The sequence below is a fragment of the Paramormyrops kingsleyae genome, chromosome 1 (assembly GCF_048594095.1).
Source record: "Paramormyrops kingsleyae isolate MSU_618 chromosome 1, PKINGS_0.4, whole genome shotgun sequence".
NCBI classification, from domain to species: domain Eukaryota; kingdom Metazoa; phylum Chordata; class Actinopteri; order Osteoglossiformes; family Mormyridae; genus Paramormyrops; species Paramormyrops kingsleyae.
The window spans coordinates 70,549,290-70,837,647 of record NC_132797.1 but is presented as its reverse complement, the minus strand read 5'-3'; the positions used below and the strand labels follow the sequence as shown (position 1 = coordinate 70,837,647).

Below are 288,358 nucleotides of genomic sequence, written 5' to 3'. Positions count from 1 at the left end.
TAATTAATAAAACATGTTCTGGCGACTTAAAAAAATGTATGTTATATAAATGATTTACTTTATTGCCTGTTGGACAGTATGTTGTGTTTTCATGCCATGTACAGTACGTGTACAGTATAGTAGGCCTGCAACTTGTTTTGCTTATTTGCAAAAGCCTTGCATGAGTATTTTATTCTGTTGCCATGGCAATTTGTCAGTTTAAATGTGTTTCTCAGGATATTTACTTCAGGAATTGGACGTTCTCCAGGCTAAGTATTGAAGTGATCCAACCTAAATGTTGTGGGCCTGATCTTCAAAGTGAGCCCTGAAAGGCTGGGTCCTGATGTGGTTTTGGGAGCACTGAGACTTGTTATTCTTTTAAGAAAGGCACTGCAAAGGCCATTAATCCACCCCCTTGTCCTCTGTGTGAAAGCACCATTGTGTGGGCTTTCCAGAGTGCTGGTGCAAGGCGTCCCACCTAGCCCCCCCTCGCCCAAACGGTACTCTCACTGTGCTTCAGCCCCTGTCCCCTAAATCAGCTATTTCCTGTACTGAGCGCATTCCTCTCGCCCACCAATTGTATTTGACGAGACACACATTCTGTGTATCGTGCAACATTGGGAGCATCTCCTTGGCTGATGAGATAACCTCCATCTGTAACACCCTTACGGTGTGTTGATTAACCACAGCAACCGGTGAATGATTGCCACTACTCCCATTCCAGCGGCTCACCTGACATCCAAGGAAGGAAGAATGTGCTGCGTGCAGGAAAATAAAGGCAAATGACATGATGTTGTACTTCACCTTACCTAACCTTGTCAGAATTCCAAATCCAAAGTCATATAGAAGGTATAGATATAGAATATTAGATCAATGATGGTTTGCACCAGTCAGATTCGTTTTTTCTTTCAGAAAGAAAGTCAGAAAATGGGTTGTAATGTATAACTATCTACTTTGCAGTTCTTGATATTAACCAGTACGATTGGCTTCCACATCATACAATGCAGTGGACTTACATTCTGGTTTCCTTTGTTTGGTTATATTGCACAGCTCTTTCAGATTCAGCTTAATGGAAAACGTGTGTCAAAGCACTATTTCAAATCTGGACATATTCCACATATTCCCATATCCCAGGGCCAGGCTCTGCTGTAGGTCATGGCAGGTGAGAGGGTAGATTCCTTATGAACTGCCTCCGTTTCTCTGATACTGTAATTGCATTTGTTTTGTCGAACTCTCCCCATTCAGATGCCTATAACTGTTATTTTAGCATAGCTTTCTTGGTGGGGCTAGCCTTCCGTTGATCTGTTTGGCAAATGAAACTTTTCTTTGGCTCTGCTGAAGCAGTATGTCAGGTAAGCAGGTGACAGATTCACGTAACATGAAGAATCCAGAAGAAACTCCAGTATTGCAACATCTCAAAACACAACAATGGTTTAAATGGTAAACTACAGGTGCATGAGAAAGACCAAATGACCAAAATAGGGCATTTTTTAAACTTCCCGAGGCAAAAAGTAGATAACATGGTGCATAACTGTTCACCTTGCATCCCTATGTCCCCTGTGACGTGCAAAACACAATAAATACAGACGACTGGTCCAAAATCAACTGGTGTCGAAATCAACCTGGGGAAGCGGGGAGTGTTGGCTGTCTCCCGGGCTTGCGGTTGACTAGCCCCTCTGATGCGAGGCCCCAAACGTCTCTCAAAACAGTCTCAGCGACAGCTGCTCAGACAAGAGTAACTTGGATGGCTGCCCAAAAGTATCTGTGAGACCCGAATCTCGTTGCCAACGGGGTTAGCAGTTGTAGCTTCTCTAGTTCCTGTGTTGTCAATTTCAAGTTCTCGAAGCTGAAAGCACGTCTCCTTTCCCAGGCTCAGAAAACCAGTGTATATGTCTGATATCTTGCATCGGTTGGGTTTTGAGTCCTGTAGAAACATGCTTGGCTCATTTCCAATGTATAGCGGTCACATTTCCTGGTGCTTTGCATCTAAATGCTGTTCGCCTTGCAATCACAGACAAAAATCTCCTTATCTGATTATGCTGGAAAAAAAAACTTTTTACTTATTTTGGGCATAAAATGAGACGCCAGATTCTCACCTTTGTATTGCGTCTCCATGTTCTTTGTTAAGCAACACCTCTTTAGGAACATTGGAACACGGTGTTAAATGGCAGCCACCAAGCAGTTATGACTGAATGAAAACGTGTTTTTTTTTTCCAAAGACAAAAGTACAAAAAACAATAAACATTATGTAAGGAAAATAGAGGTAGAGTTTGTGTCTATTCATATCTAAGGTCTGTCAGTTCTGAGTAACCTAATCATTTGCAAGATTCCTTGATTTAACAATATGAAGAGTCGGTTCTCAAAACATAGGGAAGCATTTCTAAAATGGTATATCTGTTCACGAATACTGTAGGCACCATACAGAGCAACTAGCCCTGCTTTTTTTCTGTGCAAGTATGCATAATTAGCAGATATAAATATGTATGGTTGCCTCTTACCTCTTTGTGATACATCTATTGTTTGTGTTTACTTCTGTTCAAAATATCCTTTATCTCTCCTTTGATTTCTATTTATTTTCTCCTGAGCAATTGCATCTTGTGGTTCCTTCAGACATTTTATCTCTTCTTTAAGAAGGCCTCAAATATATTTATATAATAGGGTTGAGTTTCAAGGAAGCAATTGAATTCTTGTGAAGGGAATGTCCCGTTCGTAGATTATTTACAGGAACAAAGGAACATAGATCAACTCTCAGAAGCTAATTAAACATAATACTGCAAATGGCTCCACTTCTTCAGTGAAAGTTTGCCAGCTGGACTCTCTGGCCTATGTGTTAATCATAAACAAACCATTGAAATATAATAGCGTCACATTACTGTATTGGTTGGGTTACCTGTAAATTGGCAAGTGCGTTCGGCCACCTCTGAGCAGACTATCTCCTCATGTGGCAAATTATGCTAATACAAATAAAACCAAGTGGCAGTTGGCCGACTGCTCTTCCTTTGAATGACATCAGTGTTTAAAGCACTCAGCTCCAGTCAGATAAGGCACTTTTCGCAAGGATATCTAACCTGACTTTGCAAGGGTGACCAAAGGTGCCCCATCAGTGAAAAGCGATCAAATACGTACAGCCGGTTGGTCCCACGTCGAGCGTAGTTCTATTTCTGATTTCTTTTGTGTAAACTGAGGCACACATCACAGAGTTGTTGTAGATACCACAGTAGGCCACATGAAATGCGTGTCTAAATTAGAGGCCGCAGAACCTTATCAAATAGTTCAGGAATGCAACTTTATGGGAAGTGCACTGCATGGCAGAACTGAATCAAAACCACACAGTGTGGCAGTAATTCCAGACCTCCTTACCCCTAATCACACACCTGCCTGGGAAGGTCCGGGAAAAACTTCTGTATCACACTCCCCATGGTTGGCATCCAGAAGGCAGAAGCCCTCCCCGTCAGTGTGACTCACGACTGCACTATGCAAAGCCGTGTCATTGGACGGGAGGGTAGGGCGACTCCTCAGAATCGCAGCATTGTTTCCCGTCCCTGAGATAAAAGCACCACTAGGTTTCTGCACGATGAGGTTAGCTTCCGCAACAGAGGAAACCCTGTGGGCAGGGCCTGACTGCTTTGTCGTGGGAGTGCTTCCGCTCACTCTGGGAACAATGGAAAAAAATAATCAGATCTGAGCGCAGTTTTCTCCTTGTGTGTATATATATATATATGTGTGTGTGTGTGTGTGTGTGTTTTTAACGCTGAAATTGATTTAAACAGCTTGAATGGCAACCTTTGTTTCAGTGCACATTATGCTAAATTTGAGGGCCATATGATGCAGAGATAGATAGAGAGAGAAAGAGAGAGAGAGAGCGGGGGGTCCAGCGGCTCTTTGGGTGGCCCTGCTGCCTCATGCCCTTAGGCTTCCGAGATTGAATCCCACCCCTGTTCTGTGTGTGGAGGTTCCCCTCCACTTTGAGTGGGTTGTCCTTCTACAAGGATCTGCAGTTCAGCTGTTTGGCATGTAAATTGCTTGTGATTAAGTTTGTGTGTGTGCGTGCCCTGCGCTGGACCGGCATCCCAGCTAGGGTGTAGCCCTATTCTGTCCAGGATAAGGCTTCAGGCCCTTCTGTAAACCTGAGCAGGATAAGAGGTTGGAAGAGAACATGGATGGAGAAAATGTGACTTGGAGGAATTTACACTATATTCAGATTGATATCCATAGTTCGTACTAGAGCTTATCTGTCTTTCGTTATTTAGCTGCCTATTTTAGTTATTTACCTTAACCCAAAGCATCTTTGAATTTAACGAGTTGGATATTTTCCTGGAGCAATACATGGCATTAGATCCTTGCTCAGATACACTATATCAAAACCCCTCCTGGCACTTAAACCAGGAAACTTCAAATAAGTTCTTGACTTATTTGAGTTTCTGGCCCATTATTATGTAGCATGAGATTATTAACTGCATTCCTGTTTCTAAAATGTAATGTTAGGTAACATTTTAATATATTATGCGGAGGCTCAGTGTGTAACATTACCTGGGCTGTGGTTTTTATTCCTGTTCTAGATCTCTCTGTTTATGGAGTTATCGCTGTGTTTGAGTGGGTTTTTGCTCTGTGTTCTCGTCTTCCGACACATTCCAAAACCAAGTAGATCAGTGTCTCTAAATTATCTGTAACAGTGTGTTCTAAAATGTGTCCTTTGTATGCTTAGATAGGCTCACTGCTTGTCCTCCTTGAAGAACATGGATAGAGTACTGACAGAGTAAAGAATTTCTTTGCATATAGTTTTGTGTTTATAGAGGATTAATTACACCTACATTAAGAGCCATATAACAGATGTTGCATGATTTTGCTAACCATTCAGAGTTGCGGAATGGCAAATGAATATATCAGTGAATGGCAGTGTAAATGGTGAGGAATCACGCACATTTTCACATGAACAAAAATAACATTTCTAGGAACTAGGCTAAGAATGAGAACGCTCTGAATTTCCAGTTGGAGTGACTCTCAGAGTCTGGCTGTGCAGCCGCCGCTTTGCTAACAGGCCACGTTTCCCTGAATTAATCATGGTATGGAGGCGGCCATGTCTGCAGCGTGTTTATAGAGCTCGTCTTTGGCGGCCCCTTTGAGGAATCCCCAATCTCGCCTCAGGACAATAACCACCTGGGGAGGGGAGACATAGGGCTTCTTTGCTCCTGACACGACCTGGGATGGGTTCGTGATTAATGGCTTGTGGTGGGTATTATTGTGTGTGATGAGCACACAGCAGCCAGATCAGAGTGATCCCGCGACCTAGCACACACGTCGCCTGGCTCAAAATAAGTAGCTAATTACATGTCTGGGTAGCTCCTCTATCATTTAGAGATCATTCTGGACCACGGGAAAGCTACCCACTAGAGAGGTGTCTCAGTCAGGGACAATAAACTCATCAAATTCCCCTTTTCTTACTCTTAACAAAACTCTCCTTGTTCCGCCCCCAGGGGCGCCGAAAAAAGGATGGAAAGTTAGAACCCAGTTCGAGGTCCCATGAGTGACCTTGCTGGAGCATTACTGGATTGACCTGAGTTGGGGGTCCAATAAAATGGGGCCCAAAATGACTAGCTGTGGCGCCTGTCGGCTTCCGTACAAGAATCTCCAATAAAGTTTTTGAATTGGATTGAGACAGCAATGGCAATGGTGTACGATTTACATGTTTTTAGCACCAGCCAGAATTTGTGCCCTCTGCTGACTAACCCGTCAGGGTAATAAGGAAAGTAATTAATGAAAACTATTTTTTAGTTGTTGGAATGTAACTTTTGGCTCCTGAGGGGCAGAGTGAACCTGAACCATGCTACAAAAATCTACCTCACATCACAATGGAGCCAGCAGAAGCGCATTATGAGAAAAAGCAGTTGACACATTAAGCTTCATTAGACATGGAATCTTGAAAACAGGTCGATGAACTTTTAAACTCATCAGTAGACCGCTGCTTGCACATCCAAGCACTTTAACTGCAAATATTAATTTTCAAGCTCAAAAGGCATTTATGCATCGCAAACCAGCAATAGCATCCTTTTCTGTAATGCTCTCCGTGGAAGATATGACATGGAATTGCCTGATTGCCTTACATTTACATTTTTAAGCAATCAATTCAAAAGTCATTTCCTTTTTTGCATTACAATTAAGGAGGATGTATTTTCATCCACAGTTGTCCATAGTTGTCTTTCTCACAGAGCCAAAATCATTTTATCTATTTTTCCGTGAGAAACATCAGCGAACTGCGCAGCCAACGCAGCTGAAGAATCAACTTATACTAAATATTACTCTGATTTCATCTCTCAACTCCAGCTAACCCAAAGTCATTATCGCAGAACAGTTTCAATAAGACATCGATGAAAAGGACAAAAGGTGACGTGGGGAAAGGAGCAGGTGCTTGACCTAAGGAGTAAAAAAGCCACAGACCACAAAATTCGAATGGATCCAATCATTACATCCTGAGAAATCAAAGTTTCCCAGAGCTTCAAAGTTAATAAAACTGATGTGCAAGGGGATTCTGATGTGTGTGACTGCACAAACCGCACGGTGAACAAAGCGTAAGTGTGATTTCCATCCTGTTAGATCACTTAATAACATTATGTGCTCTCGGTGTTTACATTGACCCATAATTAATAAAGATAGAGTGTGCAGCAATGGCTAAACACTTTGCCATTTCGCTGATTTTTTATGTCTGTTACCGTATAGATGAATGTAGGGATCTTCATTTATTAATGTAAAACAATGGACTAAATAAACATCGGAGAGCATACATGTATGTAGTTTTATACTGTAATGTACCCCTTCTGACACTGACATCAGTAAGCAAATACACACCCTTAACATCAACAATGATCTCTGTTTCTTTTTCAGAAGATGTGGTTATACATAATCTATTCAGCAGACCACCTCTGACCTTCGCAGCTCAGACTTCGATCTTCAGGTGGAATTCATATTCTCCTAAAACTTAGTCTGAGGAAATGACTTCACACAATGGAGTTACTGTTCAGGAGATGTCCCTGTTCGTAAATACAACAGCGCTGCATTACTCAGAACAGATCAGCACTATCAAAAGTTCAAAGCTCTGTTGGATATAATATTGACTCTGCTGTTCCAGGGACAGAACCCAGAATTACCTCATTCTCTGTAAGGGGGGTTTCCTCTGGGTGTTTCCCCAAGAATTAGGTCATCACATTACTCGTATCACTGAAACATCCTACGGAAAAATTGCAAAACACAGACGCAGCAAGGAACCACTAAGAAACACCCAGCATGTCTGGATACTGTTAGCATTTTGTCAACAGGAATTATTTCTAATCCGGCATCAACTGATTGATACTTTACAAATGTTTTCAGCACGTAAATACCCTAGACGCATCATACAAAGAAAACAGTTCTTTTAATCTTTTAATAACCCAAAAAGGTTATATATGGGAGTTCTCATTCTACTTTTATATAACAAATGTAACCAAAATGACTTGATTCACTAGACTCGAAACATATACTTACCAAAAAAACACTATAAACCTACAAAACTAGTAAATTCTGGCCCTGTATCAGGAAAACATAAAACCCCCCCACTCTCCCAATCACCTTCAGTTCCTGTTACTGATGACCAGTCTAGGGGTATCAAGGCTGCACATGATCATTACACAGCCAATGAGATGATTTATATAGCAATAATCTCGTAAGCCATTCCTAGCCTAGGACCCTAGTCATTAGTTAGCATTGCCAGTAAAAATACAAGCTATGTATTGTTATTATTATTGGTTAAAATCTTATTTCAAAACTTATTTTCCTGTCTGGTGGTTTGAGGAACTCCAGGCTTAAGAGGCAGCAACAGCCATGATTCCGTCTCACAACCACAGTGGGATTATCACGCTTCCTGAGGAAGGGCCGGCTCTCTCGCTCCAGCTGCAAATCGGGCAGCTTCTGGCGCTGGCAGGCTAACGCTACGGTGCTCGTACGCAGCTTGCAGGCAAACACTGGCATCATGAAACACTCGCATTAAGGAGAGAAGGCTTCTGTTAGCTACTGGGGTTCTGTAATATCGCTCAGCATTTGCGCAGATTAATATTTAAAACTGATGTACCATAAAAGACGTAAATTAAATGTTCAAAGTATGTAGCAGGTTGATCGGTTCGTGATCATAAAGCACGTGTCCTTCCTGAGTATAATTTTTTATCAGTCTCCCAACCGATATTAATTGTAGTTTGTTACGTTGCACCATGCATTTCCATGATACTTATTTAATATAAAGGCAATCATACTGAAGCAACAATTTGTATTCACATAGATCACACCAAGGGCATTCTACTGGCTGAAAGTTTGAAATAATGCTGTTCCACCCATTTGTCACTATTACCAAGTGAGAGATGAAAACAACACTGGTGTGCCAATGGCTGCCAGAATGAGCCACTGGGAGATTTGACTCTGTCTTACAAGATTTTGTTGACAGCAGTGGCTTGTAAGATACCTCCATGTCCTTTTTTTTGCACCGCCTGTGCATTAGCGAGAGGAGATGTGGGATCCAGACACCACACACAATCTGCTTAATTTAGTGCTCTAATTGTGGCAGTTCCCGTTTCCCCCGCTGTTGTTTGTTTCTGCCTGTTCATCTTGACCGTTTTTCCCACCGAGCGGTTGTCCAACGACCGGGCTGAAGTCAGTCAGCATCGATTTTGCATGACGACAAGACAGACAAGCATAATGTTTGCTTTCTCTGGTCTGGCCCGAGTGCAAACCCAAGGCTGTAGCCAAAGAAATATTAAGCATGCCATTCAGGGATTTGTTGCTAACCCCAACAGTCTGGCAATCCTGCAGTGCTGCTTGCCAAAACAACCCTTTGGCCTCTGGCCTCCTACGGATAACGCTAATGCAGCTAGCCTTGTGCACTGACGACAATGCCATTGATGCAGAAGCTAATATGAAGATAGTTAGTATTGTGTGTTGGTAAGTATTGGGCAAAGTACAAACGCTCCCTGGGTTACGATGGTCTGTGTTACGATATTTCGACTTTTACGGTGGGTAAATGTTTTTTACTTTCAGTACATTATTCAATAAATTGCACGAGATATTGAACATTTTATTATAAAATAAACTTTGTGTTAATGATTTTACTGTAAGCTAATGTTCTAAGCATGTGTAAGGTGGGCTAGGCTATGCTATGATATTTGTTACTGTAGATTAGGGGTACTGTATTAAAATGAATTTTCGGCTTACGATATTTTCACCTTATGATAGGTTTTTTCGGAACGTAACCCCTTTGTAACCCAGGGAGAGGCTGCATTGTGTGTTACTATGATTCTACATCTCACCTTTGCAACCTTAATGAAAAGCATCATACATCATGCAAGGGCAAGGCAATCCAGGCTGAAGCTCTCCTCTCCATTAAAATCCTCCAACAGTCCTGACAGACATGAACCTCAGAATGTACCTCTGCACTCTTAGAAATTAAACATAATTCTTATCAATCTACTGAGAGCAGACAGCCACACCATAATTTATAAGAACACAAAAGTCATAATAAGGCTGTTTTCGGTGTTTTTTAAGGTATTTTTTTAATATGTTATTTTATTTTCTTCCGACAATGTGAACCGAAAAACAGCACTACAATTTTAACAGTTTAACATCACCACATTATACACTATCTGCTGCATTTAATACCGAATACAGGTCTTCATCATTAGCAGAGAAGCCTGAAGTGTATGCTGGTGTTTTGGGGTTGCTGTGTTCGAAATCAGAAAACAAGGCAAAAATGGCATTTCACAAACTGTCCCCATTTCACTGAAAACAAAAAAGCAAATGTGGATCAGTGCTTGAATAGGACAAGAATAATAAGCACAACTACGATGAACTCAAAATAGAGGTCAGGGTGGTTTTTCCAACAGCATACCATAAAATAAACTCACGGACTTAATTTAGCAGCGGCACTGGACAATGCTGCGACCATGCTGTGGTCTCCTGTCTCAGTAATATCCTCAGCCATTGGTTTGCATTCTCCAGCAACTCGAACACGCTATACAGACTAAGATCTTCCATGGAGCCCTAAGAAAGGACGCAGTTGGAGTACTTGCACAACACATAGCAAAAAAAAGAAAAACTATTTTGAAGCAATTGTGGTCTTTGCCAAAATGGGTTGCTGAGCACTGAAATTATCACGAGAGGAAATGGTATTTGTAGGATATACAGCTCTCCGATCAAGTCAGAATCTCATGGTAGCATATAGCGTCAAATCTCTATTTATCAATATAGCAGGGTTGCCAACTTCATTCAGTTGGTTGGAATCAGATTTTCAATTTGAGACAAGTCTGCACACACATGCATACGCTTTTATGTAACAGTTTTATTACCTTGTAAATAGTCTGTAGGGTTTGCAAACTACCCCAGCGCTTTTGATGTAGCTAATTGTAGGTTTTTAATGTAATAATATAGATTTGCCATAAGATTTCTTGCGTGAGCGTGAGAGTCTGAAAGCATGAGTGTCAGGCCAGATGCAACCCGGATATAGGGAGGTGCGAAACATATTAATTACACATTCTAAATGTGATTTCCATTTCAGATGTGTTACTAGAGAAAGTTGAAAGGCACCACTGATCATTAAAGAGAGAAATAACCAGTTTTATGTGAAGCAGATAACCAGTGTTATGTCATGCAGACCAGGTAACTTGCCTAGACAGACATTTTGAAATTGCTCATTAACTTTTCCAATGCCTTCACGCTGAAGTCATTTTGGTTTATGCCGTTGTCGTCTGCATAAACAGAGCTCTAAAACAGACAAAGCTAACACAGATTGGGCGGAGACCACAGGTTGAGTAAATATGATCCTGTCTCCAAGCCATGGCAGGAGAAGGGTAAATCTAGGCAAACAGGCTAGGGCTATTTTTTGATAAGGTCTGGTTTATATTGACAGAAACAAAAACAGTAGATTATGCAAATTAGTTGTTTACGTTTTCAGTTTTTTTGGAACAAAGTTGAATTAGAAAAATCTGTAGACGAAGGGGAATTATTACTAATGTCTACTAATATCCCCATTCATGACTCAAATGGTGTCTAGTATTTGAAATAAATCTAATTTTGAGATGGAAACTTTGCCTTTTCCTCCCAAAGGCGAGACATCTGGATTGCAAAAGCAAGACCCCACCTTAAAAAAAATACTACTCTGTCTGAAAAATATGTTGTTTCTGTGTAATCTGTATGCAGCATGGTAATAATGTTTACTTATCTTTTGTGTAGTGTAGATGCCCTAATCCCTATAAAACTATTATCGGCCCACATTTATCTATTGAATGAAAGTCATTTATCAACATATGTTGACACATTTTTGAATATTATTGCGAGGCTTTCTCCATCACCAGCTAGTCGTCTGCAGGGATCGTTTATGCCAGAATACCAAAAGAAATCAGTAGAGTCTTATGTTCGACCAACAGGAAGAACTCATCGGACAAATTCATGTGTATTTCCATTACAAATGCACTCTTCTAGTTAATTTTCAATAAACACAGTGTAAAATGTTCATTCTCCAAAGGCTTTCCCAGCATCTCAGTGTAGCTTCTCTGTGGTGTTGGTCATTTCAGTTACAGTGCGTGTCCTACAGCATAACTCAGTGGTGAAACAGGCACCAAATTTTGACCAGTGTTTACCCTTGCTTTCTACACTGACTAGTTTGTTTGGCCACAAGACCACCAACATGTTTCATCCAACCCCCAGTTCTGATTGCAGCTCAGCTTCCTCTACCTCTTATTATGATCTCCTTTGCAACATGTTCCACATTTTCCGTAAACTTAATGTTAATTTTAAAGATAGCTGGATGCCAGATTTGTGAAATGTCCTTGGTAGTTTTCACCTATAGCTTACTTTTGAAGTACCTTGTAATAAGATCACAATGAAGGGAAAAGCCTGACCTTTGAAGCTGTGAATGACTGCTGTGACTTTAAGTTTTTATGTTTAACCTCAGCATGTTTTTGGACTGTGTGGGGAAGCCAGAGTACCTGGAGAAAACCCCACAATGACATGGGAGAACATGCAAACTCCACACACATGGAGCCATGACAGAGACTCGAACCCTGGTCCTAGACATATGAGGCAACAGGGCTAACCACTGCCCTGCCATGTCTCCCTACAATATTATACAAAAGGATCAATGTTCTTAAACTAATCCTGCCCTATCCTGGGAAATTAACAAAAGATCTGTTTATTTACATCAGCATTTATTTATTTGGCAGAGACGTTTGTCCAAAGGTGAGCTTGATAACACCTAAGAACCATACAACTGTCAAGGAGTCAACTTAAGTACTAAGAACTGCTAGGCCAAGTTTCCAGTGATTGACTAGGGTAATTGTGGCAAAAAGAGGTATATGATGCTACTTAACCCTCCTTGAAATATGTGAATAGCGATGCTGTAAGTTGACAGAATCAATACACTACACTTATTTATACTACAGTCTTTTACAAGTACTTTCAAATCAGTGTGTACTACAGTATGTACTTTACTATTATACTATCATATTTTACTATTTACTACTGTACTGTTTTGCTTCTTTATTTTATTCTACTCTTTAGTCTTTGTCTTTGTTTAATCTAGTCTTTGTTTGTTTTGCTTGTTTTACTGCTAAGTGTTATTTTAGTGTGCAAACTTTCTTTACAGGTAATGATGCTACAATGTTATCTGTATATGACAATAAACTTGAAACGTACTGTAAATATCCCCAAGAATCAAGAAAGTGCAAAGCAGAAGGGCATCTCATGATCATATGTAAACATACAAACCGATGTTCCTTTTTAATGGGAAAGGTAGAAATAAGACCGTAAATCATGAGCAAGGTTTTGGTTTTGCAGACTAACCAGTTTTTACGCCATTTTGGTCCTCCATCTGTTCGAGGTAACGTGCATAAACAATGATTTTTCCCATATAATCTTTCAGTTTTTTTTCAAACTAACCACTGCTGTCTTAGTGACGTCACCGAATGACAAAGGACATGCCCAGAGTGGCTGGGGTTATTAGCTGAATCACTCTGCAGTTTCTTAGGCCAAGTCTAATGTGATGTTAAGGCAACACTGCCTATAGGTTACATGTTCAGGGCTTGGTGCCCTCGGCATAATGGGATTTGACACACTTCTTGCACCCTGTGTTGCTGTTTTCTGCTCTCTCATAAGCTTACCTACTTGATAGATATTTACCCATGTGTCATTTGCTGTAATTCAACAACTGTAGTGGCTAATTACAGACATGTAACAACCACTTATTAAACCAGAAAAAGTGCATACACTTCAGCGTCTTATCTAAGTGGGAAAAAAAAACATATGCTGAGGACAACAAGAAAAAAACTGCCCATATCAGTCCACATACAAAATCGCACACAATTCAGAGACCACATTTCATCTATCCACATTTTGGCTTAACCTGTGTGAAGGTACAAACTGTAGATCCTAGACATATGAGGCTACAGTCCATAAGAAGAACATAGGATACCTGTCGATTTAATAGCTACGTATATAAACTAATGTCCACAGAATTCTTCAGATTCTTATCTTTATTTGCATGTACCTGTATAAGAGTGTGTATTGGTATTGTGTCAATGTTTATCTTATCTATGAATGGAGGATCATCATTTAAAATACATACAGCTAAAATAGTTATAATCCCTTTAAGTAATAAAAACAAACAAAGTATTAACAATATGCTAACTGCCACTTTAATAGAAAACAATTAAATATTAGAGCAAGCCATTTTAGCATGGAAGTTTGCTGTGAGTGTGTGCTGTTGGCATCCATCTGCATGTTAAACAGACTGCATGTGAGAGCAGCCGAAGAATATTACAGATTTAGATTTATGTGTGAAGGAGCAAGAAAATCAACAAAATTTTCCACATTATGTTGACTCACTTGGACCTATTTGGTTCCAGAAATGAACTTTGAGAACTGCTGCAGCAATAATGTAGTGAAAACAGTTTACGTCATTCTGTGCAATGCGAAAACAGCCGACGTATGTGATGAAGTGTTGAAGCTTCTTGAACACATATGGTATTGTGGGCTGTGGCAACTCACAGATCGCCTTAAAGGAGCCTTCTCTAAATCAGCATTAGATCCAGGTGTTTGTAGAGTCAGAGAATTCTAAGGCTGTGTTGTGGTTTTCCACATGTGTGGCACCACAGTTTTTAATCTTGTGCTGACTGTTGATGTCATTTATGTCTTTCTTGCATGCCACCCGAAAAGCCTGTTAATCGCCACTTGACTGTATGTCCAGGTGCCAAGTGCTGAGCACCCTTTCATCCTGCGGTAGGATCTTCTCACTCACCTGATGCAATTATTCCTTTCACATTATATTTGCTGCTCAGTAAAAACCCATACAAAGACGGCACTTGAAGAAATGAGTCTGCACCATAAGAGATTCTAAAACATAGATCTTCCGCCATACCAATTTTTGGAATTCTGAACTCTTGCTGGATTTCACATTTGCATTTATTGAAATTGGTTGATTATTTCCCCAAAATCAAAAAAAAATGTGTAATGCAGCAAATTAATTGAATGTTAAAATGCAAGTCAGCACACACTTTTAATTAGTAACTGCAATAAGTCTGCTTAATACATGCAGTGGTTAGGAAGAGCGATTGTTCCCCATAGTCTTTGGGGGAGATTGTTATTTCATGCCACTGTATACCTGTATATAGATGGTATGACACTAAAGCCCACTTGACTTGACTTGATGTGATAAAGATTGATAAATTACTGCTTTTAAAGTATAATGAAAGATACTGTGTGCGGCGAGCGAAGGCTATTCCCTCCTAGGTCTATGAGGCATCTAGCCCATTTGATCCGATTCCACAGGAAAGCTGCTGTACGGCTAATTGCTGAAAAAGTTCATGCTGGTTATGATAGAAAGGGGCCAGAACACAAAGTGCATCGCAGCTTGTTGACCCCTGTCCACCACCGAAAGCATCTACAATGATCATGCGAGCATCAGATCTGGACCATGGAGCAATGGAAGAAGGTAGGTTGGTCTGATGAGTCACGTTTTCCATTGTGTCATGTGGATGGCCTGGTATGTGGGCGTTGTTTGAAACCTCGGGTCCTGGATTTCATGCGGATGTTACTGTACCACCTACCTTAACATCGTTGCAGACCAAGTGCACCCCTCTATGGCGACAGTGTTCACCAATGGCGATGGCCTCTTTAAGCAGAATAGTGCGTCCTGCCACACTGCAAAAAAATGTTCAAGAATGGATTGAACTGGAGGAACATGACCGGGTTCAAGAGAGAACTACACAATATTACAGAGGGGTGTTTTAATGATTGGTGCAGAGTACAGTACCAGTCAAAAGTCTAAATGCACGTGTCTCCATTTTAGCTGTGTTATTCACCTTATAGTTAAAGGCTTCAAGGAAATTAAGTGTCCAATATTGTAATGACCAAGAGAAGTGATCAACATCTCAATATTTTCTCAAATTTTGGACTCTTCCAAATACCCCCTTTTGATCTGAAGATGTGGCAAACATTGTACTGCAGGCTCTATTTAATTGGCATTCATCCTACCAGCTTCCAGATGTAGCCACAACTTCTGGGCAGAAGTTGGCTACCTTGTTACTCTTTGATCCAGCTCATCCCAAACCAACTGTATATAGTTTCGGTTGGGGGTCGGGGCACTCCATCTCTTTCCTTGTTTATATACTTACTAAATATTCTTGAGGTTTTTATACACACAGACACACACACACACACACACACACATAGATAGATAGATAGATAGATAGATAGATGAGACAAATATCTCTGAACACAATCAAAAATCTAAAAATGCCAAAAGTCTCATATTTTGTTCAGTTGCTTATGGTTATTGTTAGGACTGGGTAGGGGTTACGGCCGTTTCCACTTAGAAATGAATGGAGAGTCCCCACAAAGATATAATTACAAACCTGTGTGTGTGTGTGTGTGTGTGTGTGTGTGTGTGCACAGTTTACAAGTTCCCCCAAGTTGCATGACATTTCTCTGTGTACTCCTTCGAGTTCCTTCTGAGGTTCAATAATGTGCAATTAAGTATACTGGCATTTCTACATTGCACATTGCATGCATATGCCTTGCAAGGATCTGGTTCCCTGTCCAGGGTGAAACCCAGTTTATGGCTCAAGGCTCCATGCAAACCTGTACTATAATTAATGCATATTACTGTAAGCAGTACTTTGAATGTTAAATATAGCATGCATGACTCATTTCATTGGAAGTCGGATTACTTTTGATGCACTGTAATTAAAAGTATTGAGCAATAAATATTTGATTCCTAAAACATTTAGGGAAGTGAATAAATTTAAGGAACTAAAAAAATATTGCATGCAGTCTGCAGTAACATAGATGTAGCATTTGTCAATAAATAAAAAGAAACTAGTCCCACCCTCTCACAGTTATCCATTTCATTCAAAGCTCATTATTTGCATGTGGGGATGGATGTTTGACAGTCCAGATCTGTACCCAGTGGAGGTTACACTGTGTCCTGTGGCTCTCTGCTGTAACAGCCAACATACATCTCAGGCCTTTTGTTGTGAGCACAATAGTGATGGCAAACTGTGAAATGACTTGGAAACCACAACTGCAAACACTGATTCAGAAATTATTTTATGTGGATTACATTTTATTAAGCCATTCAAAGACTCGTCAATTCAAGTGCAATGACCCATCATCATATTGTAAATCATTGCTGTGTGTAGCGTGACGTATGTGTTCTTTATTGCATATGCATACATTTAAAAATATATTTGCTAGTTTATCGTTTTGATTGCACCTACAAGGCAGCTAAACCTGCAGAATGATTTTTATCTTAAACACTAAGCCAAGGGCTTGGTCATTTAGCGCATCACTGGATCCCAGACTCAGATTACTGGTAACACAAGTTTGTTTCTCAGCTAATATGTAAGACTGCACCCGAGGCAATAATCAAGTCTAAACCAGTCATCTAAAACCAGACACCTGCTCCAACTACCAGAGAAAAAATGATCTACAAATGTCATAAAAAAATTGTACATTGATCATAAAACCATAAAATTGTGTTGCATTCTAGACATAATGCTTTTAGGGTAAACTGTCTCCAGAATGTCTTTCCAAAAACTGTGTTACTGGGATATTATTATTTACGAAGTCATTGGCAGTTTATTACTTGTTTTCCTTTAATGAGCTACGCCTTAAGCTTGGCTTTGCTCAGTAGAGTTTAAACCTAAGAATTTTGTTAGTACTGGAGTTCTGGCTGCCTTTCTGAAGCTGCCTTATTTAGTTAATCTACCAAAGCAAGTTTAGAGGCGTAGATAACGATCACACATGATGCGTTGCAAGAAAACCTGCAACAAATCGTGCTCTAGTTAGAAATGCCAGAGAAGGTCACAGCTATAGATATAAATATAGATATGTGACCGGCAATGCTTCTTTTCAGCCACTTTATATAGAATTTCTATGATATTCAAAAGTAGCACACATGTAATTACAATCAAGGAAGGACCATGTGTGTGTCGATGGGATGAGTCTTTTATGCATCACAATAGTGTATTGTAAAATAACAAAGTTCAATATCAGGTCATGCAAATTATTCTCCACCAGTGGAAGTGTTCTATTACAATGACTGTGTGTAAAAGCCAGATTACAGACAAAGGTCAGATTATATGTACTGAAAACATGTGGTTGTCTCCAGATTCCAATATGTTTGGCCATTGTTTCTACAACAGAGATTTGAGGACAGTGGGCACAAACAGAACTTCAAAAAAGATTCAACAAACACCATATTCCTGAATCAAAATCCCTCCTACCCACACACTCCAGGGAGCAGAAGAAAATGGAGACCATATGATTCTCACACTGCCTATGCGTGTGTGCCTGTGTTTGTGAATGTAGATGCGTGTGTGAGTGTGTGCTTGTGTGAGTGTGTGTGAGTGTGAATGTGGATGCGTGTGTGAGTGTGTGTGTGTGTGTGTGTGTGAATGTGGAGGCGTGTGTGAGTGTGAATGTGGATGCGTGTGTGAGTGTGTGTGTGTTTGTGAATGTGGATGCGTGTGTGAGTGTGTGCTTGTGTGAGTGTGTGTGAGTGTGAATGTGGATGCGTGTGTGAGTGTGTGTGTGTGTGTGAATGTGGAGGCGTGTGTGAGTGTGTGCTTGTGTGAGTGTGTGTGAGTGTGAATGTGGATGCGTGTGTGAGTGTGTGTGTGTGTGTGAATGTGGAGGCGTGTGTGAGTGTGTGCCTGTGTTTGTGAATGTGGATGCATGTGTGAATGTGGAGCCGTGTGTGAGTGTGAATGCAGATGCGTGTGTGAGTGTGTGTATGTGTGTGAATGTGGAGGCGTGTGTGTGTGAGTGTGTGTGTGTGTGAATGTGGAGGCGTGTGTGAATGTATGCCTGTGTGAATGTGGATGCGTGTGTGAGTGTGTGCGTGTGAGTGTGGCTCGTATTTTTGCCAGTTTCGGAGGTCTGAGACTCTGGGACTTTTGTTCTGTGTTGCAAACAATCTCTTTAAGCCTTCAGCTGGCACAAACTCAGAATGGTCTGTCAAGGGTGACACATGAAGAACTTCTGTATGAGACATTAAGGATATACCTTATAATACACTCACCTAAAGGATTATTAGGAACACCTGTTCAATTTCTCATTAATGCAATTATCTAATCAACCAATCACATGGCAGTTGCTTCAATGCATTTAGGGGCGTGGTCCTGGTCAAGACAATCTCCTGAACTCCAAACTGAATGTCAGAATGGGAAAGAAAGGTGATTTAAGCAATTTTGAGCGTGGCATGGTTGTTGGTGCCAGACGGGCCGGTCTGAGTATTTCACAATCTGCTCAGTTACTGGGATTTTCACGCACAACCATTTTTAGGGTTTACAAAGAATGGTGTGCAAAGGGAAAAACATCCAGTATGCGGCAGTCCTGTGGGCGAAAATGCCTTGTTGATGCTAGAGGTCAGAGGAGAATGGGCCGACTGATTCAAGCTGATAGAAGAGCAACTTTGACTGAAATAACCACTCATTACAACCAAGGTATGCAGAAAAGCATTTGTGAAGCCACAACACGCACAACCTTGAGGCGGATGGGCTACAACAGCAGAAGACCCCACCGGGTACCACTTATCTCCACTACAAATAGGAAAAAGAGGCTACAATTTGCACGAGCTCACCAAAATTGGACAGTTGAAGACTGGAAAAATGTTGCCTGGTCTGATGAGTCTCGATTTCTGTTGAGACATTCAAATGGTAGAGTCAGAATTTGGCATAAACAGAATGAGAACATGGATCCATCATGCCTTGTTACCACTGTGCAGGCTGGTGGTGGTGGTGTAATGGTGTGGGGGATGTTTTCTTGGCACACTTTAGGCCCCTTAGTGCCAATTGGGCATCGTTTAAATGCCACGGCCTACCTGAGCATTGTTTCTGACCATGTCCATCCCTTTATGACCACCATGTACCCATCCTCTGATGGCTACTTCTAGCAGGATAATGCACCATGTCACAAAGCTCGAATCATTTCAAATTGGTTTCTTGAACATGACAATGAGTTCACTGTACTAAAATGGCCCCCACAGTCACCAGATCTCAACCCAATAGAGCATCTTTGGGATGTGGTGGAACGGGAGCTTCGTGCCCTGGATGTGCATCCCACAAATCTCCATCAACTGCAAGATGCTATCCTATCAATATGGGCCAACATTACTAAAGAATGCTTTCAGCACCTTGTTGAATCAATGCAACGTAGAATTAAGGCAGTTCTGAAGGCGAAAGGGGGTCAAACCCCGTATTAGTATGGTGTTCCTAATAATCCTTTAGGTGAGTGTATATGTACTGTATCACACAGGATATGTTCATCAAAATTTTGGCTAAATTTAAATAGCAAAACCATTCCTTATTCTTTGCTATTGTCAGAGATACTTACAATTATTTATTAAGTTATATATATAAATACAACGTTGTATGTCAGGTGTTTCACGTGAAGACACCCATGCTTTTACGAATGATTTATTCTTGAATGTTCACAAGAAAGTCGTTTTAATCCAAAGTGTAGGTTCTATTTACCAGGAATGGAGCCAAACAGGAACCCTATATATCCTCTTTGTCTTTGCCAAGGTAACAATGTCTCTAATATGACATGTTTGTCTCGTTCGTTTTGCTGTCCCACCAAGGCAAGATTATGCTACATTGCCAGCCTCTCCCTTCCCGGTTTCAGGATAACGTAGTATAGACACTGACGGATTCTTGCGTAACACATGCTAAGTGTTTCCTGAATGTTTTCATTCCTTGGAACTGATCTCCACCCTCATCAAAAGTACTGAGTATGGACCAGTCAGTTACCCCTGCTGTACATCATACGAATTTAAGAGCGCAAAAACACTATACCACAATCACGTAATCCTTAAATCGCTAGCAATTTTGAGCTATAAAACTGCATTAATCCTTGTCATGCATCATAATTATGGAAGTTTGTGGATAAACACTGTCAATCATTCGCACTGTTGTCAGTTTTGTTTGCACCGTTGTAGGTGCACCGTTAACTAATAGGTATTTTTCTGCAATATTCCTTTTGAAATGCAGAAATATAGCCCAAAGGTAACTTTGTTTTCAGGAATCAGTTCAGCATCTTTGGTAGAAACACTTAAATGGCTAATGTGGAGTTTGAGATTTGTTAATGCTGTCTGCTTCTCCGCCATCATCATTAGCTCCTGCATGACAGGCCCCGTAAAGGTTATCAGGTGAATCTGAATGTTGTTTAGTCTATCTGTATATGACCTGTCAATCTGTTTAAACTGCAGTGGCTGAAGTACGTTTGTAGAATCACTAAACAAAACTTAATATTGAGTTTAATGCGTTGATCCTGTCTTTCCTAAAGTTGTTCAACGTCTTCATCCCACCACAAGAACAGCAATACTATGCTTGTAGCAAAGAAACATGAAGCGTTTTCTAGGGAACTATTTTGTTACAGTATTTGCATTTTTTAATGCAAATGAGAAGAAACCCAATCCAGAAGGAAATAAGTAGTATGCTGGTAGCAAGTATCCCTCACAACAGGCATGTGTGTCAAAAGGTTTTTAAAGGTGAAACTTAATATGTAAATGAACGACAGACGGGCCTACCTCTCTTCTGATGTCAGTAATGTGCCATGATCAGAGGACAATCAGTTCAAATACCGTCGATGGCAGAGTGATGTCAACATTGACCCATTGCTCCAGGAAACATCTTATCCCCACTCTTTGAAGTCTCTGTGGGCAAAAGCACATGTAAAAATTGTAAATATATTTCATATATTTAAGCAGAAAAAACAATGAGATAGATAGACAGACAGACAGACAGACAGACAGATAGATAGATAGATAGATAGATAGATAGATAGATAGATAATTAAGATATTTCAGTGTGACGATGGTGTGGTTGCAAAGCACACAGAATAGTCACCAGACTTCGAATTTTGACCTATTCCTGGACAAGTGAGAAAACTGCTGCTAGAGATTTCTGGCCCCATGAAAGCATACTGTACACTGGAGCCCCAATCTAAACCAATCCAGTTATGTTTCAAACTTTTTTTAGGGCCCTTGTCACTCATAGGGCCTTGGAATCATCCTAATTCAAACTTTTTTTAGGGCCCTTGTCACTCATAGGGCCTTGGAATCATCCTAACTTTCCTCCCCTTTTACGGTGCCCCCAGCTAGCGTGATGTCGTATACGATGCTTTTCACTGATTGTGGGGGATGGCAGGATCCACATGCTTCCAGCCTCTACAGTGATTGTGAGCGTAAACATCTCATGCAGTGCTTAACACAGTATTGTTTGGCATTTCTTTCCGTTTAACCAAATTTTCCCAAGGTCTTTATGTGTCCTAAACATCAAAGTGTGCCATATCATATCATAGTCATATTTGGTGATATTTTCAACTTACGATTGGTTCATCGGAACGTAACCTGATGAGGAGCACACAGACACACCAGACACGCCAAGCTGCCTACATAGGAGAGAGATACTGTAGAGTGTCACATCACATGTCCTGGCCACCAGACCTAAACACAGTATAAATGATTTTAGGGGAGTTTGAGAGAGAGAATGAAGGAAAAGTGGCCAATGAGTTCTCAGCATATATGTGGGAGCTCCTTCAGGACAGCTGGAAAAGCATCCCAGGAGGTCACCTCATGAAACTCGTGAGGAGAAAATAGAGTCAGCCAGTCGCTGGAGCAATTGGGGTTATGGGCCTTGCTCAAGGGCCCAGTGGTGGGATATATATATATATATATGTATATATATATATATATATATATATATATATATATATATATATATAAATATAATGCTTTTTTGGTCAGTGCATAATTCCATATATGTTATTTAATAGTTTTGATGTCTTTGTAATTATTCTAAAATGTAGAGGATAGTACAAATAAACCTTTCTATGGGTACAGTAGGTGTCTCCAAACTTTTACACACACACACACACACACACAGTGTCGTGTAATCATATCTTTTTGGGGACCGCTCATTCATTTCTATGGGAAAAATGCTAATGCTAACTATGACAACCTTAGAAAAATAAGTTTTTTGTATTTTTAGTTTTTTCATTGCAGTCACAGATTTTTATAAGATAGAGTTTTCCCATATGGTCCCCATACCTGGACGACACACACACACACACAGATCACACATACAATTTGCATGACTGAAACATTCATATTTCCAGCTTTTCTTATTTCAATGCTCTTCCAGCTCTTCACCTCAGGCTTTTACAGGTACATACCCAGTATATAACATCATTCACAAAGGCCTATTTTTCATTTACAGTAAAGGAACAACTGAACATACTAGGCGTGCAGTTATCAGATAACTTTTGTTCAAATGAGACAGTGTATAACGATATTCATCCGTCCACACATTTTCCTGCCATTTGGTAGCGTATCACAGCGAGGGAGCTGCCTACAGCCAATCAGGTTCTTGGGGACCCACAGACAGTCTGTGTTCTGGCTCGCCTACTGGCAGCTGGGATGGAGCAAAAACACAGACCGACTGCGGGTCCCCGAGGACCCGACTGGGAAACGCTGCAGTAGAGCACAAGGCAGCAGTAAGCCCTGGTGGGGATGCCAGTTCATTGAAGGGCACATACAGACACATTCTGACTATAGGCAATTTACAGATCATATTTCATCTAACTGCATGTATTTGGACTGCATGAAGAAACCAGAGCACCCAGAGGAAACGGCACAACACAAAGAACACATCCAGAGCATACCTTTTCATCCAGATTTCTATTTTACTCAAGGAAAGGAAATTGCATTTTGTGGAATATTACAGCACGAATATGAGCCGTGGTGACACAGCAGTTCGGCATGCTTTCACGCTACTAAAGCTCACTGAGACTTTTTAATGAGGTGGTGAATCCTTATTATTATTACTACCGTGTGGCTTAGCAGACGTTTTCTCTACAGCGTGTTACTCAGCTTAAAGTTTAATCCATTTAAAATTGCGGATATTTCACTGAGGCATGTGCCTTCTGTGATGAGTAAGCACCTTCCTTAGGAGGCAACAGTTGGATCACTACTGAGTTCAACATCTACAGAACTGTATTCTGTATGTAGCTCTTTGGTTATCCCACCCACTTCCCTGGATCTGAAAAATCTAGTCAGGGTTTGTTTATGAGCACAGCATCCTGACAAGGACCTGGTTTACCAGAAACCGAAAATTGAGTAACAATTAAGACAGCAACAAAGAGATCAGGGGATGCGTCATCCGTTTATTGTCCAGTCATCACCCATGATGGGTTCCCACAATCTGTGTAACGCTGTCCGTGGTGCTGAAGTTCCAGGAAACTATGGCTTAATATGAGGTCAGACAGAGAGGACAGGATGCTATGGAATGGTCATTCACATTGACGTCAAGCGTACGCCTTAATACCTGGTTTATCCTCTGATAAACTTCACTAAGGATGCAATAGCAAGTCGTGAAGTCATAGTTGAAGATGGCAACGTGCTGATCAGACATATAGCGATACACCAAGTACAATACAGCTTTTTGGTCACAAAGTATTTTTATGACAAAACTATATAAGAGTTATACAAGTCAGTTCTGATCTAAGAGGTCAAATTACAGTTCTGCCTATCTGTGTTTCTGCAGCTTTAGTTGGTATTAATATTAGGCCCCATTTTTTCTCTTGGCAAGAATTTCCAGTTGCCTATAGTTTCTCCTTACCTGACCCTTATGTGCACTGACATTACCGGCTGTTTCCTGATCTAAACCCATATTCTCAGATTATACGCTGTCAAAAGCTATTATCATAAAAATAAATTGCAGAAATTCTATATTTGATTAGTGGCATACTTAGTTGCAAAATATCCACACCCAATGCAAGTCATTCAATTCCAGAGCAGCACGGTTCTATGAATTGTTCAAGTGAGGTGTATGGAACACATGTGTTTGTGGTGATGCACAGCCTGCATGGACTGAGTAACACTCTGGTATATTGTTCTGGTATGCTGGTATGGGATTTTCTCTAAACAGGAATTTTCTCTAAGCTTTCCTATTCATGCTTGCCAAATAAATGACCGCACCTTTCATCTTCTGGATGGTGAGCCTGAGACATAGCTCTGTATATCCATTTTGGGTTGAGCCCTTCCGGATTACGTGGGTAACCCGGTTATTATGCATAGGTGTGCTGCTAGAGATTTTGGGTCCCATGAAAACATATCATACTGGCCCCCCAACCCAGAGCAGTCCACTTATGTTCCAATCCTTTAAGGAGCCCATGGAATCTTTCTAACTCTCCCCCCCCCTCTCCGCTGGCCCATTAAGGTGCCCATGATGATACACCCACCAGTGAACACCATACCCAAGTCTGACTCCATGGGTGGGTTGCGGTGACCCTATTCCATGATTTATGATAGACACACATTTCATGGACAGGATATTAAGGTCCAACCCTAACTTGATGACCACCTGCATAGACAACAAGAAGCAACATCGTGCTATTTGCGAAACATGCTGTGGTTTTGGACTCAATTGACTGGGAGCTCCAGGAAGAACCAGAATGGTTCAGTGTTAGGGGTGAAGGGGTAGAGATGAGAACCATCACCTCTAAATCGGAGAAAGGCGTAGATTGCCCGGGTGATGGAGGTGGCTCTGCCCTTTAGTGAGCAAGTTCAAGTACCTTGAGATCTTGTTTTTGAGGACGGGTATGTAGAATGAGGAGTTGACGGGTGGGGTTTGGTAGCGATAGTTTGTCAGGCAATGGCAGGTCTGTGGTGGTTAATTGGGAGTTTAAAGGCTTGCAGGTTTTTAGTCAGTCTAACTCCCTATCTTTGCCTATGGTTATGAAGACCAAAGGGACAAGGTCATGAGTATAAGTGGTCAAAATTGAGTTTCTCTGCAAGGTTTCTGGGGTCACTATTCATGACTGGGCAAAGGATCCAGAGAGACAGAACCACTGCTCCTTGGGATGGAGAATCAGCCGTGGTGTTCTGGCCGGAATATAAGGGTTCCACGTAGCAGGCTTCCGAAAGAGCGATTCCAGATGTGGAGGCCCCAGCACAGACCCAGGAACTTCTGGCGGGGTCGTATCTCCCGAATGGCTTTTGAACATCTTGGAATCCCCCAGCATGAGCTGGACTCCGTGGCCTTGGAAGGAAAGGAACCACAGCAGCCCTTACCAGGAGGACCTGTGCGAACACAAGCTGACAGGGGCCATTTGCATTATGCAGCGATTGTTCTAGCCTGACAAGAGGGTCTTGTCTCTTGAATGCTTTTTTAAAAACACTGCTCCACTTCAAGGGAGACATGAGGTCATTGACTGTTTTAGGAGCATAAGATCCCATATTCCATTTTCTCCCCTTATATAATACTACAGCCCTATACCAGTTTACTGAGGCTGACTACAGCTATGTGGTACAAAAGGAGCTTCTACCACAACCAACTCAACTTCAACAATAAAACTGTATGATTTCCTAACAAATACTTGTTACTGACATTTATTTTCAACGTTGGCAATCTTGTCGACATGACTGAACTGTGAGCAATTACAGTTAAATTTGCCACCTTGTAAAAATAGTCAGCAAATGTCGGTCAGTATAAGAATGGGTGAGCGTGAAAATAGCTAAGCCATATAATGTGGAAAACAACGCTCCTGGACACTTTCCCTGCAAACCACATGATATCACAAAATAAGGCGAACAGAGTTTACCCATGTGTTGGATCTCAGCTAAGTTAAATGCCCTCAGTTGAGAAATAATAGGCCATTCATTCTTTTAAATAATTTCTTCATTTAAAAACTGCAATTTAATATGTTAGAATACTATTACATATACTTCTTAGAAGCCAATGTCTGAGTTACTGGTAGCTTGCTGCACAATAAATATAAAAATATGTGATTGTCAATTTTTGTGTAATGACAGGTCCACAGCATCGACTGCGCATCCACAGAATATATATTTTAAGTCTTTATTTAAAACATTATATTGAGAGTTACAATAGTTCTGGCTTGAAACATTAATCTTCCAGCAAAGTTCTTTCTTTGTGTTCCAACCAATCATTTTATAAATATGCAGTAGGCCGTGTTCTGACAACGGATTGTACTCATGTGACTGAAATGTGCTGCCAACTGCTTATCGAGTTCAGGGTCACTGGGGGGGCCTGCAGCCTGTCCCAGACAGCATAGGGGACAAGGTGGGGGGTGCCCGTCCATCACAGGACACACGCTAGCCCGCACGCCCGCATTCTCGTATTAGACTCATTTTATTCTAACTGCATTTCTTTGGACAGCAGAAGGAAACTATAATACCCAAAGGATTCCTGGACGACATTTGCGCAAACCCACACACATACAGCGGGGGTGGAATTCAAACACAAGACTTCGGAGGGTGCGGTAGTGCGACGCACTAAACCGCAATGCCATGCCCTAATAAAAGGCAGCTTATGTTAATTATAAAAATACTTGGTGGACTAGGCTGAAGAAACAACTCTTCATTGTGGATTTAAATACTGAGGATAATGTGCCTGGGATTGGCGTCAGGCTCCCAAAACAACTGCAGCCTGGAAAAATTACCGGGAGACTGATAGGTGAATCTGCACTCAAAGAGGGCCTCGAAAACTCACAATAATGACAAGGGGTTGATTGCGACCACTTAAGCAGAAAATACTTTAAGTTTACATAAGCAGGCCGTTCAAATGTGGAGCCACCTTCAGATCTAGGGTTTGTGACGTATTGCCAAGATGAACAGTAACAGCTTGGAAGACCCAAAGCAGAATCCTTCACCTTGAGAAATAGAGAAGCATAAAGCAACCTTATGTCCTGATGTTATCCTTAAATGATCCATGTGGATGTAGCAAAATGTGCTGGGTAAAGCCTCATTGCTTCCTACAATGCGTGTAATGTAAATGTTTACTTTATTATTTGATTTTTATATTATGTGATTTTTGTATTACAGTATTTCCTGCACACACAATTCATATTGTTGTTACTAAACCATGAATTTCCCGACCATCAGAAATGAATCGTATCTTAAAGAGCTTTCTATACTTGCTTAGTTGCATTTTTTTTTTCTGCCTCAAAATTATTGCGCTTTGAAAGGTCGTTTATTGCTACATAATCAGTTACTAAGTGAAAAATGGATGGGTGATTACTGATGGATTATTTAAATGGTACAAGAAAGATGAAAAATATCCATTATAAAAAGCTACACAAAGTTGAACGTTCACACTAAAGTTTAACAGCTTTGCCAATGATAACAACAGCATTTGTTCTAGACTGTTCACCATTGTAAAACTTCCTTTCAGGTAATAGCATCTCATTGTTGGAGCACGTGTTATTTTCACATTTGTGAGCAATAAAATGTTTCAACAAGCTCTACAACCTAAGCCAAAAACTCTCTTCATATATCCACTCACCATACCTTACAGGGGATGCACAGACAATATGACACTGACACGGCCTCTCACGGTTTCAGATTTTGAAAAATCTTGCCTTTCTAACAAAGTAAATTGTGCAATAAATTCTTTTGCCAAAAAATACATAATACTAAAAGTAAACAAAATAGATTTTACTTTGCAACTTTGTAAAGTTCCCATACAATTGCTACAGCATTTAAGGTTTTATGTTTATGTATGTTTATATCTGTCAAATGAACTTAAAAGTGTAGATACTGTGTTTTAAACCTATGTCCTGTTGCATATTTTTGGCCACACATTTGAAAATTCTTTCCTCTGGAAAATTGTTTCTGGATTTTATCACTTTGTCTGAAACAATTTTGATATTAAACAAGAAATTAACTCCATGTGGATCCATCTCTTTCCCCGCCACAAACCAGAGCACTCTACTTGAAGAAAATGCTACACACAAGAGGGAAAATACATTAGAGGTTAGTGTCACTCTAGTAATTGGTTCTCATAAAAATTCACTTTCATGTAGCTGCCATTGAATCATTGTCTGCTAAAGGGCATCGTCTACACCTTGAAAGTCTTTAATAAATTATCTCATGGTTCAGTCTGCTTCCATGCAGTTTCCAAGAGACTCAGAAGTCTACTGTATGTATCTGGACTGAGTTAGAAGTAATCATCACAGCCATTTGTGGGTGGCTGCGTTATGTGACTGTGGCTGTCTGGTCAAGTCCAGCTCAAGTCAGTCAAAATTGAATAGCAAAACATATTTACGCCTCTATTATGAAGCAGAAAAAATCAATTATGTTTAATTCACAATCTTAGTCTTACTGTGAGAAGACGTCCGTATCTAATCTGATCATGTTTGGGTTTCCGTACATTTTTGTTATATTAGTCTGCTAAACAGAACAGGATTTGTAAGGTACAATTCAGAGTTTGCAGGAGTATGGGAATATGAATTCACTAGCAGCTGTGTGTTTATTGATTTATGTTTTCTTTTATTATCTTTATATTACAGAAATGTTTTCTTTATCCAATTGGAATGAAGTTTATAATAAACGTATGCCGATTTAAGAAATGTAATAAAACTGCAATTATTTTGTCACATCCAGTCCAAATCCCGCTTCACTGCTTACCACTTGCCAACTTCAGATGGTTTACCTCAGCAATCACTCACAGCTAGTTAATCTGGCAATTTATTAATCTATTTTAGATCATTTGTGGTCAGTGCTTCCTTACTCAGTCTTGGGTTTGATCATTTTCACCTATTGGGTCTTGTTATGGTGGTCTCTTGGTCTGGCTTTTGATTTGTTTGTGGTCTCAGTTTCCTGGATCTATTTGGAATGGACTGTCTAGCTTAGCATCCTGGATTCTGTTTGTTGCTTGTCTGACCCTTCTTCGAACTATGATGCTGTCTATGGTGATTCCCTTTAAATTTGGCACAAGTACAGCCCAGATACGTCATCTGCACAACTTGTAGTCAGAGGCCCCAATCCCATGATCACAGTGTACTTGGACGCCAAGTTGTTGAAGAGGACAAGGCCAGTGGGCAGAAGACTTAGCTTTGGGTGTGTCCTTTTGTTGGTGATTCATTCTGAACTTTATAAATAAAGTTCAATTTCTTAAAATTCTGGCTAAGAGACCTCTCTATATTTTTTTTAAATCTGCATTTTAAATCCTGGTTTAATCCAACACTGCTATATATATATATATAGCTGCCATGTCCAACTGACCCTTCTGTTTCCTCCCTAGCATGGCCCTAAAAACCACGCGCATCACTCATTTATCTTGCCTCTCATTCCTGCCCTCATGTTAATCACTCCAGCTGCCTCTCGTTAGCTCCCTCATCACTCATGTGTAAAAGTACTTCCCAGTCCTGTCATTGGCATCATTCCTCCTGTTGCCTGTGCCTTACCTTTTGCTAGCCTTCCTGTTTTGACCCCTTGTGGTCTTGCTTTGTTTCACAGTTCCTGTTGTATAACCCCAATAAAGTCCCATTTTGTATTTTGTTTGCCTCACACCTGTTCCCAAGTTGCTCCTTTCCAAAGCATGACACAGACACACACACACGTGTCATATGTAAACCATATATGCTTAAAAAAGGTAGAAAAAAACAACAGCCACAAATATTTAGAAAAGTATTTATTTTGTTACTTTAAGAGATATAAATAACAAATATTATAAAACACATTTTATTGAGCTATTTTACATAACAACTATTTTATGCTTTGGCGTCTCAGGCATTTGCACACAGAATTGTCTATTTGGAAAAAAAAACCAAAAGAATTCAGGAGTTAGTTTTCAGAGAAACCATCCTGTTTCATGTAAGAGAAAAGCACCTTTGATTAAAAGCTAACTACAACAAAGCTACTCTTAAGTGCTGTCAATATTCCTAAAGCTACAAAACAAATGAATGCAAACACAGGTACATTCATTTTTCAATAGACAGAACATTCTAGAGTGAACTGTCAGTGAATTATTACTGTTGTCCATAACCAAATAAATAAATACAATTAAGTGCATTTCCTCTACGCCCTCCTTTGAGGGGAACACAAAAAAGATTGTTGTTTTTAATTTATAAATGATGTACCAAAGTCAATTTGGTCTCACCACAATCTTGCTTAAGATTTTCAGTTCTCAAAATGACAGGCAGACAGTCCAGCTATCTTTAGTTCATGTTTTTTTTTTTTTTTTTAATTGTCTGTGTATTTTGCTTTTCGTCCAAAACCTATTTATTTCCACAACCCATTTAGAGCCATGCACATAACGCTGGGGACTGCAGACCACGGCTCACTGAAGCCGCAGCGTATGAAGTGACCAAAGGTGCGGAGCCCAGGCCTCAGTGAGGAAGGCAGCCCTACACTGCACCTCACAGATGTCAAAATCGCTTCCTGGAGGCCACAGCGTATGTAAGTCTTTGTTTCAGACTCACCACTTTTGTGGCCAAACTGGTCTAAACATCAGCTGTGGTATTTTTAGCTATCGACAGCTGTAGCATTGTTCTTATACATATTTTTTTTTTATTTACTGGAAATCATAGATTAATGTTTATGCATGCCATCTAATCTTAGGCACCAAATGCATCACACCACACTGACTGTTAAGTCACTTGTGACAAAAGCATTTGTATTCACACAAACCTTAATGAATGACCTACAAACGATATACGCATACCTTGCTTTGTAATTTATTAAGCATGGGAGTACCGTTTAAGATTTAACAAACAGAAATTTAAAAACACACAGATACGTGAGCCTTGGACCTCCACAACCTGAGTATGACTTTAGCCATTCTCATCCTTAGGAGCCACAATACTGCATTTTCTTAACATCTCAATCTACATAATACATGCTTTATTACAAAATAATTATAGAAAATATATGTGCCCCTTATCCCCTCAGTTACTCTCAACCACATTACCCCGTAGGACCAGCAATAGCCTTATAAACTTAGCAGAATCCTCCCTTATTGCATCCATGGGACACGACACAGAAAAGTCACATGCCTGTATCTTTAGCGACTTTAACGCCACAAACTGGCGAATGTCGCCACTACTTTCAAAACATACGCTGCCAGAGTAGAGGGATTTCAGGCTTGTGTGCTTTTCTGAATCTGTAACAGATTACTCACAGTTATAGTTTTGGTGTTACACAGCCTTTTCAATCTGTATCAAAAATCATAGAGAAAATACTTGATATTTTACATATAATACATTAATTCAGCAAATTAAACTGACCACTGTGGCATTATTATTGACACACCAAAGGTCAGACAGTGAATGTTTACATTCAGATGCAGTGCCCAGTATTCAGTACCAATAAAGGCATTTTAAATTATGCATGACTGTTTAAGTTGTAAAAAAAAATCAGCAACAACAACTGTAAAAATTTTGTACAAAAGCTAAATAAAATATATAAAATTAAGGATAGAAAACACATTAGGAGTTTCAAAAGAGCTCACACATACATTGCAAAGCAATATTTTAGAAAATGAAGAGACATGTAACTGTCAGGCTACATTACGATAACAATCACAATAAGTATCAATTTTGAAAATTTTGAAAAAGGCTATTCTCTAGTCGCTAATTTCAAATTTAGTATGTTTTTTTTTTAGTTTTACTCTGAATAGACAATGATGAATAGGAAGCGTTGCACTGAATTCTACTATAAGAATGTTGTTGAATTTTGAAATTCTGCACATTCTTAGAATCGTTCTTGACACATACAAAAGCTCAAAACTTGCAAATATGTTTTCAGTGGTTCTTGATCAAAATGTTCATAGGTTGGACCGCATGCACAACCATTTTCAGTAGCAAGGTGCATGCGTTCAGTTACTTATCTTAAAAGCACCAAAGTAACTCCCCTCTGGATCTGGGTCCAACAGCCATGAGTTGGACACATTGACAAACAGGCCATCCCCCTCCTTCAATGTAAAGATCCCGCTCTGTTGCTCACAGTACATGTTGTAGACCCCGTTCTTCCAGCGCTTGGTGCTGCCACTCTTCATAATGACCATGGGTTTGATTGTGCTTTGTGTGTGCTTCTCGTGGTACACGTACTGGATGAGCTGCGTGTTGCCATCTTGCAGAAATTCTGGCTTAGTAAGCTCCTCATAGTACCGGAAGCAGGTTTTAACGTATACGACGTAAAGTCCCACCTCTTGGATCAAAATGCGTCCGTCATGGTATCTGATTTTATGTAGATGTCCCTGGGCTTCCTTCCAGAGTATCATCGTTGCTTGAATTTCTCCCTCTGCAAACATGACAGAATAGACTTCACCAAACCTAAATTTATCAAATCCAATTGAAATCCTCATAGTATTATAATGTTTTTTGAGACACGTGGAGTTAAAGGTCTGCAAATTAAATTTCCGTCCAAATTCAGGAGTAGCCTTCTTTAAATCATGGGTTAAAACCTTAAAGCAAAGACAGCAGGACTGGGCACAAAGCATCAGCTGTCTCTAGGCCATTCCAAGGAAATCCTATTACCGCGCCTGAATGGACAATGCACCAGACAACAGGCATCAGACGCAGCTGACTCACTCTTGACGTAGTTGATGGGGACCAAGATGGGTAGATGGGCCGCGGGTACAGCCTCCCTTTGGTGCTTTGAGCATCTCTGCCGCTCTTTTTTCCTCGGATCCTTCAGTGCATCAGCACGGATTGGTCCAACCTGTACTCCCTTTAGACAGAGAAAGAGCAGATATTTTTTTGGTCTTGGGCACCCTGCACATCTCTCCCCAACCTCAGCCCTTAAAATGGATTTTGCTCTTAGTATATTAATACTAAACATGGCGTTTAACGGTCCATTACCACTTCTCAGGATTGGAAGAAAAATTAATGTGAACAAAAAATTCAACAGGAATCACTAGAGAATCTTGTACTACAATAACTCTGCATACCAGACCGGCAAATCGCAAATAATTAATACGCTGATTTTGAATCCCAGTCAATTATTGGTGGAAAGCAAACACAAAGGGCTCCTGTGCATTCCAACAATACCTGTGGCAGTAATTTTGTTTTTTCATCGTTTGCCTTTCTCCTCAAGATACGGCACCATTGATAACACCATAGGACTTAAGTGCTCAGAGTATGTTGTGAATACAAATCACTGACATGCTTTAGTGTTCTCTTTGTATAACACTGCAGCAAAACATAATATTTAAAAACACATTGTTATGATTAAGTCTATTGATATTGTAATCTGGAGCGGAGCAGTATTCATCCGACTACCCTAAGCTGTACTGTTAATGCAGGAAGATCTGAGAACCTTTTCTCTAACCTTTGATAGCTGGGTTATGCCACAGTTAAAAAGAAGTAGCACAGGGTGGGACAAACAGCGCAGAGATGGAGCAGGTCGGCTTGGCAGGATCCTGGTAAAAAGTCTGGGAAAAGCTGCCATGTTGCATCTCGAAAGCAACGATTATGTGGCTTCTATATTTATTCATAATACAGGTGTTTTAAGTGAGTAGGGCATAGTTGGTAGTCCGGAATTAGAGTCGTTTGCCTTCCAAAAACAATTTGCCACACAAACACGTTTAATGCAAGAAGGGCTGAAATTAGCACAGATCAACAAGGCTGGTCAAGGTTACAGAGAGATCCTGACGCAAACCCACAACCTAGTGGGGTCTGTGGGTGATACACGGCCAGGAGTGTATCCACCTCACGCTACTTACTGGAAGAGACCTACAAAAGCTGAGTAACCGTATCCATTTAAAGATAATAACATAAAAGCTTAGCCTTTTAGCCTGTCAGTCTTTCTAATTTACAGTTTAAGGTTATAAGTTTCATAAGGTATCATTATAATAGACAGCCATCTGATACATGTGAACGGTGCTGTTGGTATATATGAAAACAACCTGCAAAGGGCAGAGAACCTATGAAAATGAAGTACATTAAAAGTAAGTGCATCAGAAATAATGCTATTTTAAAGATAGGTGGGATGCTTTATAGACTTGTTCATTTTTAGATGGTAGACGATTAAATGAACATTTTTGCTTTTTCTCAGCACATTAATTGCTCCCACTGGAGTTACACAACTGAGCTTTAAAGCACCGACATGTTCAGAAGAGCTAGACATTGCCAATGATCTAATGAATTCATAATTGTGTGTCTATTACAGAATCGGCAAACCGCAAACACAGTGCTTTGGGCACTTTCTGCAAATCCAGAAGGTCCAACCCCAAAGTCTAAAATAATTCAGAAATCTGATAGCACGGAATTATTGGCTCTGGTATCTTACTCAGGCTCAGGGACACAAACAGGATAATCCTGGGTTCTGATAAACCAACTGGCATTAATTTTCTACGAGTCACAGAGGACTCATTAAACAAATTGTACCTCTAGTCAGTCTCACCACGTGGTTGCGGAGTAAACTTTGAATACTGCACTGGCTACATTGATAATGGCTATAACTCCTTCTTGGGCAGAGACGTGTAATTGCCATGTTACCACAGTGGTTTAAAAAAATACTCTGGAACATCTGTGGCAGAGAATGATACGCGTAGTAGAAGAATTTGCTTTTTCTTTTCCTATTGTTACACATTACTGTGTTAATCTAATCTAATCTAATCACTGCCCTTAACAACCAAACTTCATGGCTAATATAATACCAGTTTTTATAGTTCCATATTTCCATACATTATTCTTCAGTGTAATGGAATCCACTATAAACAGTTCCATTATTAAGACTATTTTTTTATGACCCACGAAATATGGGGCGTAGGGTTGTGAAAAAACGATCCAAAAAAATATTGATTTGCATATTGATTGTTTTCTTGACTATAAAACAATGCATTTAGAAACTTGTTTGCAATTGTTTGCTTTTATTTATTTTTGTTTATTGGGTGTCAAAACTAATTTACAACTACAACATGTATAAAAACATTATATAGGAAGAACAATTAATAATTCATTATTCATATCAAGTGTGAGACAAATCACTCACCTCATCTGGCATCTCCGTGACAGAATAATCTGAAGAGAAATCCACCTAGAAAGACACCATGAACACCGCAAGCTTAATAATGCACCACCCCTAATAACATATGTGTAACCAGTGGCCTGTACTACGAAGCGGGGTTACTGGCTTATCGGGGTAACTTGTCGGATTTAAGGTACCACAGTTTAAATGGACTTCATATTCGCTCACTTACATTTTGCCCAGACTACCTTAAATCCAACAAGTTACCCCGATAAGACAGTAACCCCGCTTCGTAGTACAGGCCACAGGACTCGAAACTTTAAACAAGGCTCCATGACTTTGTTGCTGAATTTCAACCAAAATGGTTCAAGGTGCCAAATGTTGCTTGTGGGATAATTTGGACACAGATTTTAGCGGAGATTACTAATGAGAAAGTTCATTTTGGCTGGTTCAATTCGGCAACAACAATCGGCATCGCACTCTTCAATTAGTGGTTGAGAATCAGCGGCCACATGACGTGCTGAGCAGCAAAGCGCTGGTGGTCTCATACCAGGGAGAACTGCACTGATAAACAAAAGGTTGCAAGTTTAAATGCTTGTGTTATGGACTAGGGTACTTGACCAGATTTGCTAAACATCCGTGTTAAACTTTGGACAAAGCTGTCTGTTATGTAAACCAGCAACAAAATGCTCTTTTTAGTGCATTTATTATTAACTTTTTAATAATTAATAAATCACTAATTACAAAAGTTCTGTCATAATGGCTTTAATAAAAGGTGTAGCTTCCGTCGGGTATTCATCTTATTTTTCCTTGGGTTTTCTCCGAAGACAATCCCAGCTGAGAATGATCCCTTTTCCCGCGTCCGCGTTTCTTGGCCGCCAGCCCACATTTTAATCACACGGCACAACGTTAAGTCTTCCCCCGTACCGGTGTTTAGAAGCGCACACTTTTGGTTAAAGTAACTGCACGAAGCAGACAGGGGGAAATTGTTTAAAAGAAGGTGAGATTGTTATATGTGATCCTCGCTCAAGCTGTTACTTAGTTGCGAGGGGAAAGGGGGGGCAGTTCCGCTTAATGTTACCGACAGCAAATAAAAGGCGCTCGAAAGCGAGGCCGCTCAGAGCTGTAAACACATTCCACTGAACCTGAACACTGTAAATATCACCATGTAAATATTACTATGCTCTAAGACAGTGAACAGCTGTGCAGGACACCGGACCAAATCAGCCTTTAATCTCGAGGTCAATAAACTTCACGTACCAAGTCCGAAAATGTTTGCATTTCAGTTTACTTCATTTTGAAGGTAAAGTAAACTGAAACCACTGCAAGTTAATAACAGACTGCACCATACAGCAGTGATTGTTTTTAACACATTAATAGCAACCGCACATTAAGCACATGGTGCAACTGCAATGCACGAAATGACATCGGCTATTAATAAATCATTATTACAATAGTTTAGCAGTCACGCCTGTTAATATGTTACAGCTTTGTTCTGCAGCGACCGTTTGACGAAGAAAAGGATAATGAAATTGTTAGTAATCGCGGATGTTGCCATCATAAATGCGTTCATTCAAACCATAATTTACATCACCGGAGAATTTCTGAATGAAAATACAAAATCCATTTTTCGTTAAATTCTTAGGAAACACGGACTGACACGGATTTATTACACGTCTTTCTTAAATTTCAAACTGAACATAACCTTACTAAAATTACAGCTCGATATAACGATCGATTCCAAGTATATGCAATGCCCTCGGATTTTAATAAAAAAAAAAATCTCGAATTCACGATTCAAACCTAGACCCGGACACAAACCGGAAAGAAGTCGAAAAAAGAAGATTTCTCACCTCATGTAGGTAACCTGTTAGGTGTAACAAAATCGCGACACTCGATGCAACCTGAAGCACTCCCATAACAACCAGCGTTCCCAGAACGAGCGGTCTGCAGGTCGCTCTCGCGCTCTGAATGGGATGTAAACGAGCCTGACCGTGTTCCATTTCGGAAGGATCCTGAGCGTAACCGCGGTAATCATTAGAAGCCATGAGCCCGCGATTCTATTTTCTTCTCAATGGAAGGAAGAGACGGCAGGGCATTCATATAAACAGAGGGTGGGCAGTGTAGTTAGCTTACTTCGGAGAGAGAGCCAATCAGATTATAACAATCGCGACTGTTTTCTTTTACAGCATGACATACAACAATACAGGTTCAGCTGCCTGATAAAAATGTGTCATACACTGTCCGACCAAGATAAACAAATATCACTGTATTCAATATTGTCCATACCTTTAATTCTTCAGGTAACGATGAAAGCCAAGGTTATGACCGACTAATCATCGCGACAGTTACATAGTCTAAACTTGATTCTTAAAATTGAGAAGTGCGCGTATTACAAACTGGCTCACACGTGAAGCGCACTATAAAAATGAACGGAACTGAACGGAACGATTTATTCATTCTCAATGAACTCGAAAACGCAGTAGCAGTATGTTTACTGAAACACGCGTTCTGATACTTGGGCTAATACTGTCTGACATTTTGCCAACAAGTTGTCATAAAATAATGATACGATGCAGTTCTTAATTTGAGAAATGGCACTGCCAAGAATTACATGGAAAGACCGGAGAGACTGGAAAGCCATTTTTTGTCATGGAATAAAAGTTTATGCATGTTCAATTGAGTTGAGCAGGACTGCCAACCAAGCATTCAAAAAAGTGAACATTAATGGTGATGTGCTTTTAATCCGACTGTCCCTTACATCTGACAGTTGGCCTGCGCACGCGCGCCCGCGCACGCGCGCCCGCCCGCGCGCGCGCACACACACACACACACACACAGACATAATGTTAACTTTGTGTCTCCTGTTATGGGAGAACACATGGGTTCACAGAAAAACCAACACCCAGTCAACAAACAAACAAATCAGTAAAGGTAAATAAACATTTATCTATTTATGTATAGATGTGCAGTAGATATTAGTTTTGCCCCAAATGTCAAAGAAGAAGAAAGTGTGGAAAACTGTGTATTTGGCAGGTAAGTTACTTGTATGGGTTTTTGCTGAATAAAGAGAAAAGATCAAAAATAATGTCAGGAAATCTGGATAGCCACGACCAAAACAAGGTTTGCAAGCAAGTGTAATTTAAAACTTTAGACTCAGGAAGCTGACACTTTGAAGTCCTTTATGATGATGTTGTAGTTTAAGGGCATAGCCAGCGTGAACTGGCTATTCGGATATCATGTCAGTGCGATACGCTTCCGCAATCTCTCAGTCCATGAGTCATTACCACCCAGCCATTGTCAGCGTGCAGCCTCTCCCTGTTTTGTTTTGGAAAGGACAAAAATTACATAACAAAGCAGGTAAAAGCCTATTTCATACAACAATTTAGATATTGGCAAGTGCAGCAACAATGTTGTGGGGGTGGGGGGGGCTTTCCATGGACATTCCTCAGAAGAACTTGGCTTTGGCTGTAATTTATCCAAACCTCCAAAGTATCACTGATTTAAGTGAGTTACTGTAACATGATTTAAGGCACAATCTGAATGGACTCATTAAAAAGCCACATTTGTTATTTTGCTTATGTACGGTTCCATGCAGTTTCTCTAACCACTTTCACTTTCGATAAATCAACAGGCTTGACTGTTATTCATGACACTCGGTTTGCCTGTTTTCCCTGACAGAGCCCTGAGCGGGATGAGATAGATGGGAGAACCGTCAAATGAAGGCCCATCAAAGCCTTCGTGGATTTGGATGGCCTAACAGGAAGTGTCACCTGGTAACGTTACGCCTTTTGATTCTGCGTCACATGTATACCGTGAGAACCCAGGATTTTGCTGTTGGCCTCAGCTGGGCGGTAGTCATACTCTTTGTTTTGCCCTGCGAGCTGTTCCCACCCAAGCAGGGAGTTAGATGTGCAGGCTATAACCCCTGCGTTCCTCGGAGAGCGATGACCAGACAAAACCATAAAGCTGCCAAAAAACCGCCAGTAGACACATTTCCAACACAGTGCAGGCGGCTGGAGATTATTGTTAGCATGGCCATGAAACACATGGAGCAGAAGTTCAGACTGTGTCAGTGTCTTTTGCACACTAACCAGACTGTGGAGTCACCATGAGGACGTTGTTGTGTGCTATTCTCATTGTTTTATTTTTAAATAAGCTTTTTTTATGATGGCTTTATTATTTTAAGAACAAAATCCATATTAAACTCATTGCAAATGTATTTCTTGCTGTGTTCTTCACTTAAGTCATATAAACAAGTATGAAATTGATTCCTAGATACTCTTGTAATGAGCAACACCTGTTTTTAAATGAGCATCCTGGGGAAAATAGCTTCCTGACAGCAAAAATATTGTAACAGGTACAGCACATTCAAAGCCACATTGTTTCAAAGTATAAAGCACATAACTTGATCTAAAGAAGAAAATATTAATGAAGCACAAATGGCAATATGACCTTCCAAAAACACAGCAGAAAGACAAAGAGGACATTGCATCGTCTCATCCTTAAATCCCACATCCTGTGTGGTTTTCACTAACAATCCCTGCTTACACATAAGGCAGCTTTTGGAGAAAGCTCATTTGAGTTGTTTGTCACTGTCAGTACTTGGCTTTGCCTGAGAACTTCATTTCTCCTGGCCTCAGCCCCAACACAGGTTCTCCCGTTAGATTTGACCTGACTTGACCTGACCCCAGAATTCTTCGTGATTTTCAAATAAGAGCAAAATACATGAATAATTAACAAGCAAATTAATGTTCCGGACGAATAACGAAGTCCAAAATCACAGTTTCCGAAATAAGAAATATTCGGAGACATTTTAATAAAATATCTCGATTTCAGGTTTCATACCGAGAAAATGATAAAGTGCGGAAATGCTTTTTTAAAAAGAAAAAAAAAGTCTCGACATATCTCTTTCTGTAATAAAAAAGAACATCTCACCTCATGTAGGTAACCTGTTAGGTGTAACAAAATCGCGACACTCGATGCAACCTGAAGCACTCCCATAACAACCAGCGTTCCCAGAACAAGCGGTCTGCAGGTCGCTCTCGCGCTCTGAATGGGATGTAAACGAGCCTGACCGTGTTCCATTTCGGAAGGATCCTGAGCGTAACCGCGGTAATCATTAGAAGCCATGAGCCCGCGATTCTATTTTCTTCTCAATGGAAGGAAGAGACGGCAGGGCATTCATATGAACAGAGGGTGGGCAGTGTAGTTAGCTTACTTCGGAGAGAGAGCCAATCAGATTATAACAATCGCGACTGTTTTCCTTTACAGCATGACATACAACAATACAGGTTCAGCTGCCTGATAAAAATGTGTCATACACTGTCCGACCAGGAGAAACACATATCACTGTATTAAAATATAATTCATACTTGTTATTCTTCAGGTGACGATGCAAGCCGAGTTGATGATGGGCTAATTATTGCATCATTTTTATATTGTATTGTTTTAAAAATATAGAGTCAAAGGACAAGTGAAATTTCTAGCCATTTTACACAACACTGCTGCAGTATATGATTCTTATGGTTTAGAACCACGCGTTTTCCAAACTGGCGTAATTAGTGTGCAAAGCATTTTAGTGATGCGGACCAATGTACATATGAAGCGCACTATGAAAATGAATGGAATTGAACTGGACGATTTATTCATGTCTATGAACTCAAGATCTGTGCCCAAATATGAATTCTAACACGTGTGAGATAACACTGATGGACTTTTCCCTCTCAATCTGTCATAAAATAATACAATGCAATAGTACAACACAACATAATACAATGAAGTTCTTAATTTGAGACGTTATATTGCCAAGAATGATTGCATGGATGGTCGTGAATGCGAGTTATTAACCTGTAATAAAAGTAAATGCACATCCTATCATTTTGCAGATGCCTTTGTGTAAAGCAACGTGCAAATAGGGAAAGTTTGGTTTTAGAGATAACAGGGTCAGATAGGGTCCCAGAAGGGGTTGATGTTAAGGACATTGCTCAAAGGCCCAAGGGTAATAAAATTACTCTGTTGCTCACAGGAGTTGAATCCACAACCATCTGGAAAAAGGTACAGATGCCTTGCAGCCTGATTCAATGTCACAAAGTTCAGTTCACTTATACTGCACATTCACTGTGGTATTGAAATCAATGTGTATGTTTGCATCGATGCTATTTTAATCCTTCAGTCCATTTTATTTCTGACAGCTGTGCATGCAATTTCAACAAGCATCCTAATGCTCATCTTAACTTTGTGTTTTTTCTATTATGGGAGGAAGCAGGAGTACCCAGAGAAAACTGGACACACAAAAAAACCTGCAGACAAACGTAAAGGTACGTAAGTCGTGCACCCCTATGTGTTTATTTATAGGTGCGTAATAAATGTAAGCGCTTGCTAGATGTACTATACTGCCAAAGAATGACGAAGTGTGATAATCTGTGTATTTGGCAGGTGAATGACTTGTTGTGGGTTTTTGCTGAATAAAGAGGGAAGATCAAAAATAATGTCAGGAAACCTGGATAGCCACGACCAAAACAAGGTTTGCAAGCAAGTGTAATTTAAAACTTTAGACTCAGGAAGCTGACACTTTGAAGTCCTTTATGATGATGTTGTAGTTTAAGGGCATAGCCAGCGTGAACTGGCTATTCGGATATCATGTCAGTGCGATACGCTTCCGCAATCTCTCAGTCCATGAGTCATTACCACCCAGCCATTGTCAGCGTGCAGCCTCTCCCTGTTTTGTTTTGGAAAGGACAAAAATTACATAACAAAGCAGGTAAAAAACGTATTTTATATAAAAACACATTATTGCCAGACAAAGCAACAATCTTGAGGGAAGGGAACTTGTGCAAAATCTGAATAATAAATGAGATTGTGTCCAAGAAGAAGATCATCAGAAGATCGTGGCTAAGTATTGCTGTCCTCACATAATTTGAATCTGAATGGACTCATTAAAAAGCCACATTTGTTATTTTGCTTATGTACGGTTCCATGCAGTTTCTCTAACCACTTTCACTTTCGATAAATCAACAGGCCTGACTGTTATTCATGACACTCGGTTTGCCTGTTTTCCCTGACAGAGCCCTGAGCGGGATGAGATAGATGGGAGAACCGTCAAATGAAGGCCCATCAAAGCCTTCGTGGATTTGGATGGCCTAACAGGAAGTGTCACCTGGTAACGTTACGCCTTTTGATTCTGCGTCACATGTATACCGTGAGAACCCAGGATTTTGCTGTTGGCCTCAGCTGGGCGGTAGTCATACTCTTTGTTTTGCCCTGCGAGCTGTTCCCACCCAAGCAGGGAGTTAGATGTGCAGGCTATAACCCCTGAGTTCCTCGGAGAGCGATGACCAGACAAAACCATAAAGCTGCCAAAAAAACCGCCAGTAGACACATTTCCAACACAGTGCAGGCGGCTGGAGATTATTGTTAGCATGGCCATGAAACACATGGAGCAGAAGTTCAGACTGTGTCAGTGTCTTTTGCACACTAACCAGACTGTGGAGTCACCATGAGGACGTTGTTGTGTGCTATTCTCATTGTTTTATTTTTAAATAAGCTTTTTTATGATGGCTTTATTATTTTAAGAACAAAATCCATATTAAACTCATTGCAAATGTATTTCGTGCTGTGTTCTTCACTTATGTCATATAAACAAGTATGAAATTGATTCCTAGATACTCTTGTAATGAGCAACACCTGTTTTTAAATGAGCATCCTGGGGAAAATATCTTCCTGACAGCAAAAATATTGTAACAGGTACAGCACATTCAAAGCCACATTGTTGCAAAATATAAAGCATGTACACTTGATCGAAGAAAGAAATATTAATGAAGCAGAAATCTATAACGTCACCTTTGAAAAACACAGCAGAAAGACAAAGAGGACACTGCATCATCTTATCCTGAAATCCCACATCCCATATGGTTTTCACTAACAATCCCTGCTTACACGTAAGGCAGCTTTTGGAGAAAGCTCATTTGAGCTGTTTGTCAGTACAGTACCTGGCCTTGCCTGAGAACTTCATTTGCTTGTGACCACGGTCTCCACACCGGGTGACAGGGCCCACATTATTAAAGAGGACATTATGAGCTTTTATTGTAAAGAAGAAAGGAAAAATGGATAAATATGTGATATAGCTGTATAGTTGAATATCTGTTTTGTTACTCATCCTGCCAGAAATTCCAGAAGTAGAAATGCCCATGAAAGTACCAAAAAACGAAACATAACCAATAGCATATTTATGCAAACTCCGGTTACTTATCTCGACAGTCACAGAAGTAGAATGTGCTGCCCTTTAAATAACCCCATATATTAAATCTGTATATATATCCTCAAGGTTTATGATCACATAGAATCAAAGTGAAAAGTGACTAATTAGGAATAAGGGATCGGAAGTATATCTTAGCACAAAACCAAGTATAGGAAATATGACTAATTTATTGAAGCCTTTGGTTTATCCACCTTGCCTAAGGGTATAGCTGTACTTCTTAGGATTAAATTAAAGTTCCAGATGCATTTAACTACTGCATAGGTGTTGCATATTATTATTATCCACAGCAATGTACATTTAGCGAGGGCAACTGCATCGAAGGAGCTTTTCTACCATTGCATGGTTCAGTTTTCTTTAATAAAGCCTGTTTACTGTATCATAATAGCTAACTCTTTGACTTCAGGATGGCCGGACGCCAAGGATAATGCATTGTTTGTCGAGGTAGACCATTTCAGCTGAAACATCAGTCAGAGGCTTCCCGGTCTTTAATTATGCTTACTGAAGTTGCCCACTTGGCGTGTGTAAAGTCACTTCCACTGCTCTCAGTGTGTATTTATCTCAATGGACTGTGGCCCTGTCCACAACTTCTAAACATGTAGGGCTGCACCACTATACAAGGATTGCTCCGGTTCACCCCTTGAACGCTAGTTTCTATCTTACCCCATTTAATGTCACTTAAAAAAGTGCTCCTCTTTCTAGTATTCTAGAAGCCCGGCTAAGGGTTGATCTGAAATAAAGCCCAGTTTTAACACGTTCTTGTATTGTTTTGTAAGATAATCTTATTTGTGAAAAAGCAGTAAAATGACAATTACCAAATGTGGAAAATAAAACTTCAGAAGAAAGCAGACACTTTCATTCACAGTTTTACATGTTGATGCAATGTATATAATTTTTTTTTTTTAAAAAAAAGATCCTTGTATTACAACACAGCCTCTCCCAGACGATAAACGAGGAACCTTCATAATTTAAAAATAACAAAATATACCTTTCCCATCTTGCAACATTATGTTGCTCAATTTATATGCAAAATACTGATGCAACCATCTTAAATAATCAAGGCTTTAGGTTTTGGGCACACTAAGGCAGGAAGAAGTCAGTTTCTCCCCAGGTTGTTTTCCTTTTAAAAACAGGAATAACTTTTTTTTTTTATCATGATTGAAGAGTGAGTTCACTATTAAGCAGAAAGTCACTGGTGGAATCTAAGCACACCGCCCAGCCTGATATGACTCAAAATGGCAGTTTTAGTCAAAACAAACTAGATGAGAGTCTGAAGTAAAATTTTCTTATGAAGTGCCACTGCTGGGAAACTGAATACAATGAAAAGAGAAAAGCCAAACTTCCTGTCCTGAAGCACTAATGAGAGCCTGAAATACACAATTCTTCTTTAGATCAGTAAGTGCGTTATAAATAAAGCTTTCCAACTCCATAATAAACGATTTGACTGCTGTAAAGCTGTTTGAAAAATCCACAGGATGGGTTTGCTTATTGTTAGACATGATAGATGATACCCAAAGGTTTTTGTGTTACATTTCAACACATCTCCCAGATTTAAAAAAGCATTTCCCGGGCTAGAAAAGTCAAAGGCTAAAGTTTCAGATTTATGGTCTTCTGCGGTATTAATATGATCATGCTAGTTTCCTTCCTTGAAAGTGCTTAGGGAGTGACTTTTAGCTACGAGTCCTAATGGAAAGGTTTTCAGTTATTCCTAAATAGGGTTATAATTTTTGATTTATTTTTTTTGCAATATAATCAGTATGACAAGTCATAAAATATGCTTGTGTAAATCTTATTCAATTTCCCATTCACATCAAATTATTTGTTTTTTTATTTTTAATTTCCTCAAATGATTATACTTTTAAATGAAATCAAGTCTGATTGTTTAAATTAACTGGTTAATATGTATAGATTTACAAATGTCTTTTAATTTGGTGTCACTCCGTTCATTTCAAGAGGGAAAAAGTCATTGCATTTCCTGTGAGTCGCTTTTCACTGGAGACTTACCTTGGTGCCTTTTCCCCTACTTTCTGTAGAAGGTATATTATGCACTGAAGTGACTCACATTTGAAGAATGATGTATTGGCTGATTGTAAACCTCCAGGTTGGACACTTCCAACACAAACAAGGTCATCCTGGTCCATCAGCAAGCTGTGGGAGAACCCCGGAGGAGCAACCCACCAAGTCTAGCAGATTTCCACAACGTTCACAGGCCTGGAACACGGACCTGCCCAACCCAGGAGCACAACACAGACCACTGCCAGAGCGTTGTCATGTTGTGTGTTACCAGAGACATCCTGGATACTGCCACTGGATACTCCAGACCCTGAGGTATGCATTGTGGTTGTAGTTGGAAACAAACAGCTAATATGCTTAGGAGAGATGAGCAGCTTTCCTGTCTGTTGTGGTTAACAACCTAGACTGGTGACCTAAAGGTTTCAGGTTCAAGAACTGTACTGCTGTAATTTGGCTAACTAGGTAAGGACACCCGGGAATATGGGTAGAGATAAGTAATCCATATGCAGCTCTGCTGTTATGAAGCAGCACAAAGTTAATGATGCTGAAAATTTACAAGAACACTAAGAAGAAATGATACCCAGTCCTGTAACAAAACATAAATGGAGCCATTGTTTAAAAGAACATATTTTGTGTCACTGTATATACAACACAATTAGTTTCACGAAATATACAACTTTCAAACAAGAAAATGAGAAGCAATTTAGCTGATTTTCTTTTCCATAGACAAGTCTGAGCAAAGCTTACTCATAGCAACTTGGCATACCTTTGTTTCAGTTTAATGTAAATTTCTGGTTTTGTCCAGTCAGCCCAAATACCAGTTTCTGAAGGCAACTGGTTTTGTCACAGTACTGTACTAACTGGGCAACATGGTAAATGGTTACTATTATAACGAACATGTCATTATCTGTAAAGTCTTTTTTTTTTTTTTTTTTTTTTTTTTTTATATTCCCTCCTCCACCCCCCCTCTGCAGGGGACTGTATCTATTTTTTTTTTTTTTTTTTTTTTTTTTAAATTATTATTTATTTATTTATTTTTTATTTTATTTTATATTTTTATTTACTTCCTCAAAAGAAGGAGAGGGAGGGGGGGGGGACAAAGGAGAAGGAGGGAAGAGAGAGAGAGGGAGAGAGAGGAATGGAAAGAAAACAGAAAAAAAAAAAAAAAACAAAAGAAAAACAAAAAAAAAACAAAAAAACCAAGAAAAAAACAAAACAGATAATCTGCTTCCATGTCTGTTGAAAAGAGAAAGACAACATACAACATCTGTACTAATCACAACGACCATCAAACGTTAAATGTTGTTGAACAGCACACACAACCAGCCTTACAACCCATGCCCAGAAACAACAGCCGATCAAGACAGTGTGTGTCCGTGAGCACGTGTCCGTGAGCACCTGTGTGCACACCTGTGTGTCAGCGCGCTGGTGTTCCTAAGGTTTCTCCAAGTAATTGTCTAGTAGTGTGTGTGGGGAGCCACAGCCCCGCCCACCCAGGACATGAAGTCGACACGGGGGAGACCCGGGCCCCAGATATCCAGAGGCCCCCCAGGGCACGGGAACCCCAGGAGGACCAACGCAGGGACAATTGCAGCCCCCACCGAGAAAAGGGCAGAGGAGCGCTCCGGAGGGGGGCCATCCGGCAGCCACATCACAGGAGCCCCAGGGGGCCGTGGCGACGAGCACGCAGGCCCCGCCGGCGGCCGGCCACACCAGGGCAGACCGGACCCCGGGCCCAGAGATCCAAGGGACCCCCCACCCCCCAGCCAGGGCCCCGACAGAGCCGGAAGGGCCAGGCCCCGGCAGGCAACCGCCGAGAGTGAGCCAGCACACACCAGAGCATCCAGCCCCAGACATCGAGAGCCACCAACGCATCGGCGGCCGGGGGCCTCATCCACCAGCAGGGAGTGTGGCGGGGGGTAATAGAGCCTGAGATGTTATTTCAGGTGGAGTCTAAGACCCAACCTGACACATACGTATAGACAGACAGGCACACACATACACAAGCATACGTTCCCACCCTCATGCACACATAAACAAATATTCACCCATTCGCCCAACATGAAGACACAGAAATGAACGCCGTACACACACTCACACTCCCCATATATACTCTATACTCCGAGATCTAGGCACCACCGCCCCCAGAGGGGCAATCCGCCACCAGACCTCGGAGATGGATCCCTTTTTTCCTCTGGCATGGGGACAAGAAGACCACCCCGGACCCCACAGCAGCCGAGAAGCCCACCAGCCCAGACCCCGACCGGACGGCCAGCTCCTCCCAGCCCCCGGCCCCAGATGGTGAACAGAGAACGGGGGTGTGAAAAGACCCCATGCTTCCCTCCGCCCGCTCATATGTGGTGTTGGTGCGTGTTGTTCTAAAGTGCTTTAAAACAGGGGAAGGGCATGGTGCTAACCACCCTCTGCCAATCAGCAGCTGGTGTCAGCTCGGCCCCTCCCCAGAACCCTCAATGTCTATATGCAACTTAAAATTGAGAAGTGGGCACTGGCACCAGAGGTAAGGCTGAATGAACAGACCGACCTCTGGACGCCATTCCTTGTGCCCACCCCCAAGGCCCTAAATGTATGTGTCATGAGAGAGTAAGTAATGAGAGTGTCTAAGTTGTGATGTGTGATTGAGACACAGGTGGCCACGGGGGGACAGAGGAGGAATCCCCTGCATCCCAGCGACGCACCTGCACCTCAAAGCCCTATATGTGTGTTGGGGTGACGGAGCGGGAGGAGGGAAGCATTTAGGGATGGGGAGGAAAGGATCGGGGGGGGCAAAGTACCCCCCCTCTGGAGCCAGCCCCCCCGCTGACCCCCATAAGCACCCCCGTTCCCCGAAATCCACCCAGGGCGGGAGAGCCGAGGCCCATCCAGTCCGGGGGCCCAGAGCAGCGGCACCACCGGGCACCACAGAGCCCGGGGCAGCCAACCAGACCCCACCACAGAGGGAAAAACTACACCCACCCCACCATTCAGTCAACTCCCAGACTACATAAGACAACAGACACCCAGGTTTGGTCCATTCTCCTACTCTATTGGATTCCCCCCCACCCCCGCAGAGTGGATACCCCTAAGGCAGGGACCACCTGCGGGCAGATGGTAACAACCTCCCCACCAGCTAAAGAGGCCCCCAGCCCCTCCAATGCGCCGAAGGTCCCCGCGCCGGGGCCGGGCCCCAGTGCACGCGCCAGCCCACACCCCGGCGACCCACCCACCAGGACCCAAGCCCCCCCAGCCCAGCCGGAACCCCAGCCCGAAGGCAGAGCGCCCCCAGAACCCCAAGCCCGCCCCGGACCCACCCAGGAGCAGCACGGCCGCCAGGCTGGTACCCTACGTCCGCCGGCACAGGCTACCCCAGCAGCGCTGCATGCAGCCACCAGAAAGACGCCACCCAAGAGCCACCAAAGCCCCATCCAGGCCAGGACCGCAGTCCCAGCGCCGAACCCCCCCAGAAACCCCCCCCCCCCCCCCCCCCCCCCCCAGGGAACCCCCAGACACCCCAAGCCCATAGGCCCCCCCCCACACCAACAACAAAGACCGAAGCGGGACAAACCTGCGACCCCCCACCGCCACTAGGTGATGGAGCTGATCAAAGGAGCCCAGAGAGATTGGTCTAATGTGGCGGCAGAAGCTGTATCAAGACTAATATGGTCCAGCAAACTCTCTCTATATTGGTTGATATTAAGGTTATTTTTATTTTTCCAGTTCATGAGGACAGTCTTCTTAGCAATGCATAAAGCAGTGAAAGCCATGTGGGTTGTGTTAATCTCGGTAGTGACACCATCTAAGTCACCCAACAAGCAGACTGAAGGAGAGGCTGGAATGATACATTTCAGACACTTTGATAAGTCCTCACAAATCCTGCGCCAAAACATCTGAACAGGTGGACAGAACCAAAGAGCATGGATGTAATTGTCAGGTGTATCCCCTTGACAGTGTGAGCAGTTGTTAGAAGATGTAAAACCCATCCTGAACATCCGATGCCCTGTATAGTGCACTCTATGCAGGATTTTGTATTGTATTAATTGTAAATTGGGACTTCTAATCAGTTCAAAGGTTTTTAAGCATGTCTTAGACCAGAAATTGTGGTTCCAGCTGATTGATAAATCTGCCTCCCATTTTGCAATAGGAAGGGATATTGAATCATCCATTTTAGAAAGTGTCCTGTATATTTTAGACAGTAATTTGGGGGTTTTGAGATTAAGGAATTCTGCCACCCTTGGTGGTATTTGTAATTTGATTTGAGTAGACTTGAATTTCCTTTTTACTATAGATTTAACTTGTTGATATTCTAAAAATCTATTCTTGTTAATCCCATGTCTTTTAACTAATAAGTCAAAGGGGATAAAGTCTATTTCTTCAAATATATGTTCCAAGTATTTAATACCTTTACAACTCCAATCCGGGAAATTTATGATATTATTGTTTAGTAGTATGTCAGGGTTGTTCCAGATGGGAGTACGTTTGCATGGGATTAATGAAGACTCAGTCATTTTAAGAAACTCCCACCATGCTGTCAGAGAAGAGCTGATACTGATGCTTTTGAAGCATTCATGTCGTTTAATGTTTGAGCTAATGAATGGTAGATCCGAACATTATCTGTAAAGTCAATAGAGCTGAATCTCTGCTAACTCAAGAGATCATTGTCTACAACCAAGCCTGTCTAATAGTAAACAAATGTGTAGCAAATATGCAAAGTCAACTTAGGTGTGGTCTAGTCTATATTCCTTCACTACAGGTCACCAGATGTTTTCTGGACTTAACTGTCTACTCTACGTAGAAAAAAAATATTATAATAATTATAAAGTATTAATGTGTGTAGTATTTTCCTGTACTCACAAATAAACTTTCTGCTTTACTCATATCGGGTTTTTTTTTGTTCTTTTCTTTTATTTCTTTTTCTTTCCCCTCCTAATCTGTCCATCCTCTTCGGCCAACTCAGCCACTGCGATATTTTACATGTGCTAAAAATGAAATAAATAATAATAATAAAAAAATGATCAACGAGGGGCCCATACAGGGTTTATAGAGCCCCTCATGGTAAAGCAAACATGTTTGGCACAGCAGTGCATTCAGACCATGATTCTGCTAAAGCTGCCGGACGAAGGTTTAAAAAAAAAACAAAAAAAAAAAAAAAACACTTGCTTTGTTCCATCTGTAAGGAATCTCTCTCCTCGACAGATGTGCCTTCCATTCAAATCCCTTTATTTCCGTCATAAAATATTTCCGATATGTTACACACAGAAGACTGTCAGTAACGAAATCAAGTATAACATAACATCTAATTAAATATCAACTGATTCTTCTGTCAGCTCATCTATAGGAATGGCCGGATCTCCTAAAACTGATCAAATTTAACCCCAACTGTAGGTCCCTTACATTTGAATGTAAGCCTATCCCATGGGGATTTTATGGCTGATTGGAGGGATTGTATTATGAGTTAACGAACGTGAAAGAAACGCTGGCTAACTGTTTGGGATCTTTTTCATGTCAAGAGGGAAAAAAAGTAGTCATTTGATCTTCAATTCAAAGAAAATATAATTCATGAGCTTGCATGTGTTAATAATGTGACTGCTATAACAGCATGAATATCCTCTCAGACATATTTACACATGAAAACGCTTTATTTTAAGCCACATCTTAAACAATGACAAATATAGTGCTTTGACATTAAGCTTATAATCCATAAACTATTTAGCAATATCAATAAGTGACAAGAAGTGTGTTCACTATTATAACTTACATAAATAAATATCTTATTTGGCAAGATTATACAAATACGCAAGAAAAATATATGTCAGTAAGCATATTGTTAACTTGCTACAATGTCTGATAAGATGAGAATCGCACTACACATTACAAAATGCTAACCTTCAAATTTCTATGAACACATTCAGCATGAACACAAAATGGCATTGGGTTATTTTAGAGATATACATGTATGCAAATGATACATCAAATAAAGTGACAAAGTACAAGAGGCTAAACACACAGGCCTCAATATTACAATTACAGCAAAAGAAAATGACATTATTCCTTCCTGCTGGCTCGAAAAACCCAAATATAATAAGTATCTTCTGTATTTACAAGTATCTACCTGTTGCCCAAAATATGCACTATATGCAAAATACGCAAGATTATCTGTAAAAGGACCAACCTCTTTTATTCCTAATTTTTGAGACACTTGCTCAGACCTTTGGCTGAATTTGTCATAAAGTTGAATACGATTCAGGAATTACAACCAGGCCGGTATTAAACTAAATATCACACATACAAATGTGTGAAGACATTGTAATGCCAGGATTTGTCCACGGTGTATTTTCGGGTAACTGAATAGATAAAGTACTACATTACCATTAGTGTTGGTTCACTGATGGGCTGCTTGGCACTTACTGTAATACATTATGCTGCATTGTATTGCACTGATAAGGCTTCCTACCCAACCACATCACCGAGGTTCACAGAGAAGGGCGGAATCTTGCAGCTGGCCTAAGTCAGTGAGTTGTGCAGGTGTATGTCATATGGGCTATACATGAGAGGAGATCATACATCATATGGGCTATACATGAGAGGCAGTCATACGTCATATGGGCTATACATGAGAGGAGATCATACGTCATATGGGCTATACATGAGAGGCGGTCATACGTCATATGGGCTATACATGAGAGGCGGTCATACGTCATATGGGCTATACATGAGAGGAGATCATACGTCATATGGGCTATACATGAGAGGCAGTCATACGTCATATGGGCTATACATGAGAGGCAGTCATACGTCATATGGGCTATACATGAGAAGCGGTCATACCAATATAAGGTAAGTATAATGCACCATCCACAATGAGAAACTGGGACTGCAGCACTTAAAATACATCAACAAACAGCCCAGAATGGTTTTGCTAAATCCACGCTGTCGGAAATGTTCCCAAAAATATCTGTTAACTATTGTTTCATTCTCCATGGGGGGAGGGCTTACAAATACTCAAATGTTCACAAAGTGCATTTTTTGGATATTTCGTCGCATATGAAAATTTTCAACAAGTTTTAACAAGTCTAGCAAATTGTCCTTGATACTCAGGATAAATCATTTGAATACTAGGTCCATCACGTACCACAATCTTCTAAAACCCCTTGAAAGGATGTCAGACAGTGAGCACTGATTGACAGAGAGATCTGGAGCAAGTAAAATTCCCCATTATCTGCCATCTACCATCAAAATACATATCTAGTGTGTGATGAATATGGGAGCCGTCTGCATTCTGTGTTGTGCTTTCATGCACAATAGAAATACTTCAGCGATCATTGTGTTACTGTAAGGACCAAAACAAGGACTAGTCATCTAAAATGCAGATTTAGCTCCATTACAAAGGCAGTTAAGCCAAATGTGGTCAGTCCTCAAATCAGCAAAATTGTCCAGTATTTCACAAAACTGTGTCAACTTTCACTAAGCCTTCCTAAAGATGATATCTCCTTATATCATGTTCAACTTGCCCATTTCCCTTTTAAATAAAGACCTTAAGGGAAGCATTTTATATATATACTGTGTGTGTGTGTGTGCGCGTGTGCATACACTATACATACATACATATATATCTATAAAATACACACACACACACACACACACATATAAAATGTAATTATTTTTACTTTCAGTTAAGGTAAATTAACAATTAGGGATAAGGAATTTACATCCATTGTCCATAATTACATCTATACTTTATATGCATACTGTGTGAATATAATACGTTACACTTTTTGCACATAGCAAGTGTAAAAAACACTACTTTTATAAGAATCAAAATAAACAGTTCTGAAAAATCTCTTATGATAGGGGTTGCTCTTCTAAAAAATATTCTGAGAGGACACAACATGGCACAGACTGAGGAGTCTGCATCCGTGCATATTCGTGTTCAGATTTTACAAGGAAAAAAAACATCTGGCATTTAGTTACAAGAATAATATTATGTGGGTCACTTTCTTCATAATATTAAATTACTGCAGCTAATCTATTAATACAAGCGATAGCTGTTTCTTGGGCTGTCAAGTAGAAATGACCTCAGAAATTATAAGAGAAATTACACTGGCACGGTCCTCCCTGAAGCTCTGGGATTCCTTGATGAATACAAAACACATTTTTCTTTATTACTGGGCAGACTATTTCTAATCTTCATAACACGAGGAATGGGTGCGACCACATCACGTAACGCAGAGACGGCCGCGAACGGCCGCATATCTATGGACATGTGCACGGGAACATCAAAAAACACACGCGGCGAACGATCGTGAGGCGAGAAACTACGAGAAGCGCTTCCAGCCATGGCATACGAGATGCACTCGTGCGTGCACACTCACATGCCGCCCCCCCCCCCCCCCCACCCTCAACGTTGATAGATACATCTAGGGCAAAAGCAGCACACGAGACAACAGACACATTCCACTGACTAGGCATCTACTTTTGGCAAGGACACTGCACTTCACTGCGTGTGGCGGGTAGCTTTCATGATCCAGGGGACTCCAGCAGCGATGGCTGTCTGGGGGAGGGGTGGGTGCAGACCTAGGCATTCTCCATCAGCCACTGGAAGAACGGCTTGCTCTGACAGCTCTCCCCGCTGGCCTCTGTGTCCGCCTCGGACACCAGCTCGTCACAGTACCTGATGAGCAGCTGCAGGAGCTCCCCGACCTTCCACTCCCTCTCCAGGACCCTCTGCAGCACGGCAGGAAACTAAACGGGGGAGAGGCAGACAGACGGCTCTCATAAGGTACGCCATGGTCCAGCTCCATAGACATGACATCTACCTTTTTCAATAGCATGGGCTCCTTAACAAGGGCGTCAATGGGAAATCTATCACAAGTATACAAGTGTATACTACTCCGATGTACAGCCAGTCCTGCTATAATGTGTGATATCACACCACAAATCTGTCGTAATGCAATTATTATTTCTTATTTAAAATGCATATAAATTACATTGTTGATCACTGGTATCACTGTTTTTATTTAATTCTTTTTTTTTGGCGGTATTCCCCTAATCCTATTTTTCCCATTTGATGTGTCTATTTTAGCAGACGATTTTAGTGAACGTGAGGTTTCTCAGGAATACGAGTCACGCTGTAGCGGGATTGACTGTGTCGGTATTTATGCAAAACCCAGCACTGTGGAAAGGTTTGTATGACCTTATTTATGGATACTTGCCTACTTATTAGCCTTGTGGGTCACTAACCTGCTGTAACTCCAGTCGCACAGCTGGCAGGCCTGACTGGGAGGCGGCGATCCACTGTAGCATAGCCCTGAGTTGCGAGTCCAGGGCTGGCTCACCTACATCCACGTTGACCAATAGCAGGCCCCTCTCAGCATGCGGTCCCCCTGCCAGACCCAATGCTCACGTGATCATGTGATTACCGCCAACACTGGCCTAACGACAGCCATACCCATTCCAGAATCAACAAACCAAACCAGCCACGCCTCCCACGTCCCCTGTGCCATGGAAAGTGGAATCAGCTGGGACTCACTGAAAGGTAATCTTACAGCCCCTGGGAGAGGGACAACGGTGGAGGTAGAGAAACCCCCATCATCTGCACTCACTGAAAGGATACGACGGCAGGCATTTACAAGTGGCTGCAAGTTCCAAATCAAACCATCGCTGAGGTTCGGATGGCCTAAACACTGTCAAGTCCCCTCCCATAACGCATGTCAGAAGGGGGTCAGTGGTTTCTGAGCAAATCATTACCATCCAATTCCGCCCTCGCTTCAGTTTCCTTATCCTCTGTGCTGTCACTGCAGGAGAAGGGAAGACGTATAATTAGAGTAAGCTGGGGGGGGGGGGGGCATTCATGAAGAAACTGTAAACTAAACATGTCAAAGGTGATCAGGTGAAGGCAGACACACGCCACATCTCCCGGGTACGTTGGTGCTGCACTCTGAGCTGCTTGAGATGGCTTGTCCTTCATGTAATTTGTTTTTAAACTTTTTTGAAGTATGTAAAGGGCAATTATCTGCTTAAGTCTGATGTAATGCATGGTGTAACACTGTTTCTGGGGCCAAACAAACCATAATGGTGGAACCGGTAACATCATTCACCAAAACTTCATTCTGTCGTAATAGGGTGAAATTGAGGCTAAATTCCTTTAATTGAAAAGTGTAGCTGTTCTGCCAGGAGGAAATATCACTACATAGGGACTCCCTAGGTAGGTTTTTGGTTCGGTACTCACAGTGAACACATTGCTTGACATAGAACCTATATTCACAAGTAGATGTTAACTATTGAAAACATTGTTAATTTTGGCTGTGAGTTCATTACAGCTGTTCTTGGTTTCATCCGGTCATAATCGGAAGTTTGGGAACATTTTGGTTTCCCAATAGGTTACACCAACGCTGGAGAGAGACTGGCTGATAAACCGAGAACCGTCCGTCAGCGCTGTTATATCGAACTTGAGAAAGTTGCTGGACACACATCCAACGTGCTAAACATCACGCGAGTCTGATTGACCAGAGCAAAGCAGAAACGTGGCATTTAAACTAATTCAGCTGCAGACAGGTGATCCAAAACTGAGGTTTGTACTGAACCATGAATTGAGTTTTCTGTTGCACCCCTTCAAAAAAATTTGAAAAATGGCTGTTTAGTTTACAACCAATTCTTTAGTTTTTTTGTTGTTCTAGATTTTAATTAATAACTGAGGCACACAACACTGCAGCATATTGGCTTGTACCTGGGTTGCCCCAGAAACAGCCTTGTCACGTAACTCGAACATCGTGACTTAACAAGCAAAAAATGACATCCCATATCACAGATATTCTCTAAAGTCTCTCTAAAGACGTGTTTCTGAACTGAAGGGTAGGGAAGTGTGTGAATAAAAATATATGGTCCAAAATTTAAAAAAAAATTAGGTCCTGACTTAATGACCAAGGAAAATGTAGGTCCTGAGGCTAAATCAGTCTAGAGTCACTGATCTAAAGCAACCCCTTGAAGTTAACTGCCAGTAAAAGCAAGAATGTAATTCCTGGTGACACAGCTCAAGGCAAACAACTGTCCCTTACGGAATTAACCAAACAAATACTGTGTCACCTTTGAATTTACTTTCCTGGTCAAGTGACCAGATTTATGATGTAAAGAATGAACTATAATAATGATTAAGTCATTTTAATAATCATGTCTGGAAGTTGTTTGAGAGGCAGGGTAAGAGGTATCCCCTCATTGCTCACTCGCAGCACAGACAAGAAGTTTCCAGAACCAGTGCTTCACAACACGCTAGTGGAATGAATGAACAACTACCCCACCCCCCCACCCCTCCCCTCCCTAGCATTTCCTATGCCCACACAGAGAAATTCCATTAACCAATTCCTTTTGTATGACCGCACAGTCAGTGCTAACAAAGAAGTGCTGTGTTCCCCGGCTGTTTTTGACAGATAGAAGCTACCAAAGTCAAAGGACATCATCTCAGTTCTTGGTGTTCAAAGCTCTGAGATTATGCAGTGTTATTACTAATATCATTATCATTATTACTCAATCTACAAAATATGTTTCGGAAGACTCCTGGGTTGCCCAACCTGTATGAGGGGGAGAAGGACAAATGTTCCTCATAAATCTCTCCTTCCAACCCGAGACTGCTCCAGCTACTGCTGTTCCCATTACTGCCAGAGAAGAAAAGATGGCATAAGGGCTTCATGTTCACAGCCTGGACCAATCTGGTCCAGTCCTACAGGGCAAATTCTAGCTAAAGTTCTATGAATTTATAATACCTAGTCACTTCAACTTCATAGAATTTTGACCTACAGAGGTGTAACCATACTTTCATAGACCATCATGTGTCTCTCACTGTCCTTCACCTGTCACTCAGGTGCAGGAAGCTGCTGCTCTCGTCCGGATGCTCCTCCTCGAAGCTGAGGTTCGACCAGCTGCCAATACTGTCATCACCCACGCTTAGACAAAGCTGTTGGCTAGCAGTAGACTCCGAAGTGTGCATCCCCTCCTTCCCTGGGCTGCTAGAACACAGGGCGCAGCACAATGCAAGAAGAAACTAGCGTTGGTACTAGCTTGTGTCTATGCTGTAGCCTTGCCTATGTTTGGCTGTAATCAAACATAGGAAATGTATAGAGGCATACAATTATTCATGAGCCCAAGAAAGTTTTACACATAATATGTTTGTGATGCAATATCTCATTTTAAGTTTCATCACCTAAGACAATCACCATCATTGTGTAACTTTACATGACTTGACATAGTGAATTTGTCACTAACAAGTGGTACGTTACCTAAGGTTTATGGTCTGGCAGACGTTGGATATCGCTGAGGTCATGATCTCTGTGGTGAGGCTCTCGGCAAAGCTTGCGCCATCGTGCCCGATCCCGCTGTCTGCATTCAGACTGGCGCTGCTCAGTTCCCTCTTGGCTTTCTCAATAGCTGATGACACCATCTCCTCGGCATACGCGGCCCTCTTCTCCAAGTCAATGTGAATTTTTGGAATTTCAAGGCCACACACCCGAGGCCCTTTGCAGCCGGTGCCTGCCTCAAAATCCTGCCTCTGTTTGCTGAGGCTGTCCTGGAAATGTTGCCTGCTAGCATTTCTACACAACGAACGCTCCCTGACAGTGCAGTACCGACATGCTTTGTCAGCCAGTGCAGAGCTCATTGCTGTTTTTGTCAGCTTCTCTGCATATGAATTTTGGTCCAGTGGTCCTCTGTCTTCAGAAGCCTGTGGCATAGCTGATGCCAGTGTAATCTCCAAGGTATCATCAACTATTTTCCTAGCATAGTGCTCTATTACTTGCATGACACTGTCACTGTAGTTCTGGTCATTTAAGCTGCCAGTGCTGTGATATTGTTTGGTCTTCTCTTTAAAAGGCAGCAAGGAACATGAAAAGTGAGTTTTTATCGGGCTGCCTGTCACACCATCTAGTTTGGACTTTTTGTATAGACAGGAATCGGTCAGAGATTTCGGTAGTCGAACCGATGACAGTCGGAGCTTTCTTGTGACATCACATGTGATGTTATATGCTAAAGACTCCGCAAAGTCTACAAGTTCCAGGTACTCTTTCCTGTTCAAGTCTTCTGGGTTCTGACAAGTACATCGGACAGCCTCATCAGAGGACAACGCTTTCCTGTTATCATCCACAGAAGACGCCTCTGGCATTAAACCCCTCCAGACGTCATGGGTTCCATCACAATGTGGCCTCCTGCTAGGGTGAAGCTTCAGGTTCGACCTTTGCTTGATCTTCTTGGCTGCATGTGCTAGACCTGACTTAATGGAGCGGTAAGCAAGGCGGCTGGCATACTGATCCAAAATAAGCTCCCTGCTGCCGCCTTCCTTTTTTAAAACTTTGATGATGTACCCAGTATATTCATCAGTTACACTCTCACAGCTAGGATATTTGGAGGATAGCCCACCTGACCCACTCATTTGAAAGTTAGGACCTTGGACCATGAAATCACTTTGAGAATGGTTGGCTAGACTCCCAAATCTGTTACTTTTGCAACTAACGGGTTGATTCTGCTGACTGTCAGCAACCACATCCTTGTTACTCATGACAGCTTTACGTCTATACTGACTAGAACTAATCATCTTCTTGACGTCATTGATGACCTCTCCTGCAATTTCCCCAGCATAGGTCCATAAAGAATTCAGAGTCTGCTCTGAGAACTTGGCACTATGTACGGTATGGTTCTCTGTGCATGGCTTATCTTCAGACTTCCAGCCATGTGGCAGTGCCAGTGTGTCCATCTCAGTAGCCATGGAAACAATGTGGCATGCTAAACGCTCTGCATAATGAAAAGCTCCCTTTTCTACCACCTTATTGTCAGTTTCTACTGGTACATTTTGATCTGCCTGAGCACCAGCCAGTGCTCCTATACGGGAATTATCATATTGCCGATCCTCTCTATCTTCATTATTCTCAGCCTCTTCAGAAAGAGACCTCATGAGCTTCAACAAGAAGTCGGCATTCTCAGAATCAGTGTTAGCTTCAACGAGACCTAGGGCAGGCTGATAATGTGGGGTGGATGGAGGTGTGGCTGGAGAAAATTCCTTGGCAAGCTTGCCTTTTAACTTTTTGGAAAACTGTTTGAAATGTTTCTCCTGTGAGACTGGAAGGGGCAGCTGTGGAGTTGACGGTGGAGTCCCTGGCACTCCATGCGTTTTCCTCCCAGATGTACATGGAATCTCTTCAGCCGGCATCTTCTTGACACTTCGGTTAGGTGCCTCAAAACTTGGCACCTCTAAAGTATCCTTCATCAATGAGGATCGCATTTCAGAAGCTGTCTCGGTAACCTGACCTATGTTCCTGAGGTCTGATCCATAAGTGTCTCTACACATTCCTCTGGACCCAGAATTAGGTATCAGGGTTGATGGGACTGGGTGATCAGAACCATCTCCCCTCTTTTGAGAACCTGTGCTTTTAGGCTTGTTATATTTATCATAAAATCCTGAACAATGGCTCATGGAATCCTGAAGTCTTAAGTGCATTCCATGCTGATGTGTCCTGTCTTTTTTGTTCATCGGAAAAAAATCAGCCTCGGTAGGTATGGAAAAATGCGAAGTTCCTTTGATGGCTGGAAGCATTGAAGTGGAATTGGTAACATTTTCACTGACCAGATTTTGAGGCATCAACTTATCTGAAGAAGGTATCTGGCTTCCAATAGTTCTGTTCAGGCTGTCAGCACCGTTCTCTGATTTCTTTACTTTGGAAGCAGTCATGAGCTCATAAGCTTCACTCACAATCATATCAGCCATGTTTCCAGAATAGTTGTGCAAATCAGACTTATTAGAAATCTGGTTTCCAGCGACAGTTTCATGGGAATCTATACTCACCACTGGTTCAGTGGTGCATGTCTCATTGAAAACACTTTGAGAGGCAAAGGGAACTAAGTCAGTTTGTGTTGCTGTGGATATCTCAGAGACAGATGTTGTCACCAGTCTTCCTTCCAAACTGCTGCTTTTTTTAGGACTAGTTTGTGATGTTTGGCAAATACTGGACTTGTACTGACAAGTATCTACTGGGCCCTGAAATTGAGAGATTGCTTTCCCAGCCACAGGCACTGGAACACAACTGGCAATCCCAGACATGCAGAATAAAGCTTTTCTCACAGTGCAGTCATTTTCTGTTGATTCTAGTACCTCAGTTGTACACGTCGATCCTACATAATGAGAGGTAGCATTACAGGTCTTTGTGGTTTCTGCAGCATCCTCTGAGCTGACATAACGGATATTGTCAAGCGAGACACTGATGGCAGCCTGGGTAGTGAAGGTCACATCAGCCTGAGATAACTCTATGAATGCTTCCTGGAGCACAGACTCGGAGAGGTCTGAGGCATAAGAAGAAACCACTTCCTCCTCCTGTTCGAAGGACCAATCACTTGGTGTCAAAGGTGTAGAAGGATGTGAAAACTGACAGACTTCCATTATACCTTCAAACACCAATTCCTCTGCCAGTTCTGCAGCAAACCTGGCAACTGTGTTGTTGAAAATCTGCTTTTTTACAAAGTGAAACTCCTTGAGAGCACCTGATACTGCTTCCTTAACTAGGAAGCTTGCTAAGCCATTAATAGCACGTTCTTTTAAAACATATGCATGCCTCATACCTATCTCATGAAAAGCCATTTGAAACACTGAAGAAGTCAATCTTGCAGCTAAATGACAAAGTGTAGTGGTACAAGAAGATACCCCTTTCTGTAGGTCTCTGAAGGCACTCCCAAGGCTCATTTCTACAAGATCGGTAGCAAATTTCTGTATGCCTTCCTTCAGTGTTTGTGATTTCTGAGATTTTGATATGGTGACTGTCTCCTGAATATCAGACAATTTCATGAGGTGTCCGCTGCTATTTTTGAATTCTTTATGGCAAACACAGCTCAAGTTCTTGTTGACGTTCATATTAACAGGAGTCGAATATCCACAAACTGATCTGAGAATTTCCGTCGACATATTATTGGCAAAATCTGAGTATGTTTTATAGAGAGTGCAGAGATCCTGAGGTTTGCGCAATTCTCCATCTCCATCTGGCTTCCAAAAATACTCTAAGGTGCTGCCTTCTCCCAAAGGACTAAATGCTGAAGATCGAACTGGACTGAAGAGCACCCCAGTTTCATCAGTTATAGTCCTCACTGGTCGTGGAGAATCAGGAATATCTGAGTGGGAACCACAAAGTGATCCTGGCTTGAGTGGAGTAGGTTTCTTTATGTTGGCAGGAAGAGTTGGGTGGTCAAATCGATGGGGGTTCATTGCTTTTGAAGAGAAGCCTCGAGACGTACATTTGGAGTCCTCTGCATATACGGCAGCTGCTGGCTCCTTGAGGAACTTGGAGCTGCTCTCAAGAGCTTGGTCCAGATCGTCAAACTGGTCAAAACTATCAAAAAACTCGCTCACTTCTGAATCAGAGTCTTCAACCCCATCTTTGAAAACAGGGATTTTAGGAATGTCAAGCTTTGCTTTCAAACTTTTCTGGTAGCTAACTTCATCCAAGAAGATTATCGGACTTGGGCTTGAGCAGTCAGACTCGTCTGACTCTGTGGCAGATGCAGCAGCAACAGGTCCTTTTGTCAGACAGCTGGGTGTGTAGAAATCCCATTGGCTCTCTTCCCCTGGGTTCCATGCCGGTCCAGAACTTGACAGAGTTTTAGAGAAAGAGGATTTCTTTGCCGAAGGCTTCTTGGAAAACGAGCTGATAATCAAGCGGGAGCCTGAGAAGTCCTTAGAGTGGGACGGGCCCGTCTGAGATGCCACATCACGCTGGTTCCGTTGGTTATGAAAAGCTATAAAATGAAATAAAACTCTATTAATGGTCTTCAAACAACAATAACTTGTTCAGTGATTATCCATCTCAATGTATAAATCTCAGTAATTAAAATGGACATTTTGACCAGAGCTGTCTAACAGTGTTAGGAAACATGACGTGCAGCTAAATGAATGAAAATAAATCTTCCACTGCCATCTAGCAGTGATATCAGGCAATTTCAACTTCGGATAGGCAGTTCCAAGGCAAAGAAAACTCAAATTCAATAAATAAAAAAGAATATAACAAACTTTTAAAACTACCACATAATGCAAGTACTCCTTCATTTCTTCCAAACGTTGTGCCGAAAGCGTACACTGTACTGAGCTGAACGGTGCTGACAGCCTGATCTGAAATCAGCTGAACAGATTTATTTCCCATCAACTGACACAACACCCCATAAAGACCGAAATGAAAACAAATTTTTGTAATTATTTCAATTTTATTAAAAACTAAAATCTCACATTTATATAAGTATTCAGACCCAATGATTCAGTACTTTGTTCAACCATTTTAAGCAGTGTAATCGGATATTCGGATCGGTATCGTTACCGATCCAGACCTATTCGATGGATCGGGTTTTGGCCATGTATCCATGTCCGATACTTACTTACTTAGCTTTTGGCAGGTCTGTAAGAAGATAACTCCTATTTCTTCTAAATTAATTTATACAATCAATTGCACAACATCTCTTCCCTAATTTGGATATTTTTGTGACATTCAAGCTCAACGCTGCCACTCAGTGGGTGTGACCGCAGTGACTTCCGCCTGCTCTGACGTCATGCGCAAACCCTTCGCAGTAGGGGGAGGGCAGGAACATCAGATAAGAGGGTGTAGATCTGGGAGTATGTTATGCTTTTAACAGCAACTGGTAGCACAGCGATTTGCAATCTTTCTAAAAATTGTTTTGAGAGTTGGAAATAGCATTTAATGGAAAATCCCACAAAAAAAATAGCGCACAACTGTACGAGAACACGAGTAATATGAAAAAAGCAACGGATGATTTGGGAGTTGTGAGCTTGGGCTGCTTTGTGCAATCGCTACAGCTTGTGATACACGGGGGCCAGCTGTCTCTAGGACGCTGTTGGGGGATTTCTGATGGAACCGTATCGTCAGAACAATCATACAGGCCAAAAACTTATGAAAAACTTAAGCATTTGCCACTTGCATATCCTCGATTGGATGACATTCAAATTGTCTGAAAATGCCTCAAAAACGCTTAAAACAAGATGTACAAACAAGGTAGAAAAGTACTTTCTGCATGTTACCAGTAGCCTAATTAAAGAATTTTTGTCATACATTTTTTACATGATCAAAATAAACAGATTGCATCCAAGTTCAATTTTGAGTAGAGATGCACCTATTGTATGGGCTAACTATCAGTTTCGGCCGATACAGTAACATATTAATAAATGCATTTTCTATCTTTCAGTATCAGCCAGAAACTTCCTCATTGAGTGTCATATTGAAGGGTCTAAATATACATTTCAGGTTTTAATAAATATTAAAGCATGGAAAAAATCATTATAGGCCAACAGTGTCAACTGATGATCATTTTGAATGATATCTACAGGACAACAAAGTTTGGAAAATTTACTGGTTAGCTAGATAACTTATCTGATTTAGGGTGGACTTTTTCATTCAGTTACATTCCGCCCAAACTTATCTTGCTAACACAAAAATCCACCTTTGTGATACTGGCCCCTGTGGGGGATTTCTGATGGAACCGTATCGTCAGAACAATCATACAGGCCAAAAACTTATGATAAAATGTAAACTTATCGTCTTATTACTGCAAAATTCTCTGTCAAAATACCATACATTACTAGAACATAAATAACGAATATATTTTTAAAAAATGATTACTGGGGCCTTTTTCGTATGATTAATTTGCTCAAAAATTCCAGAAAGGCTTCTAATTAATTTAATCTTTTAGGTTACCATTCAGATTAAAGGAAAACATGAACATCTGCAATGTAATATTTCCAGTGCAATAAACAGTGAAGGGTTGGTAGTGACTGTTATGTTTCAGGTACTCCTGCCACTACTTACACAAGTTGTCAGCCACCTCTTCTTCCTCTAGGTGCTCGAACGCGGTAACAAAGTCATCTTCGATGGACGAGACGGACTGGTTAGTGTCATCGTCCTCGAGCGGGCAGGCGTCCGACACGCCCTTCTGCAGACACTGCAGTTCCAGTGCATACTTCATCCCCGCCACGTACCGCGTAAGCAAGGCTGACATGGTTCCCACGATGCCCTGTGGACTCCGGCAGTGCCGAAACACGCAGATGGCCTTTGAACACGTAGCCTGGGACCACAGAACAGGCAAAAGAAAAGCAACTCCGTAAACAAGCAGCACAGGAAGATAAACAAAGGGGAAATGCGCAAAGGATGAAAACTCTGAAGCACTGCTTCTGAACTACTCGTGATTCAATACAACCACTCCTCGTTTAGTGACCTAATTCTTTTCCAATGACTAGGTCCTTCAGAAAAATGGCTACCCAGTGGAACTCATGGTTGCCTAGGCGTGATTGTGACTGTGCTTAGATCTTTACATAATTACAGCCTTCCATACTCTTTCCTTTATTCTTCATGAGTGAACATTTTTAACATTCCAATTTAAAGGTCACTCTCACTGCTCATCATCAGGCATACAAAATGTGGTCATAATAGCAAACACTGGTCGAAAATTTTTTTTTATTACTGTCTTGCTTGTGAATGGTTGCTGAATAACGAGTAGTTGTACTATTCAGGTACATTGGATTTAACAGCTTTTGGGGTGACACTGCCAAGGGTTCAGATCTCAGATGACATTTCATTAGCAAGGTGACGTTAAGTATCTCTGTTCTTGCAAGAACGATAAATCATTTTGAAATGAAAAGCTCAGTCGTAACTAATAATCCTGAAGCGGAAACAATAGGAAGTATAGCATATGCAAATACTACCTCTTAAGTCCTGGAATTTCAGGACTTTTATTTAGGATTATGTGTTAAGAAGGTATTACGTCGGTAATCTGTGTGATTCATTAGGTTGTAGATCAAGAATGCAGCATGACTTACTGCCAAAGTCATACCACAGCCAATCACAGCCATACCACATGCTGCTACAGAACCAGACAAAGTATGCAAGACACAAAAAAAAAAAAGAAAACAAAACACAAAGGAGGGAGCTGACTGGAGTTTGCTGAGTCTCCTTCTGTGGCCCCCACCTGGGAAACACTGTCTTTATTTTCCAGAAGTTTCCTAGTATCTTTGAGGAGCAACACCTCTTCATCCTTCAGACTCTGGGCATGTAGTGATCTAAGCAACTCCAAAACGTCAACAGGGACAGCCGGCAAAGCCTGGTAACAACATATACAACAAGTTCGCATGAAATCGATTATTTCGAAATAATTTAAATTACTGACATAAAAATGATTGAAAGTTTTCAAAAATATCCCTGCAGTTTTGACAAGATGTAATTCTAGTGCCTTTTAAGTAGAACGCATGTTTCTCAGGATAAAAGGTATCACATTACAATACAGAGCAGGGACCCTCTTACCTGTGACAGTAAGTCCTCTACTTCAGAATGACTAGGTAAACCTACAAAATGGATCTGAAGGTCGAAGAAGAAAAGATTCATTGAAAACAATCATTCAGACATCAGCTACTGAACAAACTGTGAATCCTAAAGGATACAGAAGAACCATTCAGTGTTTCGCACAACAGTCATGGCTAACAAAACATACATTATATGTATGAATACACACATATTCAACTTCCGCTCATGCACATACCAGTTTATTACGGTCAGGGCTGCACTATTTCACCTTATATGGAATAACTTGAGTTGAACTTAAGTTGAAGGAGCCTTTGACCTACACCTGCACTGCAGTTACCACAAGGAATAAACATTAACTGTATACAGTGCGATGGCCTTCAAGACTAAGACTCAAGAGTTCTTTATTGTCAACACATCCATGTGCAAGTACACAGTGTGTTGAAATATGGTTTCCCTTGGCCCCCATGATGCTACACATTAACACAAATACAATAAATGTATAAAATCAACAACACAATATAATACAGCAAACACAATATAAATAAAAAAGTATTCAAAACTGTGCTCGATTCTGTGCGTTTGCAGTGTAGTGCAAATAGGCGTAGTAGTGCAATTAAAGAATGTGCAAATGTAATAAAAGAAAAGGCAGTCCAATAAGTAGCAGCATCACTGAAGCATCACTGAAGGGTAGTGGGGGGGGGGGGGGGGGGGGGTAAGGGAAGGTAGGTTGCGGGGGTTGTTGAAGTATTGTGGTTCGTGAATGCAGTCTCAGTTACCACTTTCGCTTAGAAAACAGGTCAAAGCAAGACTTTCGGTATGAGTGGTATTGTAACGAAAAGGTCAGAACCCGTATACCAGCATGGGGAAGCATATGCATCTATCAAGCTGTGGTAAAAACCAGAAACAGATTTCCATTCCGACAGCCGATGCCACGGGCTTGTGGTCTGTCACCTTGTGAATTAGACCAAGCAGGCGGCCCAGGGCATTTTCGGTTATGTAAGTGTTGACAAGACCCAGCAATGAGACTGTTAACAAGAACCAAGCTAAGTGGTATAACAGCCTTTTCCATCAATTAGAGCACTATTAAAGAAGATTACCTTTCTGGAAAATTTTAGGGAAAGATTTAGCTGGACTAAGCACTGCATTTGCTCTGGACTAAGCACTGCATTTGCTCTGGACTAAGCACTGCATTTGCTCTGGACTAAGCACTGCATTTGCTCTGGACTAAGCACTACATTTGCTCTGGACTAAGCACTGCATTTGCTCTGAACTAAGCACTGCATGTGCTCTGTTCTAATTAAGTTCCAATCAGCTGATGAACTCAGTTTATTGTGTCCATTACTTGTTCCTTCAAAAAAAAATTGAATGGGTTTAACTGCAAGGTAACACTTTACTTGAGGGGCCATAATTAATGATCAGATCCCACATTCGTTCATCATTAATGAATCGTGACATGTTTTATCTCAAGCAGTTACTAAATTTGTTACTATATCGGTTATAACATAAACCTTTGTGAACTATTGAAGGAACTACTGAAGGAACAAGTAACGATTAACACGTTAAATACTGATCTTGTGTTTATTCATCATTAATTAATGGTGACATGTTTTATCCTAAGCAGTTATTATACTGGTTAATTCTGTATAATAACTGAAGGAACAGAACTGAAGTACTGAAGAAACTACAGAAGGAACTACTAAAGGAACAAGGGTGCCACTTTACAACAAGGCTACCCATATAAAGCATTTATGAATGGTTTATAATCTGGTTATTAATTAGGTTGTAACACTTTGTACATTATTAATAGACAATTTTAAACAAGTTACAACACAGTTTTCTTTTTATTACTGTTACTACCATTTACTATTGGCCTTATTGTACAGTGGTACCAAAACAAGTAATGAACACAATAAACTGAATTACTACAAAGTATTTGTGCCCCCTCAATTAAAATGTACCAACGGCAAATATCATTTCCAATAGAATATAGAATGTGAAACTCCAGGGAAACTGCTGTGTCCAGAAGATGCTCGACTTTGACACACACCTCAGTCAAGCACGGCAGATCTCCAGAGTGCAGGCCCACACTGACAGCACTAAGCTCCTTCCGGCTTTTCAGCAGGCTCTTCAGGAGAGGGACGGAGCCGTCACGGATGGCCTGGACAGAGGAGCCAAGGAGAGATTCTACCCTTTCACACATTCTTCATTATATCAGAGTAAAAGACCTGAGGCCTGTTTCCTTTTTCTACCTTTTTCTTTCTTGCTTAGCAGGAAAACTTGTCAGATTTAAGATTGTAGTCTGAGCTAAATGGACTTTAGCTTTGTTCACTTAAATTTATCCCAGACCAAATCCAACAAGTTATCCGGCTAAGCAAGAGATCCTGCTTTGTGAGACATGGACCTGCACTGAATGGCTTAAAATGCTCCCATCCTGTGATATAATTCAGATGTGTGAAAAATATACCACATACATGATTAGAAAATATCTTTAAAGGGACATAAATACAAAACTCAATGTACTCAACACTGATGAAACTTGTTAATAAGCTCATCAACAACATTAGGGGTGTAACAATTGAATTTTAATCGATGTATCAATTGTTAAAGCCAGGGTACGATTTAATCGATGCATTTAAGAAATATCGATTCATATCATTAAACTATGACAATATGCTGAAACTCAACCAAAAAAAAAAACCCATGGAAAAAATCTCACATAAAGTAATCCAGTGACTCACCTTAGTAGAGAGTATAGACCAATGAACTACACCATATTTTATGTAATTTAGTACACTTGTGTCCCTATGTTTAACCAATACATATCCAGAAATTGTGTTTTTCTTGTTAAAGTATAAATCGAAGACAGCATTTTTCTTGTGCAGAAATTGTATTTTTTAAACTTGTATTGTTTGATACATTGTTAAACCACTTAGTATAGTTTTCCCACCATATTCTGTTGTTAAAATGATAAATGTAACATTTTAAATAAAGCTAGATATTGAAATGCTGCCTTTCAAAATCGAAATCGATTTGTATCATGCCAAAGCTTACGTTTTACACCCCTAAAGCAACAGATTGTTATGAAATGTAAACACCACGGAAATTTGATCATTTCAACTATACCGTTTCATTTATATTAAACAGCCAATAGTGCCTAGTTTTTTTTTGATGGGGTTTCCTAAGCAACAGTACTTGTTTTACGTGCTGTTGGACAGAAAACCTTCAACAATACATGTTAAAGATATAAATATTAATCAGAAGTACACTGGGAATTTACAGTTTTCTTTCTTGTTGAGGTACCTGATTGTAAGATAAGATAATGCTTTATATGTTATAACATGGTACACATATCACAAGGAAATACAATAATTTTTGAGTGAACTGTTTTTAGTAAGATCTATATTAATTGTGTATTATTAAAGAATTATCCTTTTATTTAAATATCCAAGAAGGGTTGATCCAGGAGTTACGGCAGTACATACATTCTGAATGCTTCTAAATTTCAGGTCATCAGGTAGATGGAACCTACAGTACCAGTCAAAAGTCTCACACAACTGATTTTTATGCATTTGTCTCTATTTTGCTTATGCGATTAACCTCATAGGACATGGATTCGAGGCAGTGAAGAAATATATATCAAATACTGCAATGACCCAGGAAGTGCTAAACATCTCAAAAGCTTCTGTAACTTTAGACTCTTCAATGCCACATATCCTCGAGGCGTGCTTAGTGTCACGATCTTGTTGAAAAGCAAATGGTTTTCAGTAGGTGTGTCCAGACGTTTGGCTGGTACTGTACATTTTAACTGTCCATAATACAATTAAAAGTTATGAGTAATTATAGACAGATATGAAGCGTATAGAAGGGCTGACCTCCTTCCTAATGGCCGCACGGGTCTTTAATGGGACTCCTCTAATGCGTGCACAGGTGTCCATGGCTGAGCAGGACTGCACCACACACCTGCAGCAGAAAGAACAGTGAAACTCACAGATGGTGACAAACGGGTTCAGTGACAAATGCATGGGAAGAAACACAAGTGGACTGTCCACAGGAAAGCAAGGTTTAACTATAACGTTTTAAAAAAGAAATAATTGACACATTAGGTTAGGAGACTGAACTCGTAACCAAAAGTTTAGTTGAGGTAGACTGAAATGGCCTAGGTAAGTGTTCGAGTTTAATGTATCCTGTCCAGAGTATCAACACAAAATATATCATAGCAATCATAAATGTACATGCATACTATATAATACTAAAACAGAACAAATACAGAGCACCAATAAGTCATCTTATTTGGGAGTTAATAAATTAAGACTGACAATGCAGAAATGTATAGAACACAGATGGGAGACGGGGGGGTGGGGGCGACTGCCGGTAAATCGTAAAAAAAAAAAAAAAGAACAACAGAGAAAAAATACTGCTGTGCAAACAACCAATAAAACCACATGCACAAGGCTCCACCAATGAGAGTGCAGCTAGCGGAAAGCTTTCGGCAATTATCATTTATCAAATAAGCGGACAGCAAGCCTGTTGAACCAAGTGTTAGTATCACATTAAAGAAACACCTTGACACAGCACACTTACAAGAATGCCTTCACCGAATACCTGCTTTGTGTGGTGGGCTTTACCAGAAGCATTAAAAATGTGAGAAACTGAGGAAACAGATCCAGTAAGCCCTCCTCTCTGGTCATTAACACAACAACAACAACAACAACAACAACAATCACATTTTACAACTACGTGCACTTCGGGTAACACATAGTGCTTGTTTTTTCATCTCATTACCCTCAAGTGATTTGGTGAAGTCACAAGAAACAAAACCTTAAAGAGAAATCATTTGAACCTAGAATTAATTCTAGGTTCAAAAGTATTTAAAAATATGTTATTTAACCCATTAAGACAGCTGTGGTTTGGCAGATCATTTAGCCACAGACATAAAACACTTATAACATAAAGACACAGTCCCAAACTCACTGTTTTCTGTGTTCAAGAGAACATCAAACAATAATCTGTAGGCTAGAGAGACCTTCACTTGATTAGTGCATTACATGTTTATTCTTGATCTTCTGATGTGTTACTCCAATACAGGACCTTCAACTAATGTGCTGACACTGGCAACTAAGAAGTAGAGCCATCCATGTATCCTGAGACAGCTTATACAGTACAGGGTCTCGGGGGGGAGGGGGGCCCTAAGCCAATGTGAGGAGGCACAAGGCAGGGGTATTGGCTGGGCAGAAGGCCAGTCCATATATTCACACACTATAAACAGTTTAGATGCCAAATGCTGTATCTGCATGCCTTTGGACAGTAAAAGGAAACCAGTGTACCCAGAGAACACAGAGACAACATCGGAGGACCACACAAGCCCCCCTGAGTAGGGTTGGGATTCACACCCCCCCACCCACACTGGTGTCCTTTCTCCTCTACATGGCTTTTCAGGATGCAATGTAAAATTTTTCAACTGAGATTGATGAACAATGAAAATGGCGCTGAATGTTGAGGTGTCCATGCCATTTCACCCACTCTAAAGGTATATTCAACTCGTGACAACTTTAAAAATGTCTCTATGCGCATGACGGAGTCTAGTCTACATACAGAAAGTCTCTATAAATATGACAGTTTGAGTCTAGCAGCTTATATTATAAAGAAAATACATCTTGCAATTATTAAGGTTAAGCAGCATAAGAGCCAGTCAAACATAACAAAACAAACATCACTTGTGAATGCTTGGGGGAATTCCAGCACTATGAATGTGACATTAAGACTCATACTGACAAATAAAATGCCTCAGAGCAGAGACAAGCATAGTATTAATGAGTCAACTTCCATATATTTTCATGTAACCGCCTGGGTTGAGATCTTCAAACTTAATATATTTATTTACAGGATAGAAAAAGATGGCATTTTATGAACGATATGGATGTGACAAACAATCTGTTTGAATATGTGTGAATGTGTGTGTAGATTTACATTCTATTAATAAAAAAAATACCATAAATGGCTTTTTATGTTACCATGACATTCAGCTTATATTGATGTCAGTGACATGCTGAAGTATAAGAGTGAGACATGCTAGGCCAAAGATTATGACCTAACAATGTGTGGCTTAGCAGTTTAGGATCATGTGACTGATCAGAAGGTCACTGTTGCAAATCCCAGTTGGGCCCTTTTAACCCCCCAACCCTTTCTAAAAAAAAAAAAAAGTATGTTGCTTTGAACAAAAGTATCTGCTACATAAACCAAATGTAAATAAAACAAACCAACATCACCTTGAATATGATCATACCAACACTGAAGCATGAAATAATCCTATCCGTTAAAATACGGTTTCAAAAGATAACTGTGAATCACGGATAGGAAAATAATGCTAAATGTTCATCTTCTCAGATGTTATAAGCAGTTTAAGAGAGGTGGGAATAGTATCTGACAGGGGTAGAAGCTTTTCAGTGTTAACAACAGGTCATGCTTTAAATCATCCTTATACAGTACGTAGGTATAGTTAAAGATAAGCAGAAGGAAAGATTTCCTTTCTTCTCCTGCAAAGACTGCGTAACACTGTTGCATCTTCAACAACAACAGATATTAACAACAAAACTAAACAGCTAAGCCTACTGACACAGCATTGAAACATTTCTCCCCTTTTTCAAAAACCTACATAAAATTATTGAAACAACAAACGGGACTTGTGGGAAATTCTGCTCACATGTACCCAAATACACAAATTGCATTTTTTACGCAAAACAATTTCCATACAGATACATTGGCCGAAAACGCAATTGATAAATTAGTGAGCTGTAAACGAAATAAACATTAGCTTAAACTAAAACAACAGCATTATATATTGTAACATGAAGATAGCCGGTTTGACGTGATTCGCATCCCCGATTGCGATCATGCAAGCTGTTTAAATTAATTTTGGGTAACAATCTCTACTAAAGCACAAGAGACCGAATATTAAAGGGTTATACGAACTGCAACAGCTAACTAGCTAACAGCCATAATAACCAATTCAAAGTCCCTGTGTGAATCAGTGTCGCATTTTCTTGATTCGAGTAAGTACCTAGTTATCGTTCGAACAACATTCAAACAAATTGACACACGTAGGCCAAACGACTTAAAAACGTTTATGAAAAGAGCCGTGTATAATATTATTACTACGTTATGCGTAACGCTCGCTGTCAACATTAACAAGCCTCCTAATATTTTTCCAATTAGCTGGGCCGCGGCCTGATAACGCCGAACACATCACTGAATATCTTCCTGTGCGTTTCCATTGATAACAGCTACAGCGTGTTATTTCAAGATCGATGTCGAGCACAGGACATGATATAGCTGTGAAAACATGAGAGCTTCCTTCAGGTGATTTATGATTATCCTCACCGTTTGCCGTCAGACCCGCGGATGCTCCCTGTCAAATCATTTCACAAAACAAGGTAAATCCAGGCAAGACTAATCATCTCCGAACACGATTCCCGTTGGATACAGGCTTTCATCAGAGCTCAGAAACAACGATTGAGCGCTGATTACATGCGCGAATGGGTAGAGGTCTGAGCAGAATTGAAGCAAATTTAATGCAACTCATTATACCTAAATATTATATTATTTTCTTATAGCAAGAAAGAAAACATGCAGTTATATGTTGCTGTGAAGTTTGTATTGCTCGTTTAAGTAGAGTGACCATATTTTGCTTTGCAAAAACAGAGAGGATGCAAAGAGAGGCGTCAACGCAGTATGCACAGAGAAAATATTCTGATTGTAGAAAGTAAATGTAAGCATGAAATAAATCTAAATCCCGGACAATTCAGGTATTTTTACGTCCAAAAAAAGAGGTCAGGACTAGGAAAAAGTGGACATATGGTCACCCAGGCAAATAACTGTGACCCCACGATCCTTGTCTTTTTGTATGGAATGTGTACACGAATCGCGAAACATCGGCTATGTTCAAAGTTTGCTTGCTTGAATATCTGATAGAGATTTAATTACCCCTCATTACTCATTATTACTCTTATTCTGGTTGAATTTTACAGTTGTTTGAGGGTGGGTGAGTATTTAACTGCACTGCATTATTCTCAAATATGTGTTAATATGAGTTACCTGTATCTCAGCTGCCAAGTCACAGAGAGCACTTAATCAAAAAGATTCAAGATATTTAAGGTAGGTCTATTGATTTCAAGTGGAATTTCCAGAAGGGGTTAGATTAGACCAGAGTTCCTGTGGCTTTCAGTTATAAATAATCCTTTTAAACTGAAGTGTGAGAGTGTCTCATTTTAGCCGTGTTATGTAGCAGCACGGAGGCAAAGATCTTACAACATGCGGGACTCAGGCCTAGTTCTCCAACTGAGAAAATAGTGGTTAAAACGTCTTAGCTAAACAAATCATTCAGGGCTGTGTTTAGATTCATTCATTTTACTGACGTCTCAGACCTTCAGAGGAGAAGGATAAATGCCAGCATATGTGTTCTGAGTGATCCTGTTCATCCTGTGGTGCAGCATCGCAATCATAATTGCAGTGGAGTCTTTCCCAATGACAGTGTCACCATGCATGGGACAAAAAAGGTTACTACGTCATTACAGTAAGTGGTTTGCTGATCATGAGAGTGCTATGGCAGTCATAGAGACGCAGTCAACCTAAACACTCATGGGAGGTTCTAGGAACCACCTTTCCTGCCACCACAAAAATCCAGATGAAATTTGTCATGGAATAATGGTTGTATCTCAAACCAGTCACACACAAACAGACACATCTAAATTGTATTTCATAGTGCATTGAAGCTGTTAATGTCTTGCTCGTGGTGTCCAAGCCTGTATAAGGACACTTTTTGTTAGCTTCATTTATCTACAGTGCTTATTCAGTTTTGACTTCTGTCATCCGTAATCTCTGTCTTTTCCATGACCCAGTGTTCGACTGCAGGCGTGACATTTCACACTTTCTGACTCTCACACTTACGGCAAATCTATATTATTCCATTATAAACCTAAAACTAGCAACATCAAAGGCGTTAGGGCAGTTTGCAAACCCTACAGAATATTTACATGATAATTAAACTTATTTACTGGTGTAAATGTGTGTGCAGACTTGTCTCAAACTGAAAATCTCATGCCCACCAGCTGATCAAAGTTGACGACTCTGTACTGTAACGCATACCAGCTTTTAAGGTTTTTAATAACTGACGTGTTGAAAATGCACTTGTGGAACAGTCAGCACAGTCACAGTCAATATAAATTACCAGGAGAGGAAATACAACTTTTGAGTGTGAAAACTTTATTCATTTTTAGAAATGTGATTTTAGAAAGGTGATGAACTTTCCATATAGACTGGTTTGTTGTTGTAGTATTACAGACAGTAAAGATACATTTTGTGTTTAAAAAAAAACAAATATATGGGGGTGTGTGGCCTAGTAGGTTAGCTTGTTGTGCCCACAACTGGAAGGTCATCGGTTCAAATCTCACGGTTGGCAGAGTAATATCACCAGCAGGCTCCTGAGCTCAGCCCTTAATCACAGTTGCTCCAGGGACTGACTGACTCTGCTTTATAAATTGTATGTCACTTTAGAATAAAGTGTCTACTAAATAAATAAACAAATGTTAACAATGGATATCATTAATGACTTATTCAGATAAATAGAAATGACCATTCTGTAGTTATGGATGACAGGACATGTCATGCAGCATGAAGAAATGCAAGACAGAGATAAAACATCTTTCATGACTTTAGGTTTATTGATGTAGGAAGATATTAAGTATTCGCCTTTAAGGCATCTCAAAATGTACAACAAAGTTTACCCATTAATTTTAGCAGAATACAAAAATACACATCTCAGTGACTTCCATATTGTAATAAATAGTTAACCATGCATTCTACAATAAAAAGGCACAAAAAACAGTCACTTAGTAGTCATAAAAATTACTAACTACTTTACCAAAACCACCCATATATCTATACAATAAATGTAACATTATATTCCAAAGGTGAAAACACATTACACATTGGTTAAATCTTAGGCAATAAATACGCAAATATTGTGTATACCTATTTATATACCTATATGATATATAATATATTATACAAACAAATATAATATATTATATATGATTAATTTAGACATTATAAAATGTTAAAAATGAAACTGTGCCATTGTAAACAGAATGTAAACAAATGAAAGTTCTCCTTCACCTTGTTGGAAACCAAGTTAGAGATTTGTTAGCATCCTCTACACGGTTCTACACAATGTGGTGGTTTTAAAACCAGGTAGTTTGCGACTTATTCTCACTACTCAGGTAAAGCTGATATTTGGTATACATTTGCGTCAGTTTCCTTATTAAATGTTAGGGAGGACTTCATATAAAATATGAACATTTCATAATGAAAATTCAGTCCGTTGTAGAACTGCTAATTTAAACACCAAACCTGATTTTACAGGGCCTTTGGGAGAGTGGCAAGAAAAGAAAAGAAAAAAAAATAGGTGCATTATACACCATCCCATGTTATCATGTTGAAGAAGATATGATCTGTTACAGGAATATCATTAGGTCACCTGAAACCATCCACTTTCCTGGGCTTTTCTGTCCAAATAAATGGTTAAAGAGTGGAAGCCACGCCTTGTTTGAATAAGGCACTGTGTGTTGTCATTAACTCAGCTATCTTAATATCAAATGCGGTAAATGTTTCATACTTGCAGATCGAAAAGCCGTCCAAATGACCTCGTATCACGTGTGCCACAGGGATGTATGCAAACAGAAGTGGAAGCCATTAAACAAAACCACGGTCAATAAAACGTAACACATAGTTTCCTATTGGTTCCTTTATCACCCACAAAAGTTTAGCTGTTGAATACGTTTAGCTGCATTGTTTTTAACTCATTTTACAAGCATTTTTGTTTTTCGTTTTATTTCACGGATTAGACTGAATTGTTAAGGTACATATTATGTTACCAATATACAAAAAAAATCAGAATTAGATAATAAATAGACATAATACATTTTGCTAATTATTTTGGCATCAGTTATTTTTTGAAACATTACTCTTTTGTAATGGAATTTAGTTATCATAGTAAACATGTAGTGTTCTATAGTATCTGCTGAAATCTAAGCTCACATATGAATATCTATCTTCCACCAACTAAGGGAAACCTCAGTATATCTGGCAATGCCAGTTTTATTTCATGACAGGACCCCAGTTCTGTTTTTGCACAGTAAAATAACACGAACCGCTTGCCTCTCCCAAACACCATATTTGCACCTCCTATTTCATACTTGTGGTTCACTTGTTTATATTGAACCGAGTGCCGCAAAGGTCAAATTAACTATTAAGCAACACACGTCTGGAAACCTTAAAGGGGACACATTGTTTTAACAGTGGAGGAAAAGTGTCTTGGATAGTGCAGTTGCAGAATCTTCAGCTATACAAATAAATTTGGCCAGTAACTTAGACACACCTAAGTCAGAAAAAAACTTTCAACAGCCCAGGTAAAAAAAAAACTAAGAATTTAAAAACTAAAATATAACCAATTCAGTCTAAAATGTTTCTTAAACCTAAGCTGTAAGCACCATTTAATAACAGGGATCAAGAAATAGATTAATACATAGTGACCCGGCCATGTATCTTCATGGAATAAATCTCATCTTAATGATGAGGAATTAATCTTTCTTGGACATTCAGAGAATAAACCGTGTAGAGTAACAATAACCTACATTTATTTTATTGGTACTTCAGGTCTACTGTACACTGAATACTAATTTCAATTAATATATTTCCTGATACCTGTCAAAAAATGCAGCATGAAGCATAAATGAAACCATTTGATTGTCCACAGAAGCAGCGGTGGTATTGAGTCCCGTAATTTCAGTGCATGTTTTCAACTTTGTTAGAAGTTAATAAATTATTACGATTGAAATTATTTCTGTGTCCCTCCAATGGCAAAGTTTCCCTCATTTACTTCCCAAGAAACCGTTTTACAAAGGAAAATTAGGGGGCTATTGTCAGTCTTACAGCTTTTGCAATGATTTTCAATGACGTATTGCAATAATTCAAAGGACTACAAACTAAAACATGTAAAGGTTAGAAAAAAAGTGAGATCTGTATAAATGAGTATCATACTTTCTCCATCTAGTGGGGAATTGCTGTAATGAATAATTTTACTGAGGAAGTAATCAAAGATGATTTGCCACTTTACTGTATACTATTACTCTGATTGAAGTATATTTAAAATGGCCGCTTTTATGTAATGTGACAACCAACATGTAACTTGTTTTAGAATTTGCACAAGGAAATTTCCAGACACGCTCTGCTTAAATTATCCAGGAAGCACAGTGAAACATGAGAAATAACCAGCTGTTGGAAGCACTTTGGACAGTCCGAAGCCGTTTGATTTTATAGTTGGGCTACCTAAAGGTCCACCTTTTTCTAGGAACCAAGGAGAGAAGTTAATGAAACACTCTTTTTAGTTTCCAAAACAAAACCAAACTCAATCACATTTTATAGCTTCAAAATACAATCAACAGTATCAAAATAAGTACAATATTGCACCTTCATTAAAGTACAACAGCATATAAAAATATGAGTTCACTAAACTATCATTAACATTGGGGTTCTGGTGCAAGACACACATTTAAATGTGTGAGCTGTCATTTATAAGCAATCTACAAAGGCCTATAACTATTACCATATAGATTTAAGTCATCTATTATATATACACACAACTGAACAATTTCATATAGAAGTATACCCTGTAATGCCCTCATCTATACCAATTTAAAATGAAGTCCTACAAACTTATCTGACACTGGTTGCAGGAAACTTACAGCTCAGAGTAAGTTTTGCACCAAGTGTTAAAATAATATTCCTAACCTGATAAAGCATTATGTTACAGCCAGAGACTGATGCACTGGCTTTTGAAAGTTGAACCTAAACACAGAGTCTAACAATCACCAAGAGCTGTTTATTAAGTAGATTATTTCTTGCCGAGTAAACAGCGAGAAAGTACCGATCAACAACCCCAAAAAAACTTAACTAAACTTAAGAAATATTAACGTTGTTGGCAAATGACTTTTCACGATTCATTCTAAAGCAACTCCTGATAGTGTTTAAATGTTCAAGTGCCATTTTGGTGCAATAATTACTTTAGGCAAAGAAGAACAAATGCTTACAAAATACTGTCTTCCCTTTGGTACTAGTGTTCATACTTATACCTGGGCTTGCGCGGTATATAATTTTTCATACCGTCATACCATCCAAACATTATACTGCAGTATAAGGTATTTTGACGGTATTTTCAAAAGCAACGCTATTCTGGTATTTTGAAATCTTGGCAATAAAAATTCATCGGCTAACTATCGGCTGATCCTCAGCTAATTTTGAAGCGTGAAGTACTGTGATATACCGTAATACCGCTCAAACCTGGCTATACCTGTGTGAAACACTGCATTCCAACTAACAGTTCATAAGGTCCTTGGTATTTGAAAAATCTGTTTGTATAAACTAGGATAACCGACTTATAAGGTACGCAAAACAGTTAATAACGCTGAAAAAAAATATGGCACACGACTGCTAAAGAACACAGCTTCTTTACGCATAGCTTCCATGCTAAAAATCGAATTACGAAACCTAGAGGCAAAGGGTTACTTCAGACTTCAGTAGTAACAAATGGCATAATATTAAATCGATATAAAACTCGTTCAAGTGTTCTTTGTGTATGTTAAAAAAATCTGACATTAATCATGCAATAAAATAGATTTCCGAACCAAGCAGACGTACCATGCATTACTTCACTGTTAGGAGACTCCAAAGCAATTTTTTGTCCTTGGTCCCAAACCCATTACAGCTGAACTACCATTCATTTTCAATGTCTGCCGTCTCCTCCCTGCCAACCTAAAATGTAAACAATGCTGTTGAAAGCATGATATTTCAGACATAAATGTCTCCCTCCTGATACTAGCATCAATGATATAGCCAATGTGTCGGTTAGCATTAACAAGCCATAAACACTACCCACAGTACATGCTTCATGGAAGTTCTGTTTTGCTACTTTGCCATACCCCCCCTCCCCCCACCCTGGAGGCCAGAGACTGTCCCTTAAATGTTGATTGTTGCATACCTGACTTTGCCCGGAGTGGAGCACTTTAAAATGGCATTTTTGAGTCTACCCACCTACAGCTGTCATTCTAGAACATTTGGCACTGCTACCATCTTAAAAAAAAAAACACCTCAGCAGTTGTCTTTAAGAGGGACTTCCTCCGAGTCCCTGCAGAGCTCTGCCCTCTGTACCAAGCTCTCTCATACAATAAAGCTCTGTGGAACGCTGCAGGATCTCGCCCATCTTAGAGGTCTGTCAGGTTGCTCTTGGCCAGCTCCTTAGTTCCCTGTAGAATTCTCTTCATATGGCCCACCTTCGATATCCCCAGATCCTGTTAGAACGAAACCTGTTAGACCATGTCAGACTGACAAACGACAGCAGAACACACGCCTGGATATATAACAAAAAGGACGACTTCAGCAAGTACTGTCAGCAGTGGGAGGCTTGGACACAATCAAGGTATTGGGGCTTTGTTTGGAGAGCAATGCAGTGCTCACCTCAAAGACCGTCAATAGACCTGTCCAATTACACATGGAAAACAATATACAATAATAACGCACTGTCCCAGAAACACATCTGACCATTTAAATAGCATTACAGAATCACGTTCTCGTTCAGTGTACTGCACTTTCACATTTTGATATATTTATAATACCGTTATAAAAAGAGTTATGAAGTTATATACAGGGTGGGCTAATCGTAGGCATACAGTTTTATTGTACAGTACTGATTGAGTCAGCTTTAGTCTCTTAGCCCTTAGGCATTCGAAATGTCTTCCGCCACGTCGCCCAATCTAACGCTGTGGAAAGGGGCTATCAAGGTAGCGGAAGTGTGTCACAGTGTCAGGGACAGGCTGCAGGAATGCACCAACATTGATGGAGGACATTTCGAATATCTAAGAGACTACACATGACCCAATCAGTACTGAAAAATAAAAACTGTACACCTACCTTTAAAAATAAAAACTTTATTTTGTAAAACCGAACCTTTGTAAAATAAAAACCTCTAAACACCGTTGAATGATCTTGATATTTATTTATGTTCTTGATAAATGCCTGGTTACTTCATCCTAGTAAAGCAGTTCCATAAACAGAAACTGTTACTTGTCACTGCATGCGGGACTAAGGATTGTTATACTGTTGATGCGTGTTAGCCAATCACAAAGGAAGTATATATCAGAGAAAAAGAGGCTCAGATTTTAGGGATTTTATGTGTAGAGGTGGGTGTTCCTGCAAGTAGACATGTACTTTTCTCATGTCACACCAGGACAGCCCAGAGGGCACAATGAGTTTCCACGAGCGTTTTCCGTTCGATGAGAGGGACAGAGGTTTGGTATGACGGGACGGGACAGAAAGGAAATCGGCACAGTTCAAGGTACAGTGTCAGCAGGCCTGGAGGGCTTGTCAACAACCTTCTCACTCTCGTCTAAACAAAATCAATTCTTTCAACCTTAAGCACTGCTCCCGTTAAGATCACATATCATGATAATGAAAGTCTCGTGATGGTTTTCAAATACACAGATCTTCAGGGTTACGATAATACAGTGGAACAAAGCTGTTTAGATAAGGGCAGATAAGAGGATATTCTCATAAAAATGATGAACCCAGACCAAATATGGAAACATTTACTCTTCACCCTACTGAGGAGATGCTGTGATGGTTTCATGCTGTATGCCTGAATCCCAGTAACTGATATCTCCTGAAGTTTCCAAGGCCACTATCCGAAGACGGTTTTCTGTTCCTCTCAAACACATCCACTACAGAAAAGCCAGTTTCACACCTTAATATTTAACATGTATATTGCACCATGCGTCAGAGCAGCCCTGCCAGTCGGCAAATGTCCGAAACGCTAAGATTCCCCCCACCCCCCACCTGACCTGCCGTTAACATTTTTTTTCCTAGCAGTCACCCCCACTCCTCCTAACACCAAAACACACACATGCACACGAGCATACACCTGCAACGCTCCTTCACCAACAGTCGGGGATGCCCATATATGGAGAGGGGGGAGCAGGGCGGGGTTGGGTGGGTGGAGTTAGTACACAAGTTTCGTCTTCAAACCAACTTGCACACAAGAAGCCGAGCAGGGCAGTGCAACACACAAGGGTAAAAAGGGAGAAAGAGAGGAGGGAGGTAAAGGGGGAGAGAGAGCTGTTGTGCATATGTGTGTGAGAGTGAGAGAGCGCGAGAGAGAGAGAGAGAGAGAGAGAGAGAGAGAGTGAGAGCGCAAGTCTGGTTGAAGCACAAAGGGGTTGCGTATACCTTGAGGTCTCTCCTCTCCAGGTGAAGGAGCTCGGAGCCGCGGATGTCGTGGCGGATGAAGGTGTCTTTGTATTCCCCCAAGCTGAGCTGCTCCAACCAGGCGGCCACCTCCTCAGTACCCCACTTCTGAACTACACAGGTCAAGAGCAAGAAGCCCTCTTTCAGTCTCCGCCCCCTCAGACGCATGACACAAGCAAACAGGGTCAGGCCAAAAGGAAAAGCCCGGCACAAATAAAATGAGAAAGAGAGAGAGAGATAGAAGAGAAGAGAGAAGAAGTGGTGGGAGCAGCTAGCAAAACGAGGGTTAGGAGGCTGTTTTGGTACAGGCCTCTGGTCTTGGGTTTGGCATGCGGGTTATTGTAGTGGGACGTCCACCATTCCAGAGGCACACAGGACATAGGAAGGAGCGGGAGGCTAAAGCCTGGGCAATCTGAAGTCCGAATCCGTCCCCCACGTCGCCCCCTGGTGGGCGGGGCTAAACCAGCCCCACCACACCCCACCCAAACCTCCAGCGATGGATCTGGGCTACCCCACCCGTGCTGCCCACACTTGCGTCCGGTCAAACGCAGGGATACCCATCCCAGTGCAAAAAAACGCACAACCTCGACAGCAGGAAGTCCGTTGGCTAGGTGCCCGTAGATAAGGATGGTAGATACCCTCTGGCGATGAACAGGTCGCAGAGTATGACTACGAACAAGCGGGCAGGGCCAAATGAATAACCAGTGGCTTGAAATCAAAGCGTGAAGAGGTCATTATATGGTCTTACATTTAATTGTGTAGGAGTCATAATTAATAAAGGCACAAATGTTTCTGGCACAGTCATTTTCCTGTTGACCAAATGGTGAGATGATTTCTAACCATCAAATGCCAGGAGTACCCCTCACAGTCAGCAGAGGGCAACCAAACAGCAACCTAGTAAATTCATGTCTGCGAGCTTTGGTTTGTGTCTGCTAACCGGCGCCTGAACACAACAACCGTCCTCGGCGGACAACACCACGAACAGAGAGACTGGGCATGGATACTCATGGATGGTCAGGTTGGACTGATGACTGGATGACGGCACAAAACAGAGACACTAAATTAGCTTCTGGCAAGACGTCCGGCGAACGCCATTCTTGTGTGGCTGAGTTATCACTTGCTCATTGGGGGTCCAGATGAGCTTGGGTGTTTGCAAGCATCGAATGCAGTCAGACATATCTATGGGTGTTATAAATAAAACCAAGGTGTAGCATTGTCATACTAATGGGCTGTTTTACAGCGTAGGTACAAATCCATCCACCAGAGGGGGCAATAACACATTTCATACCACTTTGTATAAAATTTCAAAAAAAAAAAAAAAAATTATACAAATTAATCAATTTTGTCAATTCTCAGAATGAAAAAAATCAAACTAAATTTCTAAAAGCCTCTAAAATGGAAACGCAATATTTCTCTTTAGTATTCGGTATTGGAAATAACATACTCAGAGTAAGCTAATACAACATATATATTACATACAACATATTCATACAACTACATGTAGGCACAGATATATATGTATTCCTACATATAAAACACAAACATCTCATTTAGTCACTGTATGACACTTACACAGTATTTAATACAGATATGGTATTCAAATCATAGTGGTATTTTTGGCTACAGAACAGTTTCACCTCAAATCCAAGACTTATGTTAATAGTGGTTCTGGTCTGATACAGGATTGCTCTGAATTCTCACCCAATCATATTAATGGTTACGGCAACTCAAGTCTCACACTCATACCTGGTGTTTAAATCTCATTCTGAATGAGATCCATAAACAGACCGCAGTAGGAAGCAGTTGTACAGACGCTCCTCCACTTACGAACTTTCAACTTACGAACTTTCAGACATACGAACAAAGAGTCCAGATTGTGTTCATTTGGGCTCCCCTTTCCTGTCTGCAACATCGAGTTTTTTTTTCTGCGCGCCAATTCTGCCTAGCACGACTTCTGGCCGCTACTCCCACCGCGCAGCAGCGTAGCCTGCATACTCCCAGCATCCTGGTTCTTTGTACTTGCGTATACCCTTAAAATGATGTTGAATAACAATTTACGAACATTTCAAGTTACGAACGGCCGTTCGGAACGTATCTCGTTCGCAAGTAGAAGAGCGTCTGTACTTCCCACGATAAACATTTGCACATTCACACCCTGCATCTGCACATGCTTCAGTAAAATAACCATAAACCACACAGATGTATAAATAAGCTACAAATCATTGATTCATATGTAGAAGCTGGCCTGTAACTGGGTGGGGGGTGGGTACTTACCTGGCTGGGAGGTGCCCTTCTTCAGAACCTTCTCCTTCTTGAACTTTGGCACGATGCGGAACATGGAACTGCGGCTATTCCTCTTGCCATACTCCAGGGAGGGGTCCTGGAACACAGAGAGGCTGCCAAACCACCCAATCACTGGCAAAGGCACCCTTGGTGGGCGGGGCTATGTGCTGACTGCCTATTGGCTAGGGACTCTTCCTTTGGGGGCAGAGGAGATGTGTCAAACTGCTTCTATTGTAAGAAGTAAGGCTTTCGACCGGGAAAAGCCCAAGCAATTCTAAAGCGATTAGGCAGTACAAACAGTAACCAGAGCCAAGCCACTGTGCTGAATGTCTGCATTTTTACAGGGTTGGATCATCTATGTCTGGCGTTAAATGCAAAGCAGCTTCCACGATTTCTAAAATGCAATGAAAATCAAAGTCAGTAGTGGAAATATTTGTGAGAGTGGTGGGGGGGGGGGGCTTACCTCCTCGTCGTCGGGCTGCAGGATGTGGTACAGCCATGGGATCTCAGCCAGCTTCCCCAGCTCCAGCTCCACACTCTGCAGCGCGCTCGACAGCAGCTCCTCGTGGGGGGAGTCCAGTTGCTTTTTGGTCAAACAGAAGACCAAGTCAGAGGGGAAAACTCACTCCTTTACACAGGGAACAAGCTAAGGGGATCTGGGTGGAGAACAAGCACAAGGACCTCAACAACCATCGAATGCAGTGGTCACCAGCCAGCGGACTCCGGGCTGCAATCGGACCAACAAAGAACTGAACCCGAACTGAACGATCAACACCCCCCTCCCCCCAGTCGGCAAACTGTAACATCAGAGAACATCCAACTTAGCTGACAAATGTTTTTGGACTCAGTGGAACTTGGCTTGTGTTGCTGATGGAATCTGGCCCTCTGGGAAAAATAACTGGAGAGCCCTGATCTAATGTGGCAATAATTATATGTTGTATGCATAAATAAACAAACAAACAAACAAACAAATAAATACACCCCTCAAGTACATCAATCTACATGATGGCCCAAATAAACGACTGTGGTGCAACCGGTAATATTATTCACTGCAACTTCTCCAGCACGGCATCATTGATGTTGCAAAGAGATTAAATTAATTAAATTAAATTTAATTCCTTTAATTCAAGCAGAGTGGTGGAAGTAGCTGCACAGCACAATTTCTCAGCACACATTCAGTGCATCGTTTTCGGTTTGGTACACACAATGAAATGAATGAATACATTTACTGACACGGGCGGAACCTAAATTCACATGTAGATGTTCAACATAGAAAACATTACGCTAATTGTGGTTATGAGTTTGTTACAGATAATGCTGGTCAGTCACTGGTAATCGGCATTTTGGAATCATTTTGGTTTCCTGATAAATTGCACCAACACTGGAGAGAGAGAGTACTTGATAAGACCAGGACTATCCATCGAGGTATGGAATTTGGACATGTTGCTTAAAACACAAGCAGACATGCAAACTCTTCTGTGGTGACATCATCTGGGAGTGTGGACAACTGGAGCAGAGCATAAACAGCCTCCGCAAGTTAGTCTCCCTGTGGCAATTAAGCTAATTTAGCTGCAGATAGGAGACAATACTCAGTTGTAGAGAGTCTGATATTTAGTACATTATGATTCTGCTGTTTTATTCTTATATTTTCGATTTTTTAATTTATTTTATATACTGCTGTATAAGGGTGGCATGGTGGCACAGTGATTAGCACTGTTGCCTCACATCTCTAGGACCAAGGTTCCAGTCCCTGCCGGTGTTCCGTGTGTGGAGTTTGCATGTTCTTCCTGTAGGGGTTCCTCCAGTCTCCCTCCAAAGTCCAAAAACATGCTGTTGTTACCTGAAGTTACCAAATTGCCCACGTGTGAACAGTGTGTGAGTGTGAACAGTGTGTGAGTGTGCCCTGCGATGGGTTGGCACCCCATCCTGAGCTCCTCTCTGCTCTACAAACCCCCCAGCAACCCAGTATAGGGGTTACAGAAGATGTTTTTTTTTTAACAATATGAAAAGAAATAGGTGTTTTTAATCAGACACGTCAACAAACGCATTGCCTTTGTTTACAGCTTAGCCTAATTGTGTTTGCAGTTTTAATAATAAATAATCTCAGAACAAATTCTGTTTTCCTTGCTGCACCGAAACTGGCTTGCTGGCCCAGTGGAGGCAGCAGAGAGCAGACCGTACTCACCAGTGACACCCGGCCCACCAGCAGCGATTCTGTCTCATTGTGCAGGGCCTTGACATTACTGGCCACCTCGATGGCCGTGTTCCTGGTCAGGCTCTGAGGAGAACGACAGAAAACAAAGCAATCAACCAGTTACCCCATCCCAGCATAGACCTCAGAAGATCTCCACGATGTCATAAAATCTCCATAAGGATAAAGAGGCATACAGGGGTAATACCCGAAAAGATACCGATTCAGGACTGGCCTCCGTGTAAGGCCTCACCTCAGGGAACTTGGGGTGCGTCTTGTTGAGGGCGTGGGAGCAGGCGTTGACGGCGTGGGCCAGCTCCTGCTCCAGGAGCCCATTGGTCTTGGCAGCCTCACAGATCCTGCCGGTGGGAATGAACACGTTTGGGGTCAGAGATCATTCTAGTAGCCACGCCCACACAAAGACACTAACCTCTTATATTATGGGATGTGGGGGCGTTACCTGGTGATGAGCTCCTCAGCGGCACGGGCGCACATCTGGATGAGCGCGGCTTCCTCTTCTGTTGCCAGGTCGACAGACTGCTGGGGGTAGAGGTGCGGCCGCAGGGGGGGCTTATCGTACTTCAGCTTGTCCTCCCAGGACTTGAGGGTGTTTTCAAAGGCCTGTGGACACACACACACGCTCACAGGAGGAGGTACACCGCGCACATATAGGCAGACACACAAAAACAGCCCTCACCCATAGAGGGAGCCCAAGAGCACCGCTTACCCTGTCCCGCGTCAACATTTGGGCCCGGTTTTTGTGCTGGATCTTTATAACCCCAGGGGGCTGGATCCAGGCCTCACCATCCACCTGGATGGGCACACCTTCATCTCCTAGGATGGTGATCTTCACCGTGCGGCACTTGGAGGGCAGGGACGGGCAAGACGTCAGCACCATCGACACAGCAATGCTAAGTGGAGGACGGGCCAGAGCTTACCTGGGCGATCCGGTGATGCTGGAGTTTGATGACTCTGGAGACGGCCATCTGCATGCTGCCGAATACGGCCACGACCTCCAAGATCTTATCGTCAAAGGAGGGCGCACAAAAGATCTGAGGAGAGGAGCGAAGCCCCCAGTGCAGGTGTAAAACAACTACAGCGTAAGCATGTACACAAATCACTGATTTCAATGCCAGCAGTCATCCTTCCTTGATGTTTTTCTACACAGCTGATATCTTCAGATGAGGATTTCCTAATTTAGCCTTAATGACCCAGAGTGTATGCTGCGTTCTCTTCCAGCTACACATAATTGTTTAATTAGTCTTGATTGAGCTCTCCAATGAAAGGCACAATTCAAATTATGCCAACATTAAGGCTTGATTAATGAATACTTTTCCAACTGCATCCACCCAAATTGAGCAACGACCTATCATGGAAGGTAATGGAAAATCCTTTATTTGATCATTTGAAGAATAAACAATGTTACTGCAATCTTAAGTTAAATTAATAAAACCCTTATTTAATGATACATAATCTTCATTTTTTTCCCTTTAGTACAATTATAATCTTTCCATTTATTCAATCAACAGATAAGTAAGAGAATGATTGGGAATTCTATCATGAGGTGTCCACTAGAGGGCACAAGAAGGGCATTTATTTAATGTTGTGTGGCAAAGTTACTGTTTGTTCTAGAACCCTGTTGTTCTTAGGACAGAATAAATGGCCTCCAACCAGAGATGGACTGTCCTGTTAAACATATGCATTTGTTTATCTGTAATACCCAATGGAGGCTGTAAATCCCAAAAATTGCTCCAGGGGGCGCTGGATAAATGGCTGACTTGCACTTATACCCAAACTTCAGTCTCACCTGCGTCAGTGTGTCTCATAGGAGGGCAAGAACGAATATGCGAAAGCTAGCAGACTCCTGCGTATCTGTATTTTTTCCATGTAAAATGGCCAAATAAAGTGTCATTTCACCTCATATGCCCTTTGCTATCATGCAGCAATGAGACAGGAGTCCTTCCCTTAAAGCATCAGATTTATGCACTTAGCAACACGGACAGAGGAGGCAGCCGAAATCCCCTCTGCCACGGCATCACACAGGACAGAGAAGCGAACACTGGAGTAACAATATGGATTTTACATCCAGCTGTTACTATTGTGCGACTCTTCATTTGTACAATGGGTATTGACTGGGTGAATAGACAATTGTTGGCTCTGGGGCACAATAGAAAAGCTCAAGGGATCTGGATCAACAGGCCTTTGGCTACAAATGTGTTTAACCGGCATGTTACGTCCCTGGCGAGCAGAGGCTCCCAGCCACCTGGCACGTCAGACCCCGCCAGGAAGCGCAGCCAGCCTGCCCGCCTGACCTTGACATTCCTGGTTGGCGCGGGGTGGGGAGGAAACAATAGTGCCCCGAAATGCAATATGAGCCATGTGGCTCAGCCCGAGCCGTGGAAGATCAGTTTATTCCAGATGAGCCACCGGAGTCCTTAGATAAACACCCTGCAGCAAGCCTGGTCCCTCGCACTCAACTGTGAGGCATCCCACTAGGTTCAGTCAAGGCCTCCAAACAGAAGCCTAGTATTTGAGAAAAGGCAGTGCACTACTGGTCTCCAGTAAGAAATGCTGTGTTTATAAATGACGAGCAACAAAAATCAAAGACCCCTGTCAGATGTTTAATGAAACTGGACTCTAGCAAATAAACTCGAACGTAGAATGGCTCGAGATTCTAAATTTCTAGATCCGTTAGCCTGAAGGCACCACAGGAAACGGGGGCGGCGAACATGGCTGCCGGGCTCCCGAACGCATACTTACGTCGTCCTCTTTGGTCCCACCCCAGAAGTTAGTGCCGCCGGCGTAACTGGGAATATTCAACACGGCGATTCCCTGGAGACTGGGGAGGGGGATGTACTGGCCATCGCACTGAAAAACAGCAGCGGCAGAGAAACACTGAGCACCTGACATCACTGTTGGGCAAGCATGGCGAATGGGATTGGACGGCCTCCATCGTCCGCCTACTGGCAGACACCAATGCCTTTGATCACTGTGTGTTTTTTTCACCACTGAGTCGTCCCACCTTCACCTGGATTAACACGACATGTTACAGGGAGCCATAGGAAGTGTAGCGGACCGTAAAATCGAATCCACATCTCACCTCCAGCTGGACCTTCTGCTCCAGATTCTTGTAGGTCCTCTGCAGCAGCTCTTTGGTGCCCAGCACCCCGTACCACATCATGTTCTTGGTACGGCTCCTAGGCAAGAGAGGAAAATTCCGGAATAACTTTCACATACTCCTGAAATCCAGAAAAAGGTTTTTTTTTTTGTCATCTTAAAGTCCTAATTTTCCTCCTTAAGGAACAACAGGACATTATATAGAGTGGAATGTGTAGTGCGAGAGATATATGAGCAAAAACTTGTCCTGTACAGAGGACAGAAATGAACTGCTGGATCTCAGGAGGATATTTACTCAGTCCAAATGCTGGATAAATGGAACAGCTAAATTTAGCCAGATGAAATCTGAAATCAGCCTCTGTGATCAGGACCAGTGCAGTATTATGTTAACACAAACGGGAGGGCAAAGCCAAACGCCGTCGCACCTGCACTTCTCAGGATGCTCCTCCCGCTTATTGTTGAACTCCAAGGAGATCTTGGCGTCTAGTCCGATGCCAAAGTAATTGTTCATGACACACTTCTCCAGGTAGCCGTCCCTGAGTGAGGTAAGGTAGCATGGATACTCTTAACACTTCAGTTCTTAATGGCTTATGAGAAAAGGACAAATGGAGGAGAAGACATTCAACCATAAAACGACCAATCATTTTGCAGGGAATAAATTACATTACTCTTCTTTAGCCAAGCATGAGAACGCCACATTTGCCACAAGGCAATATCATTCCATCACTGATGTCATCAAGGCTTTTCACATACATACACACACTACACTGTAAAGTTTCTTACATAGAGTCAAGATCTGGGTCAATGAATGGTGTTGCTCCAAATGGGTCTATGTTGGCCAGGAGCATCTTGCTGATGATCGAGCTCCCGGCGATGGACGCAGCCAGACCAGCTCGCAGGCCTGCCGGCAAAGGGACCCAAACTGACGTCAAGCCGGCAGACGTCCAACTAGAGACTCAAGGACCCTCGATAACCAGAGGGTCATGCACTGCATGTTCATCAAGGTCATTAATTACTGCTATTATCGTGTATTATCGACACCTATTAAAAAGTAATTAGAAAAATTAATATAGCTACTGTAGCTAAACATGCAAAAGAAATAATTTAGCTAGCTGAGCTCAGCTCAATAATACTGATCATAATTAATGGCTTTTGATTACGAAAATGAATAGAAGACGATGAATAAAGATGTATCATCTTATCGTGCAGTGCAGACATGCCGTTTTAAGTGAATAGCTGCAGCTTGAAGCAGAAGATTTGTGTGTGTGTGTGTGTGTGTGTGGTCCAAATATACATTACATTTGGGGGACGAAATGTCTCCACAATATGATAAAACCTTCTTATTTTGATATTTTGGGGCCCATTTCATTGGTCCCCACAAGGGGAAATTCGAGCACACTATTGTCTCTGGGCAGGCGGGTGTTAGGAGTGTGTCGGCGTGTGTGTTGCGGTACCAGGGCAGATGATGCGTGTGTTGAGCACAGGTAGATTCTCCTTGCTGGTGGTGAAGGGGGGCATGGAGAAGGAGCCACAGGATTGGGTGCTCCGGCTCAGCCTTCTCTCCGGGGGGGAGCACGGCGTCGTCGTCTTAGCTGATTGGGGGTGGGGTGGAAACATGATCATCAGCACCGTACAGAAGATCAAAGCAGCATCATATAGAAGATATTCGTGAGCAGCATTCCAAAAAGTCCATGAGAACTTACATATATCAGCTGACAGTTCCATCATTGTGCTTTTACGCCAACTGCTATAGGACCCATAGGAACTCCATTAAACATGCCTTTGTATTTCAGTTAAGTTGTGTTCTGCCAATATCAAGCTCTTTCCTACACTTCTGGACACAGGCCTACACCTAAGGCTTATCCTCTTAGTTTAACAAACCCTCATGACTTTCACTTTCAGCCTTGATCACATCAGGTAGGGGTGACCCTTCACATTAGGCGAGATTAAGACTGAGATCTTTAGGATTAAATGGAGCACCTGCTACAGTCGTGGATGGTCAACCTAAACCACGAACGCGCCATGAACTGCCATGAACTGGCATAGCTGAAATTTGATTCTTGTTCCCTCGGTCCACGGGGCAGAAACAAAGCGAAGAAGCAGGAGACTCAACAGCTGCCTGAAATTAAGCGGGAATAGCCAGGGACGCCAGCAGGCTGCAAAAACAGCCTTTGCTTCTCCTCTGGGGGGACGGGGAGGAAGCAGGAAACCACATAAACAGGAAGTACCACTGCAACACATACAATGCCACGTTCTATAAATGAAAACAGGCGGTCGCTGACTCAGAACACCAACTCATATTTAGATATGCTGGAAATCACGTCCGAATCGAGGAGCGAAGGTAACTGGTGCTGTAAATCAAACCAGCGCGTGTCAACACTAACACCCGATGTTTATGAAGGTATCTGAAAGTGTTCAAATCAGCGTCACGTACAGGACACTTGCGAGATCTAGCAAACACTGATGTCGCTGTGGTATTTTCTGAGACCGCCATACATTAAAGAGCATTTTTCCCCTCCACACAAACAGCTCATTAACGAAATGACTGAAGTACAAAGCAAACCAACACTACAGGAAGCAGAAGCTCAGAGGTGAAAATGAGTAAATGGCAACACCTTATATACAGTTTGTCTTTTATCTCAAAAACTTGCAGACCATTCACATTTTGACTAAATTTTAAAGTCAGGATAACTTAAAATCACATTCACATGCTGTGGTTGATTCATCTGGGCTGTTGGGACTCTGGAAGCACTACGCACTCCTAGAAATCAAGAAGTCAAGGGTACGCGAACAAGCAACCTACAGGTTATGACTTGGTGTCCTGCATCCCTCTGCACCTTCACGAGAGGTCCCGATCACAAATAGCACTGGTCCAAGACGAACGCGAGAACCGGGGCTGGATTTGACCCTGCATCCCTACACCCAGCTGCGTCACCATACAGCCCTTGTCTTTATTGTTTTGCATGATTAATATAAAAGTATAATGTCTTGTGCCTGTTTTTATCTTAGCGCTTTACTTCAGAAATACCAGCAGGTGGCAGTAGTTGTTCCAAAACATGGCATGATACCTATTCGCTGTAAATGACAAAGTGCAGTAAGTTTCTCGGTCATCTACATCACTGCTATGGTGGACTTAGTCGATCTCTCCTTTATAAGGTAGTGTTTTTGAGCCCAGGATGAGGTACCAGAAGGGGGGGGGGGCTTACAGGACTGAGATTCCAGCTCTTTGGTGTCCTCATCCTTTTCGTTGTCTTTGTCCTCCTCCTCGCTCTCCTTCCGAAAATCCGCCGGGGACTGAGGGTCCTGCAGCTCCTCAGTGTGAGCGTTCTGCTCATCCACGACTGTGGGGGGGGGGGGTAAGCACACCGCAGCTCAATCGCTTAGCCAGCCCTCAACACGTCCGCTGACTCAGTGGCTGCGTGAGTCCAGAACAGGACGCTATCGTTTCAGAAACACCATCACTACTTTCCGTTTTCTTTCGGACTTCACGGCACTTTCGTTATCCCTTCGTAAAAATGGCATTTGTCCCAAAAGAGAGGTTTTCAGAGGGACTAAGTGCACCTTAAGGTAAATGTTACCCGTCCTGACATTCACTCTCACTCTCACTCTCCCCTGGGGTGCAGAAACGTGGAGGAGTTTCTCCAAAATCCCACTAGGTTAGATTCACATGCCTCCCACAGCCTGGCCCGTTACTGTCATGCTGCAAATACATTTTGAGATGTTTTTTTCTTTCCCCCAGGAAAATATTGTCTCTGTCTTCCTGACCCCATAAGGGTAAATAGCGCCGACCCCTCTTGGAACGTCCTAAATGTCACACGGTTCGGGGGGAGGATGAGGGGGCTGCAAATCTGGGCCGCAGCGTTTTTTCTGGCACAGCGTGCTGGCAGCTTTCTTTACGCCTCCGGGCATCGCTCGCACCTCACCCACGCCGCTGAGAACCAGAGAGCCAACGTGACTGAAACCACCCCGCGTTTTGGCCAATTACCATGTTTCAGTAATAATTTCATGTATTAGACTGAAACTTTCAGACAGCAGCCCTGTCCCTTATTTTAGTCCTGTGATCTGTGTGAGACGGAGGTGCTTTGGGGATGGAACGCTAATAAATCAGAGCAGATAACCTGATTTCTGTTTAAGGAGGCAGCTAGACCAATCAGGGCCAGCTGGGTGGCGTGGGGGGGAAAATCCAGGGAAGCTGAGGAGTGATGTCAGGCCGACGGCTGCAGCGATTTCAATGTCATGGTGGTACGGGTTTGAAGCCCAAACAGCGGGGTGCTGTGTGGGTCAGCAGATTAAGATGCTGTGCTGCTGATTGAAAGGTTGTGGGTTCAGGTCCCAGAGAGGCCCTCAATTCCCACTTGCTTCAGGAGTCATCTGACCCTGTCCTCATAAAAATGTGTACTGCTTTGGGTAAAGGTGCCTGTTAAATAAAGTTGTTCAGTAGGTCTTAAAGGGCCATGGGTCCTATTTTTTTTTTTCTTTTTCCACCTTTGTCCTGATCATGTGACAGGCCCCTCCCCCACACCCCGCCACACATTTCCTCATTGAACTCAATTCCGATACGCAAACCCCATCGCCTCCCGGTGCCGCCGCTCACCTTTCTCTGCCTGCTCGACAATCTGCCTCACTGCCTTCTTCAAGCTATTGGCCCGAAGCATGAGCTGCTCTTTGGCTTTGAAGATCTTGTGCGGGGATCCCTCCAGCTTCTCCTTCAGCTCCGTCAGGGACTCCTCGCTGTGGTCCTCCAGCTCCTGCACCTCCTCTGGGTCCTCCTCCACGATGGGCGGCGTGCTGCGCAGGGCCGTGGCCTGGGCCTCCACTTGGAGGGTTTGGAGGAGCGAGTCCAGCTTCTCGTTGAGGATGGCACACTGTGGAGAACCAAGGATGCGTCACGCCAAAGAGGCCCATACAGCCTTAGCAGGCACAGAACAAAAATATAAGAATGTAAGAATAAAACAGGAAACTAACATTTAAAATAAACAAGCCTTAGTGCCAAATATTGTTCCATAACACAGAGCACTGTCAAGCCTCCATGTTGTAACACAATCGCTCCTTGTTAGAGACTGAGATCCGTCCCAACAGCCACGTCATTAAGCAAAATGGTCACTATGTGTTAATCATGGTCCCCTAGACATGACTGTGACTGTGCTTATGACTTTACTTTAGCTTTTTATACTCAGTTTCTTTAAGAAGTGGACATTTTTAACAACATTTTGTACATTCTACTTCAGAGATCTCTCTCACGCCAGCACGAGTCGTTGCCAAGCGTCCAAAATTTTCACAGAAAATAATTTTTTTTATTACCGTCATATTGGCAAATGGTACCTAACTGAAGAAGCCACTAAATGAGAAGAGCGTCTGTTCCACGATTGTTTATCATTATCATTGTTATGATGATGACATTATAACTATCGCTATTATTAGTAGTAATGACAATTATAGAAGCAATTTTCCAAAACTGCTTAGCTGACTTTGACTTGCAAATGATCGTCTGAATATTAATACAGGAGTAACTCAGGTTTCATATGTCGCTTGGATCTGAGTTGCAGCACTAATGAACCGAGAACCTTCTGGTTCCGAGTCTGTGCCTTTAGCTGCTATACTACTGGCTAATGCCGACTGCAGCCTGGGACGCCGCCCTCACCTTCACAGACATGCTCTCAGCCTCGTCTGTATTCTCCGTGGCTTTCTCGTACGACTTTCCGACTTTGGCAACGAAGTCCTTGACCGTCTCACAAAGCACCCTTAGAGTAAAGGAGCAGAGAGCGGGTGAGCTGGCAAACCTCCCCCCACAGCCCAGGGCACTTTCTGTAGGCGTGATCGCGGCGGACCCACTTGGCGGACGAGATGACCACGGAGTGCTGGTCCGAGTTCAGGATCTTGGTGAGGTGGGTAGCGACTGAATCCTCGTAAGAGGATATCTGGACCTGCTGGAGCACAGCACACACGAGAGGGGGGGGGGGGGCGTCACGGCACACGGATACGGGCGGCTCAGAAAACACACCCAGTGATCAAGGAATTCATAAAGACTAAATACCTAATACTTAGAACAACAGTTTTCTGAAAGCTACATAACTGCATATTTTATTGAAATTGAGTTATAATCAAAATCTGGTTGCTAAGGCTCTGTTTTATCTCATGACAAAATATCTAGGTTCAGCTATGGGAGGTGCTGAGGAAGAGAATAACTATCTAAAATCAAGACAAAACAGCCTTTTCCTCAGCTTCACTGTTGCCCTTCTTACTGTCTTTTGTAGGGCAGAGCAGTTTTCAATCTTTTTTTTAAACCAGGGACCCCCCCACCACAAATGATGATAGCAAGACAGCTACTTGAAACGATCACATAAAGAGCGGGGGGGGGGCATTACACCCAGGAATGGGGCCCCCCCTTGGTATTTTTGGCTCTGATCATGGGTGGGCCCCTCTAGCCTGGTTACATTGCATAAGTCAAATGATGATAGCCCAGGTGATGATAGCCCAGGTGATGATAGCCCAGGTGATGATAGCCCAGATGCAGGTTTGGGTGATGGTACCTGGCTCTCCTCCATGTCCTCTGGTGTGGCTGGGCAGCTGTGTTTGGGAGGTATCTTAATCTCGTAGGTCATTATGCTCCACCTGCAAATGAGGAGAGTAACTGTGGGCACCAACAGCTGCATCCGCGGCTAATGCTGGTGGAGCAACCAGGACTTGGTGTTACTCCATGCAACCCGGATCTTACACTGCTAGCATCAAGACCAGCAAAACTTCACATGCAGCAATGAGGAACTGGGGTATAATATGGGGGAAGCTGGTGTCAAAGCAGGCAAGCAGCTCGTGGGTCAGCTGACTAAAACGCAGCGCTGGGGAAGGCAGGAACGGAACCAGTGTTGTACCTTTGAACAATTTCAATAAAGGGTTTTTCTGGCTATCCAGTTACAGAAATAGGTAGAATATGTAGGTATGTATGTTGCTTTAGATAAAGCAAAAAAACAAACAAATAGGTACTGAATAAACGGAACAATTTTATAGTGGTTGGCAAACATACCGGTCAAGCATCTTGGTGCTGGCCCTCTCCAGCTTCTCCAGGATCTGCGGCAGCTGGGCGTCATCGTCGCAGGACGGCCCCCAGCCCAGCACCCGTGCCAGGTCATTCCCCGTACCCAGAGGCAGCACGCCCAGTTGGCACTGCAACGGGCGAGAGCACACGAAGCCGGCTCAAGCGATGGCCTCAACGTTGCCCCCAACAGGCGGCCCGGCGGTCGCGGCGCAGCGGACCCCCTACCTGCTTGTGGAGGCTGAGCTTGTCGATTTCAGACAGGACCCAGCCCACGCTGCCATCTCCTCCACACACGAGGATCCGGAAGTTGTCGAACTTCTGGAACAGACGCAGGCTATGAAAGAAGGAGAGAAGATCAGTGAAAATTTGAGTATTTATGTATAACAATACCCAACTGTTTCTAAACAATGAATTAAGAATGATCATGTATTATTCAAGTAAGGGTTAATGCACAACAAGGCGTACATTATACCTTTTTAAACACAGAGCTGCGGAGGCAAAGAACCACCGACGTGTTTAAAAATGTATACAGCACCGCTTGGAGTGAATTTACCCATGTATACCACGATTAGCTGTAGAACTACTTTCTCCCACCAATGATTATACATTTCAGTTTATTTACCGTTAATTTTAAATTGTGTTCTATGTCTGGAATTTTAAGTCACATTAATTAGAATGAAATATTATAATAGCGTATTATAAGGGACCACTATGATTCACCTGGCTGGCACTACATGTGCGTATATAGAAAATGAATCAACACTCTTCTGACCAATTGAATTTGCGAATTCAACAGCGTCGCAGTGCTGAACATAAATAAAACTTTATTTGTTTTACACTGGAGGATTGGTGGAGCAGGTACTGAAACGGCTGCTTTCTGCTCACCCTAAGTGAGGGCCGCCATTGACCAGGTCAAAGACCTGAGCAGGGTTGAGGAGCTGTTTGAAGCGCCGCAGGAACTTAACCCCCTGGTTGTCGCCGCTCTTGGAGTTGACGAAGACCAGGAGTGGGCTGGCACAGGAAGGAGGACAGGTGGCCTTCCAGAAGCCTGCGGGAAATCGGAACTCTTAGCAAATAACAAAAATAAAAAAAGGCAGACGTTCCACACACTGGTGGTCAGATGAGTGACATCAGGGCCGAATTTCTAAGAAGGGTCCACCTCCAAGCAGCCTTTAATTTAAGGGATTAATGAGTGGAAATGTCACGGATCGCATTTACAGCACCAGGTGCTGTACAGGATAATCTGAAACACATGCGAGTGTAATGCGTAACAGAGCCGCGCCGTAAAGAACAGAGAGCATTTAGCGCAGGGCTGAACGTGCAGTTTATTGATGGCTGTTTTGCTAAGCTCAGCCCGCCTCAAGCGGCGGCAGCCCGAGAGCGATACGAGACGTTTCGGTAATTTAATAGCTCCTTCAGATACTCATAATTAATGGGAGACATGTTAATGAGGCTTTTGTGCAGCCGGGTTCTCAATATGAGAACCTATTCAACACGAAATACGCTGCTAATGTGCTGCATTGTAGCCAAAAAAAAGGCAGAAAAATGGAAGGAGGAATAAAACAGCAAAGTATGACGAACACACCCAAGACAAATTAACATGGGAAATTATTGCTAATTAACCAACGTTCTCCCCTCTGTAATGAAAGACAAATCTTTTTACTACCAATGGACAGAAAATGAAAAGAAAATAAAAGTGTTCATGAGCACAAACACCGTCTGTAACGGTCTGTGCATTTTTCATTCAGAAATATGAGCTTTTCCTGCATGAATGTGCCAAACACACCTTTGCCTCTGTACGTCAGTCTTTATAGGTAAATGATTGATATTTCTCAGGGTATCAAAGAGTATGTTTTGTAGGGAGGGGGCAGCATGTTTTTGGGGGGGGGGGAGGGTGGCAGACCTTGAGAAGACACAGCTAGCAGGCAGACATTTGTCACCAAGTCCCAGCATGTGCCGCACAACTGCTGGCCAACCAATCAGGAGGCGCTGTTGACCCCGGGGGTGGGGGGGATGGGGGGGCGATTCCACATACACGATTGCTGATAATAAGGAGCGAGCCTGCGGGAGGGGTATCCATCGGCAAACAGCCACCCCCCCGCCGCTCACCTCCATGTCCGATCGTAATCATTTCTGTATATTCCCCTTGTTTACTCCTTTCCTCACACGTGTAGCATCACAATACGTTGGTACTGGAGCCGATATCTGAATCAACTTCAGACACTATCGATATAAAGCCTATTTTTGTTGCTCGTTTGTTTTTTTTTCTCCTAACTCGTCCGGTACATCCCTCTCTAATTAAAGTCCAGCCGCTCTCCCACGGGTTTTCGGACGAGCGACTGACAGAAAGACGGCAACATCGAGGCAGGCAGGACGGGCCACAGTGCTATTGTTAGTCCTCAGCGCCCGCCTAGAACGTGTAAACCTTTGCCTAAAATAGCACGCTTATCCAACTGTCAATAACCACCCCAGTGCCATGAGTTATTACTGGAACACGGCGGCACAAACGCCATGCGGAGCCAACAGCACATAATAAGATCCATGTGCAGATTAATATCTGTGGAGGGGCGGGGGGGGGGGGGGGGTGTTTCACCATCAATGCTGCGACAGCTGCTATTTTTACTAGTTGTGAGAACACACGTACAGACCGTTCTTCATCTTTTGCTTCACTGTAAAACTAATGGAGCAAGCAGAGACCTCGGGGAGTCGACCCCACAACCTTCGACTCTGTAATTAAGACACAAGGAGACTCAGAGAAATGCAGCCCTCACACAGATCGCGACCCCTCACAAACGTGGGTCCGAGTACGGCTGAGCGTCATTAGCAAATGCTACAGAGGCAGAGGGATAAATGGCAGCCCCCAGGCCCCCAGGCCTCGTTCCCAAGTTTATATGGGGGGCGGCACAACATAATAATTTAAATGCAAAGGTCTATTTAACAGAACAGCAATACTTCATTCATTCCCTGTGGGGAAATTGTCTTTTGGCCTACCTTCCTCATCATGAGACACATATACAGATGAGAGCAAGTTGGGGGGGGGGGGTGTCACAGCACAGGCTCAGTTAGGGTGCAGCACCCCAAGAGGGCACTTCACGAGGGCCCAACGGCAGCACCGGTCTGCCAGCCATGACATTCGAACCCATGACCTTCTAATCATAGCCGCATTAAATACTAGGGCGATATGCCCCGCCCCCCCGGTTCCTACGCCCCTGTCTGTATGACTCAAAGGAGAGGAAGATGCAAAAAAAATTCCTGTGCTTGTATTTGTGCAAATGGCAAATAAAGCATTTCACTTTCATTTCATCTAAGATGTACAATATGCTTCTGTGAGAAGCGGTGCGTTTTATTTGAGGGCCAGCAGGGGGCTTACCGTCCGAGTCGATGCTGTTGAGGGCTGTGGGCGGGATGATGGACACCTTGCACTGGCCCAGTGGACATTTGCGGGGGTACAGGTCCATGCAGGCTGTATGCACCTGTCCGGGCAGATGGAGTTTAGCCAGTTAAATGGGGTGCTTAACCTGAACTGCCCTCATCATAGGCAGGTAGCTAAATGCGTAAACACCTTCTCAGCATCTATAGCTATCAGGCGGCAAGAACCAGGGTCAATCAAAAAATACTCAGGAATCAGATAAAAACAGATATACAAATATATATGAATTGATAAATACATGAATAAATGCATAAAGAAATGAATGAATAAACAGACAGATAAATATCAATATATCTAATAAAACTGAAATGTTAAAAGACGTTAAATAAAATACCTGATAAAAAATTAAATAAAACACACATCGTTATTAATACTACAAGGAATCCATCAAATATATGCATGCCCCCCTGCGGTAAGAAGAGCTGAACCCATAAAGAGATTTAGGCAATTTGAACAATAATATATATTCACTGTAGTAAGACGGCAGACTGGGTGATGGGCGGTCACATGACAGGGGCCTCACCATGGCCTTGCACCAGAGGCATCGCCAGTCCTGCAGCCGGAGCACGCTCCCGCACGTCTTATCGCACACGGCGCATTTGGCGCTGACGGGCAGGTTCCCCTCCAGCCACTGGTGGGGCATAGCGATCTGCGGACCGCGCGAGAGAGGTCAGGGGCCCCACAGGGGGGGTTCGGACGGCACAACATGGGTACACACAAACACACACATACACGGCATGAGAGAGGCCAGGGGCCCCGGGGGAGGGGGGGGGATCCGGACAGCACAATGCGGGCGCCTTCACTCACTCCATCCTCGTCCTCGATGATGTCCTTCCCGATGGAGGCCAGCGTTGTCCATTTGCAGTTGTTTGTCGCCCTAACGGCACAGCGCTTGTGGGCTTTAAACTTGCAGACTTTAACAAGAAAAAAAAAAATCGGGGGCTTAAGTCCACAATGTGTCCCGTATTGCTGTAGTAAAGCATTAAAACACGCAGGGCAGAAAGGGGCGTGGCTAGTCATTCTGGGCCCCCAGAAAAGACATTTCACAGAGCAGGGAGGGCCTACAATAGAATTTGGGGCCCCAATAAAGTACTGGGCCCCCTGAATCTGTCAGGCTGTCCATGTCCCTCCTTTGGTGTACAAGTTAAACTGCTGCTTTTATAATATAGGGAAGTTTTAACCTTCTCATCCCACTGCATCAAGTTAATCAGACTGAGAAGCAAACGAATTTCATTCCTTTGTCACTCTTTTTGCCAGGTGCCTGTTTCTTTAAGGACAGACAGCGATCATTGCCCTGCATTACCCTGGGACAGGTCTGTGAGACCAACCAGCACCCAGGACTGCATTACACCATTTCAAACAAGCCTCAAATACAACGGAAAAGCATTACATGGGACGTGATGTCAGATGAAGCGAGGATGTCGCGAGCATCACTACAGCAAGTAGCAGACATAGGACAGGGAGGCAAGCATCCAGGAAACTCAGAATAAAAAAAGGGGGGAAATGACAGGCTTTATGGCTTAAAAGCTCCGAAGGGGCGATTCCAATCTCGCCAAGATGAGTCGGACGCTCCTGACATTTGGCATGTGTTTTATAAAACGTGGACATTAGAGAGAAGCGGAACGCATAGAGTATGTAATCAAAGTGCTAATGTAAAGTTATATCAGCCCTTAAAAGGAGAAAGAGTGTGTCTGGACACGCAAACGGAGAGGACACAGGCCCCGCCAGGATAATTTACAGGGGAAATAAATGAACTGGCTCCTTCTAATGTTTCTTTGCCAGCTTGGGTCTGAGGTGTGAGAAAACAGAGCGGAGTTGCTCGCTGTTGCTGTCTTATTCATGGGCCTGAAGCGACATAAAGGTGTGTGTGTGTGTGTGTGTTTTAATTTCTGATTTGAATTAGCTTCTTCCATTAGGAAACAATCAACTATGATATGGTCCCAAAATGATCCACAAACTCTAAACCCTGTCCAGTGGAATAGGAGAGCGTTTGACATTGAGAGAGACACATAATTTAAATCAAAGGTTGATTCATTAAATTTTTTTTATTAAAGGTCTATTTATTGGGGAGACAGATGAAGCCAAATTTAATATTGGGGGGGACGTTTCTCAGCCACCCCCCACCCCCCATTCACCACACCCATCGTTTTGGCTGGATCTCAGGCAGCGAATGGACATGGGATGAGATTAAGAACATTAATTTGGCTGGAGGGTGCCTGAGAGGACTGTCCTCGGCAGCACGGGTGGGTGGGCCCCCCCATCCTGGCCGGGCCCCCCCCATCCTGGCCGGGCCCCCCCATCCTGGCCATCTAAACGCCCCCCGAGTCACTGGTTAAACGTGCTGCAAGCCTCTAATTCACCACTGCGGGTGGCCACGTTTTACCCGGAAAAAGGCTCATTGCCTCCCCAGCGCTGGTCAAATCCTAACGAAGCACAACCTAAACCCTTAATACTGACTCCGCAGACTGCGGACGTCCAAAATTCAGACGGATTAGAAGGATTTGCAGTAACACCGCTAATTAGCACGCCGCAGACGAGCAGCAGGGGAAGCGATAGGTCTGACTGAGCACCCCCCCCCCCACTCGGAATCACAGCGTGTTTGTACCTGTAGGGGGGAAGGGCAAAGAGTACACAGCTTCCAGGCTCCGGGGAACACAGCCATTTCTGAGCCAGGTCTCCCGCTGAGCATACAGGAACATACTGAACCGAGCCGGACCGCGTACAGCGACATACATAAGGAACAGACCGGCTCTGTTAAACGGCGGCATTCCCAAACTCGCAGCCTCTTTAAAAGCCAACTGCAGTCGTAGACCGCCAGACATTTTCACTAATTCCACATCACACCCATGTCCGGAAAAGGCACACGCCCTAAACACCACACCATTAGCAGAATTTTATTACGTTACGCGAAATGGCAATTTTGACATCCGGCTAATGGGCTGAACCAGTTCAGGAAACTCGAGCCAAATTGGACAGTGAGAAACATCCAATCCGCCTCCTCCGCTCCACCGCAAATTCAACATCGATTTTTATCGATCTGCGCCCACAAGACCTCGAAGAGAAGATGAGCAGGTAGGAATCGCTCCCCCCTGGGGATAACTCCATTCCTTTCCCCTGAGCACAAGGAGCAACTGCTACCTGATCAGCCTCGTTCTCCATGAGAAGCAAACCGTTTCACCCACGGGTGCGGTTTCCACAGCTTCACAAGTAGAGCCTTGTGATAGCAATACAAAGTTTGTTGGTTCAAATCCTAGGGAGTCCACATAAATTGGAAACTTCCATTCAAGCGTAAGCTGCTTCCGACAAAAGCATCAAATTAATTAATGTGAAGCGTCTGTCTCATTTGCACAGACCCCAAGCTGTCTGTACAATATATTTGATTGTAACAATTTAATTATCTACATGTTCATTATTTACTACCTCTGTTTTGCCTTTATTCCGTTTACTGGTTTTGTACTTTTGTCTTAATTGCATGTTTGGCTGTACGTTTACATCTTGCCACCACCTGCACCAAAACAAATTATTTGTACTTTTCGTCCTTACTGAATAAAGATTTTGACTCAGATTCTTTGTTTAGCTACCTAAATGCCCAGCATCTCGTCAGCCGTCCCATTTCGAAAAAAAGAAAAAAAGCCTGCATGTTTTTCAAAGATTGTTTACAAAACATCGCCTTGCAAAATTACGCCGAGGTTGACTCAGACTATGCTGTTATTGGCTTCAGTTCAGCACGAGGGGATTCACACAGTCATGTGACGGACGGGCCTGAGATGGCTGACAGCCCGCAAACGGATGGAGCATTGCTCGCCTCGGAGCTCTCCAGTGGTTTAGGAAAACCGGCGTGACCGCCGCTATATTTACTTCCTGCTAATCATAGCTCTCACGCCTTGACGGGCACCATCTGCAGTGCATTTTGCTAATTAGTGCCATATTGCCACATGATTTTTAGCCATCAGTATGCATGATGCGTGCACACAAACCACACTGTGGGTATTACGTTCGGGACAGGAAGAGCTGATCCCCGTACTGCAGAAAGGCACGCACACACACACACACACACACACACTAATACACATAGACCTGTACTCATATCTTTGTGGGGACCGTCCATTCATTTCTATGGGGAAAAGTCTAATCCCAACAATGACGACCTTGACCCTAACCCAGCCCTCACCATAATCATGGCATTTTTAGTTGTCTGATTGCAGTCACAGATTTTTCTAAAATTGAATTTCCCCTTGTGGGGACCGAAAAAATAGTCCCCACAACATCAAAATAACAGGTTTTTATCACATTCTATTACATTGAGAAGAGAACATGACTGAAGATGAATAAAGATTCCTAAACATTTGGTTTATATATTAAAGTAGCTGCCCACAGAGAGGTGTCAGGCATTAATATCTCAAGCCAAATCATAAAGTGACTGCAACCCCTAGCAGCTGTAAGTCATGGACTCCTATTCTTCTATTAAAATTTGAGTCTTCCGGAGTGACCTGTGGTCATAGGCCTACGTAGGGGTGGTGCCATGGGGACACAGGTCCCAGCTGATTGGCTCGCTCCCCTGTCACTCAGCGATTCGAAACACATGATTGGCTGACGATATGGTCGGCCCCTCTGTATGAATTATGGCCCGTATAATACCACCCATCTTAAAAAAATTCTAGAATCACCCCTGCCTGTGGCAGAGGGGGAAGGGGATCCGAGGTGCACCCCAGCGATAATAGGAAAATGGTTATGATGTCTTGTTGATTGACAGTGGGGGGAACAGATGGACACGGGGGGATCCGGACGGACGACGGAAAGCGCGCCCACCTACCTTCACAGGAGAGGCCATGCGAGGTGACCCCCGACAGGCTGTCCCGGCAGACGTTGCAGAAGGTGGGGCGGGCATGGGAGCAGGCATACCAGTTGTGCATCCCTGAGAAATGTTCCACATTAAACTGTGCCGTCTAGCAAAGGAGAAGTTAGACAAATTGGCGGCGCCAGGATAAAACTCCAAGCCCTACAAACAGCAAGTCAAACAGAGCTGAAATATCCAACCAGAAGCGTCTGGCGCATCCCTCCCCGTCCGACGTGCAAGGGATGCGTCAGAGACCCTCCCAGGAGCGGACCACACCGTACGATCCCGATCCCGCGGCTTCGGGAAGCACCCACCCGGGCCTAAGGCTCCGCCCACCTGGGCCTAAGGCTCCGCCCACCCGGGCCTAAAGCTCCGCCCACCCGGGCCTAAGGCTCCGCCACCAGCGCCTAAGGCTCCGCCCACCCGGGCCTAAGGCTCCGCCCACCTGGGTCTAAGGTCCCGCCCACTCTGTGGCACAGCCAGAGGGACTCTACGGGGAAGCAATTTCACTGATGGCGCACAAACGCCAGGGCTCTAAGGGCCCGACTCCCCCCGTACGTCAGCGAGGCCGTGTCGACCTCGGCCGGGATCCTAGGGTGTGGTTTCTCCGCTCGGGGAGAGAGAATCTTAGCACATCTTGTATTTAAGTCAAAACAGAGCATAAGTAACCGCTATATTCAGTGGCTAACGGTCTTTAACTACCGTCATTATCCAACTAGCTGTCAGATAAATGCACACATCCCTCATGCTGACTTTTGATTCAATCCAATTTACTGACACCAGATCAGACACAACAGAAGTCGATTCATCCCCCGCCCCCCCACCCCCAGTAGAATCCAGCAATTAAGCAGCTCTGCAACTGAACACAGACCCCCCCCCCTCCCCCATACCCCCTCAGTCATAACAAGCACTCCCCCTCCTGCAGTAGCCTGTTACCAGAGACTCTGCACAGAGGGGGGGAAGGCACAGCAGAAAGAATGCAGGTCTGTCATGCACTCTCTTTTTAAGGTCCCCATGCAACGAGACAGATTCTTACATAACATGCGTGGGGTGGGGGGGGGGGGGCTGCTTTGGAATTAGGCTGAGGCGTATTCCCAATGCGACCGTGAAACTGACATCGTAGAGGGAGGGACTGGCGACAGGCAGGGAAAGCGAGGGGCTCACTGACTGTTATCAGTGTTCTGTATTATTAGTGGCATCTACCCGAATCGACCCCCCCAATTTGAACGGGCAGCATGCAGCACTGGCGAGGCAAGCGACTCTTACCTCATAATGTTCCCTGGACTGGACGGATTTTAGGGAGCTGATCCAGTCCTCCATCTCTTTCCTGTTCTCCGCACAGAGGATGAGCCGTCGGAATGGAGTGATTACCTGAAGCGGGGAGATCCGTGAGAGACGAGCACCGCCTGCCCTTCCCGCCAACCACTGAGCGGCTGGGGAAGAGTGTCCCCCGTTTAAGACACAAGCCAGGACACCCCTGCCTACGTCGATGCCCCCCCCCCCCACTAGACTCCTCCTCCGTCGTAAGCTCAGCTTGAGTGAGATCCAGTCTGACGGGGAGAACTCCCTCGGAAAACTGCAAGAGGCGTTTCTTAAGACAGCCGCCCCCCCCTCACCCCACCTCTGAGGACACGGCGCTCTCTGGTGCCCCTCCACTCTTAATACCCTCATTATTTATTGATCATGCTCTACGTCCCGCCCTGGCACTGGGAATGCGCCATCGGACGAGACCGCACCCAGTTTGGGAGACTGGGAGACACCCCTGTTCACCAACGTCACCCCCCCCCACTCCTGGATCCCTTTTGGTACGTTCCATAATAAACTGCACCGTTTACAAAAAAAAAATGGAAATGAAGCTGCTTATTTGCTTATTTCTACTGAGGTACTAACATCTGGCTTAAGGTTGGCCCAGATGAGCTGATCCATGACGGCACATGGGGGGGAAGGTGACGAAGGCGCGTCCAGACGCATTTATATCGCCGCACTGACATTTCACTGCCCTTCACGATTATTATTTAGGCGCACGATTCCTCCGCCCTCGGAAGACAGCGGTGAGTGGCGAGATGCCGTCACATGACGTTCTGCAGCCGATTTAACAGAACCGCATGTCGCCCCAGATATCCAGATATCAACGATGCTGGGGACGGACGATGTGCCAGTGAGCGGAAGGTTGTGGGTTCAAATCCTAGGCTCAGCACAGTGATGTCACTGTTAGGCACTAAACCAAGGCTTTCAGCCCCTGATTAGTGAAGAAAATTAGGCTGCTGAGCTTGCTTTAAAGCCTCTATTTAAACACCTGAAAACCATGCGGGCAACTTATGACTGACTGACTAAAACTTCTCCACCGTCGTCTGTGGAAATATCAGGCTCACTGGAGAAAATGACTGCCGTCCCCAATTACCGCGACTCGCACAACAGCCTCACACAGCCCATATGGAATCAGCCAAGCGAGGCTCCTCGACTTTTCAAGGTCTCGCCCAAGAAAGACCAGAAAAACGAACGTAATCGGGCCCGCTTCGCTTCACGTGTGCGACAAACCGGAAAGGGTCCCCCCCCCGTAATGCCACGAAATAACACTCCGGATAAAAGGCCCACTCTCCGGCGACAGAACTTCAGATTAGCGTCGGCTCTTATTAAAGTATCCGGCCCGCGACTGTTAAAGCAAAAGCACTCGGAAATCGCGAATCAATTTTTATCTACAGCTGGCTGCAATGTCTCCGGTAATCACATTAGCATCGAACAGCGACCATCATCACCCGGCATGCCTCCCAAGCTTTCCGGCCTCTCACACTAAAAGGTTTCTTCGGAAAGACTGCATACTGCCTGTTACTTGTTTTTTTCGCCATTACAAGCTTCATTATAACAACATTGATTGAGGGACAAGGTTTATACAGGGAGCAGCAATGAATGTTAATGTATAAAGCTAAAGTCATAAGCTTTTAAAGACAGTCTGATAGGCAGCTGTCTACTGTACATCAGCGTGTACGAGATGGACGAAGAGGCAAAAACACAAAGCAAAGTCTAAGACTGTCACTGGAGAAGATCTTTCAGCCAAATAAAAAGAGAGCAAAGCATTATGGGTAATTATAAAATGGTCAACACAATCACACCGCTATTTGTTCAAAAGCAAATGTTACCAAACGACCAAAGGAATACTCAGGTGGACAATCAGCTTCAATCTTAACATACATGCGCTCTCTCTCCCCCCCCCCGGCACATTCCCTCCCTCTCTCTCTCCTTCCGGCAGCCCGGCGTCGTGACCGCTGGTTGCGTAACGGACCTCCCATCTCTCAGGACAAGTCTGATATAAGGGGCCGCATCCCGAGGGACGGTTCTCAGGCGTGTGTCTATGAGCTACAGCGAGCAATGAAGTCTCTGCTCCACATCTCACTCTAAATTACAGTAACGCACTATATGGGCTTATTGCATTTTCAGGTGGGGATTTAAAACCATGAACAAAATATATAACAAACACTGACACTCAAACACACACGCGGGATTGGTTTCTCATTTGGATGCTAGTCAACCTGTCACCTGGATGAAGTGGCAACATGAGGCCCAGTATTCCAGCACAAACCCCAGACTGGAATTTTTTAATATTTTAAGTATGTATGTACACAGGAATGGAATCCGGATATCACTCTGCCCTGTGATAACAGAATCAGGTGTGTTTATCACCAAGCACTTTCACAAACAAGAACTTTGCCATGCCAAACAATCAAGGACAATCAACATAATACTTTTTATACATAAATAAAATAAGATAAAATAAAATAAAGATGGCCACGTTCAGCAGGCGGGGGCTGAATTCTGGAGGCTTGGGCGGAGGAGCCTTTAGAGCAAGCTGGTGGGGCCGGTACACACCCCCCCCCCCCCAGCTAGAAGAGCAGGGGGGGTCACAGGAGCAGCCCAGTGACAGGCCTGTCTGGGAATTCAGCCCCCCCTGGGGCTTCCAGCAGCTGCGGTGACTGCAGCATGGAGCGTGTCCTGCCAGCCGCCCCCTTACTCACGAACGCCCCATTTTACTCACTTACTGTGCGTCTAATCGCGGTGATGGAACGACCGGCACATTAAAACAGCCACTGGAAAGCCTGACTCAGCCACCCCCCCCCCCCTCAAAGTAGCATGTCCAATCGAAGCACAGCACAGCGCCCTCCTCTGGACACTCCCTCCGCAGCGGTGCCACAAGTCCTCAAACAGACACAGATGCGCATGTGATAGGATCTGAGCGTCGCGTGGAACGGACACGCCGGCAGCATATCTGGGTGCAGGAGGGGAGGGAGCAGAAAAAGCATCCGTGCGATAGAGGAGGGGCTGGAGGGAGCAGAAAAAGCATCCGTGCGATAGAGGAGGGGCTGGAGGGAGCAGAAAAAGCATCCGTGCGATAGAGGAGGGGCTGGAGGGAGCAGAAAAAGCATCCGTGCGATAGAGGAGGGGCTGGAGGGAGCAGAAAAAGCATCCGTGCGATAGAGGAGGGGCTGGAGGGAGCAGAAAAAGCATCCGTGCGATAGAGGAGGGGCTGCATTTCACATGCTGCTTGTTGCTAACTTCTGACAGCCCCCGTTGGAAATTCATCAGAAGCCCTCGGTCGGTAGTCTAACCAATCAGGAAGCGGCTACTATTATGCAAACAATTGTCCCATGTATTAAAGCCCCTTCCGTCATCTGAAACGACTCCTTCCCCAGAACGTCTGTACCCCCCCCCCCTCCACCCCACCCCATGCTGCATATGGCAGGAACACTGATTTCCCAAAAATGCCCTCCCCCCGAATCCAGCGGCAGTCGGCTCTCTGCGGTGCGCTCACTCACCGTCACCCGATCCCACATCCGCCAGCCTGTTCCCGGGCAAATAACAGGCGCCCCCCCCCCCAACCTCCCTGGGATCATTCAGCCTGCTGTCGCTCCCGATCCTCCGCCGGCACGATCACACTCACGCAGCTGTCAAGGAGGGGGGGGGGGATCGGTTAAACAAACCACCCTCGCCGCATGTTTTAAAGAGACATTTATCGCCAGACTGGTGCAGTGCAGCCGCGGTGGGGGGGGGGGTCTTCTACATTTATAGAGACACCCCCTATTTGATACACTCCTCTGACCAGTAGGCTCAGAGAAAAATAAATCAAGGCAAAGACAAGCTTGCAGAATTCTCCTCACTTCTGCAGCCCCCACTCCACCCCCGTTCACCCCAGTCCTCCCCCAGGTCACCACTGGGAGCCGTTGCTCTCGGCAGCGACTCTTTGTCCACGATGACATCAGCGCTGAGGATTCCCTTTTGTTTTTCCGGAGGGCTCTGTCCCAGCCATCAGCCACCGTAGCTGGGCCATAAGGAACCGAAGAACAGCGACACAAAAATAAGAGCTGACAGGTGGCTGCCGCGTGGGCGTAGGGTCGCGACCCGCCCACTGCCGGGGGCAAGCCTTTGTTATCCTGTGGTTATTATCTGATATGTATCAAATGAGTTAGAAACTGTGACAGATCAAGGAAAAGCAACATAACACACAGATTCCTTAACTAACAGGACTCAAATTCTTCAAAAGACATTTTTTATCAGTTATACCACTGGTAACCAGACACCCCACAGAGGATGCCGGTCCATCGCAGTGCATATACTGACAGACAGGGGCATCTCAGGGGCTGTTTTAGGGGGGCTTAACCCTCCCTAAAATCTCTTTTTGCCCCCCCCCCCAAATATGCATACACTAATTAGCTGAACTAGTTTGTTCTCGTTCATTTTCTTTAAAATCGGGCTCTACTAGCTTAGCTTCCTTTTTCATAAATCTCTAGCGATGCTTCTGCACACAGATTATTTTACCAGAAGCACGTTTTCTGATGGTCAGAGAAGCTGCAGCTTACGGTAACGATGGAAGATTCCAGAAAGTAGCAGAAAACCAAAAGCCTCTGCTGCAGGTTTTTTTTTTGGGGGGGGGGGAGGAGAGATCCACGCACATGTGCAAACACACACACACACACACACACACACACACAGACGCGGCCCTGTGCAATTCCAGAAGTCACATTCCAGAACGTGCTCCCCCAAGGTCCAAAGGGAAAGCTGCTATATATAGCCCATTACCCCCCCTCCCCCAGCCCCCCACATCCGTAGCTTTTTACAGCAGGGCCTGGGGATCGCGCTGTGATATTCAGAGGGACATGCCTACACGTGCTGCTTATCCCCCATGTAGGTCTCAGTCCTGGGGACTGGCACATGCCCCCCCCCCCTGCCATAGGGGCGGTGCCATGGCAACTGTCACGACATCTCTGCACCACTGTGCCACGGCTCGTGAGAGTGAGACAATGGAGTCGGGCAAAGCAACAACATCACTAAACCCACGAGGGATACTCTGTGCCTTCATCTCACAGACATGGGTCGTAAATTTAATGCATGAACTATACGATACCATACAGTACTATATTATACTAGGGCTGCACAATATCATATTCCGATATATAGTCGCAATTATATTGCACATGCGCCATACTCAACAGGGCTATACATCATGGGCTTAAACGTATGTCTGTCATCTAAAGTCCGGGTGATCATATCGTAATGTGATATCAAGCAGCCCTATACTATACTATACTATACTATACTATACTATAATATACTGCTGTCTCTGGCTTGCCTTTAACAGGTATGAAAATAATATATGAACATGCTACCAACATGTATGAAAATAATGTGCACTGACAACAGGCAGTTATTATTACTACACTATACTATACTATACTGCTGTCTCTGGCTTGCCTTTCACAGGCTTACACCGACATGTATGAAAATAATGTGCACGGACAACAGGCAGTTATTATTACTATACTATACTATACTATACTGCTGCGTATATCTGGCTTGCTGTTATTGCGCTCATGCCAACATATGAAAATAACATGCAATGACAACAGGTTATACTATATTATACCACTGTACAAAGGTACTGTATACTACAGCACACTACACTACACGACACCATGGTACCCTGTACGGTAACGCCGCGTGTCTCCGGCTCATCGCCCACACGCTTACACCAGCACGGCCACGCTTTGCGCTCCTGCTCACACATCGGTGCCAGACAGCCTGTTCAGACTCTGCAGCACCACAGAGTGCCCAGCAAAGAGGTTCAACACTGCAGTCTAATGACAGAGTCATTGGCACGGCGCTATTTATACGTCCGCGCAGATGGGGAATCTGAAGTGTACATTCAGCGCAGGAGAGTGCTCTGTAATTACTGTAACTGTTAGGCTTTCCTAAGTGTCTCCGATGGCCCTCAGTGGAGGACGGCGCGACCGTCTTCCCCCTGACGCCTCTGTGCCAGTCATATCCGGGTAATGGAGTTGGGGGGGCTGGGGGGGGGGTGGATTATGAAGAAGGGAAACCCTCAGGCGGGTCTGCCTATGTGAGTCACAAAGCGAAGCGGAGCCAGTCAAGGGCTTCTTGGCACGTCTGCAGGCTGCCGCGTGACACACGCATCAAGGTCACCCCGTATTCTTTAGAAATCTGCTCACTTTCAGGTTTGAGGCTGCTGCCGCATATTAAGTTCATGTCATTATGTTTTTTTTTTTTTTTTGCTTGTTAAGGGATAAAACCAGGGGGGTCGCTATGGCTGGTTTGTGGGGGCTTCAGCTTGTCGGAATTTTTCTTTAACTCCCCCCCCCCCCCAAATAAACCTACACTGATTAGTTTAAATAGTGTGCTGTCATTCAATTTCATTATAATCAGACCCCCCTATGAAAGGCATAGCCTGCCCCTTTCATAACTCTGTGAGTCTAATATACATCGCTTTGGAGTGTGTTTCCATTCCTGGCGTGGGGTGGTCTGCAGTCCCGTGCAGTCTTTCAGCGGTGACTCACACGCGCCTCATTAATACGGCACAATTAACAGGACGGGCCACTTACCGTGAAGCTGTTGTTGACATTCTTGGTGCTCGATTCCGCCACACTGGCGTCAGACAGATCCACTTCGTCGAAAATGAGGGACTGTGGAACGGGATGGGGGGGGGGGGGTGGAGGGGGGGGAGAGAGAGGACAGAGGTTCGTGGTAAAAAGCGGCGATCGCAGATGCATGCACAGCACGGCTGCTGCCAACCTGCATCAAAAACATGGCGAGGAAGGAATCTGCCCAGAAAAATCTTCTCCGGAGATTCTCTGCGTCTTACATTATCAAGGATGCGCATAACTGGTACACAAGTATGCATTTGCTGCATAAAGTGATACGCATGGCAATTTCTTGTCATAACAGCGCAAATGCATACTCATTTCATGTACATTTGCACTGTTATGCTAAGAAATTACTATGCATTTTAACCTCTTTACTGATAATGCATATTTCATTCGCGGTATAAAGGTTAAAATGCTGGTAATTCCTTGTCGCAACAGCGCAAATGCACATGAAATAAGTACGCAATTGCCATGCATAGTGAATGCGTACTTGCTTACCAGTTACGTGCATCCCTGTGCAGTATCACAAAGATGTAACAAACTTTTGTTATCTTAAGATATACACAGACATGCAATAGGCTCTTCCCCTCAGACCGGACAAATGCCCCAAATGCGAGTGCATGCGTTCCGCATGGCGCACCTTCCCCAAGCGGCGGCTCACCATGGATGCCATGCTGATGATTCCCACCCCACCCCGCCTCCCCGAGGCCCTGGTGCTCTGCGTGGCTGCGAGAGCTGGACGCTGGGCTCTGGGCGGAGATGCACCACTGTCACAGCTGGACCTAAATGGCTGTTTGCCTGAAGGACCTCAACCCGCAACCCTAACTTGAAAAACCTACATAAAAATCCATTTTTGCATTTAAGCTCTGATACTATCACTAATATTTTAAAGATCCTTACTACAATTAAGTTGTGATATTGAACCTTCTCAGAATTCCGGGTTTTAAGCCATTTCTCAGTTGAACTAACTGATTTTTGAATATAATGAACCTTGGATCTTTTCCTGCAGCATTTCTCACATCTATATCCATATGGGGAGCAGTGCATTTTGGGAAATCAAATCTCATCTGGTGCATTTAAAAGGAGGTAGCGGCAGTGGTGTGGGGGAGTGACTGTATTGGGTTATTACAAGTTGCATGGTCTAACGGGGGTAGCCACCTTTTCTAGAGCCTGAGGAGGATCCCCTGCCAGAACAGACTGATTTGTCCCCCTAGGCATGACGTCACACACAGACTCTGTGGTCCAAGAAGACCCATAGCTCTTTCTCAGTACTACTAATCAGATGTGGAAACTAGGCCTCAGCCTGAAGCAGGGGCAACTTTCGTCAGAAAACTCACAGCTTCTTTCTAATCAATTTTGTTTCAGTGCCAGCTGTAATAAACAGTAACTTTCATACAAGTTTTCTGAGGAATCATTCTAGCTTGTTTATCATACAGAAAAAATTGCGAATGCACGACTTGGGGCCAGTTCTACAACCCTATAATAGCAGGAAAGCAAGACTCTTTCATCCTACACGGTGCTAAAAGTGTCCTGGAAATCTGAGTCAACTGTACAGTAAAAATCCGCAGCGTAAATGTGGAAGAAGGATTTTTTCTGTACCACCTACGCCGCACCCTGAAGAATCTTCAGCTGATTCTTCAGCAAAAGATCTCTCTCTTTTTTTGAGAAACGCTGAAGACATCATTGTTCGAGAAGGATCCCAGTATCCCGTACAAATGGGGACCAGTGAATTGAGGTACCACGTCTTAAAATGAGACAAGAGAATTTCAACCCAGTGGGCAAAAGTGCAAAGAAGGAGAGGGTTTGAAGGGAGGGAAAAGTACTGGAATGTTGGAAAATTCACATGACACGCAGCGATCACATGACACGCAGCGATCACATGACACGCAGAGCCGGCTGCTCTGTCCACACCTGAAGAGCACTATGCGGGGAGGACGAGGCCGTGGAATGAAGTCCCTCCCCTTGGAGATGTAATGGCAAAAAGGAGTGTTCCTTCCTGCCCCCCCTCCCCCCCAACAGGCCCCCTTAATTCAGGAGGGAGACATATGCTGGAAGTACTGAGGCACAAACGTACGGACGGACGTACGGACGGACGCGGGACAGGACACTCGTGATTGGCATCGCCGGGGTCTGTTTGACAGCAGGGAGGGGGGGCCATTCTCCGTCATGGCGAATGAGAAGCAATGCTGAGAACTGGCGTCCCCCGGGGGGTGGGGGCGGGGGAGGGGGAGAGGGCGATGCCAGCCGTGGACTTGAAGCGACGTGGTGAGGATAAGCAGATGCCCCCCTGAAGCCAGACGGCGGGAGTCCGCCGCTGCCGGTACGGCTGCTGCTGCTGACCCGGCCTGTTACCAAACCTTCCTCTGATCCACCGGCGCCCAGAGAGGGGGGGGCACGGCGAGGCCCGGTCCAGCACATGGAGAGTGCCCTCCAGAAAACCCTGCTCCGGGACGCCCGGTGCGCTCTCTCCTGCCAACGGGCCAGCACGCCACCCCCCTGCGACAGTGCAAGTACATGGGGGGGCGTTAGGGCCGGCGCAGTACTCAGGGCTCGTCGCTAGATGGCAGTGTCTGAAGAAGCCGCCCCCTCCCCCCTTACTGCGCTCTCCATGGGAGCAGAGGCTGGTCTTCACAGAAACCGTGACGTTAAAACTCCGTCTTGGGACTCTGTATCGGGGCGGTACGAGTTCTACGGGCCAGCCAGGCTCATCGACATCATCGACGACAGCGATTCCCCAGCTGCCTCTACCCGGCCCTGCCCTCAGCTGCACCCCCCCACACCCAGACTGGCTTACCTTGGCATCCTTGGCATAGTACAGCGTCCTCCCCCGCAGCTTAAAGTATCGCTTCTTCCACCGCTGGAAGGAGCTGGTCTGTTTGAGCAGTAGCCCTTCCTTTATGCTTGTCTGCAAGGAAGACAGAACGTGGCGTAATTACCAGGGTAACAGTAACCGGGTCACGAAGGTGAAGCAGCGGCCTATAGGAGCCGTCCTGCCACACAAATCCGCCGCCTGTACTCATGTGGGCGTTCGCTGTATTTATTACATTTTTTGTTTCAGTTTGCACATTATTTATCAGTACAGTACCATGTGTTGCCATTTCTTGTCACTTCTGACTTTGTTGGGTTTTAGTTTTATTTGCACGACTTCATCGCTGACTGCGCACAAGTTTTTTTACTCGCTCGCGTTGACCAAGTGTCAAGTGATGTGTGCAATAAAGCGATTAGCACAGGGATTCGATGTGATTTAGACATTATCATTCTGCCTCGAATCCCTGCAACTGGGGACGGACTAAGGGACGCGGTTTGGTATAAGGCTGGGGACCGAGGGCCCAATGAATCAGAATGTGTTGACTGTGAATGGCATGTGGGATCCCCCCCCCCCCGAAAGGTGAGGCTGAGATTATATGGGGGGTGTAGCCTATGTAGTAAAACACTGTGGTTGTAGTTAGGTCACAGGTTCAAGTCCCAGGGTTGGCAGAACAAACCAGCAAGCCCTAAATCTCCAATTGGTCCAGGCACTATCTGATCCTGCTTTCCCCAAAAAATTAATAAAAACATATGTTGCTTTGGATAAAAGAATCTGCTAAACAAATTAAATGTTGAGGCTCATGAAAGACTGCAGCTCAACCCAGATTCAAGACACACAGATGTGCCTTCAACGTTTTCTCCATCTGTCGACTGGCCACCGTCATGCACTACAGACGCTCCAGCCAATAAGAAATGACGAGCCAACCAATCAGAAACGTGCAATTTGCTGGGTGAACGTCGAGGCTCCCTCCAATGACATCTTAGCATGAGTATGACAGATGTGCTGCATCTGAACCCCATTTCAGTGATGCACAGTTACACACATCAGTCGCTATGGATAATTTATAGATGACAAAATCAGGATATTCTATTTACAAAACCCTTGACATATTAAATGCAGAGATATTTGCAGGTAAAATGAACAGTGAACAGGGTTGGACCCAAAAATGATTGGTTATTTTTACAGAAGAACACACATAACAGTCAGACCATGCAACAAAATAAATGTCATGCACTCGGGAGTGACAAAACAGATGATGGAATATTTTTCTATCTGTAATTAGTATCTGTTTTTTCTGTTGTTAGCAAAGGCTATGCAAGTCACAACTAGATTTTCCTAGCGAGCTGTTAAAACGCGTTAAAACGTGTCAGCCATGGGGACATCGCATTCCCCACTCCTCTTCGCCCATACCCCCCCCCCCCCCCCCGCGTTTATCTACAGGAAGCTCTGCCAAGATCAACTGCGCCCCAACGACAATTTCACGCTCGGGAGAAGGGAGAGAAGGTAAATGGTGAGGCGAGAGAGGAAGGCCATTACCGGGGATTGGACACGCAGCTGCCACAAACAGCCATTTCAAAGTTGACCATTTTCCCAAAAACCGAGACTCCCCCAATGAGGACGGGGCATAAACAGAGACAATGGAACCAGGGGGAAGGGGCGGGCGGGGGAGGTACGTACCCCCTAATAACCAATTTGGATTCATTCATCCCGCTAATATCAAACTCTGTCCCAGGCCATTGGATCATTGTTGAAACACATATACAGAGAGTACACACGTCACACACACAATCGTGTGATGACACCCACAAGAAGGCAGTCAACACCTTCTGATCAAACACAGAGGCAGCGAACGCTCCAATTACATGGAATCGTTAAAGAACTCCCGCACTCAAAGACATGTGGATGGTAGCTTGACTGACTTCGTTGTACAAATAAGCAGCTCTCCATTTGCCGGGTTGCCCTAACTATGCAAAAGAACCCAACAAAATCTAAGCCAGACTCTCCAGTAGGACCAAACACAAACCTGGAGCTAAAACGGGCCGAGAGGCTCTGACTGTAAACAAGAAACAGGAGCGCATTTTCCTTCCATCCCATTCATCTACAAATATAGCATGAACATGGAAGCGCTGCTTAGAACAACAGGAACACAGAGGGCCTATAGCTGGCCTATTTTTAGCAGAGGAAATATGCGCTCTGGAGGCAGAACTGCAAACAGAAAGGCAGGCTTCGATCTAACATCCTGCCGCACAGCTGTGTCAACTTAAACAGTGGCTGCAGCTCTCTCCGGGCCTGTTTCCTCATTCTAATGTTGCTCTTCAGGCAAGCAAGACTCAAACACACACTTTTCCAGCTGGTCGTTAATACAACATCAGGGATCTAATTACAAGGTGACATATCGCGCTGAGAACAAGGCGGGACGTGAACTGAAACCCTCTTTGCACAGATTTTCTCAGAGGATGCTACAATGTGGAACATGACTTTTCTTAAATCTTCTATGATATTTCACACCAACACCTAACAGAAGATCGGCAGTAGATCTTCCATGGGTTTACCACGGGTCTATTTGCAGATAAGTGGTTGGTTTCAAACTCTATTGAGAAAACATGATCCGGGAAACACAACAGCTTATGACCAGACTAACAGACTGAGCACAGCTTCGCTTAATCCAAGGAAAGCTACAAAAATCGTTATTTGGGCAGTTTAAGCACCAATTTCCTTGGAAGATGCACCTATTGCAATTTTCTTGGCCGATTCAGATTTCCGATTTTTTTTGCAAGTGTGACCCCTAGCTCATACCCATTTTTGCTGATTACGATTTTCCTTCTTATAAATATAACTGACAGCATATACAAACAAAAATCAACTTTTCTTCAATGCAAAATTTTCACAATAAAAGAAATTGTTAAACGGCTTTCCTCAAACTGCACTAAGTTACAGGATCTGTTCTCACTTAAACAAATCTCAAAATTAAAGTGCTCTGTGACTGGAAAGAGGTACAAATAACAATTAACAGAAAATGAGCTGCTATATACCCAACTTTATCTGACTTATTTTACTTTACCAAACAACAGCAGGAGCAACACATTTAAATAACAAAACAAATGTGAGTTACTTGTGTCATTTTCCAGTATGTTTAAATTCACCAGAAAACACAACACTGACCTTCCTCTCTTAAAACAAAATAATCCATAGGTTACAAACCTCCAAAAAAACTGAAGTGTACCATACATGCTATGTTATGCACATACACTTCTTACATCGCTAGTAAACTAGATTAAGATCAGGTTTTTTCATATCTTCATACTGTACGGACATTATAGCATAGGGGGTTAAAGTTTCGCTAAGATGTTTTTACTGTCATAGAAAAAAATCTTAGCTAGGTTTGCAATTTTAATGATCATTCCTTTTCAGGGTTTAATAATCAGTTTAATCAGTTTAAAGTTTACCTCTGATGTTTCACCATGTTTTCGTGGTGGTTGCCTCATAGTTTACTTTGGGTTTATGTTCATTACAAATTTCAGTCTTTGTGTCGTCTTCACTCAGTGAAGAATTTCTACATTAATGATTTGTTAGCGTGCGGCTGTGAGTGAGCATGCGGCAGTGAAGCTATTGCCTGCATCGCTGTGCGTATGACCTGTCGTGTGTAAAATGGATCGGTTCAGTATCGGAGATACATGAGACTGACCGGCCGGTCTCCGGTCCAGGCCGAGCACGCTGAGAATCAGCCGATTCCGGTCCTTGGCTGACATATTGGTGCATCTCTAATTTCCTTCAATTTGCGTGGCAAAGTTTGGGTCTCACTTTAACCAAATTTAATACCACCAGGATCTTCGATATGAAGACACAACGCCAGTTTGGGTGGTATTTCGGTAATACCACATATATTTTATATATCTTGGTGACAAAATTAGCCAAGTGGGGGAAAGGGGGGGGTAACACGTCTTCTTGATATAACACTGCGGCTGAAATAGATCAGACCTAAGTAGCTAAGTAACTCAGTAAATTATTGGTAAGATTTCACAATGCGGGATTAGTGCTGTTTTCGGAGATACCGTCAAAATACCGCAAACCCGCAGAATCATGTCTGGACAGTATGACGGTATGAAAAATTAGATGCCGGCCAAGCCCAGCACAACGTAATGTCAACATAATCACAGCCAAAACTCCACATGCATCCCGTTCGGGCACTAAACCAGGTTATTAAATGGGGGGGAGGGGTAGTGTAGGGTGCTTAGACATGAGGAGCTCTCGCCACAGAGACGTCACGACTGCGGCCCACCACTCCGTGGCCGGTTACCATGGTGAAGCCGCCGGCGCCTTATGGGGAGCCGCAGCTGGGGACGCCGCGGACGGAAGGCCGCTGTGCTTTAGTTTGATGTTCCGCTTCTACACTCTGACCTCCTCGCTTCCTCGCTATTTTACTTTGGTTCCCCGTCTGTTGCCAAGTGGGACAAGAAGCAGCCTATTAATAGATTTTCTTGCCCCCTAAATTGCAAGATGAGGAACAGCTCTCTTTAAGACATTTGCTAAAACCACTGCCCACACACAAACAACACTATGCTTACTGTCTGAAACACAGAGAGACACTCAAAAGCAGCTGCATGCACGGAAACAGACGCGGTTCACTGACACACACACACTGACACACACACACTCTCTAATCCTATGACGACCTTAACCTTAACCATAAGTAACCAATCAAAATGCTAGTCTTTTGACATTTTTAGTTTTTTGATTGCAGGTACAGATCAAAAAATTGAGTTTTCCCTCATGGGGATTGAAAAAATGGTCCCCACAACATTAAAATAACAGGTTTTTTATCACATTTGTAATATATACCTCTCTCTCACACACACACACCCACACACACACACATGTCAGGTATACCTATCCTTATGGGGCCCGCTCATTCACTTCTATGGGAAAAATGCTAACGCTAACTATGAGAAACTTAACCCCCACCCAGCCCTAACCATAACCATAAGAAACCAAACGAAATACAAGAGTTTTTGCATTATTAGTTTTTTCATAGCAGTCACCATAAGGGAAAAAAAAGGATATTTATCACGGTTTGGGGACATTGTGTTCCCATAAAGATAGGTATACACGCTCACACACACACACACACACACACACACACACACACACACACACAGACACACACACACTCGGGCTGGGTTGGATAGCAGCAGGGCCCCAGAGAGTGTAATACAGCTTTTTACAAAAGCAAGGGGGACACTCGTCCTGTCCCTGAGGATATCCAGAGCCCCCTCAACCACGCACAGCTCCGGATATGACCGTACCACCCCCCCAGCCGTTTCTCATCCGAATTCTGTCACACCCCCAGAATGCACTGCTCACTTCACTCTGACTCAACTCTGTACAGGCGAGACGGTCAAAAAAATATCTAAAAATGCGAAATGCGTAATAGATTTACTTCTAGGGCCACTAATTAAACAGAAGGCAGTAGGCGCTCCGTTTCGATGCCTGACCTAAAGTCCCCTCAGGAAAGGTCATTACGCTCCAACCATTACCAGGCCAAATTACCAACAAATAACAGTAATACGATTTGAACAGTCGAGACATCGTACATTAGGTTGGCAAACGCTTTACATTTTGTCGTCCAGTCTTCGTCCTCCAGGGAAACTCTCCATTCTCCCCTCTTCCACCCAGTAAGAGGACCAGCTCCAAGCACAGACGGAAGCCCGCTGCTTCGTGTCCACAGACGGAAGCCCGCTGCTTCGTGTCCACAGACGGAAGCCCGCTGCTTCATGTCCACCTTGAATCGAGCCAGGATGGAGACATTTGCTACCGTCGGTCATGCTACAGGTGTCTTCAAAAGACACTGGCTGTGATAGTGGTGGGAGAGCAGAGCCGCTATATTTCCCACAGTACAAGGTGGGATGATTCTGCACAGAAGAGGAATGGTGTCCATCCCCAACGCAGCTCTGCATAAATGGGCCCTTTTGCTCGTTAACTGTAGAAATTTCAGTACACCTGAACCACTCCAGTCCCGTTCCCGTATCGTGAGGAAAAAAATCATTTTAATACAGTACAACCTAACAAACATCATAGCCAGGCCTATAGCCTACCTTAAACATGCTTAGAACACTAACAGTTGGGCAAAATTCATTAACACAATGCCTATTTTAGAATAAAATGTGGAATATCCCATGCAATTTGTTGAATAAACTGAGAATGAAAAACATTTACCCATCGTTAAGTCGAAATATCGTAACACAGAGCAGCATAACCTGGGGAGCGTGTGCATGGGTCAAAAATACAAAATTTTGCACAACGTGTACTTGCTTTCAAAAATAATATTTAAAAAAATGTTTTTAAATAGTATAGCAAAGTGCCAAAATATCTCATTGGGCACCCAGGCAGACATCTAACCATGAAATGCAATGATGACTCTCCCACTCTTCAAATTCCGCCAGAAACACGTCGGTTCAACTCACTGTAGAAGATGCCTGATCGGCCTGACGCTGAGAACAGCAGCGGCGAACAGAACAGGAGCCACGCGGAGGAAGGAATTTTCTGGAAAGTTTGCCGGTAGATAGGCCGCACCCTCCGTAAGGTGGCCTCAGGCACCACAAAACGAGTCCCCACATGGAACCCCTGGAGGGTGTAGCCAGCCATGAAACACCTGGCACCACGGCCCGTAGGAAGACGCCAAGAGAATGGGCCACATTTGGAGACAACTGGAGAGACTGGCCAGGGAACGAGATGCCTTGGCAGCTTATGGCCTGGGACGGGTACTAGGTCTAATTAAGTAAGTTTAATCCTTATGGCTTACATGGCGCCCTGATAAACACATCAATCAAGCTGGCCTCGTCTGCTGGGACCCTGTCCGTGCAGGTCTCTCTCGCCGGTGACGTTAGGGAAGTTATAGTTTGGGAACGTGTCCCAATTGAGGTTCAGATCCAGACTGCGTAGCTTGCAGTGCTTTGCCTTAGAAGGGAGCAGAGCTCTTTTGACTGTCTGGGGGACTCTCACAGTGAGGGATTACGCGGAGACGTGCGGGGTTGGCCAAGCTCTGCCCCGTCCCCGGCGTAATCTCCAATCAGGCGGCTTTTAAAGGCCTCTGGATGAGAAGCGTTCCATGACGTCCTCGTGACAATGCCAGAGAAGAGCCTGTTAGGTCGTCGGTCTGACACCTAAATGAATAGCGTGGTAAAGCAGGGGGGGGGGGGGGGGGCAAACAGCATCCCTTAAAACACCATTTTCATCACATTCGACTAAAGAATTGGGTCACAGTAAATGTGTTTCTAATTCCTGAGGTCGTTCTTGGGGTCAGACTATGGCCCTTTGTGGCTCGACGGACAGACAAAACAAGCACACAGAATTCAGCTACACTACTTTGACAAAAACCACCGGACGCTAGAGAAAATACAACTTACGCCTTTCTCCCAGAAACCAGCAAAGACTCTGACGGCGACACAGGGATTTAATTTGATACAGGCATATCCGCAGGACGGTCTGAAATTAACCCACATGGAAGAGCATTTCTTAGGTTATTCATAGCATGAATAGGACAGGACTTTTTTCAACTAAAACTGTGTACAAATTTAATTGAAGGACAAAACCAACAGCAGAATTAAAAAGATATGCATATATAAATATCCGTCTGAGCCAGATGCACCAGAGTTAGAGCTTTGTTATATAAGCCATTTTTAGCATTGCATGGTACAGTCCTTCGAAGCAAGAGTGATCTCGATAAACGAAGCAATCCAACTGGAGGAAGCAGATCTACTTTGCATTAACACAAAAATAGGGAAATGAGTTCACACTTAAAACCCACTGCACTTAAGAGATATCACTTCCACGGAAAGTTTACCACAAAGCTGCAACCGGCTGAATGATTATACCTTGTCAGCAGTTCGTACGCAATTTTCCCATCTCCGAGGATACGGAGTCTTTGTTTCCGGGGATAGCAGGGAATAAGGTGGTAATTATCTTTGTCAGCAGGGTTTAGGGCAAAGGCAGGAGGGGTGACATGAGTCTTAACTGACAGATAATCAGTAGTGGGGGGGCGGTCATTTAAAATACTGCTGTTTGTTAATTAATTTTTTGTTGACAGGGACAGTGCACAATGATATAAATGAGGTTCATCAGTTGCCCCTGGGCAGGATTTTACAAAAAGGAGAGATTAACAGGAAATGTTAGTCCTACATTTAGACGAATGCCCACCTGGCATTCGCTGGGAGAACACCAATCAGCTTTGGGGGGCATCAGACAATCACCTGACCATCAGCTGTGCACCAATGAGGAGGAGGATGAGGATGGGATAGATCTTATTCTTAATGTCCTTACATTAGGTAATGTAACTAACACAAAATGCTCAGCACGGTATTCTGCAGAACACTATCTAATACACTTTCAACTCTCCATGACTTCAGTATTGTTGAAGAGAGGGCTATCAAATCTCATAGTGGTTGTTTCACACCATCGTCCTGACGGTAACGTCGTATTTTTACTAAAAGCAAGAGGAAGTGCTTGCCCAGTCTGGGGGAGGGACACCCACAGATCTGCCTCAGCTCGTTCCACCGAAGGGCGCAATCCATACCCTAGCATGGTGGGACAGGCCAGGGCAACCAGCGCAGACAGAGGCACTGGGGGATTCCCCTGGCTGCAGACGGGGGGGGGGCACCACTGCCTGGGAATGCTAAAGACATCGGGGATGATGCCTTGATAATGTGATCTGATTGTTCCGTAATGAATGACGGCACCGCTGACCACAGGTACGGACAGGGGAGAAGAAGAGAGCTTCACATTGGAGGGGGGGGGGGGCATACATGAATAATTTAAATGATTAAATGAAAGGTCTATTGATTAAGGGGAACCATATGAAGCCAAATTAAATACTGGGGGGTACACATCACTCCATTCAGCCCAGTTCCTATGCCACTGGTTTCAGAAACTGGCAGCATAAGAATAAATAAAAAAAGGAATTTATGAGACCCATCCATCTAAGTAAAAAATAAATAAATGATGTTTTATTTGCCATTTGCACAGGTACAATGGAAGGCTTCTTTTCACATATCACATCTTTCTGTCCTTTAAGTCACATACACACGCACATACACAGGTTTGTAATTATATCTTTGTGGGGACTCTCCATTCATTTCTATGGGGAAAAGTTTTATAACAAGAACCATTACTTTATTCATCCATCCATCCATTTTCTGTAACCGCTTATCGTATTCAGAGTCATGTGGGGTCCAGAGCCAATCGGCACCCAGGATGGGGCACCAACCCTCCACAGGACACGCCGTTCACTCACACATGCACACCTAGGAGCAAGTTTGGTAACTCCAGTCAGCCTCAGTATGTTTTTTGACTCGAACCCTGGTCCCAAAGGAGTGTGGCACCAGTGCTAACTACTGCACCACCATGCCACCCCTACTTCAGTCACTGGTTTACTATACTGGGGTTTGAGGGGAGCCCGAGTGCGGGGAGCTTCAGGAGGGGGAGTGATTCCCATCCCGGTCTCAGGGAGCCCAAGACGGTCCACGTTTCTGCCCCCTCCCTTTGCGAAAACGCGGCCTGCCTGAGAGAGCCCGAGGACCGGGGTAGGGAGACGCTGGCCTAGAGCCTCCTCTGCACTCACGCTGCTTCTTAATTTCATCATCAGTGGATTATTAGGGACCCACCCATGCATTAGCGGGGCGCTAACACAGAATACAAAGTTCCAGAGCTGAGAGGCATGTTTAATGTTATGCTTAATTTAATAAAAGCCACTCTCTGACATCCCTTCGATTCCCTCCACTGGTGTTATCACCGCTGTCCCCTACCTTATCGAAACTGCCAGCTGCCCGGACTCAGAGTAACAAAAAGGCACATTTTACATTCAGACCAGAGGCGGAGAAATATCAGTAGATTATACAGTACAGTCCACGACAGGTTTCCTGTGGCCATGCCGAATCTTCAGAGAGAGTTTAAGCAATAGATATTTGTCATTACGGTAATATTGTCACAGTCTTGGGTAGGAGAGCTGGGTGACTATAATGGTCATTACCAATTTTAATTTTAAGTCTCGTTCCTGGTTTTTATATACTGACGTCTTCTGGTTTTCTCTCACCGAGACCCAAATGTCCAAGCAGCGACATTCTTATGATTCCTCACTTTTCCCTCTTCATGCACCGAAGCAGAAATTCATTGTTTGTTTAGTAACAAAGTTACCCGCTCAATGCCTACTCCTGGCCAACCCTGAAAGGGAATCGCCCAATGAAACAGCAATCCCTAGGTCACATGATTCGGCTAGCCAAACCGCCCAGACTTTCCCCATAGTGCTTTATCGACTTTTATTGATAGCTAGTATATTAGACGTTTTTTCCTATGATGAGGCTACATCTCGAGTGCTAATGCTATATTTGTTAGTTAAGCTTATTTTCTCCATCTGCAGAGTGACTTTCACAATTAAGAACCATGTGCATTTTTTCATTTTATTTACCTGTGTGAATATCAGAAAAGCAGATATACTGTCTAGAGAGTATTTTTGCATTTTGGAAATACTGTTTCTAACATCAAATGGTTAGTCAGACAGCGACCAGCGACCAGCTACGACCAGTGACCAGCTACGCCTAGCGACCAATCAAAATGGGTTGATTAGTTCTAAAAAATAATTACGAAAAATGTGCATACTACCATTCCTCATCTGGTATTCACTCTGATCCAAGTTTAATTTTGCACATATAAGGTAATATACAGCAGAGAGAAATATTTGCCATCTATGTACAGCTGTGATTTGAGTGCCTTTAAATCTGCCCCGTTTTGAGTGAAGCCTCCAACGGCCTGGTTCCAGAACGCTGCCAGCTGTATAAAGTTGTTTTATATCTGATTTTATATCTCAGTACAGAGATAAATGATCATATTGTTCTTTACAAAACATGTGTGCAGGTATTTATAGGACTTAAGGTCCTCTGAGGATCAATGGTTCAATAATTTCAGGGCAATCTAATATCGCTTAACGTATCAACAGTTACCATAAAGTCAATTAGGGCTAAACTGTGAGCTAAAGTATCTTAGCTATTACTTTTTATTCATTAATGTGAGCTATAATAATGGTTAACATGCATATTTATAAATAGCATTTCCTGTGTATGCAATGTCTCTCTGCTTCTGTATTGAGGAATGAGGACTGACAGCCGTATACATTAATAAAAACTGTATCCTCCAATATATCAACAGTCAGGTAACATCAATGGGCTTTTTAAGGGAGAGGTGCTGATAACATGGGACTGAATGCTTATTCTCAGCTAACTTTCATTTCCCCAGACGTTTTTACTGGTCGTATGACGTAGGGGAACAACCTACGTCCCCAGCTTCCTTGGCTGAGGGCCCGGGTTCCGGAAGGTTCTGATCTCCCACCCTTCACCGCTCCCATCGAATGTTTTCTGATCACGCATCCCCAGGAGACGGCCACGCTGAAACCAAAGCGGTGGTAAAGCATGGAGGCACTTTCCGACAGCAGATCTTTGAGACGACCATCAGGACGTCTAGACTTGTGATGATTAATGTTTTACAAGCTCTCTAACAGGGTGATCAGATCCTTCGCTTGCATGGCATAATCGTATCGCAGCAATAAACTAGGAGACAGTTGCGTTACCCTATATGCACAACACATTACAATTAGGAAAACTGATACGGAATAGAACTTCAACTGTCTGGATATTTATTAAGCAAATCTGTAGATAATTGAATCATCAAAAACATTAATTCTTTACACAACATAGAGGTGCAATCCCCGTTTCAGACATTTTGTTCTCAAAGAAATATTGTTGCCTTAATGAAATAATCTAATAGAACAGAATCTGTACTGAGAAAAATTAGCGAAAATTTTGCATGAAATTCACTGGTAAAAGAAGCATATGGAATATTCATAAATCTACACATGGGGCCTGTTTGTTTGCACCAAGGATAGCAAAACCTGAATATGCCGTAAAACTGAACATGACTGTCGACTTCCCAGACCATGATAACAGGCATTTTAAAACAAATTAGAGGATCTTACGAATTACACTGGACTACAGGTGTCAGACCATGAGGTACATTGTTTTTTGTCTGACAGAGCACTTCATTAACTATTATGTTTTAACTGAGCTGCTACCTAAATGGATTATGTGATTAAAACCAGAGAAGAAATACGTTGATTGATTAATTACTATCATTTGCTTGAAACCAAATTTGTGTATCTAATTAAACTTTTATAGCAACCGCATTAATAAAAAGTTCCCTTTAGTTGAGTGATTGAGAAACTAAACTAGTTTCAAACCTAATATACATACAACTGATTAATCTATGTAAATTATAACATAAGAAGGTCTAAGTAATATAAAATTAGTAAAAAAAAAACAACAACAACAATAACATTGTGCATCTATGGGGGAAGTAGCCTATATTTACAAATCAAGTTTCATTAAAACTGTAGAAACAGGGAGTCCCCAGAAAGCACATTTGGTTCAGAAGGTTAATTGGAATTAAACCCAACAAGCCCTATAATCCATGAGGAATAGAGTCTGATACCCATGAATTAAGCCAAGCATCTTGTATTTGCTCATAAACAATACTGGTCCAAATCACAGATGGTGTCTTGATGAATGATGTATAGTCAAACCATGATGTTCCCTTTTCGGATGGAGAAACAATCCAAAAGTGCCATAAGGAGAGCTATTTGAATCTCATGGTTTTCATACAAACCTTACGGATCACACGAACTAAAAAAACAAAGCGATAATATTGAAATTTGCCATCTTTCACCATCTAGCCCACAATAAGGACTATATCTCTAACCAGATTTTTCCCCCTGTACCATATACCCATTTAAGAATATCTTTGGGGGGGGGGGCATGCATGGGTAATTCAAAAAAGTCACAAAAAGCCCTCCTTCATTCACATTTTTCCCAGTAATGGTTTTTTTATATAAATGTCAAATATGCATCAAAAGTCCTTTGCCTGAAAGGAGCCAGTGACGTCATAGACGTGTCTGGGCTCTTTTCACACAGAACGCCTTATTGATGAAAAGGCCAAGCCCACAAAAACTAAAGACTGGGCAAGCAGTAAACGTTTCATCGGGGGGAATATGTTGAACTGGTTCTGGGGAAATAGAATTTTTCCACGATATGTCTGTGCATTGTTAAAGGATGTTCTGTTCCCTAGCAACAGTGCTCTAGAACCTTAAAACCACTGAACTGAAAGGGTTCAATGGTTGGAGAACTGAATCTCGTGCCTCTACGTCTGATTCCAATCAACAGCAGGTCCTGTGAGTAACTGCTGTGCATCGATCTTAAACCAGGTGACTTCTGAATTGTACAGTATTATAGCACATGTTTTAACAATTTTACGTCAACAGAGGTGGTTAAGATACTTTTCCAGCAAGGTACCTTCCAGCAGAAAATAAACAGCAAAGCAAGAAGCATGTGATTAGCCAGAATCAACAGAGATGGATGCAGAGCATATTTGTTGACTTACAGACCTGTGCCTCATTACCTAATCTGGCCCATGCGCCAGAATGGGCTACCTTTGGCTAAATCTAGCTAAATCCAGCTTTTTCCTATATGCAAACATTTAACGGTTGAACTGAGTGTTTTATGAAACCTACAAGCACCACAAAAGCTGACCACACAGTTTCCCTCAATCAGAAACATAATGAACACCTCCAACCACAGATGTAATGTCCAAAAAAAGGCGGATTGTCATTCGGAGCTGCATTAGCCTTGCACGTTAGCCTTGCACGTTAGCCTTGCACGTTAGCCTTGCACGTTAGCCTTGCACGTTAGCCTTGCATCTCTGCCCATTTAACCTCCCGTCTGCTAGCAGTCAGGTTAAAGCTTAGAGCGTCTTGCTAGACTAAACCTTATTCCACGCCTCAAGAGAGGGAGACTCACTGGAAGAGAGTCTGAAGTCACTGGCTATTTCATTAGGTGCTCATACAGACTCAGCAAACACCAAAATATTACAAGGTAAAGTATTACACAGGCCTGAAGAGAAAGGGAATATTTACTTTAGCCATCTTCATGTTTGTCTTAACTGTACAATACTTGCAACTAGCTTTATAAATGGAAAGTGAACCATTTTACTACAGCTGATGGGTTTGTGATGTTAATATCAACGCTGCATGTTATGTACATGCAATTGTTACATCATAAGGACCATAATGGTCAGTTGGGTTGGGACCATTGATAAGTTACAATAAAGCATCTTCCTTGGGCACAGGAAACAACACTTAGCAATCTTTACAATTTTAATGACTGTTCCCTTTCGAGATCTAGTGTATGTTAAAAAAATCTTACCACTTGAATTTTACCTCCGCTGCTTCTGCACGAGCGCTGCACCTGATCTCTGTACCAATCATAATCATTTTCATCCCTGCTGTCAGTCTCACTCAGACAATGCAGCGCTTCTGTGAGAAATTTACCAAAAATGTTTGAGGAGGAAAAAAGCAAACAAGAACTGGTCACCGAAAGACACTGGACTTCCACTGAATGGAAATATCTCGGATTCCATAAAGACGATATTGAGCAAAAGCGAGCGATCAGTCGGCGCAGATCTGCAACACCCGCGGCAAAATATTCGCCAAAAATGTCAGATATCATGTGATTTTTTTTTCCAATATCGTGCCGCCCTACACTATACTGTACTTGATATATATATATGTATGTTTTTTTTCTAAAAGATCTGCCAAAAGACCTACAGCCATTTTCTTCCTCAGCCCCTTCCTGTCTGCAGGATCGTCATTCTCAGTCGTTGGGTATGATATTGAAAAAGCAGCTTGCCCTTTTTTTCCCCTCTCCTTGAGGCCATTAGCTAGATGAAGATATGGTTGGTGGTTGCCATGGAACCAGCAACTCGTGGTGGTGGGGGGGGGGATGTCACTGCACCCTTGCAGTCAGAGATACATGGCATCTGGACTATTGAGCAGAGGAGTGGGCGGAGTCTGGCTGATGTATCTGCGGTCGAACGGAGCGACAAGCCTCGCTGAGTAAACACCAAAGCGGAACGGTGCTCTTGCGGCCACGTGCTACGCCGCCGCGCTCCCCACGCCACACCACGGCACGGCGTGCCAACCGCCTGCCTGCCTCTAATACCCAGTGTTAGGGGCTGCAAAGACCATCCGAAACCCTGAGGTGTAGGGAAGGACCCAGACCTCACACAGGTCGCCGGGTCACAGGAGACGGCGCGATTCTGTGCCTCTCCCTCACCGGAGCGGATGGCCCCGGTGCCCAGGAGCTTCCGTCCCGCAGTGGCAGATGGTTTGGCGGGCAGAGAGAGCCGGAGGGATGCAGCATGCCAAAGGCAGGCGTGCCAAGAGAAGACTCCCGTTCGATTAGGGCGGCAGGTAGCGCAGCAGACAGGCCTGAACTAGCAGACAAAGGTCTGCCAGCTATAGTCCCAGGATGGTATTCTCTCAGCGGGCAAAAGCGAAAGCTAAAAGGAGCCACGTCTGCTCAGACCCTACGGGCACGGCAGAGAAGACGCCTAATACCAAAAAATCAAAAACAAAATTACCTAGTCTTTCTGAGTGCATGTAGGCCTATATTAATATTATTTACCCTTTTCAAGCGAGTACACTACCTTCCTTTAAAAGACAGAGCAGGCGTGGAACTTAATTAAACATACGTGCTGTTTGAATAGTGTAATGTGGTTTAGTTACACGTGTTTTGCCGCGTAACCTTTGGCGGCCCCATAGTTTAAACTCGCACCATCTCATTAAGGCACGGATTCTATAAGGCAGACAGAAGCATTACTTACTGTACTTAGGTCCATGCTGACGCTACATAGCTGTGGCTGATTGGACAACGGCCCAATAATTTACCTGACACTTTCATCCAAATTAACTTACAGTACAGAGAAGGCTTACAGCTTAAGTATTCTCCCTGGAATCTGAACCCGTGACCTTTGTGTTGTCGACACAATGTGCTGCCTGTTGCGCGACAGGAGCAAAATGCTGCCAATCTCTGAGGGAAAAAAAGATGTTTTCTTTTTCAGGATCTACATGGTTATCTTGACTTTCGAAAGGTACCGGAAGAGGCTGAGGTGTGGCGGAGCGCAGAGTCAGCATGCAGGTGATCGGCATGTGTTTTGATGCGTGTCCTTTACTTTAAGGATGATTAACTGACTATCATTTACTGCTCTGAAGAATTGTTAATTAGCATAACAAAGGGACCCACTCTCTTCATCATTTCCAGGTCCCAAAAAGGCATGCTAAATTTAGCCGCCTTAAATAATGTAGCCAGGCATTAGTCAATAATTGAGTGGACTTTCTCTGTTTAGAAAAGAAGCAGCTCTTAATCCCAGTGTGAGAGGAGTGAAACAGGCCAGGCAGCTTGATCAAGGCAGACACTCCGCTCACTTTCTCTTTCCACGGTTTTAGGCAGTAGTTTAAACTACTTCAGGGTCTTTTTTCCCCATATTCACTGGAAATCATAAGGACCCAGGATCTATGGCTTTGCACACTGCAAGTCAGGCTGAAACTCCCAGTAAGAAACTTTTCCCAAAAAAATCACAATCCTAATGCTTAAATTTTACACACAGTACTAATCAGATGTTACTTCGTGATATGGCAAACTTCGTTACAAAGAGTCGATGAAAAGACTCTAAGTACAACATCTTTACAATAACAATGTGTCCGTATATTAATAATTATAAAAACAACAAATATCAATATGTTTTAAAAACATCAACATCTGGCCTAGCAGGTTTGACACTTTTTGGGTATATAATAATGCGGTTAATTACTTGTCGTTAATTTTAATCTTTTCTGAAATGTCGCGCTATTCAACGTCTTTATAGACCTTGCAATTGTGAATAGTCACTATACACGAGCTACTAAAAATATGAGGTGCCAGATCTAATAGCAAAGATAAACGCTTCTCTTTTATAAAATAATGAGTTAACTTACAAAATCGTTATTTTAAATTTATTTTGTGTATCACCTTCAGGATTATTAGAAAAGCAGCTAGATGTATCGGCCACGAGTCCCTGAGAGTTCAGACCGCGCTGTAAATGTTCATAAAGGCTACAACGTAGATGAAACGTTTTCAAGCCACACTTTCCGTCTGCGACCATAACTATTTTATGGACTTATTTTATTTAATACGTGTTACAATTCATTACAGACGACAAAAAATAACAGAGGGGCGTGTAAATGTACAGCGATCTGCAATGTATCAACAGTTGGTTGCCACAGAAAGCCGCGTCCTGCGGCCATAGCTGACACCTCCAGCTGTTTCTTACCTTGCTCCTGATCTGCCCAGATGTTGACACTTTTCTGATGAGTTTCTGGGGCCCTTCTTGTTCCCCCTCGCTATCAGAGGACTCGTCCACCGCACCCGGCCCTCCGACCGCCCCCATGACATGCCGGTGCATCCCGGAGCCGCCGATCCCAGGCGCGGCGGCCGCCTCTTTCTCCGGCTCCTGGTGGGCAGGGGAAGCACAGCACTGCGGGTTAGCCTTAGCGCGGTCAGCCGCTCCCTTCCTCTCCGGGACCCGAGAGCCGGACAGCGGCTGGAAAGCAGCCCTCTTCGCCGCCATCTTCCGCTACCTTTCCGTCTCCGATTCACTTTTACCTATTTGAAAGCCGTACGGGAGCACAGGAGCCCGTGCGGAGCTGCCATGATCGTGCGATAGGCATTTACTCTAAGTGCTTTCGCGGCTTCGGTGGGCACATGGAGGCTGGGGATCGCCCCTGCCGCCTATGCCGTGCAGGATCGGGAGGAAACCTCTGCAGCAGACCCTAGCGGCTGCTGGAAGCGCAGGAGCACCGGGGATCACCCGTGTGCTCCCTGCCCATTCTTAGCACACCTAAAACTGTTATATTAGTAACCAAAATAAACATAGCGGAAGGTTTTTATTCAGCGGAAAAAATTATTTATCCATTGCACATTTCGAAAAGTCGTTCTCCTCAAACAAAGCTTGATTTAGCGCTAAACAAACAAAATCCAGTATGGCTACAGTATCATAAATTCATTAAAATACAGTTAACTTCAATTATGTTGTCTAAGGGTTGTCTAAGATTTGCATTCTGGTTTATTCAGATTTCTGCAAAGTAATGTTCAAACAATGGTGAAAATTATTCAGTGACACGATTGTATTCAAATTATGTCATTATGTTAATGGTTAATAGCTATGTTAATATTTTCATGCTATTTTACTATCGTATGAGAAACATATGGTGATGTAAATCATATAACGTTTTTGACGTCGCTTTGACATTCCCTGTTTATATTTACAACTACTTGTATGTAGATTATAGCCTATATTTCTCTTACACCCTACATTAGTTTAATTTGCAAATCGTAGATTTTCTCCAGAGAAAAAAAAGCATATAGGCTATAGGCTACATAAAACTAACATGTAATATTCGGAAGAAAATTAGGCTATAGATAAATTAATATCGTTGTTCTGCAATGTTCATTTAACATTTTTTCCAGTACTGTGAGAGGGAGGATCAGATCGAGCAGGAGAGAAACACAAGGAAAGACTATTTATGTTGAAATGGAAATATCGGCCATTTCTTGATAAACGGGATCATTTTATACAACGGGTGCTTCATATAGTTGTATTACTACAGACACCTTTGGTGTTAATGAGTCTATCTACACAGTGTTATTACAAACCATCGAATGTTACTTCATATTCCTCTGTTCCAGACTTCAAGCAGACCATAAACTTTGAATAGACTGCCCATTTTGAATTCTCTATTCATTACACCGCAGAAGTGTTTTTTTTGCCAGTATTTAAATACAAACAATAAATTACACGTAGTGGATACTTATGTAGGCTATTAATGCATAGGCCTATATTCAAACGGAGAAAAACAACTTATTCTAAGGCAAACTTTGTATTTTATTTGATATTTAAAAACAAGTATTACAACTATTATATTACAATGTGTTTAAATATTCGTGATAAAATTTGACACTTGCATAATATCGCTGGTCCAGTTTTAGTGGCTGGCATCCAATGTTGGGACTATAATGCAAGCGACTGTCACAATCTAGAACATATCACGACAACGACGACCTATATATATATATATATATATGCTAATATATAGTGGTGTCACTAGCAGAAATAATCGGTAAGACAATATTCATGGTACAAACGTGTTTTTGGCGGTGCAGAGTCATGGAACCCCGCAGCATTCCATAAATCTAACAATAAAGACGGACCGTATCCCTAAATTAAACTGTCTTCTTCAAATATCTTGTTCACAGCCCTGACTGCACAGACTGAATCATTGTCTGAGAAACCGGTTTAGAATTGGTTTTGTCCGCCTACCCTTCTATAAATTCGGTAATTTTTAATTAAGGAGACGAAAATATTACTCTCTATTCAAATACACCATGAAAGATGAGTGAACGTGACACCACTTAGTTTACAGACTGATCTTGCTACATTGTTCACTGCGTCCAATAATAAGTGTCCAGTGGATTCGCACGTTTCCGATTTCAGAAATCAGAAAAAACACTAACAAAACAAACTTTTAATCTTCAATTTAATTATGTATAGTTCTTAGTGCTGTTCAAAGGGAGGTTCTTCGCTGTTGAACACTATGAAAGAAATGTAATATACCCTGCAGATTAGCCTATAAGCCTATAAGGTCTTGTATTGCAATCGATTTCAGATACAAAGGCACAACGGACCAAATTTACTTCCTTTTAGTACAAAATAAAACATACTGACCAGTTCCTCCCAGACGGGGCTTCGAGTGTATCGGTGGACATCTTCCATAATTGCTATCCGATCTGTCAGGCTTCTTGTGGAGATCGGCGAGTTTCGACGTATTTACTACTGGCGTCTAAGCATAAAGCCGCACGCGGCGTGGCGTTTTAAACCGAGTGTGTATTTCGCTTCCCTCCTTTTCCCCGCATCGTCGCTTCCCCTCCGCGCGGCTTTTCCAAGGGTTGAGCTTCTCCGCCACGTGATAAATGTCATCCTGTATAAGGGGTAGAAGGCAATGCTGCTGATGTCATCTCGATGCAGGAACACTTGCTTACCCCTTCTTCTTTTTTAAGGGCAATACAATAAATACAAAACTGTTCTCATTTAACATCGGTATTTAAAGAAGACGTCTAAAACTGACTGTTTAAACAGAAATAGACCCAAATAACAACGAGGTCTGCTTTTATACTGACAAGAAATATACTGTATAACAACGTACAGTAGATATTGCTCCATTTAGTCGTGTAATGGGCCTAATATTAAAATTACCTACAGTACGTGTGCAGCAACAAGTAATTGTCATCAGTTAAGTCGCAGTTTAGGTTGGGCAAAGCTAAAATTGCATGTCTTATGCGTGATTTCATACATAACAAAAGGGGGAAATGCTTAATTTGATCTGAGGGTCCCCGGAATAAAACGTCCAATAATCGAAATAATATAATTTAAAATAATAATTAATGTATATATAGAATATTTTTCTTGATGTAATTTCAAATTAATTGCTGCCTATATATAATTATTATAAATTATAGGCTGTACAGTAGCCTTTATCGCACTATATAATTGCTGCAAATTAGTAGCTGTTGAAAATAACCAAGTTCAATTTCTGGCAGAATACGATTTTGGTATCGATTTCACCTTCGGAAAAAACGAATTAATATCTGTTTGTTTGTTTGTTTATTTGTTTGTTGATTTATTGATTTATTGATGCCGAGATAAATGAATACTGACAGCAGAATTAATGGTTGGAATATCTTTACGAGGGTCTACATGGTTATGCAGTATAAAAGTTTATAAATGCATATTAATGTTTGTATTTGATTTTAAGTTGTGGGTTTACTGTTTATAATTAGAGTTTATCATATTATTTTGAGGTAGGCTTACTTTAATATCCGCTCAACTTCTCCCACATTTTACATAAATTCAAGCGTTATAAACTTTGTTGATTATAGTGATTTGAAACCGCACACGCCCAGATAGATATTTTTATGGTAGTATGTCGCAATATTTCCTCTATCCTTAACATATCCCGATTTTTTTTAACATTGCCTGTTGTATCTGGCAGTCGGAACTCAAATTGCCTTGGGTAGGCGGTTTGACGGAAAGTTTGCGGTCGGACCATTTCTGTTCTGCATTTATTATAGTCCACTTACACTGGGGAAGTGGCGCTTATGTACAATTATGAAAGCAACATGGGCATAGCAAAATAGGAGCATTAATTGAATACGCGCTGTCTTTAGATTGTTATTCAAGGATGCAGTCACGGATTTTGTGCAATGGCACAGTCGCCGCTGTTGCCGCCAGAAGAATGCGAAACATTTTGGGGACTGTCATGGGAAAAGGAGGCTGGAGATGCAGCGCACATGAGGTCAAACTCCTTAACACGTCGTCAGGTGAACGTTTACTTGATGTCATCCCTAACTTTGCAAAGATATATATTACGCAATTATGTCCCTTAGTTGGCTATACGTGCTTTCTACAATCTGTATATTGTATGTTGTGCTAGTTAAAAAAACATAGCAAATTAGGTCCCAGTGCTTACGTCATTGCCCTGAGTTGCTGGCAAGTACCCTTGACCCACTAAATGCAATTTCCTTATGTCAGACACGTTCAGTTGAAATTCAATTTAATTAATATGTAAATATATGAAGATTGTTTAAGACTCGTTCATCACAATTTAAAGTATTCTCTTTTACAAATAAGCTCTTGATTTTAATCACTGAAGTATTTTTTTGTTGTCGCATGGAATTCAGGAAAAATAAGTCTTTTTGTTTTCATTTTTCAACCAGGTGGTACGGTGAAAATCGGCGAAATCTCATTTCAGTTGAAAGCCCCCAGAAACCCAGAACTTGTGCCAGTCAACCACAGTATGTCACGTCATGCATATTTATTGCTTATAAGAACATTTACCAAGTGCTTAATGCTGTTTCAGGTTCTTGCTGTAATAAAATGGATGCCAAAAAGTCGTACATTTTGAAGCTCTGTATTATTCGGTAAAGGGGAGTATGGTGATTCAGATCGAGCCGCTGTCATTCCTGTTTACCTACTGTCCGTGTGCCGCGGTGTTAAACCGCTTTTTCGTGAATGTCTGGTAGGGGTTATTGACTGGAGTACAGTGTAGAGTTTCTGGCATTAGACCTCTTCCCTGCTGGAATCTTGGGATGTTAATCATGCGTATCTTGCTGTGACAGTGACAGAGTCAATATCGCCGACTGTGGTTCAGCATCTCCGCTGGATCATGCAGAAGGACCTTCTGGGCCAGGATGTGTTCCTCATTGGGCCACCTGGTCCTCTTCGTCGCTCCATTGCCATGCAGTATCTGGTATGATACTGCTATCGCGCTGACCTTTTTAAAGATCTTCCTCTCATTGTTCTAATGTGGAACAGTTGCATAAACTTCCTTGCTGTCTGATATCCTGCAGTTAGCTATGTGTAACCTGTTCTGTTTGCTTACTGTAAGTTAAGGCTGTCTGAAATTATAATAAATTGTTAGCATAATGATTCATTACATAGCAGCATAGCCTTACGGTTCCAGGGTTGCAGGTATGAGTTTGTCGACTTTTGGGACTCTATTCCTGTGTCTGGAAGGTTGCAGGTTCAAATCCCATGGCCATGGAGTAATTATATCACTGTTGCGCCCTTGAACAAGACCCTTAACCTCAACTCCTCAGGGATGCCAACTGAACTGGCCCTGTGCCCTGACCCCAAACCTCACTCTCACCTGTATATGTCAGGTGTCTCATAGGAGAGTAAGATGCGATATTTGGAGATTGAATTTCTATCTGTATGATGACAACAAAGGAATTCTATTCTATTCTAAATCTATTAATTTATTGTAATTTTAACCATACACAGTTACTGCAGTACACAATTAAAAACAAAACAGCATTTCCCTGGGCCCAAGGTGCTACATAGATTAACAGAAGACTAACATGTAACAACCTGACAACACAGAGTGCATAGTGTGCAATCTGTGCAAACATTGCAGGACAGCTGACACCGTGAAAAGGGCAAACAGCACAGTTAAGCCAGTACTGATAAGGTGCAGTTTGGCTGTGCAATGCAGTAGCAATAACATAAAAAGTAATTATAAACATTTCACAGGGACAATGTGAGAAATACAGGAGAAACGTAATATCAATGTACAATGAGGTAGCAATAAGATACTGTAATATATAGCAGTAAACATAGTAAATAGTAGTGTGGGTATGTGGCTCAGCGGCCTAAGCCTCTGTGCCTCTGATCAGAGGGTTACTGGTTTGAGCCTGACCTTGGCACTTGCCAGTCCTTGATCAAGACCCTTAACCCCCAGCTCCCTGGGTGCTGCTATGGGTGGCTGCCCTTCGTGGCCAGCTTGCTCTCACCAAACAGAGAGCAAGTTAGGGGACGTGAAGAGAATTTTCCCATAGGGATCAATGAAGTATCTGTTATTATTAAACATAATAAATAGCAGCAAACATATTGCAGTGGGGTATAATGGTGATCAGTATCGTGTTAATATGTGTGTGTAGTATCTGATCTTGTGTTTGGTATCAAATCAGTCCCTGAGAGTTCAGTAGTCTGACAGCATTGGCATAATTTATTCTATATATCCTTTTTGTCATCTCTTTTGCTGGTAAATGTCATAAAGGGGTTAATAAATTATAATAAATAGATATATACATGAACACATACCAGGGATACAATGCATAAAAGACTTCTGACATTGTTATTCCCAGTACTGACCATATGCTGACATTCAGTCCTGGTGATGCATTGCCTCATGCCAGATTGTTCAGGTGGTTGTTATCCATCTGTGTATACTTTTACTGAAATTCCTTTACATTGCTGTTAGTTGTTATGAATAATGTTTTATTTATAAGCAGTTTTCTCCAAGTCAATAAAATTATTCAGATTCTGATTGTTAATGGTCAGCATTTATCCCTATACAGGTTTCACTTTTAATGGTATTTGTTTGATAGGTTGCATACCAAAAATGTTGTTTTATGTATATCTATATAATTTGTGAGTAACTAAATTATATCCACATGAGACAAAATGCACCAGTGATTAAATAAATCTCTGTCATGCAAATCCCATAAAGGAACAAAGAACAATTCAGTTTTCTGGGGTTTCCTCTAGGAGCTGACCAAAAGGGAAGTGGAGTATGTGGCCCTGTCTCGGGACACTACAGAAACGGACCTGAAACAGCGCCGGGAGATCCGGGCCGGAACCGCATTTTACATCGACCAGGCAAGTCGGCGAGTCACCTGCCGTGTCCAGGGGTTGGACACGGCTGGATTCGTTCTGTTCTAAAAATAAGGCCTGGTACTCTTTTCCCTGTGAGTACGAGACGTCTGCGAGAGATGGGGGGGGGGGGTCACATGTGATCCTGTCAGGCCTCCGGCAGCGGAACCCCATCCACTTAATTAACACTTACCAACGGTGGACCCAGCAGTCAGCTTGGAAGTCTGCTGCTCGAACACCTGCATAGCGCAGACGTCTGTGAAGATCTGCAGCTCAGCAAGGACCTGTGAGATTCTTAATTATCAGATTTGCGAATCGAAATGGGCTCCCAGCGGAGATCTCCCACAATCCTACAGTCTGTTAGGTGCTGCTTTTAACAATACCATCCTTAGGTCTGTCACACACCGTCGATGTTTCGGCGGGAATCCAGAGACGTATACACCCCGAATCTATCTTAGCGTTGCCTCTGTAGCTGTCAATATGCAAAACATCCGAAACGTACGTTTTGATACATGTTGATGGTGTCAGATCCGGCTGCTTTTGAGAATTTCAAGGACACCGGAGGACTTGGAGTGTTTGTGACGAAGCACGATCGCACACACAAAGCCTTTTAAAAATAAACTCTTCAGCTGATTATAGCCTAATCTCAAAGAACGCGAACGGGTCGCCACGGCAAACAAGAGAAACCCAGGTGACCAGTGTTTCCATGGAAACCCACACATAGTAGTCACACTAATTACCGATCGTGTTAATTAAAACATGGAATGACATATGGTTCTTTAACTCTTTTTTTAATACGGAACTGAAGTTGAATTGTGGTAATTAACTGGCCTACAAGGATTTTTCTATGAATTTGATTTTATTGACATTTGAATTATAGAAAATAGCCTGCAGAGTGCATAGAGGCATAATATACTGTATTTTAGCCCCCAGGAACATTGATTTTTTTTTAATTACAACATGATGGAAAGGGGATTAGCGCAGTCAGCAGAATGATACTCGGATCTATAAAGAAGGATAAATATTATGAGTTTCCAGCTGCAGTCTGCTAGGCCTCAGCGTGATTAAATTGAGATTCCCTCAGAGTGTGTTCCTCTCAGGGTTGCCCGCTGTCTCGCCCGGGTTCGAGTGTTGCCTTGTTATGAAAGGTGATTCTCCTTTCCTCAGCGTGGTTTGAGGGTGATCCATGTGTTGTTTTTTTTTAAATATTATTTGTGTTTGGGAACTTTTGACCCACGCCGTCCGTATTATGAAAGAAGAGTGTCAGAGTAGGACACAGAAATACCGTGAACTCTCGCATCTACGCGTGACACGACTGTATTATCAGTGCAGTCGTTTTTTTTTCCATGTGGTTACGTTTTCAGTGACGAAAGTGGAAAGTGTTCTCAACCTTGGTGCGTGTGTCCTAAAAACATTTCCGGTTAGCTTAAAGTGCTTGAAACACTCTCCGCTGCAATGTGCCATCAAACAGATAGCTCATAGCTGTCAAGCAAGTCCACATTCACATGGAATTTCTGCGTGTAGTTTTATTTTCACATGCACACTGCCTGATCGATTTATTTGTTTGTTCTCCTTACCGTATTACACACTCCCCAGCCAAAGGAGCCATTTCTAAAATCCAACTTGAATTTTAAAACTGCACAGTTTCACCAACAACTACCAAAGTGTACAGTCTATTACATTTATTTCTTCATGTCAAACCAGTTTAACCGCAAATTTGTTTATGTTAATGTTTGTTAATGTCTCTACTAAATCAGGCTTGCGCTGTAGCCAGCTTTGCCCTGAACATTTTTAGATACATGCTGGATAATTGATGGTGCGTGCCCGTCCCTGCATGAATATTTATAGACACCAGTTAGAGTCACAGTTGGCATCTTTCAGCGTAGAATGAGACCCATCTGAGCGTTTGTCTGGCGGCACAGTGGTACACCGGACAAAGAAGAAGAAAACGATGAATGTGCAGAAATAAAACTGGCTGGTTGAAAACTTGCCCCACTACAAAGAATTCAAAAACAAGGCCGAAAAGTATGAAATCATTGGTTTATTTATATTTTATTATATATAACCCATGACTCTGTAGAACACACTGCTACAGCCATTGTCAGACAGACACCCTCTTTCTTTATCAGTCGTTACAGTCAGGCATTGAGTATTTGTCACCTAGAGAGAATGGTTATTGACAAATAAACAATTAGTAAATTACCAGTTGTTTTAGATGTACTGGTCTCTTTATATTGCAATATCCATTCACCCGTCTTCTGTAGTTACTTATCCAGGAGAGGGCTGTTGTGCTTCTGCTACATGTGAAATATATACGATACAAATTTCCTAAAGATTATGATTTTCCCCACTTTCACTCAACTGGAAGTGACATATATACACTAAGTAGTTCATTAACCAACCAGATAATATATTAACAGGTAACATGTGCCAACTTGTAATATATCGATATTTATTGAACATCTCGATATGAAATTTGTAAAAATGGAGCAGGATGAGAGCAGTTAAGTGCACCCTCTATATGTTTATGTTTGCTGCGGCCAATAGAAGTGCTTGTAACTGCCCGAGGCACCTGATTGGCTAAAATTGAGAGCAGCAGAAGGGCTCCTGGGAGTGAGCTGCCTCTTGGAGCAGCTTGCAGTGGGAGGAGCCTGTCTTCCAGGTCATCTGACTGTTCCTCCGGGACCTGGGCTCATTCGGAGACCTACATTCTCAGCTTAGTGTGTCAGCCTTGCCGGATATTAATTGAGATTAAAGTTATTGTGGGTGCAGTGTGCAGTGTGCAGTTCCTGCTTGACTTCCTTCAGTATCCAGGAGATGCAGGGACACATATTTTCCAACTTTCTGAAATCGATCTTAAAACAGCAGTATTGTATTGTGTTTGCTTGCACCAAATTCCTGCTTAATTACACTCATTCACCAGCTGAATAAAAGCAAAATAAATGTGTTTATGGGGGGGGGTGGAGCCAATCCTAGGCACTATAGAGCAGAAGGCTGGGGTACGCCCAGGACGGGACAGCAGTCCATCACAGGACACATATGTTTGCAATTTATACAATTGATGTCACTTAGGCTGAATGAATGTCTTTGCATGTGGCCGAAAGCTCCTGTAATAGAAGGAGAAAAGGCAAATGCATGCATGGCGCAAAAGCAGGATTGGAACAGCCAGGCCTACCGGAATCTACCACGGTGCGGCCTTCCGTCTCGAAGATGTTTCAAAGAAAAGGGAGAAAACTGGACAGAGCTGCTCACTTCTCCTGCAGTTAGCGTGGAGTAGCAGCAGAAGTGAGAGGGTGTTCTTACTTAATGAAGCACACATGCAGCCTGTTGGGTAATTTAATTACAGGAAGGGCTCCATGAATTCAGGATGCAGTGAAACTGGAGTAGGAGTCATGCCATGCGAAAACACTGTGTCAGAGCGTCTTCCTTCTTTGGTTTTCCACTGTGTTTTCTACTAAGCTTTCAGTGTGGTAGGCTCTTCCTAGACTGAAATGATATAGATTCCATAACCGGGCATTAACAGATCCTTGCCTATTGAACGACCCATACCATCTGAGGTCTGTCGTTCTCCAAATAGTGCAAACAGAGCATAAATCCAGTAGGATGTAATCTATGGTATGCTAAGTGAACACATCGGTATAGACACATGGCCAAGTGCAACCCAGCCAATCAACTGCCTGCAGCCTCCTTTTAGATCGGCAGATGATTGGCTGCTCACTGTTGGTCCCGCCCACCACAGCTTTGTATCCACATGAGAGGAACTGTTGATGCACAGTATGCTTACTCTCCTTTAAATGTCGAGGGGAATCATCATTTTAGAGCTTCACTTATCCATGCTGCTGTTGCACTATCGCCGACTAATTCTTCCAAGTGTTTTTTATTATGTCTTCCCTTTTTTATGCAATTTCACCACGTCTGCATCACTGCCCTTTAAAATAATTATGTGATTACAGTGTCTGTGACAAAAATGTATTTGGAGTCAAGTTTAGCATCTGGCTGCATTTTAATTGGGTTTCTTCCCATAGAGGCAAGCCTATATTTTTATGTAAACCAAAACCTAATTACATGGCAACTGTCATTTTGGTTGCCAGAGTAGTTGAGAATTTCCTCTCATTGACGTCAGTATCATTTGATTTTTTAATTTTATGTCATTTGATTTTTTTTACACTTATGCTTGTAATGTCAGTGTATTTCATGCTTGATTTTTTTTATGAATAAAAATTAGGTAAATAGAACTTGAATCTCAGATTGTATGGGTAAAATATACTCCTGAAAATTCCACAAACAGCCAAGTGGTAATTGCTTTTTTGAAGATAATTTCAAGCAAGTTCACATATTTTCTGGTGATGTAAATGATCTGTGTATCATAAAGAAACATTGGTTAAGTCAGTCGACGCTTTGAAGGTCCATAAATCATTTTTTTCTCAATGACAACTATCATTTCTAAATCTAACAAGAAATTATTACTTTAATTGCTGCTTTTTTCTATTACTTTCTATGTTTGGCTGATCTGTTTACTTGGGTACCATTCATCCATATTCCAGCCTCTTATTCTGGTGGGGTGTGTGTGTGTGTGGGGGGGGGGGCTTAGTTTTTATAACAATACAAAGTGGGGGGGTGATATTGCTTCTGTAATATTTCCATATTTCTATCAGGGCTTTTGTCGGCAGCTTGTGTTCAGTGATGCGCTTTCGGTTGAGTGGAGCAGTGGCCAGACGGGGAGATAAACGGTACCCCCCCCCCCCCCCCCAGTGTGCGGTGCGAGCCGCAACTCAGGGCCGCATCCTGATCCTGGAGGGGCTGGAGAAGGCTGAGCGCAACGTGCTGCCGGTGCTGAACAACCTGCTGGAGAACAGGGAGATGCAGCTGGAGGACGGCCGCTTCCTCATGTCCGCGCAGCGCTACGACAAGCTGCTGCAGGTGAGCAGTGCCTATAGCCCTACTCCGGCAACGTTGGGGCCGTAGTCAGAAAGCTGTGGTTTTGTCTGTGAAGCAAATGTCAGTGTTGAGTAGAAGACCAAAGTCAATAGTATAGATAGATGGATGGATGGTTCTCCAAGGAAATTGCAGAAAGGAGAGGAAATACTGTAAATGGCGCTTTTCCACTGCCACTAAGAACCGTGCTAGAGCCGTACTGCGAACTTGCTACTTTCCATTGTACAGTATGTGAGCTGTACCTGAACTGTAACCGCGCTGACATGGCCCTGCTTACTAGCATGACCAAACCGAGCTGGTTGTTCTGCACATGGATTACCTGAAAGAAAGCATATATTCCATATATAATTCATTATTAGTAGTATTGCACATCGCGATGTATTGATGCATTCCCAGAGACTCGGAACATGAAAATTTCTAACCTTCTACTTAAAAAAGTACTATAGAACCGCTAGTTGGAATGGATTTGATAATGTAAAATTACGCAACCGAAAGCTAATTCTGCTAGAGTTTGATACTCGCATATCACAGCGATTCCACAGACGTGCTAATAGAAATTAGCACACAGAATAAATTACAATAATTGTACATAATAAATCATGCTGTACACCGTGTGGACAGTATATATGAGTTTCTTCGGTTTTACATCACTGTCGCTCTCCAAACCCGGCAATGCCTTTACTGAGCCGACCCTTCTGCAGTGGAACTAGTGTCTCTTTGCGTTGCGGTTCAGGTACGAGTCGGTTCCTGTATGCCAGTGGAAAAGCGCCAAAAGTGACACATTAAAAGTGACAGATTACACTAAACTTAATCCCCAGGGGGGGTCTGTGTGACTCACGGGTTTTGGATACTGTGCATGTGATTGGAAGTTCGCTAGTTTAAATCTCAGGGTCGGCGGTAATTTTGCTGACGGGCCCCTGAGCAAGGACCTTGGCTCCCGATTGCTCCGTCAGCTGGCTGACCCCTGCGTTCTCAACTGAACGTCGCTTGCGGTGAAAGCGTGAGCCAAATAACAAAGAAACTGGTGAATCCCCTGTTGGCCGGAGACTCTCGTGTGAAGGCCCATTAGCGGCCTCTGTGGCTGAAGCAGCGGCCCGTTCACACGTGTGCACGTGGGCTGTGGTGCTGTTTACTGCCTATGTCAGCCCGTTTCGACATTTCAGACGCACAAGCCTGAACCTGACTCCCCAGGCGAAATCTTACCAACCGCCCTCCCTCGCATTACGCCTCATAGTTTAAGGCATCCCGTGATTGTCTAATTCCCCACCCAGTTTTACTCAAAGTTCATTCAGAATTTGGCAAATTTAATTAGCTGCTGGGAGTCTGCTTTGTTTAACGGGAGAACTTACATTCATACCTGCACTTACAGTGCAGTGCTTATGTGGGTGGTGTGGCCCAGGGTACGAAAAGCTGTAGTCTGCCGTCGTGTGCCGCTTATTATCGAGGAGGTTTTATTCTGTGCCTTTGCATGTTAATGTAGAGGTAGAGCCAGACAGTAAGACAGACAGACAGTTTCTGTATCAGTCAGTGGTTGGCAGTCAGTAAATTTAATTTTCATTCAAACAATAAGCTAGCATCTGTCAGTCTATTCACTCTCAAGACCCAGTTTAGGAGGTTGGAGCCCCTGGACTTAAGTTATTATTGGGGCCAAACCTACAGCATAAAATGCTGCTGAAACAACCAGAAAAATGACTGGGGCCTCCCGCAATTTGGGGCCCTGGGCTACAGCTCGTGTTTAAGCCTGGCCTTGGATCTATCTCGACGTTCCCCCTTGAGAATAAGGGAGTTTTTTTGTGCCGCTGTTCTGCTGCTACAAGTGACCTGCGGTGTGGCCACGGTTTTTTGTCACGTTGTGGCCTGTGTGGCTCAGGAGCACCCGAAGGAGGAGCTGGACGCGTGGAAGATCGTGCGCGTGAGTGAGGACTTCCGCGTCATCGCCCTGGGGCTTCCCGTCCCACGGTACACCGGGAACCCCCTCGATCCACCACTGCGATCCCGTTTCCAGGCCAGAGACATCTACTACCTTCCCTTCAAGGTCAGGACTCTTAATGGCCTCCTTTCTCTGCGGGTGGCCCTGCATCTGCTTCCGGAAGCCTCTCTTTTATCATGCAGTCACAACTTGACACTTTGAAGTTTATTTATTTTCATATTTTGTTTGTTTGTTTTTTAAGGATCAGCTAGAAATTCTGTACAGCATCGGACCAAATGTCACCACGGATAAGTAAGCGACGTCGCTAACGTTTATATTTACGCAGTTTACATTTAAATAAGCGTTTCGTAGTTTTGGATCACTGCTTTTCGTGTGCGAGTACTGCGGCCTGTCAGATGTCAGAACGATGCTTTCTGTTCTGACTTACCTAGAGTCTCACAGCTCCTGTCCTTTGCCACCACCCTCTGCTCACAAGAATCATCCAGCCTGGGTCTTCCCGACTTCCCTGTGGACAACCTACCCTCCGCCATTAAAGTCCTCGTAAGCGATTGGGAAGCCCCTTGTTTCCTGCCCTAGGAGTTTAATCTTATCATCTCTGATCTTTTTATACCTCTGCAATTTCGGTTATTTTTTCGTGACTTATACCACAGATTCTCTGGTTTACAGCTATTGACGCAAATGGATCTTGAAAGGATTAGGTGCATAATGGGTGCCCTGCCTTGCATTGAGGAATCTGGTGTCTCTGCTCACAGGACCTGTTCCCCATGATGTCTTGCCAGCAGCTGATCCAACGACTCTACCCATATGAGGTCATGTTAGGCAAGGAGGGCCGCAGCGCAGTGGAGGGGGTGCTCAGTGTAAGCCAGTCATCCTCGAGTCTCCGGTCTCCACACCAAAGGCAGCCATCAGTCAGACTGGCTCACAGACGTGATGCTGCTCTGTTTGATATGCCAGTATTAACTATTGTTGGATGTTTGCAGATGGTTTCTTCTCATCGATCTGGCCTTTTGTGTAGACCTTACATTCTCCCCATTTCCCTCTTGACTCTTTTAGTCACTCAAGGTTTATTCCCTCCCAAAATACACCCAAAAAAATCAGGGGAAACTATGAGTCAGAATTGGCCTGTAAATTGTCCCGATTGCATGCGCTGCAGTTGACAGATATTTTGTCCAGGTGATTCTCTGCCTGTTCTTCCCAGCACCGGTTCCTGACAGTCCAGATCCCAGCCAGATAAGCAGATAATGGAAGAACTGGATGCTTTTTGTCGTGAGATTAAACACCTTTCCCCCGCTATCCTTCCAGCTGCAGAGCTGACTGGAAACACCTCTATATCCTTCCTGCAGCGCTTTGAACTCCTTGACTCCAGACAGCAGCCCAGTCCCACTAGGGTGGTAAGCGTGGAGCCCTTAAACCGGGAGCAGACTGGCTGCGCAGCTGTCACCCTGCGTGTGTCTGACACGGACGTCACCCTCCAGGTGAGGTGCCATCATGGGGTCACCGTGGCCACTTATTCTTAGCACCCGAGGCCTACAGAAGATGAGCAGTGTTGCCATGGTGATATTTTAGCCGAAATGCTGGAACCCAGGTGCACCATGGGATAGGTTTGGTCTGTTTAGAGGGATTTAATTGAGTAGTAGTGGTGCCTGTTTTTTCTTATGGAAACCTGATTAAATCCTCTCTGTCCATGTGAGCTCCGGCCGCTGCCATTGATTTGCTGCTGTTTCCCGGCCTCAGGTTCCGGCAGGATCCCATCAACCTCGCACCCCCGACCACAGCCGCAGCTTCATCAGCACCCCCACCCACGCCCGCCTTCTGGCTGAAATGATGCAGTCCCACATGGTCAAGGATATGTGCCTTATGGGGGCCAAGGTATAAAATCAAGCCCGAACAATTCTTGGTCCATATTTTATATTTCAATGTGTAGAGTAAAACCTTCGGGAAATGTTAATTACATTTAAACCATATAGTTATCTGAGATGATTCTAGGTATGCCTTACTGGTTCATTTAAGTGGTCCAAAAATAGAAATAATTTAAAACTGAATATGTAGAATATCTTAAGACAGGATTTCCCAACCCAGTCCTTGGGGGCCCACAGCTGGTCCACGTTTTTGCTCCCTCCCAGCTCCCTGCCAGAAAGTCAAAATTTTTGCTCCCTAAAGGGAGCTGGGAGGGAGCAAAAACACGGACTGTCTCCAGGTCCCTATAGACCGAATTGAGAAAGACTTTCTTAGGGCATATAACTGAAAATGATCTGTGCTTGTCTGTCATGGAAAAACGACTTATTAATTGTCCTTCTGAATATGATCTTTCCAGGGTTGTGGCAAGTCTGTCATCGCCAAGGAATTTGCTGAGATGCTGGGGTACAGCACTGAACCTGTAATGCTGTATCAGGTAACGAGGCTTGTATTCTGTGTGCATATCAACTCGTCTCAGGGAGACGAAGAAGCGACGAACTGTGGTGATACTCAGCATCGTGACAACAAACCATCGTAGATTGGCAGAGGCCCTAGAATTGACTTTACCTTGATCTGGCAGTCTGATAATCTCTTCTTGTTTTTCATTCTTTACTGAGCTGATCTGTATGAACACCTTTAAAATTCTCCGGCTTGCCGGGGTACTTCACAACATGCTGTATTTGGAAATACATCTTGCAAGTGAATCTGGCGGCGTGACAGTCCAGTGAGTCACCACAGGAGAGCCGCGAGATCCGAGTCTGAAACTCCTCCTGGATGGGCTCCTGTTGTTCAACCAATGGAACTCTGTGCTAGCAAGGCATAGGTTATTGGTTTGAATCCCAGGGAGCACATAAATTGTGACCCCCCCCCCCACCATTTTGAGTTGCTTTAGATTGTCAAACTGTTTAGGTTTTTCGTTCCCACAATCCTCATTCTTATTGATTTTTAGCTACATATGCCATATTGGTAGTATATGCACACCATTTTCAAAAATCATTTCATTCATTCTTTTTCAGTTGAAGAATAAAAGAATGAAAACCATTCTTATAGGAAGAATTGATGCAAAGCATAGCTTCTCCACCTAGCAGGAATTTCTGTCTTCTTCTATGTGTTTTTTGTTGAGGTATAAATGTTAAGTACAAGACTTAGATTCCATGACGCCTCATGATTTGAGTTGTACGGAGATAGTAAATAATTAGCTTCATTTTTGAGGAGCTATGGTCCATTATAGCTTTAATGCTTAACACTTATATAGTGGAGTGCCAGTCCTATGAAATTAAATGGGCACAAAGCCTTTCCTATATAGCTACTATGTATTTATAGCCGGGGAGCTGGGTAGCTGATGAGGGTAGCGCCGACGTGCCGAAGGTTTCAGGTACGAGTCTGGGGCACGATGAGTCGCCACTCTGTTATGAGGTGGTATGTGCTGCAGTGCCTGTGATCGTAAGGTCATCAGTTCAAATCCCGCTGTCATCAGAGTGATGTTACTATTGGGCTACTGAGCAGGGCCCCTAACCCTTATTGCTCCTGTAACTGCTGTCTGAACGGTCCGTCGCTTTAAATAAAAGCTTCCGCTTGAATAAATGTAACATTTTTATCAAAGTGATACTTATATGAAAGATTAGCTTTCTGTGCTTCTTCAGCACGTCTTTTTGGTATTTATTCCGTTTTCAGACATGTGAATTGTGGAGCACCTGCATTTCTTTTAATAAGAGATGTTTTTTCCCCCCTTGAAAATTGTACAGCTGAAGTTAAAAACACTTTGCCAGCCTACGGTGGATTGTGTTACATTTCACTTCCTATTTTGTCTGTTGCTGCTTGGAAAATGAGTCGATTACATTAGTCAGAGGTCTCATGGAGCGGTGCCCAAAAAACAAAAAGTGCGAAAGGTCGAAAAGCGGGCCGTCGGCCATCGGGGGGATGTGACGCTTGTGATCCCTCGCCCGCAGACAGACGTGACACCTTTAACGATGCTGTTCCAGGTCCTGCTTGGAGTGTCTGTGTTTCATCAGCGGACGGCCTGTGTTTTGAAGCTGCTTAAACAGAGTAATTGAGTTTGGGGTGGGGGGGGGGGGGTAGTGGAAACTCTAGTGGTGGCCCAGGTAGTAAAACTTCAGGGGGTGTGTACAGGAACGCAGAGAATGAGTCAGTCCACTGCAGGACCTGGCCAGCAAAACGAAGGTGTCTGTGCTTCCGGCTAAGGAAACAGTATTCTGGAGGAGTTTTAAACACAGTTCACCTCATCTACACAGAAAATCCCTTCTGCTTTCTTTTTGAGTGGCTTCTGAAAAAAGTATTTGCTTGACATGTTCCAATATATGTGCTCAAACGGATTTTAAGGAAACAGCTTTTCTTCATCTGTAGATCAAGTACAGGACATAATTTCTCTTTTACCAGTTCTACTTAAGTCACATTTAGTACCGCGGCAGACGATTTCTGTTAAAATAATACAGATTAATAACCAGCCTATTTTTTGTCTCCCCATTTTGTCACTAGTGATTGAACAGAGACACACTTACCTAAATAGAACTCTAGGTAAGTGTGTCTCTGACTTTGAAATACTGGTTGGCACAAGTCAGTGGAAACCATCCATATCTCTGACACTTAATAACGAGGTTTGCATCATATGTGCGCCTGATGTAGGGATTCCTGGGAAGACGGGTTCTCAGGGTGATGTCATTTCCTGCCCACAGGACATGACTGGCCGGGATCTCCTCCAGCAGAGGTACACATTGCCCAATGGGGACACAGCCTGGAGGGTATCCCCGCTGGTCAGTGCAGCGCGAGAGGGCAAGCTGGTCCTGCTGGATGGCATCCACAGGGTCAACCTGGGCACCCTGGCTGTGCTCTCCAGGTCAGTGATCTCACCCTTTGGGCATCCAGAACGTTCACACCGCTTGGTGAATAAACCAGATTTCAGGAGCTGTGGCGTTTATCTTTCAGGTTAATCCACGACCGAGAGCTGGCCCTCTATGACGGTACCAGGCTCTTGAGGTCCGACCGGTACCAGATTCTGAAAGAGGAGATGAAGATGTCTGACTCGGAGATGGAACAGCGGTGAGCGTTAGGCAGTCTTAGCTGTTTATCGGGGGGGAAAAGAAACAGAATTTATCATTACAATATATGCAAATGAAAAATAACACAATAAAAAATAGCCAGAATTTATTTCATTCTGCACAAAGTTGTTAAAATCTTGTTGGATGGCTAGATGAGCACCGCTTCTGCTCTCAAACCTCTCCTGGACACCCCAGCCATTCCACGTATTCCTTAACTTTCACCAGCAACTCGCTTATCAAACGTAACTAGTTAAGTAACTTGATGGGGTACGGATTAGCCAGACACGGTTCACTGGTGGTTGTGTGTGGATGCATCGGGTGGTTATTGTAGGAGACCGACGGAGATATTTTATATTTATCTCATACATCTCATCCAGAGCAACTTACAGTAGAGGGAAGGGTTGCAATTTGTTTGTGCTCCCTGGGATTCAAACCCACCACCTGTGGGTTATTAGTATAGTCCTCTACTTCTACGGGGGAATTTACTGTTTTGAAATGGCTAAGCTAACACATTGAAAGACATGCTATCATAGTTTTTCACACATACTCAGACGGCTGTGAAGTTACCACAGGATGTAATCTCTCTGTCGGTATTGCCTGCGGATCAGACTTGTTGTAAGAGCCTGAAGCTTGATTCGCCCTTTTCTGCGTGGCTGAGACTGCAGTAAAACGCATCTGTGCCGTGGGTGAGAAATGCGATGTTGCCGCAACACTCTGTTTGCCCTCTGCGGAGACGTGTCTGCTCCCCCCACCCCAGCCGCGCCGTCACCTGCAGTTTTGACTTCCCTTCGCGTTACTAGATGAGGAACTGTTTAGGATTTAAGAAGTTTGGGCTGTGCAGGAAATACACACTCTTCCTATTCTGATTGAACAGCCCACGTTGATGGTCAGGAATTAAAATGGTAAGAATAAGATCACATTGCGCTTTGAAAGTCTGTGTGTTTTTCGGAAACCAGGCACTGCCTACTGATTCTTCGGTTGGCTCCCTGTAGCATGCGTGTGTGTTGCCCACGATTGAATGACATTCCATCCTGTCTCCCGGATTTCCCCCACTGCATACCATATGCGTCCTGGGATTGGCTCCAGCCTCACCATGGTTACGAAAGAAGGATGGATGGATGTGGAACAACCTGTTTTATGCCGTTATCTGCGCATTATATATAATTTAATACTGTTTTTCAGGGTATCCATTGTGACCAAAATTTATATGATGTGTAGTGTTTCATCTCGTCTTCTCACTGTTTTCCCTGGTGGGGGTCCGCTAGGTGGGGGTCTGCTAGGTGGGGGTCCGCCTTGTAGCATTCCTAGCAGCTCAAATCAGTCCTCTTTTCTCATGGCTGCAGACTCTCATTCTAGAAGCCAGATGCAGACCGAACCACAAGTTAATCTAGACCGAACCAATAATGCACCTTAACGTATAACGTGGTTTCAAGTAAAAAATACAACGTAGAACCACCACCACCCCCCCCCCCCCCCCGCCCAATGACAGACAGTCAAATTGATCAACGAGCGTTAAAAAGTTCCCAATTTCATATATTGATATATTCTTGTCCGTATATTCATGAAATGCTGTTTTGTCATTGAAAATTATTCCGGACCTGTGATTTTGAACAAAAATCTCGTGCGGACCTTTGATCCAAACGTTTGAGAACCCTTGTTCTAGGGGATCCTTAGTCATTCCCAAGTCAGATGGGAGACCCCTCAACATGTCCTGTCTTTCCTGGGGCCTCCACCCAGTCAGATGAGCCTGGAACGTGCTCCTTGCAAGTCATCAAGGTGGCATCCTTAAGATGCCTGAACTGACCCATCTGATGGAGCAGTGGCTCTATTTCAGTCTCTTTCAAGATCTCCAAACTTCTCACCCTGTCATGGAGAATGAATTCAGCGTCCCTGTGGAGAAACCTCGTTTTGGCTACTTGTACTTATGACCTTGTTCTTTCAGTCATTATGCATAGATCATGACCATGGGTGAGGAGAGGTACTTTGAATGACTGTTATAGCCTGAGGCGCATCTAACTAATGTTTCAGCACCGCCGATCCCCTCGGTGCCTGCAGAACTGCAGTCGTCAAACCAATCCTCCTGTGAATCTCACTTTTCCTATTACCATCCCTCATGACAAAGATCATGGATTTTAAATTCCTTCAGTAAATACAGATTCTTCCCCCTCACCTGAATGGATCAGTCCACTCTTTTCTGAGGGGTTACCGTGACCTTGTGACGGCACCCAATTCTCATCTCATTTGGTATCGGATTTATTACGTGTGCACTTGAGGTTCTGATTGTATGAGGCCGAAAGCATGACATTATCTGCATATATTAGGGATGCCACTCCCAGTATCCTGCATCGGAACCTTTTCAGCCTTGTCTGTGCCCTGCCATCCCATTCGTGAAAATCACAAACAGGACTGGAGACAAGATGCACCCTTGCCAGAAGTCAACACTCATTATACAGTAAATTGCTTCGGTTTTGTGCTAATGATGTGGATGCAATTCCTTCTGTATTTGTATAAGGACCCAATAGCATGTACAGTGGCCCCAGTATTCCATAATCCCGTACTACTTCCGACAGCACCCTCTGCCTCTCCCCCTTTAAAAAAAAGGACCATCACCTCTATTTACCAGTCTTTCAAACAACATTGAAGAGGTGTGCTAACCATGTCAAGCTAACAGTATCTAGTGCTTCCTAGAATCTTCCTTCCCCACCAACCCTCACTGCTTATCTGGGTTGTCTTGGTTCATCTGGCCTCCTCCCTATATGCCAACTCCAGTCATTCAGCAAATGCTAATTGGATGGTAGCTCTACCCCCTTCCTCCCTCAAGCAGCTCGCCCACATCTTCAAAGAACTGCCAGAGTTTTCCTTCCTACAGCTCAGCATCACAAAGAGGCGACCTTCTTGTCTACTGGGAAAAATTCTTGGGAATCCTGGGACTTGTGAATCAATGTTCCCACACCTCCTGGAGTCTTTCACCGTGTGGATCTCCAGAGTAGGAGAGACTCCACCCCTGATCAAGAGGTGGGGTTCTAAACTCTACATTATGCATGAAGGTAAAGCCCCTTTTCTGCCAGAGCATCCATTACCAAGGTTTCATCTGTCTGATACCTTGCACCTACCCCACTAGATGCTTGCTGATGATCACCACTCGGCGTCTGATTAGTGGGTCTTAAAAACCATAATCTGGACAGACCAGATACACTGGTTCTTCTTGGTATCTTTCATTAGAGATCTTAGTTGGGTTGTAGTTTGCCCAGTCTCTCTTCACACACCTGCTTACCAGGGAAGACTTTACCAGGAGCTCAGGCCCGAAATAATGTAGCTAGCTTGGATCATTAGGGCACGCAAACCTCTCCACCAAACTAAGGTCGCAGTCCTCGGAAGGGAAGTTGTTAATTCGTGATTTGTTAAGCATTTGCTCTCTTGAGACCTGCCCTCACTTGAAAATCTGCAGTCATTTGTAATCATACCCATGTCATATATTAACTTAATTATAAAGCTATGTTAATTTGCTCAGTTCATCTACTCATTCATCATTTGTCACCCACTGCCACTTATCAGCACCGACTCTTGTTTTCGAATAAAATCGAGTTACATTACAGCAACTCTCCGCCAGCTACTCGCCTTGAAAAGGTGAAGCAGTCAATGTCATAATAACGCATTTCGAATACACTGAAGTGAGACCGGGGAGAACTTGTAACGTCTGGGGCATTAATTCAGTTTATGTCGCTCAGACAGACTGTCACAGTCGCAAACTGACCAATGAAGCAGAATGAAATGCGTCAAGATTTGGCCCTCTTTAAAAAATGGGGATTGTTTGCAGGTTGACAGTTTCTCCTGGAAATGAAGTAATTACTGGTTTATTAATGACCAATGGGCTTTTCTCGTGAAGCAACAAGAAGGTATCAGAAAGAGTGAGGTTATCACGCCTGGTTTATTCCGGATGATGCACAGTTCCTCTGTGTCACATAGGTATACATTTTTTTTTGTCCTTTTTTCACTTTTTGATACGTAACAAAGTAGTTTATATGTGCACAGGTTTTCTTTATATCCTTATTCCTAAATATCTAGTGACACATCAGGCTGCAGTTGATTTATTTATTTATTTTTGCTTTCTTTGGAGAAGCCATTTGAGTTTCAATCATGCACTTCACAGCAACTCAGCCCCTAAAATGATTAAGAGCTGTGGAGGACCCTCTCTAAGGCTTCTACTGACTCATTTAGAGTGAACCAAACTCTAAAACCCCAAAATAGTTTTGTTTTTTTTTTCCCGTAAGTTTCAAAAGCCCGTGACGTCTCAAAGACATAAGGTCTATTTATACTGCATCCTATAGATGAGGGTGCAGCTCAGGTTGAACTGATTAATTTTTGCCATATCCTGTTGCATAACTGTTAAGTCTGGTGAATTATTCGCATGCAACGCACCTTACTTGGAAAATCTGTGCATGACATATAATTTCCTAAACAAAGGCTTTGAATAGAATAGCATGAATAGAAAAAAGAGTATTTAAAAGGAGGGCAGGAAAGAGAAAGAATGAGGAATGCTTGTGTTTGCGCTCTTCACCTAGACTGAAAGGGTGGATGTTTGCGGCGCAGAGTCTGGGGCTGAAACAAACCCACTTCCCTTTCCTCCACTTTCCTGTCTCTGAGCTTCATGTGGTTCCAAGGCGGGTGTTAATTGCTGCTCGCGGCTTCCATCTGAAAGCATCGTCACCAGGGGGAGCTTCTCTATCCTCTTGAGTGTTTCCCAATCCAGTCCTCGGGAACCAATAGCCAGTCCATGTTCTCGCTCCCTCCAAGCTCCCTGCCAAACAGTGAACACATTTTGCTCCCCTAACACCAGCAACAGGAAGCAAAAATATGGACTGTTTGTGGGTTCCCAAGGACCAGATTAGGACATTACACTGCTCTTGAGCAAAAATGATTTCCAGTCTTTGGGTATGGCAAACAGTTAGCAGGTTACAGAAGCTTCAATGGAGATGGTTAGTGGTTAATATGGTGCAGAGAATGACTGGAAATGATGAACGGTTAGGAACATACAGGGACCTGAGTGAACATGGTGAGCGGAGAGTGTAGAGGCCTGAATGGAGAATGTTAGTGTTTATGAGGGTACAGGGAGTCATTAGGGTATTATTACTAATCAGTCCAGTTGGCAACAGTCCTACAAAATATCGTGTTTTTTTGTCTCCAGGCATCTAAATACAATGTCCATTTTCGTCCTATTGCTGAACTTGCTCTGAATCCTTTACCTTCCACTTTTCCGATCATAATGGTTTTACTCCGCCGCACTGAGTCTCCTAACGTTCCCCAGATTTATTAGTGTTGCTCTGATTATTTGTGCTTAAAGGGAAAGTTCAGGCTTAATTTGATCAGGAGTTCACTTCTTTGTGTGCTTTGCAGTCCATGGTATTTTTAAAAGTTTTAACCCCACAATGGAAAACTGAACTTAATAAAAAATCAGTGACTGCAATCAAAAAACTCAAAATGTCAAAGGGGTTAAGGTCGTCATTGTTGGGATTTGGGTGTTTCCCATAGAGTTGACTGGACGGTCCCCACAAGGATATGAATACAAACGTGTGTGTGTTGGTTGAGAGTGGGGGTGGATCTGCTTATTGGTGTGGGAGGTGTAATGGGGGGGGGGGGGGGGCAGCAGTGGGCCACTCCCTGTCAGGAAGCCGCGAATGAAATGTCAGGGAGGATTAGGGTGAAAGGGGACCCGCGGGGGTGTGAACATCCGCCGGCCGCTCGGAGCCACGACGGAGATCGGGGGGGACCTGTGTTATCCTCATCACAGCGTTCAATCGCGTCTGACAGCTGGTGAACTCAAGATTCTCTCGCTTCCTTTTCTCCTTCTCAATTTAGTCATAAGTGATTAGACTCATAGGCTGACATGGGTGTTTTTTTCCCAGAACCTCATGGATCAATTCAAACTGAAAGGGGCTTTAACAAATGGCAGCCTTATAGTAGAGTGTCCCTTACCAGACACCAGCTTACTGTCTCCAATTGCCGTCCTGACCAGGTCCATCTTCCCCATCCACCCGTCCTTCCGCCTGCTCGCCCTGGCTGAGCCCCCGGTCCAGGGCAGCCGCGGCCAGCAGTGGCTGAACCCGGAGATTCTCACCATGTTCTTCTTCCACACCGTGAAGCCCCTGGACGTGGCCGAGGAGACCTCCATCATCCAGGGGATGGTGAGCATGGGGCATCTTCTTGTCTCAGATCTGTGCACCTGGAAATAGGGGGAGTAGAATTTACTTCGTTTCAAAAAAATGACTACAAACCGCCGCACACTCTCCATCTTCTCAGTCACGTCCACACATGTGGACCCCTAAATGGCTTCCAGGGCTTCTCTACTGTAACCTTCGCCTTTTCTCCACCGGATGCTTTACTTCCTCGGAGCTGAACTGTGGTCCTTTTGTTTTTCGCAGACGCCGAATGCCCCAGCAGAGGCGGTGCAGCTCTTACTGCATCTCACTCACAGCTTGAGAAAAACAAATGACCCAACAGTAAGTCATTGTGAACTGCACCAGACAAAACAGCCACCCGTAACAGACAAGCCTATATATATTTTTACTAGCGTGAATGCTGCCCTTTATATAATATGTGTTATGCGCATAATGCGTATGACAGACCACCACACGACGGCAGTTTGGAAGTAGAAATAGAAGAATCTGCTGTTTCTGAGACCTTTATTTTGACGTAGTTTTCGCTGGTTGTATGTTTACTTTAATCGCGTCACGTGACTGTTTGGAGAAGCCAGTTGAGCTGTGTGTGTTTCTGAGTCTGAGACTGTGTGTTTCCCTCCAGGCCCAATCCTTGGCGTCTTCTCTGTCCACCAGGCAGCTCTTGAGAATCTGCCGACGTCTGTCCCAGCACCCAGAGGAGACGGTCGGCCATGCTGTGAACAAGGCCTGCCTTTCCAGGTGGCCCGCACGGCGGCCTGCTGTGTTGTACATCCTTACTCCCTTAAAGATCTCTCTTATTCTCTCATTACTGTTTCCAGTTCTCAGTAATGATTTAAAGATGAGGTTGCTGAGGTGGGTGACAGATCCTCTGTTGTGTGTATGTCAGGTTCCTGCCCAGCCTGGCTCGTTCGGCCTTACAGAAGAACCTGGCCAACTGTTCTATCGAGGATGGGCCGGACCCTGGCAGCACACAAAACCTGGACCTCAGCTGTGAGTACACTGTTTGATTCCGTGTCTCAGTGGCAGGAATTCTCCACACAGCAGGAACAGAGTGAATCGTCCTTTTTGAGCAATAGCGCTGAAATGAGAAGGTCACCCTCAGATATTTGGCCAAAGGATGCTGTATTTTAACCCCCCCCCCCCCCCCCAACCGAGCCTGTATTCCTCAGTTAACCTGGAGCTCTGGTATCAAAGTTGAAAAAGCGAAAGTATCAGTATCATGTGACCAGCAGTCACGCTTCTGGAAGAAAGGCTGAAAAGGTCACTGTCTCGTGCAAAAGCGGAGTGAGCTTCTTGTCACGTTCTGCACTCTTTCCTTGGGTCTGTTTTTTTGTCCAGGTGAAATAAAAGACGGGATTCTGAGGATCGGAAAGGCTTCTCTTCCGGTATATAATCCCCATGAAAAAATGAAGGTTCCTGATGTCCTGTTTTATGAAAATGAGCAGGTAAGTCAGCCTTCGGTTCATCACTAGGCCCCAGGTATTATTATCTAAAGCTCCTTACGTCAGTGCTGTGTGCATGATCCTGCTTGCAAAAGAGACATCAGCTCATCATGTTTCCCGGTTCCCCAGTATATACGTGCTGGTTTAGTTTTGTGCACTTTCTTATCCAGTACAGCCGATCAATTTCCAGTTTATGCCATGTCTCTAAGCGTAATGTGCTTTATTATTCAGGAGCTGGACACCTTCCTCATCGAATCAGGTCATGATTCCCCTGTATCTCGTACTACAAGCTCTTCCTCAGACTTGATTCCATCTGCATTATTACTGCATATACGTATAACCAACATATCATTCTTTTAAAGTGACTCTCTGTTATTCCTCAGGCCTGTACTTGTACTGTCTACTTACACTTGGGTCAGAGATAGAATAGTCCTCTTAGGAACCAAGTGTACCATGGCTTAACTTAAACCATTCCTTGTAGAGGGAATAAAATAATTACGGCATGAGGTAATTTCTTGATAACAATTTTATCTTTGTAAAAGACAGGAACTGTCATGTGGTCTGATTCAAGGTCAGCCTTTTGGATACACTGGCCAGCAAGACCTCCACCAACCAGCCACAAGGCTTGTGTTCTTAGATGAGTCAATGTTTCTACTTTAGATTGAAGTTATTGAGCAAAACAGATTATATGTTGTTTACTTGTGAACTGGGGGATGCTGATTATTCATGTAGTAGCACCATTATGCTGAGGGTTCTGATCTGGAAAAGAATCACAGGGAATGAGCAGAGGTAAACGAGCCTAGCTGTAACTGGAGTCTCTGTCGGTGTAAGCGGAATAGCATTTGGAATAGAGCATGTTGGCTGTCTCACCTCCTGCCCTTAAATAAAGGCTGACATGATGAAGTGCGTTTGTTTGCCGATTAAGGATGGTGACTCAGTGGGCGGCACTTTTGCTTAAACCCTCCAGGGATAGGGGCTTGAACCTTCGAGTTCCGTGTGTGGTCTCCTCCAGGTTTTCCCGTTTCCTCTTGCAATCCAGCGATATACAGTTAGGATGGTCGTCTTTTCTAAACTGCCCGTGGTTTATGAGTGCGACGGACTGGCATCCCGGCTGCGCGGTGCCCCTCATCTGTGCCCTGTGATGCCTGGCCAGGAGAAACAGTTGGGAGATGAATGGATGGACGTTTGCCCACAGCCGTTCTGGCGAGGGCTGCGTCCCAGCAAGCCCTGTGTCCAGCCGCCCAGGGAGGTGTCCCAGCTCCCCCAGGAGCGCTGAGGGTTGAGCTGACCCAGATTCTGCACGTTTTCTGTTCCTCCCTGTGAAGGGGAGGAGGCAGAGGAAGTGGAGGATAAGTCCTTGCTTGGCCCACTTCTGAATGACCTGCTTTTCTTAGGGCGCTGCGGGGACTGTAAGCCGGCGTTGGCGATGCTCTAATAGGGTGTGAAGAGGAGCTGAGCAGCAGAATGAGGGTGGTCTGCTCAGCCATCTTCCGCTCCTCTACTCCTTACATCCCTCGTGTTCTGAGAAAGCCTGCAGCGTGTTATAATTGCCTTATGTGGGGGGATTGTCAGTATTTTCATCTAATTCAACAAAACGTCTCAAGCTTTATGATAAGTGTTCTTAATGATTGTTACAATTCACCGCTCGTAATATATGAATTATTTCCATCCATCTGTCCTTCCGTCTTCCATAACTGCTCATTCTGCACACGGTTGCGTTGAACTTGCGATCCTAAAAATCCCAAGGGGAACAGAAACTCTAGATGGCATCTCAGACACTGCAGCACCTTATAATACCTTCTGGGTTAAATGGATAGATGGTTATTTGTGAAGGTTTGTTTGCTGGACAGCTGCAGACGCTCCTGCTGTGAGATTCCCTGCCTGCGCTCATTCTGTTCTGGGGGGAGGGAAACTGCACCCGAAATTCGCCGTGAATTTAATGTGTTGCGGTTTGACCTTCCTGTTGCTTGTGCAGCACATGACAGTGATGGAGGACATGCTGAAAGACTTCCTGATGGGGGAACACCTGTTATTGGTCGGGAACCAGGTGAGTGATTCAGGAAGTAAGAACCGCCGCGGCAGAGCTGCCCTTGACAGCAGACGTCAGCTTGGGTATTTCTTTAGAAGGCCGTGGAACTCGGAAGACTTCGGAACAAATCTCAAGGTTCCTTTTCCCTGCAAATATTAGCATTTGCAATATGAGTCACTGTTTGCTAGTTTTGGATTTAAGAGTTTTGTACACTAAACCAATGCAAATTATTTTCTGGGATGTGGTAAAAGAGAAGTTTCCTTACTAATGACTGATGTGTTGTAGGGATCTCAGTGTTGTCCCCTGTGGGGAAAAGGTCAGTTCCTGTTAGCTTCTTTGAAGCAGAGGCCCCTTTCATAGCTGGGGGGGCGAAGTGGGAGGGGCAGGCCCGTCAATCGTCCCGATGCGGTCTGACGGGATACCCCCCCCCCGCCCGCGCGCTGCGTTTCCTGCTCCCACCAGAGCCCAGGGTTGTTTGGTAAGTGGAGTGGGGCTGTACTGTCAGGCAGAGCGACTGGGACTCTGGTGGTTCTTGAGGAACGTGCATGAAGCCGCGATAAACTAGAGCTCAAGTGGCTGCGTGCAAAGCAGGCAGAGAGGGGGGAGGCGGGGAGCTGGGAAGGGCAGTATGTGATCCACTACCAATCTTCGCCTCCTATGACAGTGATACTCTGAATAATTGACTTACTCAACATACACAGATCAGAAGAGGTAGGACTTGAAATTACGAAAATGGCCAGTACAAGATTATAATGGTTTTTTTTTTTTGGGTTGCCACTGATTAACACATTAATTAAGACCGTAATTTGTGAAATGATATAGAATTCATTCATTCAGGTCATTAAGACTGACATCCCTTATGTGACTCTAGCATATATGTAATATTTTTCTATGTGTTTGCGTTACATTATGATGCATAAGCAAAAAATAATACATATTTTGGCCTTAATAAAACAGATAATACTAAATGTTCTGGTTATTATAAATGTGGGACTTCTTCATACAACAAAATCAGCAATAGCATCACCTGATAAGGATTCTAAATGTTACGTTATGAGTCTTTCTAATCATGCAGTATGTGTTAATTCCAGTGAACGCTGTTGGTTGCTGTTTACATTAGGGTGTTGGGAAGAACAAGATTGTAGACCGATTTCTGCATTTAATGAACCGACCAAGAGAATACCTGCAGCTTCACAGGTAACGAGACCACCTTTATGGCCTGAAAACCATTCATACTTTTTCTGTAACTCCTTCTTCCATGTAGTTAATGTAGATGCCAGATTGCCAGTATCTTCTTGTAGAATGAACAGCTAAGATCGACGTGCTTTATAATTAAAACTGAGTTATTTTCGTTACAGAGTGGGGATGGTTTTCTGGAATAGATGTTCATACGTTTCACACATGCACTCCCACTGCTTTGTAGCTGTATTATAAATCGAATGGAAATAAATGAAATGCTTTTTGAAGGATGGCTTTTAATTAAAGGAGAATACTGTAATTCATCCTTTTGAAAAAAAGCTGTTCTTTTAACACTTACTCAAGCCCCCTCTCCCGTGAAAACAGCACGCGGGTATCACAGTACACAAAAATAGACATATCTATAAAAAGAGATGATTAACTCACCCACATGCAGCTGGGCCTGGGCTTTTGCATTAAAAAAACTCCTTTCTTGTCTTTGCAAGGGTAAAGTGAATTATTTTTGTCCCTAATAAATTAGGACACCTGTCTAGGGGGCACGGGGAATTGCAACTATGAAGATGAAGTTCTTTTGTTTTTGAAAGACAGCTATTAATAACTGTAAATTGGTAGGAAAGGCGGCAATTAGAGAAGGCTGGTGTCTGTCTGATTGGCCTTGAATGGAGTATTTGCCCCTCGACATTTTCTGAGATGCACTAAATCCACACTATGTCTATAATAACCATGTTTGCTTATGATTATATACTCTGCCCTGCTGTAAAGGGTAATTTACATTTACCCATGCAGAAAGGTGTGCATTTTACTGTGTTTGTTCATTTGATTTTGCAGGACAAAATCGTTTGTTTAGAACGCTGAGATCACGACCACATATGTCTGAAAGTTGCGACCAATTATCTTAAGTTACTGCAAATTGGTTTCTGTAGTACATGGCTGTTAACTGTAAACATATACAGCTTCTCCAAAAGACTCACTAACACGTTATCGCCACTTAATTCTTAGGATAATGGTTTACCTAGACTCTAGTCCTTCAGTGTTGACTGTATCCTAAGATCTCTGATTTTTTTTTGTTTGTTTTCGTCGTCTTCACTGCTCGGTGCATTTTAACAAAAGTGCCATTCTTCAGAAGGAACTGTAACGTTAGTTCATGCAGTGGTAATTACATTCCTGAGGTCTGGAGGGTGACTGCTGGCTGCTACTCACCGCTTTTCTGCGAATGCAGTGTGAGTGCAGTGCGAATGCAGTGTGAAGCGCGTGGATTGCAAAAGCACATGACGAGTTATCACACACGGATCAGGTGCAATGTTCTTTTCCTCCATGAAGTCCTATCACAGTGTTGCATTGACTGAGTTAAATGAAATATCATTTATTGTATTATTATAGTTGTACTTATTATGTGTTACTTATCTTACTGCAGTGATATTTGTTGAATAACCTGCCTTGGGTGACCACTTTGATGACACGCTCCATAAAATAAAGAATTAATACAGGATGCCCACACATATTTTGACAGTTGGGTCTAGCTGTGTTTAGAATGAAAGATTTGGAGGATTATGGCAAACGTGTGTAAACAGGCCATCACCATGTCGCCAGCTGCCCAGATCCAGCTCTGATATTACAACCCTCGTCGTCTCATGAAGGTTATTTTCCACTCCTGAAGGTTTTTTGAAAGTTGAGACCACATGTTGCTTTGTCCTGGATAGATATGTTAAAAAAATGCCTTAATATCAGGGCTAAAGCAATCACTTCAGGGATTCTCCTAGTTATCAGCTCTACTGAGAGATGGCCGTGTCCGTTAGAATGAATCTGGGTTGTGTTTAATAGATTCATCTCATGGGGCGCTGTCAATACTGGGTCGAAGGTTTAAAGTTCCAGACAGATTTGGAAGGAATCCTATTTAATGTAGTAATTAATACCTCGGCGATGAAGTCGCACGCGTGAGTTTCACTGGTCCGTTTCTTATCCACCAGAGACACTACAGTTCAGACGCTCACGCTGCAGCCCTCCGTGCGAGACGGAATAATCATTTATGAAGATTCGCCCCTGGTAGGTGTCCTTCCTTAAATCGTTAACTTTGCCTGTGGCAGCACGTTACACGTAAATTGGCACTTAAGTCCTTTCAATGAGGTGCAGTTTCTCTCCTGTCAGAAAATGAAATGTCTTGATTACATGTTCTTCCTGTTTCACCAGAGATTATATGTACTACATTTATTTGGCCAAGAAAACATCGCCAGTCAACTTAAACTAGCTACTGGTTCCATTAAAATAAAACATTTAAATTATAAATAACCCATCTCTGGCCTTTTATATGCCTGTGTCTGACTGGTGGTACAGCGCTCATTTTGATCCTAAATACACTCCTATTCACTGACAGTGGCATTTATTACCGATGTTTTAAGACTGGCAAGGTGGGTGTCCTTTCTAAATGCATTTTAATGATCGTAGCGCCACAAAGACGGTGAGGTGAGATAAAAGCTTCTCCCAAGGCCTCCGTGTGTCACTTCAATTAGCACCCAGCTGAAGCTCTTTGGGTATTAATAGTGTCGGCTTTGATGCTGGACGGAAGTCCCTTCTGATTTCGAAGCTCCAGAGAGCTCCGGTACTGCAACAGCATCTCGACAAAAGATTCATCCTGCTGCTTATGATATTTGCACTATAAATTAGCGATACTGCTTTTTATTACCAGAAAGTCTGCGGCCTGGTTAATGAAGAATGACTAAGCAAGGGAAATATCTATTTTCAGTTGCATTTCTGTCACTTTCGATGTGGCACCTAGCATTTTTAAATAGATTTTCATTTGCCATTGACAGAAGCCAACGTAAGGGTCCTTTAATTACGTCATTTCAATCTCTACACCTGACCGTAAGCTTTCTGTTATCGTGTTCCTTTCCACGTAGGTGAGGGCCGTAAAGATGGGCCACATCCTGGTTATCGATGAGGCAGACAAAGCGCCAACCAATGTCACCTGCATCCTGAAGACTCTGGTGGAGAATGGAGAGATGATTCTCGCCGACGGCAGGAGAATCATTTCAAGTAAGGCGACTACACTCCTGCAGTCATTTTCTTTCGTTATGTTATGCTGCCGATCAAGGAAAACTTTGAGTGCAAAAACATCTTTTAAATAGTTATATTGGACGGTCTTTATTTCCAGATCCCAGAGACGCAGAGGGGAGACCCAACATTATTGTGATGCATCCTGATTTCAGGATGATTGTTTTGGCCAACAGACCCGGCTTTCCATTCCTGGGAAACGACTTCTTTGGCGCACTAGGTAATGTTCTTGGAAAGGCACTGCCAGAATGATGGAAGATGAATATTTTTGCTCTTGTCTGGTGGCTGAAGTGTGAAGCTCACCTGTAATCTGGCTTGTTTTCCAGGAGACATCTTCAGCTGCCATGCCGTAGACAACCCCAAACCCCATGCAGAGCTAGCTATGCTGAAACAGTATGGGCCCGACGTCCCGGACGCTGTCCTGCAGAAGCTGGTAGCCACCTTTGGAGAGCTGAGGGCGATGGCAGACCAGGGGACCATCACGTACCCTTACTCCACCAGGGAGGTGGTCAACATCGTTAAACATCTGCAGGTAGGATTACAGACGCACAAACCAGGCTGTTGACAGTTCAGTGTTTATGTATTATTATCAGTCATGCAAATTACTGGTACGCAAGTACGCATATGCACCTTTAAGAGCGATCCATGCCGCAGCCGATTGTTGTAACAGCGCAAATGCGTATGTGCATTTGCACCATTATGACAAGTAATTATCGTGCATTTTAACCTTTATACCGCAAATGAAGTACGAATTAGCATATAACGGTTAAAATGCAGGGTAATTTCTTGTCATAGCAGCACAAATGCACATAAAATGCATACACAGTTGCGCTTTTGCAACAATCAATTGCCGCAAGTATCGCTTTTAAAGGTGAATGTGTACTTGCGTACCAGTTATGTGCAGAAGTGGAAAGGTCAAGTCCAGAAAGTCCAGACCAAGATTTTGTCTCAACCATAATGAGTCACAGTCACACAGTACTCAACTGGTTGGTTGAGACAAAATCTTGGTCTGGATTTGTACTTTCTGGACCTGAACTTTCCACCTCTGGTTAAGTGCATCCCTGATTATTATTTTATTTTTTTCACTCTGGTATAATTTAGTGCATAATTTAATGTCTAGCTACATTTCAGGCTTTTTGGAGGTAACAAACCATCAAGAGATTCTGTCCCCGAGCCTAAGTCCTTATAAGCAGACAAGCTCAGGCAGATATGGACGGTGTGATTCATGTAAACAAAGCATGCCTTTGTCAGCCCACTCACTCCCCCGATGACACCCACAATGCGGGGCTGTCGTTCTTTGCACAGTGTCCCTGGAGTGCCCCCCCCCCATCTTGATTTTACTTTGGGGCCCTCCTCACCCCTCCACGCCAGGGAAGATTTCTGGCAGACAGCATCTTTGCGAAGCATATTCACAGACCATCCGTGTAAGACGTGAAGGACAAAAAAATAAAATTGTTTGCCTAAGGTGTCTGTGAACCAAGTAACAGCTCATTAAAAACTGATCACGGGCAATACAGTGCCTAGCACGGTCAGATTGTGGGTTTATAGACATTTTAAAATAATATTAAAAATCCTTAAAATAGGATTTTATGGCAGAATTCTCACTGAAATAACCAATAAACACTAATGTTATTTTTCGGTTGGAAGAAGATTTGTTCTTTGGTCAAATAATCAAGTTCAGTAGGAATTCAAACCTTCTGCCTTTTTTATTACAAAAATTTGCAGGTGTTCTGAGGGTAGAAATGGAAAACACTGTGGGCTTTAACACCCATAACTGAAGTTGTGATTTGTTTTATATTTTTAATACATTTTATAACATTTTCTGCTTTTCTGATGAGACGGGTTGGCTCCCCTTCCTGGGTGTTACAGCGCAACATGGCGCAGGAGGGACAAAGGTGACGATCCACTAGCGGCTCCAAGACAAATTGGGGTTTATTAAGGAAACTAAACACACAGGGTAAAACTACAAAACAAAAGGACCACGATGGGGTCAAAAAACAAATGGGGAAAATAAGAACGAACTATAAAAGCCCTAAAGTAACCAAACAAGGAAACAGTATATCACAAGTACCAGGTAGAATCTCAAACACAGAGTAACATCTAACACAATAACATTCACACAAATGAGGGCTAATCTTAGGAGAGACTAGGAACACAAACACAAGCAGAGCAGAACTAACCCGTATACAACATAGGATAAACAAAACTAAAACACTAGAGAAAACCAATAAACAATTGGGACTGGCTTTGAACCCAAAACTGCACGGTTATGGCCTTGGGGCCATACACTAAACCCACTGAGCTAGAAGGAGGCCCAGGGAACCTGGAGAAAACACACAAGGGTTTGACAAGGAGTGACGGAACGGGATGGCCAGGGACCCCTGCTGGCCAAACGGGGAAGAGACACAAATGGCCGGGTTAGATGGGAGCTGACCCTGACACCTGAGTTATTCCCTGCCTTGCACCCATAGGCTCCAGACCTCCCCACAATACTGAATAGGACAAGTAGTTACAGAAGATGGATGGATGGATCTGCATTTCCCTCTTTGCATCCAGCTCACTGAATCACAGTTCCGTTGCAGGGTAGTCAAATAGTAGTGCAAAAAATAATGCCCTTTTCTTCTTGTGAGCAGTTTCAGATCACTTTTTTCTACTCTGTGTGAAAGGTTATTTATAAGCACTTTGTTAAATGCCAGCTTCCTTATTGATGGGTCTGGAGAATCTTGTGAACACAGTTGATCTCCTGCATAGTCCCAGATCGATATCCACTGAAGCAGAAGAAGAGGTCTGACACCAACCTCTCCTGCTCTCCGCTGCGCTAGTGACGAAACACAGGAGCTTATTAGTTTTAGCCTCCGTGGTGATTGGAAGCTGATTGAATCCAATGTAGAACTTTGCTGGGAAATAAGGAGATCTGCTCTGCTCTTTGTAGTTTGATTGACAAAATGGCATCTGATTTATTAGCTTATTGTTTGTGTGTGTGAGTGTGTGTGTGTGTGTGTGTGTGTGGTACAGGTATGCATTACATTGTGGGGAACAATGTGACAGCAATGTCATAAAAACCTGTTATTTTGACATTCAATTTTATAAAAAACTAAAAATGCCAAAAGACTTGTATTTTGTTTGGTTATTTATGGTTAAGGTTAAGGCTGGGTAGGGGTTAAGGTTGTCATTGTTGGGATTAGGGTTTTGCCCATAAAAATGAATGGATGGTCCCCTCACCTTGATATGAATACAGGTCTGTGTGTGTGTGTGTGTGTGTGTGTGTCTCCTTTTTTAATAACCAGGAAAGGTTGTGCCTCATTGATATAGAAATTGTGTCGCTGTTATTTATTGTCTGAGTGTTTTTAGGCCAGGATTAGAAAAGATCAATATTGGTTTAGTCATGTGTATGAATACCAGGACTGTGAATCTTCTACGAACTACAAAAGTCTTCTTCACAGGATGCTCATCACCATGGCAACTGGTCCATGTTGCGGCTGGGGACATTAATCATTACTGGAGATACCACCTGTATTGCCGTCACCCCTTCCCACATCCAAGCAGTATCTGCTTCTGTTATCCCAGCGGAGACTGGAATGAATGAAAAAAAACAGCTGTTTCTTCAGGGATTGGGTCTCGCGGCCTGTTTTCCAGGCTTTTTGTTTGCTTGAGAAAGGAGCGATTAACTCAGGGCACAGGGCCCACGTCAGGGAACAGGACTGTGCTGACTTTTATGGTGTGATGCTGGATTAAACGTGCACGTGTTCACTGGTAAAGCATGTAGTCGCCGATGCCTTTCCGCCGGTCAGTTTAACCAAAACCGTGTGTTGTCATTCCTCTCTCCCGCAAAAGAAATTTCCAGATGAAGGACTGGCCAACGTGGTGCGCAACGTCTTCGACTTCGACTCCTACAACAAGGAGACGCGGGAGATCCTGATCACGGCCTTACACAAGCACGGCATTCCAGTCGGGGCCAAGCCGACCAGCGTGAACCTGGCTAAGGAGTAAGGGCAACTCACTTTACTGCCACGGGCCGATGGGCGAGAGAGAGGGTTTTGGGGGTCAGACCCAAAGACTCCCAAGACTGTTTAAAAGTATTTCTTAAAGGCGTCGTTCGCTGTTTATGTACGGCAGGGCATTTGGATGAGGTAGAGAGAGTACTTGAAAATGCATCATTTTGACAGAAATGTTTACAATGTGTCCCGTGGCACGGTCCAATCAGGACAGCTGTGACCTCATTATTGGAGTCTTTCTCACAGTAGTCGTTGCATTTCCAGCTAATTTGTCGGTCAGCAATAGGAGAAATATAACAATAAAACTGTACTTCTTAAGGCATTAAGAACCATTAGCAAGATCTGCTGCTGATACATAAACTCGCATCGTTGCTGCTGATTATATGTCAGTGATTATAGTATGAAAGGTAATATGACGTATTGAATCGGTGCATTTAGTCCTGCGGTGATATACTGTGCTATAAATGGAGTATAAATACTGTTAAGAAGCCCCTTTGGAAATTATACTTTGTAGGTTGTCCCACTCTGTGTATAAATCACTGTTGCCTAGATTGCAGATGACAGTGATGAGTGGATCGATGTAAACAGTCCCGAGCCGTCCAGCAGAAATCAGTACAATATCAACATACACATTCCCTGCTGTCAGTCTACAGCCATGTGCTAAGTATCCAGATGTGAGGTGTCCAGTCTTTTCATTCAGGCAGTAACGTGGACACATTTGCGATAAGCTAACCTTTACCTGCACTGGAATAACATTCTGGATAAAGTCTGCGATGTTGTGGACAAAACACAACTTTATTCCAGGAACTGAACATCATTGTCTATAGCCTTTACTTAAAATTGACATTTAAGTGAAGTTGTTTAAACAGCAGTTGTGTGAAGATACAGGTAACCAATTAGACAGGTGTCTATTGCACACTTTGATTTTCAGAATAATTATTTTATTTTGCGTAACAAGGAAGTTAAGCAAGTCCTTTTTGAAGGGTTTGCGTTCATTTCACTGTATAGTTTTCTTTGAATAAAGGAAAATATTTGTTTCTTCAGTCTCCTGTATTTTCTCTGTGATTTGATTGTGTACTGATATACGACATCACTAAAAGTGATATTTTCTTCATTAATCCTTAAGTGTATTTGTAAGAACTAATCAGAAAAGAAACAAGTATTTTTTTTTTTGATGAAGACGCATAAGTTTATTTGGTGTGATGTGTTTTGGATTTGGAAAGCAAATTTGTACAATTTTATTCTTATGTTTTCTAGACAGGGACGGACGGGGTGGGGGGGGGGGGGGGGTAGCTAGACTTTCGCCTTTGGCCCCTGCACCCGGTTCTACGTATTCAGGGGCCCCTGATGCGTTTTGGGCCCCCTGAATCTGTCAAGGTTTCCATTCCCCCTTCTGCGCCCCTGGGCAGGGAGCCAGTGGTTTAGGATGATCACCCCAGTAAAATCAGATTAATGAGCAGAAGAGAAAAGCTAACCAGGGTGTGGAGTCATCCTCCTTAGAACAGACACACGACAATAAAATAATTACACATACATGAATATCCTCAGGGGATCTATCATTATCCAAATACTCGGAGGGCTTGACAGTTTTTCTAAGGTATATTAAGAACATTCCATGCACTCATCAAGATGTCGACAGGACAAATTGGAAAAGCTTTTTTTGGGCAGATTTTCCTGTCAACTTTTATTTTGTTAGTTATATCCAGTTTGGGGTAAAGCCAAAAGCAGTTATGGTGTTCTTGTTTTTACACTCAGTTATCATTCCTAAGAAAAGCAAGTTTGCTCCTTCTGAAAAAAAGAGGATTAAAAACAAAAAAACAGTAAACAGCAATTTAGTCACAATGGCTGGAATCAATCCTAAACTCAGTAGGGGGTGTTTGTTCTGAGCAGAGATCAGGAAAGGCTTACATCTTACTCTGCGGGGGGGGGGGGTCTGGTAGCTTTGGAAGGATTATCTGACATTTTTTTTCATTGCAGCGGATCATTATTGTATAATACTGACTTACACAGCATTTCTTTTCTAATTAACTTGTAATAGATACATTATTTAATCATTATCAGTATCATTGGTCTGTTTTAGATAGATCAGTAAATAAAAGTTAAATTATGTGTATGTATATATGCATGTGTGTGCGTGTATATACAAATACATACGTGTGTATATACTATATTTATATATATATACATAAAATATCTTATATGTGCATATATGTTTGTGTAGAGACACACACACACACACATATATGTGTGTATATATATATATATATATATATATATATTTTTTCCTTTTAAATTATTTTTTAACTAGCCAGCACCTATTAATGCATAATTTGACATTTGTTGTATTGGCTGCATGTTGCATATGAAGAAGAAGAAAAAAAAACCAAGATTGTGCACCATGAAATGGGGCTGATGTTGTGGCTTTTTTCAGGTTGGCATTACCTGAGTGCCGAATGACGGGATACTGGACCATAAACCAGTCTGGGAGTGTCAGGCGCAAGCTGCTGTGTCCTACAGAGTCCAGCCCAATCGACGTGAAGGTAGAAAAAGGCCTTAAATATGTGCCAGGGATTAGGTTTGGTCTTAGAAACTTCTATTGTGAAATGTAATAAATACCTGGTCATTGTGCTTCACTGTGAACAGAATACTTGGTACCACTTTATAAGATGGGGCACAAATAATATACAGTAGTATCATGCTATTACTTTTATTTATTTATTATTAATTAACCACAAACTAAGTCTTAGTTACATACTGATGTCATGTTCATTCATTAATAAATTCATTAATAAATTGTGCTGCAACTTTTCTCAAGCAGTTACTATATTTGTTACTATATCTATTAATTCTATAAACTTTTGTGAACTACTGAAGGAACAAGTCATGAATAACACATATGAAATGCTGATCACTTGTTTGTTCATCATTAATGAATCGTGATGCATGTTTTATCTCAAGTAGCGACTGTAGTTCATGATGTGTACTTCATGGTAGGTGTGTTTTGTTGGGTTACCTTGACTCAGTGCTGATGAATGCTCGTGTCTCAGGGCCCAGTGTATCTGCGAGTCCAGGCATACCCCCTTGAGAGGCATGAATCCAGAGCACTGAGCTTCAGTGAGGAGCAAAGCCATTGGCAGATCCCCATCAATGACGTCAACATAATCTGTGATGTCACCACTGACAAAGGTAAGTCCCTGCACTGAGGAAACTTGATCTCCTTTTTTGTCGGTGGTGACCTTCATGAAAAGCTTCTTAAAAATGTCTTTCAGATTCTATATACGTGGCTACATGCAACCCAGTGTCCCTGTACGCCATGAGGGGAAGTGGAGACACCATCCACTACATGGACCTATATGATGTCTTCCCCCGCACTCTCAGTGGTGTCTGGCAACCCTTCGTCACCGTGGCTGCACTAGGCAACCCGCTGGAAGGCCAGATGGTGTTGCACGAGGAGCAGGTGTGACTCCACTTCGCACGGCTCTCGGTTCGAACGTAGTCACGTCACGCCGTATGTTTACACATCTACACTTACTGGGCTGATGATGTGGTCTGAAAAAACAAACACCCTTGATTAAAACAATCATCTAAAAGCCCGTGTAGTAAATGTTGCGAACATTTAGTTTATTCTCCATCGGGAGCGTGTGAGATGCAATGAGCACAGCCCCAGAAATCCGTGTTCAGCACCAAGACCTAAAAAATGAAAATAGCACAGGGTTCGCAGTTTATAATTAGTGGCTGGGTCACTGTTTTAATTTAAAATCAAACGGCGTTGTCACAAGCAGTGTGAGCAGCAGTACTAACCTCGGCTATTTTCCGCTCAATTGGGCTAGCATTTTTTCTTCTGTGGGAAAATACAGAAGAGCATGAGTATTTGTACACATTTTTAAATCCTGTTACCCTACCTGACATTTAACTTCAGGTAAAAAAAAAATGGTACATTTTATTTGCCGTCAATTGACCAGTGGCTGTATACAGCTACATTACGTGGACACTGTGACGGAAATCTGTGCATCGAGTTCGCTGTACCTAACTTAGTTTCTAACTGTCACACACAAAACTGCTTTTATTTTTTGATGACTGTCGGAAAGCATTCCATTAGATGCTATTAAGGGCTGTTAACGACCTGATGATGGAAGGGCATCTTAGCCAAGCATATGACATGTGCTTTAAGCCATGTGTTTAAATAGAACTCATCTTGCACAATATGAGGAAGGAGCTGAGTGAATAGTGCCTCGTGTGGTCGAAATTAGAATAGCGTGGTGGGGTCTCTTGTGGCCCGGAGACCGGAACCTGTGCCTTACATAGGACTGGTCCATCACACCATGGATCTCTATCCTTCAGTTCCTCCTTCCTGCCAGCCCTGCACACACGGACGCTAGAAGAGTCAACAACAAGGCCTTATTTTGCAATTTATCTGTTCCATAGCACTTGACTTGCCTAATAAGGTTTTAGAACAGAAGTACGCACAAGGAACAAATTAAGAAAAGATACTCTCAGAAAAACAGCTGTTGTGTATTATATAAGAAGGAACATTCTAAAAATATCTCTGGAAAAAAAAACAGGGAAAAAAACTTGACTTATTACTTCTGTCCAAAGCATGGAATTCCAGACATCACGAGCAGTTCATCCAGGGGTCACGGCTGTCCCAGTGCAGAAAAAACAAAGCCCAAACTGAACACGGTGGTCGTTGTCCCTGACAGATTGCCAGAACCGACAAATTTATTTGATGGTGATGCAGACCTTCTATTAATATCACAGAGAGTGAACGTCGTGTGTCACTGAAGCCATGCAAAAATCATGTAGACCAAAGGAGGCCAGGAGGTTCCTTGGGTTGACTTGCCTTCCATGTTAGAGTAATTTGAAGATGTAGCAGATGACGTCATGAATTAAGGTCTGTTTAGCGAAGGATTTGCACAGACTGACAGAATCCTGGGTTCACAAGGCTGGAGATTAGCAATGGCATTCGTAGAGTAAGGATAATGATGCTTTTGTTTTTATTTCGATATAGTATTTTTCCAGATAGTCATAATTTATGGCAAACTCGCATCACTGACAGATGCGCTGAAGGGCCACTCATGCTGTGGCCCTAGGAAGGTCTCAAGTAAACGCTAAAAATATGTTCTGACAATCATGGCCCCAATCATCCCTGAAATAAACAAAAAAATTCTAATAAGCATGTTAAGGTTTGGCCCCCTCTGCTGGTGATTTCAGGTAGTATTTACTCTAGTCTTACACATTAAAATATGACCTTATAAGCATTTTAGGGAATGAATGAATGAACGGATGAATGAATACATGTCTTTCAAACTCACTCGACTTTTTCCATCTCACAGAGTAACACCGTCCTGTACCTGGACCTGGTAACAGGGGCTGTACGACGACTGCTGCTCTCTCAGGAGAAGGAGGAGCCGTCCAAGAAATCTTCTAATTGGTGGATGAGCAAGGAGAATCGGGTGATGACCAGCAATACTGACAATACAGTCATGCTTCGAGACAATGCTAATTACCTTCACTTTAATGCTGTTCCTCTCACAGTCAGCATTAATCATTATGTTTATGCTGTATTACCTTGATCTCTAAAAACTGCTGTTTTTTAATTTTCAGTTCATCACAGACGGAAAACTGCATTCACCAATTTTGTTTAATTTTAATCCACATTTGCTCCTAAATCTGAAAAATACAAAGTCTAGAAATAGTTTTCACAAAGTTGTGCTTTAAATATGAAGCATCTTGGTTTATTTTCTTCTAGTCATTTAAAATGTGCCGGGAATTTGCCCATAAAAACTGGCTTCTGTTCTACAGAGAAGACAGGTGAGCTTTTTTCCATGCTAACCCTGCTTATTGACGCCCTTGTGTCTGAGTGTATAGCATAGTGTGGACACTACTCTGTTCTGGACAGCAATCGGCTGGATGTGTTGGATGTTCTGGAAGGCCGGCTCCACACGATCTCCCTGCCCATAAAGCTTAAAGCCGTCTTCCTGGTAGCTGAGGACCGATGGCTGATCATCGAGAACAAGACTGACAAGTAGGTTCATTGTATCTCAAGTAATGTACCGGAAAGAGACTTAAAGCACAATGTTCTGCCTTCTCAGATGATTGAAACCAGGGATGGGGCCATTCCGGAATGCATTCGTCAGTTCCAAACCAAATCAGGAAATGAAACTGAAATTAGAATTCCAATTCTGGTCCCCATAGTTTTTTTTTTCCAGTCCCAACTCTAGTTCTATTTTCTGATTTGCACTGGAATTGATGAATGCATTCCGGAATGGCCCCAACCCTGATTGGTAACACTGGTTTGTAGACAATTCAATAAAATCGAAAAAAATGAGGATTGGGTCCGGACTCCAATGGCTTACGTTCTTTCTACTGTAGCTCCACCAGGGGTTTCAGCACTCTGCCTTCAGAATTCTCTGCCTTCATCACTCTATGTTTCCCAGAGTGCAAACAGTTGTTTATAAAGGCAAACCAATCTCACTATCATAATTAACTAATAGACACCTGATGGGCTCTCAAGTTTTAACCCAATCACTGCAGTTCATTATTTCGTAGCCACACCCCCACAAGTGGTTACCCAAGAGATCATCATTGACACACTGTGGGATCAACTCCTTAGACTCTGTAAACTTTACTATTTTTCCATAGAAACACTATATGACAGCAGAAATAAGTTTTAGTGGAAACAGCATCTGTAAGCTCTTGTCTTCTAGCACGTAGCACGCCATGGAAACTGCCTCAGTTTGTTTGGATGTGAAGCTCTCCAGTTGTTTAATACATGCACGAACAAATTCATAATTTATAAGCTGCAGAGTAAACTATGTTAAGGAGGAATAATGGCACTCTTCTTGTAGTGGTATTTTCTGCTGTGTTCCTTTTCCACTGTCGCTAGTTCAATAACAGTAATTCCATTTTTTAACTGTATTTATATAACAGGAAGTTCCTGTTAACCAAGCCTATGCACATGGGAGCAGAGGATTCTGGGATTTGTCAGCTGCACGCTGTCACTGAGGATGCTGTCAGCACTGGTTTTGGGATGACCTCAGGTAACTTATACTCCCCGAGTGGTTAACCTTTGTCTAGGTATTTAACTACGGCTGTGTTTGCAGGTAGAAACACTGTTGCATTGTTTCTTCTACATTACCAGCAATCGGTGCTGTCCCAAAACTGAAATACTCCTCATTTTATATTAAGGTGGAAACAAGTTTATTGCGGTATTTAGTGTGTATTCAATGAAACGGATTAGTGAAAATGGCGAACCAGTACTTAACCACTGTTATTGAATGATGCTCAGTATCTTTCTGTGTTTATCAGTGATTATTTGAGGTGCGAATGATTTTTTAGGATATAGGTGTAAAAATGTAGCCTGTATGATCAAAGGGTGACCCTCCGAGAATTACTGCCCCGTTACCGTGACGCCAGTGTCATGGGGACTGCGCTGTGCTGCATGAGGACGTGATTGATGCTGAGCTGGTCTGCTTCCCTGCAGCTCGTTTATGGGACATAATTCTTACTTCATGTTCATCGTTGGAAATGATTGATTTTTTTATTGCACATAACCACATTGGTTTTATATGTATATATTTAAGCGAACGACCTTCAGGAATTTTTTTTTCGACTATCTTGAAGAAGCCAGTGTCCAGTACAGCTTCTCAGAAATGCCAGCCGCACTCGTGTCAGCACTTGCCTCACACATGATTTGTTACCACTTGTGAAGATGAACAAAAAGGTCAACGGGAAAGGCTGATGTGTCCCCGATATGACTGCTTAGTGATGGTGACGCATGGCCACCCCAGACACACTGGAGAGCCTCAAATCCATCTTGAACTTCACCAGGGAGTGCCATGATGTAATGAATATTTACCGAATTATGTGTTAGGCTAATGGTAAAAGACTTTAAATTCCTGCTCAAAACACGTGGTGTAATAAAAATACCATTTTCTTGGGCCAATCATGAGAAAACTGAACGTTGAGCTGTTTTTTTGGCCCAGAATATTCCAAGCTGTTTTTTTTTTCCTTCAGGGGTAGAAAGGGATATTCCACAAGAAATATCCAGTGACCAACTGCCCTCTGAGAATCTGAGTTCAGCTCTGGGACAGAAAATATCCTCTCCCAATCGAGTGCTTTGTGATGCCAACTCCTTCGCTACTCTAATAGTGGGCTTCCCTGACCTCATGGTGAGATCTAATGTCACAAAATTATAGTCACATTTTTTTTCTGTGAGATTTATTGGTAACACTCTCCAGATTATTTCTGTGTAAACGTATCTGCTCTGTAATATATGTGCTGCACCAATAAACTAGAAAATTAAGCCTTGACAACTCACTTTGATATACTTCCTAAACTGCCTAGTGAAGCAGTAGTAAATTTAATGCAGTTATTAATTCAAATGAACTGATCTCTTTATGATTTGCTACCAAGGATGTAGCAAATCTTCAAGAGATGGCTACACATTTCTGCTCTGCTCCTCGTTATACTGTCCTACGGGGAGTGAGTAGTGGTCTGTGAGGAAGCGAATTTAATTTAATATTCCTGTTCCTGACTGTCCTACCAGTCGCCCAGTGAAACCTACAGCTTTAAGAGACAGTCACCCCTGGGCACTGAGACGGGGGCAGACATGTTCTTTGGTGGGAGTCGCCGTTCAGGACCAGCCAAGAGGGTGAATTGCGTGACCCTTCTGGGAGCCAATCAGGTGGTGCGGGCCCTGCCCCCGGGAGACGTACCACTGTCTGACATCTACCCCAAAGGTCAGAATCCTCCTTGCTTTACACACCCGCTTAGTCCCGTACACTTACTCTAGGACAGGTGGTCTGATTTTTTGACTTTCTGTACATCATAGGACTAATTTCTATAGTATATTTGGTAACGCTTTACATTAACTGCACCTTCATAATGCTTTTATATTGCATTCATAAAATGTTCAGTGCACCTTCATAATGTATTCATTAAGTATTCATAAAACATTCATAAACATCATGTATGTATACCTTAACATCCTAACATCCCTTAACTGCTGTGATATACATTAATAATAAACATTACATAATAACATTATAATTCTATAAGCATGTAATGTTTGTTATTAATGTAAATTAAATCTGTTAAGGGATGTTAGGATGTTAAGGTGTACTTGCATGCTGCTTATGAATGTTCTATGAATGCATTATGAAGGTGCACTGAATGTTCTATGAATGCATTATGAAGGTGCACTTAATGTAAAGCGTTACCGTACATGCATAATAGTCATCATTTGTTTAGCACATCTACAAATATATGTAGAATTGGGGGGGGGGGGTTACTAACCTTGCTTAAGGGCCAAATGGTGAAAGTAATTCACTGACCTTGGGATTCAAACCAGTGACCTCCCGATCCTGGGCACAGCCTCCTCACCTCTTCAGCTACCCATTACCTCTGATGGGAGACGACCCTAAGGGTTTTCACGGTTGATCAAAGACATGGCTGGGATTTAAACCCAGGAACTGCTTACTAGATCGATGCTTTACCTAACTAAGCCACAGTGCTGCAAGATGCAGTGTAGTAATTAGAATGAATCAGTATAGCCTTTCATTGGGGCTTTAGTGTTATCGCTGCACGTTCTTCAGCCGACCAACGCTTGAATCTCGGACCTCTGACACCTAGACCCTCTACTGTCAGGAGTACTGTACAGATTTTGTGAAGCTCGTCAGAAACGATCATGAGTCTTGCTATGTGTCCACACAGATGTCACTCCCCCAATGACTGCTGCCTATTTGGAAGTGACAGACCTTAACTCCAAGAAGGTCAAGTACATTCCAGTTCCAAGGTATCTGATTGGCAACATGTATCATATGTCATAAACACCCTTCAGAGAAGCCTACTGTATATTTTGTATTTTTGTGACCAGTTCAGTTACAGGTCTAATGGTATTGCTGCTTTTGTGGAAACTAGGGCCCCCAAACTATCCTACAGCATTATGTTGTGTGTGCGCATTTTTTCTTTAAAAAAAATCTTTTTTTACACAGAGAAATCAGCAAACAGCTTGATGTGGCCAGTAGAGTAAAATAAAAAGAACATGTTTTTCTTAGTAGCTGTTATAGTGACACAGTGACAATTTTCTGTCACTTGATGGTGTATTTGGCAGAGTGCCTTACCTTTAAAAAAATGTGTGATTTTTATTAAACTGTTTTGAGTTTTTTTGCTTCCCAAATTTTTTTCCCAGGTCCATGACACTCTCTCCCTACACCAGCTGGTTGTCCAAGGTGTCTGACACGGATGTACTCCTGGCTCCAATGGGTAACGCTGGAGTTGTGACAGTGGACATGGGCGGCTGTCTCCGGCTTTGGGAAACCGGGCTGGACAACTTACAGCGCTCCCTGCTGGAGTGGAGGCGCATGATCGGCACCGAAGATGGCAGGCCAGTGCAGGTAAGTTTGAGGGAAATCGTAGCTGAACATCCCTGGCATAATCAGTCTGTCCTAACAGTATCATTCCCAAGCTTTGTGCTTTATATCTGCAGGGGAATTCTATAGGCATATTTCCAAATGTATTTTTCAGTATTAAATCTGGGAGACTCATGAGTTTAACTATTCCTTTGTGAACAAGATATAAGGTGTTTAGTTAGTGGTCTTTATTTATTTGGGAAAATGTGTGTAATATCATTTGCCAAGTTTCCTAGAGTATTTCTCTGTTGCTAAACCAATAGCAAGACTAAAGCAGGACATTGTGAGTAATATGCTGTCCTAATTATTAAAACGTGAAAAGACACAAAATCAAGACCTTTTGCTTTAAATGTATAATAAACATATGAGAGTTTCTGGATGACATAATACTGATTGCTTTGATAACTATTTTTTTAAAGGAAATTATTCTGAGCTGCTTGGCTGTAAATTATATTGAAACATAGTGATTTATCGGAACACCTCGGGGGAGCAGATCTTGCTCGTAATGGTCAGACAAAGGTGACGATAAAATTTTAAAATATCCATCCATCCATCCAGCCATCATCTGCCGGTTGTCCGGGGTTCGGGTCGCGGGGGCAGCAGCTTCAGGAGAGGCACCCAGACCTCCCTCTCCCCAGCTACCTCCACCAGCTCCTCGGGGGGGACACCAGCCTCGGATATTAATGGGGGTGGTGTGGGATTGCTGGTTCAAATCCCGGTGTGGGATTGCTGGTTCAAATCCCGAAGTCAGCAGGGCGAAGGCCGTTACTGCTTTCTGCTGCTTTCTCTCAAAAAATGTTCATTGCTTTAGATCAAAGCATTTCATAAATAAATGAAATGCCTGTAGCCATTATTTCTTCCATTAAGGTCTCCGCTCCCCTCTCTCCTATTGGCGGGGAATTACTTCTATCCTAACTGTCTGTCATCCTTTGGTTGTGTTCCTCGCAATCTGCAGAGCGTATCTGGTCATTCTGCAGAAAGAAGAAATATTCCAAATGCCGGTTTCATTACTGTTCATTTAGAAGTCTGGCACGTTTATCTAGCTCACGCAAACTCTAACAAAATACAATTGTGACTATGAAGCGTGTAAAAGAATTCCTCTTGAAACCAGCATATTTTATTATGTTTTTTAACACGATTGTTGTTATTCATTAGAGAATACTGTTAAACATCATTTTTATTTATACAGTGTTACCTCAGTTCTCGAAGTCATTAGAACTCGAATTTCTTAAAAGTCGAACCAATCAGTTCGAAAAAAAAATTACCTACAACTAATTCTAAATCTCAGAAGTCAAACCGTGAACGCCGACCTAAGATAACTTGTACGCGCGGGGAAATGAGTCACGTGGCACGTCTCTCAGCAGAAACAAAGGGTAACGCTTCAGTCTCAGCCTGGCATTCGCTGTGATAGCATCGGCCATGTTTACACTAGCTGAATACATGTATTTAGACAGTAAAAATACATTTAGACAATGAGAGACAGTAACTGTAGTTATTATATAATAAAATACATTTTAAAATAAAGATTTCTTAATAATTATTTTAATATTAATAATAAACCATTAATACATTTAATTATAATAATATTGTCGTGCCGAGCGGGGACGGACCGGAGACAAAGGTATCTGGGAATACGGGGTTTAATTACTGGTAAGGCAGGCAAAACGCAGACGGACAATACAATGACCGGACTGGGAAAACAAACTGAAACGTGGACGAAATACAGAGGGCTAATAAAAACAACTAGAAACAGGATTCCACACGGGGGGCGTGGCACACGGAAGGAGCGGACGATCGGGGCAGAACACATTGTTTTTTTTTTTTATTTACACATTGTTTAGATACATTTATTTTCTTACTTTACAAATTACTGTTTTGATATATGTGCTTAGATGTGTTTAGTACAGTATATGCTCTTATTGTTTTATCCGGTTCATTTTGTGTTTAAATGCTAAAAAAGAAACGTATTTAGGTGTAATTTTTTGGGGCCGGGAACCAATGAATTGGTTTTCCATTATTTCTTATGGGGAAAATACGATCAGAACTCGAACATTTTAGGAATCAATCCGGAGTTCTGAACTGATTAAATTCGAGTTCTGAGGTACCACTGTATTTCTGTGTGCCTGGTGCTTTATGTCACCACAAGGTGGCAGGCTTTCTTCACTAATTCGGTTAGAGATACATGTGCAGAGTAGCTTAGCTGTTGGCACTGGGCTTTGAACCCTGCTTCCCGCCTGCGTGTGGAGCTCATTCTCCCTGTGTTGTCTGGGTTTCCTCTGAGTCCTCCGCTTTACATCCGCAGTCGAAAGGCTTGTAGTTAAGCTAACAGGTCTTTCTAAATTGCCCGTACGGTGGCCTTGTGGGACAGACCCCAGGCTCCCCTGCGGCCCTGATAGGTGGTTAGAAGACTGATGGATGGACAGATGTTTGTCCTGCCTGATGGATTATTACAGATGTTCATATATTTTGTATATAAATGTTATTGCATACGTAGCTGCTCGCAGTATGAGATTCAGTGGGATGTGTGCTGAAGTGGATGTACGTGTTCTTATTTGTGCAGCAGTAATTGTTGGGACACTTTGCATTTTTGCCCCTTGTCCCCCCGCCACCCCCCCCCCCCACTCCAGTCACACCCTGTCTGTTTTTTCCCACACATGTTATTTCCTCTCTGGCTTCACACAGACCTCCACAGATATTTTCACTGACTTGTTTTTCCAAACCTCAGCTCCATTTAAAGCAGCATTTTTTTTTAGTTATTCACTTAAATGAGCCAAAGCAATTTACTTAACTTAGCAATCTCATTAGTGTCTTTTCATGTTGCTAATTTCCCAACATGGTCACCCAAAGTGCAGCAACAAAAGATTTAAGGATAACTTATATCAATATTTGCAGATGTTTATTTACTGAAGCAATCACACAAAACTGCTCAAATAACAGCAGGGACATTGATGGTTTTGGTCACAAATTCAGTTTTTGCTCTATTCCACCTCTGGGATAGATGGTGCAAAGCTGATATTCTTTACTTAAGCACCAAAACTTGTTGGTGAGTTCGGACTAGTTTGTGAAATGTTTTGTCCGTTCCAGCAGTGGGTCGGTTTAGACTAACCCCCTTTCACACCTGGGTCATGGACCAGTACATCCTGGATTCTATGCTATAAATATATCGGAAAAGCTCAGGAAACATTGTTATATTTTTGATTTAACTGTTTACTTCTTGTAGATTTGCCTTGGCTTAGTTAACTGAACGCAATTTATGTCCTGTTATTTATAGTAAACGAGAGGGAACGGACTGAAAGGTAGTTGTCAGAAGGTGGGGCTGGATTTGCAGATGAAATCTGGCTTCCCCTTAATGCAGTAAACACATGCCTTTGTGTTTTCATTCAGCTGGCGTGAAGAGACAAATCAGCGCGATTGACTTGAGAAAAATAGAAAGTACAGAACATTCGTCTGCGATGTCTTCCATAATGTCATTTATCTGTCATTTACTGTAAATACTCCCTTTGTTTATTTATGATTTATTTCCCTGTCAGATGTTGGATATTAGTACCGATCTGGCAGCTGTAACGATCATTTGCCCTTTTAGTGTCCCAGACTGGTTTGTGAATAAGTGACTTGGACTTTCGATGGACCCTCTACTCCGAGCCCCTTCCAGGCAGAGTGACTCTGCTGGGGGGTCATACCAACACCCCAACTCGCACAGCCGGGAACAGGCTTAGTTCCATGACTAACTGTTCACCAGAAGCATTTAAAAGGTCACTTTAAAGGTCCTTTTCCATTCCGTGGGAAGAGAGTGATGAAATAGGCAGGTGTCTAAAAATCCATTCGCTATATCTGTGCAGGACTGTGAAATTTCACTGTGCTAGAGGGGATTCCAGCAGGGAGCTGAAAGGGGCTGATTTATGATCATAACAGACCGATGATGTTGGTATTGTGTTGCTGTGGGCAGAGTGGCTGATTGCCGGGCTAGAAATGTGGAACTGCTGACTAACTTTGATTGATGATGCCCAGGCTGATTTTGCTGCAGACTGACGCTGCTACCTAATGTCAAAGTTTACGGCACAAGTTTGTAGGCTGAGCAGACCGAATTCTGCGCACTGATTGGTTAATCCCGAAAGACGGGGGCGGGTGCCTGAGAGTTTCCTACACCAAGGGCTCATTGTGCTGGAGGAAGCCCTAGTTTAGCCCACTGACGACCTCATGAATAAGTCCATTATGATGTCATACAGAGCTGCCATTTGTCTCTCAATGCTGTCATCGGAAACCAGTCGTCCTCTCCTTTAATTAAATCTAGTTTGTTCAAAATTGTTTCCATTATTCCTAAAGAACATAACATCTTTGGTATTTGGTTTTGGAAATTGTTTGAAAAAATTTGGAAAAATGCATAAAAATGCATTTACATGTTTACATATTTTTCCCTGACTTTATAGCGTAAAACTACATCCGTGTTCGCAGTTTACTTTGTATTTACCCTTACAGTGTTAGTGTTTTGCGAATGTTATTTATCAATAATAAATATTACAAAATATTATTAAAGATGCAAGATAACGCAAACTATTGATATGCATAGTAAAGTTTAGCTTCTGCGAGGTGCACTTGCAGGTCTGACAATCAGTCCCTTGACCCAGGTTTTACTGGCTGGCGTTTGGTTAATTTTAATTTTAATGGTTAATTTTGATCATTGTCAGTTTTGCAGCATTAATTATAGCTTCTCCTAAGTTGCTTATGGGTCACTGCAAATTACAAAGTTCACAGAGTGAAAGTTAAAGGGTCTGAGCTCAACATGATCAGTAAAATAAAAACTGTGCAGCTCTGCTGCCTACGTGAGACACAAATATATTACTCTGTAATTTATGAACACAATAGCGCCATATAAAATGTAGTGATTATACAGCAATTTAAGGTATAATAAATTACCCTCAGAGCTTAGATCATTCAACTTGATAAATGTGTTTATTTGTCATGTTACCAGATGTTCGCTGTACGTGATGTTTGGGAAGAAGCTATCAGAGGCAGCGAAACAGAGGCAGATCTGTGTTGTCACCAGTGTTGCAGTATAACAAGAAACTGCAGGAAAAGATGCTGGAATAGGGATGACCTGTTGAGTTACAACTATGATGAGTAACTACTTACATTTACGGCATTTAGCAGACGGTCTTATCCAGAGCGATTTCCATTTTTCTAAATTCAGGGACAGTCCCCCTGGAGTAAGTCGGGGACCCCGAGGTGGGACTCGAACCCACGATCTCTTGGTCTAGAGCCAAGCATCTTAACCACTAGATCACCAGCGATATGTAAAATGTTGCAATAGTTTACATATTGTGCATCAATATGCTTATCAGTTCACGGACATGAGTAACCAGGCAACAGCTGTATGGTCAAACTCTCTTTATTCAGCAGACGACCCCATATTCACTGCTACCCTAGATGGTGTGTTGTAGTAAACAGCACCAGTACATCACGAAGTGCACAGCGGAAAAGGTGATACAGCACAGACACCTGGGGAGTCATTTCTCTCATTGCATTTATTAGCTGTTTTTATAACTTATTCCAGTTTAGTCAGCTTTTTGATTGAACGTGACTGTGACAGAAAAACATCCTAAGTGTTTTGACAGGGAAAGAAATATAAGTAGTATTGTCAAGGGAGCAAAGAACATTGTGGTCTGGATTACTCAGTGAGAATAAGACAGGTCTGATCCATGCGTTTCGTACACAGTGTATAACTGTCTGCCGATGGTGGGCTCTGTCTGTCATCATCACACACGAACATGGAACGATGGAGGAGGGCATCAAGTGTGGCTGTTACAGGAGGGAGAGTCCATTATTGGTGTCTTTGGCTTAGAAGTTTATACCAGAATTCCCTGTCTGTCTTCATGCTGTTTGTTTGTTTTCATGGCCTTAAAGACAGGCGTTCTTCTTCTGTGTGCAGCTCCTAGACCAGCCGTCTCAAATGAGGTCCCTGTAGGAAACAAGGTTGAAAGGGGGGTTAATAGTGACATAGGATAAGTGGGGCATGATGAATAGCAGAGGGATGTAGGCGTAAGTATAGAGCTGCACTGCCTTTTACAAAACTTCTGGAACATTCTGTCCATTGCCTTCAGATGACAAATTGGGACGATTAGTAGCGTGAGGATACAGGTCTGAATATAGGGGCCAAACATGCAGCCAGATAGCGGTGTGTCATGTGCATTGGATGACAACCTTCGTGTGGAACAGGACACCATGTCACGCGCAGGGGGGCCACTAGCAGCAGACACGTAACGCACACTCTCATCCTCGGTCACCCGGAATGCTCCACAGTCTGGGTCCCAGTCAACACTTTCCCGTTGGGGAAAATTGGTCACCAACTGGGCATACCAGCCTCTGAAATGGAACTGGGATGCATGATTATCTGTGTGCGAGCACCAGTCAGCCGAGATTTACTGGGCGTAATGCTGGATGTAATCTGATGTATAGAACTTCATTAAAACTGCCTCAGCTGCTGAGTAAACACGCATGGCGTTTTTTTGTCGATGTCTTTCGGTCATTCCTTTCCTTAATGTCCAACTGATGAAATGTTGTAAAGAGATCTATGTGCATGTCATTTCCCGCGGGCTCTAGAGAACTGAAAGATTTAGCTCTGAATTAGGGTTATTATTGTTAACAAAAATTAAAACTATAAAAAAGTATTTTTGTAAACTGAAATAAAATAATACACAAAAATTGAAAAAAAATATATAAACGAAAACTATAAATATTGCTTCTAAAACTGAAATAAAATAAAACAAAGCATCAAATACTTCCCAATGACATTTTAATACTATTTCGGTAAAGTAACGATTTGCTTATCTTTAATGAACATTAGTAATACCTGGATGGTGTTTTGTCTACTCATGCAGGATTATTTAAATGTCAGACATAAACACTAAACAGAAATGTACCTATAAAATAAAAACGAATGAAAAAGTTAAAAAAGAAAGCCTTACTTAAGGTTATTTTTTTTTTTAACTTATGAACACATTCAAAATACATTATAATGCACACAAATAACATTATAAACATGGCTATGATATATTTATAAAAAGGCATAACAGCCATGTTTATTATACATTATGACTGCCTTATGAAGCTTTCATCTATAATGCACTATATATATACCTTTATAATGCAGTACGGAGCATCCTTATTCTTATACCAACCATTATTATACATTATGAAGGTTTCTATGGTGTATTATAGATGAGAGCTTAATATGTTGTGCCTTTTGATAAATATTTATAGGCATGTTTATAATGCTTTATGAATGCATTATGATTTGTTATGAATGTGGTTATATATTACAAAAAACATGGCCTTAAGTAAAGTGTTACCAAAAACTAGCTAAAACTAAGATGGATTAAAAAGCAATACTGTAATCTCACTAGTTTTGATTTGATAGTTTGGCATTTGACTGGAAATCTGTTCCCGCCCGGCATAGCGCTTCCTTCCACGGACAGTGGGCCGAGGGATTTGGCCGTCCGTAGCGCTTCCTTCCACGGACAGTGGGCCGAGGGATTTGGCCGTCCGTAGCGCTTCCTTCCACGGACAGTGGGCCGAGGGATTTGGCCGTCCGTAGCGCTTCCTTCCACGGACAGTGGGCCGAGGGATTTGGCCGTCCGTAGCGCTTCCTTCCACGGACAGTGGGCCGAGGGATTTGGCCGTCCGTAGCGCTTCCTTCCACGGACAGTGGGCCGAGGGATTTGGCCGTCCGTAGCGCTTCCTTCCACGGACAGTGGGCCGAGGGATTTGGCCGTCCGTAGCGCTTCCTTCCACGGACAGTGGGCCGAGGGATTTGGCCGTCCGTAGCGCTTCCTTCCACGGACAGTGGGCCGAGGGATTTGGCCGTCCGTAGCGCTTCCTTCCACGGACAGTGGGCCGAGGGAATTGGCCGTCCGTAGCGCTTCCTTCCACGGACAGTGGGCCGAGGGATTTGGCCGTCCGTAGCGCTTCCTTTCACGGACAGTGGGCCGAGGGATTTGGCCGTCCGTAGCGCTTCCTTTCACGGACAGTGGGCCGAGGGATTTGGCCGTCCGTAGCGCTTCCTTTCACGGACAGTGGGCCGAGGGATTTGGCCACCCGTGCCGCTTTACATAAAAATGCGTTTTTAACGACACGTAAACGGGAGCCATTCGGCTTCATTTCAGCTGGTTGTTTGTGTGAAGTGCTTAGACAGCTTGTTGATATAGCTGAAGATCCGGGGGGGGGGGGCTCACAGACATGGAGAATGCTCGTGCAGGGCCGCCCCCCCCCCCCCCGGCCTCTCTGCAGAGCCAGTCTGCTGTGTTCGGGTCCGTCTGTCGGAGCTTTGCGGTCCAGCTCTCTGCACGGCGCCTGACACTTTGGCCCAGACCGAGGAGGGCGGGGGGACCAGCATTCGGAAAGCAGGGGGAATTTCTCACATTCCGCTCCAGCCTCCCGCCATGCCGATTATGCCGCGGTGGCCCGTTTTCCGCCCTCTCCGCTGTGCCGTGCTCCTTGCCGACCGCATCGCCCAGCACTGCTCCTTATGCAGGAAAAAAAAACGAAAGAAAAGAAAGAACAACATCCACTTCATCTCTTGGTACATGTGACACTTAAGTGTTTCTTTGTGCTAGTGGTCAATTGCCTCACTGCAGTTAAAGTTCACTAGTACCAAAGTTGTACTAATAATCAAACATAATAAAGCCACGCTATGACTAATTATGACTATTAAAACATATAAAAGTTTTAAGGCCGTTTTAGGTGGCAGTGTTGGACATCATAGTGTCCATACTGACGTCTTCATTGTTTCCTCTATGAAATGTAGCCTCGTTTTGGCGGCTCTGTCCCCCTGCAGTCACGGCGCCGTCCCCCAGAGTTATTTCGCTTTTATTTCCAGGCCTTGTTACTCTGTTGTAAGTACTTCCTTAGGCTGTGTAGGTCTGCAAAAGGGAGTGTAAATCTGCGGAATCTCTAGGGTAACGCAGTACATCCTTTTTATGGGACAGTATGTCCTACCTTTTTCTTTTATTTTTAATTTTATGCATTCTCTGTATGGCTAGATGAGGGTATAGATGTGTGGGGGGTAGAGAACAGGTCGTGCTATATATAAGCAGACAGATTTGTATCTGAAAGGTTTCAAATAGTATAGGCCCCTTAAGTATCAGTGCCTGCTAGTAGCTGTATTAATCCATCTGTCTGCTAAGCAGTTATCTTAGTTAGGGTCACTGGGTTTGGCTGAATGTAGGGCGCCCTTCATTGGGCTGCCTGTCCATCACTGGGCCCATACATGGACATGGTCATAAACGATGGGCAGTGTAGAGGTTCTGTTAGCCTTTAGACTGTGGGGGCAAACCAGTGTACCTGGAGCAATCCCAGTGAAGAGAACATGCAAACGCGATGCACAGAGGCAGGATTCGAAGCCCCACCCTAGAGGAGTCAGGCCGCCGTTCTGCCTTAACTCATTCTGCGCAAACTCAGCCATCGGATTCAAAGCAGTGCTAGCAATGTCCTCACAGAATCAAAGGGGGACACGATGATCCTGGTGGAGATGCATAGCAATGTCCTCACAGAATCAAAGAGGGACACGATGATCCTGGTGGAGATGCATAGCAATGTCCTCACAGAATCAAAGGGGGACACGATGATCCTGGTGGAGATGCATAGCAATGTCCTCACAGAATCAAAGGGGGACACGATGATCCTGGTGGAGATGCATAGCAATGTCCTCACAGAATCAAAGGGGGACACGATGATCCTGGTGGAGATGCATAGCAATGTCCTCACAAAATCAAAGGGGGACACGATGATCCTGGTGGAGATGCATAGCAATGTCCTCACAGAAATAAAGGGGGATACGATAATCCTGATGGAGATGCATAGCAATGTCCTCACAGAATCAAAGGGGGACACGATGATCCTGGTGGAGATGCATAGCAATGTCCTCACAGAATCAAAGGGGGACACGATGATCCTGGTGGAGATGCATAGCAATGTCCTCACAGAATCAAAGGGGGACACGATGATCCTGGTGGAGATGCATAGCAATGTCCTCACAGAATCAAAGGGGGACACGATGATCCTGGTGGAGATGCATAGCAATGTCCTCACAGAATCAAAGGGGGACACGATGATCCAAGTGGAGATGCATAGCAATGTCCTCACAGAATCAAAGTGGGAAACGATGATCCTGGTGGAGATGCATAGCAATGTCCTCACAGAATCAAAGGGGGATACGATGATCCTGATGGAGATGCATAGCAATGTCCTCACAGAATCAAAGGGGGACACGATGATCCTGGTGGAGATGCATAGCAATGTCCTCACAGAATCAAAGGGGGACACGATGATCCTGGTGGAGATGCATAGCAATGTCCTCACAGAATCAAAGGGGGACACGATGATCCTGATGGAGATGCATAGCAATGTCCTCACAGAATCAAAGGGGGACACGATGATCCTGGTGGAGATGCATAGCAATGTCCTCACAGAATCAAAGTGGGACACGATGATCCAGGTGGAGATGCATAGCAATGTCCTCACAGAATCAAAGGGGGACACGATGATCCTGGTGGAGATGCATAGCAATGTCCTCACAGAATCAAAGGGGGATACGATGATCCTGGTGGAGATGCATAGCAATGTCCTCACAGAATCAAAGGGGGATACGATGATCCTGGTGGAGATGCATAGCAATGTCCTCACAGAATCAAAATGGGACACGATGATCCAGGTGGAGATGCATAGCAATGTCCTCACAGAATCAAAGTGGGACACGATGATCCTGGTGGAGATGCATTCTGGTTGAACAGAAAGAGAGCAGTAGGTGACTCTGAGAGGAAGTTTGGCGACACAACTATTAAACATTAACCCAGCCAGTGGGTAGTTTTAATGAAATAGTTTCCGACAGTGTTGCGGGGGGGCACTCCCTGTGACCTTACTTTTAACCAGAGGAGGAATATATCTGCAAGTGAAACAAAGGTGTGTCCCTAAAAGTCAGTCAGAGGACATACAGGACACCCCCGGCCGCTGAGAATTCAGTATGAGCGGAGTGGGTGTTTGCTTTGTGTTCGCACTGGTTTGTCATATCAGGTGTTCTGTGTTTTATCTGTGCAGCGGATCAGACGTTCAAAGGGGTATAACCAATACCAGTGACCAAACCCACAACCAGTATGGCGCTGGGTCAGATCCCAGAAGTGCACTGCATGCGTGCTTACATGCAGGACTTGCCATGGAAACTAGCCATCTATGCTAAGTGACAAGCTTAAGTGAAGCTACTACATGAGTAAGGAAAATACTACCAGAGATCAGAACTGACCAATCCATGGACAGATCACCTACACCCATGACTCCCTTTATCTATTAGAGCTGTAAAGAAATAAATAAAAAAAACACGTGGCAGTTTGTTACTATTATTATAATTACAGCATTTCTTGTAGTGTTAAAGAATGCTTGACCTCACAAAATTACAGACAACATTCATTAAAACCATCTGATGTTATCATTCAGATTATAAAAACAAACATGCAGCACCAGTGAAAAGTTTGAACACGCCAAGATGCATACAAAGGAGAGTGATAGTGTCACATGACCTGGTCACCTGACCTAAACACAGTATAAATGATTTTAGGGGAGTTTGAGAGAGGAGAAAATAGAGTCAGCCAGTCGCTGGAGCAATTGGGGTTATGGGCCTTGCTCAAGGGCCCAGTGGTGGGATCACTCTGCCGACCCGGGGATCTGAACCAGCAACCTTCTGAGTCCCACCCCACAGAGCTGCTCCCCCCTCAGCAACTTTTTTAATGCCTTTTTGCTCAATGCATAATCCATATATGTTGTTTTATAGTTTTGACGTATTTAGAATTATTGTAAAATGTAGAAAATAATACAAATAAACCTTATGTGGGTAGACGTGTCCAAACCTTTGACTTCTACTGTTCATGCTATTGCTGTACTAATGTATTCTTTTTGTGGCTGGTGTTCCTGTTATTATATGTATGTGTAGGCGCCTTACCATCAGTATGACAGCAGCGCAGTTCATTGGCCGTCCAGCCAATGAGCCAATCAGATGCCTGAGGCTTGTAGCTTTATTCCTGTAAGCGGCACTAATTATAGTGAGCAATGCCGCTCGTGCTAAAAATCTGCCAGGCACATCATCACATGGTGGACGAGGTGCTGAACCACCTGACAGAGTGGCGAGCGTCACTGTGCACCTGCAGAAAAGACACATATTTCTAGGACTACGAGACATTGCGGGAACATGAAGGTTCTCTTAGTGTTTTCTCTGCCACTTTGTTTTCTTTAAAAACAGGTACAAATTCTGCAGTGGTGTGAAAGCTGGATAGATCTGGTCATGGTCGGTATGAACACTGTAGGACCTCATCTGGCCTGTCATTGTCACTGAGGGACAGCCGTTAGTGTCACATCAGTCTGCTCTTATCAGTCTCCTCGTCATTGTGCGCATGCACAAGGAAATGAGATAGCAGGCTCTCTGAGTGCAAGAATCACACATAGTAAAGTTGTTTAAAAAGACAGTAGAACAGAATAATTAACATCTTTAAAACATTGTGCAATGTTGAGTATTCAGTTTGGGTCGGCTGAAATAGGAAGACAAAGCTTAAAATCACCCCATTTGTCCTTTAATACTGTACTGCTTCTTCTCCTTCAAATGTGGACCACAGTGACATTCTCCTGACAGTCGTCTTTAGTGCTTTGTGATCTTTGCATAGCTTCTTTAAAGGATTCGAAGGATTAAAAATGTTTGTTGTCATTTGTATCAGTTCAGTACAGAGTACAAATATGATGCTTACTCAGGTGTTTCCTGAAGGTTAGGTAATTCAACTCACAGTAACAGCACATACGATAATACTTAGATAAAAATCAAATATGAATATTTGAATATAAATGTGGATATGGAGATTTGGATGCAGCTGGAAGAATAAGTATGGTATGGATATGTACAATATTCATGCATAGCAGGATAAAATTGCACAAATATAGTGCAAAGCGAGAACCACTAGGAGTTCAGGGATGTAATTCTTGTGCGTACAGAGTAAGGAATGGTCTGAAGTGCGTTTCTGCTCCTAGACATTATTTAATGTTTTTCTCACAACAAAACCATGTTATTAACGGGGAATTCCACTGAAACCTGATATTTGTCTCTGCTGATTGCCCCTCATTACGTATGAGTTCGCACGATACACGGCTTCTTTTGTTTCCTTATTTAATAATCTTGCTGTTTTGATGCGTTGTTTTGTGCCCTGTGGGTTACAGTCGTAATGTAATAGTTTCACGCAATTCCCCGTGAGCATTTCAGCATCGTCTACACTAGGGGTTCCCCACCCCCGGTGCTGGTCTATAGAATGCTGGGGGAAGAGGGGCCACATCAAAAGGCAATTTACCTTCATCGTGGCACATCAAAATAGTGCCAGGATCAGATCAGAGGGACCCTGGCTTTTAATTTAATCTTCACAATATAGAAGTTGTTTTAGAAACATAAACAAAAGACAATATTAAACATACATGTTTGGTGAGGTCAGAATAATGCATTGTCATTATCCAGAGACATCAAACACAAATTGTAAGAAATGTCTTCTCTATCTCTTTTGGGACTGCAAACAGAACCAGGGAACCGGTAAATCAGAGAACGTGTTTCCTTCATTTTCGGGGTTTTTGGCGACTGGGATGGGACATGACCAGCAGAGCACAAAATAGGCGCATGAAACACAGAGGAAAAAAAGCACTATGGTTTGGGTGTGTGATTCGGAAGGAAGCAGAGAAGCCATAGCAGGATTCAGGATTTAGGTTTGGTGTCAGGAGTCTTGACAAGTTTCCTAGGGGAAGGAAAAACAAGACCCGGCAGTTCATATGCAATCAATAATGAGGAACAGGTGTAACACTCATAAATAATCTTGGTTTATTTACTGTACCTCCCCAGATGGGGCCTCCAGCGAGGGTTATGTCATTTATTATGTGAAAGTTCGTGTCTTGTGTTGCACGCAAATCTGTTACCCTTTGGATTCATGTAACATTTGGACTAGTGGGAGATCAACCAGGTGAATTTCATATTCCTGTGGGTGGTACTCCTCGTTCCGAAAGTACTTGGGGGCATTTTTATAGTGGTATTTGGATGATATCGTGATGTGAAGGTTCCTTATGTCTAGAAGGCTTTGGAGTGTATTACAGTACAGCGTCCAACCGGTGGGATGGATGAGTCAGTAAATCCTACTGTGCTGCTTGTTGGTGCTGAATGGATCGCCTGATGATCTGCCGACCATGCTGTCGAAATACTTTGCGGACACTGGATCACTTCTCGAATAAGCCCAGGAACACAAATGCATTCCAAAACAAACGGACCAATACATTCAACAGAGTAGACATGGAAATTCTAAGTGATGTCTGACCATTGTCATTTGAAATCTCTGTTATATTACACAGGCTTGTAGGAGCCTTTTGTAGGGGACAGTGTGTGGCTCTGGGGGTTTAGCAGTGTGCTTGTGATTAGAAGGTCGTCCCATGGTTAACAGAGCTGGTTCACTTTTGGGCTCTTAATCTAGGCTCTTATCCCCTAATTGCCCTAAGGACTGACTGACCGACCCTGTTTTCTCAATTGTTCACTTTGGATTAATGTGTCTGCTGACTTCAAAAGAACGTTTAACGTACGCATGTACGCTTCGGTGCATCATAGATCGGCACTTGCTTCAGTGTTGGAGTGTCTGTGCTTCATAATCGTGTTGCTTTGCTCACATTCAAGGCCCTGCATTGTTGGACTCTGATTGTTGCCCTGAACTTAACCTTTGGGTCGAACTCATTATGGAATTCTCTATTGGGCGTGAGGGCTTGTGGGTCTTCCGTTGCTAGGCTTCTAAACTTAGATTCAAGATTCAAGGTCTTTATTGGTCATGTGTGACAGCTGCTTTGGAATGATGGCATATTCAGCACACATGGTTACAAAATAACTAAAGACAGTGCAGAACAGTACAGACAGTGTAAAACAACACATTAGAACAGATAAATCAGGGCTATTCAAATCACGGTCCTCAAGGTCCGAGCCCTGCTGATCTTCCAGCCTTCCTTTACCTGTGAGCTGGTATGAAGCCTCTGTGGCCAATCGGAATCAGTAATTATTAAACCAACTACCTGGGAGCATTGAAAACAAGGCCTGGATTTGGATTCGAGGTCCAGATTTGAAGAGCCCTGAGATAGATCAACATGGTAAAAAAAAACAGTACAAAAACAAGACAGTATGCTGATTTAGTGACTGATAAAGTGCAGTAATAGTGCAGTGTGGTTGCAGTGTGGTTGTTGGAAATGCCAGGAGCTTGGAGAAGGAAGCGATTCTTCAATTTGGTACTCAGTGTTCTGGTGGTACAAACCCTGACACATTACTCCAAGTTATTATAGGCTTGCTTCCCTGCAAACATACTTTTTATAAAGTTTTTTGTAAGAATATTATTTATTCATTGCTCTATATGTCTGCCGCAGATTACCATTCAGAGGGACAGCGGGTTGGACGTGAGCTCCCCAAAGCACGGCAAGGTCGACCCCAGAAATGCCCCCCACGTAGGAGGGAACCAGTGGGCGGGAGGCACAGGTTGGTAGACTTCCCACAAAGATTGTTCCATAAGGTGTGATCGGACGGGATGGGTTTTTCCTGGGGATGGAATGTAATTAAAGCAAATAATTTTAATCCAGTCTGAATCTGCCGTGTCTGTCGTTATTATAGTCTCCAGAATCAAAATTCAGGAGCGTATTCCCATGTTCCCTGTATTTCAGGGAACATGAGCCTCCTTTGGTAATAGTTGTCCAGTCTAGGTGATGAGGTCATATCTGTGAAAGCACACCTCTTTTTTGTAACGGGAAACAGCATTTACTCGTTAAAAATAGAGCTTGACTGGGTACTCAGCTTTCCACATAAATGTCAACCTACAGCCTCTGCAAGGCTTTGAGTAGGTGCGGAGTAGTGCAGCAGAACTGAGTACGCCGAAGTATGGTAAGAAAGAAAAGGTTCCGTTTTTATTGTGTTTGATCAGCATGTTAAAGTGATAGGTCATAAAAATTCTGTTGTCATTTGCTTCCTAACTGGTGCTAGTGTCTCGGAATCTCTGGCTGGCTCAGACCGGCCATCAAGAAGTTCTGGAATTTTCCCGGTGGGCCGGTCTTGTGAGGGCTGGTCTTTCTTCCCCAACCCTGGCGTGATACAGCCTACATACCAGAGGCGCCCAACCTGTCCGTCGACCTCGGCATGTTTCCAGGTCGATGGCAGGAGATGATTAGCGGATAATGCTTTATTTCGTTGGTGTCCAACCGGTTGATTGTGATCGGCAAAATATACACCTCTCCCACCCCCCCCCCAATCAATTCCTAGGCTGCCAGTCTACCCCTCATCTTTGGTAATTTGGGGAAATTGCACATATTTCTTATCCCGTCTGAATCGGCCAGTCAAACCACATATCGAACCACCCTGGGTAAAACTAATCCCATCTGAATAGGGCTATATTCTAAATTATTTTGCAAATTCTCTTTGCAAAATAAGATTTTCTGTGATTTCAATATCATTTATTGCAGGATGTCAGCAATTAAATTTTTTGCAGTAATCTACAATTATATTTCATTGGGTCACTTCTGCTGGACTTCCGTTGTTTGCCTGTAGGGGGCAGAGACACGGCAGGACTCGGGGGGATGGGTGGCCCTTATCGACTGGATGCCGGCCACACGGTGTTCCAGGTGTCAGAGGCCGAGAAAGACGCTGTTCCGGAGGAGGTGAAGAGGGCGGCACGAGAGATGGCCCAGAAGGCTTTTAAAGAAAGGTACAGGCTTCTCCACCATGCCCACCTCAGTCATTCGACAGACACTTTTATCCAGAGCAACTTACAGTTGTGAAGGGGGCTGGTGCCTTTGGAGATTAATGGCCCAATGGTAAAATCACTCTGTCGACACTGCCGTTCGAACCGGGGACCTTCCGATCATAGGCATGGCCACATGACCCGCTGAGCCACACATCACCTCCATGTTAGTAGTGTGACCCAGTACAGGCCATGGATACATCTGCATTCCAAGTCCCATATCACGGTTCCCATTAAGTATCAGTGGGATGCTGGATCTTTGCGTTATGAAAACATTTCCAGCCGTTAAACACCCTGGGCGGCACCCGGCGGGGGCCACGCAGTGCAGGTTAATATGGCTGGCCCCCAGCAAACGGAGGGGAGACTCAGGTTTGCGCTGAAGCCGTTTACGGCCTCGCTGCATGCAGAAATGCCAAGCATGCACTGGGCCGGCCGCGATGAATGCGATAATTCACAGGGCAGGCTGCGTGACTTCGGGGCCCAGGGACGAGCGTCGGAGAGCACCCCCTCTGACCCGCCATGAAGGCGGCCTCTGTTCCCCAGCCGGGGCGCCCGGGACAGTCCTCCACCCCAACACTGCCCACATTATCCCATCCCCCGCCGCCCCGCACTGCTTCACCTGCTCTGTTTGCTGCCAGGGGCCCCTCTTCTGAAACCTCTCTGAAGTTTCCCCGTCCCTCTCCCCGCTGGCTGTCTGTCTGTCTTGGGTACCGTCTGCTACCATGTGACACAAATGGCCGTTGGCCAAGATGGCTCTGCTTCACCGTGACCAGAAATCTACAAATGCCGGCTTATTGTGGGGTGTCCCCTTAAAATGTGTGTAGAAAATAGACCAGTAGGAACTGATTCGATCAGATTAGATGAACTTTATTGATCGCAGGGGGAATTCTTGCGCATACATAAGTAAGATACATAGAGCACAGACAAATACACATTAGTCCAAAACAAGTAAATATTGAGTAAACAAATGAAAAAGTATGCAGCACACAAACAGAATTCTGAAAAACTGGAAATGTGCATTATTCTGCATCCTTCAGCAGAGCTGAATGCAGAAGATGGAGACTGAAGCTGTCACTTGTTTCACTGGATTGTACATTTCTCTGTTACATTGTGCTGTTAGCGGATGCTAGTTCATGCTAGCGTGATGTTTGTCATGTCCCTCATCTCTGTCACGCTGCCTTCCCTCTTTAGATCGATGTCATCAATAGGGGACACGCAAGGAAGCGGTTTTTTATCTACCTTCGGTTTGTGTCCACCCGCTTCTCTACTGACAGTCACTAACAGCTACAATAACCACCTGCTTTCTTCATTTGTGCAGCCTGAGTTCCAGTTAAACAATGTCAGTAAGCCCCCTTTCATTCCTACTGAGACAGTGGAGCACGATAAGGGTCCCGGAGTCAGAACAGGAAGGTGTTAAAAAGGCCACAGAGGAGGGGAATGAGGGTTCTGTCTGAAGTGTCATACTTTATTTTGTTAGCTGGTTCTCCAACTCAAACACAGTAACCACCTGCAGATTGGGTAATTCACCTGAAGCCAAGCAGGTGTGGTCCTGGCTATACGTGGATGGGAAGCCAGCTAGGAAGGCTGGGTTGCAGTTGGGAGAGGTTAGCCCATCCAGTGGTCAGTGTGGATCTCAATACCCCAGTGCAGTGATGGGGACACTGTGCTGTAACAATGGTACTGTCCTTCGGATAAGACGTAAAACCAAGGCCCTGACTGTCTGAGGTCGTAAAAGATCCCTGGGCATCTTTTAAGAGAGCGGGGGTGGTACCTTATTGCCCTGCCTAAATTGCCCACTATGGCCCTTTCAAATATGACCTCCTGGTCATTCCCTAAATCAAATCAGTGAATTCTCTCCTGCCCCTTCACCACGTTAGCTACAGTGTGGTGAGTTTACTGGTGCAGAATGGCTGCCGTCATATCATCTGGGGGGGGGGGGGGGGGGGGCTTCACATGTGGATGAAGTGGCTCCCCGTTACTTCTGTAAAGTGCTTTGGGTATCGTGAAAAGAGCCACATATGGGACAGTATTATGGGCTGGATGATGCAGCTCTGCTGTTCTGGAGAGGTGATAGTGTTTCGGGTAAAATTGCGACTGTTAGACCTGCACTGTTACCTCCTGGCTGATGTCGATTGGCGCCTGTTTCTGTGTCGTGAACCAAAGCCAACCAACATTGCGACGCCTACCCAAACTTGCCAGGCCGCACTGGACACCCTGCCCCCCCAGCCCTCCCCCCCCCACCACCACCACTAGGCTCCTTCACATTCCTGGAGAAAATGGCAGCAGCCTGTTCCTTCTGAAGCAACACAAGAAGAATCTGATTTGTTTCATCATTCAATCTGCTGAATCTCTATCACTGTCTCTTGTTTGAGTAACTTTTTTCCATACAGCTCAGTAATCTGAGAGTGTCATTTGTGGCAGAAATATTACTAAAATTATCTAAACTGCTGCTTTTAACTTGGAGGCATAACATTTTTGAATTTACTAAGTCATTCACTCTTTTGTTCCCTTGGTGCTATGTAGGCTGAAGGAGATCCAGATGAGTGAGTACGACGCAGCCACATACGAGCGCTTCTCGGGGGCGGTCCGGCGGCAAGTCCAGTCTTTGCGGATCATCTTGGACAGTCTGCAGGTATTACAGTACTTCAGTCCAACCCCCAGGGCTGCTGTGGTAAACCGCCTTGCATGGAGAACAGTTCCTCCCTCGCGGTGAAAGCTGTCACATTTCACGCCTTGCCATTGGGTGCTGTTCCCAACCCTGATTACACATGCTTGGTTCAACTTTTCACCCAAAGAAGCTTCCTGTGACCTCTGTAGAGGAAGGGCATGGTTAGATGTGTCATGTGTTCAGTCGTTGTGGCTCAGTGGCACGCTGGGCTATATTGTATGTGGAGAGATTTAGCTGGAGGAAGCTAGTTGAGCTGAACTGTGGATGCTGGGTTTTTCTAACCTCTAAAGACTTTTAAGTGGAAGTATTCAAAGGGAGTGCGCACACTGTGTCACTGCAGGGGAAGCAGGGAGTGCGCACACTGTGTCACTGCAGGGGAAGCAGGGAGTGCGCACACTCTGTCACTGCAGGGGAAGCAGGGAGTGCGCACACTCTGTCACTGCAGGGGAAGCAGGGAGTGCGCACACTCTGTCACTGCAGGGGAAGCAGGGAGTGCGCACACTCTGTCACTGCAGGGGAAGCAGGGAGTGCGCACACTCTGTCACTGCAGGGGAAGCAGGGAGTGCGCACACTGTGTCACTGCAGGGGAAGCAGGGAGTGCGCACACTCTGTCACTGCAGGGGAAGCAGGGAGTGCGCACACTCTGTCACTGCAGGGGAAGCAGGGAGTGCGCACACTCTGTCACTGCAGGGGAAGCAGGTGTTGTTTTGGCAGGGATGGCGTCAAGCTGGAAGTTGATCACGTTTGTGGTGCACGCTGGCATGCAGGCTTGTGCCATGGGGCAGCCTGTCTGGTCCCCTTCGCTTCTTATGCCAGGACCTAAAACTTTACAAGCATTTCATCTGCCTGAACCAGCGGTCAGAACAAAGCATTCAAATCCCTTCATCCCTTCAACATTCACATCCCTTCATGCTCATCTGTGGCTCAGAGAGACGCTGCTGTCCAAACATATGCCTACTCGGGTCTTTTTTTGACTCATTTCCAGCTAGACCGTGAAAAGATATGACTTCACCTCCACACCTGAGCCTGATTAGCTTTGAAGACTGAGCGCTAGACTCCTCCGCAGGGGAAAACACAAACAACAACAGTGGGAGACTGTTTAACACGGAATGCGTCATAACACCAAAAACCCAGAATACTGTGGTAGCAGCCAAGACTACACACCCACTTCAACCACACAAAAGGGGGTAAATTATTGGAGGATGGGGGGGGGGGGCCTTCATCCCCGCCAAATAATCACAACATGGGTAGAGACCTCAACCCCCCCCCAATGTTCAACCCAAAGTTATGCCCTTGCCCACACACATATACACAGTGGAGTATTGTACTCCTGAGCACTACTGAGGGTGAAATAAAATTAGACATAACTTATGTACAGTTAAATTTGTGAGTCATTTCCCTCTATGATACACTATAACAGGAAGGAAGTGACATCATGCCAGTGGGCCTTTGCTGTAATTACGTATGAAATTGTAACTTCAGTCCTCATACTTCATCCTGAACTAGTACTATAAAGTTCTTTAACTTTTAAACATACAACAACATGGCTAAGATATGGCGAGTGATTTTTTTTTTGTGTTTTTGCATGTCCAGACACTATACCTCACCTGTGTTATAGCACACACTCACACATGCACACTCTCACACACGCATTCACACTCTCACACACACTCACACACGCAGACACTCACACATTCACACTCTCACACGCACACACACTCACACATTCACACTCTCACGCACTCAAACACGCACATTATGGGCAGACGCTATGTAGAGACACAAATTCACCTACCTGCATGTTATTGATCTATAAAACGACGCTGGAGAAACTCTTCATGTGTAAACTCTACATACACAGAGCTGGGGTCAGGGATCAAGCCCCCAGAACTGGAAGCACGAGGCCTCGATGCTTCTGACTAAACCGCTGTGGCTCAGTGGGTTTGGCTTTGCCCCAGCATGGTCTTGGAGAAGCAGTCATGGGAAATGGATGAAATAGTTTTCCTTGTTTGTTATTTGCTCATGCTAATGATGCTTTTGATGTGTCGTACTTGCAGGCCAAGGGTAAGGAGAGACAGTGGCTCAAAAACCAGGCTTTAGGAGAACTGGATGATGCAAAGATCATCGATGGCTTGACGGGCGAGAAGGCCATCTACAAACGGCGGGGAGAGCTGGACCCTGAGGTGAGGGACACGCTCACAGCGGTTAGTCATGTGATCAGAGACCAGAAAGTGCAGCTGGCTGACGTGTGTAACAGTGTTTGTCTGCCAAACCCCATATGTGTGTGTGTCTGTGCTCGGACCAAGATTTCGGTAATCTCCTGTATGAATAAATATCGCATGGATGTTTAACCTGTGTTTCTGTTTTGCCGCATAGTCCACAGTACATTCCAGGCATTGTGTTGGATGTTGAAAAATTTACTAATGCTTTAGATCACCTAGAGACCAAGTACAGAAAGTTTCCTGAAAACACATTGCCTCACAATGCCCGATAGGCCCAGCCATTTGCCAGTTTTTTGAAGTAAAGCCCAAAGGAGAGAAATTTGAAACAAAAACTGGAATTGCGTGTTTGGATTAAGTCATCTTGCGATCGTCTGCTTTGCATTAACTGTAGAAACAAATATCTGTTTTTGTGCTGCAATGATACAAATTCCAAAGCTGAATTCATTTAATTATCAAAGAACAATTATGTCATGGTAGATTCCATTTAGCGAAACTTGCAAATTCAATACCTGCCAAGGCCTCGATCGGCCTTTAATAAGAGCCAGTCAGGATAAGCCTGTCCTTTAGGATGAATAATTTGCTTTGACGTGCTCACATACCTGCCATTCTTGGGCCCCCCTCTTGCATGGTTCAGTTCTTTTCTCTGGGGAGATTACAGATGTTTGCTGTCTGCTTCGCCGGCCGACTGTGGCACAAGCGGCACTTTTAAACCCGGCTCATGATTAAACAACGGGGCATCCCAAACTGTCCTAAGAGAGCCGCAAAGCTAGGCCTTCAGCGCTGAGAATCATCATTCTGCCGCATGCCTCTGCAGGCCTGTCTGATCCAGTTACATCCACCTCACCTGTGTCACCAGGCCTCCTCGGGGATGGGTGGGGTCTTACAGCCAAAATAAGCTACGATGGGTTTATTAATAAACCACAAGTTCCAGAAGTATCCACAAGTACCATAAGTAGTATAATTCCTTTATAATGGTATATTAATACCAAAATGAAACATAATTTTGCAAGAGAAATTCACACACTGTTTAGAGAAGTTGTTTATTCCAGTTACTACCCAATTCGAGTACTTTTAATAAACAGCACTGCTGTGTGCAGATTGATTTGTGTGTCGGATCATGTGTATGTTTGCTTGTGTGCCCTGACTAGGGGCTATCTGTGATTCACCGTGTTTCCTTATATTGGCCACAGCCTACTCATTGTCTGACTATGTTTTCTGTGCCTGAGCGTGTGTGCTTGTGTTACTCTCTGTATACTCGGTATCTGACCGCGTATGTGCTGCGGGTCTGTATACAAATGTGTACTTGATCACCTGCACTTGTATTACTCTGTGTTGCTCATGTCTAACCTATGCCTTCTTGACCATTTGTGCTTGAATTACCAAGTGTTACTCGTGTCTGACCGTATGTGTTCTTGACCGTGTGTTCTCTGTGTCCAGCTTGGCGCCCCCCAGCAGAAACCCAAGCGGCTCAGGCTCCTGGCTGACCTGTCAGGCAGCATGTACCGCTTCAACGGGGTTGACGGCCGCCTGGAACGTTCCATGGAGGCTGTCTGCATGGTGATGGAGGCCCTGGAGAGCTACGAGCACAGGTTCAAAGTGAGCAATGCCCCAATTCACCTCCCACCCATGCCAGCTTCACTAGCGAGGTGCCCCGTGTACATCTCTTCTGTATGCCACCCATATCATACATTTTAAGGTCCCTGCCGACAGGGACCAAATAGCAAACAAAAAGAGTCACGTTACCGTGGCGATAGTGCTGTTACTAAGACCGGTCACATAAACAAAGTTGGGGACATCCCTGTTGAGGCGCTAAACCGCAAGATGATTTGCTGACGCGATATCCCCAAAACAGCACAGCATGTTTAGGAGAATCGCCATGGGGATGCCGTTACCATGCTCTGCCAGAGGAGCTGACTCAGACCCGTGGTCCACTGAGCAAAGGCCTGGTCTCCTATTCCCAGTTTGACCAGTCTCAGCCCCACTGATGTAACCACCGCAGCTGTAAAATGAATCACATTTCATTCTGGAGTTTCTGATGTAACCAGGAACAACGAAACAAAAAGTAAACAGAGCAGACTGAACAAAAAAATTATTAAGCTTGATAGTAATAATATTGTAAACATAATAATAATTTTCATTTGAAACTGTGCATTTCTGATTGCACAGTAAAATAAAAACAGTTAAAACAAAATGAGGCTAAAAATTAGTTAGAAAAAGTAAAATAGCCTTAAGATTAAGGAGGCATAAGATTATGCAGGCATGATTTTCTTTTTTTATAAATGTTGTCATTTTAATAACATTTATCTTTTTATATTAAGACACTTCCTGTCTTTAGAGAATATTAACAATAAATGTAGCTGGTACAAGGTTCAGACTTACACTATGGTGGCACCTGATTCATTCACATATATGAATTTGTATTTGTTGAATGCAGAGGGAATTAGAAATATTCCCTCCAAGCCTGCCTCAGATGAAGGCCTGTTACTTCTGCACCTTAGGTAAATAAAGGCCTGCCTCTAATCCAAGCCTGCCTCAGATGAAGGCTTGTTACTTCTGCACCTTAGGTAAATAAAGGCCTGCCTCTAATCCAAGCCTGCCTCAGATGATGGCCTGTTACTTCTGCACCTTAGGTAAATAATGGCCTGCCTCTAATCCAAGCCTGCCTCAGATGAAGGCCTGTTACTTCTGCACCTTAGGTAAATAAAGGCCTGCCTCTAATCCAAGCCTGCCTCAGATGAAGGCCTGTTACTTCTACGGCTTAGGTAAATAAAAGCCCTGGCCGCTATGTGAGGAAATACGTTGTGTACTAAGATTTACAACATGCCTCAAGCTTCACACAGATCTGCAGTGCTCTTGCCCAGCATTACACGCCTGTAACTATGTTAGGGGGAGCTGTAGGAGGCAGGCCGCCCACCTGTCAGGTGCTGTTCTGGATGCTCTCCAAACCGTCCTGTGAGTCAGTGTCCTGTTAGACTCCACACCCCCAAGCGCCGCTTCACTGCCAGCCACCGTAGCTGCGGGGGTGGGGGAAGGTGCCATTCTCTCATAAAGTTGTATAAACATGCATCTGACATCACACACCTGGCTACCCCCCCCGAGGCAAACGCTGCCTGCTGGGGTGTGTTACTGCCACCAACAGACACGTGTGCACAGTGCCGTCCGCACAGTATCCTGCTGGGGAGGGACTGCAAAATCAAGATGTTTGCAAGAAAATGTACAGTAAAGGTCTTTAAAAGCTAATGAGGTGAAACTGAAATACTGTATGTCTGTGATATTATTATTCATAAACACAGTATCTTGTAGAAGCCCTACAAAAAAAAAACACTGCAGGTGTTTCTGGGTAATTTTCTGCCAATGCTTGGTGGTGTTTTTGCTCTTGGTTTTTGATAGATCTGCACAACCTTTCCCATGTTCTGGGGGGGGGGGTGGTTAGCTTCACTCCCAACTATATATATCTGTGTGTTCAAAGCAGATGAAGAGATACTGACCATGGATATTGGGGGAAAAAAGCAGCCCAGTGCCCAATGTACCTGCATGTAATGGTACACATGGGAATGGCCAATGAAGCATTGCTTCGTTTGTCATATTTCTCATGGACACAGTTAAAGTCTTTGCGTAGATTGTCTGTTGCTTTCAGGACAGAATGTCTCCTCACCTTCTCAAGGACGTCCGATGTCTTTATTCTTAGCCTGTTTCTCCACAGCCTCGTCCTTACTCTTTATATCACTGTCCCACTGAAAGAAAAGTTTGCCCCAGTTTTGTATTTTTAGTTGATTGAAAGTTCCTCCGGGATTTATCTGAAGTGATATCAGCACTTGCTTCTTTCCAGTGGAACCAGCTTCCCGCTACATGCCTTAGCTGCTGCTGTGTTGTGTATGTAATAGTATATTGGGTGTAAAGCACAGCTCTGGGACTGCAGGTGTAGTGTTGGAAATTTCATACAGGGTTTGAGATTATTTTAGCTTATTTTCCATAATGATCTCTGTCTTTCCCCCTACGATTGATGTGTTCTAATTATCGTTGATCAGTGTTCCGTTTACCCATTGCAGCCAATGGACTCGCTAATTTGTGTGGATGCTGAATCTGAATCACTGATCTACGCCACATGTGGAGTAAAAGGCACCCTTCCTGCTCCTTGGTGACTAGCAGGGATATTCATAGACTTTTTAAAAAATGTTCTTCTGATCTCTACGCTTCATTGTCATTGTGCTTCACTTTGTTTTGAAAGTTCTCTGTTTTCTTTTTTCAACATTTGTTTGAAATTCATGATTAATATATCTTTGTTTCTAGCGTTGCTATAAATGCGTGGTTACAGGTTGTAGTTTGTGTGTGTGCTGAGTTCTAATTCCTTCTTTAAACTATTACTGTGAGTTTAGAGTAGCTGAATATCATTTGTCTTTTGTCTGTTTTAGGAATCGCATGACTAAAATTCGCTAAGAAGCAGTGTTTTTGTACGAGTAGGACTTAACCCAGTGGTGTAAAATATGCCTTGTGTAGATGAAAGCAGATATACATTACTTGGTAATACACTAATTTCTCACTAATACACAAATTTTCACTAAGATCTTGTAAGCACTGATAACCACCAGAGGTATATGTTGGCTTCTTCATTAATATTAAGCCTGATGTAATTTACTAAGCTGCAGCTCTGTGTCTGGGTTTGGCACAGTGAACATTGTGGAAGATTCCATTCCTGATTATGTAAGATGGTACATCCTGTGTGGGAACAATTGAACATCTGGTCCCTAGCAGTTACAAAGATACTTTGTATGTTGTACATTTTTGTATATATAAACAGGCCTCAGATTTGCAAGTGTTATCTGTTACTCGGCTGGAAAAAAATGTTTGCTTAATCGAAACTAATTTAAATCATAATTCCCTTTTTTGAAAATGAGAAAGGATAAGAAGTCTTGTATTTAATTTTAATTTTCTGTGCTGGTATGTTCAACAGTATGACATTGTGGGCCATTCGGGTGACGGATTTGACATTGAGCTCGTAAAAAGTGACAAGAGCCCCAAGAACAACAAAGACAGACTGAAGGTGCTCAAGGTGAGTTTAAGCAAGAGCAATGGCCAAGTCTCAGAAGGCTTTACTGAGGAGTTTGTGTGTGTGTGTGTGTGTGTGTGTATGTGCACGCACACTCCTTGTTTCTGTGTAGTCTTTTTCATGTACAGCATAAAATCTAGACATTCCAAATTCTCTTAAGAGACATGTACTCTCCTGCTTTGAGTTAAGCAAGGGGAGAGGTCTCTGAGCTGCCAAAAGTGATTATTTTTAGATAATAAAATAAATAATGAACTTTTCCATAAAATACAAATAAAACAATTGAACTCTCTGTTCCACTTACAGCAGGATATTTACAGACGAAGGCCAGTTTAGGCCTTTAGCTACAGAAGAGCACTGAGGCCCAGTGCAGGCCCCATTGTTGCTCCATTCAGGGATCGATTGTTTACTAACAGTGTGTTCCTGGCACCTTCCTGCACCCCCCAGACCATGCATGCTCACTCTCAGTTCTGCATGAGTGGGGACTACACCCTGGAGGGCACGGAGCACGCCATCAAGGAGCTGTCCCGGGAGGAGGCCGACGAGCACTTCGTAATCGTCCTGAGCGACGCCAACCTGGAGCGCTACGGCATCCGGCCCGACCGCTTCGCCCAGACGCTAACGAGCGACCCACAGGTTAACGCCTTCGCTATCTTCATCGGGTCCCTGGGCGACCAGGCTGAGAGGTGAGTGACCCGTGCGGCTGGCCATTTTCAGGGCACGCTCACGAAGACGCCAAAAACGTCAAATGTTACGGCAAAATGTCAAAAATGCTGTCGAAAGAAACTCTTTGGTTTTCCGCCCCGGAAACGTGCCAATTACTGCGCTCCGTACAGCCCCTTTCCAGAAAGATGCTCAGGCATTGTTTAAAAGCTTATCTAAAATTACACCGCTCCTGATTTTCCGCTAGTTTAGCTCTCTCTTTTCAGCCAAAACAATGAGGAAAGCAGTGTTGAAACACAATGAGCGTTTCTCAATCACTGCCGTTCTTGACTTTCTGGGATCTCTTGAAGGCTGTGAGTGCATCGCAGACATATTGTGACACATCCTCTTCTGGTATTTCACAGTTTCACAAACTTTATCTTCCGATTGCTGACAATGTTGTACTAATATCCTCCTGAGACCCCACCCATTCATGTATGTCCATTGCAGTGGGCATTTTGTTTTTGCATCTATCTTTTCACTGATGTAAGGAAACATATTTATTCCTGTTGTGCACTAAAGGGGACATGCTGTGAAATTAAAAATAAAAATAAATTTGGAAAAATCTAAATTGTAAGATGTCTTATTTCCTTCAAAGACAAATAGCCTAAATTGAAGGACACTTTTTTCCTTGGGTCTCAGGAGGATATACTGTAGGAGCGGTTGGGGGTAACATTGCACACTCCAGACTAATACGTTTAAAGCTGCGATCTTTGTCTTCTGGGGTAGCTGTGTCTTAACTGGCACCTCTTTTTTTATACATATGTGTTGTTCTTAAAGGGAAAAATGACATTAATGAATGTGCTTTGTAGGGAGAGAGGCATTGTGTCCCTGAACAGCCAGACTGATATACAGCTTTCAGATCTTTTTCTCTAACAATGCATTGCTTCTGGCCTTCTGTCCCACAAAGGCACCTCTATGAATGACAGCCATTGTCTCCTCATTGAGAAGTTGGAGGGGGCCATGTGTGATGGGACATTTGCAATGGTAATGGGGTTTTTTTCTGGCCCGGGGGGGCGTTCTCTTCCATCGCTAGGCTCCAGAAAACGTTGCCGGCGGGACGGTCGTTCGTCGCCATGGATACAAAGGAGATCCCCCAAATCTTGCAACAGATCTTCACCTCCACCATGCTGTCCAGTGCCTGAGAAGGCCCCGCCCCCTTCCTGCGGTCCTTGCTACCTCTAACTAAAGGCCACACCCACCGAAGTCGGCCATACCACCGCAGTATGAGTGACCTGCCTTGACGGATGAGCAGTAATCTCTGTCTGAATGCTCTTATGGAGAAGTCTTTTATTTGCCTTAGATATTTTTGAGTTTATTAGGATTTTCATTGATGCTATAGAATTGCCAGGTGTCGCTAAAATTACTACCAGACCTAAATGAACAAAAATTGTTTAGTTTTCCACTCTGTTTTGCAGTTGACTTTCAATATTAATTGAAATGTATTAAATTATATAATTTTCAAACCAATAGAAATTTACTTCTTGTGTTACTGATACATAAATGTACATTCTTTTTCTGTATTGTGTGTAAATATTGTCCAGCTTTGTATTATTTCATTGTATGTACTTTAAGATAAACAATACAAGCTGCAATCGATATGGAAAAATGTATCAAACGTTTAACAATGAATTTCTCACACAAATTCTCTCCTGTCAGCTCGCCCTGCAACGTGTTTATGAGACGCTGGTGACCTTGTACGCGCCTTGGATTAGCGCCTCTTCGCTAATGAGCGATTTCCTTCAGTAGCGAGTGGGGGGGTTGGGGGGGGGGGGAGACTGGACTCCTTACCACCGCGTGATGGGGGGGGACATGTGCAGAAAGCTGGGTCGGGCTACTTTTTCCTGTCAGCAGACAGCGTGACTGGATCACGCCTCATCTGCGTCAACGGTTTGCGCTCGTAAATCTCTCACCCTGTCAAAAGAAAGCCAAGGAGAGAATTTTAAAGTGCTATCTGACACTGAGTTCCTTACGCAGCCTGCGACACCCCCCCCCCCCCAAAGTAAGTCTTGAGTTTCGTCACCAATTTGTCAGCACTGGCACTTTCCCTGGACGAGCCCGAGTGCAAATGTTGAGATGTGTGTCTGAAGGAGGTTGACTTTTCGCTGTGTGTTGATTAAGTTCCAGGCCAGTCTGACGCGTAGACGACATGCTTTGCACAGAGAGACACAGGCGGTGCGGTGGCCAGCATTCAGCATTCCCTCCAAATTCTGTTTTTGCAGGCAGACATGGGGAAACAGATTCTGTTTTGCCATAATTGCATGTTTTTCCTCTTGTTCTAGATACGGACCCAGACTAGCTGCTCCTCCCCAATCTTCCCTGTCTGCTAAACTCATGCATCTCTCTGGTATTCCCAGAGATGTTCTGCACTTCTTTAGTCAACAAACAAGTGAATCTGTTAGCTCCTTTAGCTCCTTCACGCTCCCGATGGCTCCGGGACAGTGTGACGCCTTGTTAGATGGCCCTTTTCCTCTAAGACCCAGCTCCGATTTCATGTCCCCTTCAACAACACACGGCACTGCTGGGAAGAACCTTTCGGCCCACTTGTGGGGAGTGTTTCAAGATGGCCGCCCGGCTCACCATCAGGGAAGATGTGGCGGCAAGGTGACTCGTAAAACACAGCAGCCATATTGTAGTCTGATTAATGAAGGGTCCATTCCTGCTTTTGCCTGCCGTGTGTGTGTGTGTGTGTGTGTGTGTGTGTGTGTGCCTGCTTTATTAAGATATGTTACCAGATATGGCACACTGATCGCATCGTGTTCCTACTCCTTACGGGGCCCCGTGGAAAGCTACAGTGTCTAGTGTAAACATAAAAGCTAGTTATATAGTTAGATCGCCCGGCGTTGCTGTTCATTTTACTTTTTCCCCACAATCACTACATGTTATACATTTTCAACCATTTCTGTCTCTAGGAATTATAGACTTGATATTATTGTAACACTTGCAGTTCATAAATTAAGAAGTCTATAAATTCAGTCCATTTTCAGTGATGCAATATAAAAATGGCAACAGAAATATATGCATTAAATGCTGTTTGAAAGAAAAGGTTAATTGTATTTTGCACTGTAGATTATTTCAGTTTGTATGTACTACTGTGGTTTAGTATCAGGTCTATATTAATAAAAATGAAGTTAAAAATAGAAAAATAATGAGTTTAATGCGTTAATAAGATTTTATTGCTCCTTTTTTCCCCTAGTACAAAATCTTATGGTAAAGGAGTGTATTGAATTTCACCACTACATTATCTATACAAATATTTTCCGATCACTAAGGGAAAACAGAACCTCTCTTGTTCTTATATTTCAAGTTATTCAGAGTTGTTTGGTCCTTAGTGCTAGATGATATGAGGGTCATTCTCACAAGGCAGTGAGTGAATACTGAAGAGGCCATTATGGAATATGTTACACAGAGCCACATAATTACTTTTTAAACTCAGATTTTCCGTGTGCAGGATGGTCAAGGAGCAGAAAATTGGACTCTGAATTTAACTGTCAGTCTTAGCCAAAGAAGCATATGGTCCATTTCATTACAACCAGCTTCATGAACCATCACGCTTATAATTATATGGTAAGTACAGCTAATGTGTACTCCACAGTACTCTCTGAAGTCAAAAGCAGTAAATATACACCCTTCTTTCGTCCCCCACCTTTCATCTTTCCTCTCTGAGCATTTGTGGCTTTGAAACGTGCTCCAGAGTGTTCAGTCCTGAGATCATTCTGAGGAGCAGTCGCACATTTTCGCAGCTGGAAATAGGGGAGCTGTGAATCCGCCGCGGGGCGGGTCAAGTAATTCCGGGCGCCTCTGACACCAGCGATCGTCACTGCGTCTAATGCGTTTGCCCGCATCTGCACATAAACGCCTACACACAAAGACTTCTGTGTCCCTGTTGTTATGTAACATTGCCACACTTGTCAGGCCCGTAGAAAGGAATAAATATTGTTCTGAAAATGACATGTCTAAGTCTACAGAAGTTTTTACCACAGGGACTGGTAGGAAATAGCAAAAATACTTTGCTAATCGGAGACTGTTCCCTTCTGTCCGGTTGCAACATTGAAAACATGCAATGTCTGTGATACGCCATGTCTGAGTAGTTAGCCGCGTAGCCCCTTATTTGCTCTTTGTAATGGACTGTAGTGCTCTGTCTACTTTCATCCAGTTGTGTGTGAAGGACCAATCGATACTGGGTGAGTAAGAAGTAATGACAGAGTGTCGGTGCAGATGACAGGTTCTGTGCCTCGCTTAGGCTTCATCAGGTTCACTTGAAGAGCAAATTTCCGAAACTCACTCAGACCCTGTTTGAGACGAGACTGCCGATGACCTAAATTCATCATGCACTGTATGGACAGAAGTACTGGGACACCTGGCCATTACACCTACAGGAACTTTTATGACATTTTATTCTAAATCCATAGGCTTTAATATGGAGTTGGTCCCCCCATTGCAGCTATAACAGCTGCCACTCTTCTGGGGAAGCTTTCCATAAGATTTTGGAGTGTTTCTGTGGGAGTTTTTGCCCATTCATCCAGAGGAGTGTTTGCGAGGTCAGGCACTGATGTTGGATGTGAAGGCCTGACTCACGATCTCCATTCTAGTTTATCCCAAAGGTGTTTGTTGGAGTTGAGGTCAGGGCTCTGTGCAGGCCAGTCAAGTTCTTCCGCATCAAACTCACCCAAACATGTCTTTATGGACCTTGCTTTGTGCACTGGGGCACAGTCATGCTGGAACAAACATTTCCCACAAAGTTGGAAGCTTAAAGTTGTCCAAAATATCTTGATATGCAAAAATTCCCACAGACACATTCCAAAATGTTGTGGAAAGCCTTCCCAGAAGAGTGGCAGCTCTTATGGCTGCCAGGGAAGGACCAACCCCATATTATTGCCTATGGATTTAGAATGGGATGGGATGTCATAAACATTCCCTGTGGGTGGAATGGCCTGGTGTCCCAATTCTTTGTCACAGTATTGGGAACCCAAACTCACTCAGCCCTGATGTAATTTCATTCCACAGAAATGTTCTTGAAAATGTATATTATGAACTGAATGGGTTTTTCTCTTCATTTCGCATCCCCTTGTAAAACAAAGCGTTGCAGTTTGCGTACATAAAAAAGTGTGTATTTCTGTCTCTGTTGTGGACTATTTTCTGACTCTGAAATTCTGAATTCTTTGGTCCAAAGTGGAATCACAGTAAGGTGCCGCCACTGCTGTAGTGCCTTGGCATTAGTGCCACATAGGTGGGTGAGAGAATGTACCGGAATGACCCATTGCCTCCTGGGGCTGCTCATCCATCGTTAATGATTTCTGATCTGTTTTACGGACGAATGCAGAATCATGTCCTGTCGTATTGAACTCTAGTTATGGGCTTCCTGCTCTGCTGACTGTGCTGCTGGACATCCAGCCCATGAGCTCCACCGGAGATGTTGGGGAGCTGTGCTGAGCCTGGCCCTGGAGAGGCGTGGCCCAGACTGTCCTATAGCCATATGGACAGATCTCCTCTGCATGTCTGTGTGCTGAGACACCAGAGGACCTCAGATCTCAGGCGTGTGTCGTCAGGAAGTGAAAATGGATCTCTGTCCTGGCAATGCACAGTAATTATGTCCCTCGTTATCCGCTCCCACCACGGGAGGTGTAATATTAACCCCCCCAGATGTTGAACAGAATGGATGTGGTTCATTGGTCTAAGCTCTTTTGGATAAAACAAAAACGGATTTGATTCGAAATATAAATATATCACAGGTTGATATGAGAGTTGCTTGTGGGAGAGGAAGGATGTAGATTCTGTCAGGTGATGGAATGCTGTAATAGTCATATGAACTTCATCTTGCATTGTGTAGGAACTTAAGTGTTGCGCTATTGAGTAATATTTGCTTGAGTTCTACTATTGAGCAGTGACTGACAAACAACACTCTTAAAACTTTACTACACATTTTAAATATGCTTCTAAGAATCAAAGCTATTAAATATTAGTTACCAGGTACAGTGAATGGTAAGATAAACTAAGAAAGTAAGTTAATAATTTTTTGAGATATTGTCTGGTTTGTACTATTAATTATTTAATAATGGCTTGGGCTGGAAAATATAGTTTGCCATTTATTGATGTATTTTATCTAGTATGTATGATAGGGCCCCTGGTGACCCAAAGGTAATTAATAATTAATTAAAAGGAAGTTAACATCACAGTAATAAATTTGTGTTTGTCAGTGAAAACCATTAAGGAAAATTCCACTCCCACAGTTGCAGTATTACTTTATTAGTAATTCAACACCTGGGGGAAAAAAACAGCTGCGTGATTAGTTACTTCATTTAGCAGGTCCATCAGAACCAGGACATTTCTCTCCTAAAGACTTGTATTTTCTTACCGCAGTGTTTACGTTGTTACGCAGTGTTTCATTTAATCGACTGCCCACTTTTGAACCAGGCAGCACTGAGAAAGCAGACAGGGTCCAAATCCAGCTGGAAGACGTCTCCTCTTCGGCCCTGGGCTCGGCGGCTCCTACTCGCAGCCCCGCACCCAGCTGGTCGAGCTGGCTTGGCTGACCTCCTGCTCCTCCCCAGCTGCCCACCAGCCTTTCACTAAAGGATTCTGCTACATGCCAGTAATACAGTGTCGCACTGCATTCCTACAATATGATACTTGCTCCCATCATGTGGTTTATCCCCCACTGTCTGCTCCCATATTATTCCGTGTAACAGTGTTGCCCTGTAAAATCTGATTGGCACCTGAGCCAATCACAGCACAGAGAAATGAAATAATGTTCCTCCTGGACCCACGGTGCAACATTCACAACAGGACAGAGAGTTTTCGGAATAATTTACATTATAATTTACACTTAAACATCTGGCTGGCTTTAGTGGTTCCAGTGTCATTTTTTTTGTTTAAATTAGCATCTGATTCGCTCTGAATTTTTGAGTATTATTTTAGCTGTCCCTGTTTGTTTGCTGGGTGTATGCTTTGGCAGGTCTAGGTTTGTAGTCCTATGCCTTAGAAGGCTTAGAAGGATACCTCTGCTTCACCTTTCACGTATTTGATAAAGGAAAGCAGCAAGCTTTAAAACCGGCCAGAGATTAATGAATTTGAAGCATATGCGTCATAAACAAAAGGGCCCGAAACGACGTGGAAATGTTTTGCCGTGTATATTACTTTTCTGTTTTCTCATTTGCTTTGAGGTTTCCTCACAAAGTCAAAGTTAAGCAGTTAGACTAATCGGTATGTCAAATTGCCTGTAGTGACTGCCCATTGGCCGCTGGCTGGGAGGGGCGTGGCCCTGCAATGACCTGGTATCCTGTCCGCGATTTTGGCCATCTTTGTGTTTGATGTTGGCCATGCACCAACCCCCCCCCTCGTGCCTTCCAGGCTTCCTGCAACTCCATCTAGGAATCTAGAATAAATATTTGATGGATGGATGGATGGATGGATGGATGTTGAGTATAGTGATGATGGGTGGATGGGTGGAGGATTTGTTATTTCAGTAAAGGAAAGGGCTGTTGCACTCAGTAATCATAAAATTAGATTTTTATCATTCAGACTAAATTACTCACAGAGACAGATGTAAAAGAATACTTTCACTGTGGTAGCCTAAATGTTTGAGAGATATAATTATCCAAATTACTGTAATCCATTTCACTGTTTCCTGCGCGTGGTTTATGGCTAATTACTTTGTACCTCATAGCTGGACCATGATCAGTGGTCGGTTGGCTTGGCCTGTTGTTGTTTTAAACCGCCTCTGTCCTGTACTGGGGAATTTCACACATCAATAAGAAAGTAGCTCATTGCCCTGCCCTGCTTTTAAATGCAGAGCTGTTATTGATCTACTAACTTTTGACTTTTTTGATTGCCACTATTTTTATCAACAGTAGGTAGTTTATGACTATGCTTATCAGCCTGTGAATCTGAATAACATTTCCTGTTAAATGTTCTATTAAATGAACTGTGAGGTAATTTAGTGAATATTTTCGTTGGGGTGTTTCCCACGCCTTAAAAAAACAGAAATTTTTATGCCTAGAAGGAGATGTCATAGGACTTTCCTGTCATGTGAGAGTCTTCCAAAAGAAGATATTTCATGGATCAAAAGTGCAAAATGCATTAATGAGTATGAGAAGCTGATTGGCTGATCTGCCCTGGCTTGGATGACATCATGGTTTTAGGGGTTCTGAGGAATGTGGAGAAAAGTCCGCCGCTGACGGTGCAACGGAATGCTGTGGAATCTGAAGCCAAATACAAAGCTAGTATCAAGCTAGCATGCCTTGTGGAGACATACGGTCCCCTGAAGAGGAACGCACAGGCGACTGGGCCACGCGTTGGTGAATAAAATTACAAAGGAGCAATAAATGGGTAGAATTGAAAGCTGAAGTGAAATCCAACAAGATAACCTAGGGGGAGTATGATTCTCAGTGAGTTAGGCCTTTGTGCTTGTGGAAGGTCGGCAGTTCAAATCCTATCCTTAGCAAAATCTCCATATATTAGGCCCTTGAACCCCCACAGCCCCCCCCCCAAAATGCCCTAGAGACCCTGTGTGTGTATGTGTTGGTCTCAAAGGTGAGCAAGATGGGATATCTGAAAAGAAGCATTCCAATGTACCTACACTTGTATTTGTGCAAATGGCAAATAAAACGTTGTTTCGTTTTAAATCACTCTCGTATTCTATAAACAAAAATCGTGTTCGCTTAGTGTAAGTATTGCTTTCTGCTTAGAGACATGCTTCTCGTAAGTTTGTGTTGGAGGAAATCGGACAGCACTAAAGCTCAAAATGCCTCTTAATGTTCTTATAAATTAGCAAAGTTGAGCAGAATTGTTGAACACTGAGTAGTACTGGAAGACTCTGAGGAATCCTTTTGCGTTGGTAGATCCAGCACTGCTTTAGCTGCACAAAAACTGTCTAAGCTCAAGGGTTAGGTCAGGGTCAGGCCCCCACTTGCTCTTCAGGTGGGATGATTTTTTTGCCGGTGTTCTGCCGCAGGGTGGAATAGAAGCGTGGAGACAGAATCTTGGACCCCAACACCATGTGTGTTTTTAGTCAATCTATCTCACAGACTGGGCCTGATTATGAGTTGGACCTTTGAACTCATCTGTAACTCAAAGGGCAGCAGTCAATGAGGAATCTGAGGCCCACAGCTTGGGGGGGCATTCTGTGCCTTGTGCTGGGTGCCGTCCTGAATATTTCTTTTGTGGCATTCCTCAGACGGGCCTTGGGCTTGGTTGGGGCTGGAGTGCGTTGTGTAAACACGATTTCACCACTGCTGCACAAGACCCCATTTCTCCAGAGAAGGAGCCTCTCACTAGGTGTGGCACTAATGGCTGAGTGACTGGGTATCGACAGATGGCAATTAAAAGCTCAGTTATCCCTAGGGCTTAGGGGGCAGGGCCTGTTGGCTTTATCTGACCAATATCTGACAAGCGGCTCTTTTCATGTGGAGGGTATACAGCCACTGACTGCCCTCTGAAAAAGCTGTTAATGAATCAGTAAGCCACCATAATCACGTGAGAAAGCAGTCTGGTAACATGTGCTGCAAACTAAATGAAATATGTATGGCGATAAACTGTTTCCATGACGATCGCGTGACAGTTGGTCGAAGCTTTCTCCAAAACAATGCACAAGGTTCTATATCTGCCTGCAGGGGTGGGATGGGGGGGGGGGGTGAGAATGGGTTTTGGGGTTATGGGCCAAGTTCAGGGAGACCCCCACCCTCCAAGTTCTAACAGCTAGTGAAAGTCACACTAAATGAGAGGGTTTCAATGGGAAATTAAAGATGTCTACCACTACCACAGCTGACCAGTCAGAGTGAATGAGGGCCGGCACTTTTCAACCTTTTGTTTGTTTGCTTTGTCCCAGCATCTGCCACTGGATGTATACAGATCTAGCCTTCAAATTCAACATATAACACCTTACAATGCCAGATCTTTACCTTTTTTTTCCAGAATCACTTTCTATGAATGGCATGTCTATAAGAATCTATGAACATATTCACAACACAATATAGTGCATTCATAAAGCATTATGAGCATGGCTATAAATATATATAAAAAGGCACAACACATTATAACCATGATTATTATGCATTATGACTGCATTATGAAGCTCTCGTCTATAATGCATTATAGATACCTTTATAGTGCAGTACAAAGCACCCTTAATCCTTATACCAACCATTATCATGCATTATGAAGGTACCTATAATGCATTATAGAAGACAGCTTCAAGTAAGGTGTTACTTTCTCTTCTTTTCCTATTACAAGTAAAATAAGATTGATTGATATAGAGATTTTAGTATTGAAGTATTACAGTTTGGTTTTATCTTCATCAGTATCAATAGAAATGAACTGTTTCAGCAATCATCCCTTAAACAAAACACTCTAATGTAGTTCCTAATAATAAATACATTTTCGACCATTATGTGTTTTATTAACGCTTCTCTGTGAAGCTCACAATCCTGTGCAGAAGTTAGGTGACACGCTCATTAATTCCCTACTTCTTTCTCATTAACAGTTATACGGCTGAGTACTGTTTACACACCCGGCTCCACAGTGAGCTGAGCTGTGTGCCCAGACTCTGATACCCGAGCCCACGTGTTTGTCTTGTCTTTTTCATCCCTCCCTGCTATTTTGCTAATCCCATCTCCACTCCTATCCCCTTTCTTTCACCCATCCCTTCATCCCGTGGATCTGCTGGTGGCCTGTTTTAAAATACTTTGGTTTCGTCAGAGAGCCAGATCATGTTAATAATCTGGAATATTCCCATGGGGATTTAGAGATATTTTGTTGTTTTCCAATAAAAACAGAATGGGAGATGGATTTGTCTTCAGTAAATGGGGACTTTGTAGCAGTGTGTGTTGGTTGCTTGTTAAGGCCCTTGTTAAATTTACTTCAACTGGTCAAGGCTATTTGTGTATGATGGTCTGGAATGGATGGTTCCGGAAGAGCCTTAGTTTTTGGACAGAGGTTTTCCCATGGCACAGGCTGATGTTCCACGGGACTTCTCTGGATGGAATACCTCTCCCCACTTCCACCTCTCATCCTGTTATTACTGGGTTTATTACGAATCTGAATAACTTGTGCTCTTTTCATTTCTTGAGAACAGAACCCCAATGCATTTGGGTGTGCAAAGGCAAACCATATGTACTCCCAAGTCTCAAAGCCCTTTCACTCGAGCTGTCGTAGAACCATGAAACAATGATCATATGACTGGTGATCCCAACACACCCCTGGCCATTCAGCAGATGAAAAAGCAGGCAGCCATAACCATATTGCAAGAGTATAGATTGCTGAGAACCCGGCAGCATGTGGAAAGCGAGCAGCGCTGGCCTATTGTCAAACAAAAGCAAAAAAGAGGCAGCTTATTGGCCATCTGGTTTGTGTGGCTTTGCTATATACATAACCCTATTGTCATGCTGATGACAACACGTGTGTAGCATTGCGGTGTATTGATCTAATATGGACTGAATCCTCTTTGCTATGCTAAAAGTTTTTGGTGTTGAGACAAAAAAAGCTATTAGGTTTCCGCTAGTAAAAATGTAATATTTTAGCAGCGGGTGGAGGACATCGTCCTCTCTTTTGTTGTAGAAGACGAGGTGTTGCTGCTTTTCACTGGTCTGTTGGGAAGGCATTCCGTGGATGTACAGTGTTTTTCAAAAGACTGGGTGGGTTTCTGGAGATCAATCGAGCCCTTTTTGTGAAATGGCTGAATGAGAAACTGAACTTAGACCCCTGACGCTGCATAATTGAATTTTTTTTAAAAAATTCAATGTGATGAGTATTTATTAACGGAAAAAGTTCTCTCTTTTTTTGCGGTTAACCTCGTAACCTATTTTATGTCCTCTGACCGCTGGGGAGAGGTCAAACGTTGTTGGTGGCACAGAAGAGACTAAGGACCAGACAATGGCCTGTGTGAATGGCGATTTAAAGGCCTTCATCCCGGCATCCAAGTGCATTAAATCAAAGTGCCAGCAGGATGAGGAAAATCTCATTACTCTTCATGAGGCTGTGTAGGAAATGCCAGCCGTATACATCTTATAACTATGGTTTTAAACACCATTACGATAATTCCTAAACTGTGAGCATATCAATTAATTCTTATGAAGATTTATAGGACTGGTGTGGTCATCATTCCTACTGGAACATGTAACATTTCTAATAATCATTATGTTGATCTGCACTACATGTAATGATCATGTAATCTCAAATAGAGAAATTCTGATAAAAATTGTAAAAGTAAAAATCTATGCATCTGTTTTCCTTCTAGACCACCTTAGCTTTCTGTGACCCACCATATGCAAAGTGATAACCAATCAGATTGTAGAGGAGGTAGGACCAACCAATTCTATGTCTTGGTCTTGCAAACTCTAGCTGCTCAGACCCACATCCTCTACAATCTGATTGGTTATCTCCCTGAATAATTTTTCCTTCTGCAATTAGGACATTTTTGTCTACGCAAAACGCCCATGAGCTCAGAAGTGTCTCCGGCTGATTCAGAGGGAGCACATGTTCGATCATGGTTCCTTTATTGTTTTCCAATGTGAAATGTGGCAAATCGCAACGCTTCACACTGATACTAAGTAATAGTAGTTGGTCAAAGCTCATTAATCAATCAAAAAATCAATCAATCAATCCATCAATAGATTAATGAATCTTTAATTAAAAAAAATAAGTACTAGCCCATTAACCCTGGTCAGGATGGATGGATGGATGGATATACAGATGGATGAATGGATGTTCTACAGGTTTTCAGGAGTACCAGCTTTAATCATAATGTACTTCTGAAGGTCTCTGGAGTTTGGAAGTGCATCTTCTGTACTGCTACCAGTTACCAGTTATGTTCCCACTATGATCCACTGACAGGCTGAAATGTATCTGCACTGCTCCAGCTCAAAGGGGCAGATCTTTTCAACTGGACGAAAGCTGCCTTCCTGTTTTAGGAGAATGGGCCCATTGTCATGTAAACACCAGAGCTTGTCTTGATTTGTGCAGTCAAAGGGTTAAACTGATGTGAAGAGGTGTGGGTGAGCTAAGTACTGGAATTCCCATTTCAAAGGCCATGCTCATCGGCGAGAGTCCCGCTGCCCACTGCTGTAGTGTAGCTTGTGACTTTTCCAATCTTGGGCATCCTGTAGTCCTGATTTTCCTCCCTCCCTTCTGCCTGCACTGCCATTCATGGTGAGCTACCTGGCCCCCCTCACCTTTTCACACATTGTGGGACCGCTTCCCCTTGGGCCAAACACGGTGCCGTTAATGTTGCCAGTGGTGCAGAGGCCTAGGACGTTACTGGGAATGAGATCTCCTGGTTCATCGCGTCACACTGTCGGCTGTGGAGTAGATAAGGGCCGTTGGTGGTGTGGCCAGGCTGAGCAACGTGGATAAGTGGAGGAGACTAGCTTCAGCTCTAGACTGATAAAAGAAACGTTACAGTAAATATCATTCATAATGTGCTTTTGGCTCACTCAGCTTGCTGCTAGAACATACTGTATATCCATTATGTTGTAGTATTATTAGTGATTAATTAATGATTTGTGTAACACGTTTGTGTGCTGAGAATGAATGACTGCAGGAGCCAGTTCAAAATGAATGCTTCTCACTTTTAATAATAAATAATAACAATGCTTTCCTGATATTTGTGGGGAAATTTTCTTTTTGTCTACTATCTGCAGCGGCAGCCATGGAGCCGGGGGTTAAGGGCCCTGCTTACGGGCTCACAGACACGGTGCCATTCTGCTGGGGTGGGGCTCAAACCAGCGACCTTCAGATCACAGGCACAGAGGCTCAGCTCACTGAGTCACTCTTTTGCACACATCCCTCCTCTCTCACATATTGACTCCCATGGAGGATGTGCAATGACTCCCGTGGAGGATGTGCAATGACTCCCATGGAGGATGTGCAATGTCCTGGAAATCTGTCATTTCACTAAAGTCCTGGTAAGATTGGCCAGCGAGAAGTTTGGCTGCCACAACCCATCCCCCTGTGACCAACTCTCCCCCCTCCCCCTCCCGCATGTTTTTTGATGGTATTTTCATTGTATTTTAAAAAGTAGCACTATTCTGGTCTTTCAAATGGGATTGGGGGGGGGGGCGTTGGGGTATTTTTGGATGAAAATACTGCAGTATTACCATAATAAACCCCAAGCCTGGCCGGCACCCCCTTACCCCCCTCCCTGAAATCAATATGCCTAAGGTGGGATGTCTGCTGCTATATCAGTCTTGTGCCTCTAGGGGCAGCAGTTTCAGTAGCCCCCATCGGCAATGCGCCTTGACATCTGTGCACATTTCTCAAGATATAGGACAAGATCCCGGTCTGATCCAGGCGTCCCTGATATCTGCATACAGAGCCTTTCCTCTTCCACCTGCTCGAGGTCACACCCATCAAGTCTCGGGGTCACGCCCCCATTTGGATAAGCGACCCTGAGTTGTCTGGGGACCCCATGGCTGGTGCTGGGATGGCATTCGGTGAATGTTCAGATGAGCTGCACAACAACTGCTCTTTCTGCAGAGAGAGCTTGTCAGCTCAGCCATTCATTACGCTTGGAACTGAGAGCAGCACTTAAATCTCCATGTTTATAATATTACATATATCATGCCTTGCTTTATGTGCTGTGTATCTTTAACTGAAATGAAACATTAACATTGCATTTTTCTTTGATTACCGTCTGCGTTCTGGACAAGAACTAAATAGATACCTGGAAATGATATTTTCCAAGAATAATTGATAAATGCATTTTTCTCCAGGGTCCATGTTAAGCAGCTGTATTAACTAAGCTGTTTATTCATATTAGACAAAGCATTTTGAAAAAATAGGGTGACAGGGTTGTGGGTTCGAATCCTGCCCCGGTCCAGTGTGTGTAGTGTGTGCATGTTCTCCCTGCGCTGTTTCTCCAGGGTCTTCAGTGTCATCCAGCAGTCCAAAAACATCTAGTTAGGCGACTTGGTGTCTCTGAATGGTCCACAGTATGTGATTGTATGTCTGAACGTATGTGTGAGTGGATGTATCGCTGCCTTGTGCCCTGGCTTTTCTTGGATCTCCAGACCCCCTGAAATGACCCTGCACCAGATAAGTGGCGGACATCACTAAGCAATACGTTTTCAATAATTTTATTAACACAACACAGATAGCTAGAGATGTCAGTCTGGTTTTCATGGATCTTCATAAATACAATAATAGAAAAACATTATCTCACATAATTGATAATTTCATTTCTGCCATTGATTTGCATTGTATCCTGTACTGATAGGGCAAATGTCAAATGCACGTATTTGAAGAAGATTTATGAATTCCTGAAAAGTAAGGCAAAAGCAGTATTTGTGGCATGTAAAAATGCCAACTTAAATATAGGATAAGAATAATTTAGTATTACCATTTTCCATTTGCCATGGAGATTATTTTATAAAAATATGTGATTATTAAAGGGTAGTTTTACTAACTAATGAAGACAATAGAGTTCACAGTTATTAGAAGTACATGAAATTAAATGAAAACAAAAGACTAGCTTTCTATACCAATGCAATACAATTTGAATCTATATTTACACAAAATATAAAAATATATTTCACAAAAAAAGTAGTACCAATAAATGTACAATATCTTGCTCTTTAAAATTGCAAATAAATTTCTATAAAAGCCTTTTAAATATTTTTGCCGCACTTGAGAAAAACACAGGGACTCCCACCGGTGATGACTTGTGTGACGTCGGGACTAATGACATGTCACTCTGAAGTGTCAAGTTTCGCTGGCACTTTGTCACAGTAAGTGCCCCCCCGCTGGCGTCAAAGGGCGCCAAGATTAAGGGGGCGGGACCGGGCGGGCCTGTATCATGCGCGTTCCTCGGTGGTCTCCTCTCCCTCCCGGCTCCGGCCTACATACCTACAGGAGGACACACAAGAAGAGATTCCACACTCAGCATGAGCCTCAGATGTCAATGCTATACTTAGATGGGTGTCTAGAGTGATTCGCCGCGCCGGACTTCATAAACAGCACGTCCAGATAAACAAGCACTTAATTATGTAATGTCAGATATACTGGGGAACATTTACCAAGTGGGAGATACAATTTTCTAACCCTTTCATCCAAAGTAGCTTATTGTAGAGGGACGGGTTACAATTTATGTGTTTTTCCTGAGATTTGAACTCATGACCTTTGTGTCGTTAGCACAATGCTCTATCTGTTGAATCACAGGAACTGCTACTAAGAAAACACAATACATAATTCACCTTCTGAGCTTACTGTACTGGTCAGGCCGGGATCCATGATAATCTTTCTTAAAAGTCATAACCTAATTTACAAAGTTGGATCTTCAGATTCCATAAAGCAAATGCATTTCTTAGCTACAGTCCTACCCAGGGGCGTAGCTCGAAATTCTGGGCCCCCAGCCCACCTTTACGTATAATTTTACATAGGCAAGGGCCCCTTTAAAATGGTGGAACCTATTCCAGTCAAGGAATCACGCACATACTAAGCCCAAACATCCTGGCTGATGTATAGAGTACAAATTATGAAACCAGAAGTCAACAGACAAACAATATTATATGATTTTAATTTTGTAACTGAATGGACACTTACTTGCTAATGTTTTGTCAAGGTCGGCAATAAAGTCTTCTAGTTCTTTAGTATCTCCAAGCTTAGCTACGGGCAAAAAAAAGATGCCATTAACCACTGCATAACTGCATTCAGGATCAGTCAAGCACAATTCTGTTGGCTCTGTGTCCTGAAACGCACCTTTATGTGTTCTGATGGGGGGGCAGGCAGGCGTGGGGGAGAACATGGATGGCGAGTTCAGCTTCTCATCGCTGAAGCTGAAGCTGTTCCTGTTGAGGGATTCAGCACCTGTTGGAGACAAAGCATGTTGGTTGTTTTGATGTTTCAGGTTGGTATGGCATAAACCACAGCAACTGAAATGTACGTCATTTATAAACAATAAACCTGGTATTGGGTTTTTTGTACTGTGCTGAAGTGGAGTGTGTCTCATTCACTGTGTTAGCTGAACTATTATTATTATTATCATATGATTTTAAATTATGCATATTTTTCTCTGAGGCATTTACAAGCCTCCTTTTGAATCGAGATACATTGTTCCGATGGGTTATTGGTAGATGGAATGAAAACTCCTGAGTTGTGTTCCGGTTCTTTTAAAAATATCGCTCCCCACATAACTGACATTGTTTTTTTTCCTCCACTGGACATTTTAAGAAAATCAAACATATAATTACAGGAGGTTCGGGAACTGCAGCATTTGGGACTGCTACCCGAAGCGAAATTACTTCCGCAATACGCTTGTTGTTCCTCATGCATCCTTGCAGACCGTTTCTTAGTGAGATAACGCCGCGTCCCTAAATCTGAAGCAGATGTCGGGATAAAATACTCCGCTCACGCACATTCCCACGTTTTTACTCTAATAGTTCGTGTAACATAATAAACACACTTTGATCCATTTCACAGCCACACAGAACGAACTGTTAGTGTTTAACAGGAGCAGAAAGAGAGACAGTTTTGTTCCGTGTCTACAAACCTGAGACGTAATCATTTACAAGTAGTTCATCCATGATTTACCCGGCTTCACTTCTGTTAAAAATTAACAAACGTCTGCAAATATGGAATACAAACTCAATTAACCAGTTCCAAGGGCATGCAATTTAAGAATAGTCATTTGCATCTGCAAATGATCTATTTTATCTAGGCCTGCATATTCAGTAATATACATCGCCAATAAGCCTACATATCAAAACATATTTTAATAGAAATTTCATACCTCCATGACCCGGGACAGTTCAGATAAATAGAACAATTTTCATGCTGTTAACAACTGCATCCTTCACCTTATCTGCCAAGGCATTAAATCCTGTGAATTACAAATCCTGTGCTATCTGGGATTCAAAGTCACGAGCGCTGCCTCCTGCAGTGAACGGTGACGTCGGGGAGATGTGCCCCCCCCCCCCCCCCCCCCCCCCGCCGGGATCAAACCTCTGCTTCCCTTCCCTCCCCATGCCTTGGAGCTTTGGCTTATCTCACTCGTCATTCCAACACCCAATCTGCTTCACACCATTGTCACGTGGACCCAAAATAACGCGCACGACGATCGATAGTCGCACTAAGGATTTAAAGATCCAAGGATTTACTAAGCCTAGTCACTACAGTGCGTATCTATACACGACACGACAAGTCTCTGATTACCACATTTCACGAAGGGGAAAGATGGCATCTTCACCTAGAAAATTCCTCTCATTAAGACTTTACCTCCAACGTAAGACTTTCCATATGCTTAAAGCATGCCTTTCTCCTTATTTAACATTTTATAAATATAGGGCTATCACTACGTGCAGCGCCTATATATGTTCAAAGGGACATGGGACAATCTGAAGGCGAGCGGATCTGACACTGTGCCTGACAGGAATTGCCTGAGTTCCCGACACGGCGGGGCCTTTGTTAAATACTTCCCCAGCAACGGAACAGGATAAGCTTACAAGCACCAGGAATGGAAATCATTCATCATATTTAAGGAGTCTCGCGGGGGCACAAGAGACTGTTTAACTATGTATATACAGAAATAAAAATATAATAATAGATAATACTGACATACTATTAGAGATAAGTAAGTGCGACTCATCATAGTTCTCACTTTCCACTTTTAGAATCACACTCTTCTGAAATCATTGCTAATTTTTAGTGATCACATGTGTGAGCTTCATAGCGCAGGCAACCACACTAGATAAAAAATGACTTAAAATGTTACATTACAGATAAAGCAGCAAAATAATTACTGCTCCATTAACCAAAAGCTGATAACGTATTAGAAGACTCCCGTATCTAATACGTGGGTAACAGTTCAATCCCGAGTATCCGGACAATGCCTGGGGATCCTACTGGCTCTTACTCTCCGAGTCGCTGATGCCGCTGTCGCTGACACTGGCGCTGCTTCTCCTTTTCATGGATCGCAGATGCTCGTCGTATCTGAAATGTCTCTTTTCTACAGGGGATGAGAAGTCTTCGATGACCGCGTCAAATTCACACAAGACGGCACTGAGATCGTCGTCTTCTTCCAGGCAGTGCGCTGCAAAATGCAAAAAGGACTGTTTCTTCTCTTATAGTAAGTTGCACTTCTACTTAATATACGTCAATGTAAAACATAAAATATTAAAAATCTACGGAAAACGTTTGGTAATATTTGGGTGTTCCTTATTAACAATTAATATTATTATTATTAATAATAATAATAATAATTATTATTATTATCATTGCACAGAATCAATGAGCGGTCCCCCTCTGTGAGAAGTAGCCTAATACCAATATACATCCTCAGCCCGTCACGTAGGCTATGCCTCTGCGACAAAATTAGTTTAGATAGCCTGCAATCTAAAAAATATATATATAACTTCATTCTCCATAGTACCTTGTATGTTCATGGTACATGTCTGAATCTAAACTTTTAACCAAACTCAAGAATGTACGACCTGAAAATACTCTGCACATATCCTTCCCGTGTTTGACTGCATTGTCTACATAGATTTAACAATGCATGCGTTAAGGAGGGATCTTTACTTACATTTTTTTTGAGATTTAATTTTAGGAGACTTCATCATGGATCCTGAAGAAGTATATCCAATAGGTACTGGAGATGACAGCGCCAACACGGTCCTCTAAATGCCTTTAAGTCCTCCGTAACTCCTGAGCGGGCGGCTCATCCTGACCCCCTTTAAATAGTGTCGAAGCCCGGCAGAGGCGGTGACTCAGGCCACACGTCGGTGCTGTAAACGCCAGCGCCCTAATACACGCCTTCCCGCTTGCCCAACCTCATTTACTCATTGCCATTTATCAAAAGTGTGTTTGTAAACAGCCTGTGATACACCGGAGAAGCACATGCGACAAACTTGCTGTACAGTACTTCAGTATTTTTAGCCCCGAGTTCGGCTGTGATCTAATTTAATCGACGGATGCTGTCAAACAACGGGAAGACGTTGAATTATAACGGGGTCAACATCAAGGGCTGTATGGCGAACTTTGCTGATTTATATAACTTTACTAAAGGTTGCCTGATTATTTGTTCATGTTCTATTCCCAGTAATATTTCTTCCCCATTTTGCCTCAATATATCTCGATCTGCATCAGTTACTACGGATCGGTTTTGATTTATCACGCATTTGTCTGATCCATATTAAAACTTGTGTTAATGCATCAACATGAATAACACCGATGGTTATATACCTTTACACATTAATTTAATATCTCAATTTCTTCCCAGTTCTTGTCCACGACAATTAAAAATGGAAAATTATCAAAGTATCATGAGTTATAGCTGCTAAATAAGTTTAAATAGGTTTTAGCGCCATCTGCTGTTTCATGATGACAATTGAAGCCTTATTTCTTGTCCTGAATTCCCTTCACATCAGCCACTTCACAGGGACAAAATAACATGCATGATTGCGTTTAATCATGAATCAAATCTCATCTACTCATGATTCAAAATTCATTTAACAATGAATCCTAAAGAAGTATATATTTTATTAAGCTCTAAGATACCACGAACAGGAAAAAGGTACTGAATATGAATGGACAGACAGATAAATCAAGTCACAGGATAAGCTTCAAAACTCAAAAATGGGCTAAAAAGTGGAGTATGAATAAGTGCCGTTTTGTAACTGTAGTAGTGAGTTCTGCAATGTATGGTGTGAAGTTTCTAAATTCCATATTCCCAGGCACAGAACCTTAAGCTTCCTCCACAAAACTGCTTTCACACCTCCGGAAATGTTCACACTTCAGGTGCTTCTTTTAATCAGCCAGGCAGATGGAAAAACAAGACATGTGTTTGCAGCTGCACTGTTCTGTTGACTTTCGGGGGGCTTCGTGTTAAATAACGGCACCTACGGCTCCTTGGAAGGTGTTAAATGAAGCACTTCTAGTGCAGGGACTGTGATTTCACTGCAGTTCACAGGCCTATATGAAGCAATATGTTTATTCTGAGTCCTCATCTGCCTTCTTCATCATGCTGTCCATTTGACAAGAAAGTGGTCTATAAATGCATCCACTGTTAACTGCTTTCATTAATTGTGTCCATGGGGGGCGGGGGGGGGGGGGGGGGGTTCAATAGTTTGAGATGTTATAGGCTGTTATAGACTCTATTCATGGGGCCCTATAGTCCCCATATTTTTTGTGTTTAATCAATAATTTAATTGAGCTGTTGGTGAAATTTAACAAATACATGAAATGGCTGAGGTGCCCCTGAGGAGAGGTTTGGGAAATGAAGCGATGTTCGTGTAGCTGTCCAACAAGGTATGAGTAACTTTTTAAAGATTTTTTTTGTGTGTTTTCATACACTCTTACATCAAAGTGTTTTTTTTCTGAGCAAATATACAGTTGCTACTCAGATCAATAGCTGGAAACATTTTCTTTGACTGCCTTCAGACTGCATATAAATGGCTCCTGGTACAAGCTTCATAGGTGGACGAGCACGACTTCAGAATAATCCAGAGATATGTTTCACACCCACCCTGCTTTTATGTTTATCAATGAGTTATTCTGACGGGGGGGGGGGGGGACGATTATGACTCGGCACCACACATTCACATCCGGGGCGGGGAGAGCAGGGTGACGGCTGTCCGGGAAACATAACTCGAGATGAGATCACCTCTATGAACGACTTCACGTCAGGGCTGAAATATCTGGTCTGCCATGACATGCAGCAAAAAGGAAGGAGCTCACAGTGTGATTGTGCAAACATATCATTCGTTTTCTGACTGGAAGAAGCAGCTTTTAGGGACCGAGGGAGTGGCTCATCCGAGACTGGGGTGCTAAGGCAGCTGGGTTCATGCTGGCAACAGAAGCAGAGTGCCCCCTAGGGGTTGGGGCTTAAAATGACAATCTTACAAGATCAAGTGCTACCCCTCCCCACCAGTGGTCAACAACTTTTACTCCAGATTATTTCCTTTGTCTAAGCAGCTCTCACTGTAAGATTGCAGCCCCTTGTCCTACATTGATGCAAGCTTGTGACACAGTCCCGTCATGTTCAGACTGCCCAACAGGGCATCCCCTGAGACCTTTGACACAACTGGAACACTGTTCATTTCCATCCTTTTTCTATACCTGCTAGTCCCTATGCTGGGTCGGCAGACCCTATTCCATATGTGAGCCAGGAGGAAGACCCAGGATGGGGTGCCAACCCATTCACCTTAGTATGTTTTTGGACTATGTGTGTGTGTGTCTGTGTGTGTGTGCGAGCGGGTTTACCTATCCTTATGGGGACACAATGTCCCCATAACGTGATAAATATCAGTTTTTTTCCCTTATTGGGACCGGTTTCCATTATGGGGACTCTATTTTATAAAAATCGGTGACTGCTATGAAAAAACTAAATATGCAAAAACTCTTATATTTTGTTAGGTTACTTATGGTTATAGTTAGGGCTGGGTAGGGGTTAAGGTTGTCATAGTTAGCTTTAGCTTTTTTCCCCATTGAAATGAATGAGCGGTCCCCATAAGGATATGTTTACCCTACATGTGTGTGTGTGTGTGTGTGTGTGCGTGCGTGCTTTTTTGTTACTGTTACATTTTTACCTTGTTGGGACATTTTTTCAATCCCCACAAGGATAATCTCAATTTTATAAAAATCTGTGACTGCAATCAAAAAACTAAAAATGCCAAAAGTCTTGTATTTTCTTTGGTTACTTATGGTTAAACTTAGGGTTGGGTTAGGGTTAAGGTCGTCATTGTTAGCAAAATACGTGGCAAAGCACTATATAAATGCAGTCCATTTACCATTTAAGGGGGCACAAGGCAGGGAACAACCTAGGATGGGGTGCCAACCCACTGCAGGGAACCTCACACATGCAGACCTACAGGCAGTAAGGAAACTCCAATTAACCTCAGCATAGACCTCTGATTTATATACCAAATTTAGATAGGAGTATAGCACTAGCCTCTGTAAATTCTCAGTGACCCACAGTGGCTGCACGTTTTCCAGTTTACCAGAGCGATGGTATTAAAATAATCACCATGAAAGTGTAAGTTACTCCAGTTTTCCAGATTAATCTGTGATGGACTGAGTATAGCACGCCACCAGATGGACACTGAAGTACATAACACCTCCCCAGTTTGTATTCCTGCCACATTTATTTTTGGTTTAGTGCGTTCACATTTTTATTTGCTATTTCTTTAGGGCATCGACTTAACATTTCAAAAGAAAGGAATGAATTCACTCAGCAGCGTGCAATACTTTCAGGAATCAGAATTAATGCAGTGTGTCTTTGTTATTTAAAATGAAATAGCAGGTGTCTACGTTTTAAAATTCAGTCAAAATTTCCAGAATACGAGGAGTATGCAGAATAAATTATGCCTTTCTGATTTTTCCACGAACATCATTTTAAGTGAAAAGAAATACAAACATCTCAAGAGCCAAACAGTTGGGGGCGCTATAGCTGGTTGACTGTTTTAATTCCAGCTCTGGAGAAGGTCCTGAGCTGGATTTTGAAAGCCACAGCCCCTGTTTGCTCCTAATATGAGTCACATGTTTGAGGTTTGGACATGACCTGGCCTGGTAAGGAACCACAAGTGATGTTAAACTTCAGTGCCAGGGAATACTGGAAAGCCTTCTCCTACCTTCCTGCCAAATTTTTACTGCAGTCATTAGAAACATTTAACACCTTTTTTAAATGTTATCAGCAAATAGTTTCCATGTAGTATACCCAGCTGTACTGAGAAACATTATCAGTACGGTCATATTTTGCAGCCACAAGTTCGGACCCAGTTTACCTTTTGGCTTTAAATAAGGTTTAGATCATTTCAAAAAGATGTCTACTAAATCTAGAATGAACAATACGTCCACCACAGTGGTAGAACTGCATCCCAGTAGTCCTGGGCCCACCCATTCAGTGTTTACGGTGAGCGATACCGTACGATAGAACGATTGTCTGACCAGTCATGTGTGTATGTGCTTAGATCAATTGGAGGAAATGTGCTGTTGAGAGAAAAATACATTTTTCTCTCTGTTGATTTGGTCTCAGTAATACCACGGGCCATTTAAAGACTAATAAAAATATCTAGCTGAGTCTGTAGTGTGAATTGTTATAGGACCGGCCCATCTGATTTTCTGCCAGCCCACCCACGCTATGATTTCTGGCTCCGCTATTGCGATACATGCGAAAGATGTTAGTGGATGTTCGAGAACCTGAAATGCAAGTACCCTGGTGCTGAATGGATCGGGAACGGGGGCCACGAGAAGAGCTGCTCTCAGCTCTGCTGGAAGTAACTTTCAGACGGTGCTTTTTCTGCTTTTCTGAACACCTGCCTAATGAGCTTCCACAAAAAACAGACCTGCTTCTACTGTACGTCTCTGAATGAGTTTTGTCTCAACCTGGCCTGTTCTGTCCGTTTTCCCTTTAATACCGATGTTTGCCAGTCATGCTGAAAGAACCACGTACTTTGCAGAGTCTGCAACAAAGCACTAAAAGTATCTGGGGTCTGTATCCCAGAAGTACCGACCAGACTCAGGCCTCGTTAATAACCCTGCTCTACATGCAGAATGCTCCCCTTCAGACTATGAAGGTCTTCGCTTAGTTGAACCTCTTACTTAGTTTTGTCCACACCTGCCTGCTTAGTTTGAAAAAATAGGTCATTCTAGCCACTTTATGGTACCAAATCGGTCTTAGTCCTTAAATCTCAATGGAAGACCTATTACTTCTAACAACTCAACACTCAACACACAGTAATTTTGCTGGTGGTGCTGCTGTAGATGCCATTTTTTTTGTTGTCCAGTCATGGGTCTTTGTATGTTCTGATTGCCCATGCTCTCCGGCTTCCTTCCCACATGTCCGGGGTGATGCCCAGGGTGGTTCCTGGGGTGGTTCCCTGGGTGGTTCTTCTCCCCCCTACTTGGGAGTTTTTGGTTCTTATCCTCTGTTGTCATCTGGGGATCTTCCTTTAATTTCTGTCTTCATTTTTCAGTTTTTTTAATTATTAGGTATAAATGATGCATGAACGTATCACAACACAGCCATGTGAAATGTTTAGGAGCCTTTCCGCTGTGAATAAAAAAAACATATAAAAATACGTTGAATTGAACGGAATATCGGAAATATGGGAAATAAGTGGGCACATTTTCGCAATCATCCAGATCCAGATGAGTTGCCTTTTGTCTCACCTGCTTGGCAGTTGCTTAGCAACACTGCCTTGTGTATCAACACCTTTACACCTAAAAGAATCATTACATAGTTGGTCAATAAATGACACATAAATCTGGTAATGGGCAAAAAAAGAGAGAGAAAAAGATCATCAGAAAGGTCTCAAACCAAAGTTTTTAAAAAGATTTGTTGTGGTTACTGCTAAGATGAAAATGTTCTGTGGTATGAATCGACATTAGTTCTCATTAAGGGTGTAGGTTTCGTTTCAGCATTGGGAGGGACCAATTCAGCAACACTAAAACACCTAAACACAAACGGTATTCCTACAAACTGGTAGGGACACTGGAAGGATGCACAGAGTCAGGGGCAGATATGAACCACAACAATGTTAACCCCAGAGCCCATAATGCACAACGGGCGAATATTTATACATGTTCAAATAAAGGCTAGTAAGTGACACAATAATACAGAAAGGTTTTTTTTAACCAGAATTGCAGTGCTAGTAGTTTTAAACATATTTCCTCAGCAAACATGCAGGTGCTCACTGCATAGGCATATAGTCTCTTTATCTGGGCTGAAAATGTACCACTGTGCCCAGCTTTAGTTTGTTTAAGGTTTTAAAATGACCACCTATTATAGACCACACACAAACAAATGAAAGTAATTCAAAATGATACAAAGGCCAAAACGGTCTACGTAGAAAATAATTTATTACGGCATTACAGATATTGGCATAATTTTACAGTGAAACATTTCCTTTAACGCCAAATGCATTTAGTGAAAAAATTAACACAAAGGACAGGGGTGGCTAACTTACAAGTGAGTTCTTTTACAACCCATTAAAAAAAATTAAGCACTCAGAGAAAAATAATCTCTGTTTAAAGCATCTGACAATGTAACCAACATGACAGGTCATATGACAGTTCAAACTTAAGGGTGGGAGTGATTTTTTCCATATTTATGTTTTTACCCAATAAAGCAGTGCTTCCCAACCCGGTCCTTGGGGAGCCCAAGCCGGTCCACGTTTTTGGTCCTTCCCAGCAGTCCACATTCATGATGAGGGAGCAAAAACATGGACTGGCTGGGGGTCTCCGAGGACCAGGCTGACAAACACGGCAACTTTCACTTTCCCACATGATAATGCAGTCGGAGTAAACTAAAAGAGCTTAAAGCAAACAACAGTAAAGAATCCTCATCTAATCACATTACTCGAACAGTACCAAAAATATGCTGGATTTCACTTTTCATAAAAATTACAAACCCCCAAAAACAACACTGACGTTCCGGATCCGGCTTCCGCAATGAAACACTCTCTGCGAGATGATGCCTCGATTATTGGGGAAAATACAGTTTTAAAACTGTGCAAGATACATAAGACCAAAACAGCACATTTACTTTTATTTCAATTAAAAAGAACACAGTCTGCTTCCATGATGCGTAAGACATGTTTTGTATCGTTTCCTTGAAGCTATGAACATGCCTGTAAACTATACTAAGATATAAAATTTACCGAGCCCCTTGCTCCAGAAAATTCAGCTGACAAACACAATTCTACACCCAGGGTTGTTGAATGAGGAATCAAAATGTCTCATGCTAGTGAGTCACTACTGATGGGAGATGGTGTAACTAGACCTTTACATTAAAAAGGTGGAGATGGAAATATGCAATCCTTGCCGCTGCACGGAAACATATCGCTGCGCCGTTTCTCATGACTCTCATTTCTGTTTTCCACTAACGTATTCCCAGGCAGATTTTGGTACACATTTGTTACAACAGACAACGCACCACAAAACCCCCAGCTACCGTTTAACCCTGACAACAGACAGATTATGTATGGCAGCATTTTCAAAACAAAAATAAGTTAACACTATCAACAGAAGTGGTGTCCCGCCCCCCCCCAAAGCCTCACAGCCCCACCAAGGCTCAGCCACAGTGACTTCTTCCTCTCAGGGACGAGGGCCACCCATAAACATTGGCTTCCAGCAGTTTGGTTGTGCCACAGAAGGCCATCAGCAAGGCGGAGCTCTCAGATCTCATTGGCTAGCATATCGTGGTTAATGGTGCTGTTGTTTCTCGAGGCAAAGCCCTTGTCGTCCTCCGTGACCGGGGGCGTGAAGGCAGTCGCAAGAGGGAAAAGTCTGTGGCAGGCTTTGCGATACTCCTCAACCTGGAGAGGACAGCTTCCAAAGCCCCCGTCCAGCAAGGTCTCCAGCACCTTAGTGCAAGACTAAAACAGGAGACAAAAGCCCTTCTAATCTGTTCTCCGATTTGTTACATCTGCTGTCTTGTTTATTTTGACAAACACACAGACAAAGTGAAAGTGAAATTACCTTGACATTTCGGTCCAAAAGCTCATCGCCTAACCGTGTAGCGATGGTCAGGGCCTTCTCTTGCCTTGAGTTATCCAAGAAATACATCATCCTTGCACCTATGTCAACATCAATTTAAGACCAATTAAATACGATCATGCATAAAAGACACCAAAGTAAAAACAATACAACACTATAGAAGTGTACCTGAAAGGAGGCGTTCGACAGAGTTGGAATTGTCTTTTAGGAATCCGTCATTGAAGGTGTCATAATTGTGGTTGCCAAAGATTTTCATCATTTCCGAAGACAGGACCTTATAGACGACTTCGTTAAGGTTGCTTTGATCGGAAACTACAAAGGGTAGGAATTGGGAACGCCATTTAATACTGTCAGCAAAGACATTGCTGGCAGAAGCAATGGATGCATCCAATGGACTAATCATAAATTTATAAAAACACGAATTTACATCGGGCCAAAATATATGAATGCAGTCTTCCAAACAGATGTTTAAATGTTAAAAAAAAAAGGAATGAGTGAATGAAAGAAAAGAAAAGAAACGTACCAGACTTAGAGAACCTAATCAAACATTCATGAAGCCAGGGGTGGTCTGGCTGAAGAGCGAAGGCTCTCTTTACAGACTGTAACATTAGAAGAAACTTTCCTGGAAGGAGAAGAAACACAGAGCCTCTTAATTACTCCTCAATGCAGAAAGAAAGTTTTATCTTCTGACTTCTGCCTGCAGGTAAATCTCAGTTATTCACAGCATAACAAGTAAGCGTAGATCAATGTAAAGATCCTAATAAAATACCTTTTTAAATCCATAAAAAGTACTAACAACTAAACTAACACACACAAACTATATATAAATAATCATACCTTTTCTGAGATAGATTTCAAAAGCTAGGAGATGTGTATCTATACAGTCAGCAACAAGGTTTTTCAGAGGTGTCAAGAACTTAATTGCCTCTTCTAAGGGATTTTCAACCTGTAGCAACAGGAAAAATTGAGTAAGTTTAAGTGTAAACGTTGATTTGAATGTAACAGCATGACAGTACAGAAACAGACTCAAGTAAAGTCAAGTCAGAAAATGCAGAAATGCTGAAATTGGCTCCAATGCAGCAGACGAAAGGTTGCTATGGCGACGGGACACACTGGCTCTCTCTACCCGGATGTTAGGATCCCAGCATCACCCAGGCGAGGCATCTCACCTTCTCCAGTTTCTCTGGCAGGAGCTCCTCCTTAGGCCCACTGATCTCCTCCTCATCCTCATCCCTCCTCTTCTTCTGGTTCTTCTGCTGGCGCTCCTTCTCAGCATGCCGACGTTCTTCCTCCAGCTTGGCCTTCTTCTGCGCTCTCCTCTGCTTGCTCAGTAGCTTCTTCAGCTCCTTGGCGGACAGGTTCTCTGTGCGTGTGAAGCAAGGAGGGAGCCAGTCAGGCCTCAACCGCCCTCCAGCCCCTCCCACGTGCGGCTCGACACCACCGCGCGCACACTCACCTGCGTTCACCTCCTGCTGCTTGCTTTCGTCGGTCAGGGGGTTGTCGTGGAGCTTCAGGTAGATCTCTATGGCGCAGCGTGCGGCTTTGAAGTAGAAGGAATGCCTCCGTAAGACGTCCTCAAGCTTCAGAAGGTCCACATAGGCCCGCAGCGTCATCTTTCTCATGCAGTACGTGTGAAAGTCAAACTGGTCATCAGTGATCTCAAAAAAGTGCTGTGGAGGACACAGAAGTCAATCACCAGAGGTCGGCATGCTCGAAAACAATGAGGGCTTGCCGCAGACTTCCAAAATGGCACAAAACTACTAATTAGACAATGTCACCGCAGTTAAGAGCATGCAGTGGGGTTTGTGGCTCCCACACTTTCCACCAGCAGTTCTCAGGTGACTCTGGTGGCTTTAGTGCACTGGGCAGTATGAAGATCTAGTGCCAGTGTTCATACATGTATAGACTATTCATGTACTCACTTTGCAAAATCCATATTCTTAATAATAATAATAATAATAATAGCAACGAATACATGCTGCACTGCACAAGCTCCCATCTCGGCTACGCAGACTCACCCTCTCTATCTCGTGACATTTTTTTAGAGCATCCCCGTACTTCCCTAAATTCCGGTAGGCGGCAGCGCATTCCGTTTGGAACCACATGCATTGCATCTCATTGAGGTTCTCCATGGATGACGTCCCCTCCTGCACAACACACAAACAACTTTCACTGACACAGCCTCTATAAACAAATCACTCATTTTGCCATGTTAAAAGGCTGCGACAATTCTTTAAGGGAAAAATAAAATTTGTCTCCAGCTTGGCTTAATGGGAAATGACTGCAGCATAGCCCACAAATCTGGAACCACACCTGCCATATGAATCTCACTGAATGAGTAGCCCCACCCACTGCCTCATCCACAACCCCGCCCACTGCCTCATCCACAGCCCCGCCCACTGCCTCATCCACAGCCCCGCCCACTGCCTCATCCACAGCCGACCGCACCCGTGTGAATTTGGAGCACATGTCCTCGGCTTCCTTCACCATCCCAGCACGCAGCATGTACTTGGCACATTTGGAGTTGATGAAGCGGTCGGCCGTGTCCAGGGACTGTGCCTCATCCATCCACCGTGCCGCCTCCCGCAAATTCCCAGCGTGCTGTGGGGGTGGACAGGATGGACATACAGACACAAACACATACAACTGAATGCTGGTGCACATGCATTCAACTCGGTGTGCTATGCAAATCTTTACTGCAGTGTGTCGCAACCCGGTCCTTGGGGACCACCAGACAGTCCACGTTTCTGCTCTCTCCCACTCCCAAGGCAACAAACAATGTGGACTGTTTGGCAGGAGGCTGAGAGGGAGCAAAAACATGGACCGTCTGGCGGTCCCCCAGGACTGGGTTGGGAAACACTGCTTTACTGATTGGCTTCCTGGAGGGTTATGTCAAATATATTCCAAATACAAAACTAACAAAAGTGTTAAGTTCACCCAGTTAAATTAACATTTTCAGCTGGAATGTCTGTCCAGTAAAGGCAGTGATCCATTTTTTATAGCTATTAAAAATCACTGTTTTAGCTATAAAGAATACTGCCGTATACTACTATACAGTCATATACTGTAGTATTCTTTATAGTGGTACTACCTTTAATAGTATTTTTTATAGCAGTAAGAGGGACAGTTGTTGAATCGAAATTGGTATCTATTTGCTTGTTAATCTGTGTACTTTTAGTAGGATGTGTTTCGTAGGTATCAGGCTGTTGTAGGAGCTTTAAGCCAGAGTGACATGTAGCTGGGGTAGTTGCTGAAGTTCATTACAAGTTTGTTCAACAACTGACCCCAGTCTCCCCTGCAAAAGCTAAGGAAGAGACCAGAGACCAAAAGGCGGCAGCTCAAGGTCCAACATAATTATGTGCAATAACGGATTCTGCTGTGGTAAAAACGGATTCAGCAATTAAAATGACCTTGTAGATTTTGGCCTTGACGTAGAAGAGCTCGATGAGGGTGGGGGTGCTCTCGATGGCAGCGTTGATGTACTCCAGCGCCGCCACCTTCCTGTCCATCCTGTCGAAGTGCTGAGCCAGGAAGTACTGGACCCAGAGGAGGGTGGTGGGTGGCTCTCTTTCAGTGCTTCCTACAGCAGGGAGACAGGACACAGTCACTCCTTTCTCTCTCATCCAGCCACACAAATCAAGGTGCAGCTGTGGAGCCATTATTTGTTAAGGCTGGGAAACTCTGCTGGATGCATCACCCAGAGAGCATGTGGGAAGAGGAGGGGTGCCGGTACTGTACCGTTTGGACTGAACAAGCCACGTGTGCGGAGGGAGGCCTCATACCCAGTGACCAGTTCATGTATTACAGAGACCTGTTAAACAAAAATGAAACAAAAGCGAAACAAAAGCTAAACAAAACCGCTTATCACTTTAGACACACTCAAACATTAGCAGCAGTAGGAAACGCACACCAATTAACATGCATTTCGGTTTATAATGATAAAATTTGCATTTAACTCCCCACAGCATTAAGGACTCCCTGAGACTTACTAGTCAGAACACAACAGTAGGGAACCCTGTCATTTAACATAATTAGTATATCAATGGAATTATGCATTAAAAAGCTAAACCCATTGATACACTTAAGAAAAGTAGAAGTACAGGTACTATGACTACTGATAGTGAGCACAAATTTTGCTCTCCATACCCTTACTAGGGGTGTAACAATGCAACGTGGTAGGAAATCATTTATTAAAATTAACACTAGATGGCGCAATAGGCATAATCTCAGATTTGTTTTGAGATTTTATTTTTGCATTTTGCCCTGGAGTCTGCAGAATAAGAAAAAGATTTTGTAAATGTACATGCCTAAAACGGAAAAAAAAATAACGATGACGTCTAAGTTTGTTTTCAGTCTCATCTTGTTAAATATATTGTGAGTGAATCAAACCGCGAGTCTTGAATCATCTATTGAACAGAATCGTCAGTAGTCTGTATAGTTACACTCCTAACTCCTGCAAAGCAAACAGTAACCATTTACATGGGTCATGCTGTAGGGTGAAATGTTTGAAAAGAAAGAGCGAGGTCTTTGTTTTTGACATCATTCCATTTAGTGTAACAAGACACCGAAAATTATTCAAACCACTACTTAGCTGGTTGGTATATCTGTTAGCTACTCACCATATACACAGTAAACCATATATAATAATGCAACCCAACCACATTTGTGACAACGACCAATAAAAGCAAGGAAATATGCAAGGGTATTAGCTGTCCATTTATCTAATGTAGAGATTTCATAACAATAGTGAGCATTCAAACTACCTAGCTAGTTATTAAGGCAGATCAATTTAAACATTAGCATGCGTCAATACAGCAGGGAAACAAGCAAAATTACGCAAAGGTGGGTTTCCAGAAAGTAAACTGACAGACTGACATCCTACACAATACATCATGGCACCTGATCATTTGATTTAAGTGGAAGGGAGTAGTTTCACTAGACAAGTTGGCATTCGAATGTACACAAACAAACACAGAACTAAAAACAGTACTTCCGAATAATTTTCAGCTCTTACCTTTCCGGGATCATTGTAGAGAGACTTCAAGGTGGTAAACAATGGAGGACAGCCTTTGCTGAAATTTGTTCTTAAGTACTTGTCAATTCTGTCCCTGAATATTTCACCTGAGAAAAAAATAACATATTTATGATAATTAAGTTGATTATTGTTTGGTCAATGCTAGGAAACATCCAGAGGAGCAGAAAAAGAAAAAAATGTGACCTGTCAGGAAGCTTAGTGGGAGTCTTTTCAAGGAGATGGCCTTTGGATGTCTGATGCCCACGTCTTCATAGATCTGTAATCTCTTCTCCATTGTGCCTGGACCCAGGGGAGATAAATGTCATTGGTCACAGGAAGAAAACAAGCGGGGAATCTTCCCAACCAGTTCATTTTTTTAATGAGTAGATAATGTGCTATCTTTCTGAAGAAAAATGCATTTCTAGCCCCTTACACAGAGAGTGTGCCATTTTGATTTCTATTTTCAATTTCTGGTAATTACAATCAGACATTTCTACTGCAGCCTGCACCAAACATGGATGGTGAATTATATCCAACAACCACGACATACATCCCAGAGCATCAAAAATCCTATACCTGAAATGGAGGGAAAAAGCGAATAGGGACATTCTAACATTCAGTTTACCACGATTCCGCGTCACGAAAATGTATAGATGTAAAGCAACATGCTTGATGGGTAATTCAGGAAGCAGGGAAATGTCTGTTAGCAAACTGCAGGAAATGAAAGTAGAAAGTGCAAAGATTATTGCTCATGTAAATGAAAGGGTGCAGATTGTCACATTTTACTGTATGAACTATCCTCGATAAAGCATCACATTTTGGAGAAAGTCTTCATTAAACCTGAATTTATATTTCAGTCACAGACAAAAGCTGCACATATCGTCTACATGACACTACAGATGAGCGAGCTTCACATAAAACCTTAAGGTTGTGCATTTTAATTGGCGAAACTTCAGTCACTCATTCAGATGGTCAATGCATGACCTCATACAACCAATTTCAACTGATCAAATGAATCAAATGTAGGTGCAATGTGCTCGTATCTTATCCATATGATACAGGCATGAGGGAATAATCAATTTTAATATACACTTAGCCATCATTTGCTGAAAAATGTTGGTATTTCCAGCAGTTTTCCAACCAATATTTTCAACCTTGTCCGACTCGAGATGAAGACGAGAGCGTAGGGGAACAGGACGCACTCACGTGGCCGTAGAGACTTCTCCAGTCCAGCGTAATATGACCAGTTCTCCGTGTTGCGGTCAATCAGATGTCTGTAGACTCCCGCAGCCTCCGTCAGCTTACCCAATTTCAGCAGCATGTCACCTGAAGAATCATAAATACACAGCTTCCTGGAACATTTAGCAGGAAAGGTCCTGAAAGACTGAAAGATTTTAAAATACGCAGAATGCATATTCTCCTAATAATCTTACTTGCCTCTCGGTTAATGCGATTTAAAATGACATTTTCCAAATACCTGTATTAAAAGTAACAATACTAAGCTCTGGTAACAATCGAAATAAACAAAGACAACGAAAATCCACCAGTCCTGCATTCCGCATATAGAAGTATGCCCCCAAATTATGGTGAATTTATCATAGGTTTTCATGAAACCTGTTATAAAAGACTCACTCGTACCTTTGATCTCTTCTACCATAAGCTGATCACAAATTTGCTTCTCATATGTTTCAATATGTTTCAAGGACTCTTCAAACAAATTCGCCTCCCTCATTACTGTATTCTGGTATAGCAGCAACTCACTGTACTCATAGTCAATTTTATTAGGTGGAACCTGAAACAGAAGGAGTTACAATACGATGTTACCTCAGAAATCACTCAAGGGTCAAGAATTTAAATGAACGTATTCCCCCAAGTATTTAAATATCAAATTATACTGGGGGGGGGGGGGGGGAAGTGTTAAATAGCGTGCTTATGTAGATGCTTCTAGATGGTATAGTTTATAAGACACTCTTATAAAAGGTTATGAAAGATTGCAGAAACTATTTTTAAATTTAACATTTTCATTATGAAATGGGGAAAAACTGACAGCACTCAGTATCTGTCTGGAAAGGTCTCAAACCAAACAATCACAAAATTCTCTAAATAAATTGACATATCCAGCTTTACACAGGCCATGATAGTATTTTATAAGAAATATTATTCTCTACCATCAGGATGAATCATGCAGATATACAAAGCAAAGTGGCTTCTACTCTACTAACCATGCTGACCTATTTTACTCAAGCAGTTAAAATACAATAATAAATATCATTCGTAAATGAAACGAAAAAACAACACAAAAATAACACCTTTGAAATTGTCCTAAACTTTATTACTTAATTAATTAATTGCCAATTAGATTCAAAACAACCCCCCCCAAAAGCTCATATGAGAGAATCGCTCAGACCTGCTGTGTTTTGCGGAATTCTTCCAACAGTCTTAAGGCTGTGTCATAATCCTTCAGGAGATGGTAGGCAATGGCGTAACCAATCCAGGAAGCTCTCTGCGTCGGCCTCAGCTGCAGCAGATGATACCTAGTTTCCTGAATAAGAGCAACGCACCTCCTTAGTTCCTGCTTCGCAATCCTAAGACCATTCATGCAGAGCTCAGAAGCAAGTCCTGGCTTCACAGCGGGTGACCAATAACTCAGAACTACATCACATTTTCACTATTCCCCGAAACTGTGGTCTCAAATATTATTATTTTCAACATTGGTCAGACAAGCGAGACGTTCTTATAAAACCTGAAGACTCAATCTGCCTTCTTTCCTAACAGTATACCAACCTGCTTCTCATAGCCGAATAACATATCGGAATTACATTCAACTATTTAAATACTCTAAAAGCCGTAAACGCTACAATACTGAATATGCTTTTCAGATATGCAACAGTGCACGTTCTGGCAACATACCCTATAACCTTCCAGGTCCCTCATCTGGATTTGCAGCAAAGATAAGTCCCGCAGGATCTGCAGGTTGTCCTTATCAAGCTTCAAGGCATTGCGGTAGCACTTGATAGCCTCGTCGTACTTCTTGTCCGACCTCTGGAGGAGGCCATAGACGTGCCAGCCTGGCAACTGATTAAGGAAACTTGTGGTTTTACACTGAGTGAACACGAGTGTGCACACATGGTTCCGGGACAGACAACTGCAGTGAAAAGATAGTGTCACAGTAAACAGACAGCGAAGACGGCATTCTTCCGTTACACAGACAAACCAGAAATGCACCACAAAATATACAGCTTGAGAGATGAATTTTTCAATCAATATTTCTCCCCTATGACACACCACTCAAAGTAGGGTAGATCTAACAGCAAATTCCAAGAATTATGGTCCATCAATTGAGCTAAACGACTAGGTACAGTATCTCGCTCTAACTGCTCCACAACAATGCTGACTGTAGACTGGGCACCCACAAGACATATCCAAGTATTCCATACTGAGTATTAAATGAAATTAAATGGGTACCACTACAAGGGTGATGATAGTCAGGGCAACTTTCTGAGCAATGTTACCAGACAGTGTTGCCGACCGTGCTGCTCAGGCACTTTCCCATTGATATTGGGCAACAAATTTCTATTTGAAAAACTATAATCAGCAGTGGGCAACTTTTTGCGATCATGCAGATCAAGATGCGTTGCCCTTTGTCTCACCTTGTTGCTCAAAAAGTTGCCCTGTGTATTATCATTCAAACTCAGGATGCACTGATCGATTGCCTAAGGACCAGCTGATCAGCCAACTGTCTAAATGTGGCCAGTTTTATGAGTTGAACAATTAGTTTAGCAACTAATGAAACCATTTCTTTCAATCACTAATGAACGATATGACGATATTTTATTGTACCGCGATACACATTTCAGAGGTATCGTCAGAATCGCGATACAGCACTACATTTACATTTACTTAGCAGATGGTTTTATCCAAAGCAAAAGAATTAAGGCAAACAGCACAATACAAACATATATGATGTCAAGGAATTCACTAAGCATAAGTGTGTTTAAGCTGAGCTTCCATTGAACACCCAGTTACAAGTGCACTACTTAACACTATTATTATAACATCAGAAGAAGAAACAATGTCAAAATCACAGCAAGACATGAACTAAAAGTTATCCATGGAGGAACTACCCCAAAAACATTTGGAACAACCAATTTACTTCGACACCTTTGGAGCCATTTTTATTTGAAAAGGTTATTTAAAATATTCTGCCTGCAGAAGGCCAAGTTCATTTAACACGTTAAAGAAATGTTTAGTTTGCTAATTACTTTTAAACTAAGAAAACGGAATTGGGCAGAATCTGTATCACGTGTCAGGGCTTAAAACAAACAAACAAACAAATAAATAAATAAAAAACGGTAATCAGGATTGGCCAAAAAAAAATTAAAAATGAAATCCGTGCATACCTAATGCTAACAATTAATAGCACTGGTGACACAAAGCAATGATAAAAGCTATTTCCAAAGAGCCGGAAGGACCTGAGGATAGCGAGTTAGCTAAACCTCAAGGTGGGAAAGGAAAACAAACACAGACAAAGGATACAAACGTGGCTTTTCAGATCATTTCGCAGACCCCGTCGAACAAACTCATAGGCTTCCTCTTTCTTCCCCAGGCAATTCAATGTAAGCCCTTTCATAGCTAAGGTCTCTGAAAAACAAGAAATCCGTGCTAAATTCACAGCAATTCAACTGTTCTATAAAGCATACAATTTAATTAATATTACTGAAAGTGTCAGTGTTTTTTTCTGTTTTACATGCATGATATTTGAATACTTAATAGGTAATTTCCTTAAGAGAATTATGTTTCTCTCCCCAAACTTTGGTCAAATGACATCTTATATTTCATGTTGTTAAACTTATTTGAACCTTTCTTTTGCATTTTAGAAGCACAAGTCTGAAGAACTACTACTTGTTAAGCTAACAATGCTCCTGAACACTTCCTGATCATCAATCCAATTTCCAAGTGTGGAATAACCATTCTAACAATTATGTATGTCAGCATGACATTTACAACACCTGGATCTTAAAATCTAATTTTATCCAGTCTTTATAAGACTTTACATACTGTCTAAGGGGTCCAGGGACCACGAATCAGGAATAAAAGACCCATATTCAGAGATCCTTTGGGAAACACCTACTTAATAACAAAACTGCAGCTCACCCGAGGATACACAGCTAACGTAAAAATAGCTTCTTGCCGTAGCAGTGACGTCACATTAATGCCAAGGTAAACTTCCATATAAAAACATTCACTGTACAATGGACCTCAATATTTAATTTAATCCTTTAAAAAGTGATGTTAGACTTTTCATCAGATTTCGCGATGTACTCATAATCCCTAATAATAATCCCAGTTCTTAGTAATGGACGTACCTCCATGTTCTGCAAATTTTGGATTGGTCAGGATCATCTTGCAGAACTTTAGGCCATTCTTGTATTGTTTCTGTTCGTAACATTTCTAAAGGGGGCGCAAAAAAAAAAACAAAAGCAAAAAAGCGTTTGAAAGTCACTAGGAGATTAAACAAAATCCCCCACCCAGTGTATTTTAAACAAACAAACAAAAACGTCAATCCATGTGAAGGACAAGATCGGAGATGTGGGCGGCGGTTTAATGACCGATATTGAAGGAAACATAAAAACACGACTTCAATGGTGCAGGACACTTGGGATTACTTTGTGAGGAGGGGGGTCACTGCCTTTCAGGATTAGCGAGGAAACCTCAGTGGGAGGCCCGGGTTACACTCCCATTGCGTCCCCCCCCAAAGGTGCAGCAAAAAAAAAAAAAACCCTTAAGTGCAGAAAAAAACAAACACACACTTTCTTTACGCTACTGATGCATTACACCCCCCTCCCCCGAAACCACTGTTAATAATAGCACAGAAAAGACAGGACAATATCACGGTAAGATACAAAGCAAGGCGCAAGCACGCACCAAATGCTGCCAATGCGGACAAACACTCACAAAAAAAGTTTATTAGTCGTTGCTCTACAATGCAACAAAATCAGCGACGGGGTTACAAAAGAGCACTTCATCATCAACATCCGAAGTGTTAAATAGCGCAGTTATCGCTGAAACCTCACCCCCGATCACCACGTTAACATAGCGCACTGGCAATAATCAATAACTACGTTAATAAAGTTTCTATCTAGCTATACGTCTTAATTGCCACAGAAACTGGCCCGACAGTGCGTGCGTCCAAGCCTTTGTGCTGCACACAACTCCTGACAGCCCCTTACACCCTCAACTATGGATACAAACTTCAGACTAAAACACGTAAAGAAACAAAATCCAAGACGCGGTTACTTTGGGAAATAACCGCAAAAGAGTCTCGTAAAGAGCAGGCATGCGATCCCCCTAAGGGGTAAAATAAGATGATCATCTCAGCTGGATATTTCACGAGTTTTTTCCCCCTGATTACTTCACTCCTGCATTTCTAACTTACCAGAATACGCTTAAAAAGGTTACTCTCCTTAGGAGGCAAATGGTTTGACGGCATGACACTGCAGCGCTACCACCGTAGCAGGGATCAGAACCGACGCTTCCCACTTTCACTTTATTTTTTGTTGTATCGATTGCACTAATTCATTGGCGTCTTTGCATTTATTTATTTTTTTGCTGGGCTGCACAGGCGTTTGACTCCGATCGCCAAGATGGCAGCCGGCGGAGCTGCGCTAGTGAGTTTGCGCAGGCTTTCCTTCTTAAAGGGAGCACCGTGCACACGCGTCGCAGCCTTTCAGATTTAACAGTCAGCTCTATGTATTATACATATCTTACCCGTTGCAGTTTATAAATCAAGCCAAATGAAAATTATCCATATTGTGTGTTTATTGCATGTTATAATTATGATTACAGTAATGATCCTGAAATATACTTAAATGGAAATGGCAGTTTTTTTATTATTACAAACATGTTTGTTTCATCACTCATTGAGAAATCAAATCTGTCCTTTGTTCATCTGTCATATGTTCTAATTTATCTGTTCTCATTGGTTGGCAGTTATGTAAACCTTGAGCTTATTTTCTGTTACCTTCAACAGAAATTCTCATGCAGATGCTTGGCTTGTCTTAATCATGTTTCCGTAGCAAAACCATCAACCTCGAAAAGGGCTCATTCGTACAGAAGATTTTGAATTACTGCGGTGTGGGACTCTGACCAGTAACACAGACAGTGTAATAATTCTAATTCCATCACAGCGTTAATTTTCACAGGTTTTGTCCTATGCTTAAATCCAAATGACGGTTGATTTCAAAGTCAAGTGGAAAAATTTGCTATTAAACTCCACAAAAGCGCATTATGTGGACTGATCAGTCTTTTTAGATTGTCCTTTGTTACATTGTATGCATTTCTATCTCACGACCGGCAGGTGTCACGATTATCCCTGTAAACTACAAGTAAAACTTAGGATCCTACAGTCACGCCGATTTACGCAACGTTTCAGTTTTGTAGGCTATAGAGAATATTAAGCCGCCGAAGAAATTAAATACGCATGAAGTGCAAATACGTCCAATATGATTTAGCTTATTGATAGCATGTGATTTGCAAATAATGTTGTCACTTCTCACAAAATATGATTAGGTTATGAGATATTATTATGAAGTCACAGTGTGATCAGAACAAGTGTCCTGTTTTTATGTTGTATTATAACCCTTTGTGCATTGCATGAAAAACATCCACGCGCCAGCTTAACAAACAAAAATCTAATTTGTCTGATATGAATGCAGCCTACTGTGAAAATATGCCCTCTGGTGTAAATCCCAGCATGAACACGGATGGCCATGACGGGATTTGGTAATGCTCTACACTACAGACTGCAAGCACATACTGAGCCTGCAAATGCTTCTTTTTCTTTGTAATTTCTTAGCAATTGAACACACACTGTGCCACAGTTTTAAGGATCCAGTTGATTTTGCCTAAAATGCCCCCCCCCCCCCCCCCCCCCAATTTCCAACTATACTCCTAACTGGGTAATTTTACGGGTCAATAAATTTTTATGTAACAATATGTAATTTAGAATTTGTTTAAACAAAGAACAAGCATAACTATGGAATAAATTGATTTTTAAATGACAAAAATACATTACTAAGCTGTATAAGCATCTTAGGTAGACGTGATATAAAATAAAGATAAGTAAGCATAAAGAAAGCCTGTATCAAACTGTAACTTTGAAGTTTACAAAGATGTGTTTTGCTTGAACGCTTGAAGTCATTTATATGTATCGAATCCGTAATCATTGCAAGTTAAACAATATTTTGAGCTCTGGATGCTGGACCTGATCGATGTCCATTTCTTTCCCGACCATTGAAAAACTTAGATATGAGTGAATGTTTTATTGATTGATCTAATTAATTAATTAATTTGAATGAACATGCAACTACCGACAGACGTCACTTTATAAGGCATACAATTTATAAAGCGTCACTATTTAGCTTCACATATATGATGGCCACTGTTAGCATCATACATAAAATGGTAACATTCCTTATGTGCAGATATATACTGTCTGTTGCTGTCACCCACCCTTTGCTACATGCTACAGTTTGTGAGTCTGGATGCATCGTGGTTTTGTTGTTGACACAGTGCCTATTCTGCTATCCCTGCTGACACTTCTCTATATTGTCTTACGTTTATTATTTATTTAACTTTGCAGAAACACTGATTTGTACACCAAGTGCAAAGAGACAGTAATTTTCATTAGAGGCTCATTTGAATAAGTATAGTATTTTTTATTTATTATTTTGTTTATAAAATATTGGATTATTTTTGGTTAGAGAAAATCAAATCAAATAAAAATCTCTTAATTTCTCATGAAATTAAATATTTTTGAATGATTAATGCTGTTCGGTAACAATAGTGCGTTTCGCGGTGTTTTGATCGTGACCCTAACCCTACGATTAGTACAAAGCAGATAAATACGATCACTCTGTAGTAGCTAACCTTAGGTTCATTTAGTCATATATATCATAAAGTGTGATGTTATGAGAATAGTGAACTGTTTTATTGAGAAATAGATTATTTGAAATTGACAGCTTTGCGAAAAAGAAATGGTGGTATTTTTGCATCAGAATAGCTAAGTGTATCTTCGATTGAGGTCGTTAATTCGGAGGAGAGCCTGGCGGTTGTCTATGGTCCTGTGGACGGTGATCAGGAAGGGAAAGGCTGAGGGCAGTTCCACCCTGGTGCTCAGCTTCTGATGGCCCCAGTGCAGACACCTCAGGTGGTCAGCAAGGTCCTTGCGGCCTGCGCGCTCAAGAGCATCCTGCAGAATCTTGGTCTTGTTAAGTTTGTCCCATGTTCTTTCATACCTAGATCGATGAGTTGAAAAATAATAAAAATGCACTGTTCTTCATATCTACTCTGTGCCACCGTGATCTACCAACATTCTCTTGATTGCAACAAAATCATTTCCATGGGAAATATCATATCGATCTCGATGTGGTTTAACGCATGCCTGGCTATTTAAAGTCTGGACATGGGACTGATGGTTGTATCTGTGATATGCTTACTCAAAGTTTTAATGAAACAAAAAATACCCAAACAAGCATTGTTTTGCAAACAATTCAGTCCTGAAATGGTCGTCATTATATTCCAGTTAGCCAGGTTCATTACTCAAATATTACTCATTCTCTGTGAGCTAATCTGGGTCTTTAGTTTGGCAGCCTAATCCAAAGGTTCATTGTTGTTGTACACGTGTTGCAGCTACACCAATATAACTCAAGGTGGCACATGCCCCACCTTAAAATGTAATTAGTCAATTATTTTTCAGTTATTTCCCACTAATTAAATCAAATCCGGATACTGTCTGAAGTACAGATCACCAAAGTTTCATAGCAATATCAAAAACATTTACAGAGGATATAGTGCATTTACTATCTGAGGTGCTGCATTGTATAGAGCACTAAGCTCACCAGCACTCCAACATCTTCTTGGCTTGGGCTCTCTTCTCTGCTGCAGTTATGTGGAAGTGTCTGACTTCAGGTCTGGTAAAACCCAACTCATATGCCAGGATGGTCCACTCAAATCCCAGGTGTTTGGAAAGGTCCTGGACAGACTTAAGATTGATCACTGCATCCTGTAACAAAAAGGTTTCAAGATCCTGCAACTGCCAGTAAAAGCCGTGTGTCTATATAAGCATGTCATGTATTTAAAGTACACATATTCCATGGTTTTCCACCTTTACACATTTTCTGACAATTTATTCCAATATCTTACCTCTTGAGCTCTATTTGGCATTTTGGTGTCTTTCCCACAAAATTTCCTTCTGCTTTAGATGGTTTGGCTAAAATCAAAAAGCAACATACTATGTATCACGCTACTCATAATTGCACAATTATGTGTGAAATAAATCTGAATTGCACCAGCAAAGACACAAATTTTCCATTAATTTATACAAATATTTTGTTCTGGTAAAGTAGACTACTCACCACTTTGGCACCATGTGAAGACCACCCCTAAGTCAGCACTGACAGCTCATACGTGAAATGTTACCATAGAGATTAATCAACAAAAGACTGCCTTGTTAAAAATTAAAAAACAGTGGTAAAGTGTTGAATTCATCCAGTCACACTACCTGCTTCAGCACAATGTTTTCTGCTCAAGTTTAAGTTGTGACCATCTGTCAACAATAAAATATACAACAACAAAGCAGACTGATCAGATTTTAAAGGACCTTGTTTAGGTATTGTAAATGTACGAATCATGTTTATGGTAACCAATTTGTACTTAACACTGTTTCTTAATGGCCAAATGTATATCCTGCAATTCCAGGGTGCTAAACTCCTTAATTCCCTGTACTGCTTCGAACAGTCTTCAGGAATAAAGTCCCATGAGAGGTAAACATTGTCGCACTGGCTTTCTTAAAGGCAGAATGAACGGGATTTGTGGCAATAAAACGTGTTCTAATTTGCCTATTAAATGTTGCATGAGTTACACTCAAGGTAAGGCAACATCATTCACATGACCCATCTCATACGGTGGGTAAAGTCAAAGTAGTTAATTCACTGAGAGAGCAGAGGGATATGGAGACACCTTGTATAATGTTTACGATGCAGGTCATTGGCATGAGGTCTGGCAGTATGAGTAATTAACCAAATCCACTCATGCAAAGTAAAATTATATAGGTGTGATGTCTGTCTGTGAATCGGAGCCAGATCTTACGCTATGATTATCCTAGCGATTATGTCGCAGATAAACCTAGTAACCCCCACTCCTAAGAAAATACAGAACAATAAAAGGAGCAGAGGAGGTACGACTCTCTTCAAAGAGCTGTTATTCTTATCACTTGTCTGGAGATTTAGCCTGTCGATGGTCAAATTAATTTGCGTTAAAAGCACATTAACGACTCTCCTGCCCCACCCATTATACATTTTCTTATCACAAAAATGCATCAGGTGATAATTATAGCTTGGAACTTTGACACATTTTGATTGCTAATTTGGTGAATTTAAGTCTAGGTTCATAAAAAAAACATATCTGTGGCCTTAAGCGACAAGCATTACAGAAATTGGATTCTTAAAGTTCATTTAACATTATAACACTCATAATTCTTAACGTGATTTAGTTATACAATATGAAGTAGGCCTATTCATATTGTACTTTGAAACGGTCGTCGATAGCGGAAGAGCGACACCTGATGGCTGGTTGGGATATAAAGCTCTTAGCGCGTTTGTACCGTTAGTGAAACCTGGAACAGTGTATTTAACAATGGGAACAAGAAGCAGGTGAACCGAACGAGTGAAATTACATTTTGAACTAAAATAAATTTAAACATAACTTACTTCCTACAAGATGCTACAATACCATAGGCCTATAATTGAATCAAAAGACTTATAAACTTTTTTGTAGCATTGACAGGAATTCAATACTTGTATTAATTAATTATATTTCTTAATTAATCACATCAAATTTCTTAGCCTTTAATAACTCAACACGCAATCGTTTTATGTTTATACGTCAAACGCATCTCAGTAGATTATCTGACAGAGATTTTTTTTAATCAACTAGTCTGTTTTCTGTTAGAGGCACAGCCAACAGTGCTATTGTTTGTAACACAAACGCTTCTACGTCGATTTATGGATCGAATATAGAAGTTAAACAAAGAAAACTAAACACTTAAATTTTGTATTACTTGCTGAATCATGATTTGAGGCCTTCATTCTCATTAATGAACGTTGTCCTAATAAATAAATATACCTTAGAATATAAATGTACTTCACTACTAATTATTTCATTTATCTCACAGCTCAATCTTCAAAGCGCAATAACAATCCAAATAGGATTAAATACAATACAATTAAACAAGTATACAAGTATCCCATATGGTCTAGCGGTTAGGATTCCTGGTTTTCACCCAGGCGGCCCGGGTTCGACTCCCGGTATGGGAATGGTATTTTGATAAATTGGTCTTTCGGTTATTTTATGAGAATAAAGCTTCAGTGTCTTCAGTGGTAAATGTACGACATTTAAGGGTCGTATGAGAGCGGTTCAGGTTCAGGGACGGCATTGGCAGCCGTTGAATGAGCTGGCGTTTGGCCCCTGTGAATTGTTGGTTGAATGCCCACTCCTGGCCGCAATCGCTGTAATCGTATTATGACAGACCACACCACTGCCAAGGTCAACAAGTTCTTTTCAAAGTGTATAATTCATTAACTCCTATTATTATTAGCCCTCTATTCAGATTTTATTCTCTTGTTTTACATTTTGATAAGCTACCTCTGTGATATGTTTAACAAAGGTTTTATTTTTTTAATTTTATCATTACTTGGTTTATCAAATTCTCCAATTAGATGTGGAGTTATTTACACAAATATCACATAACTGTACTGGCACTCAGAATTAGTAGCATAACAATATGAACTCACAACTGCTTACATACTCTGCATTGGAAAAGTGTTCCTGAACAGCTCTCAAAGCTAATAAATGCAATACCTACCCCCAAAATTTGTACTAAGAATATTTTTTTAACAAAACTACAAAGGTTTTCTGAGTTTCAGTGTTCAGGTATAAAAATGACACAGAACTAATTCAGTAAAATTAGTTAATTGGCCACAGGTCTTAAGAAGTCACTGTGTATCAGTTGTTAGAATAACTACATTCAGGTGGCATTCAGGTGGTAAACCTCTGAGATTTTCACCTGTGTTACTTGGTCAATGTTTTGACATTTCTACTCTGAACTTACAGCGTCACAGGGAACCAGTAAGAAAACTCAAATAATTACTTCAATTTTCTTCAAATCCACAAACACAAAACATTATGTAAAACCTTTTATTTCCATTTTAAAATACAGTGATTCCCAAACAACAAATTATTTTAGAAAAAGAAACGGCGTTATCAGATCTGTGCAAGAGTACAGCAAGTTTTTTTTTTTGTTAAAATATATATAAACATAAAGGAGCAACAAATGCATTAGAACAAGATAAGCTGAACTTAAAAGAACCAGTGACAGTACAACTATATTGCTAACTTTGCGTATTTAACAAACAAATCAAATAAACTTAAGTGAAACTAGTTCTTTCTATTACAGTGAAATAACAGTGAAAGTGCAGCAAAGATCCAGAGTAAATAAAACACAAAATCAGAACTGAAACACTTTTACAATAGGCACCACAACTGTACAAAGATTTTACATATTTCATTTATTCCTCTGATAAGGTCAGACATTCACTTTTCAGTCTCCATCGTTTAAAAAACTGCAAAATTGAATTGATTCCGTAAGTATGGTTTTGTAAACAGTTTTAAATGTTAAGATGTAGTTTGACTTTTTGGCTAGGATACAACTTTAAAAATCAATATTGCAACAACAGCATCCTTGCAATGCATAAAATTTCACCTCAGTTCAAACGCTATTCAGGCTGCGGTGTCATCTTTTGTTTGCACAAACGACACGTTTGCATTTCCACGCTGCTGCTCAGAGTACGTTCTGCTTCAGCAGTACTTCAAAGGCAAAGCAGACAGGCCCAGCCTGCTGGGCCTAAACGCCGCCGGGGCTCCTGGCTTGTCGGTAGAGCCTGGCTGACATTAGTAGCATCCGTCTCTCCAGCTTCCGTCCCGGAGAGCGCTGAGCGCAGCCAGGCTTTTCGGGGGCGTGAGTAAGCTGGAAGAGAATTAAAGAATTATACCCGATCTCATGTTGAAGATAAAGCCTTACAAGTATAATTCATGATGCACCGGAGTGTAATTAGCTACTGAACTAGGTGATAATGCCTCCCTACATCGTACATTACTGTAGATGGACATTTCAAATGTTCCAGTACCTGAATTGCTCTCCAACGGCATGTTTGATACTGGGGGACACAACTTAATTTATTTAACTTAATGAATGAAGCCAAATATTCAATTCAATTCAATTCAATCCTATTCTATTTCATTCTATTGTATTCTATTTGTATAGTGCATTTTCATGACATTACATTGTATCACATTATATTACATTGTCTTCCCCGCCCAAAGCCCCCCCATTGAGCAAGCTGAGGTGACAGTGGCAAGGAAAAACTCCCTAGATGGGAGGAACCAGACTCAGAGGGGGAGCCCATCCTCCAGGGGCTGGCAGAGGAAGTCAAATGAGCAAGATGGCAAAGTCCCAATTCACACTGTCCAAATTTTATGAATACCGAGGGGTTTTGTCCCTCCTGTCCCTCCGGTTCCTACAGCCCTGCTGCTCCGCTTGGCTCACTTACCTGCGTGCAGGCTGAGCTATTTTACTGCGGGGAATGGCACTGGTCCCATTGATGGATGCTGGCCTCGGGAGGGCGCTGCGACCCGGAATGGATGAGGCGCCGGGTTTGTTGGGGAGGGGGATGCCACTGCCGGAGCCCGAGTGCAAACTGGTGTAGGGGGAGGGGGCAGTGGAGCCCTGTACTGTGGGGCTGACGTAGGCGGTGGCTTTGGTGGGAGGTCGGGACAAGGCGGAGAAGTTGCCCACGCTCTGCACACGGTGCTGGAGCTGACCTGGGGAGGGAACTTAGCGGGAAACAGGATGTCAGTCAGGTGGGTGGGGGCACTCAGGTCAGGGCAAGGTGATGTGCGATATGCAAATCTCTAAAATTACATGAATACTCTACTCTAGACTGGCATCAATTAAGTTGGTTCAAAAGCCATAAATTGAATGAAATTCAAGCAGAACCGTTCAGAAAATGTCTAAACGGTTCGTCTGTTTAAAATAATTTTTAAATAATTAAAATAATTTTAGGGATATAGCCCCTCTACCACATCAATGCCTTGGCGATTCAAAGAAGCTACTATGTAACAGATCAGTCACCAATTGTATTTTTTTGCATAAAACTTCTTAGACTAAAATAATGTGCCTATTTAGACCTGAACGAAAATGTAAATGGTAACACAGACATCCCACCTTATGCATACTGATTTCAGAGAGGCGGATGGGGGACAGCTGGAAGGGGGGTTTTGGTTAGGCATGGGCGGTATAATGGTGATTGCCCAATCCTCCCCGCAAATTTTAATGGGAAATACCAGTAGAGTGTTGCGTGTTTGTTTTTTGTTGTGTTTCTTTTTTTTTTTTTAAACTGTCAGAATAATGCAGTTTAGTGCTGACTAGCTAAGACGATGTCGGGACGCCAGCAGAAAAATTTGCCGTCCCATGTGTGGCAGGGTTGCACCAATATAACTTCTTTGCCAGCTAATTCTGCTGCCGCTGAATAGCATAATGACAGATTTCTGGCACATTGTGCATCATTCCCAGCTGTCAGGTAGCTGCTGTCGATTTATAGGAGATTCCACGAACTGCCGGCAGAGGCTGGATGTCTGTCAACGTGAACTGCGGCTAGAGTGATGTCACAGCTTAGGGAACGGCGGGAGAGAGGCTGGCACTCGTACTTGAGGACTGCATCCTGGCCAGCACGTTCGAGGAGTCGAAGCTTTGGCTGTTGCGGAGGGACGGGGAGCTGGTCTGCCCGACGGGGCCGGGAAGGCCGGGAATGCTGGGAAGGCCGGGAACGCTCGGCATGCTGGGAGCCCGCACCAGATTGGGCATGCTTCTCCTCAGCTTATCTGCAAAGTAACACGGCTTCAGAAACACCACAAATGCACACACATCACACACTGCATAGCATACGAGTGCCTTACGCACCAACTGCCGACCTATCAGGACAGTAACTGCCTGCAGTATGAGTGCCAGTTACTGTGATTAATGCAATCTGATTGGCAGATTAGGTAAAGGGGGAAAGTGATGGAAAAAAAACAGCCACATCTGGCTCGACGTTAGAGAGGAATCCAAAACACACAGCAAACAGGATGCTACGCTTCAATTAATAGAACATATATATAAGTCATTCTAACCAAGTTTAGAGGGGAAACACTGTTCTTTTGTTTCCATTTTTCCAATGTTTGTTCCTCTGAGTGTATATAGCCAAATACCGTCAGAAAAGTGCAATGTGCTGCAACAGCTTTGTGCTTCGCAAACAAACAACCTTCAGATGCACTGGCAGCAGGACCCAAATGTGCCTGCCTACCAAGCCTTTATATTACTAATTAATTATTATTATTATTATTATTATTATTATCATTATCATTATTATTATTATTATTATTATTACTATCGTTATTAGTATTATGCACTGTATTATAATTATTACTACTACTATTGTTATTAGTATTATGCACTGTATTATTATTATTAATTATTATTAATTATTATTATTATTATTATTATTATGAGCTATTACTTTTCCAATTTACCTACAAATGCAACTTAAAGACAGACTTAGGATATAGATCTCGTTCGGAACCTGGTGACTGCCTATATTACTATTATTAGAATAGTCTGATCAACATCTGCTCATTATTTCTCTGAATTTTTCTGAATTTTATTACTAGAATAAGACATTTCTAAAAGCTTCAGGGCACTTATGTAGAAATAATACCCTGAAGAACCACATCGGTTCCCAAGTTGCTCACAATCGTTCCATTTTTTTGAAGGAGAAAAAATCATAAACTTACTCTCGTGTTCAGCTTGATTCCAGGAAGGAGAGCCTAGTTTTCCCAAAATTTAGACATTAACGAGACAGACAAGGGAGACGAGCACAAATGCACACACACAAAAACACACAAAAATGTGTGTTAATGTTTGACGTGTTCGTTGCTGTACGTTAGTTCATCCACATATATCTTCCTGTCTTAACAAGGGCCTAACAAAGTAATTGATTTCCTGCACAAAATCTCTGCAAAAATTTTGTCATAATGGAGGTAAATACGCATATGCCGGTATCCCTGTTTTAATGGCTTTCTAGAAAATGCACAGATAACCTCCCAAACATTTGAGTTTGCACTATTTTCATTATTTTTATGAGGAAAATTCTAATTTGTTCCAGGTCCATCCAAGAAACCCCAATTCATTTCTTGCAAAATTTCCCTAACAATGAAAAACACCCACTGCAGCCCGACATTACCTAACCGCCAAGCAGTTAATGAGGTAATAAATATGGATTTGTATGTTGATATATGGACATTTTTTGCAGTACCATGTTACACTTAATAATAAATGAATTTTACAGTGCTATGTAAAAAATAAAAGAAAACTATATAAAACAAAAATAATAATGGGTGGTCATTGAAATTATTTGTTACTGGGAATTTGTACATGTGTGAATTTCAAATATTACTCTGTCATTGCACCAGGACTTTCTGGCCCGTAGCCAGAAATAAATTTTGGGGGTGGGATGAGCGGGGGGGTTCAAACCCCTGACAATATGCTTGGCACCAATACCAGGCTATGCTAAGTAGGGATTCTAATACCAGGAATGGGTATACTGGTTTGTATCTGGCATACTTGAGCACAGCTGATATACTGGTGTACAGCTGATATACTGGAGTACAGCAGGTCTATACACTGGTCTATAGCTGGTATACTGGTCAATCGGTGGTATACTGTGTACAGCTGATATACAACTGGTATACTGGTCTACAGCTGGCATACGAGCATACAGCTGGTATACGGGTCTATAGCTGGGATATTGGTCTATAGCTGGTATCCTGGTATACAAGTCAATATACTGGTCTATGGCTGGTATACTGGTGTACAACTGGTATTTCCATTTACAGATTCACAGCTCTGCTAAGATAATTGGGCACTTCCTTATGGGCTCCCCAGTACACTATAAACTAAACTAAGCATATATGTGAAAGGACCCCCCCCTTCCCAGGAAGCACGGAGCCCCCCCCCCAGCCCCCACCTACCTGTGCTGCTCCTGTGGCCCAGAGCCTCTGGCATGTAGCTGCTGAGGGGGCTGCTGGAATATTGCTGCTGGGAGAGACCCCCCAGGCACTGGGGGGCCGACGGGCTACGGCGGCAGTCCCTGGCCCCGGAGAAACTGTGGGAGTGCGAGAGGCTGCGCTGCAGGGGGCGGGCGCGAGCCAGCCGCGGCTGCGGGGGCGGGAGCTCGTCATACTCGTCCTCCTCATCCTGTGGCTCGGGCTCCTCGCAGGGGGGGCGGCGGCCGGCGTGGAGGGAGAAGCTGGAGCTGCGGCGGCTGGCGGAGGCCGAGGTGGAGGCGTAGTCCTGCCGCAGGCCTGCAGGGCGGCGCACATACACACACACACAGTGATGGCTGTCAGTGATAGCAGGCTGCTCAAAGAAACATACTAAGCTAATTCCTATCGGTCCAAATCACTGCAGCTGCTCACTTGAACAAGATGTTTATCCGACTTCCCTCAGTACAAATACCCAGCCCAGAGAAAGGAAGTGATTACTGATAGACGCACATCTGCTCAGGAACTCCGGGCGAATTGAGGCTAGAAAGGCTGGATTTAATTCTCCACTTCAATTATTTGACTGCCGTAGTGCAACTGCAGTGCACATGGCTGTAATACTATCATACCCCCCCTCCACTACCCAACGTCGCACACACACACACACAAAAAAACACACATCTGTTCAACAGACAGGAGCAACACTGAAGCAGCACAGGGGTGGACTAACTTCTCTGGGGGTCCTGCACTGACATGGGTAGGGGGGGCCGCTTTGAGTCAATTTTTGGGACGATGCAAAATCCATAATAATATGCTCGTCGTAGCCTGGGGTGCCAGTGGTAAAAGTTAATGATAAGGGTGGGGATGAGAAAGTGATGAGATAAAATTTGCTGATTGGGGGAAGGGGGTATCACATTGGATCAATGAGGCAAATTTAAAAAGTTTGCCCGTGTTGTGGCCCACTGCTGTAGGCTGAGATAGCCCATACCTTAGATAGCCCATACCTTAGATAGCCCATACCTTAGATAGCCCATACCTTAGATAGCCCATACCTTGCAATGCCCCTGAGGCTAAGGTTAGTCTCGAATTTTTGTATATGTTTAGTTGTTCTCCCCACGTCTGTTCACAATTTGTCTGCTACTTTAGCTTGATAGTATCAAATACACAGGAGATTTATTGCAAGTCTTTGTGCCGTTTTCTTCTCCTCTTAGCTACTTTGTGACGGTGGCTCTAGACTAGGGCTTGTACAGACTAGGTGACTAGCCAGATTTACTAAAGAATTATAAACATGTTGTGGGTCATATAAAATATGAGTAAAAGCAACAAATAACTAATAAAACGACTTCTTGTTCCACCGTTGTTTTGGTGTGGTGGTGTAGTTTACAATGGAATTACGTGTGAAGTTTAAGCTACGAGCTTTTTACGTCTCCCATGATTATTTAGTATAATGGTCCCAGTTCCTGTTGTTCGGTGAGAAAGTGATAAATGAAAGTGGCCAGTAGCTACAAAAGTTCCTGGTCAAGACGGCCAGGAAGTATAGCAACCAGATTCCTGAACTTTGGTGGGAAAACAGCTTAGGACAAGGAAGAGCCGTCTGGCAGACTGGATCCTGCGTGAGTAAGGCTTTCCTCTCCAAGTGTTATACCGACATTTCAATCTTTTGTATTTTTGCACTTCCACGGAAGTTGCAGCATACAAGTGTTATTGTTGCATAAGTTGTTGCTGCGGAGTTGCAACCTGTTGTTGTTTTTACCCGTTTCTGCTCCACGTAAAACACAGGCGTACGAGTGGTCAGATGTCAGTTTTGCGAAAGAAAATTATGGCTTTTAGCAAAGCATTAAATGACGTCATCAGCGATAATTCGACTCGACTCTCACAACATAACTGTCCACTTAAAAATAATCTTGAGTCGCGTAACCGTTGCTCTAGACTCCTTTGTGGGGGAAAAAAACTGGGCAGCACGTAGGAATGGTCCATTTAATCTGGGATGGGGGGGGCAACATCGTCTATCCTGAAAACTGCTGCTAAAAATGCAAACAAATTTGTTGCTATCATTTAAATTAACATATTATCTTATATCCATATATCTCAATGTGACTTTTAGGAATTCTGTCTTCATGGGGCCCTTATGTTTTTGGGTGCACAGGCAGCTCCCTACCCTTGCCTTATGGTAAGTCCTGAAGCAGCATCTCTCTATAACTTGTCCAGTTTCACCTTGCAGGCATCATCCCTCCCCCTCCCCCACCTTCAATGAACATCATGGTGACCTCAAAGGACACCTACTCTCTTCTTGTAACCGAGCCATTATCTGAACGTCGGTGAGGTCCTGCAGCTTGTAGCTCATGGAGATGGAATCATCCTCCAGTTCCGAGGCACTGATCTCGCTCTCCATGGAGGATTCCGGACTGAGAGGAGGATGCCTGCCGCCATAACCTTCGGAATCAAAGTTATGGTGGGTAGAAAGGGGCATTTAATGCCTACAAACAAAATTCATACAAGAAATTCTTGTAAAGAAACATTTTAACAAGCCACACAAATAAAATCTGTTTCATTTATGTATACTGTCCACTATATGGCCTCTTTTTTGGTACATGTTGATCTGGAGCATTGCAGCAAGTCACAGAGAGGCCATAATGGATGACAGTATGTTTGCAGTAATACTGTTGTGTCAGCGAAGCTTACTGTGATTGGCTGAATGAAAGAGGAATGTGGGAGATCTCTCGGCTAGACTGGAGCAGTCCTTCCCATTGGGTGTCTGAATCGGGGGGAGCGGAGGATGGCTGGATGGAGAGAATGCAGCTAGACAAAAGGGGGGAGGAGAAATCATGTTTCTCTGGGTTTCCGCCACAATCTTTTTTGTTGTACCTCAAAAATCCTTAATTTTACATTGAAATTAGGGCAATATTCTGAGTCAGTTTTGAACTGGAACATAGAACAATTACACTTCAATGTAAATTTTTATTTTTTTTTAACTATTATAATTTAACAATAACAATTAAGGCGTGATTTAATCATGAGATACCAGTCATAACGGAAGCTATCGGGAGAAAATACACAAATAGCATGAGTATCATGATCCTATAATTTAAATTTAGTCTTTGTAGCCTTGCAAACGGGAAATGGCCAAACCAAATTCGCAATACTATATGCCAAATATTTCGAAAGAAATCAGCCTCAGAAATGATATGTATAACTACAGCTAATTAAAAAAGCATCTTTAACATTTTTTTAATTATCTAAACCCATTGCTAGGGAAGGACAAAGCGACCTATTCAGAGCTAAATGGCATTTCACAGAGGTTTCATTTCTCTCAGTTTCATTACAAACAGATTAGTCGTAATTGTTCCAAAATCCTGAAAAATAACTGTAAACTACAACAACGTGGCATACAGTTTTTATACAACATACAGCTTATATCATAATCTTAATACTCTATACGTCTATAAAAACATCTCAGATTAATCCATAGGCTGGACCCCTGAATTCTTCTACTGAATGCCCCCCTCCAATCAAAGCTACAATTACCCATTCCCATACACTCATGGGCGCCCCCTAGTGTCAGAGCCCCTGAATGTCTTCCCCTGTCTCCCCCTTCCTGGACAGTCCTGTACGTAGGTTATATTAAAGTCATATGACAACAACAAACTCCCCTTGAAACCACAAACGGAACATTAAACATCATTGAGTTGTAGAACTGCGCGGTATTTCAGCGATTGGCAAGTGGGGCACGCCGCTGTACCATGGCAAAACGACAGAGGACGTCTGAGGAGACAGCGGTGACGCGTGCCGTTAGCTCGATGAGACGGCACAGGGCAGGGGGGGTTACCTGGGCGGTCTGCGTGAGCGGGTCTGTTACAGGCCCAGGCTGAGCTGCTGAGTGGGGTCACTCCAACCACGGGGGCGTAGGGGGGCGATTGAGATACAGAGCTGGAAAAGATGCCTTTCCACCGCTGGACTGGGGGACAGAAGAGCCAGTTAGACCAGATGGAGAGAAGAGAGGCTGGTATGTGCTTGACCCACTAAAAGGCAGCCGAGGGAGCGGTCAGAAGCGGCTTCTGCAGCAAAGTGACGGACGTCCACGCCCCTCTGACACACTGCAGGGGGAGCAGAGAATCAGCCCAGTCCCCACAGGAGGGGCTCAGGAGACACTGACGTTACAGAAGCCAGCTCAACGGAAACGTGCCCCCACAACAGAGCTGCAGCATCTCCGGTCCCCGGAGCATATACCCCATTACCTCCCTGACGCACGATCGGCCTTAGAATCGGTTCGTTTTCTTTAAGTGTGTGACAGCCTTTCGATTTCAGATAAGACAACTGAAATACTATTGCTTGGCAGGCAAAATGCCACGCTGTCCTGATTTCCACACCCCGCGGCATGCTGGGATAGCGCATATTCAGAGCCAGAGAGGAAGGAACAGCACAGAAACAATAAAAACACGGTGCTGCCCTTCAGTCTTTGGCACTACGATTGTTCCCACACTGAACACCCCCTGTTCTGCTGTGATCTTCTACTGCAAATGTGCAAAGGCTTGTTTTGATTCAGCCACCTTCCGGAACAAAAAGGTTATTCTGAGGCGTCGGAGGAAGCCTCTGACCTACCTCAAACGATTAGCCTCAGCGCAGCTACACAAAGCGAGTGTTTACAGCCTGCCACAGAAACAAGCGGCTCCTGACGTTTAAACACAAGGCTGAATTTATTACCTACCCTGAAGTTCAGACACTATTAAGTCCCTTCAGAGCAAATACAAGGTCTGTGCTCATTTCAAAACACATTTGTGGCATAACCAATCCCGCAAGTCAAGCTTGAAATTTCACATTTTACACCGTTCATAAATCAAGAAGTATATTTAAGTCATTTATATGATGCATGCAAACAGAGGCCAAAGATACACATACTGTATGACTGAAATTTCAAACCTGACAAACATATTAAATGGATTTAGAAAACTTATTTTGAATTTTGTGAGATTGTGCTGATTCAGCAGCAGCAGAAACGGCTGTAATCTGCTTCTACAGTGAGATTGCGGAGGGTAATTGCTATGATAAAAATGAGCCACTTGCTGTAATTTGTCCCCTGTCCATGAACGCTAATATGGGGATAAAACTACAACAAATCAGAGGCCCAGCAAAGCACAGGTGTTACAGGGCAAAGCGATTTAACAGCTCATCATCAGATTAGAGCTTTGCTCTGTCCTACTAACCTATGACCCCATCACGATGTATTGCTGAAACTCTAGCATGGTTGGTTAAAATAGTTCATATGAAAAGGGCTGGGAGATTCGAATATTTTAAAATGGCATTTTGTTTCAATCAATATTGATAATTAACAGAATATTATCCCTTTATTTCAAGGCTCCGTTTTGGTTTTAAAATCCCTTACGATTCCCTCTGAGCAAATTCATGAGAAATTGAATAATCTGAAACTTAATTTTGAGAAATAAATCTTAAAAAAATAAACATTTCTGCTTAAGAGTAGCGTGACGCTACTGTAGAAAATGCCAACAGTATGGTTAGCTGCTGGGTATTTTCTCTGACTGCCTCGCGTCTCGTTCCAGGTCTGGTTTGACATCATTGGCATCTATGACTGCAAGTCCTCGCATTCTGTATGTTCTACCGTTTATTGAAGTTTCTCATTTTCTTATCGTTTAAATTTTATGTGACGATAAGCTGGTAAATCGTTTGAAATATCGCCCAGTCCTATTTCAGACAAACGCAATCACACGTTGCACACAACGTGCCACTCAGATGTGTGTCAGAAACATCAGTAGATCTCTGCACTCGGAAGACTCCTCAGAGGGAACAGAGGCTATCAGCAAATCCTTAAAACTAGACCTTAATGCAGGTCCTGGCCTGGTTTACTGCTTAGCCCCGCTAGATGAACACAGATCAGTGCATCATCACTACCCAGATCCAGGCTACACAGTCCAGACAGATATAAATACTTAACCTACTCTCTCCGTACTCTTAATGCACAAAGTGCATCCTTGTAAGGTTAAGATCTCAGCACAAATTTGCATGCATCCGTGTCTTAGTGCTATAACTGAGTACTGGGGTCACAGTGTAGATTAGAACAAGGGCAGAAGCAACCCAGGAGGGTGTTACACCGAGAACAGGCCAGAGGACGAATCGTGCGTGTTTGTTTTGTGCAGCTTTCCGGCAGAGTCCGGAGTACGTTGGGTGGTAATCCTCTACGGCCTGCTCTACTTTGGGCTTTATCACACCACAGTTACAATCTCCTTGCTCAGCAGAACGTCCTCTCGGTTCACCATAGCAAAACGAACTCTAGCCGTTCATTTTGCCCACAAGTGCCACTTCACAGCCGAATCCCCGCCGGCGCAACGCTTCGCCGACGCTTAAATACCTTGACATGAAAACGCCAGGCGTGTGATCTCACCTCGTTTACTGGCTCTGGGTTAACGCAGAGGTGTGAGACTGATCAGACTATGCATGTAATTGGTAGCGTCTGAAAGAATGCAAACGACTTCTTTTACATAATAAGGAAAAGGTCCCTTAAAACGCGTCGGGGATCTGGCGGAGGCGTCAAAATCGATTTCACGACAAATTGGATAAAGGGAAAAGGGAGTGGTGATATACGGCAGGTGTTTGTGCAGAGCGCTGGAGTTTCTAGGTGTGTGTGGGGAGAGGAGGCAGGCGTGTCACGGAGGTATGGAGCGTGTGGGCGTGTGCAGGAGGGCAGAGACGTGCGCTGATGGCACTGCGTACCTTGATCCAGCCTATGGCACAGGGAGCGCTTGGCACCTTCCACCTCAGGCCCAGGGTCGTCCAAAACTTGCCGGCACCACCGGAGTGGGCTGAGGGAACTCTCAGTCCAAAGCCGGGCCTTCGGAGGTACATAGAGCCTATAGGTTGCAGGGAAAACAGCAATGTCACAACCAGTCTCAGCCATACCTTTATCATTGTCTGTCCTGATGTCATTTCCTCCCCTGAAAGGAAATGATGATCCTTCAGTTGTAGCAAAGTTCCAGGGGGCACGAAATTTTGACCTTGACTGACCGTTCAGACCTTTAGCCAAACCTGATTATAATCAACGCTGGCACTAGGATCCACCCAACTTTTACTTCTCCCCAAGATCAATATGTCACACAGAGCTGAAATCAAGTCAACCGTCTATATTGTGACAAGACGACCAATAGTAGCTAGAGTCTGCGTGTAACAACATTAAGAATTGTTGGCCAATTAGTCAACCAGACAGATAACCAGCTCAGGAAAAAAATGTGAAGGCTGTGGAGCAAGTCAGTCATACACCCTTCAAGCAGGATTCTCCTGCAATTGACTAACAATGCTATTACATTGCAGACAAATCTAATATTTTTTTTTATTTAGAAGAAAATGTACTGTCGTTTACTCTAATACCCTCGCTGAAGACAAACAGCCTGAGGTATTTCCCCAGGCTTCCCGTATCACAGCCACGAAGTTTCATCTCTTCATAAGGCATTAACCCTGTTTTCATGCCATGGGACCCAGCAAAACACATCAGGCATGAGGAAATGATCGAGGAAGAGAAACCTTATACACCTATCAACAGCAGCAAATTAATTTACATCCCCATCCAATTTCTGCATGACACCCATCTGTCACAGTAAACGTACAGATAGCCACACTAAGGGCAATTAAATAACCATCAATTCATCTGAAAAGCATGTCTTGGGAACCCAAAGTATAAGAGGAAACCTACAAATAAAATGTACAAATTCATACTCAGAATGGGAGCCAAATATGTCCCCACAACCCCGGAGCCCCCTTGACAACGTCAGCCTTTGAGCCACGAAGCCATCAAACTGTGACTGTCACCAACATTGGTTTTCTACAGAGGTGGAAAGTTCAGGTCCAGAAAGTACAAATCCAGACCAAGGTTTTGCTTCTACCAACCAGTTGAGTACTCTGTGACTTTAATTCTTTACGCTCAACTGGTTGGTTGAAACAAAACCTTGGCCTGTATTTGTACTTTCTGGATCTGAACTTTCCACTTCTGGTTTTTTATACAGTTCAAGAAACTTGCATTTAACAGTTTAACTGAACCCATCCTATTACATTACATTGAGCCGTATTAATTCCCAAAATCTGCAGATAAACACCCAGCACAATCAAAACTAGATTTCCCTTTTCCCCTGAACCACAAACACGATTTAGCCTTGTACGTATCCATTATTCAGTGCACAGCTGTGCAAGTGAATCATACACAGCAGGTTAATAATATTCAAATATCTAGAGCAACAGGATTGATGGACACATTACATGTGATTTTTCTGCTGATTTATCTGACCGCTGAGCTTATCCATGTATATTCTTCTGAAGACAGATGTCTTAATTAAAAATAAGCACAGCGTTATACATGGTGTCTTTAGCAAAACTGAAATATCCAAAGCCAGGTGGCTGTAAGGTCTGACCATTTTCGCTCCCAGCATCACAAATGGGACCTGCTGTGTCAGCAACTAGGTCTGCAACCTCGACGTTGACACGATTTAAGTATTGAATTCCAAACATTTTTCCTTTAATGTTTGTCCCATTTCCCAACTATATAAAGCTGCTCTTCCAGGTGTTTTGCATCTAAAGGGCTGTAAATTTGAAAATGATTTTATGTTGCCCTTAATATATTTTTGAAAATGTTTCCATTTTTGCTGTTCATGGTCCGAAATGACATCCAAGGTAATTTTACATTGTCAAAATTACCGAGACCAATGTTCATTTGCCTAAGCTTGATGAACTAGATTCACAAGCCACACACAAATGAGAGTCAAACTTTCAATACAAAGAAAACCCAGTACGATGATGTCCTATGTTAAGGAGCTCCAGGAGGATTGCCGATGTCAGGTACTTACTGCAGAAGCCTTTTAATCATAGCCATGAATCAGTAAAATATTTCAGTCAATGAAATGGTTCTTTTTTCCATCCAAACAGGAATTTAAAGTGCATTATGGTCATTGCTACTTACACTGTCAGCCTATTGGGGTTCAGTGGCGACCTGGGGTTATTCCAAAAATAGCTGAGGCTAAAATAAATCAAGACAACTTTTCCTGAGAGGATTATGGGGTCAAATGACCACAACACACACACACACACACACACCATTACCCCACGTTAAAACGCACGATAAGTCCATTTCCTATAATATCGAAACATCTGTTTGTTGTGTAAAGTGGCAATTCATTTCAGCAAATGTAAAAGCATGCACAATAATTCCTAATAACGTAGGACCCAATGGCATCCCTAAGTATACCTAATATATACGAGAATATTTCTAATTTTTCACTGCATTATATACGATGTACAAATGGGTTCACCTGCTGCATTCTGCAAGTCAGTGTTATATCGATCAGAAGATGCCCCGCATCTCTATAGTAGTTTAAAGCATGAAAACACTGCATAGTGAAACGAGTATTTCAAATATAAATAATAAGCTTAGTAATTGTGTTACATTAACCATAAATACGAATTGTTCATTGTGGTAATCCAAAAATACGAGTGACCGTAACAGGTACATTAGATTTATGGGGCTTCATATTTGAAATACAGCATTTTTAATATCACCATGTTCTCTCATCTCTAGAAATCCCAGTGTAATCCAATTATTCCTGAAGCCACAATCTTTTTAGACGAGGACATAAGGCTTAATAATAGGCTGCAATATTAACCAATGAGGTTCATTAACAATTAAATTAACTAGGGCAGACGGAGCATGCCTTTTGTTTATAATACAGGCCAATTGTGTAGCATCCGCTGCCCTATGAACAAAGTCTAGTAGTGTTAAGGTTTATTATAAATGCAACAGACTGATTACAGGCTTTTAAACACGAATCACAGCCAATGGATTAGAAAATGACATGCAATGAAATGCAATGTGTCCTAATAAAAAAGGGGTCTACAGTACCATGTATCGTCAGAGTCCCCATCACATGAGAATATAGATTGAAGGTCTAACAGATCGAGCTCATCCAGGAGCGAGAGTCCGCCGTAGACACCTTCATCGGCGGAGTGCGGCTGAAAGCAGGCGTACGCCTCCTCCGGGGCGCGGAAAGGTGCCGGTGCTGCGGAGCGCAGGAGGCTCGACACCGGGCTTGGCATGCAGTAAGCGGCCGGTAAATCGGGGCTGCCGCTCCCGTGCAGGCAGGCAGGTGTCGGCTGCAAGAGATGCGGGCTGCTGACGGCGCTCGCCCGAGTCCGCAGCTGCTCGTTTTGTCTCTCCAGCTTCCGCACCAGTTCCTGCAGCTTCTTCACTTCCAACTCAGCGTTTACAGCGTTATTGTTGCAATTCACGTCCGCCATAATTTGATGGTTCAATATGGCAGCTTCCATTGGGGAAAATACACATTTATATGTATGATAAAAAATATTGACAGAAGCCGATGTTTGTCGCCGATGCTGCCCTCGTGCCGCTCCCGTTCACCCCGTTTCCAGCATTACACTGAATTTAAAGCAAGCATTGGGATGCTGGTCCGGTCACGCCGTGAGTCTGCCTGTCTCCTCCCTCTGAGCGCAGCCGAAAGCCCGGCGCAGTGGCAGCCAAGCGGGCCGGAGTCTGCGGACGCCGCTGATTAGTGTCAGGTGAGACAGAGGCTACAAAGGTACTAATTATGTAGAGCATAAAACAAAAAGCTAATCATTCCAAACCGCCACCCTCCCCTAAAAATGCATGCACGAAAACAAATTTAATTAAATACAGAGACAGTATTTAATCTACAGGATCTCAAGTACTATTGGTGGAGTCAGTATTCAATTACCCGTAATATATACAAATACAAAATGTATGCCTCACAGTTATGTACATTAACAAAATGTGCCATATGTATTAAACTCTACTATTTTAATTTATTGAACAACGTACATTAAAGCGTAGTGTGTAAAACAACAGAAATAAGTAAAACAACTCTATACTGTATCGTTTTATTAATTATTTTCAATCGTCAGACATCAATATAAATTTCATTTTTTTATTCTGAAGTCGAGTCCATTGTATTAGTAATATTTTCTATTTTCAGTGTAACGTAATAGTGTAAATGACACAAACAAAACTATGTAGAACTTAATTTTATTTTTTGATTGCTTGTTCCAGTAAGCACATCAAACAAAATGCATTTAACTTTTGCAATAAAAATGCCACAAGCAGCTTAAAGATTTAAGGAAATAAATGTTGCTTTGCAGAAGTGTACTATTCAGTTTGCAATAAAGATTTGAAAGTTTGGATAGAGATCCCTTTTTTTTACTGTAAGGTTTCTTTCAACTCTTTCTTAGCCCCATGAAAATACATAAATGAAAGTGGGAAGAATAATAATCTATAGATACAGTATAGTTCAATACACAATTCTCTTATCATGAATATAGAGCATACTGGCTAATGTTTTGCTAGTTTATATGCAGACTTCATCATTGCGTCTTCACTCCCATGCAGCGATCGTCAAACTCAGCGCTGCCACTGTTCTGTAAAACAAACAATGGGACAGTCTGAACAGCTTCCCGCTCCGCTCATGGGACCCCGATCCAATCACACACCTTCCCACCTGCACTCAGGACACAATCTGTGCTGTAACTGATCATCAGCCATCAGCACTGTCACTGTGCATCACTTGCACATATTAGTGAAAGAACCGCCCGTATACTTTATATACCCACTATTCTTTAATTCTAAGCTGTTTACCTCAGTTTAGAATTGCACATGTGATGTACAGTCAAACTCATTGCACAGTACTAGTCAAAGCCGCATTGGGCACATGTACATTTTGGATATTTGGCCAACCTTTATGTCCAAAGTGACGTACAAGTGAGGCAAATTGCACATCCGTGAATGTGTCACGGAGTTGACTAGGCATAAATGCAGTGAGGCTGAGCTTCCAGTGAATGCCCAGGTACGAGTGTAAGCAGGATTGGAGCATGAGCTGCACAACAGATTCTAACTAAGCAACAACCTAATAAGACTATTCAATGACCTCATTTGCAAGTAGAAGATTCAGAAAATGTAAAGAGGCATCGGGCCTCAAGCTGGTTACCTTGCTAACCACCCACAGCGTTATGTACAGCATATTTATTTGTGATGCTCTTCGTAATGTTCCCTGTTTTTAAGGCCTTCACTGTGTGCCTGCATAGTCTGAAAGGAGGACAAAGCCTGACTTGACTTGAGGGGCTCCTACCTCTGGCCCTGCTGAAGCAGGACTCGCAGTGGACGGCACGCCGGTAAACCCACATGGTGTCCCCAGCCTTCAGGTGCCCCAGGGGGCCATTGCACACGTCACACTGGGCAGGAGAAAGAGGGCAAATTCACTTTCCGCTCTTCGCACGCTTTCAGAGGTGTCGCAGGAGGAATGGATATCCTGGCGGATTCGGGGGGGGCGGGGGGGACCAGCACTTGACAGGGACCCATTAATATGTACAATTATATAACGTGAAGGGTGGAGGGAGGGGACCCAGATATTGTGTCAGAGGACCCAGAATTTCTAGGTAAGCCCCTGCATGCATTTCACATACACATCTTCTGTTGGATCCTTACAAGACCAGGAGGAGAAGAGGAGGAACTAAAGATGATCCCACTTCATACTCCTATGCAAACATTTTACGTTATTGCATTCCATCCACCCATCTATCTTCTACACCTGCTTTTCTTATGCAGGTCACGGGGGTCTGAGCCTCTCTCAGAAGCTACAGACACAAGGCTGGCCGGTAACTCAGGATGGGCTGCCAACCAATTACCGCATCCTTACTCCTGTTTTTAGTTGAATACTGGAAATATCTACATGCTTATGTTGGATCTGCACATTTGGAGGCAGAGGTTCTGGAGGTCTATATTATTTTTCTAGATGGGTGTAAAGACCTTGAAGCAGGTTGCATGGCAGTTTATCTGTATGTCGTTCAGGATCATCTTGGGCTCGGTGCTCATGGGTTTGCGGCAGGAAGAGCAGATGTCCTTCTCAAGTACAGACCTGCAAGGAACGCATGCAACCTTCACCTTGACTCATATTTGCTAAAAAACACTTATTACCATCTAAACAGAAATGCTTGATGTAAAATATATATTTAAGTTACATGAGCTTCTTTATCACTACAAATGGTCTAACCTCTCACTCCTTGTGTACAGACTTTTAGATGTTGAGACTACATCATCCACAGGAAAATTCATTGTCCTATCAAAGGCAAGGAAAGAGATGACATCAGCGTGACTGAGCTGGACTGTGTTATGTGAAAATAACCATCCACACATGTATCTTGCAGAGTTTGATCATGCAAAACTGAACGAGAAGATGGTTCTTAACTATAGTGATACTCACCTGTTTGATGTATATGATGGTGAAGCATAGAGACTTGAATTTATGCTACGATCATAACTAGAAGGTATAAAAGTATTATCAGTGAACATGGTCGCCATAAAGGGACATGATTTAACAAACAATGGCAAACTGTTTAATGATGGTCTCCTAAGATCTAATTACAAGGATTTTTGGTAATAATGCTTCATGAATCAAATTCTCTGCTCTCCCTTGTCATAGTTCTCCAATACCTTGGGGGTATATAATATTTATTTCTCCCTCCAGAATCTTCTTAAGGATAAGGTAAAGAATATGAGCTCTCTCTCTCTCTCTCTCTCTCTCTCTCTCTCTGTCACACACACACACACACACACACACACAGGTTTGTAATTATATCTTTGTGGGGACTCTCCATTCATTTCTATGGGAGAACTCTAATCCCAACATGACAAGCCCTACCCAGCCCTAACCTTAACCATAGGTAACCAAACAAAATACGAGACTTTCAGCATTTTTAGTTTTTTGATTGCATTCCCTGATTTTTGTGGGGACTTGAAAAATGGTCTCCACAACATCAAAATATCAGGTTTTTTTTATCATATTATAGGAGACATTTCGTCCCCACAACGTAATATAAACATAATCCACACACACGTGTGTGTGTGTGTGTGTGTGTGTGTGTGTATAAGTATATAAGCAGCTGTTTTCTGTATGCAACATGAAATTCCATATTGTAATATATGCAAACGCACTATAGGTAATTCCAGATGTCTGCAAATAAAGATGATCTTACACACACAGAAGCCTAATCATGCAGAGATTTGTATCAGAATAAAAACATCATGGGCAACTAAGGTACATATACACACACATGCTGATCAACAGTTCATCTTAGAATCATGGGAGAACTGAGGTTTACCCGTGAAGGGTGTCGTAACCATGCAATGTCAATCACTGATTACGTCTAATGGGAACAATGAGCCAATGGGAAGTGATTTAAGGTAATCAGTGATTGATAATGCATGGTAGATTTACTCAGCATTGGTTCTGAATGCTTGTTTGCCCGATGATTGATCTAAGCTATAATTATGAATTCGTGCTCAGGAATTTTGCCTATACTGGCTGAGATACAAGTCAATCATTCATATCAGGTGGGAGACCTACCTGGAGTCACTGTACGTGTTGTCAAAAGTGGTTGTTGTCACCCTTGTTGATGGTGAATAGTCACTGCTGCTGTAGGTTGTGAAGCTGGTCCTGATTTTAAGAGACACATCCTTCACGTTTAATTTTTCCCCCATGTGTAATGTCTCATGATTTTGAAAAAAAAAAAAGTTTTGTAAAACGTGTTTACCTGGTTGTGGGTGAGGTCACTTTTTCCAGAGTATTGATGTATGATCTAAGCATAATTAAAACATGTTGTAAGAGACAAGCATTTAAAGTTTATTGAAAGAGTATAACTTCTATTCCCAGAAGCTAAAAGATGTTTCCATAAACATATAAATCCTTCACTTAAACTATGCTTTCGGTTTTCTCACCAGTCAATACGCTGTGCTGTTTTGTTTTTTTTTTTAGGTAAAAGCAGCACTGTACTTCAAAAGAAGAACACTGAAGTTCACGTGTTGGTTGCAGCTGCATTTTATATTTGTATGAAATTAAATCGCTCTATTCCTATACTAGCTATCCAATTTTATATGACACTATATATAATGTCAGGGAATATAATTTGTATTATAATGTTTGTAGCATCAATAGAAGTAACTACATGTAAAAATAGATCACAATTTAAGGGATCAATATAGTGCATCTTAATCTTAAGGAATTAATAGTGCCAAAATAAATAATGCATTCACAATGGTAAGTAGCATTCCGAAGTTATCAATCGAGAAATAGCTAAACTAATAAGAAATGACTGAAATTTGTCTGTGACTCCAGCGCACAATAATCCCACAACTTTGGGTTTCAAACTTAATTTTTTTGCATCATAAACATTTATAATAAACACTGTTAAGCTGAAAAGTGGGGTAAACATTTTTTTCCCTGGAGCTTCGGGAATAACAAGCACTTCTGACACTATTCAGATGTACTGATCGGCACTTAGACATTGATTAATGAAGTAAGGTCTAAAAGAGTTGCGACAAACTCACCTCTCAGTGCTCTGCTTAGTCGTTGAGACCGGACCCAGTTCATTGAGGATTGTTTTAGTGGTGGTCACAATTACAGAACTAAAAAATAAATTTTACATGTTGGATTAACTTTGTGCAGTGAAATCAGTGGTTTATGAGCCAGTGCACTGTGTAGCTGCCAGTACCTTTATCATAATGGTGGTGCTTGACACCAAATGAGTGAATTAATCCAATTACAGCAGTAATATGTGAAAAAAAACAAGTCAGCTTGGCTTTTACTCCCATCTATATTTCCCAACTCACCTGTCAGAGCTCTCCTTTGGGATTACTGGTTTTACGACTTCAGTGCTGGTTCTGTTCACGACAGTGGTTCTTAAAAAAATATTTATAGCTTAGACGTGATACAGCATATCACATTGTGCCAATCTACAGTAAATTACTTTTGCTATGTAAGAAACACTTCGGAAATGCATATAAATCTACTCATTGTTGATTTTTATAGTCAGTTCAACCCCAATATTGTAGTAGACTAACCTCGCTGTGGTATCCTTAGTAGGTTTGACTGGGTCCACTTCTGTTTTGATTGTTTCAGTGATGGACACACTTTAAAACAGAAAAATAAGAACTTTTTAAAATAAATGCATATAGGAGTATTACTCTGAAGGTTACTCTGTGCCTTTGACCTCTGACCTCATGGCCCTTTAAACTCACCTCTCCACGTTCTTCTTTGGGGCGATGACTGGGGGCGCCTCGCTTCTGGTTTTAGTACTGAATACAGTTGTTACTCTTTAAAAAAAAAAAGTATAGATATTATAAGACAATAATAAAATACGTAGTATTGCGTACATATGAGAAGTGCTGAAACCAGTAATAAAAATTTTAAGACACTTTTATTTGATTCAATCATTCTACAGTAACATTATTCCGAGCCCTAATCCCCATCAAACTCACTTTTCGGTGCTTTCTTTGGGGGGGGCGACTGGGGCACCCTCACTGCTTTTTGTGCTGGATATGACTGTCATTCTTAAGCAAACAAAAAAAACCATTAACGTCATTTAGATCTTAAAGCAAGTAATATACAGTACTAGTACTGTGCAAAAGTCTTAGACAGTCAAAGAAAATGTTTAACGCTGGAAAGTAAGTGTATATTTGCTCAGAAAAGAATGTAATTTACCATTATATTATATGCAAATGAACAGTAACACAATTAAAAAAAAACCAAAAACAGAATTTCTTATATTCTCCAAAAGTTACTGATATCTTGTTGGATGACTACAGTAGATGAACAACGCTTCAGTTCCCAAACCTCTCCTCTGTATTTGTTAAACTGCACCACCAGCTCAATTAATGAATTTGTTAAAAATTTTATGAGGTTTTGATTAGGCCAGTAACACATGCTAGTGGTTGGGTCAACAAATATGGGCTATTATAATGAGCTACTACAAGTATTGGGGTGAATTTAGGAGACATTTTGAAATGGCTAAGCTGATACCCTTCGACAGACATAAAGTTATAGTTTTACACTGAAACAGACATTTCCTTTGGTTGTCTACGAGTTTTGCAAAGTACTGTATGTACTTGATTTTACATCTATTAGGTAGCTCGGCATTTTCACTGTGGTGGCTGATTCTGAGATCAGGGGACACAGACAATTCGATTTTCTCTTTAAGCTGTAATCATTGTAATGCCCTTTTGATGAGAAACAATTAACCCAGGTCAGATCTCATTGTTCTGCACATAAACACACGGTATCGTAAATTAGGTAGCATGTCACCCATGTAAATGCACCTAGTGTTAGAGCCTCGTTTAAATGAATAAATCAGGGATTGGGCACCGTTTGGGCATCACTCACTTCTCAGTGCTGTCCTTTGTGGTGGTTACTGGGGTCACCTCCGTTCTGATCGTTTTGGTACTGGTCACCTTTGAAGTTCTTAATATTGGGGAAAAAAATATTAGGGAATTTCAGTGGTGCACATGAACATTTTAAATACCACAAACATTTCTCATACATGTGCATAATAAAAATGGAAATTCATGAAGATGAAACCTCTTCAATGTGCAGATCAGAGAAGGAGACAGAGATTCATATCGGTTATAATACTGGATGGTGAGCAGTGCACTGTCAGTTGAACAGATATCCACACAATCAACCCTGTGTCTTAAGCATTTCCATTATCAGCCAGCCACTTAATATTCCAGTAATAATATCTGCTCTTGTGTAAGAAGCATTTTCTGGAACTTTCTGTAACGACAGCCTTCATCTTTAATTTCATTAGCTGCATAGAGACTGATTACATGGTTTCTCAATCACTAATGACATTTTTTCCTACATGATATTGCATGTCTTCAGTGCCATAACCAGACCCCAAATTTTTACAGTGATTGTCATGCAGTCTTACAAACACATGAAAATACTTATGATGAACACAAAGGTAAATATACAGAGGGTGTGGATCGCTAGTGACACGAAGGAAATATGTGGCCTGGTATGACAGGGTGTGGTTTAGTAATGCGTCAGGTCGTCTGACAGCTAAGCATTGTGGGAAGAGGCATGAAATAAATTACAGAAAAATGTCGGAGTGTGTCTGAACGGCCCTGCGGTCTGTCTCACTCTTTACGCCCTGCCATTTAAAACCAGGAGTACCCACTGACATATTTATACTTAAAGGTCAAAGATTTGTCCCGTGAACATTTCTCAGCACATTCTGTTGGGAGGGCACAGAAACTTTGAACAATAAAAAGATTATTAAAATTATTATTACCAGTCAGCGTAGCAGTTTTGCAATATTCCTTATTTTTCACTTACACATTTGATGACCAGTCTTTCTCAGCCGTTGTCTTCAGAGGACTTTTCAGACCTGATGACCTATAAAGAGTTAAACATAAAAGCCATTTATTATAAATATGAATCCAATTTTTATATTCTTCATACTATTGTTTAATACATTGTATTATCATTATTTTTGTTGTACATAACAGTCATCTTAGCAGTTTTGCAATGTGCCTTATTTTTCACTTACACATTTGATGACCAGTCTTTCTCAACCGTGGTCTTCAGAGGACTTTTCAGATCTGATGACCTATAAAGAGTTAAACATGAAAACCATTTATTATACATAGGAATGCACTTTTTAATATTCTTCATAATAACGTTTAGTGATACAATGTTATTATTATTGAACGGTCAGCTCAGCAGATTTTCAATATGCCTTATTTTTCACTTACACATTTGATGACCAGTCTTTCTCAACCGTGGTCTTCAGAGGACTTTTCAGACCTGATGACCTATAAAGAGTTAAACATGAAAACCATTTATTATACATAGGAATGCACTTTTTAATATTCTTCATAATAACGTTTAGTGATACAATGTTATTATTATTGAACGGTCAGCTCAGCAGATTTTCAATATGCCTTATTTTTCACTTACACATTTGATGACCAGTCTTTCTCAACCGTGGTCTTCAGAGGACTTTTCAGACCTGATGACCTATAAAGAGTTAAACATGAAAACCATTTATTATACATAGGAATGCACTTTTTAATATTCTTCATAATAACGTTTAGTGATACAATGTTATTATTATTGAACGGTCAGCTCAGCAGATTTTCAATATGCCTTATTTTTCACTTACACATTTGATGACCAGTCTTTCTCAACCGTGTTCTTCAGAGGACTTTTCAGACCTGATGACCTATAAAGAGTTAAACATGAAAACCATTTATTATACATATAAATGCACTTTTACATTCTCTTCATACTAATGTTTGTTAATACATCATCATGATCAGCATCATCATCATTATCATCCTTTCTTCCTCTCTCTCGCTCACCCTTCAGCCCCCATGTGTTTTCCCCCTCCCCCCCGGACCACCGCATTCCTCAGCGGGCTGAGCATGTTGCTCAGAGATGGAGAACCTGCTAGTTGTGGGTTTGAGGTTGGCAAGTCCCAACCTCACCTGTTGTGGGTTTTTGTTCAACTTTTGTTGTCCTCAGAGTTTGTAGTTTTGGTTTTCTTAGTGTTCATTTTCTGTCGCATTTCTCCCATCTATGGTCCACTCTCCCTTTTTTAGGTTCTGGTTTTGTTTTGTATCTTTTGAATTATATAATTAGCCTTGTATTCCTAGATTAGTGTATTCTAGCTTAATAGAGGTTCTGTGATTATCCCTGTTCATTAGTTGCACCTGTTGCTTTGAGTTGGGTTTGATTGGTTGTCTGGTTAATGGTTTTCTCCCTCGTTCTCGTTAGCTCGGTTTGTTTTTGTCTATTTAAGTTCCTGCCTTAATTCATTTCCCCAATTGGTCATTGAATGTGGTTGTGTTATGGTTCTGTGTTGGTCTATATTTGGCTCAGTTTATGTAACTTACAAATACTTCATATCTGACTTGTTCACTGAATCACACCTATTCGCCAGTTTCCTCATTTAAAGTACTTGGCGTGGGGCGTTTGGGCTTGTTACCTGGTTGTGGTGACGGTCGTGACTGTAGTATCACCGGATTCACCATCATTTGTGCTGAAACTACAATAGTGGCACACAGGAAATGCATGTATAACAACCTCAGGATAAAAGAAATAACGAGCATGGGATTATAATGTTTTTCACATTGTCATTTAATATTATCACTGGTGACCAGGTGCCTCTTTGCGCATATTGTAAAAATAATTCAAACATGCGCACAAAAATAAAAAGTCTATAGAATCGTTTGTATGTTTGAAAATGTATGAAGTTATTCGTATCAAACAAAATTTGCCTGTTTTGTTATTAGAATAAAGACAAGTGTTTTTCTGCATTGTCACTTAGCCATGGTGTTTGACGTTTGAAAGCATACCTTCTGGTGGTAGTGCTCGTGGTGGTCCTCAACTTAGAGCCAGAGGAAGGGAGAGTGCTAATAACACAACAGGAAACAATAAGTCTTCATGGTCACTGGTTATGCATAAGGTCTCCTATCGGTGCGTAAATGGTCAAAGTAACGATGACGCCTAACTGAACGTGATGGAGAGAAGGGGAATACTGACCTGCTCTTGGCCAGTTCATCCTGGCTTGCACTGAACCTAAAAAAGCAGGAAAGATGTTGTCCTCGTTCTTTTTGTGATGTGTCCTAGCATCCTACTCTATAAGTCTATAATAAAGCATTAATTTATTAATTTGTCATTTTTTTCAATGACAATGTAACGTAAACTTCCTGATTTCTGCTCTAAAATAAAATATTCAGTCAGCAGGTGCGAAGAAAAGAATTGAACAGTGATGGAATGAATTTTGTCGCCCGAATGTATCTGAATTCATGGCCTAAATGAACCAGCAATGAACATTTTTTTCCCTATATATTATAGGTAGGATGCACAGATATAGGAGTCATTTGTTTCTAGGTACTGAGAAAACACCACTCATTTAGACTGTTTACCTCTTGCTGAGGGACAGTACAGATGAGCCTTGGTTCACGGTGTCTGGTTGTTTTGGTTCTGATGTCCTGTATCAGCAGAATAATTTCATGTCATTATGAAGCGTATGCCTTCCACTATCACGGTAAAACCCTTGAAGAGCAGTTTATAAGTGAAGGACATACTGACTTTACCTGTTAAGAGTCTCCTGGGACTTAAATCGACCTAGTACAGCCCTCCCAAAATTTGTATCTCTGGGTCTGTAAGAGAAGAATAGGACATTTTCCTCAAAGTGGGCAAATGTGATGGTTTGATAACAATTATGCATAGCTGACATATTGGCAACTACATACTGCAGCTAGGAGATCTTTTTTTAGCTTGCTTGCTTACTTACTTGGTTATTTATTTGTTTACTTATTTACAAAATAATACTCTGGTCTGGAGAATCGTTTCTGAAATTGCTCCATTTCATAACACATGGTTCTCTGCTTAAATGGATATACAGTATAATTCTGTAACATCAGTTGCTTAACAATAAGTTATTTATTATTTTTAAATTGCTTTTATTTCCATTGATCCATCTTCCAGAACTGCTTATCTAGTGCCGGATCGATATATTTTATAATTCTACCAGTCTAAAGACTATTTTGAGAGTGTCACAGAATGTATTACATAATATGATAATCCCCCAAGTCTGTTTATGTCTAGCTGTGAAAATGAACCATCCTTCTGCAAAACTGAATAGCAACAGTGCAGAATATGTACTGTGGCTTTTTGCATTTTAATAATCTCGTATGACTAATGTATGGATGCAACTCGAAAAAGCTTCCTCAGAACACAGAAATTATAGATGGCAGAGCCAACATGAAAGAGGGTCAATGGAAACCTGAGCCGGCAACCAGATTACGTTTTATCTGCAGATGGTCAGTTCTGCCCCAGTGTCAGTATATGGTGCAGGATGACTCACTCGGAAGGTTCATCCTCGACTGACGCCTTTCTGATCCAGCTGTTGTCCTTGAGAAGTGAGGTCTTCTTCTTGCTGTCCTCGATAGCCTGACTGGGACTGCTGGTCTTTGACTCTACATGGACACCAAACATTAGCAGCCTGCGTTAGGAAATGCTTTAGGAAATGACAGAGCCTCAAAAGTGGGTCCAGATCCTCTGCCAAAGCAGAAAAGGACATAAGAAAATGGAATCTTATCTATGTTGTTACACAAGTTAAATACTGTGTGGAAATTTAGAACAGTTTTTCTTTTTTTCATTCAGTTATATATAAATTAGATTTTACTATTTCAGGCAACTGTTTCAGTGATTTCAGGAAAGTGTGACTTACTGGAATAAGCGTACGACATTTTTCTATCACAGGTGTTCACAGTCTGCCAAAAAGAACAAAACATATACACAAAATTAATTCACACTTCAATCCATTCACTCCTGTGTGATAAAGACATACAATGAGCAAGTGAATATCACTCTTTATCCACTGGGTAGTGCTGTAAGTGACTCCAATTCCAATTGCCATTTAAACTGAGGCAAGTTCAGAAAGACGTCCCACAAGGGAAAGCAGAGCTCATTTCTGCTATGAAATTTTAGTAGAATTTTTAGTAATCAGTGTTGATACACCACAGAACAAAACAACAAAATGTGTCCTCTGCATTTAACCTATACATGTCGTTGCGATATAACAGGGGGCAGCTAATTCAGCACCTGAGGGCAGAACCTTGCTCAGGATACCTCAGGGGTGCCTTGCTGGTCAGGGATTCGAACCTGCAATCTTTCAACTACAAGTGCGCCTCCCTAACCATTAAGCCACCACTGCTGGTTCATTTGCAGATCCAGCCCCAAATCCTTCGGTGACCCAGAAGGAAGTAGTTTGAAGAATATTCCCTATGTGGCACCACATATGATATAAAGTAAGCAAAACAATAAGGCAGCTGGATTATATATTATTTATAAATTATGGCAGATAAGATAAGATATACTTTACTGATCCAAAATCTTGTCTCACTACGCTTTGATCTGTAAATACCTGCAGCACAGAATGCTCAGTGTGAAGCTTTTAACACTCTGATTGTGTGGTAATATGTTACCAGTCCTGATTTCCGTGGTGACACGCATGTCCCAGTTAAATACAGCATACCGAGCGCATTCCACACCCTGTTCCCAGCTAACATTCTTCTGCCTGCTTTCCATGCTTCTAGTTACTCAGCCAAATCTGCCTCCACCCTGTCACACGCATCACACGAACCCTGCAGAGCAACTTCGCGTCTTTAAAGAAAAACCAAAAAACGTACACAATACCTTGGGCAACGTTCAAATAACATTGCAAAATAATCACCGCCGCTGCTACCGAGAAATGCATAGTGGAAGAGCATTGCAGGTTAATCAAGTGACAACATGGGTGATACTGATTACCTGGGTGTGTGTTAATTACACAATAATAAGAACATATTATCTTACATAATATAATCAGTTAATCGGATAATTTGGTTGAACTTACATGTATAAATCGGCTTTAAATTACAATACGGTTAACAAATAGTGATGTAAATTCAAATGAGTGTCCTTATTATTATTATTATTATTATCATCGTTATTATTATTGTTATTATAATAATAATCATCATCATCATCAAGAGCGTCACTAGACATTTATGAAAAGGGGGGCGTGATTTTAATGAAAATGAATGAGAGCACACTATTTAAACTAATTATTATTGGGGGGGGCAAAACAACATTTTAGACGAGGTACAGCCCCCCCTCCTAAATAATAATTATAATTTCAATCATAAAAACATAGCAATTGTCTATATAATTGTTACATGACAGCGTATGACAACAGGTAATGGGATCAACGTCATGTTCATTGTTCCCAAGTAAGCTTACTAACTGTAAACATTTTTTCTGCTCCTGTTACATAAAATGTAGCCAGTGATTTCGGGAATCAAATATTAGCTGACGACAACAAAAAAGTGGGATTTAATAGTAGTACTTAATTTTGTTTTAATGGCGATATGTTTGCTCGGTCACCGCGCTTCAGTTACAGTGCTGATGATCGTAGCTTTAATCTCTTTGGAGTGTGAGTTTAAATCCAACAAATAGTAGGAAAATAGAGTTTGCCATTATTTATTTAAGTGGATCAGACAATTAAGGGTCACCGTATCATCAATAAGTTCGGTTTAAGAAAGACAATCAAATTAAAGTAGCCTATAATGTGAATTTTAATGGTATATTTGGTTAAATGAAGACAAAAATGCAAACAAATGGTCGAGAAACGGTTGACGTACTTTTTCTCATTTTAAAATACCCGAAAAGAATTGCTTACGGGAAGAGACCTCGCTAACTTACCGTGAAAGTGCTACAAAGTCCGCGTCGGATGTCGTGCACCGAAACGGGGGCTTGCACAATGCGCACCTTTTATATAAGCTGGGGGCAGACCGGGAATCACACCCAGGGTGTGTCATGAAATTGAACACCGGCAAACAGCTGAAACCAGAAAAGTAAGTTTTAAAAAAAACATAGACCTATAACAGAAAGACAAATAGTTATGCAAATAATATGAGACAATTGTGGAAAAATAATGCAAAGCTAATGTCGGTCTGGGACACTGTCGGGGCCGGACTGTCCCCCACAGCCCTACGGAGAGCAGCCGACGATTGACTTTGTTGGCCCACATACAGCACAATAAAAAATTGTTCTTATTTTTTTTTAATTGTCGTTATCTAATACCATGGAATCTAACACAGAGTAGCAGTTTGTATCTCCGAGGTACACCCCCAAGGTACGAACAACATTAATGTACCCCCAATGTTACAGAAATGTTCCTCAGAGTCCATTTCTGTTCCTTTAAAAGTATAATTACCTATAGCTGTAAAATACAATTGACAGACCCTTCAGGGTACAGCCCCAGTGACAAGCAAAGGTGCAAAATTATACTCTTTTTTCTCACAGTGTGCAGAGAAACATTAGTGATGAGTTATGAATGAAAAATATTGATGGTTAGGTTATTTGATGGGGAGAAATGTGGTGGTAGTTTATTGAAAACTGACTATCAATTAAAAACTGTACAGCAGGGAATCATAACGGGTCTCTTCTGAAGGATTTAATCTTTGTACTGCACTATTAGAAGAAAAAGTACCAATTTGTACCTTTGAGGGTACAATCACTTGTCACCAGGGCTGTACCCTGAAGGGCCTGCCAGCTGTATCATAGCTATAGGTAAATGTACCTTCTAAAGTACAGAAATGGACTCTGGGGAGCATTTTTTTAATACCATTTTGGGGGAGGGGGGCATTAATGTTAATTGTACCTTGGGGTACAGAATTGCACCTGTGCTGTTCCCTTTTTTCTGACTGTGTGTAATAGCCAATTATTAAAGGGGGAAAGGACAGGAGAGTAAGAGTTAGAAATTGTGCTTATCCAGTCCTGACAAGATGCCTGAAATGCAGCTAAATTATGGTTCTGATATAGACAGTACAGTTTTTGTAACAATTAATTATGTCAAAAGTGTATTGGCTTCTTATTAACTAATATGGATTTTTAACTGGTGAAGACTGTGTGATATGTTCACAGGAAACTCTTATTTAAAACAACCCACAACGTTTTTGTATTATATGTGCTTATAAGCTAATAGGTGAAGATGTAAAATATTAGTAGTTGATAAATCAGGTTTTAGCATTGGAATTTGGTCTACACTATGACATTTTATATTATTAAAACATTTTCTCATGGACACAGATGGGTCTTGCCACAGGATGATCGTCCCTGGTCAGAAGGTAAGGGCCTAGTAATTGGTTAGCAAGTTATGGTACTCTGGTTACTAGGTGTTGTAATGAGGAGTGACTTCAGAGATCATGAAAGGAAATCTAGTGGCATAGTATTGTAGGGTGTGGCGTTGAAGGGGATTATTGTTTGTCTAACAAAGTTCTTAGATATGATATAAAATTCAGATGTTACATGTGAAATGAGGTTGACACCAGGAAGACCAAACGCAGAACCGGAAGATGGTATAACTTCTGGACAGAACCTTGGGTGTCTCTTGACATCCATCCCTGGTTGGAAAATATTCATAGAAAATATGTCAGGAGTGTCGAATGAAACACTACAGTGCATAGTACTGGGAGGTGTGGTGGAGTAGTTAATGTCTACCCATTATGAGAATTATGCTAAAGGAATGCATGCTGTCAAACAAAGGGACAAGGGTCATATTAACGTAAGAGGAATTCCAAGGTTTTACTTTTTAGCAAGTTTAGCAATATATTACTTAAAATGACACATAAAGTTATCTGTACATATGTCTACAGCATAGAAATATATGTCAGCAACCCATGGATATTAATAAAGTTCATTAGTCATTTATAATTATAAATATATTTGCATGATATCTTCGGCAATTGCTTGTGAATTATAAAGGAGAGTACTCTTTGATGATGAATATGAAAATAAGTATTGTCACCAGCTTCTTGTGTGATGTTTTCCTCATATTCTCTGGGTTTTGCCTGGTACTCCAGATTCCCCCGTAAGCAAAAGACGCGCAGTTGTGTGATTGTGTGTCCTGGGATGGACTGCCTTCTTTTTAAGGTTGTCCCTTACCCTCTACCCTGGGCTTCCTGGGATCATTTACTGGATAAGCTGGATGGATAAGATATGCAGGAACGGCGAAATTACTTGTAGTATATTCTCGTAAAGCACACTAGGTGGCACCAAAGTACCTTTTGACAGCACAAACCAATTCCGCTTAATTTGACTTGGAGTATTTAATATGCAAACTCGGCATCGGCCTAACCGGAATGTGTTTATAATAACATTAACTCCCAGATCCGCGGCTGTCACAGAGAACAGCAGCTTAAGGGGGGTAAATCCTTGACCCCCAAGACACTGCATATAGCGCAGTGGTTCATGCACAATGGGATGCCTTTTTTATCATGGGCTGTGGACACCACATCACTGCGTTTACGTATTTATTGTCGTAATTTACACATGTACTGTTTTATTACATATTTGTTACCTAGTTACGTATTTATTCTTATCATATGTACTTGTTTTTTGTCTTATTGGAGCGCCTTAATTTGTATTTGCGATTTATGTTTACCGGCGTCCGGAAGCATATAGTATTCATACAGTATTCATAGCATAGTGTACCTTAGTGTTTACTGTGCAAACTGTCCTAAATATGCAAAATAAACCTTGAGCAATAGCGGTCCCACTGCATCACCGTGTCACTCCTTTTAGCCAAATATTTTTTGGTTGTTTTTGTTACAGATCATGACAGATTTTATATTTATTTATATAATTTAGTAAAGTCGAATAAGTAATTACTTTAACGAAGCTGAGTTTTTTTTTTGTTGCGCCCAGTCGTGTTAAACAGCCTTCCTGAATACATGATAAATCACAATCAGAGATGTGACTCGTTTTAATAGTGAGTGAGCATGTACTGCTGAAGCCTGCGCATTTAGTGTCTAATGGAAGGAGAACCCATCTGGGTGCGTCATCTTTCAAGTGCAGAAAAACCCTCCGCGGTCCAGATGCTGTCCAATTAGACCATGACATCACCCGTGTAGCTCACTCTGATCTGTGCTAACTCAATTAGAGAGCCGACAGACTGCAGCTGAGTCTCACAGCCGTCAGACAACGCCGCCATGTTACCTCTCTCTGTATGTAAATATAAACGCCACGGAAGGTACAAAATGCAAATATGCATGCATGTACACATTCTCTGTATTTAAATTCATACTACGGCGCCTAGTAAATTCAGGTGAAACAAATGTACTATGTCTTTGTTTACAATTATCAGTAATACTTAAAATGCCAAAGAACTGAGTTGCTATGAAGGAAAATTGAAGCTACATTTTCTCTTTTGTCTCTCGATTGACTGAAGGCACGCAGACAATGGATTTCGTCTGCAAACGGAGGCTCGTTCTGCCTTTAGACTCCAGTCCACATATTATCCACCCCCTTGAGCTGGATCTCAGCAGCCTTCGTGTGATCCATGTGGGCTTTGATGCTGTTGCCATGGCAAAGGGGTAAATGAATAGGAGCTGGTGAATACAAGCTGTACTTTTCAGTACTGTTACTAGCTAATAGCATGTACATCGGCTCTGACAACAAACGTCGTAAGTCAAGGGAAGGAAGAACATACCCCAAAACATCAAACGGAAAAAAAACTTGACATGGGATTCATTGAAAGAGGGAGAGGGATATACTTGTGAAGTATATCACTGTATCACTGTAATCCCTCTTGCCAAGCAGAGAATGCACGATAAAAATGGAACCTTTGTGAAAATATTTAATGCAGGAGGCCTGATGTGGAAAGTAACCGATTCTTAGTTTCAGCTGCTGTCCAGTGTTCAGATAAACCCATATTAGCTGATCTCAATGTGAAGGTATATGCAACCTTTCATAAATATCCATACATCTACATATGCACACATATGGAGAAAACCTGTGTTTAATTCATTCGCATTGGAAGTTATCTGAAAATGTATGTGCAGACAGGCTCGAGGGGTTCAGTGATTGGGAAACTCAGTGTTAGAACGGCTGTGACACATGATCGAGATGATTTTAAATGTGGTGTGACTGGTAGTGGCAGACATGGCGAGTTCAGCATCTCGGGTACAGTCGCTCTCCTGTGATTGTCCCGTGCAGCCGTGTCTAGTGTTAATACAGCATGGTGTAATAAATAAAAAAGCATCCAGTCACTGGCAGTTTGGCTGTTGAAAGAGGTCAGAGGAGAATTCCAGATTCATAAAAGCTAACAGGAAGGTCACAAATGCAAAAAATAAGGTCAGTACAACAGTGGTGTGTTGAAAGGCATCTCTGAATGCACGGTCACTCAAACCAGGATGTGGTTCTAATAGCCAAAGAAGGTCTAACTGGAATTACACAGGGACACGTAGTAAAGTCTCCGCACATGGGCTTCATTCTGGGTCCTACAGCCATGCAGATCTAGAAGTATTTAAATAATATCTTAATTTTCATCCTACCGATTTATCTGTTTCGTGTCATAATATGTTGAATTACAATGTCACTATTAAATCACAATATCATTATGGGAAAAGCTGTCTAATACTGTTGGGGTTTTTGTTGTTCTTCAAAGTTAATGCCGACTGTATATTCTACATTCTGCAGTTTTTCTACATTTATTCATTCATCTGACATTTTTATTCGAAGCGACTTTAAGTACAGGGAAGGGTCACTATTTTCATCTGTACCCTGGGATTTCAATCCATGACCTTTGCATTTTCAGCACAATATACCAGTTTCGCAGCATTGACAAAAACAAACACAGCGATGCATTAATGAATACATCCTCACTTTGCCACACAGTGGGACGATATATACTCAGTACAAAATGGCTGTGCTTGACCTACGTGGGAAATCTCTGTAGTAGCTGGAGCTGAACTGAACAGTGACCGTGTCAACATTTGCGCTCTCGGTGTGCTGACCATAAGCTCCTCCCACCGCAGTCTGCTGTCCATAAGCTCCTCCCACCGCAGTCTGCTATCCATAAGCTCCTCCCACCTCAGTCTGCTGTCCATAAGCTCCTCCCACCGCAGTCTGCTGTCCATAAGCTCCTCCCACCGCAGTCTGCTGTCCATAAGCTCCTCCCACCTCAGTCTGCTGTCCATAAGCTCCTCCCACCGCAGTCTGCGGGATCTCTTGGCTGTGGGTTTGTACACCGTACTAAGTAACTGTCGGCTGCCTGTCTCCGTTCTCCTACAGCGAAGAAAAGAATTCAGCAATGAATATTTGCATATTTTAATTGCTTTCCATAATAAATGTTGACCTCCACTTAAATGCCTATTGAGAGTTATTGATGATTGTTATATAATATTGATAAAGGTCAAACATGGGCCTGTATAAAAACACACAAAATTAAAACGTTTTTGTCCATTTCATCAATCCACTTATCAAGATAATACATGACTGTGGGAACAAAAATTAGAGAAAAGAGCAAGAAAAATTTAATTGAATATATTGATTAAGTCATATTGTAACAGTTGAACATTATGCTGGAGTAGAAAGATACCAGTATACTGCCCAGGTAATAAACACTCCCAACAGTTTACTATATTATGAATTTTCATAACTTTTTAGAGCAGGGGTGTCAAACTCCAGTCCTGGGAGGCCGGAGCCCTGCGTAGCTTAGCTCTTTCCCTGTTCCACCACAAATGATTCAGCTCAAGAGCTGCGTGGTAATTAGCAGAAGGAGATGCAAGGAGCTGAATCAGGTTTGTTAAATGAGGGGAAACCCAAAAATGTGTAGGGCTCCGGCCCTCCGGGACTGGAGTCTGACACCCCTGTTTTAGAGAAACAGGAAACTAAAGAACAGTACCATACAATATATAGGAATGCCA

At 42.7% G+C, this 288,358-nt stretch overlaps 9 protein-coding genes, 1 long non-coding RNA gene and 1 other non-coding gene across 26 annotated transcripts; 3 read left to right on the top strand and 8 right to left on the bottom strand.

Annotated features, from left to right (window-relative positions):
* The first annotated feature begins 14,845 nt into the window (after positions 1–14,845).
* LOC140577687 (uncharacterized) lies at positions 14,846–39,209 on the top strand. Its single transcript, XR_011981854.1, has 3 exons — positions 14,846–14,974; positions 30,593–30,748; positions 38,942–39,209. It is a non-coding gene; the product is annotated as an uncharacterized lncRNA (long non-coding RNA).
* Positions 31,005–37,511, bottom strand: tnfsf11 (TNF superfamily member 11). The gene is made up of 4 exons (XM_023818100.2): positions 37,114–37,511; positions 35,285–35,329; positions 32,881–33,019; positions 31,005–32,590 (listed from the first exon to the last, which is right to left on the bottom strand). The coding sequence occupies exons 1-4, from the start codon at positions 37,306–37,308 to the stop codon at positions 32,166–32,168; spliced, it is 804 nt and encodes a 267-aa protein (XP_023673868.1). The 5' UTR covers positions 37,309–37,511; the 3' UTR covers positions 31,005–32,165.
* Positions 39,210–51,144: 11,935 nt separating the features above from the next.
* Positions 51,145–73,340, bottom strand: akap11 (A kinase (PRKA) anchor protein 11). 2 transcript variants are annotated; one of them, XM_023825740.2, is made up of 12 exons: positions 73,220–73,340; positions 69,715–69,802; positions 67,890–68,000; positions 65,843–65,896; positions 65,511–65,642; positions 64,355–64,610; positions 57,794–62,282; positions 57,368–57,523; positions 57,089–57,172; positions 55,272–55,318; positions 54,765–54,907; positions 51,145–54,266 (listed from the first exon to the last, which is right to left on the bottom strand). In XM_023825740.2, the coding sequence occupies exons 2-12, from the start codon at positions 69,775–69,777 to the stop codon at positions 54,099–54,101; spliced, it is 5,703 nt and encodes a 1,900-aa protein (XP_023681508.2). In that variant the 5' UTR covers positions 69,778–69,802; positions 73,220–73,340; the 3' UTR covers positions 51,145–54,098. The 2 variants fall into 2 exon arrangements, with proteins under 2 accessions (XP_023681508.2, XP_023681596.2); XM_023825828.2 differs by having other exon boundaries at positions 57,368–57,520.
* Positions 73,341–75,537: 2,197 nt separating this feature from the next.
* On the bottom strand, positions 75,538–135,757 carry dgkh (diacylglycerol kinase, eta). 8 transcript variants are annotated; one of them, XM_023823809.2, is made up of 32 exons: positions 135,507–135,757; positions 133,056–133,235; positions 115,803–115,913; positions 115,349–115,504; positions 112,967–113,047; positions 106,347–106,451; positions 105,057–105,189; positions 101,051–101,157; positions 100,767–100,892; positions 100,184–100,286; positions 97,699–97,861; positions 97,039–97,147; positions 96,802–96,941; positions 96,311–96,392; positions 95,613–95,707; positions 95,422–95,521; positions 94,375–94,645; positions 92,987–93,121; positions 91,235–91,372; positions 90,564–90,681; positions 90,206–90,316; positions 89,764–89,860; positions 89,424–89,531; positions 87,602–87,715; positions 87,391–87,525; positions 87,124–87,284; positions 86,917–87,022; positions 86,658–86,750; positions 84,936–85,055; positions 84,464–84,569; positions 82,172–82,302; positions 75,538–80,241 (listed from the first exon to the last, which is right to left on the bottom strand). In XM_023823809.2, the coding sequence occupies exons 1-32, from the start codon at positions 135,552–135,554 to the stop codon at positions 80,155–80,157; spliced, it is 3,870 nt and encodes a 1,289-aa protein (XP_023679577.2). In that variant the 5' UTR covers positions 135,555–135,757; the 3' UTR covers positions 75,538–80,154. The 8 variants fall into 8 exon arrangements, with proteins under 8 accessions (XP_023679577.2, XP_023679733.2, XP_023679401.2 ...); XM_023823965.2 differs by lacking the exon at positions 135,507–135,757 and adding an exon at positions 133,388–133,554; XM_023823633.2 differs by lacking the exon at positions 135,507–135,757 and having other exon boundaries at positions 133,056–133,555.
* Positions 135,758–136,873: 1,116 nt separating this feature from the next.
* vwa8 (von Willebrand factor A domain containing 8) lies at positions 136,874–210,668 on the top strand. Its single transcript, XM_072697881.1, has 45 exons — positions 136,874–137,158; positions 137,555–137,632; positions 137,957–138,087; positions 139,887–139,997; positions 144,744–144,911; positions 146,797–146,961; positions 147,098–147,147; positions 147,288–147,396; positions 147,609–147,713; positions 148,200–148,331; positions 148,591–148,725; positions 149,171–149,248; positions 151,506–151,666; positions 151,756–151,869; positions 157,882–158,050; positions 158,288–158,365; positions 158,667–158,782; positions 158,931–159,034; positions 159,383–159,489; positions 161,462–161,533; positions 162,636–162,712; positions 164,680–164,755; positions 165,607–165,742; positions 165,861–165,980; positions 166,087–166,292; positions 169,595–169,746; positions 172,187–172,295; positions 172,803–172,941; positions 173,025–173,212; positions 175,089–175,208; positions 175,505–175,566; positions 175,655–175,780; positions 176,686–176,795; positions 177,772–177,926; positions 178,304–178,496; positions 179,470–179,551; positions 179,948–180,152; positions 195,621–195,729; positions 196,789–196,945; positions 199,505–199,613; positions 201,707–201,832; positions 203,309–203,467; positions 206,823–206,921; positions 207,363–207,601; positions 208,654–210,668. The coding sequence occupies exons 1-45, from the start codon at positions 137,020–137,022 to the stop codon at positions 208,760–208,762; spliced, it is 5,685 nt and encodes a 1,894-aa protein (XP_072553982.1). The 5' UTR covers positions 136,874–137,019; the 3' UTR covers positions 208,763–210,668.
* A 12,001-nt stretch (positions 210,669–222,669) lies between these two features.
* On the bottom strand, positions 222,670–227,363 carry rgcc (regulator of cell cycle). Its single transcript, XM_023812551.2, has 5 exons — positions 227,128–227,363; positions 226,459–226,635; positions 224,307–224,414; positions 224,151–224,213; positions 222,670–223,454 (listed from the first exon to the last, which is right to left on the bottom strand). The coding sequence occupies exons 1-5, from the start codon at positions 227,162–227,164 to the stop codon at positions 223,447–223,449; spliced, it is 393 nt and encodes a 130-aa protein (XP_023668319.1). The 5' UTR covers positions 227,165–227,363; the 3' UTR covers positions 222,670–223,446.
* Positions 227,364–233,385: 6,022 nt separating this feature from the next.
* On the bottom strand, positions 233,386–246,727 carry LOC111834351 (N-alpha-acetyltransferase 16, NatA auxiliary subunit-like). Its single transcript, XM_023793572.2, has 20 exons — positions 246,491–246,727; positions 245,421–245,505; positions 244,591–244,695; positions 242,965–243,122; positions 242,462–242,596; positions 241,693–241,846; positions 241,261–241,380; positions 240,259–240,354; positions 240,055–240,161; positions 238,779–238,851; positions 238,451–238,620; positions 237,489–237,641; positions 237,059–237,187; positions 236,497–236,710; positions 236,210–236,403; positions 235,878–235,986; positions 235,564–235,662; positions 235,209–235,352; positions 235,023–235,120; positions 233,386–234,919 (listed from the first exon to the last, which is right to left on the bottom strand). The coding sequence occupies exons 1-20, from the start codon at positions 246,542–246,544 to the stop codon at positions 234,719–234,721; spliced, it is 2,598 nt and encodes an 865-aa protein (XP_023649340.2). The 5' UTR covers positions 246,545–246,727; the 3' UTR covers positions 233,386–234,718.
* Positions 246,728–249,021: 2,294 nt separating this feature from the next.
* Positions 249,022–250,532, bottom strand: LOC140578920 (uncharacterized). Its single transcript, XM_072701026.1, has 4 exons — positions 250,470–250,532; positions 250,258–250,324; positions 249,954–250,117; positions 249,022–249,350 (listed from the first exon to the last, which is right to left on the bottom strand). Exons 2-4 carry the CDS (start codon positions 250,276–250,278, stop codon positions 249,116–249,118), a joined length of 420 nt encoding a protein of 139 aa, XP_072557127.1. The 5' UTR covers positions 250,279–250,324; positions 250,470–250,532; the 3' UTR covers positions 249,022–249,115.
* A 1,824-nt stretch (positions 250,533–252,356) lies between these two features.
* Positions 252,357–252,428, top strand: trnae-uuc (transfer RNA glutamic acid (anticodon UUC)). Its single transcript has one exon. It is a non-coding gene; the product is annotated as a tRNA-Glu (tRNA).
* An 896-nt stretch (positions 252,429–253,324) lies between these two features.
* On the bottom strand, positions 253,325–269,149 carry slain1a (SLAIN motif family, member 1a). Of its 3 annotated transcripts, XM_023819153.2 has the most exons (10): positions 268,136–269,149; positions 264,970–265,106; positions 262,073–262,201; positions 260,929–261,045; positions 260,530–260,679; positions 258,235–258,567; positions 256,999–257,031; positions 255,877–256,050; positions 254,721–255,003; positions 253,325–254,137 (listed from the first exon to the last, which is right to left on the bottom strand). In XM_023819153.2, the coding sequence occupies exons 1-10, from the start codon at positions 268,558–268,560 to the stop codon at positions 254,062–254,064; spliced, it is 1,857 nt and encodes a 618-aa protein (XP_023674921.2). In that variant the 5' UTR covers positions 268,561–269,149; the 3' UTR covers positions 253,325–254,061. The 3 variants fall into 3 exon arrangements, with proteins under 3 accessions (XP_023674921.2, XP_023675000.2, XP_023675090.2); XM_023819232.2 differs by lacking the exon at positions 256,999–257,031; XM_023819322.2 differs by lacking the exons at positions 262,073–262,201; positions 264,970–265,106; positions 268,136–269,149 and having other exon boundaries at positions 260,530–260,723; positions 260,929–261,028.
* Positions 269,150–269,277: 128 nt separating this feature from the next.
* scel (sciellin) lies at positions 269,278–282,466 on the bottom strand. 6 transcript variants are annotated; one of them, XM_072697850.1, is made up of 26 exons: positions 282,351–282,466; positions 280,336–280,378; positions 279,970–280,081; positions 279,197–279,262; positions 279,026–279,091; positions 278,640–278,675; positions 278,453–278,509; positions 278,083–278,142; positions 277,258–277,317; positions 277,053–277,112; positions 276,848–276,907; positions 276,643–276,702; positions 276,429–276,488; positions 275,475–275,552; positions 274,574–274,645; positions 274,334–274,408; positions 274,157–274,225; positions 273,926–273,994; positions 273,644–273,721; positions 272,851–272,895; positions 272,664–272,753; positions 271,521–271,577; positions 271,311–271,376; positions 271,067–271,175; positions 270,390–270,492; positions 269,278–269,682 (listed from the first exon to the last, which is right to left on the bottom strand). In XM_072697850.1, exons 2-26 carry the CDS (start codon positions 280,352–280,354, stop codon positions 269,666–269,668), a joined length of 1,644 nt encoding a protein of 547 aa, XP_072553951.1. In that variant the 5' UTR covers positions 280,355–280,378; positions 282,351–282,466; the 3' UTR covers positions 269,278–269,665. The 6 variants fall into 6 exon arrangements, with proteins under 6 accessions (XP_072553951.1, XP_072553956.1, XP_072553954.1 ...); XM_072697855.1 differs by lacking the exon at positions 276,643–276,702; XM_072697853.1 differs by lacking the exon at positions 277,053–277,112.
* Positions 282,467–288,358: the final 5,892 nt, after the last annotated feature.

Bases quoted from the DNA above. Each gene is read 5' to 3' on its own strand.
- LOC111834351 (XM_023793572.2), bottom strand. From the start codon at position 246,544: ATGCCGTCAAACCATTTGCCTCCTAAGGAGAGTAACCTTTTTAAGCGT. The intron at 243,123-244,590 runs GTATCCTTTGTC...ATCAGTTGCCAG, and splicing joins TGATCTGAAAAGCCACGTTT to GCTGGCACGTCTATGGCCTC. The intron at 235,987-236,209 runs GTGAGATGCCTC...CTGTTGCTACAG, and splicing joins TGCCAGAGAAACTGGAGAAG to GTTGAAAATCCCTTAGAAGA.
- vwa8 (XM_072697881.1), top strand. From the start codon at position 137,020: ATGCAGTCACGGATTTTGTGCAATGGCACAGTCGCCGCTGTTGCCGCC. The intron at 151,870-157,881 runs GTGAGCGTTAGG...CGTCCTGACCAG, and splicing joins GACTCGGAGATGGAACAGCG to GTCCATCTTCCCCATCCACC. The intron at 161,534-162,635 runs GTGAGTGATTCA...TGTTTACATTAG, and splicing joins TGTTATTGGTCGGGAACCAG to GGTGTTGGGAAGAACAAGAT.
- LOC140578920 (XM_072701026.1), bottom strand. From the start codon at position 250,278: ATGCCAAATAGAGCTCAAGAG. The intron at 250,118-250,257 runs GTAAGATATTGG...TTTTTGTTACAG, and splicing joins TGCCAAATAGAGCTCAAGAG to GATGCAGTGATCAATCTTAA. The intron at 249,351-249,953 runs GTGAGCTTAGTG...TCATCGATCTAG, and splicing joins AAGAAGATGTTGGAGTGCTG to GTATGAAAGAACATGGGACA.
- rgcc (XM_023812551.2), bottom strand. From the start codon at position 227,164: ATGATGAAGTCTCCTAAAATTAAATCTCAAAAAAAAT. The intron at 226,636-227,127 runs GTAAGTAAAGAT...TGCATTTTGCAG, and splicing joins AATTAAATCTCAAAAAAAAT to CGCACTGCCTGGAAGAAGAC. The intron at 224,415-226,458 runs GTAAGAGCCAGT...TGTCTCCAACAG, and splicing joins CGGCATCAGCGACTCGGAGA to GTGCTGAATCCCTCAACAGG.
- tnfsf11 (XM_023818100.2), bottom strand. From the start codon at position 37,308: ATGGCTTCTAATGATTACCGCGGTTACGCTCAGGATCCTTCCGAAATG. The intron at 35,330-37,113 runs GTGAGAAATCTT...GTGTCTTTCTAG, and splicing joins TAACAGGTTACCTACATGAG to GTGGATTTCTCTTCAGATTA. The intron at 33,020-35,284 runs GTGAGTGATTTG...CTCTGTCTAAAG, and splicing joins TCACGGAGATGCCAGATGAG to GGAGTACAGGTTGGACCAAT.
- scel (XM_072697850.1), bottom strand. The intron at 278,676-279,025 runs GTAAACAGTCTA...CTGCTTTTTTAG, and splicing joins GTACTGTCCCTCAGCAAGAG to GTTCAGTGCAAGCCAGGATG. The intron at 276,908-277,052 runs GTAAGTGAAAAA...AACTCTTTATAG, and splicing joins AAAGACTGGTCATCAAATGT to GTCATCAGGTCTGAAAAGTC.
- akap11 (XM_023825740.2), bottom strand. From the start codon at position 69,777: ATGGACACCTGTGCACGCATTAGAGGAGTCCCATTAAAGACCCGTGCG. The intron at 65,643-65,842 runs GTAAGAGGGTCC...TGTTGTTACCAG, and splicing joins TAGAGGACTTACTGTCACAG to GCTTTGCCGGCTGTCCCTGT. The intron at 57,173-57,367 runs GTGAAGGACAGT...CTTCTCTGGCAG, and splicing joins TTCCTGCACCTGAGTGACAG to TAATGGGAACAGCAGTAGCT.
- slain1a (XM_023819153.2), bottom strand. From the start codon at position 268,560: ATGGAAGCTGCCATATTGAACCATCAAATTATGGCGGACGTGAATTGC. The intron at 261,046-262,072 runs GTAACCCCCCCT...CCTTTTGTCTAG, and splicing joins CGCTCACGCAGACCGCCCAG to CTGCATTCTCTCCATCCAGC. The intron at 254,138-254,720 runs GTAAGTGAGCCA...ATTCTCTTCCAG, and splicing joins ATAGCTCAGCCTGCACGCAG to CTTACTCACGCCCCCGAAAA.
- dgkh (XM_023823633.2), bottom strand. From the start codon at position 133,352: ATGGCGGCGAAGAGGGCTGCTTTCCAGCCGCTGTCCGGCTCTCGGGTC. The intron at 96,393-96,801 runs GTATGTTTGCCA...CCTCATTTGCAG, and splicing joins AGCACCAAGATGCTTGACCG to GTGGAGCATAATGACCTACG. The intron at 86,751-86,916 runs GTGAGGCCTTAC...CGTTCTCCTCAG, and splicing joins CGCACCCCAAGTTCCCTGAG to AGCCTGACCAGGAACACGGC.